This window comes from Aotus nancymaae, unplaced genomic scaffold (genome assembly GCF_030222135.1).
Source record: "Aotus nancymaae isolate 86718 unplaced genomic scaffold, 86718_ANA_hifiasm-v0.15.2.pri h1tg000072l, whole genome shotgun sequence".
In the NCBI taxonomy this organism is placed as follows: Eukaryota; Metazoa; Chordata; class Mammalia; order Primates; family Aotidae; genus Aotus; species Aotus nancymaae.
Window position 1 is genome coordinate 50,918 of NW_026988487.1, and position 220,500 is coordinate 271,417.

The 220,500-nt window shown below is 47.0% G+C and overlaps 6 protein-coding genes, 1 long non-coding RNA gene, 5 other non-coding genes and 3 pseudogenes across 12 annotated transcripts; 11 read left to right on the top strand and 4 right to left on the bottom strand.

The window, feature by feature from the left end:
* The first annotated feature begins 18,155 nt into the window (after positions 1–18,155).
* On the top strand, positions 18,156–19,374 carry LOC110568213 (eukaryotic initiation factor 4A-I-like; annotated as a pseudogene).
* Positions 19,375–24,661: 5,287 nt separating this feature from the next.
* Positions 24,662–37,323, bottom strand: LOC105717077 (leucine-rich repeat-containing protein 37A-like; annotated as a pseudogene).
* Positions 37,324–86,483: 49,160 nt separating this feature from the next.
* On the top strand, positions 86,484–111,122 carry FBXO47 (F-box protein 47). The gene is made up of 10 exons (XM_012451924.2): positions 86,484–86,664; positions 87,134–87,304; positions 91,897–91,973; positions 94,872–94,949; positions 98,350–98,458; positions 102,786–102,962; positions 103,865–104,011; positions 104,672–104,814; positions 109,198–109,354; positions 111,007–111,122. The coding sequence occupies exons 1-10, from the start codon at positions 86,484–86,486 to the stop codon at positions 111,120–111,122; spliced, it is 1,356 nt and encodes a 451-aa protein (XP_012307347.1).
* LOC135270983 (protein MOST-1-like) lies at positions 105,125–107,220 on the top strand. The gene is made up of 4 exons (XM_064367698.1): positions 105,125–105,130; positions 106,065–106,112; positions 106,576–106,623; positions 107,152–107,220. The coding sequence occupies exons 1-4, from the start codon at positions 105,125–105,127 to the stop codon at positions 107,218–107,220; spliced, it is 171 nt and encodes a 56-aa protein (XP_064223768.1).
* Positions 111,123–119,137: 8,015 nt separating the features above from the next.
* Positions 119,138–121,483, bottom strand: LOC105717009 (uncharacterized). Its single transcript, XR_001107428.3, has 3 exons — positions 121,247–121,483; positions 120,369–120,492; positions 119,138–119,820 (listed from the first exon to the last, which is right to left on the bottom strand). It is a non-coding gene; the product is annotated as an uncharacterized LOC105717009 (long non-coding RNA).
* A 4,450-nt stretch (positions 121,484–125,933) lies between these two features.
* Positions 125,934–181,980, bottom strand: LASP1 (LIM and SH3 protein 1). Its single transcript, XM_021670553.2, has 7 exons — positions 181,779–181,980; positions 173,554–173,648; positions 159,138–159,222; positions 149,823–149,930; positions 133,636–133,786; positions 132,780–132,883; positions 125,934–129,110 (listed from the first exon to the last, which is right to left on the bottom strand). The coding sequence occupies exons 1-7, from the start codon at positions 181,845–181,847 to the stop codon at positions 128,937–128,939; spliced, it is 786 nt and encodes a 261-aa protein (XP_021526228.1). The 5' UTR covers positions 181,848–181,980; the 3' UTR covers positions 125,934–128,936.
* A 711-nt stretch (positions 181,981–182,691) lies between these two features.
* On the top strand, positions 182,692–182,763 carry TRNAC-GCA (transfer RNA cysteine (anticodon GCA)). Its single transcript has one exon. It is a non-coding gene; the product is annotated as a tRNA-Cys (tRNA).
* Positions 182,764–184,611: 1,848 nt separating this feature from the next.
* TRNAC-GCA (transfer RNA cysteine (anticodon GCA)) lies at positions 184,612–184,683 on the bottom strand. The gene has a single exon. It is a non-coding gene; the product is annotated as a tRNA-Cys (tRNA).
* A 7,910-nt stretch (positions 184,684–192,593) lies between these two features.
* On the top strand, positions 192,594–192,938 carry LOC105717075 (pancreatic progenitor cell differentiation and proliferation factor-like). The gene has a single exon (XM_064367461.1). It carries the CDS (start codon positions 192,594–192,596, stop codon positions 192,936–192,938), a length of 345 nt encoding a protein of 114 aa, XP_064223531.1.
* Positions 192,939–194,297: 1,359 nt separating this feature from the next.
* TRNAC-GCA (transfer RNA cysteine (anticodon GCA)) lies at positions 194,298–194,369 on the top strand. The gene has a single exon. It is a non-coding gene; the product is annotated as a tRNA-Cys (tRNA).
* Positions 194,370–201,573: 7,204 nt separating this feature from the next.
* RPL23 (ribosomal protein L23) lies at positions 201,574–206,594 on the top strand. Its single transcript, XM_012451921.2, has 5 exons — positions 201,574–201,643; positions 202,217–202,300; positions 202,580–202,708; positions 206,215–206,328; positions 206,451–206,594. Exons 1-5 carry the CDS (start codon positions 201,631–201,633, stop codon positions 206,531–206,533), a joined length of 423 nt encoding a protein of 140 aa, XP_012307344.1. The 5' UTR covers positions 201,574–201,630; the 3' UTR covers positions 206,534–206,594.
* Positions 202,333–202,468, top strand: LOC135271038 (small nucleolar RNA SNORA21). The gene has a single exon (XR_010339183.1). It is a non-coding gene; the product is annotated as a small nucleolar RNA SNORA21 (small nucleolar RNA).
* LOC135271007 (U5 spliceosomal RNA) lies at positions 205,001–205,122 on the top strand (annotated as a pseudogene).
* Positions 206,595–210,291: 3,697 nt separating the features above from the next.
* Positions 210,292–218,381, top strand: SPMAP1 (sperm microtubule associated protein 1). The gene is made up of 3 exons (XM_021670554.2): positions 210,292–210,547; positions 215,707–215,806; positions 218,125–218,381. The coding sequence occupies exons 1-3, from the start codon at positions 210,341–210,343 to the stop codon at positions 218,280–218,282; spliced, it is 465 nt and encodes a 154-aa protein (XP_021526229.2). The 5' UTR covers positions 210,292–210,340; the 3' UTR covers positions 218,283–218,381.
* A 1,368-nt stretch (positions 218,382–219,749) lies between these two features.
* TRNAC-GCA (transfer RNA cysteine (anticodon GCA)) lies at positions 219,750–219,821 on the top strand. The gene has a single exon. It is a non-coding gene; the product is annotated as a tRNA-Cys (tRNA).
* Positions 219,822–220,500: the final 679 nt, after the last annotated feature.

Below are 220,500 nucleotides of genomic sequence, written 5' to 3' on the forward strand. Positions count from 1 at the left end.
CCAGCCTGGGAGACAGAGCAAGACTCCGTCTCAAAAAAAAAAAAAAAAAAAAAAAAAAAAACTTGGTCCTCATGGCTATAGAGTTGGCATTTTAGCCTCAGCTTCTGTAGCTCTGAAAGCCAAAAGACCACACTGTTTCCATCTGTTAAACACAGTAGGGCGGCTCTCAGCCCTTGGGGCACGTTATCATGGGACGGAAGTCCAATACGAGGAGAGAAGAACTCAAGGGGGAAACTGCATTTTTAGGCTTTGCTCTCTTACCTTGCCCTTTCTGCTCAGAACCAATAACTTCTGCATCAAAACATATACAGCCTGCATCACGGACCTCACCCCAACCTGTGGCCCAGCTTCCCCTGCGCAAGGTTGCTAAGCGCGTGCGGCCACATTTACCACATGGGGCTTCCTATGCTGATGGCCTGTTTGGTGCCGGGTTTATTCACTGGCCTGTTGCTGTCAGTGCCTGTACATACCTGATAATATGTTTCCTCCTCTGAACTGGACTTTATAGGCATTAAAGACATGTCAGGTGGCTAGAGGGCTCCTCAAGACTTACCTAGCAGGAAACTGCAGGTGGATTCTGTTGAGAAGCAAAGCACCTGAGTGGCTGGGACACAGGCAGCTGGCATGGGAGGGACTTTTTTTTTTTTGAGTCAGGGTCTCACTGTGTCACCCAGGGCAAGGATACCCAAAGATACCAGGTTGGGGCGGCATCTGCCAGTCAGCTGCTTTCCCTGGAGCCTGCGTGTGCTGTGGGGTGGGGAGACCTAGGGGTCTACGACTGCCTGGGATGGGTGTGCACAGTGTGTGAAGTACCTACTGCCTGGCCTTGCCGGACTGTCAGCCAGTCACAGCGTTGGCCACAAGACTCATGTCTCCATCTGGTCACACTCCATAGCCACCCAGTTAACCTGCTCTAAAGTTTGGAGTAGAACTCCTGGGTCTGTCTGGCCAAGCATGATGGTTCATGCCTGTACTCCCAGCACTTTGGGAGGCCAAGGTGGGAGGGTTGCTTGAACCCAGGTGTTTGAAACCAGCTTGGGCAACAACAACAAAAATGGCCAGGTAGGGTGGCATGCACCTGTAGCAGCTACTGGGGAGGCTGAGGCAGGAGGATCACTTAAGCCCGGGAAGCTGAGGCTGCAGTGAGTCATAACCATGCCACTGCACTCCAGCCTGGGCGACAGAGTGAGACCATACAAAAAGCCAAACAAAAAACAGAAAGAAATGTTTATCTCGTCAGGAGTCCTGCAGACAATCATTAACTCTACGAGATGCTTGCCTCTATTTTTTTGGGAGACTTGGTCTAAGTGTTTTGGCTTGAGAAATCTGTAGTCCTCTCTTGGTGACTCATCTCTAGTCCTTTTTGTAATAAACAAACAGGCTGTCTGCCGTGAAATATCTCCACTCCCCATGCCACTGACATCCCACGGGTCAGCCGGGCTTGCTTTGACTGGGGCCGAGGCATCTGGAACTTTCTTCACCTGCAGGGGCTGGCAGCAGAGGCCTCTCCGCATCACCACCCCTTCCTCCACTCCTGACGTTCTTTCCCTTCAGGAATCCAAAATGGTTGGCTGAGCTCCCAGTGGGGAAATGTGTGCTGGAGCTTGGGAGTGAGACGAACGGTGCTGACCATGAATCAGGCCACAACGGGAACCGCCCCCCCAGCCATCTGAGACACATACAGGTGGTAGATGCTTTGTTGGTGGGCTGCGCTTCTCATTCAGAGAGCTCTGTTACAGCCCGCTGTGTCCTTCAGAAGCTTGACAAGAACCCAACTCTTTGCTGCACTGTCCTTTTTCTTCCTCAAATTCAGATCCTCCTTCCTCTGGCACCCCTACCTCCGCCCCCAGCTCTTCCTTGCCTGGTTCACGAAGCAGAGTTGAGGCCCCACATGTTTCCAACTCTGTCACTCGCATCCTCACAAAGGATAAACCACGGAGCAACAGGAAAACCACCAGCCAAGCATTTGGATGAGTCTGGTTATCTGCCCACCCCCGGCCGAACTGGCTTGTACTTAACTCACTTCTTTCTTTGGCAGTGAACCTTGTGACATGTATAAAAGGGTGTGGCCAAGTAGAGGCTGTGATTTAACATTTATTTGCTGCTATTTTTTACTCTGAATGGGATGAGCTCTAGATTTTAATTCTAAATGTTCTTCAGAAGCAGCCCCAACTCATCACCGGGAAAGAACTCCCCCTGCAAACCACTTAATTTTGGGAGTTTAAACTCCCTGGCCCCAAGACTTCTCACAGAGCTGAGAAGTTAACTTTCCAAGTCAAGGTCTTGCTTAGAAAGTCCTTCACTGCATGGCCGGGTGCAGTGGCTCACACCTGTAGTCCCAGCTACTTGGGAGCCTGAGGCAGGTGGATCGCTTGAGCTCAGGAGTTTAAGGCTGCAGAGAGCTATGATCATCCCATTGCATTTGTTTACAAAAAAAATTTTTCAGTTTGTGTTTTATCAGGGTCTCCTGTACAGTGTATCTGTGTGTGTGTGTGTATACAGCCTTGTCCAATATTTTTGGCAATAAGATATGCACACACAGGTATTTTGTTGCTTAAGAGACTGGACAAGGTTGTGGCTGTGCTCAGGCTTTAGACTGGTTTGTTAAATTAAGAGAGAGAGAAGCAATGACAAGAGCTGCCAGCCAACCACACTGTTCAAAAAGCAAAGTGTTCACCACTAAAGCTGACCATTCATCTGGCTGCAGGCAAGGTTAAGACTCTCTCCTCTAGCTCCTGGAACAGACTCACAGATTGGCATGAAGCACTCATCAGGGGCTGCACTCAGACTCCCTGGCCATGCGAACCTACACCAGAACAGTCAATGACACAGATACAATGCGGCCAATATCTGTCTGTCTCCAAAAACCTACCTGAACTTAACAGCACAATTAGAAAGATCTGGGGACTGAGGGCACCCTAGCCTTCTTAAACACAATGTGTTCACATATTTAGTGTGAATTCTCTGCATGGATTCTCAGTGTTCATAATGCAAGGAAGCATTCTTTCACAACTCCTGCTGTGTGCAAAATCAAGTGCAAAGGATCTGGGGTGGCATCGCGAAGATCCCCACGCATACCTTGGTCCCGGTGGCTGCTGGACTCTGACTTCTTCTCTAAGGACATGACCTGGGGAACAGCCTCCAGCTGTCTGCTCCTGGGAGGTGCTTTCCTCACCCTCCTGCCCCACCTCCAAGAGAAACAGCCTAAAAAGAAACCCCAGCTGTTTACTTATATTGGATCCATAAATCCCTGGAAGTAAACCCCATGGGTTTTAATCTACTGTCTGAAGACACAAAATAAATCTGAGAAAGTCGATGCTGTCACATTTCTGGATGCTTTGCATTTGAACAACTTTAGCGGCCTCATTGTGTTTTTATTACTTTGTGGTTTTGCTCACAAAACATGGTTTAGCAAACCAAAACAAACGGGGAAAATTTGAACACCTCACAGCCAAAATCAATGATGCCAAATTTCAGGCTCCAAACAAGCCAATTTATAAATAAATATGCAGTTTGCCAAATCAAGAGGAATGTGTTAGAGAAGACAATGTGAACTGATGGAGAAGGTGCTGAGCTGCACGGGGAGTCGGAAGGCGGGAGCTTGGCCTCAGCCCTGTCCCTGAGTAGCTGGGTGATGTGGGCCAAGTCACTGGACTTCTCTGGGCTGGTTTCCACCCCTGTGATATAGGAGGTACTAGACTAATTGGTCTAAGGTGGGACCTGAGCAATCAGCCGCCTGTTCTTTTTCAGGTCACACGGCAACTTAGACCAAAGCATGCCTTTCTCTTTCATTATCCGGATAGGGTGACCAAGTTGTTCTGCTTTATTCGGGACTTTCCTGGTTCTAACACAGAAAATTCTGCATCCTAGGAAGCTCCTCAATCCTGGGCACATTGGAATGTTGTTGTAGAACCGAACTGGGTCTGCTCACCTGGCACAATAACACCAGATGTCCACACTGAGGCTTTGCAACAATAGAGAGAGGAAGGCATCTGTTTGCAGGACTCCAAGCAAGGAGAATTGGGCAGCTTATGCTTAAGATATGAACTCTTGATGGCTTGCAGGTAAGGATTTTTTTTTTTCCTTTGGAGAAAGAGTCTCGCTCTGTCACCCAGGCTGGAGTGCAGTGGTATGATCTCGGCTCACTGCAACCTCTGCTCCCAGGTTCAAGCGATTCTCCTGCCTCAGCTTCCTGAGTAGCTGGGACTACAGGCACACACCATCACGTACAGCCAATTTTGTATTTTTAGTACACATAGGGTTTCACTATGTTAACTGGGCTGGTCTCAAATTCCTGGCCTCAAGTGATCTGCCCTCCTTGGCCTTCCAAAGTGCTAGGATTATAGACGTGAGCCACGGGGCCTGGCCGCAGGTAAGGATTTTTAAAGGCAGGGGTAAATTTCAGGAAAGCAGATGTTACAGGTAAAATCCTAAGTCGATAGATGGGAGCTATATGTTGGTTTGACCTAAAAAGGCAGGACCTCTCAAAGCAGGACCCACAAGTCAGAACGTGGGTTCAAGGATTTTCTGAAATCTGTATAATAAAGTGTGGTCCAGGTCAGGTACAGTGGCTCATATCTGTAGTACCGCACTCTGGGAGGCCGAGGCGGGAGGATGGTTTGAGGCCAGGAGTTTGAAACCAGCATGAGCGACACAGGGAGACCTCGTCTGTACAAAAAAGTCAATAAATAAAATAAAAACTGCAACTGATTCAGGAGGTGAAGCTTTGTCTAGACATTTGGGATCAGCAGAAAAGAATGTTAGCTCTGGCTCCTGGGCATGACCTCCTCCAGGCCCCTCAGGAAGAAATTTAGATGGAACTACAGTCAGAGTCAGTCCTCGGCATCTGCTTCTCTGAAGTCTACTGATGCCAGTGGATCCTTTTGGAGGGGTCTGGGCTTCTGAAAAACAACTCAGGGACATCTGTTAAGATGTTATCTTTAGTTTCTATAGGGGAACCAAACATCTCCTGACTGGAACTTCCTTAGCTACCATTTTAGATTACTGTTACCTTCCTGCTTATCGAGCTGCTTATTTACTTCTCAGGGCTAGTTAGGATTTCCCTTGAAGGAACTCAAGATTTTCCTTTATCCCCATGTGTGGGTGCCCCCAGCTCCCTCTCTGTGTTTGGTCACTCTGTCCTTAGTACAGTCCTCCCGCCCCACTGGCTGAAGAAATCGTGATTTCAAGCACCTGGAAAGCACTTCGGAATCTAGAACCTTGCTAGTTAAAGTCTGGTCCAGGGCCAGGCACAATGGATCACTCCTGTAATCCCAACACTTTGGGAAGCTGAGGTAGGAGGACTGTTTGAGCCTAGGAGTTTGAGACCAGCCTGGGCAACAAAGGGAGGCATTGTCTCTACAAAAAATTTTACAAAAAAATTGCTGGGCACAGTGGCCCGTGCCTGTGGTCTGAACTACTTGGGAGGCTTGGGCCCAGGAGTTCAAAGCTGCAGTGAGCCATGATCATGCTACTGCCCTCTAGCCTGAAGACAGAGCAAGACCCTGCTTTAAAAAAATTGTAGATCTGTATAATAAAGCGTGGTCCAGGCCAGGTACAGTGGCTCATACCTGTAATCCCGCACTCTGGGAGGCCAAGGCAGGAGGATGGCTTGAGGCCAGGAGTTCAAAACTAGCATGAGCAACGTAGCAAGACCTCGTCTCTACAAAAAATAAATAAAATAATAAAGTGTGGTCCGGCCAGGCAGCATCAGCATTCCCTATTTTGCTTTTTAGAGACGGGATCTCACTATGTTGACAAGGCTGGCCTTGAACTCCTGGTCTCAAGCAATCCTCCCTTCTCAGCCTCCTAAAATTCTGGGATTATAGGCATGAGCCACCACTCCCAGCCTAACCAAGGCCAATCTTATTTCATCTTATATGGGCTTATACAGAAGGTATTGGGATGGGGAGTGAGGTTGGCAAAGGAGATTACTGAAGACTGTCTTCACCAGCATTTGTGTGTGTGTATCTGAGCATGTACTTTCAGAAGGAGGGCCAGGACACTGGTGCTAATCTCCCCACAACCCTACTCCCCCAGACACATGACATGTGGCTTCGCGGTGGGTGGAGGGTACTTCCCACCCCACCCCATCCCGGCTTCCGGCTTGCCCACGTGGCTTGCTTTGGCCATGGAATGAAGCAGAAACGAAAGCCTGCCGGATGCCAGCCGACGCCTTAGGGGGTTCCGCGGGCCCGCGTGAGCTTCTGCCTTCACCCAGAAGCCCTTCAGCGGACGCCCAGACGGAACGGAGCACCCTGGCCGATCCGCAGGCCTGCAGGGAGCCACAGAGCGCAGCAGCCGGCCCAGCGTTCGAGCCCAAGCACAGGCCTGAGAGATCCCTATTCCAGCCGCCGTCTGGTTGCTGCAGCAGTAGCTCACCAATGCAGGCACCCGCTCTTTTATTAGGCGATGGGGCCAACGGCTACGACAGGGACCTGATACAACAGTGCGTTAAACAAGGAGCTTACTGAGCACTCCCGGTGAAGTCCAGGGCATGGAGCCTCCCTATGGTTCGCAGGTCGCCATCTTCTGTGTCTTCAGCCCCGCGAGCCCCAACGACCCGCCCACAGGGCGGCGCCAGACCCTCCTCCCAACACCACCCTCTAAAGCCTCGGCTCCAACCGGTTGCACGTGTGCTTCAGGCTCAGGATTTTCCCTCTTCTCGAATGGGGGTGCCCCTCCCCGCATCCTCCGAGTGGCAACAGCATCTCCCTCCCTCCAGGACCTCACAGCCAGAGCTGGGCAGGAGGCCCTGACCTCCGGGTTGGGGGTGTCAGCGTCCTGTGAAGATATGGTCCTGCCTCCCATCCCCAGGCGCCTGGCCTCTCCCACCCTCAGTGCCCTGCTCACCACCTGCTGAAGACGATAGGGCACCCCTGCGCCCTCCCTGCCCTCTATGCCACACGGCAGAGTGAGCATAAAAGGGCTTAACATAGGCTTCCGGCCAGTCGCGGTGGCTCCTGCCTGTAATCCCAGTGCTTTGGGAGGCCAAAGAGGGAGGATCACTTGAGGCCAGGAGTTCAAATCCAGACTGGGCAACAAAGTGAGACCCATCTCTACGAAATAATAAACTAAGACCCTTTTTTGGGGAGACTGATGTAGGAGAGTGGGCGTCTGAGTTGGAAGGGAGGCATGTAGGATCAGCCATTTAAAGCAACATCCAGGGATGCTCAAGGCTAGAGACACACAGGTGTATTTTCAGAAACTGAATTTCCTGGCCGGGCACTGTGGCTCACGCCTATAATCTGAGTACTTAGGGAGGCCAAGGCAAGCTGACCACTTGAGGTCAGGATTTCAAGACCAGCCTGGTCAATATGGTGAAACCCTGTTTCTACAAAAATAAAATAAAATAAAAATTAGCTGGGCGTGGTGGTAGGCGCCTGTAATCCCAGCTCCTCAGGAAGCTAAGACAGGAGAATCACTTGATCCCAGGAGGCAGAGGTTGCAATGAGCTGACATCATGCCCCTGCACTCCCAGCCTGGGCGACAGAGTGAGACTGTCTCCAAAAACAAACAAAACAAATTTTTTAAAACCCTGAATTTCCCTGTGGACACCCTTTTTCTGGAAGCCGTTTTCAATGAGGGCTATGTTTTCTCTGATACTGTATGGCCTGCATACCACTCAGATTTCATTCCAATGAGAACATTCCAGAAAAAAAATCTAGGTCAGTCCCAGGTGTTTCTCTAGTCACCTCAGGATGACTGTGTGTCACCTGCTGCCCAGCTATGACACCTCTCCAGTCCTCTGACTTAGCTAGGTCTCTACCATGTGACTCCACTGTAGACTCCCGCCTTCTTCATCTTCAAAGCCTCGGACACCCAAACACCTAACCAAAAAGTGGGTTAGGGTGCCAGGACACCTCCAAGAATAAGTGGGGCTCCCCCTGACGCATAGATGTGGAGCTGTGCTGCAGGGTGCTAGCTGCTCGTGACAGTCATTTCACCCCTTTCTGTGCAGGTGCTGGAAGCCCAGGAACCATACATCAAGGCGTCCTTGCCAGCCAGGTGCTGCCAATCAAATGCAGTCATGTGAAATGTGGAGTGTGGAAAGGAGGTAGAGTCATCCTTTCCTCCCACTGTAGCAGCAGGTGTGCAGGCTCAGGTGATCAGCTGGACTCCATATCCCCTGCCAGTCACCAGCCTGGGCACCATGGGGCTGCAAGGACCTCAGCAGCTGTTCCCCAAGTTTGCTGACTTCCGTCCTCTGGAAATCAGCTGTGGTAAATTAGCCTGAAAGCCAATGGTGCGACCCACTCCTCCCCAACCTTCGCCACCTCTAGCCCCTCCAGTGATCAGCACTAATTGCCTGTATGAAATCCCTTTTTGTTGGAAATATCTAATTTCTGTTTTCCTCTCTGGGGTAGTGTGACAAAAGAAGAAATATATATTTGGGCCAGGTGCAGTGGCTCACGCCTGTAATCCCAGCACTTTGGGAGGCTGAGGCAGGTGGATCACCGGGTCAAGAGATCAAGACCATCCTGTCCAACATAGTGAAACCCCATCTCTACTAAAAATACAAAAATTAGCTGGGCGTGGTGGTGCGTGCCTGTAGTCCCAGCTATTTGGGAGCCTGAGGCAACAGAATCACTTGAACCCGGGAGGCGGAGCTGGCAGTGAGCTGAGATTGAGCTACTACACTCCAGCCTGGCAACAGAACAAGACTCTGTTTCAAAAACAAAACAAAACAAAAACAACAACAACAACAAAAGAAGAAATAGATATTTGGTCTCTGTCCCCAGTTCCTAACACAGAGCCCCTAAACCCTTGGAAATTCCTGAATGATGGGGGTGCCAGGAGCATTGTCTTTTTCTTTTTTTAAAATCATTTTTCTTTTCTTCCAGATGTTTTCTCCTCTTTTTTTTTTTAACTTTTATTTTAGGTTAGCAGATACATGTGCACGTCTGTTATATAAGTACACTTGTGTCACGGGGGTTTGTTGTACAGATTACTTTGTCACCCAGGTCCTAGGTACCCAATAGTTATTTTTTTGCTCGTCTTCCTCCCCCAATCCTCCAGCCTCAGGTAGGGCCCAGTGTCCATTCCCTCCTTTGTGTCCATGAGTTCTCATCACTTAGCTCCCGCTTATGTGAGAACATGCGGTGTCTGGTTTTCTGTTCCTGTGTTAGTTTGCTGAGGATAATGGCCTCCAGCTCCATCCATGTTCCTGCAAAAGACATGATCTCGTTCTTTTATATGGCTGCACATCTTTTGTTCTGGGCTGCTTCCCAGTCACACTGCTTCTGGGTGGGAGGGGGCTCTGCTGTTCTGCAGTTAGCGCCATTCTTTACCTCCTATTACTGAACTGCCAGCATTCATTTGTATTCAGCTAGGTAGAGTACCAATTCTTGTTCATTAAGATTTTCTTTTAGTCATGAATGTGTTTAACATTCACTAACTTACCAAATGTGATTAGTGACTTTTTTCAAGGGGAGGAATCCTTGTGTCTTCTGCAACATTCTACTGCCATCATGCAACAATGCAGCTATGAATGTGCATCAGGTGGGGCAGAAGGTTGCAGGAGGGGCGGGGTGGGGGGGGGTGGGGGGGTGGGGGGGTGGGGGGGTGGGGGGGTTGGTGCTGGGCGGGGTTGGAGGGAGCCAAGTTGGCAGCACACAGCTGACCCTCAGGGGGATTGAGAGAGGCTAGGGCAGTACACGTGAATGGAGAAGTAGCCCCACCACTATGTTTTCTGAAATATAGTCCCGTGGAGGACAATCCTAGGAAATTACTGCTCTCACACATTTTTCTGACCCTACCCCTCCAGCATCTCCCTGCTATCTAAGGGTTGTTTTTGTTGTTGTTGTTGTTGTTTTGAGATAGAGTTTTGCTCTATCATCCAGGCTGGAGGGCGGTGGCACGATCTTGGCTCACTGCAACCTCCACCTCCTGAGTTCAAGCAATTCTCCTGCCTCAGCCTCCCAATGTTGGAAATAAGAGCTCTGAGTCAAAAAAAAAACAACAAAAAAAAAAACCAAGCACTCAAAAAAAGAAGGATTTCTCAGCAAGGCAAATTTACTTCTGCGGAAGGGTGCTGCTTGCTCCCCTGGTCACTGTGAGAGCACACCAAAGGAGGGAAGTGTCTCCCCAACACAGCCAGTCCCTGCTACTGTGTCCAGTCCCCACTGGCTGGAGTCGAGGGCACAATCTAAGCTGCTGCTTCAAATGGAGCAGGGGTGGGGGTTACAGTGGTGGTAAGGGCAGTTTTGGAACTAAGGGCTCCAAATAAGGAACAGATGTGGGTTACACATTGGGAATGGATGTAGTTTACAGATTGGGAACAGATGTGGATTACAGATTGGGAATGGCTGGAAGGTTGTTTACCATAACTAGGGGCAAGGAAGTACAAAGATCAAGGAAGTTAGGCTTTGAAAATAGAGAACAAAGAGTGAGGGAATTGAACAAGTGGAAACTTTGAAGAGGAACTCAATGATGTACAATGGCACAATCTCAGCTCACCACAACCTCTGCCTCCTGGATTCAAGTGATTCTCCTGCCTCAGCCTCCTGAGTAGCTGGGACTACAGGCATGACTCACCATACCCAGCTAATTTTTGTATTTTTTAGTAGAGACGGGGTTTCACCATGTTGGCCAGGCTAGTCTCAAACTCCTGACCTCAGGTGATCTGCCTGCTTTGGCCTCCCAAAGTGCTGGGATTACAGGTGTGAGCCACCATGCCCAGCTGTTTCCTTTAATCTAAAACATTCCTTTACTTTTTTTGATATTTCATGACATTAGCATTTTTTAAGAGTCTAAGATAGTTGTCTTGTAAATTGTCCCACAATCTGGATTTGTCTGTGGTCTTTTTTTTTTTTTTTAAGAGATGGGATTTCACCTTGTTGATCAGGCTGGTTTCAAACTCCTGACCTCAGGTGATCCACTCGCCTCGGCCTCCCAAAGTGCTGTGATTACAGGCGTGAGCCACCGTGCTGGCCCGTCTGTTTCCTTATGATGAGATTCAAGTTCAGCATTTTTGGGAAGAATACTGCATAGGTGACGTATCCTTCCTGCCTCATGACCGCAGGTGACCCATAATGCTAAGTTTAATTGTTTTGATTAAGGTGATCTTCCAGGTCTCTCCACTGTAGTTATTTTGCTGGGTGCGGTGGCTCATGCTTGTAATCCCAGCACTTTGGGAGGCTGAGATAGGCAGATCACTTGAATCCGGGAGTTCGAGACCAGGCTGAGCAACATGGTGAAACCCTGTCTCTACCAAAAATGCAAAAAAAATTAGCTGGGCATGGTGGTGCAAGCTGGGCATGGTAGTCCCAGCTACTCAGGGGGCTGAAATGGGAGGATCACTTGAGCTCGGAGGGTTGAGGCTGCAGTGAGCTATGATTGTGCCACTGTATTTCAGCCTGGGCAACAGAGTAAGACCTTGTCTCAAAAAAATAAAAAATAATAATTTTCCCCTTGGTAATTAATAAATAATCCATGGAGTGGTACAGATCAGTGAAGATCCTGTTCTCAAATGTCTTTACACCCACTGTGCATCAATGATAATTCTTGTCTTAATTTTTATTACATTGGTAGTTGCAAAGAGATACTTTTAAAAATTCTGTCACTCCTTTTACATTTACTAGCTGGCATTATTTCATTAAAGAAGAGCTCCCCGAGGCCGGCACAGTGACTCATGCCTGTAATCCCAGCACTTTGAGAGGCCAAAGCAGGCGGATCGCCTGAGGTCAGGAGTTCAAGACCAGCCTGGCCAACATGGTGAAACCCCATCTCTACTAAAAATACAAAAATTAGCCGGGCACCTGTAATCCCAGCTACTCGGGGGCTGAGCAGGAGAATTACTTGAACTCAGGAAGCAGAGGTTGCAGTGATCCAAAACTGTGCAAGACTCTATCAGAAAAAAAAAAAATGTCCCCCTTCTTTTTGAATATCATTATTCATGGATTCTTCTATTAATTATGTTGTACCTTATTATTGTTGTTATTCTTTTGAATGTTCAAATTGTACAGATTTGGCCAGTGAAATCTGTTATTATTCAACCCCACAATGCAGGTTAAACTAAGCTATTTTTAATGCCCAGAGTAATTTCTAATATTTCCCACTCCCAACGGGGATTGAGAAAGGGACTCCAGAAGTTGGGGGCTTATTCAGAATCTTCTTAGAAGTCTACCTTCTTCCTGTGTACTTTCAGCCCAAAGTGTGACTTTTGAGTTGGGAAGAGATACTTCTGAATTAAACTACTGATCAGTGTCACCCAGTTCTAATCCCAGCCACCTTTATTCTAGGCATACCATACTCACTGCCATGCTTACCCTTCTGTTGGGCACCTCTGTCCTCCTTCCTATTGGCCTTCTGGCTCTTGTCCACTGTCCAGTCCATAGGCCTCAGTAGCTCCTTTTTGCCCAGCTCTGTGGTGGCACTGGCCTGCCTCCTTTACCTACTCAAGTAACCCCTTTACCATTAATTTATTGCTCTGTGTTTCCATCTAAGGATCTTACCTAGCCATGTGGCCTGCTGCCTCTGCCAATTTTAGAAGAATACTGAGGTTGTCTGCAAGATGGTGAAGCTGCATTGCAGCAGTGCGTGTCCGGCAAACACCACACAGTCATGAGTCCAAATTGTCTGGGGATAAATTGTTACATTATTTTAGTTATTCGCTTTTAAAGCGTTTATTTTTAATTGATGATAAAATGTTCAGTTAATGACATAATTGCTTTATTTTAACTTACTCATTCAGAGTTAAACTCCCTGAATTTCTGAACTACTCCCTTGCTGAGAGTCAGGTTCTCAGTTATTATTACAAACTTTAATACTAGAGCTGTTCTATATGCATAAATGACAAAGAGAAAGGAATGGAAAAGCTAGGGAACGACACTAACATCCACACACTGTACTGTGGACTGTGCTCTCTGCTTGGTGCTTTGCCCCAGTGATAATTTCTTCATATAATGTGATGTGGTTTGTAAGCTGGTTTTATATGCATGAGGTCTCAAGTATAGGACAGAGGTAGATCTGCCAAAGCCCGACCTGAGGTCAGAAACAGATCCAAAGACTTAACCTACATCATTTTTGTTTTAGAAGACGCAAAGGCTAGAGTTACAAATATGAAGGTTTTAAAGTTAAAAACAAACCAATTGTACACCATTTCTGAAAACACAACCTACAATAATCCTCCTGGGGCAGATTCCACTGGGACTGCATTCAACTTAGGGCCAACTGTTAAATAAACCAATGAAACACGATGGGAATACAACAACATGGGCACTGACCTGTCTCCCAAGCCCAACAGCTTCAATTACCCATTGCTCTCGTCTCCAGGTGATCAGTTTGAAATTCAGCTAAAGCAGCAGCTAGGGTCCCTCATCCCCAACACCGATGTGAGAAGGCTCATTTCTCATGTTCTCCAGGCCTTGAAGATGGACTGCTCTGAGACCCATGTGCAACTGGCCTGTGCCAAGCTCATCTCCAGGACAGGCCTCCTGATGAAGCTTCTCAGTGAGTGGCAAGAAGTAAAGGTGTCCAAGGCAGAATGGCATATGGGCCAATGGAAAACTGAGATCTATCTCCTGAGATACAGACTATAACTGAGAACTATATCCTGAGAACCATGATTCCACATGCATGGAATGATTTTCAAGACCCAGGCAGGAAACACTACTTTTTCTTTTTTATTTATTTATTTTTCCCTGGTTCCTAGAACTGAGGAAACACTACTTTCTCATCCTACTGGTTTTGGGGCCCCCACTCTATCCCTTTTACACAAACCTCATAGAATTTTAACTAGAAGAGACCTTAGTAGTTTGTCCTTCTATGATAGGAAAACTGAGAAAGGGAGAGTGTCGTGCCCCGTGGCCACACTGCTGGCGAGGATCAGGAAGAGGATGGCTCTGTGCTCGCTGGGGACTTCACTGATTATGTTGGGCTTGGGCTGTGAGCCACATTCTGCGCCACAAATCAGCACATACAGACTGTACAGACAGAAGTGGTTTCTGAAACAATGCACTCTGGCTCTTTATTCATATTCAAGAAGAATATGTTGTCCTTTAAGCTGATGTCACAGCTTACTCACTTGCCAGCGGCAGCCTGCCGTATGAAGATCTGTGAGATAGATAACTTGGCTAGTCGCACTCAGGCATTTACTTGATGTGATTCAATTTATAGAATAAAGCATCTAGAAAAAAAAAAAGAACTGCTTCATCCCCCACCCCCCATCAAATAATGCCTGTGAGACTACATCCGAAGGGGACTGATATAAAATGCTTCCGCCCAGCATGGTTGTGCGGTTTGTTCATTGCACAAGGGCACCTGGCCAAGGGGGTGAGTGGTACTGAACATCTTGCCCATGCTCCATGCTGAGCCACATACAAGTGCCCTGAGAGACATTGTGGGGCCCTTCCGGACAGACACGGAGAGCTTCTGAAAGTCTCACTTGCGTGGAATGATTTTCAAGACCTCAGGTGTGTGGTCTACGGTGGTTCTTCTCACTGTGATTATGGACTGAGGTACTCATTGAGTCCTAATAAGACCAGAGAAGTACATTGTGAGAGACGTGGGAAACAGCAGCATCACTCACTGTCTTGTGCCTGTGTCTCCCCAGGGGCCTTTCCAGATTTCTGCCACATAGGAGATGCTCATCGCGAAGGTACATTGGGGGAGGATTCATTGCTGTGGTCAGAGAAAGCAGAGGACGTGCAAAATGAATATTTCCCTTTCTGTCTTCCAGGATGGCTTTTTCTTGTTAAGACAGCCACTCTGGTTTAGGGATATGGACAGACCTCTCAGTGCCACGTGAATGAAAAAACATGACACAGAAACCTCGTGACAAGGAGTCTTCCAATGAGGATGCAATCTTTAACAAGGACGTGGAGTAAATGGCAGGGCCTTCACGGTTCCCATCTAAAACCAGGAGGGGGTGAAAAGCTGAATTGCTCCTTTCAAGGATCAAAACCTTGGCATGATAATTCTTATCCCAGGGACAGCGAAGGCCCAAAGAGAAGACCCCCAACCAGAGAGTTCTCCAGCTGCTGAGGGGAGAAGAGTGAGGTCCCCTGGGAGGAGAACAGAGTGACCCCAGCCTGCCTCAGGCCTTCTGCAAATTCTCTTTTCTAATATTGCCTTTGCAGTTTTGCTTGCAAAATACTTATTTTTCTCATATTAAGTTATATAATATTCATAACCAATTCTAGCCATGCAGTAAGACATTGAAATGTCTAGTTAAATATTTATGCATAAATGACAAGGCCCATTAGAAAGAAAAGCAGCGGCCAGCGGCCGACTGAAGAACTTAGACTTAGTTGTCTAAGATAGACAACTATCTTAGGGGTTGACTGAAGCCAGCGGCCCCCCCGTCCACAAGAGGCAGTGGGCAAAGGAAGCAAAGGGCCATCTTTCCCTCCCTTGTTTCCCAGTCTAATTTAGTCACCCAGACCTGAAAACATATCCTCAGAGGGTGGAGATTTTACAATTAAATAGCGTTATTCTTGGTGCCCTCTCCCCTGGTTCATCAAGCACCAGTCATTTAACACTACATACTTGACTTCCTGCCCATAGGGGACCTCCCACCTCCTGGCCCCTCTCATAGGCTCTTCCCAAGCCCTCAAATCCATGCATGAATGTTCATCCAGACTTGGTGGGGGGCTTTTCACCCTTACAAGATGGTGGAAAATTCACATTGGTTTTTTAAATTTGTGTTTCTTTTTAAAAATCCCAACCAGGGCCGGCCACGGTGGCTGACGCCTGTAATCCCAGCACTTTGGGAGGCTGAGGCAGGAGGATCACCTGAAGTCAGGAGTTCAAGACCAGCCTGGCCAACATAGTAAAATCCCGTCTGTACTAAAAATACAAAACTTAGCCAGGCGTGGTGCACGAGCCTGTAATCCCAACTACTCAGTGTTGGATACAGTGAGTTTTTTTTTTTTTTGAGACTGAGTCTCACTGTCGCCCAGGCTGGAGTGCAATGGCACGATCTCGGCTCACTGCAACCTCCGCCTCCCGGGTTCAAGCGATTCTCCTGCCTCAGTCTCCCAAGTAGCTGGGATTATGGGTGCATACCATCATGCCTGGCTAATTTTTGTATTTTTAGTAGAGACAGAGTTTCACCATGTTGGCCTGACTGGTCTCAAACTCCTGACCTCAAGTGATCTGCCCAGCTTGGCCTCCCAAAGTGCTGGGATTACAGGCATGAGCCACCACGCCCAGCCCTCTCTTTTATAGACTAAAGTTCAACATTAAAAAAAATACTTGAGGTTAAAAATGCATGAAATCCACTATACCATGGACACAATCTGCTCCAAATAGTCATGCCTACTCTTTGTCAACTGCTATTACCTTGTATACATCAGTATCTCCTGTCTTTGGTAATACCTGTCCCTCCTTCCTCAGAACTTCTTAGTGAAGTCATCCTTAGTCACTCTTCTTTTGAATCCTTATAGCATTTTATTTTCATTATTTTATTATTTAGAGACAAGGTCTTGCTCTGTCACCCAGGCTGGAGTGCAGTGGCATAATCATAGCTCACTGTAACCTTCAAGTCCTAGATTCAAGCAATCCTCCCACCTCAGCCCCCCAAGTAGCTAGGACTGTAGGTGTGCACTACCTTGCCTGGCTAATTTTTAAATGGGGGTCTCACTATGTTGCCCAGGCTGGACTTGAACTCCTGGGCTCAACTGATCGTTCTGCTTTAACCTTTTGAGTAGCTAGGACTACAGGTACATGCCACTGGAACTGCAACTTCTTTTCTGATTGTTATTTTGTCATGACTTAACTCACATTCAAGGTCTTTTCATTTATCTTTCAAATGTGATGATCTCTGTACTAGGAAACAAGTGTTCCCTTTCCATACAGCATGCAAGTTCACCATTCTCATTCCATCTTCTCTCCTGCGATCCCTTTCATCTTTATTTTAATTTTTGTAGATACAGGGTCTCACTATGTTGCCTAGGCTAGTCTTGAACTCCTGGACTCAAGTGATCCTCCTGCTTTGGTCTCCCACAGTGCTGGGACTGCAGGTGTGAGCCACCACATCCGGCCCTTTCCCTTTCTATTTTATCCCTAAAACCTAACCTCTCACTACTGACAGTCAATTCTGACTAATCTTGTTTGTTATCTGGGCCTCTTCTCTATTGTTTATCTTTATTCCATTAATAAGGTCAAAGACTCTATAGAGCCCATATCTGTTTCAATCTGGTTTGTGAATAACTAAAATTATGCTTACCTTTGGCAACTGTATAAAGACTCCAAGTTCCATTTAAATAGCAGAAAACGGAGATGACAGCTACATGCTCCATCAGCTACACCAGCCCTGTGTATAACTAAGGCTTTCTGACAATCCATACCTTGCTTTGTGATTTGGGGTAGCTGCATGTTGGCTATCCCACCACCATCCTATTCGTATTTTCAGTATCAGCTTTTCCCGAGATCGAAAAAGGTATGAATATTGATTTCAAAGTCAGGCTTATGTTTGAATGGCAGAGATTCAGTAGCTGTATAATCTTTCCAAAACTTTTAATTTATAAAATGAGCATGCTAATACCTATTTCATTAAATGAGATAATGTAAAACATCTGGACTCTAGATCAATATTTGGGACATAATAAATATTAGGCATTATTTCCTTTTTACAAAGGAAAACATGAATTGAAAAGGAAAAGTAAGGCCAGGTGTGGTGGCTCACCCCTGAAATCCCAGCACTTTGAGAGGCCAAGGTGGGCAGATCACTTGAGGTCAGGAGTTTGAGACCAGCCTGGCCAATATGGTGAAACCCTATCTCTACCAAAAATATAAAAAATTAGCTGGGTGTGCTGGTGTGTGCCTATAATCTCAGCTACTCGAGAGGCTGAGCCAGGATAATTGCTTGAATCTGGGAGGCAGAGGTTGCAGTGAGTTGAGGTGGTGCCATAGCACTCCAGCCTGGTGACAAGAGAGAAACTCTGTCTCAAAAAAAGAAAAAGAAAAGGAAAAGTAAGATAGAAAGACAACTCAGCTTCTGCAAAGACTATTCAGAAAAATGTATCTATGTCACTATAATATTAATGAAAATATTTTCTCAAAGAATGATTTTTCTTAAGAAATTAGTCAAATATTGAAGCCAATGCGATGGCCAGGGAGGGGTCAGGCACTCTATAAATTGTCGATAGGCGGGCACTCTGCCCTAGTTTCTAAGGATCATGTCTGCGAGTTAGGATTCCCGATCCAGAGACAATGGCCCTGATGAGATGGAGCCCGAAGGTGTCATCGAGAGTAACTGGAATGAGATTGTTGACAGCTTTGATGACATGAACCCCTCGGAGTCCCTTCTCCGTGGCATCTACGCCTATGGTTTTGAGAAGCCTTCTGCCATCCAGCAGCGAGCCATTCTACCTTGTATCAAGGGTTATGACATGATCGCTCAAGCCCAATCTGGGACTGGGAAAACAGCCACATTTGCCATATCGATTTTGCAGCAGATTGAATTAGATCTAAAGGCCACCCAGGCATTGGTCCTAGCACCCACTCGAGAATTGGCTCAGCAGATACAGAAGGTGGTCATGGCACTAGGAGACTACATGGGTGCCTCTTGTCACGCCTGTATTGGGGGCACCAATGTTTGTGCTGAGGTGCAGAAACTGCAGATGGAAGCTCCCCATATCATCGTGGGAACCCCTGGCCGTGTGTTCGATATGCTTAACCGGAGATACCGGTCTCCCAAATACATCAAAATGTTTGTACTGGACGAAGCTGATGAAATGTTAAGCCGTGGATTCAAGGACCAGATCTATGACATATTCCAGAAGCTCAACAGCAACACCCAGGTAGTTTTGCTGTCAGCTACAATGCCTTCTGATGTGCTTGAGGTGACCAAGAAGTTCATGAGGGACCCCATTCGGATTCTTGTCAAGAAGGAAGAGCCGACCTTGGAGGGTATCCGCCAATTCTACATCAATGTGGAACGAGAGGAATGGAAGCTGGACGCACTGTGTGACTAGTATGAAACCCTGACCATCACCCAGGCAGTCATCTTAATCAACACCCGAAGGAAGGTGGACTGGCTCACTGAGAAGATGCATGCTCGAGATTTCACTGTCTCTGCCATGCATGGAGATATGGACCAAAAGGAACGAGATGTGATCATAAGGGAGTTTCGTTCTGGCTCTAGCAGAGTTTTGATTACCACAGACCTGCTGGCCAGAGGCACTGATGTGCAGCAGGTTTCTTTAGTCATCAACTATGACCTTCCCACCAACAGGGAAAACTATATCCACAGAATCGGCCGAGGTGGACGGTTTGGCCGTAAGGGTGTGGCTATTAACATGGTGACAGAAGAAGACAAGTGGACTCTTCGAGACATAGAGACCTTCTACAACACCTCCATTGAGGAAATGCCCCTCAATGTTGCTGACCTCATCTGAGGGGCTGTCCTGCCACCTAGCCCCAGCCAGAGTTCAGTCTTAGGCGGGGCTGAGTAGTAGCGGGAGGAGGGAGGGAAGGGAGCCAAGGGATGGACATCTTGTCATTTTTTTCTTTGAATGAATGTCACTTTTTGAGGCAAAAGAAGGAACTGTGAACATTTTAGACACCCTTTTCTTTGGGGTAGGCTCTTGCCCCAGGCACCGGCTCTTCTCCCAAAAAACACTAATCCATTTCCCTAACCTAGTAACCTCCAGATCCCAGAGGCTCTCCTCACCTCAGCTGAGTTCCTTTGAAAGTGATTCAAGGGACTGTGACACTCAGCCTCATTTGCTGGACCAAATCTGGAGGGAGAACCCTGAAAACCCCTCAGTGAGACAGCCCAGGGGATTGTCCCCAGGTGGGGGGAAGCAGGGGAGAGAAAGTGGTAGCCATTTTTACATTGTTTTGTATAGTATTTATTGATTCAGGAAACAAACACAAAATTCTGAATAAAATGACTTGGAAACTGCCAAAAAAAAAAAAAAAGAAATTAGTCAAATATTGATATTGATTGATTGAGATAAGTCTTCATATTTATTGATAGAGACAGGTCTAGCTCTGTTGCCCAGGCTAGAGTGCAGGAAGGGCAGTGGTCCATCGCAGCTCACTACAGTCTCCAGCACCAGGGCTCAAGCAATTCTCTCACCTCAGCCTCCCAAGTAGCTAGAACTACAGGCATGTGCCATCACGCCTGGCTAATTTTTCTATTTCTGTTGAGACAGGGTCTTGTTATGTTGTCCAGGCTGGTCTCAAATTCCTGGCCTCAAGCTACTCTCCTGCCTCAGCCTCCCAAAGTGCTGAGATTACAGGTGTGAGCTACCACACCAGGCCAGAAGTTAGTGCAATGTTAATTAATATTCTAATTTAAACATGAGGCCTAAATTGTAACATTACATGTTTCTATTCTATTGTATTGAATTCAAATCTAGTTTCCTGCCTGTAATCCTAGCCCTTTGCAAGGCTGAGGTAGGAAGATTGCATGAGGCCAGGAGTTTGAAACCAGCCTGGGAAACATAGCAAGACCTCATCTCTAATGGGGAAAAAAAAAGTCTAATTTTCCTTTGCATAAAATGTAGTCTAAATATTGTTGAGACTTAACTTACCTAATGCAGACCTTGCCCTACCGTATTCACCACTTATTTCCTAACTGAAACAAGGCTGGGAAGGAGGCATACATAAATGAAACCAAAGACATGCCCCCAACCCTACTCTGCTTTCATTCTCCCTCCTCTAGGTCTTTCCTAAAACAACTGTCTTTTTCGAATAGTAATACAAGAACATGATATCAAATTTTTTAAATATAGTAAAATGCAACTTGATTTCCCTTCAGAGAGTCTATCTTTACACAAAATTGTATCTTTATGGTCAAGCAAATACAAATACAAATATACACAAGCACACTCCTGTCTACCCACCCACAGAATGCACAGAAATTTTTTAATGTTTCACAATAAAATGACTCGGTTTTACCACCTAAGCTATAGAGAATGTTCACCTCTCTTAACGCATTTTTTTGGCTAATGATTTTATAAAGTAAAATTTTTACATTTATTTATTTCAATCCCAAAACATAATATAATGTTCTTTAAAAGATGTGTGAGATGTCTGGAGATATATTCCAAATAAAACTAACAAAACTTTCAAAAATCTGCTTCAGTATCAACAAACGGAATGTGCTTGTTATTACACAGGAAGCAACTGTGTGTTAACAATCATATTAATTATTTAGTAACCAGGAAGAAATGCTTAAGAATTTAATATCCTAAAAATTTTGTTAATTGCATGAATAGCACAGGCATGGTGGATCACACCTGTAATCCCAGCACTGTGGGAGTCAAAGGTGGGAGGATTACATGAGCCCAGGAGTTTGAGACCAGCCTGGGCAACATAGTGAGACCTTGTTTCCACAAAATTTTTTTTAAAAATTAGCCAGGCATGGTGGTGTGCACCTGTAGTCCTCACTACTCGGGAGTCTAAGGCAGAAGGATCACTGGAGCCCAGGAGATCAAGGCTGCAGTGAGCTATGATTACACCACTGCACTCCAGCCTGGGCAACAAAGCAAGACTCTGTCTCAAACAACAACAACAACAGCAAAATGCTGGATTCAGGAATACATCCATTTTAATTTTTAAGTAATTGATGATGTAAGCACCTATTTTCCCATAATCTTACCAGGCTTTTTATAGTTTAATATGTACATCTCTTACTATGAGAATGGTTTAGAATATTTTCATATGTTTGAAGGCCATCTGCAGCCGGGTGTGGTGGCTTGTGCTTATAATCCCAGCACTTTGGGAGCCTGAGGTGGGTGGATCACCTGAGGTCAGGAGTTCGAGACCAAAGAAACCAGGCTTAGAATTTTAGTGGATGGTTTCATGTTAGATATGTTAAAGTCCTAAACTAAATTAAAAAAAAAAAAAAAAAGAGTAAAGTTGACAATAAACTAGTCAATGCAAAGAACTTACCAAAGCATAAGCCCAGAAATTACATGCGATGCCCAGTCTATAAAATACCAAGGAGGCATTACTCTTTACACTATAGAGACAGGGCTTTCTTGAGTGGGTTATTTATAGCAAAGGTTTAGTACAGTCAAAGAAATCTGTCATAAATTGCTTCAATATGCCATAACTGTGGCAATATTCTAGGTGAAATTACATGGGTAGTGCAGAAGGAGATACGCGAGAGAAACCAGCACAATGCCTGCACACTGTTGAATCTGACACTAGGAAATAAACAGCTAGTTATGAAACAAACTTAATTCTTAATGTTGGAAACAGAATAAGGCTCCATTCTTTTTGGAAAATAAAGATACCATTTAAAACAGATGGACTTTGCACAAATAACGTGAATATACTTAACATACGGAACTGTACACTTAAAAATGGTTAAGATGGCAAATTTATGTGTTTTGGAAAAAGGGATTTTTTTTCTTTTTTAAACAGAGACAGGGTCTCGCTCTGTCACCCAGGCTGGGTGGTAACTTTTGTGTTACGTGTGTTTTGTATGTATGTATCTTAACTTAAATTCTATGTTACGTGTTTTGTTTGTATGTATCTTAACTTAAATGGTTAAGATGGTAAATTTTATGTTATATGTTTTGGAAAGAGGGATTTTTTTTTTTTTTTAAAAACAGAGACAGGGTCTCACTCTGTCACCCAGGCTGGCCCAATCATAGCTCCCTGCATCCCTCAACCCCTGGGCTCAAGTGATCCTCCCACCTCAACCTCCCTGGTAGCTGGAACTTCGTGTGTATGCCACCAAGCCCAACCAATTTTTTAACTTTTTTTTGGCAGCCCAGTCAATTTTTTTAAATTTTTTAAAAAATTTTTTGTAGAGATGGGGTCTTACTATATTCTCCAGGCTGGTCTCAACTTCTGGCCTCAAGTCATCCTTCTGTCTCAGCTTCCCAAAGTATTGGGATTACAGGTGCGAGACACTGCACCTGGCTATGTTATGTGTTTTTTAACAATTAAAAAAACAACTTCAAATGAGTTTTAAATTTCCCTTATATTTTTAAATGAATAAATTTATGTGTTATCGAGTACTTACTATATATACCTGTTACCATGGAGATAGAGGTAAAATATGGATAAAACCTAATTCCTTTTTTCAAGAAGCTCAAAGCTTAAAGAGAACCAACATTCTAAACTGTTCTTCTTTTTTTCTTTTCTTTCTTTTTTTGAGACAGGGTCTCACTCAGTCACCCAGGCTGGAGCACAGTGGTGCAATCACGGCTCACTGCAGCTTTGACCTTCCAGGCTCAAACAATCCTCCCACCTCAAGCCTCCTGCATAACTCACATCACAGGCATGCACCACCATGCCCAAGTAATTTTTTGGAAGGCATAAGGTAAGACAGAGATGGGGTCTCACTATGTTGCTTAGGCTGGTCTCAAACTCCTGGGCTCAGGTGATCCTCCTGCCTCAGCGTCCCAAACTGCTGACATTACAGGCATGAGTCACAGCACCCTGCCTAAAATCTCCTTAAAAACAAAAATTGATAATAATTTTGGATCACTCAAAGTAGGTGAGTAGCCATTTACCCATCCTTTCTTGAACACGTTATCTATCTCTTCCCCCTCCTTTCCTCGCTGCAGCTCCTAGTAGTGCTTTAAAGCCTCTGATGCTTAACACGAAAAGTTCTGGGATTCAAACAGGTTTTCTGGCCACTATGAAATGGCCCCATCTTGTGTGCCTGAACAAAGAGAGTAACAATTAACAATGCTCCTGGGCATCCTGGAATAGAAGAGAGATTTCATACTGGAGGCAAAAGCAAATCTAGTCTTCCAATCTTCTTCTAAAGCCATCACCTTCATTCAGTTCAACCCAACAGTTACAACTATGCAAACCACTGGGACAAATTCTATCAAAAAGCCACCTCAAGTTCAGTCCTCATTATCTTCTCTCTTCTGGGCTCTTACAAAATCTGTCATCTAGCTGGGTGTGGTGGCTCATGCCTATAATCCCAGCATTTTGGGACGCCGAGACCAGTAGATCACAATGTTAGGAGTTCGAGACCAGCCTGACCAACATGGTGAAACCCCACCTCTACTAAAAATACAAAAATTAGGGGGTGTGGTGGCACGCACCTGTAATCCCAGCTATTCAGGAAGCTGAGGAAAGAGAATCACTAGAACCCGGGAGATGGAGGTTGCAGTGAGCTGAGATTGCGGCATTGCACTCCAGCCTGGGTGACAGAGTGAGACACCACTAAAAAAAAAAAAAAAAATTCTGTAGTCTATGCCATACAAATTGCTCTTAATCAGAGTATTCTTTGTATGGTTTGCAAAGAATTCTTGTGCCACTGGAAAACGATTTTAAAGATAATCAAGTCTTTCTATCTCCCTAAAAGAATAGGTTAATGCTTAGGTAATGAATATTCCATCAAAATATATTTATTGAGCATTTCCTATTTGTTACCACTGAATTTACAGAAATAGAATTTAAAAAGTAAAGGTTTTAATAACTGAAATTTCCTATATTCAAGCCCTATCCTCTTGGTTTCTCTCTCTCACTTTTTAATTAATTAATTTTTTCTTTTTTTAAAAATAGAGATGGGGTCTCGCTATGTTGTCGAGGCTGGTCTTGAACACTTGGCCTCAAACAATCCTCCTGCCTCAGCCTCCCAAATTGCTGGGATTACAGGCATGAGCCACTATACTTGTCCTTGTTCCGCTCAACACACTCGAATTGATCAGACTTCAGCACTCAAACTGTGAAAATCCATTTCCAAAATTCAAAGAATTTGTCAACAGCACACTTCTCCCCAAAGATGCCCTTATACGATAAGCTCCCCCATGACCAGATGTAGAGGCACAATGATTCCCATCATTTCTGAGGCAGCATTCACATCACATCTGCAAAGAACAAACAGTAGTTCTTGAATCTGAGAGAGCTAAAAAGTGAATGCAGTTGGTTGGGTTCCAACTAGGGAGAACTCAGAAGCTGAAATAATCCAGATGACTGGTATAGTTAAACAGAGTAACAAATGCAATGGAAACTCTAAGCCATATGTTTTCCAGACATTGATAGGAACCTGAGAAATAACCTCTTTGCTCAGAGAGTCCGTGGAAACCTCTGCTTTCATTTTATGTTTCATGGGGGTTAACTTTTCTTTCTACCGCTACACAGATTTTTTTATTGCACAGCAAAAGAGTCAGGGCAATCACCAGCTTCAGGGAGAATTTAAAAGGATAAGAATTAAACTCTGCTACTGAATGATTCTCTTTAGAATACTGAAGTCACAATACATTACTAAATAGCACAAAGAAAGCATACTCTGATATTTTGCATTCCTTTCACTCCACCCACCCACCCATCACCTCCACCAAAAAAAAAAAAAAAAACAAAAAAAAAGTTTAAAACAGGTTGAGCCACACACAGTATGTTTGACTTGAAAGTTTCAATGACACGGCATCTTACTTTTGCAAATTACTGGCAATTATAGAAGCTTAACAGTGACTTAAAATACAGTTACAGACTATTCTAAGGGTAAAAAGGCAGGGGGCAGAAAAACCCAAGCACTTTTTTAAAAAGACAACAAATAGATTCATGTACAAGATCTGCATCAGAAACAGTTTTCTTTCTTTGTCTTTGGTAAATGTAAAGACTTACCCTGAAGAGATTTTCTCAATCCCTGGCCCAGCTTCCACCCATATTTCTGGAGTAAACAAGTGTCCAATATTACCCTGACAGACAGAATAGAGAAACAAACAAAAAATATTCCAATAGTATATTCTTCCCTACCTAGGGACATCTCAGCAGATGATAAGAAAGAGATAATTCTACATATATGCATACAAAAGGGTGCTAATAATAGGGTAAATGCACCCAGTAAGAAGGACACTGATGTAAAAAGAAAAGTTGGCTAGTATTTTATATGGGAAGAAGATATAGGGTAAAGGTCCTTTCTGATGGCGTGCTGGGCAACTTTTGTATATAACATTTTAAAATGGAGAAAACAGGGAAAGCGAAATGGGGAAGAATACATTTATGAAGTTTTAAAATAACATTAAAAAGCATAAAATCAGCTGGATGCGGTGGCTCACACCTATAATCCCACCACTTTGAGAGGCTGAGGCTGGCAGATCACCTGAGGTCAGGAGTTCGAGACCAGTCTGACCAACATGGTGAAACCTCATCTCTACAAAAACACAAAAATTAGCCGAGCATAATGGCAGGTGCCTGTAGTCCCAGCTACTGGGGAGGCTGAGGCGGGAGAATCACTTGAACCCGGGAGGCAGAGGTTGCAGCCCAAGATCGTGCCATTGCACTCCAGCCTAGCAACAACAACAACAAAGTATAAAATCAAAGTACGTATATAGTCACATCCACCACCTAAACAGCACCACTTTAAGATTTTTGTTTTAAAGAAAATCTACATTGTGTTTAGTTGTTTTATGTGCCTGGCTTTCATGATACAAAGTAAGTTGTAAGTGTAAGACTGCCCCGCCACTAGAAATGAAAAAAACAATCAGAGCAAAATCCAGGCTAGACTTGATTGGTTTAAAAAGAAGTGTGTGTTGGACCGGGCGCGGTGGCTCAGGCCTGTAATCCCAGCACTTTGGGAGGCCGAGGCGGGTGGATCACGAGGTCAAGAGATCGAGACCATCCTGGTCAACATGGTGAAACCTTGTCTCTACTAAAAATACAAAAAATTAGCTGGGCACGGTGGCGCGTGCCTGTAACCCCAGCTACTCAGGAGGCTGAGGCAGGAGAATTGCCTGAACGCAGGAGGCGGAGGTTGCGGTGAGCCGAGATCGCGCCATTGCACTCCAGCCTGGGTAACAAAAGCAAAACTCTGTCTCAAAAAAAAAAAAAAAAAAGTGTGTGTGTGTATGTATTTGTACATATATATAATATATTTCTATATTTGTAATATATATATAATAAATACTTAACTAGCATGCAGCCAATATTAAACTGTGAAACCAAGCATAGACTGAATGATGCATTTCAACATGTTGTCTAACAAAAATGCTAAGATGTTAGAATGAAACAGGCCTAGCAATAAGTCAACAGCAAAGAACCATTAGTGCATGTAAGGGGAGAAACCAACACACATAATGTCTCATCTTCCCAGGAGCACGCTGGAAAAGGTATTTCAAAGTAAACTGCATGAAAAAATAAATGCTAGAAACAACAATTATATGTCAGCTTTTGTTTAAGGGGTCAAGGTATCGGAAACATCTGCAGCCCTTTGTCCAATTCTTTGCTTTTTTGCTTTTTCCAGTTATTGTGAAATACCAAGACAAGGCTAAAATAAGGACTAACTGTACCTGAAAAAATGATGCTATTCATCCAAAGGACAACACTGAAAAATCTGAGTACAAAGTATTCTATATGTATTAAAATGTAATTTATAGTGTTAATCTAGAAAAGATTAAAAGTCTCTAAGTAATGTTAGCAGAAAACAAGGTAAACCATTTGAAAATAACCTCCTATTTCCTGAAATCAATTTGTAAAGCTAACCCACAAATTTCTGCATTAAAACCAAATATTGCACATTAAACTGTTTGTCTTACATCTCCACATTCAATGATAAAATGTTCTCTGGAGTCATCGAGAAAGAAAAACATTATTTTACTGTTATCTTTTCTAACTAGAAGTTAGAATAAGATTAAGCCTCCCAAATGCTCTGTTTTGTTTTTAAAGCACAATTTCCTTATTTGAGTTTATGATAGCATACAACCTGGAAAACTGGGCTAAGCAGCTGATTATTTCATTAATGGGGGAAAATCAGGACACTTTTATTTTTTTTTCTGATACAGGGTTTGCTCTGTTGCCCAGGCTGGTGTACAGTGGTGCAATTATAGATAACTGCAGCCTTGACCTCCCGGGATTACAGGCATGCGTCACTACACCCAGCTAATTTTTGTATTTTTAGTAGAGATGCGGTTTCACCATGTTAATCAGGCTGGTCTCGAACTCCTGACCTTGTAATCCGCCTGCCTCAGCCTCCCAAAGTGCTGGGATTGCAGGCATGAGCCACCATGCCTGGCTGCAAGTTTTTTACGTAGGAAACAGACTACTATGTCTCAAGAGAAAACTTTGTTACAGGTATGTCTGTGACTGGATAAATATTAATTCTATACTCAATTTCATTTTAGTTGACAGTCACATTCAATTTACATCATTTAGCCACCCCGCCTTTTTTTTTTTTTTCAGACAGTTTCACTCTTGTTGCCTAGGCTGGAGTGCAATGACATGATCTTGGCTCACCACAACCTCCGCCTCCTGGGGTTCAAGCAATTCTCCTGCCTCAGCTTCCCGAGCAGCTGGGACTACAGGCACACGCCACCACGCCCAGCTAATTTTGTATTTTTAGTAGAGACGGGGTTTCACCATGTTGACCAGGATGGTTTCTCTTAACCTCGTGATCTGCCCACCTCAGCCTCCCAAAGTGCTGGGATTACAGGCATGAGCCACCACACCCGGCCCATTTAGCCCATTTTTGACAGTTACGAAATAGTAAGCCTCTTGAGTGGACTGGAAGCTTGGCTGATTGTGTATTAAAGACTACAAGCAAGATAGATGCTACTAGATGAACCTGTGCAAACAAGTTGTAAAAATTCCCAAAGCAAAAAAAATCTATAGCTCACTACAGATGACACAATGAAGACCAGAGAGAAAAGCCATATAGTAATGCTGCACCATTCAGCTCCAAGAAGCACATTATTTATAGTGCAGTCCACATAGGGTCACTGCTAAGTGTCAAATCAGCAGTCTTATAGAGTTACAGTTTGCAACTAGCAGAGTCCACAGACCTAGACAGATATGCAACATGACAAAACCCAATTATACACAAACTTCCAAATCCTTAAGATGCGCAAACGAAACATCAGCAACTGGAGTTTGAAGCCGATTTTTAAACCTGTTAGGTCATCCTGACGTCTACGATGCAGGCATTTTGCCTTCTATATAACTTAAAGTCATTCTCCCATCTGACTCCTCATCTTCTAACTATGAGAAAAGTCATAAAGGACCATCTATCCTAATTAATACCAACTAATTCTTCTGTGATGGAATCTTAGATGCAGTTATGGCTTTAGATCAAGTTTTGTTTTCTAAATATTTTATTTTTAAGTATGTGGAGGTTATAATTATAATAGCTGAGACCTAAGTATCTCATAAGGCAAGATCAATTTTAAAAATTCAAATTCAAAAAAGTTTTTCATAATAAGGATAAAATGTTAACACTTTCCAACTTCTCTTTAGTTTAGATAATCAAGTTGTTTAGCATTTCTTCCATAATTTTCCTAAAAAGATGTTTTATTCTTGAGGAAAATTTTCATTTAAAGATATTTGTCTGGTTGTAGTAAATAAGGGAAAATAAAACTTCAAAAAATATTATTAATGCTTTAGGGATGCTAACACAGCGTAGGCTATGAAGCTCCTCCTCCTCCTACCTGAACTACCACATCACAAATAATGCATATATTTATGTGTTTCAGAAGGAAATTTTCATTAGAAGTATAATTACTAATATACATTCTGAGCATGCATTTATTTATTTAAAAAATTAATTATCCAGCCTGAGTACTATATACTATTTGCTATTTTAAGTGGAGAAGGTGGCACTATTTAATAAATAAGGCATGTATCAATTCTACTCCTACTCATTGAGATTATTCAACAGTGATTACTCAATTAGACTGCCTCTGATAGTATTCTCCCTATGATATGTGCTAGAAAAAGTCCTGGACATTGTGAGAGGTAAAATAGCATTAGCTTCATATGCCACAGGAATGAATTTTCCAAAAATCTTTCAGTATAGCTCTCTAAGAAGGCTTAGAAAATGTTAAATATCATTTAATTTAGTGGTTTAACAAAATTTTGTTGAGTATAGGAATAATGAATAATAGGTTGCAAATTTTTTTTTTTTGGTTGCAAATTTCATCTAAATTTCCTGCTACTGTTAAGTATTCACAGAATTATAGCTTGTGTAAGAATATTAACCAACCATTTACCTTGTAGAATATGGTACTGGGGAGTTGATTCTGATAGCTCCGTTCTTCAACTTTGACCTGCCAATTTTAAAAATTAAAATGGAAAAATTATTTTTCAAATGCAAGATACTGATCTGGCCTACAGAATTCATTACAAAATTCTGCCTCGTGATAATACCCAAAATAATACAGAACAGGGCACAAACCAGTGATTTTTAACTTAGCAAAGTGGCCTTGGCATTTTATCCTTATGTCAAAACACAAGACCAGGCTTTCAGCGAAACCGCAGATGAGAATTCTCTGCAGCATTATCACACGCACCATCAGTTAGTGCCGTGCCTAAGTCTAGCATCATGCCAGCGCATTAAGGCAGAAGGTAATCCATGCGGTGTTCACTGGGACAGAAGGACAAAATTACGAAGTGGAGGCCGGGCGCGGTGGCTCACGCCTGTAATCCTAGCACTTTGGGAGGCCCGGCCCAGGAAGCTTCCCCACCCCACCTCGGTGAGTGACAGCGGCGTCAGCCTCTCCCAGCGCGGACTCTTCTGGCCGCCAGGTCTCCCGGCCCAGGCCTGCCAGGCCCAGAGGAAACCCCGCCGAGCGGCCGGGATGCGGCTCCTTTGGGTGGCGGCAGGAGTGGCGGGACGGTAGCCGCGCGGCCGAGGCCCTGAGGGTGCGGAGGGCCTGGGAAGGCGGCCGCCTCTTTAGGCCTCAGAGCCGCGCAGACCCGGTGCCGGTAACCGCTCTGTCCCCATCCGCCGAGACCCACTTAGTCCTGGCCTCAACGGACAAAGGCCTTAACGCGCCTGGAAGGCAAGCGGAGTCCCAAACGACGACGGGTGGAACGGTTAGCGGCCATCGGGCGTTTGGTTTTCTTGCTGCTGGAAGAGAGAAATCGTGGAACGGCAGGCCACGTTTGGCCCGTTGGAAATGCCCACCACCCTTTAGGAAGATTTACTGGCCGATTATAGAAGGCCCGTGTATATAATATGAAAAAGCTGCTGCTCTCAGGCCTGTAATCCCAGCACGGTGGAAGGCTGAGGCAGGAGGATTACCTGAGGTCTGGAGTTCGAGACCAGCCTGGCCAACATGGTTAAACCCTGTCTCTACTGAAAATACAAAAAAAATTAGCCGGGCGTGGTGGTGCGTGCCTGTAATCCCAGCTACTCGGGAGGCTGAGGTGGGAGAATCGCTTGAATCCAGGAGGCAGTGGTTGCAGTAAGTCGAAATTGTGCCATTGCCCTCCAGCCTGGGTGACAAGAACAAAACTCTGTCTCAAAAAATAAAGTAAAATGTAGTTCTAGCTGGGCAGAGTGGCTCACATTTGTAATCACTTTGGGAAGCCAAAGTGGGAAGATTGCTTGAGCCCAGGAGTTCGAGACCAGTCTGAGCAATACAGCAGGACCTTGTCTCTAGAAAAATTTTAAAATTAGCTGGGCGTGTTGGTGCATACCTGCAGTCCCAGCTATTGGACAGGCTGAAATGGGAGGATCGCTTGACCATGGGCAGTCCAGGCTGCAATGAGCTGTGTTTGCACCACTGCAGACCCCGTATCAAAAATAAAACAAAACGTCGTTTTACCTATTATAAGTCAGTCATAAACTGGGCAACAGAGCAAGACTCTGTCTCAATTAAAAAAAAAAAAATGCAGGCCAAGCATGGTGGCTCATGCCTATAATCTCAGTACTTTGGGGGGCTGAGGCGGGCAGATTATGAGATCAGGAGTTCGAAACCAACCTGGCCAACATAGTGAAACCCGTCTCTACTAAAAATACAAAAAAAAATTAGCTGGGCGTGATGCACATGCCTGTAGTCCCAGCTACTCAAGAGGCTGAAGCAGGACAATCACTTGAACCTGGGAGGCAGAGGTTACAGCGAGCTGAGATCTCACCACTGCACTCCAAACTGAGCGACAGAGCGAGACTCCATCTCAAAAAAAAAAAAAAAAAAGCCAGTTACTTTGAATGTAAGCATTTTTTCCAAAATCATTTATGTGTCTAATTCCTTCTATAAATCAATAAAATGATTAAAAAAAAAAATTCAACAAGAACATGAACAAAGAACAGAAAACTCAGAGAAGAAACACAAATGTTCCATAAACATAAAAAGATATTTAATGAAATTCATAAGTAATCAGAAAAATTCAAATTTAGATGGGATACCTTTTATTTATCCATAACATCAACAAAAAGTTGGAGAATACCCAGTGGTGAAAAGGTATGGGGAAATGAATGCTGTCATACTATGTTGATGATAGTCTAAGTTGGCACAACATTTTTTTTTTTTTGAGAAGGATTCTCACTCTGTTGCCAGGCTGAAGTGCAGTGGTGCCATCTTGGCTCACTGCAACTTCCACCTCCTGGGTTCAAGTGATTCTTCTGCCTCAGCCTCCCGAGTAGCTGGAACTACAGGTGCATGCCACCATGGCCAGCTAATTTTTGTATTTTTAGTTTTTGTATTTTCAGTAGAGACAGGGTTTCACCATGTTGGCCAGGATGGTCTCAATCTCTTAACCTCCTGATCTGCCCACCTTGGCCCCCCAAAGTGCTGGGATTATAGACATGAGCCACCACGCCTGGCCCAGTTGGCACATTTTTGAGGGCGATTAAAATTTCAAATCTACATAGTCTTCACCCCAACGATTTCATTTCTAAATATGTATTCTACAAAAATATTTGCCCATGTTCACAAAGAAGTGTGTACAAGGATTTCATTGTAGTAATGCATGCATGTAACAAGAAAACTAGACATAATCTAAACATTCATCAATGGGGAAACTATTAAACTATGATACATCCGTACTATGAAATATTATGCAGGAGTTTAAATGAATGGGGTAACCCTTTAAGTACTGGGAAGGAAATAAATCTAAGACATATCATGAAGTGAAAGAATCAAGTTGCAAGATGTTACGATTTATGTAAAGAAAAAATATTTTTCAAACCACACAACAAATCTATTTTGCTTTATGTAAATATATATGTAGGCAAATGGGTAAAAGCCTGGAAGGATATATATTAAACGCAGAGTAGCATTACCTCAGGGATGAGGGAGTAGGGCACAAGGAGGGTTCTTGTTATAGCTGTTACTTCAGTTTTGTACATTAAGAATATAATCATGGGCTGGGGGTGGTGCCTCATGCCTGTAATCCCAGCACTCTGAGAGGCCAAGGTGGGAGGATCACTTGAGCCCAGGAGTTTGAGACCAGTCTAAGCAACATAAGGCGACTCTGTCTCTACAAAAAATAAAAAATTAGGTGGGCATGGTGGCATGTATCTGTGGTCCCAGCTACTTGGGAGGCTGAGATGGGAGGATCACTTGAACCTGGGAGGTGGAGGCTGCAGTGAGCCATGATTGCACCACTGCACTCCAGCCTGGGGGACAGAGTAAGACCCTGTCTCCAAAACAAAAAGAGTAAAAAAATATACCCACGAATTGTTTGTATAACAAAAAATAAATTTAAATTGCCTCCTATTTAAATAGGAGCCTACCAAATTTAATTTTTAAATAACCATGGGATTGCCATCAACAGAGGTTGATTTGGGATATGGAGGAGAAACATGTTTTCTCAGAGGTACTGACCTCAAAATTCTGGACCAAGAAGGATCTTACAATGCAGTTAGTTTTTTGTCATATTTGGAGAGAATATACTCAGAGTTTCTCGGTCCAACTATATGCTTTCCATATGTCTTCACCAATGTAAGAAATATACTTTCCTTGGAAATTTCTGTGAAGAAACAGTTCATATCCTTGAATAGGTAGGAAAAGAATGAACAGGATAAGTAAAAGAATCCTGGCAACCTTGTGGGGGATATTCAGTTACAGAAAATAACACCTGCTTTCTAATTTCCAGAGCTATCAGCTTCCCAGTGTGCACAATTAATCAAGAAATAATGTGGGACCACTGGCACAAATGATGAGGCGTCTCCCGAAGCTTAACTTCCTATCCGTCCAATCTCTTACACAGATGATGCCAGTTAATTACTTTGAATGTTAAGTATTTTATCCAAAAGCACTTATGTGTCTAAACTAACTCCTTCTATAAATCAATACAAAAATGGTAAATAATTCAACAGAAAAAAGTGGGCAAAAGCTTATCATTATCAACAAAGAAGAAGAAAGAAACCCTAAGCCGGGTAACACCAAAGCTTTGGCCCAGAGCCCGCTGTTGAAGCACCCCAGGATTTTCCTTTCCATGCCTATCACGACCCTTCTGATTTAGCCCCTCTTCACTTTACACCTAGATGTGGCTAGACCTTTCTATTTTGTCTCCTTGAATTAAGCTTTCCCCTCTGGGGCACTCTACACATGGATTCTAAAATGGTCCTCGGCATGTCTACACTTGAACATTGAGCAAAAAAATAGAACAATCCTGTTATAACCATTTAATCTCTCTTGCTTGGAAACTTTGAATGGCTTTCCATATCTCACTGTGTAACTTTTAAACTCCTATAGCTGATCATCAAGGTTTTAACTAATCATTTCTTCACTGCTCCCTTACCTGAGTCTTTGCAGCCAGATTGGTCTATTAAATTTTCACCGTACCTGTAGCCATGCCTTCGCCTAGACTGTACTCCCATTTTTTTTCCTACTTAACAAATTATAGCTACTTTTTAAGCCCCAAGTAAAGTTGTAGCTTATCCATGTATCTTTCCCCGACCTCCACACCTCAGGATCACAGATTCTAGTGAATGATAGCACCGATGGTCTGCATTGTCTTTTAGTACTTAATTATATATACCTCCCTTTTCATGCCTATTCTTGTTTTTCCCTCCTATCATTTTCATGTTCTGGAGACACTAGCATACTTAGCCCCAGGTTGGACACAAAATGAGTGCTACATATAGAAAGCCAGGGACAACAAAGATGAGTTCTGGACAAAACTAAAGGACTGAGTAATCATGTTAACAGTCAACACTCCTACATATGCTAGGCACTCATGCAAGTATTTCATGTATTCACTCACCTGAATTTCACAACAATCTTATGAAATGGTAACTAGCATAATCCCCAGTTTAAAGATAAAGAAATTGGCTGGGCGCAGTGACTCATGCCTATAATCACAGCACCTTGGGAGGCCAAGGCAGGCGAACTGCCTGAGCTCAGGAGTTCGCAACCAGCCTGGGCAATATGATGAAAACCCATCTCTACAAAAATTCAAAAAAGTTAGCCAGGCGTGACTGTGTGCGCATGTAATCCCAGCTACTTAGGAGGCTGAGGCAGGAGAATTGCCTGAACCCAGGAAGCGGAGGTTGCAGTGAGCCAGTATCGTGCCACTGCCCTCCAGCCTGGGTGACAGAGCAAGACTCTGTCTCAAAAAAAAAAAATGAGGAAATTAAGTCACAGAGCAGAATAATTTGTTCAGGGTAACCAACCTAATAAATGACAGAACTGAATTCAAACCCAGGCAGTCTGGCTCCTGAATCCACTTTTTTTTTTTTTTTTTAACATGAGCAAGGATTTCAGAAATCAATACAGAATCAACTCTTAACCACTTAGAGCATCATCACTGAGATGGGGAGAGGGACAGTCTGCTGTAAAGAGGGTGAAGCAAACATGGGAGGAGAGCAGCAGTTAAGCAATGATGTGATGTGATAAACGAAAATGGATAAGAAAAGAAGGAAGAGCAATCACAAGTAAAAGACTGGAGAAGGGGCCCAACAGTAAAGGAGAATGAGGAGAAGGAAGAGTGGACAAGCAAAAGTGAAGCAGAAAGTCAGTTGTCAGTGCGGTCTGGGGAAGATAAAGAAGGCCCAGGAAGGCCTCCAGGAAAAGGCTGCCATGTCAGGCAGGACACAGAGGACAATGGAGGAAAGGTGATGCTTACAAGATGGTGAAGGTGCCGTTGTAGGTGTTGGGCTCTGGCACAGGCACTTGGTAGAGTCTCTGCTTTGGGCTGAGATCAATACACGACATGACAGCGTCTCATCTCCGCAGGTACAGAGCTCACATATGTTGGTGCTTGTGAAGGCCTTCTGTTCCTCTGGTGCAATTAAAATCTTATTTGGGGTGTAACTTTCAGACTGCACTAATGAATCCTGAGTAGGTCCTAGATCAGTAGGTGGACCTGTGACTTCAGTCAGGTTTTGATGCCGAGTCTGAACCTGGTCCGGACGAGGAACTGTAGTCTTCTCCAGGGCTGTAGAATGTCCAGTCTCTGTAGTGGGTTCTGGAGTTACAGGAAGCCCCAGGTCTGGAGGCTGAGTTGAGGTCTCCTCCATGGTTGGAGACGGTTTAACCTCTGTAGTAGGTTCTGTAGTTATGGTAAGTTCCGGATCCAGAGATTGAACTGTGACTTGAGTCAGGTTTGAATGCTGAGTCTGACCCTTGTCTGAAGGTGGAAGTGTCACCTCAGGGTGCTTTGGAGGAGGAGCTGTAGCAGTCAGGGCTGTGGAAGGTTCAAGCTCTGTAGTGGATTCAGGAGTGACGGCAAGCCCAGGTCCAGAGACTGAACTGTGACACTGGGTGATATTGGACACTGAACTGACCCTGACCTGGTGTTGGCATGGACATCTCATAATACACAGGAGGTTGAGCTACAACCTCCCTAGGTAGCTCTGGAGGCTGAGTTGGGGTCTTCTGCATGGTGGGCAGAATGCAGACAGAATGCACATTACAGCCATTTATTCCAAAGTGTTGCCATTTTCGCTAAACTTTTTATCTCCTTTGTTGCATGTTTGATCATTAATTCACCACCCTATTAGGTAGGGGCTGTCTGGGAATAAGCCAGGACTCCAAATTTTCTGTAGGAGGGGTTTTGGGGGGTGAGCAATTCAGTCTGGGAGAGAAGAGCCTTTTGCACTAGCCTGGGAGGAGGCTGAACTGTCATCCTGCCTTGACTAACAGACCCATTACCCTAGAATTTACAGCGCCACCCTTCAGAGGTCTACCCTGTGTGTACGCATGGAGAAGATGCTTAACTTGTTAAAGTCAGTATGTTAAATAATTTCCTGAAATGCGACTATAACTAGAACCCAGATGACTTCCCCCACATTCTTTTTTTTTTTGAGACTGAGTCTCACTCTGTCACCCAGAATGGAGTACAGTGGGCCAATCTCAGCTCACTGTAACCTCCGCCTCCTGGATTCAAGCCATTCTCCTGCCTCAGTCTCCTGAGTAGCTGAAATTACAGGTGCCCGCCACCATGCCCCACTAATTTTTTTGTATTTTTAGTAGAGACAGGGTTTCATTATGTTGGCCAGGCTGGTTTTGAACTCCTGACCTTGTGGTCCGCCTGCCTTGGGTGCCAGCATCTGGCAAGGGGAATGCAGTAGTGCCCAAACAGGGATGCTAGCGACCCTGCATCCCCAAAGGGGGTGTTAAAGCATGCTAACAGCTCCTTCAGTCCTGCTGTCCACAGCCTGACAAATAGGGGCATGTGTCTCCCAGTGGCTCCCTCTCCCACTGCTTGGTGAGTGGGAGGGGAATGCTACAGGGTTACAGCTCTGTTCACACTTGAAGTTTGGCAGGTCTTGAGTTCTCCCACCTCCATCCCCACTCATCATAAAAGGATCCCTTGAGTAGGACTTACAACTTTCAAAATGCTTTCACACGTTCAAGTCTTAAAGGCAGGGCAAGCAGAGCGCATGCAGAGGTGGGGCCATCCCGGCACCCGCTGTTGTCTCCCCCTGCCCAAGCCCAAGAATGATTCTGAGCTCAGTGCAAGTCTAATGATACTTTAGATGGACCCCCTTAGTTTTCCAAACACTTTCTCAGAATATTTCATCTGATCATCATATTAAAATACAAAAAATTAGGCTGGTCACGGTGGCTCACACCTGAAATCCCAGCACTTTGGGAGGCCAAGGCTGGTGGATCACTTGAAGTCAGGAGTTCGAGACCAGTCTGGGCAACATGGTGAAACCCTGTTTCTATTAAAAATACAAAAAATAAGCCAGGTGTGGTGGCGGGTGCCTGTAACCCCAGCTACTTGGGAGACTGAGGCAGGAGAATCACTTAAACGCTGGAGGCAGAGGTTGCAGTGAGCCGAGATCAGCCATTGCACTCCAGCTTGGGCAACAAGAGTGAAATTCCATCTTGGAAAAAAAAATACAAAGAATTAGCCGGGCATGGTGGTACAAAAGTAATTGCAGTTTTGTTATTACTTTTAATGGCAAAAATCACAGTACTTTTGCACTATCCTAATGGTTCTTTGAGGTTGGCAAAGTTGAAATTCGCATCCCATTTCAAGAATAAAGGAAACTGAAGCTCAGAGCATTGAATGATTCTCCCAGGCCCCTCTACAATGTAGCCCTTCTGAGAAGATCTCGTCAGAACTTCAGCTCTGCCCAACCACCAATGAGAGAATAAGAGCTAACGTTTACGGAACGGCTCACCTGGTGCAGGCAGTGCTAGCGCCTCATATGTGCTGAATTAGCTCTTCATCCAAATTAACTCTTCATCTTCGGCACCCAAACATATTTCTTCTGAGGCTTCATGGCCTCTCAGCCTTCATAGAATTCAAGAGAGTTGTGACCTTGCTCTGGATTAACTGTTCATCTAAATTAACTCTTCATCCTCAAAATCCAAATATATGATTCATAGGCAGTTCCACGGCAAACACAAACACCACAAAATGAGGAAATGTACAGTAAAGTGCCAGGCACGCAAGAGTTTCTGGAATAAATTCCCTTCTGGCCCAGTCTTTGCAATCCAGATTGTCAGTTTCTGGGGAAAATAACATGAGCAGGTAGAAAGGAAGTGGTTATCTTTACCTGCTGTTGGATTCTCAATGATGTCAGTCCAAACACGCTTCTTGGGCACTTATCCTGGGCCCAGGCAAGTAGCTTTGAAGATGCAGAAGACAAGAACTAGTGGCATTTACAGTGCCTACTGTGGAGCCAGTGAGGCAAGATAAAATCACATGAGGCCGGGCTCAGTGGGCCACACCTGTAATCCCAAATCCCGCTTTGGGAGGCTGAGCCAGGTGGATCACTTGAGGTCAGGAGTTTAAGACCAGCCTGGCCAACATGGCAAAACCCCGTCTCTACTAAAAATGCAACAATTAGCCAGGTGTGGTTGTGGGCGCCTGTCATCCCAGCTACTCAGGAGGCTGAGGGACAAGAATCACTTGAACCCGAGCAGCAGAGGTTGCAGTGAACCGAGATCGTGCCAGTGCACCCTGGCCTGGGCAACATAGTGAGACTCCATCTCAAAAATAAAAAAAGAAATCACCAGAAAGGGAGGCAGGAGAATCACTTGAACCCAGGAGGTGGAGGTTGCAGTGAGCCGAGATTGTGCCACTGCACTCCAGCATGGGTGACAGAGCAAGACTCTGACTCAAAAAATAAGAATAATAATTTCACTTGTTGTTACTTTTTTAGTGTGGCTACATTAAAATTTTAAATTACACATGAGATTTACATCATATTTCTATGGGACAGTGCTGGTTTCAAATAATGATCAATCAACTTTTTTTTTTTTTTTTAGACAGGGTCTCACTCTGTCACCCAAGCTGGAGTGCAGTGGCGCAATCTTGGCTCATGGCAAGCTCTGCCTCCCAGATTCAAGTGATTCTTCTGCCTCAGCCTCCTGAGTAGCTAGGATTACAGGCATGTGCCACCACACCCGGCTAATTTTTGTAGTTTTTAGTAGAGATGGGGGTTTCACCATGTTGGCCAGGCTGGTCTCAAACTCCTGACATCCAGTGATCTGCCCACCTCAGCCTCCCAAAGTGCTGGGATTACAGGTGTGAGCCACTGCACCCAGCCTGTCAACGTGTTTTAGATGCTTAACTAAATGCTAAGCATGTTATGTGTGTTGCATTATTTAGTATTTATGTAATCTTCACAATATTATTATTATTCCATTTTACAGATGAGGGAGCCATGGTTTAAAGCAGAGATCCCCAATTGCTGGGCCACAGACCTGCACCAGTTCATGGCCTGTTTGGATCAGAGCCACACAGCAGGAGGTGAATGACAGGCAAGGGAGTTCCGCCTCTTGTCAGATGGGCGGCGCCATTAGATTCTCACAGGAGCACAAACCCTACTGTGAACTGTGCATGCCAGGGATCTAGGTTGCACACTCCTTATGAGAATCTAATGCCTGATGATCTGAGGTGGAACAGTTTCATCCCAAAACCATCCCCTGCAATCCACTTCATGGAAGAACCGTCTTCCACAAAATCTGTCCCTGGTGCCAAAAAGGTTGAAACCACTGGTTTAAAGGACTTAGGCACATTGCTATTAAAAAGGATAAGTGAAATAAGCCCAGAAAGACAATCTTTACATGTTCTCACTTATTTGTAAGAGTGAGTGCAGGAGCCAGGGAGAGCACTTTTGGTGCCAGCAGGAGCCAAACTCTGTGCAGCCCCGTGGTAGCATCTAGGGAGATGCCCATGACCCCTGAAGCCCCAGAAAGAGTTACAGTTGGCACCTTTTTAGCTTTGCCGTCCACGGACAGCTTAAGTGTTAACAGCTCAGTGGAGGGTCAGTGTCACAGCCTTCTGCACCTGCACCTGAATTCTTGTCCAGTGTCCAGGAGGAATGAGGTCACACGATCAAACTGGAGATGGTAAATTCAGGGGATTTTATTGCCAATGAAAGTGGCTTTCCAGCCTGTAATCCCAGCACTTTGGGAGGTCGAGGCAGGCGAATCATTTGAGGTCAGGGGTTTGAGACTAGCCTGACCAACATGGTGAAACCCCATCTCTACTAAAAATTCAAAAAAATTAGCCAGGCGTGGTGGCGGGCACCTGTAATCCCAGCTACTAGGAGGCTGAGGCAGGAGAAGCCCTTGAACCCAGGAGGCGGAGGTTGTGGTGAGCTGAGATTGTGCCACTGCACTCCAGCCTGGGCGACTGAGCAAGACACCATCTCAAAAGATAAATAAATAAATTTAAAATATAAAATGGCTCTCCATGGGAAGGGGAGCTGAAATGGGGACAGAATGGGAACATAACCTTCCCCCGGAGTCCAGCTGCCCCACCACTGAACCCCTCTCTGAAGCAACGCTGTCAAGCGTCCCTCTGAAGTCAAGCTGCTTCTCTCTAACGTCCAGCCGTAGTCTCTGACATCCTGCTGCTTCTCCTCTTCTCCAGTTAAAGAATGAATAAGATCTAGTATTTGATAGCACAACAGGATGACTTACAGTCAATAATAATTTAACTGTACATTTTAAAATTATCAAAGAAGGCTGGGCACAGTGGCTCATGCCTGTTATCCCAGAAATTTGGGAGGCCAAGGCAGGAGGATTGCTTGAACCCAGGAGTTCAAGACCAGCCTGGGCAACATGGTGAAACCTCATCTATACAAAAAATACAAAAATTAGCCAGACATGGTGATAGGTGCCTGTGGTCCTAGTTACTCTGGAGGCTGAGGCAGGAAGATTGCTTGAGCAAGGTCAAGGCTGCAGTGAGCCGTGATCACGTTGCTGCTCTCCAGCCTGGGTGACAGAGAAAGATTCTGTATCAAAAAAATAAAATAAAATGACTAAAAGAGTGTAATTGGGTTGTTTGTAACACAAAGGATAAATGCTTGAGGTGATGGATACCCCATTTACCCTGATGTGATTATTATACATTATATGCCTGTATCAAAATATCTCATGTACCTGATAAATATATTTACCTACTATGTACCCACAAAACTTAAAATTTATCAAAGATACACTAAAACTATACATGCTAGGATAGAAAGTGTCCATAATAAATTTTTTAACAATTATCACCCATTATCAGAAAAATAAAATATACCTGTATAATGTATTTTAACAAAAACATAAAGCGACTTGCCCAAGGCCATCTAGCCAGCAAGCTGTATAGCCAGGACTTGAACCCTGGGCCTGTGATGACTCCAAGTTCATCCTTTGCCCCATGAGAACCAACAGAGGTGATGAGACTTTGGAGGACATAAGAGGCAAACTCTCATTCATGTCAGGTCTTCTTTTTGCAATATCCTTGGAAGGTGGCCAGCCAGCATCTGCTTGAATACTTCCAAAAACAGGGAGCTCATTACCTTCCTGGCAGTATGCTCCACTGTTGGCAGCTGGTTATTAGAATGAGGAGAAATCTGTGCATCCCAATATCTGATCTTGAGTTCCGGATCCTCACAGAGGAGGTGACCCCCTTCAACCAGACCAAAACTGGGCTGGCTTACACTGGTCCCTAAGGAGAGACTTCAGGGGCAGGTCCGGCAGGTTCCAAACTGCTTCATGGAAAAGGGAACATGAATCCATCCTATACCTCACTCCTCCCTCCCACCTCCACTGACTAGCACTTCCAGCAGACTTGCCCAGGTGGGGCCTCAGCTGCAGAAATGTCTGAATTTCCATTCATAGTAGGGCCTCCCACCCTTGAAAAAATAATTATCTGCCTGCTGAGCTGATAGGTTCCCATCTGGTGAGGGCTGAATGCTGTATCTTTAGAAAAGACACCAGAAAAGGCAAGCTCCTGAACTGGCTTTGATAGATTCTCCCAGCTACTGTAAGGAAAAGAAAAAATGACTGATGTGGGTGTCAGGGAGAGGGTTGGGGAGAAGGCCTAGAAAGGAAAAGAAAATGAATATGGGATGCTAATGAATTCCTGTGATCTCACTGTCTCCTATTCCAGCACATGCTCCTCTGCAGAAAGTCATGGGGCTGCCTTGCCAGCTGCAGCCTGAAACTGTGCCCAGGTAGACAGAACCCCGAGTCCCAGGACAGCCTGGGAAGTGCTGGCTGCCTGCTAATGAATGAATGTCCAGGATGGAAAATAAGAGGCTGGATCTGCAAATGGCATTGTATTTCAGGAGTCTGCTTTCCTGATCTGCCCCTCCCCACCTCTGCAGCTCCCTCACAGTTACAGCAGAGCTGTGAACCCAGGAACAAACCCCACCATTGCCCCTGTCATCTCTCATTTCTACTTCCACAATGAAAAATAATAAAAGAGGCCAGGCATGGTGGCTCAAAACACCTATAATACCAGCACCAGGAGGCCAACATGAGAGAATTGCTTGAGGCCAGGAGTTCAAGACCAGCCTGAGCAACATAGAGACCCCCATCTCTGCAAAAACTAAAAATTAGTTGGGCATGGTGGCATGCACTTGAAGTCCCAGCTACTTGAGGGGCTAAGGCAGGAGGATCACTTGAGCCCAGAAGGTTGAGGCTGTAATGATCCATGATTGTACGAGGGTGAGACAGGGTCTCTTAAAAATAAAAAAGATGAAAATAATAAAATAAATGCCCTCCAGGAGTTTCAGTAAAGAGTCTGACATATATAACTTGTATTTTGGTCAAGACCTCAGGCCAACTTTCTGCCAGTTACCATAATTGCAGGCTGATCCCAAAAGTTGGTGTCTTAGTCTGTTTTATGCTGCTACAACAGAATACCACATGCTGGGCAATTTATTTAAGATAGATATGTACTTGGCTCTCAGTTCTGGAGGCTGGGAAGTCCAAGAGCATGGCACCAGCACGCTTTGTGCAGCATCATCCCATGGTGAAAGGCAGAAAGGAGGTGCACAAGAAGGAGCAATCAAGAGAGGGCCAAATTCATTTTCACGACAACCCACCCTCTCCATAACAAACCCACTTCTGCAATAACAACATTAACCTATTCATAAGGGTGGAGTCCTCAAGACCTAATCACCTCTTAATAATCCTACCTCTTAGAACAATCACAATGCCAACTAAATTTCAACGTGAGTTTTGGAGGGGAGATTGAAACCATAGCCGGTATAGTTGATACAGCTAGCATGGTTAGGCTCAAGTAAAGCTATCATAGCATTATCGATTGCCAATTATGTTCCAGGCTATGCCCTAAGTGCTTTGTATACTTGCAAAAATTTGTGAGCCAAGAATTATTCTTATGAGCGTTTTCCAAATGTGGAAACAGGGTTCAGAAGACTTAAATAGGAAGATCACCCAGACAAAACATAACAGGAATTTGAACCCAGAGGGAATGTGAACCTAGGTCTGTTCTGCTCTAAAATCTGTGCTCTGAAAAACAAAACAAAATTTCTGTTATGGAAAATTTCTAATCTACACAAAAGTTCCACAAACTAGTACCATGAATTGCCATATATCTGCCACCAAGTTACAATAACCATCAGCACAGGGCCACTCACATTGCCTCTCCCCCTTCTCCCTAAATTATTATTACTATTTTAAGACAAAGTTTCACTCTTTTCACTCTTGTTGCCCAGGCTGGAGTGCAATGGCACAATCTCAGCTCACTGCAACCTCCACCTCCTGAGTTCAAGCTATTCTCCTGCCTCAGCCTCCCGAGTAGCTGGGATTACAGGTACTCACCACCACACCTGGCTAATTTTTTATATTTTTAGTAGAGATGGGGTTTCACCATGTTGGCCTAGCTGGTCTCAAACTCCTGACCTCAGGTGATCTGCCCACCTCAGCCTCCCAAAGTGCTGGGATTACAGGAGTGAGCCACTGTGTCCGGCCATTTTTTTTGAGGTGGAGTCTCGCTCTGTTGCTCAGGCTGGAGTACACTGGTGGGATCTCAGCTCACTGCAATCTCCGCCTCCTGGGCTCAAGCAATCCCCTCACCTCAGTCTCCTGAGTAGCTGAGACTACAGATAAGTGCTACCACACCCAGCTAATTTTTACATTTTTCATAAAGACAGGGTTTTGCCATGTTGGCCAGGCTGGTCTCAAGTTCCTGAGCTCAAATGATCCACCCACCTTGGCCTCCAAAGTGCTGGGATTACAGGCATGAACCACTGAGTTTTGCCCCAAATTAAGTCTTTTTTCACCCTTCTTTTTTTTTTTTTTTTGAGGCGGGGTCTTGCTCTGTCATCCAGGCTGGAGTGCAGTGGTGTGATCTCGGCTCACTGCAACCTCCGTCTCCCAGGTTCAAGTGATTCTCCTGCCTCAGCCTCCCAAGTAGCTGGGATTACAGGCACACACCACCCTATGCCTGGCTAACTTTTTGTATTTTTTTAGTAGAGACAGGGTTTCACCATGTTGGTCAGGCTGGTCTCGGCCTCCCAAAGTGTTGCGATTACAGACATGAGCCACCTTGCCTGGCCAATTAAGTCGTTTTTAATTAACATTAGACATCATGTCATTTCACCCATAAATAGTTGAACATGTGTCTCTGAAAGATAAAGACATTCTTAACCCCTCAAAATAGTAACTTTAGGAGAGAGATTACCAAGAAAATGTCTTGTTATTCAAAAGTGGCAATATTTGCATCACTCCCATAGGAAGAAAGCATTTCTTTGGCTGTCTTGTGGCATTTTACCTTAACGTGGGAGGGCGTAGTCATTGTCTACTAAGTCCTGTACCACAAGGATCTGCCCACTTTGCCCCATGGAACAAGCTTTTCTGCATGTTACCCCTGAGTAACACCAACTATCCATAAAGAAAACCTGCTAGAGCCAGGCGCAGTTGCTCACGTCTGTAATCCCAGCACTTTTGGAGGCCAAGGCGGGCAGATCACCTGAAGTCAGGAGTTTGAGACCAGCCTTACCAGCATGGAGAAACCCCATCTCTACTAAAAATACAAAAGTACCTGGGCATGGCGGCACATGCCTGTAATCCCAGCTACTCGGGAGGCTGGGCAGGAGAATCACTTGAACCCGGGAGGCGGGGGTTGCAGTGAGTGGAGATCGCGCCATTGCACTTGAACCTGGGGGACAAGAGTGAGACTTCGTCTCAAAAACAACACCAAAAAACAAAAAAACAAAATTACGTGGGTGTATGAAACTCCGTCTCAAAAAAAAGAAAATCTGCTGGAAACCAGATGTAACTGGCAGTGCTGTCTCAGAACCTGTTACCTGGTTGGCTGGTGTGTGTGTGTGTGTGTGTGCGCGCGTGTGTGTGTGTAAGATTCACATTTACTGAACCTACGTCTCAGACATTAAGCTAAGTGCTTTCAGATGTGCCAATAACCTAACATTCAGGTTTTAAAATTTGGATTAGATTCTTGTAGTTCAGATTCCCATTTGGTTCAAAATTCCATTCGTGCTGGAATATTAAGGAAGAGAAAATACTCCCTTCAGAGGCTAAACCTATCAATCAGCAGCATTTCTTGAGAGAGAGAGGGAGAAAGAGAGTATGTGTGTGTGTAAGCCACTCTGAGAGTCATCATCCTGGACACTACCAAGACTAGGCTATGGTTCCTGCCCTATCCTGCGGTAGAAGAAACATCCCTGCATTGGAGTTCACGGACACTTAGTAATCTCCTTCTCCCTGTTCCATGGCTTGTGATCACCGTCCAACAAGCTTGGGAGTCTAGTAGGTGGGGTGGACAAAACAAAGTACACGAAGAGCCAGATGCAGTGGCTCATACCTGTAATCTTTGCACTTTGGGAGGCTGAGGCAGGAGGTTCACTTGAGCCCAGGAGTTCAAGACCAGCCTGGACAACATAGTGAGACCTCATCTCTACCAAAAATAATGTTAAAAATTAGCTGGGCATGGTGGTGTGCACCTGTAGTCCTAGCTACTCGGGATGCCAAGGCAGAGCTTGAGCTGGGGAGGTTGAGGCTGCAGTGAGCTGTGATCATGCCACTGCACTCCAGCCTTAGTGACAGATCTAGATTCTGTCTCAAAAAAAAAAAAAAAATACACAAAGAAGTAGATCTCAGCCAGGCGCGGTGGCTCACGCCTGTAATCCCAGTACATTGGGAGGCTGAGGCAGGGAGATCACCTGGGGTCAGGAGTTCAAGACCAGCCTGGCCAACATGGTGAAACCCTGTCTCTACCAAAAATACAAAAATTAGCCAGGCATGGTGGTGTGCGACTATAATCCCAGCCACCTGGGAGGCTGAGGCAGAAGAATCACTGGAACCCGAGAGGTGGAGTCTGCAGTGAACTGAGATCACACCACTGCACTCCAGCCTGGGGGACAGAACAAGACTCGGTCTTAAAAAAAAAAAAAAGTAGATCTCCTAGGCAAAAGATACCAACTGCCACAGCAGGTGTCATGAGGGGCAATACTGAGAAGCAGACGCATCAGTGTGTGATGAGAAAATCAGGAAAGCATGGGGGAGGGGCTGGCAGCACGTGAGATGTAGAATGCGTCTCAGGACTGCAGGCAGTTTGCTCTACCTGGCCATGTGCTGTGGACTCTAGAGGCCACACGATGGGCTCTACTCTGCAGCGCCTCCTCGCGGTGATGCTGGTGATGGCCCTTATGGCGTGTAGGGGGCTTTGGTCCTATGTGTGCTTTTGGGTAAGTGCAAGTTTTCCCGTCTACTCAGGGATGTCTACCCCTACCATGGGACCCTTGTTGCTGGTGGAGATGGCTCTTGGGTTTGCTTGTTAACTCCACAAAGCTGGGAGTTGCTGCAGCTCTCTGTGACTCCAGCAGATGGTTGGCTTGTTGAATCATTGGTTTTGTGCCATAGTGAGAATGACAAGGGTGTTGAAAGCACTGTTCAAGAGAAGTTATACCTGCTGGAGTTAGGGCTCAGAATAAACCCATGGTTAGGATTTTTTTTGAGACGTAGTCTCACTCTGTTGCCCAGGCTGTAGTGCAGTGGTATGATCTTGACTCACTGCAATCTCTGCCTCCCAGGTTCAAGTAATTCTCCTGCCTCAGCTTCCCTAGTAGCTGGGATTACAGGTACATGCCACAACACATGGCCAATTTTTGTATTTTTAGTAGAGACAGGGTTTCACCATGTTGACCAGGCTGGTCTCAAACTCCTGACCTCGGAGGATCCACCCACCTCAGCCTCCCAAAGTGCTAGGATTATGGGCATGAGTGGCGGCACCCAGTCATGGATGTTTTTCATTTTGGACATTTGAGTTTCAGGTGCCAGCAGGACCATCAAATATAGCTGTGAAACCAGCAGCTGGACACCTGGAGTGACCACTCAGAAGGGAGCTCAGTGCTAAACGGCAGTCTGGGAAGACGTCTGCAAAGAGGGCCTGGTGGCAGTCCCGGGAGTGGGTGAGACCACAAAGCAGGAAGGAGAGAGAACAAGAAGCTCAAGGGCAGAGTCTCGAGGATGCCAACACTTGTGGGAAGAGAACACGCAACTGTTGGAGAGAGGAAAGGAAAGTCAGGAAAGTGCAGGACCTCTATCGCCAGGGAGGAGCATTTCAGCAGGGCCAGCCCAAGAAAAGCCTGCAATCCAGCAGCAATCAGAGGTCACAAGAGTCCTCAGAGGATGCAAGGACTCTGACGTGCTGAGGGTGGATCCAGATTGTGCCGATTAAGAAAGAAGTGGGTGTTGAGATCCGGAAGCAGCCAGTAAAACACTCTTTGTAGGGCTTTGCCAGCAATGGGGGGAAGAAAGGAAGGACTGTGGCTCGAGGGGGAGGAGGGATTGGAGGAAGACGTGTTTTTAGAATGGGTGAGCTGAGAACGGATTTGTAGGCGGAAAAGAAGAAAACAGCGAGATGGAAAAGGAAGGAGACAGAGGGCATTTGGTGGAGTGGAGAAGGCCCCGGAGAAGGCGGGGGAAATGAACAGAGCACATTTTTATAAAGCACACTAATCCAAGCAGCATATCCATGGTAATAATAAGTCCTTACATCATTTGAAAAGCAATGAAACGCAATCTCCAAAGTATTTTTATATGCGCTATCTTATTTAATCCTGTGAGAGATGAGTACATTTATTGCTACTAAAATGTGAGGAGGTTAGATGATTTACCCAAGATCACCCCACTCATCAACAGAAGAACTGGGGGTCAAGCACCTGTTGTGTCAGCACTGTGTGAGGTGCCTGAGAGCCCAGAGGGACCAGGAGAGGCTCCCGCCCTCAAGGAGCTCAAAACCCAGCAGACTGAGCTCCCTACTACTGGCAAAAAATGCCCCAAAATATAATGTGCCCAGAGGTGGGCACAAATTCAGACCAGGGAAGGGAGAGGAGTGGGATTCAAGGGCGGCTTTCCAGAGGAGGTGATGTTTGGGCTGGGTCTGGACCCACAATGACCTGGCTGAGAAGTGGGCAGCAGCAAGAGGAAGTCCACTCCCAGCAAAGGGGGTTTGTGTGCAAGAGCCTGGGCCTTTGGGAACGGTGAGCAACTCCGAAGGAACACAGGGTAGGCGTGGCTGAGTGCAGGAGAGGAGTGTGCCAAGATGCGGGTGGGAGGAACATGGCAGCCACCCTGAAGAATTCTAATTCCTTCCTTTGCTTAAACCACTGAGGCATTCTGATCAGGGGAAAGATATCATCAGATTTGCATTCTAGAACAGTCACTCTGAAGTCCCCCGAGGCAGTGCAGAGGCTGGGTTATGAGAGGCAGGGAGACCAGTTAAGATGCAAATACAGTGGCCTGGGCAAGAAAAGGGAAGGGCCTGGAAGGGGCAGTAGCATTTGTATTGGAACAGAGAATGAATATCTGTCTATGAAGAAAGAACTGGTCAGCCTCAGAGGAAGAATGAGATGAGGAAATAGGGACAGGAAGGGTCTAGGATGGTTCCCAGGTTCTGGCTTGAACAGAAGAGGGAAGAAAAGCGATATTAGTGAGGATGGGGAGTCGGGTAGCAAATAAGTTCAGGACACATTGGGTTGAGAAACCTGTGAGACATCCAGGTGGAGGTGTCCAGTAGGCAGTTGGAGACAGACATCTGGAGCTCCTGGGGAGGCCAACCTAGAGATTTTGTGAGTCATCATCATAAATCACCAACATGAGCCACCGGTGGGGATGAGTGTTTGGAAGGAGAAAAGAAAAGGGCCTCTCATACAGCCTGGAGGAGCACTTACGAAGAAGGTGAAAGAACCCAGGTGTGGTGGCTCATGCCTGTAATCCCAGCACTTTGGGAGGCCAAGGCAGGAGGATCCCTTGAGCCAAGGAGTTCAAGACCAGCCTGGGCAGGATGGCAAAAACCTCATCTCTACAAAAAATAAAATTAGCCAGGTGTGGTGGCTCACACCTATAATCCCAGCACTTTGAGAGGCCAGGGCAGGCAGATCACAAGGTCAGGAGTTCATAGATCAGCCTGGCCAAGATGGTGAAACCCCGTCTCTACTAAAAATACAAAAATCAGCCAGGCGTGGTGGTGGGCACCTGTAGTCCCAACTCGGGAGGCTGAGGCGGAGAATTGCTTGAACCCAGGAGGCAGAGGTTGCAGTGAGTCAAGATTGTGCCACTGCACTCCAGCCTGGGCAACAGAGTGAGACTCCATCTCAAAAAGAAAAAAAAAAGAAGAAGGAGAAAGAAAGAAGCCAGGTAGGGTGGCTCACACCTATAATCCCAGCACTTTGGGAGCCCAAGGCAGGAGGATCACTTGAGCCCAGGAGTTCGAAACCAGCCTGGGCAGGATGGCGAAAACTTATCTCTATAAAAAAATAAAATTGGCCAGGTGTGGTGGCACTTGCCTGTAGTCCCAGCTACTCAGGAGGCTGAGGCAGGAAAATGGCTTGAGCCTGGAAGGTTGGGTTTGCAGTAAACTGTGATTGCACCACTGCACTCCAATTGGAGTGACAGAGCAAGACACCATCTCAACAAAAAAAGAAGAAAGAGTAGGTGAAAAGAGGTTGTGATATGACCAGTTGACATATAATATATATTTTTAAAATATTATAACTATTAAAAAAGAAAATAATGTTTTTAAAAATAGTAAAAATAGACCAGTTACAGTGGCTCACACCTGTAATCTCAGCACTTTGGGAGACTGAGGCATGTGGATTACTTGAGGTCAGGAGTTTGAGACCTGCCTGGCCAACATGGTGAAACCCCGTCTCTACTAAAAGTACAAAAATTTAGCTGGGCATGGTGGCGCACGCCTGTAGTCCCAGCTACTCAGGAGGTTGAGGCAGGAGAATCGCTTGAACCCAGGAGTTGGAGAGTGCAGTGAGCCAAGATTGCACCACTGCACTCCAGCCTGGGTGACAGAGTAAGACTCCATCTCAAAATAGATTAATTAATTAAATAAAATAAATAAATGAAAATAAAAATACAAAAAAAAATCAGGGCATGGCACACTCCTGTAATCCCAGCTACCTGGGTGGCTGAGTCACAAGAATTGCTTGAACCCGGGAGGCGGAGGTTGCAGTGTGCTGAGATCACGCCACTGCACTCCAGCCCTGGGTGACAGAACGAGTATCCAAAACTTTTAAAAAATTAAAATAGTAAAAATAAAGAGGAAATGGAAGAAAAAAATGAGAAAAAGAAAAGCCCTTTCAAGCTGAGAAATGGAAGGGGAGAGGGTTGAGTTCCTCTTCTCTCCTCTTTGCTGTGTTTTCTTGACTCTTGCTGCCATAATTGGTACATTCACAGAAAATGAAGCATGGTGTCTGGTGAAATGTGGAGAATCAGATGTTCAAAATGTTTCTGTTATGTGCTTCCAAGCCAGGCTCGCGAAAATGGAGACCATCCAATGTGATCATGCTGTCCTTAAAAACGTTCCTCTGATAAACATTAAACTGTTCTGTTTACCAGAAATGTTAACGAGGAAAACAAACAGGGCTATTTAGGAGTATTTCAAAATCGAAGTTTAAAACATAAGAGAAAACGAGAGGCACAGAAAAAAGAAAAATCCAAAACTTCATGAACGCTGCAGACCTCAGCTGCCCTTGAAATCTTTTTCTATGCCTAACATTATGTAATTCTTCATCAGCCAAATACATCAGTTTCATATGCTAAAATTCACTGTGTATGCATCATACTTAAAGGACATGGTATTGAAAGGAAACAATAATATAAAACTACGTACAAAGGTTTGGGAACCGATGCACATATGACCTGAGAATTTTCTAAAGAAACTTAAAGGATATTACTGAAAAATAAGTGAGGGGGGCCCAGACTTCCCCCACAGATGGTGTAATTGACCCAGGCACCCTAACAGATCCTCCTGCTGAAAACAACTAAAAATTCTGGATAAAATACTAAAAAGATCTCCTTCTAAATAAATGAATAAAAGTAAGGAATATTCAGCCAAACCAAGTGACAACAGATACCCAGAGAGATAAACAGAGCAATGGTCAAACCAGTTAGCTTTCAGTTTTCAAGAGCTTAACTCCAGGGACAGGAGACAGAACTCAAGGCCTGCCTAAGATGGAGATTCTAATTGGATATTCTCCCATACAGGTGAGATCCTAAAGCTACACCGTTACCATTACGATAAACTAGAAATAAATCTGACCACTCCACCTGGAGGGGCTATATAGCCAAAATGGCCTTGGTTCTTGGTATTACGTAAAAGTGAAAAAGAACTCCTGAAAAATATATAAAAGCTAGTTCTAACAATTTACAGCTTAGTTTCCCAGGGTTGAAAGTGGTCCTAAGGGCCAGGCACAGTGGTTCATGCCTGTAATCCAAGCACTTTGGGAGGCCGAGACGGGTGGATTACCTGAGATAGGGAGTTCCAGACCAAGCCTGGCCAACATGGTGAAACTCTGCCTCTACTAAAAATACAAAAAAATTAGCCGGGCGTGGTGGCGGGCACCTGTAATCCCAGCTACTCCGGAGGCTGAGGCAAGAGAATCACTTGAACCCAGGAGTTAGAGGTTGCAGTGAGCCAAGATTGCACCACTGCACTCCAGCCTGGGCAACAGGAACTGTCTCAAAAAAAAAAAAAAGAGTGAAACTCCATCTCATAAATAAATAAATAAATAAAATAAAGTGGTCCTAAGTATGTAAAGTGCTAGTGCTAGAAGAAGCAAATGCAATCTTCTCTAGAAGAACCCACCTTGATCTCAGGCCTCAAAAAATTCCCACATATAAAGTTTTAAGAAATATAAGCACAGAATCAAAAATCACAAAACCGAAGCAAACTAAGCACCATGAGCAAAAGAAGCAGAAATATAGACAGCAGACTCAGACCTACAAGACTGTAGATACAGGAATTATCAGAAACATGACATAAAATTACGATTTTAGAGCTTTTAAGAAATAAAAAAGGAATTAATAATAAGAGAATACACAAATGGCCAAGCAGTTTTTTAAAAAAATAAATAGAATTCTGGAGATGAAAACTGGAGTAATAAAAATTTGAAATTCAGTGGACAGATTTAATAGCAGATTAGATGCAACTGAAAAGAGAAGGCAGTTCAGTGGAGGAAGGGGTGAAAAAAAACAGAGAAGACAGAGCTGAAGAAATGACGCAGATGACAGCACAGTGAGAAAAAGAAATGGAAAATGAGCCAGGCACAGTGGCTTATTTTGAGAGTGAAATTCCAACTCAAAAGTAAAAAATAAATAAATAAATAAAATAAAGTGGACCTGTAATCCCAGAACTTTGGGAGGCCAAGGCAGGATTGCTGGAGACCAGGATTGCTTGAGACCAGCCTAGGCAACATAGTGAGGCCTCATGTCTGCAAAAACACAAAAATGAGCCGGGTGTAGTGGTGTATGCCTGCAGTCCCAGCTACTCAGGAGGCGGAGGCAGGAGGATTGCTTGAGGCCTGGAGGTGGAGGTCGCAGTGAGTTGCGATCACACCACTGCACTACAGCCTGGGTAACAGAGCAAGGCACTGTCCAAAAAAGAAAAAGAAAGAGAAGAGAAGGGATGTGGAGGGGAGGGGAGTGGAGGAAAGGGCAGGGGAGGGAAGGGGAGGGAAGGGGAAGGAAGGGGAAGGAAGGGGAAGGAAGGGGAGGGCAGGGGAGCGAGAGGAAGGGAGAAAGGGGAGGTGAGGGGAGGGAGGTGGGTGGGGGAAGAAAGGAAGAAAGAGAGAGAGAAAGGGAAAAAAAGAAAAGAAATGGGAAATAAAAAGATACCCAGATTCAAGAACCTCAGAAACTTTATAACAGAAATAAAAGGAAATCCACATTTCAACATGCTATAATAAAATTGCAGAACACTGAAGACAGAGACTAGATCTTAGAAACAGACAAAAGAGGCTGGGCATGGTGGCTTATACCTGTAATCCCAACACTTTGGGAGGCCAAGGTGGGCAGATTGCTTGAGGTCAGGAGTTTGAGACCAACCTTGACAACATGGTGAAACCCTATCTCTACTAAAAATACAAAAATTAGCTGGGCGTGGTGGCAGGTGCCTGTAATGCTAGCCACTCAGGAGACTGAGGCAGGACAATTGCTTGAACCTGGGAGGCGGAGGTTGCAGTGAGCCAAGATTGAGCCACTGCACTCCAGCCTGGGCAACAAGAGTGAAACTCCGTCTCAAAAAAAAAAAAAAGAAAGAGATAGACAGAAAAGTCAGAAAACTTCAGCCTGCAACAATGAGACTGACAGCTGGTTTCTCAAGAGCAACAGTAAAAGTAAGATGATGATGGAATAATACTTTTAATGTGCTGAGGAAATTACCATCAACCTAAAATTCTATACCCACTGAAAATATCTATAAAGAACAAGGGAGAAGAAGGAGGAAGAGGAGGAGAGGAGAAGGAATGTCAAACAAATACAACCTAAAATCATTTGCTACCAAAAAAAGGAAATTCCAAAGTGCTTACTTCAGGCAGAAGGAACGTAATCTCAGATGGAAGGAATGAGATAAAGGAAGGAGTGTGGCCAAGCGTGGTGGCTCACACCTGTAATCCCAGCACTTTGGGAGGCCAAGGCAGGCAGATCATGAGGTCAAGAGATCAAGACCATCAGGGCCAACATGGTGAAATGCCATCTCGACTAAAAATACAAAAATTCACCAGGTATGGTGGCATGTGCCTGTCATACCAGCTACTCGGGAGGCTGAAGCAGGATGATCACTTGAACTTGGGAGATGAAGGTTGCAGTAAGCCAAGATCTGCACTCCAGCCTGGTGACAGAACAAGACTCCATCTCAAAAAAAAAAAAAAAAGGAAGAAGTGAATCACACATAAACTCTATATTTTATCTGTTCTGCTACTGACTACATAAAATGATAACAAAAACTATGGCTAGCATCTAAAAAGCTAACAAGAGGGTATCCACTGCCATCCAGACCCCAGGACCACAGTGTAGGCCCAGCCATGGCTCAGTACTTACTGTGGACCTCAACAAGGGTCGGAAGGTGACCAAGAGGGCGAGCAAGCCTAGGCACAGCCCCCTGGCAGGCACTGCACCAAGCACACCAGGTTCTTGCAGGGCCTGATCTCAGAAGTGTGGACTTCACCTCACACAAACGAGCGACTTGCCTACGCAGCTGTTCCAAATATCCATGGGAGATCTGACCCTCACATTCATCAGGAAAAGGGTGGGGATGCACATCCTCACCAAGAGGGAGTGGTAAGGACTGAGCAGGGCCCCAGTCTTCATGAGGAAAGCTACCACGAGGACTGAGCCTCTCCTCTGTCCGTGCATAATGAAACCTTGATGGAAAAAAACCAGGACGGGATAAAATACCCAGCCCCATAACATAGAAGTCAGAAGGTGGGCGATCGGTGTTCATGTGTTCTAAGGCCCTTACCGTGTATGGGAGAAGGTAAAAGGATAATGACTCACGGTGGTTTTGGTAAGTTAAGCATGCACGGTAAATTTTTAGGTCAGCCACTAAAAGATTAGAAATAGAGTATTTAGCTTCTAAACTAGTAGAGGGGGAAAAATGAGAAAAAAAATGAAGTGACAAAAAGTAATTGATCAAAAAGAAGAGAGAAGAAACAGCAAGCATAAAAAGGAAGAATCAAATAGACAATAAAAATGCATGTGTGTACATATACACATACATGTATTTTCACATGGTTTTTAAAAAACATGTATATAAATTTATATATATATAACATTTATATATAAATAATATATATAAAAACATAAAACATATTTTTAATATATAAAATAAAAAAATATATAAACCATTTATATATAAAACACATATATAAATTTTCAATATATATATAATACACACACACACACACACACACTTTCAAATGGTTTAGAAAAAAAATTATGTGTGTATATATATATATGGTAGGGCTCAGTGGCTCATGCCTGTAATCCCAGCACTTTGGGAGGCCGAGGTAGGTGGATCACCTGAGGTCAGGAGTTTGAGACCAGCCTGGCCAACAAACAACATGGTGAAATCCCATCTCTACTAAAAAATACAAAAATTAATTGAGCATTGTGGCAGGTACCCATAATCCCAGCTACTTAGGAGGCTGAGGCAGGAGAATCACTGGAACCCGAGAGGTAGAGGTTTTAGTGAGCTGAGATCATGCCATCGCACTCCAACCTGGGTGACAAAGTGAGACTCCATCTCCAAATATATATATATATACATATATATGTGTGTGTATATAGTGTGTGTGTGTGTGTGTGTATATATATATATAAGGTATATATGTATGTGTGTATATATACTGACAGATAGACAGATGCCAGGCGTGGTGGCTCATATCAGTTATCTCAGCCCGCTGGGAGGCTGAGATGGGAGTGATTGCTTCAGGCCAGGAGTTTGAAGCCAGCCTGGACAACAATGAAATCCCATCTCTACAGAACATTTTAAAATTAGCTAGGTACAGTGTCATGCATCTGTAGTCCTAGCTACTCCAGAGGCTGGGGGTGGGAGGATCACTCCTTGATCCCAGGAGTTCAAGGTTGCAATTAGCTATGATTTCACCACCGTACTCCAGCTTGAGCAACTGAGTGAGACCTTGTCTCTAAAATTAAAAAAGTGAAGGTAGATAGACAAAGCAAAAATGGTAACATGTTAACAATTGTTGTACCTAAGTAGTAGGTATTTGTGTACTGATTGTATTGTTCTTTCACCTTTCATATACACTGAAAATTTTTTGTAATGAAAAGTTATAGCTGGGTTCATTGGCTCATTCCTATAATCCCAGCACTTTGGGAGGCTGAGGTGGGAGGATTGATTGAGGCCAGGAGTTCGAGACCAGCCTGGTCAACCCAGCGAGACCCTGACTTAAAAAAAAAAAAGTTGCCGAGCGCGGTGGCTCACGCCTGTAATCCCAGCACTTTGGGAGGCCGAGGCGGGTGGATCACGAGGTCAAGAGATCGAGACCATCCTGGTCAACATGGTGAAACCCCATCTCTACTAAAAATACAAAAAATTAGCTGGGCATGGTGGCGCGTGCCTGTAATCCCAGCTACTCAGGAGGCTGAGGCAGGAAGAATTGCCTGAACCCAGGAGGCGGAGGTTGCGGTGAGCCGAGATCGCGCCATTGCACTCCAGCCTGGGTAACAAGAGCGAAACTCCGTCTCCAAAAAAAAAAAAAAAAAGTTTAAAAAGTAAAGTTAAAAAAAAGAGAAAAGTTATGGAAAAAACACAGTTAATAAAATTTACCACATTAATAGAGTAAGGAAAAAAGTTCTTGACAAAATTGAACATTCATTTATCATTAAAAAAAAAAAACCCTTAGCAAACATAATGATAAATTAAAAAAAGCATTTCCCTTAAGATTTGAGACAAGACAAGGATGGCTGATTTTCAAAACTGTATTGGAAGCCATCACAGTAACCCAAGAGCAAGTATAAGAATTGGAACAGAAGAGGCCAGGTGCGGTGGCTCACACCTGTAATCCCAGCACTTTGGGAGGCTAAGAGGGGTGGATCATCTGAGGTCAGGAGTTTGACACCAGCCTGACCAACATGGTGAAACCCCGTCTGTACTAAAAATACAAAAACTTAAGTAGGGTTTGGTGGTGTGCACCTGTAGTCCCAGCTACTTGGGAAGCGGAGGCAGGAGAATCGCTTGAACCTGCGAGGTGGAGGTTGCGGTGAGCTGAGATCATGCCACTGCATTCCAGCCTGGGCAACAGAGTGAGACTTTGTCTCCATGAGCCACCGTGCCTGGCCAAGCAAGCATATTAGATACAAAATCAATAAATGAAAATCAAGTGCATTTCTATACACCAACTACCAATAGAAATTATAATTTAAAAGGGATATACTTGGCTGGGAGTGGTGTGGCGTGCACCCGTAATCCCAGCTACTCGGGAGGCTGAGGCAGGAGAATGGCTTGAATCCAGGAGGCAGAGGTTGCAGTGAGCTGAGATCATGTCATTGCACTCCAGCCTCGGTGACAAGAGTGAGACAACTCCGTCTCAAAAAAAAAAACAGAGAGAGAGAGAGAGAGAGATACTTTATAATAGGATCGTATATATGAAGTACAGAGGAATCAATCAAATGAAAGATGTGCCAGAGCTCTCTAAGGAAAAAATTATAAAACTTTATTAAAAGATTTAAAGAATACTAAAATAAACAGAGCACTGTGCTATGTTCATGCAATGCGAGACTCACATGTATAAAAATGTCAGCTCTTCCCAAATGGATCTACAGATTCAATGCAATCTCAGTCAAAATCCCAACAGATTTTGTGAAGAATTTGACAAGTTTATTCTAAAATGTAAATGAAAGTACAAAAGACCAGGAATAGCCAAGACAGAAAAAAAAGGACTTCCTTTCCATATCTAGACTCTTTAAGTCAACAGTGATTAAGGGAGTGTGATACTGGAGCAAGGTCAAAAAACTAGAGTACTGAAAACAATAGAGAGCCCAGAAATACACACTTGCGTCCACGCCACTTGATGCATAACAGAGGGGGCCTTGTGGATAGACAACCGCAATAAACAGCACTAGGACATTGAGTATCTATACAGTAAAAAACAAAACGAACTCTACTCTTCACCATATACAAAACGCAGTTCCAGATGAATCAGAAGTCCAAATATGAAAAGGGAAAAATAAAGCTTTTAGAAGATAAAAGAGAATATTTTCATGACCTCAGGATATATATATAAAATATAGTGGAAGAATATATATATAAAATATATAGTGGAATCAGAATAGTGGAAGATTTCTTTTTTCTTTCTTTTTTTTTTTGACATTGTCTTGCTCTGTCGTCCAGGCTGGAGTGTAGAGTGCAGTGATACAGTCTCTGTTCACTGCACCCTCCGCCTCCCAGATTCAAGTGATTCTCCTGCCTCAGCCTCCTGAGTAGTTGGGACTACAGGCATGCACCACTACACCTGGCTAATTTTTTTGTTTGTTTGTTTTTTGTTTTTTGAGACAGAATCTCGCTCTGTTGCCCAGGCTGGAGTGCTGTGGCACGGTCTTGGCTCACTGCAACCTCCACCTCCCAGGCTCAAGTGATTCTCCTGCCTCACCCTCCCAAGTAGCTGGGATTGCAGGTGCCTGCCACCACACTCAGCTAATTTTTTGTATTTTTAGTAGAGACAGGGTTTCACCATGTTGGCCAGGTTGGTCTCCAACTCCTGACCTCGTGATCTACCCACCTCAGCCTCCCAAAGTGCTGGGATTATAGGTGTGAGCCATCATGCCTGGCCCTAATTTTTGTATTTTTAGTAGAGATGGGGTTTCACCATGTTGGCCAGGCTGTTCTCGAACTCCTGACCTCAGGTGATCTGCCCATCTCAGTTTCTCAATGTGCTAGAATTACAGGCGTGAGCCAACATGCCCAGCCAGAATAGTGGAGGATTTCTTAAACAAGAGGCAGAAAGGCAATTTTGCCCCCCAGGGTACTTTTGGCAATGTCTGGAGGCATCTTTGGTTATCATAATTTGGACAGAAGGGTGCTATTGGTATCTAATGGACAGAGGCCAGGGATGCTGGTATCCTACAATACATGGGACAGCTCCCAGCACACACACACACACACACACAAACACACACACAAGTAATTTTCCAGCCCAAAATGTCCATAGTGCCAAGATTGAGACATTCTACTACATTCACATTAAAAGGACATCTGGCTGGGTGCAGTGGCTCACACCTGTAATCCCAGCACTTTGGGAGGCCGAGGCAGGCAGATCACCTGAGGTCAGGAGTTTGAGATCAGCCTGGCCAACATGGTGAAACCCCATCTCAAAAAAATAAAAAAATAAAAAATAAAAGGACATCTGTTCGTGAAAAGATACCATTAAGAGAAAAAAATTGTCTAGAATACAGAAGGAAGTACAATCAATAAAAAGACAACACAATGGGAAAATGGGAAGACATGGGTATGACCTTCAGAAAAAACGAACTCCAAAGATTAACAAACATACAAAAAAGATGCTCAACCTAAGTAGTGATCAATCAGAGAAACATAAATTAAAAATCACTGGCCAGGTGCAGTGGTTCATGCCTATAATCCTAGCACTTCAGGAGGCTGAAGTGGGAGGACTGCCTGAGGCCAGGAGTTGGAGACCAGCCTGGGCAACATAGTGAGACCACTGTCTCTACCAAAAAGAATTAGGTGGCCATGGCAGTGTGCACCTGTAGTCCCAGCCACTCAGGAGGCTGAGGCAGAAGGATCGCTTGAGCCCAGGAGTTCCAGGTTACAGTGAGTTATGAAAGCACCACTGCACTCCAGCCTCTGTGACAAAGCACGACCCTAACTAAATAATAATAATAATGAGATACAATTTACAAATTATCAAATTGGCAAAAAAAAAATGAAGTCTTAGTACTAAATGTTAGGCAAGGGTATGGAACAACAGGAAATTACATATACAGGAATGAGAGTATAAGTTGTTACAGCCACAGTGGTAAACAGTTTGTCATTACCTGTGAAAGTTGAAGATGGGCAGTTTCTAAGACCAAGCAATTCTGTTTCTAGCCATACACCTCAGATAAATGCTTGTGCACTTGCACCAGGAGACCTTTAAAAAAAATTAAAGTATTATTTGTAATAACAAAATAATGTAAACTACTCAGGTATTCCTCAACAGTAGAATGAATAAATCATGGTACATTCACTTATCAGAATGCCATTTATCAGGAACAATTAATAAGCTCTAGCTACATATATTGATATGGAAGACCATCCATATTCTCACACTGCTATAAAGAACTCCTGAGGCTGGGCACCGTGGCTCACACCTATAAACCAGCACTTTGGGAGGCAGAGGCGGGCAGATCACCTGAGGTCGGGAGTTCCTGACCAGCCTGACCAACATGGCAAAACTCCATCTCTACTGAAAATACAAAATTAGCCAGGTGTGGTGGTGCATGCCTATAATCCCAGCTACTAGGGAGGCTGAGGCAGGAGAATTACTTGAACCCAGGAAGTGGAGGTTGTGGTGAACTGAGATCATGCCATTGCACTCCAGCCTGGGCAACAAAAGTGAAACTCCATCTCAAAAAAATAATAATAATAAATAAATAAATAAAAGGGCTGGGTGCAGTGGCTCATGCCTGTAATCCAAGCACTTTGGGAGGCCGAGGCAGGCGGATCACCTGAGGTTCGGAGTTTGAGACCAGCCTGACCAATATGGTGAAACCCTGTCTCTAAAAAAAAAAATAAAAACTACAAACTTCCCGAGACTGGGTAATGTAATTTTAAAAAGAGGTTTGTTGATTCACAGTTCCATAGGCTATATAAGGAAGCATGGCTGGGAGGCCTCAGGAAACTTACAATCATGGCGGAAAGCCAAGGGGAAGCAACCACGTCTTACCGTCTTACCGCGGCAGAGCAGGAGAGCGAGAGAGCAAGCGGGGAGGTGCCACACACTTTTAAACCATCAGATCTTGTAAGAACTCATTCACTATCACAAGAATAGCAAGGAGGAAATTCACCCCCTTCATCCAGTCACCGACTACCAGGCCCGTCTTCCAAGTCCACAGGAGATTTGAGCAGGGACGCGAATCCAAACCATATCAGGGGAGTCTTGCAAAAATATTTTGAAAGTGCGATATCCAATAAAGAAGCAAGTTTCAAGAGTATATACACTGTGTGAGTTCACTTAAAAAAATTATGAGATAAAATTAAACAATAAACAGATTAGAGTACTCTATAGGAGGTAAAAATTATTTTTGGAATGGTTATGGCACTGCCTAAAGACAGAAAAATAGACCAATAGAATAGAATAGAGCCCAGAAAAACCCTTGCATATATAGTCAAATGATTCTCAACAAGGATGCCACGACCATTCAGTGGGGGAAAGGACAATCTTTTCAACAAATAGTGTTGGGAAAAACTGGACATCCACATGCAAAAAAAATGAAGTTGAACCCTTAACTTACACCATGTAATAAAATTAACTACAAATGAGTCAAGGCCGGGCATGGTGGCTCACACCTGAAATCCTAGCACTTTGGGAGGCCAAGGCAGGCAGATCACGAGGTCAGGAGTTAAAGACCAGCCTGACCAACATGGTGAAACCCTTTCTCTACTAAAAATACAAAATTTAGCCGAGCATGGTGGTGTGCACCTGTAATCCCAGCTACTCAGGAGGCTGAGGCAAGAGAATCACTTGAACCTGGGAGGCAGAGGTTGCAATGAGCCAAGACCTTGCCATTGCACTCCAGCCTGGGCAACAAAAGTAAAACTCTGTCCCTAAATAAGTAAAAGATGCTCAACATCACTTATCATTAGGGTAGAGAAATGCAAATCAAAACCATAATGATAATTAAAACAAAGCATCACCAAAAAAAAAGAAAAAGAAAAAAAAACAATAAGCTATCACTTCATACCCATTAGGATGCCACTGTCAAGAAAACAGAAAATAACAAGTTGCTGGTGAAGATGTGGAGAAACTGGAACACTTGCACACTGCTGGTAACAATGTAAAATGGTGCAGAGTGTGGCAGTTTTTCAAAAAATTAAACATAGGGCTGGGCACAGTGGCTCATATCCGTAATCCCAGCACTTTGGGAGGCCAAGGCGGATGGATCACCTGAGGTCAGGAGTTTGAGACCAGCCTGGCCAACATGGTGAAACCTCATCTCTACTAAAAATACAAAAAAAAAAAAAAAATAGCCAGGCGTGGTGGCAGGTATCTGTAATCCCAGCTACTCGGGAGGCTGAGGCAGGAGAATCACTTGAACCCAGGAGGCGGAGGTTGCAGTGAGCCAAGACACTGTCATTGCACTCTAGCCTGGGCAACAAGAACAAAACTTCATCTCGAAAAAAAAATTAAACATAGAATTATGATATCATCTACTAATTTCTCTTCTGGGTATACACCCAAAAGACATGAAAGCAGGGACTCTAATAGCATTTAGACATCCATGATCATAGCACAATTATTCACAATAACCAAGAGATAGAAGCAACCTATGTCCATCAACAGACGAATGGATAAACAAAATGTGGTTTATACATAATATAGAATATTATGTAGCCTTTAAATAGAAGAAAATTCTGACACATACTACAACATGGATGAACCTTAACCTTACGGTAAGTGAAATAAGCCAGTCACAAGAGGACAAATATTGAATGATTCTACCTATAGCTGGAGCAGTTGAAATCACAGAGACAGAAAGTAGAATGGGGGGGGAAGGTGCCAGGGACTGGGGAGAGGTAGTAGTGGGGAGTTATTGTTTGATGGATACAGTGCTTCATTTGGGGAAGATGAAAAAGTTCTGCAGATGCATGGTGCTCATAGTTGCATAGCAATGTGAATGTACTTAATGCCACAGAACTGTACACTTAAAAATAGTTCAAATGGTAACTTTTATGTTATGTATATTTTACACTATAGAAAAGTGGTTAGGCCAGGCACAGTGGCTCACGCCTGTAATCCCAGCACTTTGGGAGACCAAGACAGGCGGATCACAAGGTCAGGAGTTTGAGATCAGCCTGGTCAAGAGAACAGCCTGGCCAATATGGTGAAACCTCGTTTCTACTAAAAATACAAAAATTAGCCAGGCATGGTGGCATGTGCCTGTAATCCCAGCTACTCGGGAGGCTGAGGCAGAAGAATTAGTTGAACCTGAGAGGAGGAGGTTGCAGTGAGCCAAGATTGCGCTATTGCACTCCAGTCTAAGCAACAGAGTGAGACTCTGACTCAAAAAAAAAAAAAGTCATTAATACAGTTCAGATAGTATTCTTCTCTGAATGAAAAAAGGAGATGCAATTGGAGAATTGGCACATGGGTGCCCTGAATATGACAGTGTTCTCTTGCTTCACTGGTAAGAGATTCACGTGTGTTCATTTTGTTTTTTTTTTTTTTAATTTTTTTTTTTTTTTTGAAACAAGGTCTTGCTCTCTCACCCAGGCTGGAGTGCAGTGGCACAATCTCGGCTCACAGCAATCTCCGCCTCCGGGGTTCAAACAATTCTCCTGCCTCAGCTTCCCAAGTAGCTGGGACTATAGGCGCCCACCACCATGCCCAGCTAATTTTTGTATTTTTAGTAGAGATGGGGGTTTCACCATGTTGGCCAGGCTGGTCTTGAACTCCTGAACTCAGGTGATCCACTCTCCTCAGCCTCCCAAAGTGCTGAGATTACAGGTGTGAGCCACCATGCCTGGCCTATTTTATTTTTGATACAAGGTTTCACTCTGAGGCCCAGGCTGGAAGGCAATGGTATGATCATAACTCACTGGAGACTTGACCTCCTGGGTTCAAGCTGTCCTCTCACCTTAGCACCCTAAGTAGCTGGGACCACGGGCACACACCACTGCCAGGCTTTATTTTATTTTATTTTATTTTTTTCAGTAGAGAAAAGGTCTTGCTGTGTTACCCAGGCTGTTCTCAAACCTCTGAGCTTAGGTGGTCTTCTTGCCTCAGTATCCCAAAGTGCTGGGATTACGGGAGTGGGCCATCATGCTTGGACTTATTGTTGTTTTTTAAATCATTTTTTTCATGCATGATTTTTTTTTTTTTAAACAGAGTCTCACTCTATTGGCCAGGCTGGAGTGCAATGGTGCCGTCTCTGCTCACTGCAATCTCCGCCTCCCAGGTTCAAGCGATTCTCCTGCCTCAGCCTCTCAAGTAGTTGAGATTACAGGCGCACACACCTGTAATCCCAGGTGTGGTGACACCTGGCTAATTTTGTATTTTTAATAGAGACAGGGTTTCACCATGTGGTCAGACTGGTCTCATACTCTCGACCTCAGGCGATTCCCCCACCTCGGCCTCCCAATGTGCTGGGATTACAGGCGTGAGCCACCACGCTCGGCCATCCTGCTTGATTTTGTATGCATGCTGGCACACGCCTGTATGCTCAGGAGGCAGAGGCAGGAGAATCTCTTGAACTCGGGAGGCGGAGGTTGCAGTGAGCCAAGATGGCACCACCACACTCCAGCCTGGGTGACAGAGTGAGACTCCATCTCAAAAAACAACAAAAATTTTAAGCACCTATATACATATAAATATTAGGAATACAAACACGTGGTAAAACTATAATTTAAAACAAATGAATTTAAAAACACAAATTCAGGGCCTGGCACAGTGGCTCACAGCTGTAATTCCAGCACTTTGGGAGGCTGAGGCAGGCAGATCACCTGAGGTCAGGAGTTCGAGACCAGTCTGGCCAACATGGTGATGAAAATAAAAAATTACTAAAAATAAGCTAAGAATTACTACTAAAAATACAAAAATTAGCTAGGCATGGTGGCATGCACATGTAATCTCAGCTACTCTGGAGGCTGAGGCATGAGAATCACTTGAACCCAGGAGGCAGAGGTTGCGGTGAGCCGAGACCGTACCATTGCACTCCAGCCTGGGGAACAAGAGCAAGACTTCGTCTCAATAAATAAATAAATATACAAATTCAGGATAATAGTTACGTCCAAGGAGAGAAGGAAGAGAGGGGGCCTGGGAGGGAATCCCAGTGGACTCCAAAGTTCGCAGTGATGTTTCTTACACTGAGTGGTGGGGAACACATGAGGGTCCGCTGCATCATGATTCTTTATTACTTACACATATTTTGCAAATATTCTTTTGATCTATTCCATATTTAATACTTTTTTGAGACAGGGTCTCACTCTGTCACCCAGGCTGGAGTGCAGTAGCGTGAATGTGGTTCACTCTAGCCTCAACCTCCCAGGTTCAAGGGATCCTCCGGCCTCAGCCTCCCAGGCAGCTGGGACTACAGGTGGGCGGCACCACATCTGGCTCATTTTTTAAATGTTTTGGTAGCATTTTTTGTTTCACCGTGTTACCCATGCTGTTCTCAAACTCCTGGGCTCCAGTGATCCTCCCATGTCAGCCTCTCAAAGTGCTGGGTTACAGGTATGAACTGCGATTACAGGTATGGGCCACCATGCCTGGCCATAAATGTAATTTTTAAAAGAAAATCCTAACTCTCTCTATATTTATATTTAAGTTTAGGTTTTATTTGTAAATCTGGCTCAGTATCAACACAAAGGCCATCTACTTGATCGGACCTATCTAGGTTGCTTCTTTCCTGATGACTTTATGGTGCTGTGTGATGACCATAACCCTCTGAAAAAATACTTGCGATGGACAAACAACTTCAATACATAATAAACTCATTCTTCTTTATGCAAGTGGCTAAAAGGAGAAAATGCCCTTTGGGGGTATAGTAAAATTTTGCTGAGTCTCCTCTAGTACCTCGAAGGGTACAGACCCGGGCCACTATGTCCTTTGGCTGTGTGCAGCCCATCGGCTTCCTCAGCCATTTTCCAACATTAACAAAGGAACAACACATAAAATACACCCTCAGGCCAGATGCAGTGCCTGACGCTGGTAATCCCATCACTTTGAGAGGCCAAGGAGGGCGGATCACTTGAGGCCAGGAGTTCAACACCAGCCTCACCAACATGGAGAAAACCTCTCTCTACAAAAAATACAAAAATTAGCCAGGTGTGGGGACACATGCCTGTAATTCCAGCTACTTGAGAGGGTGAGGCAGGAGAATCACCTGAACCCAGGAGGCAGAGGTTGAAGTGAGCTGAGATTGCGCCACTGCACTCCAGCCTGGGTGATGGAATGAGACTCCATCTCAAAAAATAAACAAATAAAATACAACCACATAAGTAGCCTGTCATGTTTGGCCAGGAAAACATGGATAAAAACATGGGAGGATGTTTTTGTTCATTTTGTTTATCCTCCCAGGATAAAACATGGATACTTCTAGGATAAAGTACCAAGTATCTCTACTATTACATCAGAAAGTATGTAGGACTTTTTATCATGGGGGTCCAGAGAGCTGCTTAACTGAACCCCCATCATCACAAAGTGTTGTCACATTCGAACTTTGACCTCATCTCCAATGAAAGCACAACACAGTCTCAAAAGCAAACAAGAATAAATGAAGATATCCCTATTACTTTATGTTGTTGCTTTGAAAAAAAGGAATAAATGAAGATATCTATTATACAGCCTTAAGCATATGTCCCAATACCAGCCCACCTCCTTTAGTGCCCTGTGAATTAATATTTTATATGTCCTATTATTACTTTATGACTGGCACAGTTACATTGCAATGTATTTCTTGGTTTAGGATTCTAACTTATTAAATATAAGTATTTTTAATGTAACACAAATTTTATAACACTGCTTTGGTATTTCTTCATTTTGTAATAAATTGGGAGCTTTTAAAATTTTGGGGTGGTTGTCCTTGACTTTGTAATGAAAAAAAAAATTGACGGGGTGTGGTGGCTTATGCCTGTAATCCCAATACTTTGGGAGGCCGAGGCAGGTAGATCACCTGAGGTCAGGAGTTCAAGACCAGCCTGGCCAACTAAAAATACAAACATCAGCTGGGCATGGTGGCGGGTGCCTGTAATCCCAGCTACCTGGGAGGCTGAGGCAGGAGAATCACTTGAACCTGGGTGGCAGAGGTTGCAATGAGCTGACATCGCACCACTGCATTCCAGCCTGGGAGACAGAGGGAGACTTGGTCTCAAAAAAAAAAAAAAAAGCATGGGGGAAGTTATGGAAATATTCTAAAGCTTTTTCTATCATAACTTAATATTATATTACAGTTTTTCATGTCGAATTGAATTTGCAACCAGGTACAATGGCTCACACCTGTAATCCCAGCACTTTGGGAGGCCGAGGCAGGAGGACTGCTTGAGCCTATGAGGTTAGGGCTGCAGTGAGCCATGATTGCACCACTCCAGCCTGAGTGACAGAGCAAGACCCTGTCTCAAAAAATTAAAATAATTTTGCTTACACCGAGCATAATATACACATAAATGAAATTTGCATATTTCAATGCTTTTATTTATTTATTAGAGACGAGGTCTTGTTATATTGCCCAGGTTTGAATTCAGCGTATTCACAGGCACAATTAGGTGCACCATAGCCTGGAACTCCTGGGATCAAGCCATCCTCCTTTTTCAGCCTCTTGAGTTGCTGGGTCTATTCTACAGGTGCATGCCATTGCTCCCCTCTCTTAAGGAATTTATTTCTTTTTCTTTTTCTTTTTTTTTTGAGACAGAGCCTTGCTCTGCTGCCCAGGCTGGAGTGCAGTGGCGCAATCTTGGCTCACTGCAACCTCCGCCTCCCAGGATCAAGCAATTCTCCTGCCTCAGCCTCCTGAGTAGCTGAGACTACAGGTGTGCACCACCACACTGGGCTAATTTTTGTGTTTTTAGTAGGGAAGGGATTTTGCCATGTTGGCCAGGCTGGTCTGGAACTCCTGACTAAGGTGATTCACCGCCTGGGCCTCCCAAAGTGCTGGGATTACAGCGTGTGCCACCGTGCCCGACCTCAAGGAATTTATTTCAATGAAGAATTTTGCCTTAGAAAGTCAAGTAATCGCTTTGGAACCCAACTTTCTAATCTGTAAAATGAGAGTGTTCCGTGTCAGCTAAAGTGCTTTCTAGTTTTCTACCTTTAGGATTTCCCTCTGCTTTATTTGAAAAATCGAGTTGTCGTATACAGCTCTCTGCTGCCACCTGCTGGGAAAATTGCAGCACACATTTCTCCTTGAAAAGGAGCTCCTCAGTAGCAAGCAGTCCTTTCCATACTGTGGCTTGTTCACTTAGTAATTTCAGTCAACTAATAAGAATTACAGTTTTCTGGGTTTTCCAAGTTTCAGTGTTTTTTATTTTTAAAAAATTCCACATGAGTCAAGCCTGAACTTTGACCATCTAGAAATTAATTTTTTAGCAATTTTTCCCACATGGGAGTATTTTTCATACTTGTCTAGTGCTTGGCAATGACTGACCTGCCAAGTCTACTCACACAGAATTTGCTTCAATATTTGGTATTGCATTTCATGGGGTCTGATAAGAATTATTTCATAGAAGCCGGGCGTGGTGGCTCACGCCTGTAATCCCATCATTTTGGGAGGCCAAGGTGGGTGGATCACTTGAGGTCAGGAGTTCAAAACCAGCCTGTCCAACACGGCAAAACCCCGTCTTTAAAAAATAAAAATAGGCCGGGCATGGTGGCTCACACCTATAATCTCAGCACTTTGGGAGGCCGAGGTGGGCGGATAACCTGAAGTCAGGAGTTCAAGACCAGCCTGGCCAACATGGTGAAACCCTGTCTTTAAAGAAAAAAAAATTATTTAAAAAAATTTAAAAATAAATAAATAAAAATAAAAAAGAACTGGGCACATGTCACCACACCTAGCTAATGAATTTACTGTTCAGAGACATGGCATTTCCCATAAAAAAAAAAAAAAGAATTATTTAATAGAACATAAGAAGTATTTAATGCAATAGAAAAAAATTATTTAAATTATCCTTTTTATTTTATTTATTTTTTTGAGATGGAGTCTCACTCTGTTGCCCAGGCTGGAGTGCAATGGCACAATCTTGGCTCACTGCAACCTCCGCCTCCTGGGTTCAAGTGATTCTCCTGCCTCAGACTGCAGAGTAGCTGGGACTACAGGTGCCCACCACCACATCCAGCTAATTTTTCTGTATTTGTTTCTTTCTCTTTTATTTTTTGAGGCAGAGCTCACTCTGTCACCCAGGCCGAAGTGCAGTGGTGTGATCTTGGCTCACTACAACCACCACCTCCTGAGTTCAAGCAATTCTCCTGCCTCAGCCTATCAAGTAGCTGGGATTACAGGCATGCACCACCACACCCAGCTAATTTTTGTATTTTTAGTAGAGACAGGGTTTCACCATGTTTTTAGTAGAGACGGGGTTTCACCTAGACCATGACTAGGCTGGTCTCGAACTCCTGATCTTGTGATCCACCCACCCCAGCCTCCCAAAGTGCTGGAATTACAGGCATAAACCACTGCACCCAGCCTTATTTATTTTTATTGATACAGGGTCTTGCTTTGTTGTGAGGGCTGGAGTGCAGTGACACCAGCACCGCCTCTGCCTCCCGGGCTCAAGCAATCCTCCCTCCTTGGTCTCCCAAAGTGCTGGGATTACAAGCGTGAGCCACAGTGCCTGGCCGTATTTTATTTTATTTTGAGACAGGATCTTAGCTCTGTCACCCAGAACAGAAGAAGTATTTAATAGGACAGAAAAAAATACTTTCTTTAAATTATCCTTTTTTTTTTTGGAGATGGAATCTCACTCTGTTGCCCAGGCTGGAGTGCAATGGCACAATCTTGGCTCACTGCAACCTCTGCCTCCCGGGTTCAAGTGATTTTCCATTCTGGAATGGAGTGAGGTGGTATTATCACAGCTCACTGTAGCTTCGACTTCCAGGGCTCAAGCGATCCTCCCCCTCAGCCTCCTGAGTAACTGGGACTACAGGCACGTTCCACCACACCCAGCTAATTTGTTGTTGTTGTTATTATTGTTGTATTTTTAGTAGAGACACGGTTTTGTCGCGTTGCCCAGGGTGGTCTTGAACTTCTGGGCTCAAGCAATCCTCTTATCTTGGCATCCCAAAGTGCTGGGATTACAGATGTGAGCCACCAAGCCCAGCCTGGGCTAATTTTTTCATTATTTGTAGAGATGAGACATGGGAGGTTGTCTCCCCACGTTGCCCAGGCTGGTCTGGAATTCTGGCCTCATGCAATCCTCCCACCTCCACATCCCACAGGCCTGAGCTGCCCTGCTTGGCCTGGAAAGTCTGAATTTCTCTTTTCTTTTTTTTTTTTTTTGAGACGGGATCTTACTCTGTCACCCAGCCTGGAGTACAGTGGTGCAATCTCAGCTCACTGCAGCCTCCGCCTCCCAGACTTCAGTGATCCTCCCGCTTCAGTCTCCTGAATACTTCTTATGTTCTCTTCTGGGCAACAGAGCTGGGACCACAGGCATACCACTACACCTGGCTGATTTTTGTACTTTTTGTGGAGAAAGGGGTCTCACTATGTTGCCTAGGCTGGTCTCAAGCTCCTGAGCTCAAGTGATCTGCCTGCCTCGGCCTCCCCAAGTGCTGAGATTATAGGTGTGCATGGCCAGTCTGAATTGTTTAACTGGAAAACGTTTCCTAAATTGAAGGCTAAGTGCTGGTTTTGATTTTTTTTCATAGACCTCATTCTTGAGTAGTTTTATGTTCACAGCAAAATTGAGAGGAAGATACAGAGATTGTTTTCTATACACCCCCTTCCCCTACCTGTGCACAGCCTCCCCACTTATCAACATCCTCCCCAGAGAGGTACATTTGTTACACATGATGAATCTACATTGACACATCTTTATCACCCAAAGTCCATAGTTTATATCAGCATTCACTCTTCCTGTTGTACATTCTATAGGTTTTGTTTGTTTGTCTGAGACAGAGTCTTGCTCTGTCACCCAGGCTGGAATACAATGCTATGATCTCAGCTCACTGCAACCTCCACCTCCTGGGTTCAAGCGATTCTTCTGCCTCAGCCTCCTGAGTAACTGGGACTACAGGCACACACCGCCACACCCAGCTAATTTTTGTATTTTTAGTAGAGACAGGGTTTCACCATGATGGCCGGGCTGCTTTCAAACTCCTGACCTCAAGTGATCCACACGCCTTGGCTGCCCAAAGTGCTGGGATTACAGGCATGAGCCAATTTACCCAGCCATTCTATAGGTTTTGACAAATGTATAATGAGATATATCATAGACTGCCTTTAGCGTATCATACAGAGTATTTTCACTGCCCTAAAAATCCTCTGTCTCCCCCTAACCAACCTCTGGCAACCATTGATCTTTTCACTGTCTCCAGTTTTGCCTTTTCCAGAATGTCATATAGTTGGAGTCATACAGTATGTAGTCTTTTAAGACTGGCTTCTTTCACTTAGTAACATGTATTTAAGTTTCCTCCATGTCTTTTCATGGTTTGATAGCTCATTTCTTTTTAGCACTGAATAATATTCCGTTGTCTGACTGTACCACAGTTTATTTATCCATACACCTCCTGAGGGACATCTTGGTTGCTTCCAAGTTTTGGCAATTATGAATAAAACTGCTAAAACCATCTGCATGCAGGTTTTTGTGTAGATAAGTTTTCAACTGATTTGGGTAAATACTAAGTTGTCTGACTTCTGGGTAATATGGTAAGAGTCTGTTCAGTTTTGTTAGAAACTGCCAAAGTAAGCTGGGCATGGTGGCATTTCCCGTAGTCCAGCTACTTGGGAGGCTGAAGTGGGAGGATCACTTGAGCCCAGGAGTTCCAGCTACAGTGAGCTATAATCATACCACTGCACTACAGCCTGGGCAACAGAGCAAAATTCAGTCTCAAAAAAAAAAAAAAAAAAAAGGAATGAGCTCAGGAGTTTGAGACCAGCCTAGGAAACATGGCAAAACCTCATCTCTACAAAAAATTTTTTCAAAACAGAAAAGAAAGAAAAAATAAACTACCTAACTGTCTTCCAGAGTGTCTGTACCATTTCGTGTTCCCACCAGCAATGAATGAGGTTCCTGCTGCTCCACATCCTTCAGCATTTGGTGTAGTCAGTGTATCACATTGTAGTTCAAATTTTCAACTGGGCACGGGGGCTCACACCTATAATCCCAGTGGTTTGCGAGGCCAAGGCAGGTGGATCACTTGAGGTCAGGGGTTCCAGACCAGCCTGGCCAACATGGTCAAACCCTATCTCTACTAAAAATGCAAAAATTAGCCAGGCGTGATGGGGGTCGCCTGTAATCCCAGCAACTCAGAAGGCTGAGGCAGGAGAATTCCTTGAACCCAGGAGGCAGAGGTTGCAGTGGGCCAAGATTGCACCACTGCACTCCAGCCTGGGTGACAGAGCAAGACTCTGTTTCAAAAAAAAAAAAAGTCATTCCCTGGGTATATACATCAGAATGGAAAAAGAAACATTAATTGCAATTCCCTAATGATGTAAGATGTTGATCATCTTCTCATATGCTTATTTGCCATCTGCATATCTTCTTTGATGAGGTGTCTGTTTAGATTGCCCATTTTTTAATCGAGTTGTTCATTTTTGGCCGGGTGCCGCGGCTCACATCTGTAATCCAAGCACTTTGGGAGACCAAAGCAGACAGATCACTTGAGGCCAAGAGTTTGAGACCAGCCTGGCCAACATGATGAAACCCTGTCTCTACTAAAAATACAAAAATTAGCCAGGTGTATTGGTGCACGCCTGTAGTCCCAGCTACTCGGAAGGCTAAGGCAGGAGAATTGCTTGAATCTGGGAGGCAGAGGTTGCAGTGAGCTGAGATCACAACACTAGTCACTACACTCCAGCCTGGATGACACAGCAAGACTCTGTCTCAAAAAAATTGTTTGGCTGGGCTTGGTGGCTTATGCCTGTAATCCCAGCACTTTGGGAGGCCGAGACGGGCAGATCACCTGAAGTCGAGAGTTTGATTGAGACCAGCCTGACCAACATGGTGAAACCCTGTCTCTACTAAAAATGCCAAATTAGCCAGGCGTGGTGGCACACGCCTGTAATCCCAGCTACTCGGGAGGCTGAGGCAGGAGAATCACTTAAACCCCAGAGACAGAGGTTGCGGTGAGCCGAGATTGCGCCATTGCACTCCAGCCTGGGCAACAAGAGCAAAACTCCGTTTCAAAGAAACAACAACAAGAAAAATTGTTGCAAAAAGCTCACAGTTGGATCAAAATGAAAAAAAAATTGTTCATTTTTCACCTTTTTTTTTTGAGACAAGTTCTGTCACCCAGGCTGGAGTGCAGTGGTGTGATCACGGCTCACTGCAACCTGAAACTCAGGTGGTTCTCCTGCCTCAGCCTCCCAAGTAGCTGGAGCCACAGACATGCATCACCATACCCAGGTAATTTTGGTATTTTTTTTATTTTTTTATTTTTAGAAAAAGTGTCTCGCTATGTTGCCCAGGCTAAATCTCGAACTCCTGGGCTCAAGCGACCTGCCCACATCAGTCTCCCAAAGTGCTGGGATTACAGGTGCAAGCCACCTCACCCACCCTGACTTTAATTTTTGAAACAAAACCACTTTCCAGAATTCCCTCCATCATACTAAAAGTGCAGTCCAAATAATCCAATCATAAGATATAAAATATGGGATTGAATTTATTGCAAGTTGGGGTTGAGCCTGCTTCAGAAGGTGAGAGCCAATAACCCATCCCTTCATATATGAATTCACGTTATGTCAGGGTTTTGTATAGTTGCCTGGAGCTTGATGCAATCTAAGGGGCAACAAAATCAAAATACTATATATTTCTAAAAATTAACATGGGTCCAAGTGCAGTGGCTCACGCCTGTAATCCCAACACTTTGGGAGGCCAAGGTCGGTGGATCACTTTAAGTCAGGAGTTCAAGACCAGCCTGGCCAACATGGTGAAACCCCATCTTTACTAAAAAAAAAAAAACAAAAATTATCCAGGCATGGTGGCACATGCCTATAATCCCAGCTACTCGGGCAGCTGAGGCAGGTGAATCACTTGAACTCAGGAGGCAGAGGTTGCAGTGAGCCAAGATCACACCACTGCACTCCAGCCTTTGTGACAGAGCAAGACTCTGTCTCAAAAAAAAGAAAAGAAAGAAAAGAAAAGAAAAACCTAATATGGGGTGGTACACTTCTTTCCAAAGAAGTCAGGAAAAGATTTTGGGAAAAGGAGGTAATGTTTACTCACTGCTGTGCTATTTGTCCCTCTGCCTCATAATTTCCCAGACAAAACTTAACTGGCTTAGATATCTGGATACACTTATTTATTGCCATCTTTCAGTTTATAATGACACCCACTTAAAAATATCCAAAACTACTTTCCGACCCTCTCCATCTCTTCCATGTGTGGTAAAATAATATACAACAGTGCATATTTTAAATACTTTTTCTAATGACACAAATAACATAGGCTGGGATAGAGATAGCTTAGAAAACCCAGAAATGCATAAAAGAAAAAATGACTTAAACCTCCCTTAATCTTGCAGTGCAAAAATAACTACTGCTGACATATTAATAGTGCCATCATCCTTTCCAGTCTCTTACATACTTATATGTACATTTCCCTCATAAAATTGTATAATATAGCATGTATGATTTGATAGTTGACTTTTTAAGATAGTACTTTCCCAGACAAAATTTGACACGATCCAGATGTAATTACACAAACTGGCTTCATGCCAGGATACTGGGGTCGAAAACCTTGGGAAAGACTTTTACCTCCTTGGGCCTTAGTGCCCTTGTCTGAAAAATGAGGAATTTTTTCCAACTCTAAAAACCATTCCTCTGCCAAAGCATGTTTTTGGATGAAATCTTGTTGCCATGTTATATTCTCATGTGAGACAGCCCCAAGTGCCGCATACTAAAAATACAAAAATTAGCTGGTCATGGTGGCATGCGCCTGTAATCCCAGCTACTCAGGAAGCTGAGGCAAAAGAATCGCTTCGACCCAGGATACGAAGGTTGCAGTGAGTCGAGATCACACCACTGCACTCCAGCCTGGGCAACAGAGTGAGACTTGGTCTCAAAAAAAAAAAAAAGGAAAAACTTAGAAACAGTCTAATGATGCAGCAGAACCATTGAAACAAATTAGTATGATATATCTTTATAGTGAAATGCTATGTAGCTACTAAAAATAAAAAATGATGCTATATATTTATATTTCTTGGCTAGAAAAGAGCCTTTTAGAAAGGAAATATACTAAAGCGTTATCAGCAGTTGCTTCCTGGTAGCCTGGTAGAAAGATTGATTTGGGGAGAACAGAGAGGCTTGTGTGTATTTTTACATTTTTCTACAGTGAACACTGATTTCCTATGGGAATTTTTTAAGTAATTTGCTTTTTTTTTTTTTTTTTTTTTTTTTTCAGAGAGAGACAGGGCCTCTCTCTGATGCCCAGGCTGGAGTGCAGTGGCTCAATCACAGCTAACTGCAACCTTAGACTCTTAGACTCAAGTGATCCTTCTGCCTCAGCCTCCCAAGTATCTGAGACTACAGGCATGTGCCACCATGCCCAGATAATTATTATTATTTTTTATTTTGTAGAGATAGAGTCTTGCCATATTGCCCTGGCTGGTCTTGAACACCTGGCCTCATACAATAATCGCACCTCAACCTACCAAAGTGCTAGAGTTATAGATGTAAGCCACCGCGCCTGGCCTAAATTAATATTTTCATGAAAAAAATCTAGCCGAGCGCAGTGGCTCATACCTGTAATCCTAGCACTTTAGGAGGCCAAGACAGGTGAATCATTTGAGCTCAGGAGTTCAAGAACAGCCTGACCAACACAATGAAACCCCATCTCTACTAAAAATACAAAAATTAGCTGGGTGTGGTGGCACATAACTGCAATCCCAGCTACTTGGGAGGCTGAAACAGGAGAATAGCTTGAACCCTGGAGGCGAAGATTGCAGTGGGCCGAGATCACACCACCATACTTCAGCCTGGGCAACAGAGCACTATTCCACTCCCCTTACCCACCAAAAAATATTGTTTTAGTGAAAGGAATCTTTGAAATCTCCTTCCCTGGAGGTTTTTTGTTTGTTTTTTGTTTTTTGGGGTGTTCTTGAGACAGTCTCACTCTGTTGCCCAGGCTGGAGTGCGGTGGCATAATGTTAGCTCACTGCAGCCTCCGCCTCCTGGGCTCAAGGGATTCTCCTGCTTCTTCCAAGTAACTGGGACTACAGGTGCATGCCACTATGCCTAGCTAATTTTTTTTTTTTTTTTTTTTTTTGAGATGGAGTTTTGCTCTTGTTACCCAGGCTGGAGTGCAATGGTGCGATCTTGGCTCATTGCAACCTCCGCCTCCTGGGTTCAGGCAATTCTCCTGCCTCAGCCTCCTGAGTAGCTGGGATTACAGGCATGCGCCACTGTGCCCAGCTAATTTTTTGTATTTTTAGTAGAGATGGGGTTTCACTATGTTGACCAGGATGGTCTCGATCTCTTGACCTTGTGATCCACCCGCCTCAGCCTCCCAAAGTGCTGGGATTACAGGCATGAGTCACCGCGCCCGGCTCCCTAGCTAATTTTTGTACTTTTAGTAGAGTCAGTGTTTCACCATGTTGGCCAGGCTGTTCTCGAACTCCTGACCTCAAATGATCTGACTCCTTCAGCCTCCCAAAGCTGGGATTACAGGTGTGAGTCACCATGCCTGGTGAAATTATTTTGACTTAATAAAACAAGCATGCAACTATTACTATATATATATATATATATATATATATATATATATATATATATTTTTTTTTGATATGGAGTTTTTGCTCTTGCTATCCAGGCTGGAGTGCAATGACATGATCTCGGCTCACCGCAACCTCCACCTCCCGAGTTCAAGTGATTCTCCTGCTTCAGCCTCCCGACCAACATGGTGAAACCTGATCTCTACTAAAAATACAAAAATTAGCCAGGTATGGTGCCACATGTCTGTAATCCCAGCTACTCAGGAGGATGAGGCAGGAGAATTACTTGAACCTAGGAGGTGGAGGTTGCGGTGAGAATGTGCAATTGCACTCCAGCCTGGGTAACAGAGCAAGATGCCCTCTCAAAAAAATAAAATTAGGTACAAGGCCTTGGAAAGGGCCTGAGCAAGCAAAGAACCCTGAAGCTTAAGTTTCCATAGCCTCGTGGTAGATCCATCTCTGTACCTAGTGTTCTTTTCTATGTGAAGAATACAAAAGAGATATAATGCATATCAAGGGTTTACAGCATCACTTAGGTGAGAAGGCATGCTTATTCATGAAGGTGTGAATCTTCTCTTTTTTTGGTCTCTTTTTTTCCTTTTTGTGGAAAATGGGGTCTCACTATATTTCTCAGGCAGGTCTCGAACTCCTTGGCTTGAGCTATCCTCCCGAATCTGCCTCCCTAAGAGATGGGATTATAGGCGTGAGCCACCACGCCTGGCCAGGGTGTGAATCCTAAAGCAGATCCTGGAGAGAGATTTAGAAAGGATGAAAGTCATTTTTGATGAGAGTTTCAGCACAAAGAGGTAGGGGCAAATCTGTTAAGGAGTAGCAGGTTTGTTTCCTTGGGAAGGAACAGATTACATTTTATTCAAGTTGGGTGCTCTGAGCATGAGCCATTGGAAGGCTAAAATGGTATTTATCCTGAGTTAACACTGGGCCTGGCAGAAAATAGGCATGGATTGAATTCAACAAATGGATGAATGACTAGGTGAGGATTAGATCATAGAGGACACTGATGAAATAGCAGAGAGATGTGAGTTTCAGGTGGCTGGCAAGGCAAAGTTACTATGGGTTCTTGAAATAGGAAATGGCAAGGTGGACCTGCAGTGCTTGTACCTAAATTGGATTGCCAAGTCCAGCAGACACCTGCAATACTCATATGACAGACAGCTTGCTCAACTGGGTGGCACTTGTCACAGTGGGCTACTCATTCTTAAAGCACCCCTGTTTCAGGATTCTGTGACCCCATACTCTCCTGGTTTTCTCCAGCTCACTTTGCTAGATGCTCCTTTTCAGCCTCCTTTGAGATCTTGTCCTCCTTTTTCCAATGTCTGAGTGTTCTCCAATGCTTACAAGTATATTCTTCCAATCCTTAAATGTATATTGCCAGTCCAGACATTTTCCTCCAAAAGCACTCTGCTTTTTAAATTCAACTGCCTCCTTAACATGACATCTTCACTTGGATGCCTCAGAGAAATCTCAAATTCACCATTTGGAAAATTAATTCTCCACTAGAATTCTCTTAATTCTTCATCTCAGCCCTTCACTGAAGTGAGAGGATTGCTAGAGGCCAGGAGTTCCAGGTCAGAGTAAGCTGTGATTGCACCACTCTACTCCAGCCTGGGCAACAGAGTGAGACCTAGTTCCTCAAAAGAAAACAAAACAAAAACAAACCAAACTCCACTAGAAAAACTCCTGAGAGAGATCCAAGATGGCTGATCACTAGCAGCTCGGGCACGTAGCTCCCAGTGAAAGCACAGAGAACGAGAGGACGCCACACTTTCAGACGAATATTTGTTGCTCACGGACCAGGAGATTCCCAGTGGAGGAGCCCCACGGGTCGCCAGAGCGACTCTTGTGGCCGGCGCAGCGGTTTTGCTGGCGCCTTAGCGCAGCAGTTCTAGGTGCAGAGTCCGGAGGTTCCTGGGCAGAAAAGCACCATCAATCTTAACACCGCTGTTTTGGCCGGCGCAGTGGATTGCTCAGATTTCAGCGCTGGGAATCAAAAGTTGGACGTCCGCTCAGAGACCTAGTTAGAAAGTCGGTAATTACAAAGACAACCGAGGGATAAATATATAATGAAGAGAAGAAACCAGCCTAAAAAGGCAGAGACTACTCAAAATCAGAATGCCTCTCCCTCTACAGGGGATCGCAATTCCTCATCAGTAATGGAACAAGGCTTAATGGAGAACGAGTGTGTTCCAATAACAGAAGCAGGCTTCAAAATGTGAGTGATAAGAAACTTTCGTGAATTAAAAGAACTTGTTCTAACCCAATGCAAAGAAACTAAGAACCTTGAAAAAAGGTTTGACGAAATGCTAACAAGAATGGACAATTTAGAGAGGAATATAAGTGAATCGATGGAGCTGAAAAACACAACACGAGAACTTCGCAAAGTATGCACAAGTTTAAACAATCGAATTGATCAAGCAGAAGAAAGGATATCAGAAGTCGAGGACCAGCTCAGTGAAATGAAACGAGAAGACAAGATTAGAGAAAAAAGGATAAAAAGGAATGAGCAAAGTCTCCAGGAAATATGGGACTATGTGAAAAGAGCTAATTTACGTTTGATAGGTGTACCTGAATGTGACGAAGAGAATGAATCCAAGTTGGAAAATACTCTTCAGGATATCATTCAGGAAAACTTTCTTGAGGATATCATTTCAGAAAAACAACCTAGCAAGGCAGGGTAATATTCAACTCCAGGTAATACAGAGAACACCACAAAGATATTCTTCAAGAAGACCAACCCCAAGGCACATTAATTGCCAGATTTATTAGGGTTGAAATGAAGGAGAAAATAGTAAGGGCAGCTAGAGAGAAAGGTCAGGTTACCCATAAAGGGAAACCTATCAGACTTACAGCAGATCTCTCAGCAGAAACCCTGCAAGCCAGAAAAGAATGGGGACCAATATTTAATATCCTTAAAGAAAAGAACTTTCAATCCAGAATTTCACATCCAGCCAAACTAAGCTTTATGTGCGAAGGAAAAATTAAATCTTTTGCGAACAAACAAGTACTTAGAGACTTCACCACCACCAGGCCTGCTTTACAAGAGCTTCTGAAAGAAGCACTATACATATAAAGGAACAACCAATATCAGCCTTTCCAAAACTATATCAAAAAGCAAAGAGCATTAACACAATGAAAAATGTACACCAACTAATGGGCAAAACAGCCAGCTAGCATCAAATGGCAGTATTAAACTTATATATATTCTAATTGGATAAAAAGCCAAAACCCATCTGTGTGCTGCATCCAGACCCATCTCACATGCAGCAATACACAAAGACTCAAAACAAAGAGAAGGAGGAAGATTTACCATCCAAACAGAGAGTAAAAATAAACAAATAAACAAAAACAGGAGATGCAATTCTCGCCTCTGATAAAGTAGACTTTAAAGCAACAAAGCTCAAAAGAGGCAAAGAAGGACATTACATAATGGCAAAAGGATCAATGTAACAAGAAGAGCTAACGATTCTATAGCTCAACCAGACAGAAAATTAACAAGGACATCCAGGACTTGAACTCAGACCCGGAACAAGTAAACTTAATAAACATTTATAGAACTCTCCACTTCAAATACACAAAACATACATTACCACCTCACACCTATTCCATAAGTGACTCCATAATTGGAAGTAAATCGCTCCTCAGTAATTGCATAGCATTTCATAGGTTTAAATGAAATATTGGTTAGCTGCTTGTTTGTTATTTTCTTCCCTTATTCCTTTCTGTCTACATCATTAAGTATAATTATTGGTATAAAAGTGGTTTTCAATACCCATTACTAAATTGCATTCTAGCCTGGGCAAGAAAGCAATACTCCCATTCTCTCTCTCTCTCTCTCTCTCTCTCTCTCTCTCTCTCTCTCTTCCTTTTTCTTCCTCTTCTTCATTCTTTTTTTTCTTTCTTTCTAAAAACAAAAAAAAAAAAGAAAAAAGAAAAATTCACTTGCCTATCTCAGTAAATGGGATTAACTTCTACCCATTTATTGAAGTCAGAAACCTGGGAATCATCCCTATCTCCTTCCTTCCCCTTCCTTCCACCTATATCCAATCCATTGTGTAAATTCAGTTAATTCTACCATGAAAATATATCTCAAACTCATCCCTCAGAGCCACCGTTCTAGTACCGCAACATCCTAAAAGATCTTACCCTCCACTCCTAGCCTCATTTATTCTCCACATAAAAGCCAGAGCAATCGTTCAATGATGTAAATCAGATCATTTCACTCTCTGCTTAAAACTCTTTAAGGACTTCCCATGGCACTTCTAAATTCTCACCACTCAGGATTCTTGTTTCATTCTGTGCATGTGGCCCACTGCCAAGGGGATGAGACTTGGTCAAAGACCTCTAATCAGTGTTGAAGACAGAGTAAAAAAAGAATTGGCTGTGGTCAGGCATGGTGGCTCATGTCAGTAATCCCAATACTTTGGTAGGTCGAGGCAGGTGGATCACCTGAGGTCAGGAGTTCAAGACCAGCCTGGCCAACACGGTGAAACCCCATCTCTATTTAAAAATACAAAAACTTTGCCAGGCGTGGTGGCAGGTGCCTGTTATCCCAGCTACTCTGGAGGCTGAGGCAGGAGAATCGCTTGAATCTGAGATGTAGAGGTTGCAATGAGCCGAGATCCTGCTACTGCACTCCAGCCTGGGCAACAGAACGAGACTCTGTCTCAAAAAAAAAAAAAAAAAAAAAAAAATTGGCTGGCTGCAAAAGGATACCAAGCCAGGGCCGGCCGGGCCTGGTGCCTCACACCTTTAATCCCAACACTTCGGGAGGCAGGCAGATCACTTGAGCCCAGGAGTTTGAAACCAGCCTGGGCAACATAGCGATACCCCATCTCTACTAAAAATACAAGGCTGGGCATGATGGTGCACACCTGTGGTTCCAGCTACTGGATGGCTGAGAATGGCTTGAATCCAGGAGGCAAAGGCTGCAGTGAGCCAAGATCGACCCACTGCACTCCAGTCTGGGAGACAGAGCAAGACTCTATCTAAAAAAAAAAAAAAAGGCCAGAAGTAGTGGCTCACACCTGTAATCCCAAGCACTTTGTGAGGGCCGAGGTGGGCAGATCACCTGAAGTCAGGGAAAAAAGGATACAAAGCCAAAACAGATGAATATTTGTGACTATATAAAATAACAGCATGCCAACTAACCCTAAGTTTCAACTTTGCGTAGTTCTTTGTATATTTTGTGTTGGGTATAATGTAAAGTTGGTCTGCAAAAGTAGAATCTTTCCCCCATTCCCTCTTCCCTCAGCCCTTCTCCTGACTGGCTCCTTCTCCTCCATTAGTTCTCAAATTGTCACATCAGAGGGACCTTGAGGATCACTCCATCTAAAGTAGCTCTCCACCAACATACACACATTCCGTCATTCTTACTTCCTCTGTCACGCTGCTCTCACCATCTGTACATGCTCTGTTTATTCTATCTTCCCCATTAGGCTAATAAACTCCATTAAAGCAGGAAACTTATCTTTTTTGTTCTCTATTCCATCCTTAGGGCCTACTCCTGTGCCTGGCCCAGAGCAGGCTTCAATAAATAGTTACGGAATGAATAAATAAATAAATAAATGAGAATGTAATCATCTAGTCAGAAGGGCCTAGCTAGAAAGATTTGTCTTAATTTCATCTTGAGAGGCTGGAGACACACATACATCTTCCCTTGATTTCAGATAGATTTATTACTTATTTGTTTATTTAGAGACGGGGCGGGGGGTCTCCCTACGTTGCCCAGGCTGGTCTAGAACTCCTGGACTCAAGGGATTCTCTGGCCTCGGCCTCCCAAAGTGCCGGGATTATAAGCGTGAGCCACCGCCCCCGCAAGACAGATTTAAAAAGGAATGTCTGGAGGTTTTTTCCACCAAAAGGTTTGATGAAACCCTTTGTAACTTGCCCTACTGGGGTGAGTGGGGGTGGGATGGACTCAAAAGATGTCTCAAAACTAGGTGAAAGGAAAGGCAGTGGGAGCAGAGACATGGCTCAGCCGGTTCAAGGTCTTGGGCTACACCCTCGCCTCCTCCACACCGTAACGGCTCCAGCCCCTCCCTGTCCTCAGCTTGGAGCGAAAGGGTGGCTGACGCCGGAGTCTGGACTCCAGGAATCTTGCCCTTGTTAATTATTTATGAGACGGCGTGTGGGGGCACCATGGGAGCTGGCTCTCTTACTATTTATGAGGGGGCGGGGCCTCCTTCCCGCTGGGGCTCCAGGGAAGGTCTACAATATTCATGAGGGAGGCGGGCACTACGAGAGCTGGGTCCTCTTGCTATTCATGAGGGGGCGGGGCCTCTTTCCCGCTGGGGTTCCTGGGAAGATTCTACAATATTCTAGAGTCCGCGAGGGCGCCTGGTGGGAGGGGCCTCAGCTCCGGAGCCTAAGGGAGTGTGACCCTCTCGCTTCCTGGCGGGAAGAACGTGAGGAGATAGTTTCTTTTCTAAACGCTAAGAAATTTGAAGACGGTGGGGCAAAACGACTAACTCCCACTTTCCTGTGACTCTGTAGGTGGAAAACTGTCAAAATCTGTGGTAAAAGAGGTTTTTTTTCCCCCAGTACTTTATTGAGATAATTTCATCTTTCATGACTGAAGGGAGCAAACGATGTACCCTCTGCGGTTTGATTCTCCTGGTAGCCAGTTTCTTCTTTAGGCTTCCCTATTTGCGGCTTTGGAGATGTTTGGGGGCAGCTGCCCGACAGATGGGGTGGGGCCCTTACAAGGGTTTTATGTTAAAACAGAAATACCTGTGAATTTATAGTTTTTATCTTAAAGGTGGGGAAGCTCATCCAACTGAGCCCCTCAGAACCTTTCACGTGAGGTCAGAATTAGTGGGATGGAAGAGCGGGCATGAAACATTTTATTATTATCATTTGGGGCTGTGATTCTTAATCTCTAGAGGGGTGAACAGAAACCAGAAGTAATTTATGATTATACCGTCAGAATCTTCACAAAAACATGCTTTTTCCCTGCAAAACGTCCAGGTCTCAGTGAGGAAAATAAGGAACTATAAGTGGAGACGAGTTTTGAAAGAACTTGGGTTCATCATTTTTCAATTTTTATTTATTTATTTTGAGATGGAGTCTCGCTCTGTCGCCCAGGCTGGAGGGCAGTGGCACAATATCGGCTCACTGCAACCTCCGCCTTCAGGGTTGAAGTGATTCCCCGGCCTCAACCTCCCAAGTAGCTGGGATTACAGTTGTCTGCCACCATGCCCAGATAATTTTTTGTATTAAGTAGAGTTGGCGTTGCATCATGTTGGCCAGGATGGTCCCGAACTCCTTACCTCAGGTGATCCACCTAGCTCGGCCTCCCAAAGTGCTGGGATTACAGACTCGAGCCACTGCACACAGCCTTATTTATATTTATTTTTAAAATGTACATAGTTCATAATTGACACACTGAAGTTACCACCTGGTGACAGTGTTTGAAGAGCCCCGGGCCCAAGTCCTACCTTCCACAGTCCTCAGGGAAAACAGGACAAAGCCAAGGCCAGATTCATGTTATTGTAATAAAAATGCTTTTAAACCCCTGCTGTGAAAAGTTAGAAACGACCTTATAGGTTAAACAGATTAAGATTCTTTTACTTGGCGGAATGACACACAGTCATTAAAATATAATTACTTGTAGAAGGACATTTATTAGCATGGGAAGAGAATTCACTGAAAAAAGCAGATTACAAAGTAGTATGAATAGTGATCCCTTTTTTGTTGTTAAAAAAGAAATGTATGTAAAAGTCTGAAATGATATAAACCAAAGTGTTTATAAGTGAACTTAATTTTCTTTTTTGTTTAGCTTATTTTGTAAAGTTGTTGACAAGTTATTTGTGTAATTTTAATGATTATTTTAAAATATCTCCTAATTTAAATGTTCACCGAATACTGATGCCAAGTGCTGCGATATGGTTTCAAAGGAGGTTTAGAGTGTACTTTTCACTAAGCACTAAATTTCTTTGTTATGTTTTCAAATGTGTAACCAATTTTAAACTGATGTAAGTTGATATGTAACTTTTTAAGATGAATAAGTAACAATGTGACTTTAGCAATTTTATAGGAAAGGAGAAAATGCATTTTAGCCAGATACATTTATATCTCGTTGATGAAAATGTCTTAGTTGTTACTTCAGAAACAAGGAGCCTTAGATTGGAGTTGTAATTATGCATATATACATATGTGTATATATACACAAAAGACATTGTTTTCTGAATTAGAACAACAGAGTGACACAAAGTCACTGTGTGGTACATATGTTTAAAGGATTAGTGTAAGTAAATAATCAGCGATTTCAGTGTTACATTTAATAACTTTAGGAAATATTTGTCTTTGAAATCAAGTTGCGTAGGCCCTTTCTAAGATTCACCAGTGACTATTATTATTATTATTTTGTTTGTTTTTGTTTAAGACAGAATCTCACTTTGTTGCTCATGCTGGAGTGCAATGAGCAACAATTTCAGCTCACCGCAACCTCTGCCTCCCGGGTTCAAGCAATTCTCCTCCCTCAGCCTACCCAGTAGCTGGGATTACAGGTGCACGTCACCATGCCCAGCTAATAATTGTATTTTTAGTAGAGACAGGGTTTCACCATGTTGGTCAGGCTGGTCTTAAACTCCTGACCTCAGGTGATCCACCCTCCTTGGCCTCCCAAAGTGCTGGGATTACAGGCTTAAGCCACTGCACCCAGCCTAATTTTTGTATTTTTAGTAGAGATGGGGTTTCACCATGTTAGCCAGGCTGGTCTCGAACTCCTGACCTCAGGTGATCCACCCACCTCCACCTCCCAAAGTGCTGGGATTACAGGTGTGAGCCACCTCGGCCAGCCAGTGACTATTATTAACAGAATGGAGAATTGAGGGAAGAATTATTACTATTCATGTATTTATTGTAGTCCTATTAATTATGTAAGACTTGGCCAGGCCCAGTGGCTCATACCTATAATCCCACCATTTTGGGAGGCTGAGGTGGGAGGATCACTTGAGACCAGGAGTTCAAGACCAGGTTGGGCAACATAGACAGACACTGTCTCTACAAAAAAAATTTTTTTTCCACTTTATCTGGGTATAGTGGCTCTGTGCCTGTAGTCCCAGCTACTCAGGAGGCTGAGACAGGAGGATTGTTTGAGTGCAGGAGTTCTGAGGCTGCAGTGAGTTATCATCATGCCACTGCATTCCAGCCTGGGCAACAGAGCAAGACCTTGACTCAAAAGAAAGACATTAATTCACTGCTTATTTGAGTATTATACAGCACATAATTGGTAATAGTAATGCCACCTACTTTTTTTGTGTTGGGATTACAGATGTGAGCCCCCACACCCAGCCTATATTCTTTTAAAAAGTTAAAGTATTAATGTAGCTTTAAAATTTCATAGTAATATTTTTCTATTCCTTTAAAACTGAGTGCTGACTTTTTTTGTTCAAAATAATAAAAAAGGAGATGAAAATGAAGACTTTAAAACTATTTAAGCTTTAGTTCTAATAAAGTAAGTGGTGTCAGGCTTGATGGCTCACACCTGTAATCCTAGCACTTTGGGAGGCCAAAGTGGGTGGATCACATGAGGTCAGGAGTTCGAGACCAGCCTGGCCAACATGGCAAAACCTCGTCTCTACTAAAAATACAAAATTAGCTGGGCGTAGTGCACATGCCTGTAATCCCAGCTACTCGCCTGTTGAACCCAGGAAGCAGAGGTTGCAGTGAGCCAAGATTGTGCCATTGCACTCCAGCCTGGGCCACAAAAAACTTTTGAAAATATGGAGAAACAGCTATTGCATATCAAACTATCAATCTCTTCATTTAAGAAAAAAAAAAAAAAAGCTCTTCCTTGCTTTAATTTCCTTTCTTCCTTGTCTCTTGCACTTTGTTTTTCTGACCAGGATAAATTTTTGAGACAAGAAGAATGGCATCCAGAATAAATACCAGTTTCACTTTGATTCCCAACCAGAAACATAAACGTAGTAATCGTCGAACCAGCTGTTACTCCAAGACCCTTGGCTCAGGCTTTCAACCCATATCAACATTTGGAAATTTTAAAGTCTTACCATTGGAAATATTCCAAATAATTTTAAAATATTTGTCAGGTGAGGTTTGGAAACTTATGAGTAGCCTACATAAGACACTAGAATATTTTAATTTTTCCCAAGAACCAGTTTGTCATCTTAGGCCATGCTAAAATGTTAATGACATGCATGTTAAGTTTATTTTCTAAAGTTTTGTTATTGTCACTTAAGGAGTACAATGAGAAAGCACAATACTTAAATTATTTTTTTAATCTTCCTTTGAACACAGCAGTACTTAAAACTCTTGAAAGCATGCCTGTAATTATGACATAGTACCTTGATTGGTAAATCCAAACATGTTTCTAATTCATTGAGAACTGGATTTAAAACAATTTTAAGATTTTTTCCTTTTTTCCCACTGAGATGATGATGGTAATAGTGATGATGATTGAGTTAACTTATAAGTTAATAGACTGTGTTAATAGTGACATTCTTGCATTTAAACCATTGATACATACATATATATATATCTATATATTTCTTTTGGTAGTGAAGGATATCAGCATGCTAAGCATGGTGTCTAAAACAGTCAGCCGCCATATTGTTAATTATATATCAACCTCATCAGGAAGCAAAAGACTTTTACTACAGGACTTTCATAACCTTGAGCTGCCTGGCAGGAGACAAGACTCTGCTATACTGGAGCACTACAGATCTCTAGGTAACTTACATAATGAGAATTACAAGTAAAGAACTATGCTTAATTAAGAGAAATTTAGTATACAATTGTGTAAGGCCAGTAGGAAATTGAATTTTTCTAAAATGTGCCTGTTTCTATGATGCTTTTACTCTTTAATGTGAGAACACTCCCTTAACCACAGTTATTTTTAAAGGTGAGAAAATGCATTTTGATGTAAAGTGTCAGTTCTTTTGATTTCATATAGATACAACATCATCTATGCTTAACTCTAGTGGCTTACCAGTTTAGGAAGTTGATGTATTTTCTATGCTTCACTTCCTGTGGATTGAATGAGTTTTATCTCTTTTCCCTTTCAACCATAATCTAGTCCTTAAAAATAGAAATTTAAACACATTATTCTGGAAGATTATTTATCCTCTCACCAGAAACTATGCTTTTTTTAAGTACCTTTACTATTAAGTCATTACGGTATAATTAAACTGACCTTATCAAAGCAAAGTCTGTATAATCTTTCTTCCTTGATTTATAATCATTTATGTCTTTTACTCCATTCATTGATTTCATTGTCCCTGAGAGTGCTGATGTAAACTTCTAATTTTGACTTGACTAATAACACCAATTTCATTATGAAACCACTTTATAATTCATCAAAGCATGGCAATAAAGCCAAGTATCAAGATGGTATGATTTAAATAAAGGCATAATAGTAAGTTAAGTGAATACTGCCTTTTAGTAGCCCAAGGATGCTTAGATTTAAGATAATAAGAGTATGTGGATATCATCAAATACATCAAAATGTATTTGATGATTACCTGTGTATTTAATAAAACCAAACAAAAGAAAAGTATGTGATCTGATTACAATGTTGTTGGTTTCAATATTTATTATTAGATTTAGTTAAGCCTGTAACACAATGTGGAAACTACTTTTTCCTACTTCTCATTGTAAATATCATTTTTCAGCCAGCCACTGTGGCTCACGCCTGTAATCCTAGCACTTTGGGAGGCCAAGGCAGGCAGATAGCCTGAGGTCAGGAGTCTGAGACTAGCCTGGCCAACATGGTGAAACCCTGTCTCTACTAAAAATACAAAAATTAGCTGGGTGTGGTGGCGGGCACCTGTAATCCCAGCTACTCAGGAGGGTGAGGCAAGAGAATCTCAGGAACCCTAAGCCAGGTTTGCAATGAGCTGAGATAGTGCAACTGCACTCCAGCCTGGGTGATAGAGTAGGACTTCATCTCAAAAAAGAAAAAGGCTAGGAAAAAAAAGAAAAAGAAAAAGGCTGGCGCAGTGGCTCACCTGTAATCCCAGCACTTTGGGAGGTCAAGGTGGGTGGATCACCTGAGGCCAGCAGTTTGAGACTAGCCTGGCCAACATGGTGAAACCCGGTCTCTACTAAAAATACAAAAATTAGCCAGGTGTGGTGGTGGGTGCCTGTGATCGCAGCTACTCGAGAGGCTGAGGCAGGAGAAACTGCTTAAACCTGGGAGGCGGAGGTTGCGGTGAGCCAAAATCTTGCCATTGCATTGCACTCCAGTTGGGTGACAAGAGCAAAACTCCATCTCAAAAAAAAGAAAAGAAAAGAAAAAGGAAAAAAAATTATCACATTAATTGTAGAGAAAGTGATACTTGGATAATATATTAGAGCTTATACTTTGGTTTTGATCTGAAAGAAATTTTCTCCCTGATCAAGCCTCAATTGCTTAAACAAACTAACAAAAACAGTAAAAAGTACAAATATGTATCGGTCTTAATAGCTAGCTTTTTAAAATGGTTTTATTCATGTAATGATTTCAACTTTCCATTTAATTTTGATGCAAACACTTGGTTTATGACTGATTCTTTAGGTAAATGTTTGATATACTTACCATTTTCTCATGTCATTCTTACTCGATCTGTTGTTTTCACTATTTTTTTTTTCTTAGATGGGATCTTGCAGTGTTGCCCAGGCTGGCCTTGTACTCCTGGGCACAATCGATCCTCCTACCTCAGCCTCCTGAGTATCTGAAACTACAGGCATGTGTGACTGCATCCAGCCTTATTTTCAGACATTAAAATAAGATTTTCAGAATCCTGTGCTTTGGGCCAGGCGCAGTGGCTTATGCCTGTGATCCCAGCACTTTGGGAAGCTGAGGTGGGAGGATCGCTTGAGCCCAGGAGTTTAAAACCAGCCTTTCCCAGGCATCAGAGAGGTATTCAAAAATAAATAAATAAATAAATAAAACTAGCCTGGGCAATATAGGGAGACCCCCATCTACAAAAAATTAAAAAATTATCTGGGCATCATGGCTCCATACACCTGTTGTCTCAGCTACTCAGGAGGCTGAGGTGGGAGGATTACTTGAGCAGGCTGCAGTGAGTCAATTGTGACATTGCACTCTGGCCTTGGCAACAGAACGAGAACCTGTCTCATATATGTATATATAATATATATAATATTTATTTATTTATTTTATACATATATATATATATATATATATATGTATCTCCTATGCTTTGAAGGTTTTTTTTTTTTTTTTTTTTTTTTTGAGACAGTCTAACTCCGTAGCCCAGACTGGAGTGCAGTGGCACAATCTCGATTCACTGCAACCTCTGCCTCCTGGGTTCAAGCGATTCTCATGCCTCAGCCTCTCCGGTAACTGGGATTACAGGCATGCACCACCATGCCTAGCTATTTTGTGTTACTAGTAGAGACAGGGTTTCACTATGTTGGCCAGGCTGGTCTCGAACTCCTGTCCTCAAGTGATCTTCTCTCTTCAGCCTCCCAAAATGCGGGGATTACAGGCATGTGCCACCGTGCTCAGCCAATTATAAATTTTAATTTGCTTCTTCATATAAAACAGAGCAGATGGCCAGTGTGGAAATCACGTTACATCTGACTCTATTTTTGTGGGAAGAACTTTAAAAAAGTTAGTCTCTAAAGGGTACAGCAGAGCACCTGTGGGTTTTTTTTGTTTTTTTTTTAAACAGCCAGTATTGGGTTTCATGGTAAGTTGTAATCCTTAAAAATAGGAGTTTTATATTAGGCAACCAACATACCAAAATAAGGCTGGATGCAGTCACACATGCCTGTAGTCCCAGATACTCAGGAGGCTGAGGCAGGAGGATCAGTTGTGCCCAGGAGTAGAATTCTAAGAATTAATGCCTAGAATTCTTTAGTTATGATATGCTCTGGAACTGGATACCAAAGTATGAAAGGGAAAGAACTCAACTTAAAAACCAAACACTGAAAAATTTATTTTTTTTCTTTCCCCTTAGTTGTCATGTTTGAAAAATGTCTTTTTATATACAAAAATAAAGAGGGCTTATGTTTAAAACTCAATTCTATTCATGTGTTACTCAAACATAGCAACTTCTAAAAATAAGTTAGACTGCTATAGATTCTTCAGAATGATATAAACTAATTATAATCTTATGTTAAAAAGTAAATACGGAGAAGATGAAAGCTGAAGAAAGTCATGAGGTTCAGGTATATATTTTCCTACCATATCTCTTATTTTTAGTTTGAGGACATTTGCCCTCACAGGAATGTTAACAACGTATTGCCATTTTAGGAAAATAGAACGTTTAAAGTTAGAGGAAACAAATCATACATTTCCTGTCACTGTAGTGCAAATTGCATATCTCACTGAGAAATTGAGGGTATTTTTCTTTTTAAAGTATCTTCACAAAATCCTATACATTCTTAACATGCAAGTCCCATAAAAGGATATCTTTGAAGGAAGAGATGGATATTTCATCCTAACTGGATACTTTCTGTGGGGGAAAAAAAAAAAAACTATCCTCTGAAATTTTAAGTACTTATGACTTAAATTTTTGTATTTGGAGAGAGGGATACAAAATCTGTTTTTTCTGCTCAATGTGATGGTTCACACCTGTAATCCCAGTGCTTTGGGAGGCCAAGGTGAAAGGATCACTTGAGCCCAGGAATTTGAGACCAGTCTGGGCAACATAGCAAGCCTCCGTCTCTAAGAAAAAAAAAATTTTTTTTAATTAGCTGAGCTTGCTGGCATACACCTGTGGTCCTAGCTACTTGGGAGGCTGAAGTGGGAGGATCGCTAGAGCCCAGAAGGTCAAGACTGCAGTGAGCCATGATGGCACACCACTGTACTCCAGCCTGGGCAACAGCGCAAGACCCCGTCTCAAAAAAAAAAAAAAAGAAAGAAAATCTGTTTTCTCATTCTTTCCGTGTTTTAGATTAACAGCTCTTAAAACAGTTTCCTTTGTGGACATGAGGTTAATTTCAAGATATACTGAAATCTGCTTTCTATGGAATAAAGACAAAATAAAATTTCTCTAGTGTGTCTTTGTCTTGTTATTTTATATTTTTGAATATACATGTTTTTCCACATGTCCTATAGTAGCAATTTCACAGTTTTTTGCAAGATTTTATGCCAAGGCCTCTTAGATTAGCATCAGCGTCACTTGGTAAATACCATAAGTGGTAAGTGTTTTTACCCTTCCTCCCAAACTTACTTTTAAAAACCACATCAACTCATAGTCCACTGTGATATACCGTACTTGACTTTCAGGAAACATTATTCTGTGCTCTACTGATATTCTTAAATTAGTTGTATTGTTGTCATTTTTTCTTGTGTCTCTTTACTCTCTTAGGTCTACTATTTAAAAGATGCACATTGCTGCTATCCACCAAGGAAAGGCTAAAGTACACTCATAAGATACTCACAGAAGTAAGATCATACTTCTAAATTGGTTTACAGTCTTGGTTTCCAGTAAAGATAATTTATTATCTTATGCTCATTTTACTCTATATTAGTAGGATTTCATGAATTAGCACTAAAAAATTGATTTGTGATAATCTAATACTTTACCAGGTACTTAGAGATTATATAATGTCAAAATGTAGTAATCTTTTACTTATTATAAAACAATTTCATATGTAACTAAGTACATCATTCAAGTTTATTAGGTTTCTCAGAGTATGAAGTTTATTTACACTAAATACAAATCCTAAGGAAGTTTTAAAGTAGTGATTTAGATATTGTGTTAAAGTGAAATAATTTCTGAATGTTGCAATTTTATTGTTTAAATGTATAGAAACACAGGAAAGTGTTTTAAATATGTAAAACGACAAACCTTTTATGATAATAGACTTGGAAATGTGTATCAATATGTTTGGGCATAGTCTCTTTATAAGACTCAGTTTTAATATACAAATCTAAGCACATATCCAACTCTGATGGTTCAGTTCCACACTCAGTGATATCCACTGTTTTTGATGCACTGACTTTTTCATGTCAGCATTTGCATTGAGTTCTGGTCTATATTATTGCAGCAGCTTCCCAGATGATCTTTCTGCCATCCAATTTATTGGATCCAAACCCTTCTGTGTGCTGAATCAAGATTAATCTTCCTAAGGCATCACACTCATCAACATAACTTTCTTTTTTTTTTTTGTTTTTTGAGACAGAGTCTTGCTCTGTCACCCAGGCTGGAGTGCCACAGTGGTGCAATCTCGGCTCACTGCAACCTCTGCCTCTCAGGCTGAGGTGATTCTTCTGCCTCAGCCTCCCAAGTAGCTGGGATTACAGGCACGTGCCATCACACTCAGCTAATTTTTTCTTTTTTAGTAGAGATGGGGTTTCACTGTGTTAGGATGGTCTCAAGCTCCTGACCTCATGATCTGCCAGCCTTGGCCTCCCAAAGTGCTGAGATTACAGGCATGAGCCACTGCACCCAGTCAACATAACTTTCTTGTATAAAAATCTTTTGTTGGGCACAGTGGCTCACGCCTATAATCCTGGCACTTTAGAAGTCCAAGGCAGGTGGATTACCTAAGGTCAGGAATTCAACACCAGCCTGGCCAATATGGCGAAACCTCATCTCTACTAAAAATACAAAATTTAGCCAGACAGGCCTGGTGGTGTCTGTAATTCCAGCTACTCGGGAGGCTGAGTCAAGAGAATTGCTTAAACCCAGGAGGCGGAGGTTGCAGTGAGCCAAGATTGCACCATTGCACTCCAGCTTGGGTGACAGAGCAAAATCTCCATCTAAAAAACAAAACAAAACAAAACACACTTTCAATGGCTACTCAATTTTTTGACAAGATAGGGTCCAAAGTCCATTGCTGGTCAAGTACAGTGGCTCATGCCTATAATCCCAGCATTCTGGGAGGCTGAAGCAGGAGAATCATTCGAGCCCAGGAATTTGAGACCAGCCTGGGCAACACAGTGAGACCACATCTCTACCAAAATTTAAAAAATAAACAAAAAAACAATTAGCCAGGTGCAGTGGCCCTGGCTGTGGTCTCAGTTATTTGGGAGGCTGAGGTGGAAGGATTGGCTTGAGACCGTGGGTTGGAGGCTCCACTGAATTCTGATCACGCCACTGCACTCCAACCTGGATGACAGAGTGAGATCCTGTCTCAAACAAACAAAAATAAAGCCCATTGCTGGTATTTAGTGTTTTCCCCACAATGCCACCTTACTTTCCACTTTTTTGAGCCTAATTAAACTGGTCATTCAAATAAACATTGTTGTACGTGCATAGTTTTGTTCTTTTTGTTTCTCACACCAATTCTTTCCATTCTTTACATCTAACTTTTAAGACGTTATTTCACGTTTTCTTCATAAGTTTTTCTGATCATTCCTAAATTTATCTTTATCCTGTTTTTTTGTTTGTTTGTTTGTTTGTTTGTTTTTGAGATGGAGTTTCACTCTTATTGCCCAGGCTGAAGTGCAGCGATGCGATCTCAGCTCACTCCTCCAGCCTGCAACTTCCACCTCCCAGATTCAAGCAAATCTCCTGCCTAAGCCTCCCAAGTAGCTGGGATTTCAGGCTCGCTCCACCATGCCTGAGTAATTTTTGCATTTTTAATAGAGATGGGGTTTTATCATGTTGGCCAGGCTGGTCTTGAACTCCTGACCTCAGGTGATCCACCTGCCTCAGCCTCCCAAAGTGCTGGGATTGCAGGCGTGAGCCACCGTACCTGGCATATCCTGTTTTCACATTGTCTGATATAGTCTTTACTCAGTCATCTTAACATTTATACATATTCTAACCTGAAATATTATAATAAATTCACATGTCTGTATCTTATTCTCTTAAACCGTGGACCAGGTGTGGTGGCTTACACCTGTAATCCCAGCACTCTGGGAGGCCAAGGCAGGTGGATCACCTGAGATCAGTTGTTCGATACTAGCCTGGCCAACATGGTGAAACCCCATCTCTACTGAAAATATAAAAAATTAGCCATGCATGGTGGTGCACATCTGTAATTCCAGCTACTCAGGAGGCTGAGGCACCAGAATCACTTGAACCTGGAGGCAGAGGTGCAGTGAGCTGAGATCGTGCCACTGCACTCCAGCATGAGCAACAGAGCAAGACTCTGTCTCAAAAAATAAAAATTATTATTATTATTATTATTAAATAAATTGTGAACTCCTTGAGAGTAGACACTTTTATACTTCTTTTATAATCCCCACCTATGTAACACAGTGTAGATCAGAATAGGTACAGAAAAAATTCTTGCTTATTTCCATTAAATTTGAATGTCAAACCATTGTTCCACCATTGTCAAACTATAGTTACACTGAAAAGGAGGCATTAACAATTTGTTCTCTTTACAGGTTTCCTGCTTTAAATTCAGTGGCTGTGCAGCTCCTATGCAGTGTTTAGGATTCACGTGTTATGGCATGTTTTTACAGGTACATTTTTTAATGAGAGAAGAAAAGGAATACCTTTTGAACTTCAGAGTATGCAATCTCTCTTTTCATAGGTTAATAAAGTTATAACAATCTTAAAAAGAGCAAAATAAAATTATAAAGATTGAGAATGTATTAATCTAATAGTGTGTTTGCTATCTCAGATTTTAATTTTGAGTTTCTCAGTGGTAAGAAAAAGTTTGACATTTATTTATCCCCCAAACCATTCTATATCCTGAATGAAGGTTATTCTTCCTAAAGAATCGGTATCCTTGGCCGGGCACGGTGGCTCACGCCTGTAATTCCAGCACTTTGGGAGACCGAGATGGGCAGATCATGAGGTCAAGAGTTTGAGACCAGCTTGACCAACATGGTGAAACCCCATCTCTACTAAAAATAGAAAAATTAGCCAGGCGTGGTGGCACATACCTGTAATCCCAGCTACTTGGGAGGTTGAGGCAGAATTGCTTGAACCCAGGAGACAGAGGTTGCAGTGAGCCAAGATCACACCACTGCAGATATCTATATCTGTCTATATAATGAGTTTAAAATCTTGGCCTGGTTATTTAAAGTGTGATATTAGTAATCAGTTGTATTATTTCAAGAACATTTTGACTAATCTTTTGTTGTAAACAAAGAAAATAATAATTAGCATTTATTCGGTGTACTATGTGCCAAACACTGTTCTAAGCAGTTTACATGTATTGACTAATTTAATTTATTTTTATTTATCTTTTTTTTTTTTTTTTGAGACAGAGTTTCGCTCTTGTTACCCAGGCTGGAGTGCAATGGCGCGATCTCAGCTCACCGCAACCTCCGCCTCCTGGGTTCAGGCAATTCTCCTGCCTCAGCCTCCTGAGTAGCTGGGATTACAGGCACGCGCCACCGTGCCCAGCTAATTTTTTGTATTTTTAGTAGAGACGGGGTTTCACCATGTTGACCAGGATGGTCTCGATCTCTTGACCTCGTGATCCATCCGCCTCAGCCTCCCAAAGTGCTGGGATTACAGGCGTGAGCCACCGCGCCCGACCCATCTGATTTTTTTTTTTTAACAGAGTCTTACTCTGTTGCCCAGACTGGAGTGCAATGGCATGATCTTGGCTCACTGCAACCTCAGCTTCCCAGGTTCAAGTGATTCTCCTGCCTCAGCCTCTTGAGCAGCTGGGATAACAGGCGCCCACCACCACACCCAGCTAATTTTTTTTTTTTTTTTTTTGTATTTTTAGTAGAGATGGGGTTTCACCATGTTGATCAGGCTGGTCTTGAACTCCTAACCTCAAGCGATCCACCCGCTTCGGCCTCCCAAAGTGCTGGGATTATAGGCGTGAGCCACCACACCTGGCAACATGTATTGACTAATTTAAATCTACAACAACCTTGTGAGATAGACACTGCACCCATAAGAATCTTGCTCTGCTCAGCCTACCAGCCCCCAACTCCTACCCACCCAGATTCCACGGGTTTAAGCCCTCCTACTAGTCCTCTTCCAAGACAGATTTTTCCTATTTAATTTTGTTTTTTACTTGTTTCTTTCTTTCTTCGGGACATGTAATACGTATGTATGTATTCATGTACAATTCCAAGGGTACAAAATGTATAAAGTAAAAAGTTAGTCTCTCTCCTTGTCCACTGAGTTCCCTTCACCAGAAATAATCACTGTTACAGTTTCTTGTATGTCCTCCTACAGGGAATAAGATTAATTTTTATTAATTAATTAATTTATTTCTGAGGCCCAGTCTCGCTCTGTCACCCAGGCTGGAGTGCAGTGGTGTGATCTCAGCTTACTGCAGCCTCTACCTCCCAGGTTCAAGCAATTCTCCTGCCTCAGACTCCCAAGTAGTAGGGGTTACAGGTATGTGCCACCATATCCAGCTAATTTTTGTACTTTTAGTAGAGACAAGGTTTCGCCATGTTGGTCAGGCTGGTCTCAAACTCCTGACCTCAGGTGATCCTCCTGCCTCAGCCTCCCAAAGTGCTGGGATTACAGACATTAGCCACCACAACTGGCCAGATTATTATTATTATTATTATTTTGAGATGGAGTCTCACTCTGTTACCCAAGCTGGAGTGCAGTGGCACGATTTCGGCTCACTGCAACCTCAGCTTCCTGGGTTCAAGTAATTCTCCTGCCTCAGCCTTCCAAGCAGCTGGGATTACAGGCGCCCGCCACTGTGCCTATTTCTTTTCTTTTTTCTTTTTTCTTTTTTGTTCTTGTTCTGAATAGTAATTTTTTTGTTGTTTGTTTTGTTAGTAGAGACAGGGTTTCACCATGTTGGCCAGGCTGGTTTTGAAGTCCTGACCTGAGGTGATCCACCTGCCTTGGCATCCCAAAGTGCTAGGATTACAGGCATGAGCCACTGTGCCCAGTCAGTAAGTTTTTTGGTTGTTCACATTCAAAAGTCATAAATAGCTGGGCACAGTGGTTCATATCTGTAATTCCAGCACTTTGGGAGGCCGAGGCAGGCGGATTATCTGAGGTAAGGAGTTCAAGTCCAGCCTGGCCAACATGGCAAAACCCCATCTCAACTAAGAAAAAAAAAATTACAAAAAGTCATAAATGCTCAGAATTGTCACACTGAAATTCGATCACTCTCATTTATAAGCAATATCATAAATGACAACTGGCGGGCTGAAAGGGGTTCTCTAGTCTTAAATCCATAGCATGGTTGTGAGTCAGATAGCTAAACTGTGTTTAGGGTTTTGCCCTTACTTTGTTATTTGCCTTATATTGTCAAAATTCGGGATTCAGTACCATTTAAATGTTGCTCAAACAAGCAAAAAAGCTCTCTCCATTGCACTCCAGCCTGGGCAACATAGCAAGATTCCATCTCAAAAAAAAAAAGTTCTCTAAAAAGATACTTCCTTTCCAACCAAAACAAAAAAACAAAAAAACAAAAAAAAACTGGATTTTGGAGATTTCCAAGTTTTGTTTATGTAAATTTATTAATTTCATACTTCTATAATGGATAAAAATTGTACATCACCTTAATCATGTGCTAAAAACAGTTACACTCATAAGATAGTGGTGACTTTTGTATTTGTTGTTGTTGTTTTTTTGAGACAGAGCTTCGCTCTTGTCACCCAGGCTGGAGTGCAATGGCATGATCTCAGCTCACTGCAACCTCCGACGCCTGGGTTCAAGCAATTCTTCTGACTCAGTTCCTGAGTAGCTGGGATTACAGGCACCTGCCACCACACCAGGCTAATTTTTGTATTTTTAATAGAGACAGGGTTTCACCATGTTGGCCAGGCTGGTCTTGAACTACTAACCTCAGGTGATCTGCCTGCCTTGGCCTCCCAAAGTGCTGGGAATACAGGCGTGAGCCACCGTGCCCAGTGTGACTTACGTTTCGATTTGATAGTCTGAACATCTGCAATGTTTCCTTTATTTTATTTTCCTCAGACCTTAACAGCAGGTTGGGATGAACTTGAGTGCCATCGTGTTTATAATTTCTTATGTGAACTGACCAATCTCTGCCGCAAGATGCAAATAGTTGTCTGCAGCAAACCAGGTAAAAAAAAAAATACAATTTGCACATAGTATTATACAGAGATTAAAATAGAAAAAAAACCAGAGTTTTAAAAATGTATTTAAAAATAATTTTGGCCAGGTCTGGTGGCTCATGCCTAAAATCCCAGCACTTTGGGAAGCCAAGGGTGGGAGGATCACTTTAGTCCAGAAGTTCAAGAGCAGCCTAGGCAACATAGTGAGACCTTGTCTCTACAAAAAATAAAAAATTATCCAGGCATGGTGGTGCATGCCTGTGGTCCCAGCTACTCAGGAGGCTGGAGGTGGAAAGATCACTTGAGCCTGGGAGGTCGAGGCTGCAGTGAGCTGTGATCGCACCACTGCACTCAGCCTGAGCAACAGAGTGAGACCCTGTCTCGATAAATAAATAAATAGTGGGTCATGTGCCGTGGCTCACAACTGCAATCCCGACACTTTGGGAAGCCGAGGCAGACAGATCACTTGAGGCCAGGAGTTCAAGACCAGCCTGGACAACATAGCAAGACCTCATCTCTACAAAAAATAAAAAAAATCAGCCTGGCGTGATGGCATGTGCCTGTACTCCCAGCTACTCAGGAGGCTAAAGTGGGAGGATCGCCTGAGCCCCTGAAGGTTGAGGCTGCAGTGAGCCATCATTGCACTATAGCATTCTAGCGTGGGCAATGGAGTGAGACACTCTAAGAAAAGCAAAGAAATAGTAATATACCATTTCGCATTCCATTGGGATGGCTAGAATCAGAAAGTTCATTTTAGATAGTGTTAGTGAGAATGTGACAACAATCCTCATATATTGCTGGAGGCAATGTATAACAGTGTAGCCACTTTGCAAAATAGTCTGACAGTTTCTCAAATGATTAAACATTGAGTTATCATATGATCCATCAATTTTACTTCTAGGTATATAGTCCCAGGAGAAATGAAAACATGTCCACACAGAAACTTGTGCATGAATGGTTTTATTGTCGTTGTTTTGTTTTGAGACATGGTCTAGCTTTATCACCCAGGCTGAAGTGCAGGGGCACAATCTTGGCTCACTGCAACCTCCACTTCCTGGGCTCAAGCAATCCTCCAACCTCAGCCTCCCGAGTAGCTGGTACTACAGGCACATACCAGCATGCCCAGCTAATTTTTTTGGTATTTTTTTGTAGAGATGGGGTTTCACCATGTTGTCCAGCCTGGTCTCGAACTCAAGTGATCTGCCTGCCTTGACCTCCCAAAGTGCTGGGATTACAGGCATGAGCCACTGCACCTGGCCTGCATGAATGTTAATAGCAGCATTATTCATATTAGCCAAAAGACGGAAACATCCCAAACGTCCATCAATGTGCCAATAGATAAACAAAATGTAGTAATACATCCATACCATAGAATATTATGTGACCATTAAAAAAAATTAAGTGGCCAGGCACAGTGGCTCACACCTGTAATCCCAGCACTTTGGGAAGCCAAGGTGAGCGGATCACGAGGTCAGGAGTTCAAGACCAGCCTGGCCAACATGGGGAAACCCCATCTCTATTAAAAATACAAAAAATTAGCTGAGTGTGGTGGCACGTGCCTGTGATCCCAGCTACTCAGGAGGCTGAGGCAGAGAATTGCTTAAACCCGGAAGGCAAAAGTTGCAGTGAGCTTAGATAGTGCCACTGCACTCCAGCACTCCAGCCTGGGCAACAGGGTGAGACTCCATCTCAAAAAAAAAAAAAAAAAAATGAAGTGCTATGGGGGTTGGGAGAGGGAGAGAATCAGGAAGAATAGCTAGTGGATGCTGTGCTTAATATCTAGGTGATGGGGGGTGGGGAGCAAGAAGAGGGATAACATTAGGAGAAATACCTAATGTAGACGATGGGTTGATGGGTGCAGCAACCCACCATGGCACATGTGTACCTATGTAACAAACCTGCATATTCTGCCCATGTATCCCAGAACTTAAAGTATAATAAAAATAAATAAATAAATATCTACATGATGGAATGATCTGTGCAGCAAACCACCATGGCACACATTTACCTGTGTAACCTGCACATCATGCACATATACCCCTGAACTTAAAAGTTGAAGAAAAAAAAAAGAATGAAGTGCTGATATATGCTACAACATGGATGAACGTTGAAAACACTGTATTAGGTGAAATAACCAGTCACAAAATACCACACACTATATTATTTCATTCATATAAAAATCCAGAATAGGGGCTGAGTGTGGTGGCTCATACCTGTAATCCCAGCCCTTTGGGAGGCTGAGGTAGGTAGATCACCTGAGGTTAAGAATTTGAGACCAGCCTGTCCAACATGGTGAAACCCCATCTCTACTAAAAATACAAAAAAATTAGCCAGGCATGCTGGTGACCGCCTGGGATCCCAGCTACTCAAGAGCCTGAGACAGGAGAATCACTTGAACCCAGGAAACAGAGATTTCAGCAAGCTGAGATCGCACCACTGCACTCCAGTCTGGCTGATGAGTAAGACTCTGTCTCAAAAAAAAAAAAAAAAAAAATCCAGAATAGGGAAATCTATGGAGATGGAAAGTAGAGTATTGGTTGCTTAGGGCCGGAGGTGGTAAAGGACAGAGAGTTAACAGGATGATAGCGAAAAGAATGAAATGTCTTTTTGAAGTGATGAAAATGTTCTACAATTGGCTATGGTGATGGCTGCACATATCTGTGAATATACTAAAAACCATTGAATTGTACATTTTAAATGGATAAATTGTATGGTATGTGATTTATATCTCAGTAAAGTTTTTGAAAAAGTAGTCCTGTATTAATCTAAAATTTTTGTAACCAAATGTGCTTTGTGATCCCAGCACTTTGGGAGGCTAAGGTAGGAAGATCACTTGAATCCAGGAGTTCAAAACCAGCCTGAGCAATAATAGTGAGATCTCTGTCTCTACAAAAAATAAAATTAGGCTGTGGTCCCAGCTATTTGAGAGGCTGAGGTGGGAGGATTGCTTGAGCTTGGGAGTTCAAGGTTGTGGTGGCTATGATCTATCATGCCGCTGCACTCCAGCTTGGGTGACAGAGCAAGACCCCTTATCTATCAACAACAGCAGTATAACATTTTTTTTCTTTTTTTTGAGACAGAGTTTTGCTTTTGTTACCCAGGCTGGAGTGCAATGGCGCAATCTCGGCTCACCACAACCTCCGCCTCCTGGGTTCAAGCAATTCTCCTGCCTCAGCCTCCCCAGTAGCTGGGACTACAGGCGTGCGCCACCATGCCCAGTTAATTTTTGTATTTTTTAGTAGAGATGGGGTTTCACCTTGTTGACCAGGATGGTCTCGATCTCTTGACTTCATGATCCACCCGCCTCGGCCTCCCAAAGTGCTGGGATTATAGGCGTGAGCCACTGCGCCCGGCCCCTTTTTTTTCTTTTTGAGATAGAGTCTAGCTCTGTTGCCCATGCTGGAATGCAGTGGTGATATCTCAGCTCACTGCAACCTCTGTCTCCTGGGTTCAAGAGGTTCTCCTGTCTCAGCTTCTCGAGTAGCTGGTATCACAGGCATGTGCCACCATGCCTGGCTAATTTTTTGTGTTTTTAGTAGAGATGGTTTCGCCTTGTTGACCAGGTTGATCTTGAACTCCTGACCTCAAGTGATCCTTCCACGTCGGCTTCACAAAGTGCTGGCATTACAGGCATGAGTCACCACACCCGGCCATAAAATTTTCATAGATGAGGCCGGGCACGGTGGCTCACATCTGTAATTCCAGCACTTTGGGAGGCCAAGGTGGGAGGATTTCAAGACCAGTCTGAAGGAGGAGTTCAAGACCAGTCTGGCCAAGATGGTGAAACCCCATCTCTACTAAAAATACAAAAATCTGCTGGGTGTGATGACGGGTGCCTGTAATCCTAGCTACTCGGGAGGCTGAGGCAGGAGAGTTGCTTAAACCCTGGAGGCTGAGGTTGCAGTGAGCCAAGATCATGCCACTGCACTCCAGCCTGGGCAACAAAGTGAGACTCTGTCTCAAAAAAAAAAATCTTTCATAGAGGAAAATTGTACTTTCAGTACAAAGTATATTAATGATGTATGTCTTTGACCTTTCTCTAAATTTATGTATTTTTAAATCCAAAATTGTACAAGAGTCTGATAAGCTTAAGCATGTCTTTTGATTGACCCATTATTCAAAGTAATGACTATAAATCAGGAAGGTAAGAGTAAGTAAGTAGATAGACAAATTATGAAGTTAGGGTAGTTTAAGAATAATCTCTTGGTTACTTCCTGTTTAGAAATCTAGTTTACTATCACTAACCATAATGGTTAATAAGTTGATCCGATCACTATTCAATATGCACAGCAGCGTTTCTAGGAAGAATGATTTACAATTCTTTTGCCTTCATAGGAAGTGCCCGAAAACTGGAGTTAAGGATCAGACTCTTCTGTAGGAATGTCCTGCTTGATCATTGGACACATCGAAGTGATTCTGCTTTTTGGTTGACACAAATATTAAAACCATGGCCAATGGTGAACCAGGCAAGATTACTGTACATCATCTTTGGGCCAATATCTCCTCAGGATGGTGAGCACCCATTTTTCAGGGATGTATGTTACATAACTGGTTCATTATTTTTACTTTAGGAAGCATATATATACACATACACACACACTTTTTTTTTTTAGACAGTCTTGCACTGTCACCCAGGCTAGAGTATAGTGGCATCATCATAGCTCACTGCAACCTCAAACTCCTGGGCTCAAGGGATCATCCTGCCTCAGCTTCCCTAGTAGCTGGGACTACAGGTCCATGCCACTACACCTGGCTAGATTTTTATTTTTTGTAGAGACAGGGTCCCACTTTGTTACCTAGGGTGGTCTCAAACTTCTGGGCTCAAGTGATCCTCCCACCTTGGCCTCCCCAAGTGCTAGGATTACATAAATGAGCCTCTGTGCCTGGCTAAGAAGCATACACACACAAACATACACAGACACAGACACAGACACACACACACATACACACACATTTTTTTTTAGACAGTCTTGCTCTGTTACCCAGGCTGGAGTGCAGTGGCACAATCTCCGCTCACTGCAGTCTCTGCCTCCCAGGTTCAAGCAATTCTCATCCCTTAGCCTCCTGGGTAGCTGGGACTACAGGCGCACACCACCATGCCTGGCTAATTTTTGTATTTTAAGTAGAGACAGAGTTTCACCATATTGGCCAGCCTGGTCTCGAACTTCCAACCTTAAGTGATCCGCCCACCTCAGGCTCCCAAAATGTTGGGATTACAGGTATGAGCCACCACATCCAGCCAGAAATGTTCATATCTATACTGTTACCAGGATTTACTTCTCATTATGAAAGTTAAAATGAAAGTAGCTTGTATAAGTAATGAGATTCCATTATGCAATTCACTTTCCTTTTTAAACAAGTCTTTATCATAAAGCCAACTATTCTGTCATAGCCTCGTTTTTCTTTCAATTCAGGACAGGTGGTTTGGCAGAAAATGATAGAAGAACCTACAGATGAATTCAGTCTGAAAGGTTTGGCTGATGCCATTAAGTTATTATATGATTCTGGCACTAAAGAGTGGACAGCAGATGATGTCATCAATCTTGTAGATGAACTATCAGGTAAAAAATGTATTTATTAACATAGAATAATAGAAATTTATTGTTAAAATACAGTTATAAAATTGTAAGGGTAATTCTACAGGTAACAAATGATGTGCCTGTTGGAAATTACTGAATGCTCTAAAATATTTAAAGAGTTTGGCATTATGTTTGAAGAGAATGCATATAATCAATTTCCTTTGCTTGCCAGTTTTATAAATAAATATTTATTATTATTATTTGAAAGCATCTTTGTTTAATTAGCTCAATTACTCCCATGTTGTAAAGTCTCAGAAACACCTTCCTAGGTTCTGTAAGAAGCCCTCCTGCAGGTAAACGAGAGGTGAAACAATTTTTTCCATTCCTGCGTAATCCTTTAGATTTTAAAGTTTACAAGTTTGCTTTCCTTGCACAGGATTAGACTGCTTTGCCTGCTGACCTATGTGTAGGAGAATTGCTTTGCTTATATTATTAGTATATTTGTAAGAGCCTCCATGACATGGCAGTAATCTGTCTCTGACTGGAAGCCATAATTGGAAAACTACAGCATTTTTTATGAGCATTTCCCTTGGCATTAATTGTACTTCCAATAAAGTGATATAATATTGCATGTGCTTAATGGTGTTTACTATAGCTGTTGTGTGATTTCTCATTAAATAATTGTTCTTCCTCTAATAAAAGTGGTTCCCCATGAGTGGCTTCTAGAGAATAATGCACGTCTCCTAATGCTAACTGGAAACAACATCTGTCTCACTTTCATGGCTAGTAAAGCTGTGAATGGACGAGTCATTGAACTGGCAAGGTTCATAGTCTTTTTGGCTTTGGTAAGTAAAAAATAAGTTTTTCCCTAGCAAGTTGTTTAACACTACAATTGACCTATTAGGGAGCTGAAGGAACTGAAATGTGCACAAAACATTTTGTAAAAATGAGTATTAAAGTATGTATTTTAAATGTTTCTGTTTCAAAATATTAAAACACATCTAATAAACTATAATATTTGGAATCATCCCTTCTATTAACCTCTCCCCACTTCAAGTCTGGATTGTCATTATACAGTTCTGCTAAGTTATATATATTTTTTAAAATTCCATTTTAAAGAAAACGTCCCATTTGATTTGCTTCAAAATAATCACTATGGAAGTGGGATGGGGAGAGGACTTGGGAATAAATGGGGGTAGAGTTGAAACAAGATTGGTAATTGTTGAAACTGGGAAGTGAATACTAGGAGTAGATATTACTCTCTCTAATTTTGTATAGTCAAAATGTTTCAAAATAAAAAGTCTTAAAAATATATTTAGTCTGGGCAGGATGGCTCATGCCTCTAAACCCAGCACTTTGAGAGGCTGAGGCAGGAGGATCACTTGAGCCCAGGAGTTCAAGACTAGCCTGGGAAACATGGTGAAACACCTGTCTCTATAAAAAAAATACAAAAATTAGCTGGACATGGTGGCAACATCTGTGGTCCCAGCTACTGAAGAGGCCGAGGTGGGAGGATTGATTGAGCCTGAGAGTTCAAGGTTACAGTGAGCCAAGATAGTGCCACTGTACTCCAGCCTGGGCAACAAAGCAAGACCCTCTCAAAACACACACACACACACACACACACAAGTACAAACATATAAAAATATTTAATATTCATTTGACATAGATTTATTGAGTATTTACTATGGGCCATAAATTATGAGATTCTAGGACTATGGAAATTAATAGAAAAAAATTCTGACTACAAGCTTTAAAATACTTTGTTTTTTTTGGGGTTTTTTTGTTTTTTTCTTAGAGATGGAGTCTCACTCTGTCGCCTAGACTATAGTGCAGTGTTGTGATCCCAGCTCACTGCAACCTCTGCCTCCAGCGATTCTCTTGCCTCAGCCTCTGAGTAGCTGGGATTACAGGCGCACACCACCACACCCAGCTAATTTTTGTATTTTTAGTAGAGAGGGGGTTTCGCCATGTTGCTCAGACTGGTGTTGAACTCCTGACCTCAAATGATCCACCTGCCTCGGCCTCCCAGTGCTGGGATTACAGGCATGAGCCACCGCACCCAGCCTGAAACAGTCTTTTAAGAAATACCAAGATAGGCTGGGCATGGTGGCTTATGCCTGTAATCCCAGCACTTTGGGAGGCTGAGGTGAAACCCCGTCTCTACTAAAAATAGAAAAAAATTAGCCAGGCATGGTGACGAATGCCTGTAATCCCAGCTACTCAGAAGACTGAGGCAGGAGAAGTGCTTGAACCCGGGAGGCGGAGGTTGTGGTGAGCCTAGATCACGCCATTGCACTCCAGCCTGGGCAACAAGAGTGAAACTGTTTCAAAAATAAATAAATTAAATAATAAATAAATAATTGTAAAAATTAGCCAGGCATTGTGGCATGCGTGCCTGTTATCTCAGTTACTCAGGAGGCTGAGGTAGGACAATCACTTGAGTCTGGGTGGGCAAGGCTGTAGTGAGCCAAGATAGCACCACTGCACTCTAGCCTGGGCAACAGAATGAGACCCCATCTCAAAAAATAAATAAGTAAATAAAAGTCTGGGTGCAGTGGTTCATGTCTTCCCAGTTATGTCATGTTATCCCAGTTCTTTGGAAGGCTGAACCCAGAGGATTATTTGAAGCCAGAAGTTCAAGACCATGCTGGGCAACATAGCAAAAGCCTCAACTCTATAAAACATTTAAAAAAAAAAAAAAGATTAGCTGGCTGTGGTGCTATATGCCTATCATCCTAGCTACTCAGGAGGCTGAGGAAGGAGGATCACTTGAGCCCAGGAGTTTGAAACTGCAGTGAGCTATGATCACACCACTGCACTTCAGTCTGCATGACAGAGGGAGACCCTGTCCCTAAAAAATAAGTAAGTAAATGAATAGGTGTTCACCAGGCAGATAGAGGGTGGCAGCAGATTATTCAAGGCAGAAGAGAAATGGGAGCATGTGACTGTATTCAGGACACTAAGCAGTTCAGTATGATTTCTGAAGGGTAAAATGTACAGAAGGGCCGGGCGTGGTGGCTCACACCTGTAATCCCAGAACTTTGGGAGGCTGAGGTGGGCGGATCACCTGAAGTTGGGAGTTCGAGACCAGCCTGACTAACATGGAGAAACCCCGTCTCTACTAAAATAAAATAAAATAAAATAAATACAAAATTAGCCAGGAGTGGTGGCGCATGCCTGTAATCCCAGCTACTCAGGAGGCTGAGGCAGGAGAATCTCTTGAACCCAGGAGGTGGAGGTTGCGGTGAGCTGCTGAGATCAGCCATTGCATTCTAGCTGGGGCAACAAGAGCAAAACTCCGTCTCAAAAAAAAAAAAATGTGCAGAAGAGTGGCAGAAGGTGAGGTTAGACATGAAAGGAGAGGCTAGGTAAGGAAGGGTTTTGTGGGCCATTCTGTGGAGCTTGAATGCATTTTCTTTTTTTTTTTTTTGAGACGATGTCTCACTCTGTTGCCCAGGCTGGAGTGCAGTGGCGAAATCTTGGCTCACTGCAACCTCCACTTTCTGGGTTCAAACAATTCCCCTGCCTCAGCCTCCTGAGTAGCTGGGATTACAGAAGCATGCAACCACTCCCAGCTAATTTTTGTATTTTTAGTAGAGATGGGGTTTCACCATGTTGGTCAGGATGGTTGGCCTTGGACTCCTGACCTCATGATCCACCCGCCTCGGCCCCCAAAGCACTGGGATTACAGGTGTGAGCCACCATACCAGGCCTGAACCCATTTTCTAATAGGGAGTTACTGAAAAGTCTTATGAAGGGGAGAGACAATTGGCTTTGTGTTTTTGGCAGATCACTTTGGCAGCACTATAGCAAATGGAATGGAGAGAAAGTCACTAGGGGTGGGGCAGCCTTATCTAGAAAGCCTTCTCTGATTAACATGTCAGTTCTGATCATTCAAGTTCTCTGAACTGCCTCTGATTTGTCTTCTCTAGTGTCATTTACTATTAGTGTCCTTAAGCCATTGTATATGTTGGGTAGGTCATCTCCCAAAAAGGACTGTAAGCTTTTTGAAATCCAGGATTGTGTCACATTTCTTTCATCATTCCTAGTACAGTACGTTACACATAATAAATAGTCAATAGATCACAGTACAATAGTACTAGTACGTTACACATAATAAATAGTCAATAGATCACAGTACAGTACGTTACACATAATAAATAGTCAATAGATCACAGTACAATAGTACTGTGCATTCCTTGCACAGTACTATTTTTGTTTATTTATTTGTTTGTTTATTTATTTTGAGACGGAGTTTTGCTCTGTCGCCCAGGCTGGAGTGCAGTGGCTCGATCTCTGCTCACTGCAACCTCCGGTTCCCAGGATCAAGAGATACTCCTGCCTCAGCCTCCTAGGGACTGCAGGCATGCACCACCACACCCAGCTAATTTTTGTATTTTGTGGTAGAGATGGGGTTTCACCATGTTGGCCAGGATGGTCTTGATCTCTTGACCTTGTGATTCGCCTGCCTCAGCCTCCCAAAGTGCTGGGATTACAGGCGTGAGCCACCGTGCCTGGCCTATTTATCTATTTTTGAGACGGAGTCTGGCTCTGTCACCCAGGCTGGAGTGCAGTGGCCCAATCTCGGCTCACTGCAACCTTTACCTCCTGGGTTCGAGCGATTCTCCTGCCTCAGCCTCCCTAGTAGCTGGAATTCCAGGCATGCACCACTACGCCCAGCTAATTTTTATATTTTTACTAGAGATGTGGTTTCACCATGTTGGTCAGGCTGGTCTTGAACTTCTGACCTCGTGATCCACCTGCCTTGGTCTCCCAAAGTGCTGGGATTACAGGCATGTGCCACTGTACCTGGCCCACAGTGGGTGTGGGTTTTGTATTTTAGTAGAGACAGGTTTTCACTATGTTGGCCAGGCTGGTCTCAAACTCCTGACCTCAGGTGATCTGCCAGCCTTGGCTTCCCAAAGTGCTGGGATTACCTGGCCTGTTTTCAATATTAGTTCTTGCATTAGTAAATAATATTCTATGATAATCTTAAATCAGGCTTTTATTTACTTCATACTTTTTTTCCTGTTAAAATTGTACCATTTGAAAGCAAAATAATATTAGATACAAGAGCATCTCCCATGTATAGACTCAGTATGGTGCCAGGTATCATAAATTATGTAAAATCACAAAACTATCATTGTTTATTATTGTTCAACATTTTCAAATTCTATAGCTTTCTTCACATGAAGATGTATAATGTTTTCTCATGTCTACATCAGGTGTGTGAGAAAGAACTGTACTGCATGGATTGGACAGTTAAAATGATGCAGAGAGTCTGTAAAGTCTTTAGCACTCCTGTGGAAAGAAATAACTTCCTACAGAATGTGGCAAATGCATTTGCATGTGTTACAATGGAAATGCTGCAATCAATCATGGGTGAGTAAGATATACTTGGTGCACAGGGTGTGCGTAAAAATGATCTCTAGTCTCCACCTAAAACAGAGATATTTTTCTATAACAGTTCAAAAAAAAAAAAAGCTATTTCTATGTTGACTTTTTTTTTTGAGATGGAGTCTTGCTCTGTCGTCAGGCTGGAGTGCAATGGCTCTATCTCAGCTCACTGCAACCTCCGCCTCCTGAATTCATGCGATTCCCCTGCCTCAGCCTCCCAAGTAGCTGGGACTACAAGCTCACACCACCACACCTGGCTAATAAACGGGGTTTCACCATGTTGGCCAGGATGGTTGGATCTCCTGACCTCGTAATCCACCCGCCTCTGCTTCCCAAAGTGCTGGGATTACAGGCCTGAGCCACTGCACCTGGCCTATGTTGACTTTAAAAAAAAAAAAAACTAACAGTAAATAGAGGGATCAGACTTTTTGTTTGTTTTTCCTTGAGATAAATTTAGTTCCTGGCTTTTGTCACTTTAAAAATCTGGTATTGTTTTAATGGAGAATATAAAGTTGAAGAGTCTACTCTGAAAGGAACCTCTTTTTCTTTCTTTCTTTCTTTTCTTTTCTTTCTTTCTTTTTCTTTTTTGACATGAAATTTTACTTCTGTTGCCTAGGCTAGAGTACAATGGGGCCATCTTGGCTCACCGCAACCTCTGCCATCCAGGTTCAAGCGATTCTCCTGCCTGAACCTCCTGAGCAGCTGGGATTACAGGCATGCGCCACCACGTCCAGCTAATTTTGTATTTTTCGTAAACATGGATTTCTCCATGTTGGTCAGGCTGGTCATGAACTTTCAGCCTCAGGTGATCCACTTGCCTCAGGCTCCAAAAGTGCTGGGATTACAAGTGTGAGCCAGCATCCCTGGCTAGGAACCACTTTCAATTTTGCACAGCAAAAATATTAACTTACTTATCAACTGTCATTAGCATAATAATATATTTGTATTATTTTACACCTTTATTAAGTAACCAACATGATAATTAACCCTATTTTACAGATGAGAAACTTATAGAAGTTACCTGACTTACCTAACTCATCTCTCAAAGTTAGAAGCAATAAAGCGTGGTCGACTATCCTTTTCTTCTGACTTCTAATCTACTTTTCTTATATAATTGCATGATTTCAGTAGTTAACCTGACTTAGTAAAGTCACTAACAAAAAGTCTTCTGTGGGATTTCCAGCTTTCTGGAATCCCCTCCCACACGGTGGGAACAAAAAATAAAAAAATAAAATAAAATTTTTTAAAAAAGCCTTCTGTTTAAATATTACTAAGGAAAATTAGAACATCTTATGTTTCAAATAAATTATATACTTACAGGGTTGGGGGATCACCTGAGGTCAGGAGTTTGAGACCAGCCTGGCCAACATGTAGAGACCTTGTCTCTACAAAAAATACAAAAATTCACCAGGCGTGGTGATGCATACCTGTAATCCCAGTTACTTGGGAGGCTGAGACAGGAGAATCACTTGAATTCAGGAGGTAGAGGTTGCAGTGAGCTGAGATGGTGCCACTGCACTCCAGCCTGAGCAACAGAGACTCTGTCTCAAAGAATTAATTAATTAATTAACTTTAATAAATTATATGCTTAAAATTTTAACTGTCGTTTTCCTTTCTCTACTACATATGGCATATAGGAGACCGTGATCAAGATGACAGAAGCTTCTTGAATTTGTTCCATCTTGTACATGCTCAGGCTAACTTCCATAAGGAGGTTCTATATTTGACCATGAATACTCCTCTGTCTACCTAAATACTCAGAAAGACTTGCCTTTAGAGAACCTCACTGAACTAATGATTAGAGGAGCGCTGCTTTTTCACTCAAAAAATAGCATCCATGGGACTTTTATCATCTAAGTCACATAAGAATTCAAAAGCTGCATAGAATTATAGAAGCAACTACTTACATCATTATTAATATAAAAATAACAGGCAAAATCAAGAATGTACTGAAATTTCTCTGGAAGACAAGCTCTGCCTCTCCAGGTTTTGGTCAACTTAACACCAAACCAAAGTAGAATGTTAACTGTCCAAGAATCTGGGACCAGCCAACCTCTATGTGTTAATTTTGAAGCAAGAAAAAATTCCATTTTATCGTTAGACCCAAATTCACTAAATAGTATGTATGTTCACTTTGCTTAAGTTGTATAGACATAGCCCAGAATATTTTGTGAAGATGTGCAATATGGTATTTGGAATGTGTAGAATACAAATCACGGTTTTTACCACCTTCTTGGCATATGATTACAAAGAACATTATAATTTGTTCATGTTTTACATGAACTAATGGATAATAAACAAAGTATATGTGTGTGTGTCTATAGATATAGAGATATATCTCTGTATCTATATAGAGATATATCTCTATATCTATAGACACACACACACAGAGGCATATATTTCCTTCTTTAAGATGAATCATATAAAAGGTCTATACATACAGGAAGGCATATATTGTCTCAATACAATCAAATCATCTTTTACTGGGGATTCAAATAAAATGTAGCAAACAAGAGAAAAATAAAATGAAAGAAAATAGCTATTCTGCTGCTAGCATCTTCACAAATAGTTTTTACTTCTTCCTAAAGCGTTTCTCCCTACCTTAAAAAGTGAGATTTGGTTGGGTGCAATGGCTCACGCCTGTAATTCCAACAATTTTGGAGGCTGAGACAGGAGGATCCCTTGAGTCCAGGAGTTGGAGGCTGCAGTGAGTTACGATTGCACCATTGCACTCCAACCTGGCAACAGAGTGAGACCCTGTTTCTAAAAACAAACAAAAACAAGATTCGATGAAGGAAACTAAAAGTATGTCTGGTTTACAGCAGCCCATTCAGTTCTCTTCACTCAATTATATAGATTCCAAGAAGCTGCAGGACAATTTCAGTCTGACTAGTCACTGCTGCTCTTACTTTTACTATTAAAGTAGATAATAATAATGTTTGACAGGGCTGAAATAATGCTGGAGTCCTCCTGGGTCTCTCATCCCATTTTTTGCTCATTGGGTTTGAGCACTTTACACCTGAAGACACATTGCTTACTCCTGCACTTCTGAGAGGCTGGCTTTCTTTACCCAAGCACTTGATTTAACTTGACTTTGGAGCTGATGAAGGGAAGAAACACTAGAAAATATGGAAAGTATCTGTAGAAGTAGGGTGTAAATTGTGGGAAATTCGCAAATGTTTGGTAAGAGGGACTTAGTGAGAGATGACTAGGACTGAGGAAGAGTGAAAATTGTGGAGAAAATAGAAATTGTGATAATAAGATTTTACTGTATTTCAGTAGCAAAGGCACTTACCTTCATTTCTGGAGGGTGAGAAGCTAACCGTCTTTCTTAGATGGATTTTCCAACTGTAATTCCATTGGTGGCAGGAATTTTTTCTCCAGTTTGTCATTTACATATTTATGCAAAAACAAATTTCTTGCTTTTATCCTGAATTCACCCTCAGTTGAATTATAAATGGAATTGAATTATAAAGATTAAAAGTTGGCAGATATCAGAGTATAAAATAATACCTTAGTTTTTTCATTTTCCCCTTTCTTTTTCCTATACATGCTTGCAAAGCATAGATTTATCAAAACATTGGTTATTCCAAGTAGAGAATTTGACAGTCAACTATCTGTGAAGGAAAGAAAAAATAAGAAAAAAAAGTAAATATTTAAATGTAAGTAGTGAATTCTTTTTTTTTTGAGATGAAGTCTCACTCTGTTGCCCAGGCTAGAGTGCAGTGGTGTGATCTTGGCTCACTGCAACCTCTGCCTCTCTGCTTCAAGTGATTCTCCTGCCTCAGCCTCCTCAGTAGCTGAGACTACAGGTGTGCACCACCATGCCCGGCTAATTTTTTTGTATTATTGGTAGAGATGGGGTTTCGCCATGTTGACCAGACTGGTCTCAAACTCCTGATCTCAAGTGATCCACTCGCCTCAGCCTCCTCAAGTGCTGGGATTACAGGTGTAAGCCACCATGCCTGGCAATAGTGAATATTTTCAATATTTTACTAAATGCATTCTAGATTTTCATTTCCTTAAAGAAATTTGGCATTGTAAAGTTTCCTTGAATTCCTTGAATTATCCCAGTCTCCACAGCAATTATTTTCAGCAAGGTTGCAAAAGAAGCATAGTTTAATGTAAAACATATTTGGTCTGGGTTTTGAATCTTTTTTTTTTAGATGGAGTCTCCTCTGTCCTCTGTTGCCCAGGCTGTGCAATCTCGGCTCACTGCAACCTCTGCCCCCCAGGTTCAAGCAGTTCTCTTGCCTCAGCCTCCTGAGTAGCTGGGATTACAGGCACATGCCACCACGCCCTGCTAATTTTTGTATTTTTAGTAGAGATGGGGTTTCACCATGTTGGTCAGGCTGGTCTCAAACTCCTGACCTTATGATCTGCCCACCTTGGCCTCCCAAAGTGCTGGGATTACAGGTGTGAGCCACTGCGTCCATCCTGAATCTTCTTTATACATTTGAAGTGACATGACTGCTGCTGTAATTTAAAAAAAAAAAAAAAACTCACATTATTTCATTATCCTCAATAATTGTGAGATTATTATATCATCTTTACCAAAAATTTGGAACATAAAAAGTTTGATTCATTCTTTGGGTGCAGGAAATAAATCGTGTCATTCTGCAACCAATAAAAAGCAAACTCACAAATTTTCCATTCAATTGTTAACAAATATATATAACATTTATGACCAAATTTGCAGTTTTTCCAATTCAGTGGTTCATTCTTTTTTCCCAAATACCTTTATCATGAGGAATAAAGTATAATGTCAAATTTTAAAGGGGAAATTAACTTTTAAAAGCATATGTTGTTATTGCTGTTATTATCAATGCTTAAGTACTGGTATAGGCAGTCATATTGTCACAAAAAAAGAGCATTTGGAAAATGAATAGTTTAAAGAGATTAGGAGACTGTCAATTTCTAACTAAATTCCTAAGTCTAGAGCAGTCATAATAATATAACTATGTAAAGTACTACCTACTACCAAGTCAGATAATTTAGCCTGTATTGTTTTTTAAATTAGAAAATTGGCTGCCAGGCACTGTGCCTCATGCCTGTAATCCCAGCACTTTTGGAGGCCAAGGAGGGTGGATCATGAGGTCAGTAGTTAGAGACCAGCCTGGCCAAGAGACCAGCCTGTCCAACATGGTGAAACCTCATCTCTACTAAAAATACAAAAATTAGCTGGGCGTGGTGGCAGGCGCCTATAATCCCAGCTGAAGCAGAGGCAGGAGAATGGCTTGAACCTGGGAGGCAGAGGTTGCTGTGAGCCGAGATTGCACCACTGCACTCCAGCCTGGTCGACAGAGTGAGACTCCAACTCAAATAAAAATAAAAAGAAGATTGGCCTAAGTTAGCAGTCCTGGGAGCCAGCTCCTTTCTCCTTTTTGTAACGATTTCCTCAGCCTCCTTTGATTTTGATTTGTAGGATGATTTTTTTACTCCCTGTAGAAGGCAAGTTCAATAACACATTATCTTTATGTTTATTATTATTTCTATGCACACCATGCACCATGAGTACTAACAAACTAATGATGCCACCTTCCTTAGAAACTAATTGAAATGTACATCTTGTGATAAGTTCTCTGTACCTTGTGAAACCATGAAACGTTAATGCTTTTTTGGAAGATTCCTTCTCATGCCAATTATGAGATACCCAACAGAAGGTGTAAATGGAAATACCATCTTATGTCAAGGAATAACAAACACTAACCTCTTTGTGATTGTTACTAAAGGGTTAACCTCTTTATGCAAATAGTACTTAATTGTATGATTACAGACTTTTATGTCAATAAATATTGTGAAGGGTAAAAATAAGGCTATTAGAAAAGCCTCTTTGGTTATTGGATATCTTACTAACAGTGTGACTTCTGTAGCACTTCCACTGGTGGGTAGCTGTGAAACCTGTAAGGAATCAGGATATGGACATATGCTCCTTGGTTTCTGAGGCATCGCTAAGCTAGGAAAGGTGACCTGAAAGATAGCTGCATTAAACAGTCTTCTCCAGGTTAAAAAAGAAAAAAAATTCCAAAGGACTAAGATTGCATTATTTTCATCAAGAAAACAAATATATTCCATTTAAGGACAAGATTGAAAAAAAAAGAAGAATGTAACTCCAGAAAATTCCTCAAATAACTAGAGACTGAAAAAAAAACCATAAGCCCCAACGGTTTGGCCTTTGAAAGACTCTTAAAATAATAATAATACTTGTAGATATTCTGAGATCACAGCTTTCTTAAAGGTGTATATAACTGAAAAATATGCGTTGCTATTTCAGAAGTATAGTATTTATGGGACAATGTCTTTGATACTAAATATTTGATATTTGCTAAATTTTGTTTAATTTGTTATTTACTCACATTAATAAAACTATACTAAAACTGAAAACATTCCAACTTGTTCATAGTTTGTTATTATGCAAGTTATTGCCATTTTTCTGGGAGAACTTATCTTCATTTAAGCTGTTAATTATAGCTCTACCATGATCAAATAAATGAAAGGTCTTAGCTGGGCGCAGTGTTTCATGCCTGTAATCCCAGCACTTTGGGAGGCCAAGGTGGGTAGATCACCTGAGGTCAGGAGTTTGAGACTAGCCTGGGCAACATGGCGAAACCCCGTCTCTACTAAAAATACAAAGAAATTAGTCGGGTGCGGTGGCAGCATGCACCTGTAATCCCAGCTACTCAGGAGTCTGAGGCAGGAGAATCATTTGAACCCAGGAGGCGGAGGTTGCAGTGAGCCGAGAATGAGTCACTGCACTCCAGCCTGGGTGACAAGAGTGAAACTCTATCTCAAAAAATAAGATAAACAAATAAATAAATATATCACTTTTCCCTACAAACTCCCTGTTTTCATCAAGAAAGCAGGTGTTAGTGTAATGATTCTTAGCATTGTCACCTGATTTTTTCTAAGTAATTTATAATTCTTCAAAGTAGTTTTTATCTCATTGACATTTTATTGGACAAAATTACCCTATGACATAGATTTATAAAATTTATACAAAACCTTGCATTACAGAAGTAACTTTTTTCAGTGTTTTATTATGTTTTGGGGTGGCAAAATACAAATAGTTTAAATGTAAAATTTAAGTAACTATCAAAATAACACAGTAAAACCCTGTTATAAGCTGGCATATGATTCTATAAATATAAGCACAAAGTCATACTTTTTTTCCAAAATGTAATGATTTATTTTTTTTTTAACCATATTTTACAAGTAACTGAAGAGATGGGTGATCTTCTGTCCTTACTTTGTACCTAATATCAGTGGTATATATCACCAGTGCATGAATCAAATCTGCTGATTTATTTTCACTGGATTGATTAGTTGCTTCAACTTTGTATGAATACAGTCTGAAAAGCCTTGATGTCACAAAAGACCAGCGCAAGTTTGGTGAGAATACACCTTGAAGATCTATACCATAGTAACTAACTCTAATTTGGACCCCTTCAAATACTGTCACTTGCCTGAATTAGTTAGGTAAGGACATAGAGCTGCTGTCTTGGCTTGAAGAGGGAAATTGTAGTTCGAAACACTAAGTTATACCAGAGTTAGAGGAATATTTTTGTGCGAAATGTCACATCAAGGACTCCACTGAAGATCATTCCTAAATATATCCAAGTTCACAGCCATGCTTCTTGCATCCGCGTATGTCAGATTACCTATCTTTTTGTTACATACCACAATGCAGTATCATACTGTTAATATTTCTTAAACAGCTTAGGCAAATTATCACTGACATAATATATATTTGGAGTAAATAAATATGGCCATTTTCTCATTCTGGCTGTTGGTGCAAAAAAAAGGAGGGGGGAGTTTTGCAGTTGAATTTTCATTATAAAATGTCATGTTGGAGAGAATAAACAGAAAAGGGGAATTATCAGTAAACTATTAAGAGTTTGTTCCAGACCGGGTACAGTGGCTCACACTCCTGTAATCCCAGCACTTTGGGAGGCCAAGGCAGGCAGATCACGAGGTCAGGAGTTCGAGACCAGCCTGACCAACATGGCGAAACCCTGTCTCCACTAAAAACACAAAAATTAGCCAGGCATGTTGGCGTGCCTGTAATCCCAGCTATTCAGGAGGCTGAGGCCAGAGAATTGCTTGAAACTAGAAGGCGGAAGTTGCAGTGAGCTGAGATCATACCACTGCACTCCAGCCTGGGCGATAGAGTGAGACTCCATCTCAGAAAAAAAAAAAAAGGTTTGTTCCATGGGAAATTCTGTTCTCAATGATATAGTTTCCAAAGAGATAATGCAATCTTGGCCTAACACTTCATTTGACAGAATAAACAGAAGACCTAAAGTTTGTGTATTTATTTATTTTTCTTTTTTTATTTTTGTGGAGATGGGGGTCTTGCTGTGTTGCCCAGGCTGGTCTGGAACTTCTGGCCTCAAGCTATCCTCCTACTTCCACCTCCCTAAATGCTGGGATTATAGGTGTGAGCCATAGTGTCTGGCCTAGCCCTAAAGTTTAAATGACTTATGGAAGGTTACATAATTTGTTGCCAAAACAAAGCTTCCAGAATAGTGTTTTTTTCTTGTCCATAATTTATTATTATTATTATTATTTTTGAGATGGCATCTCGCTCTGTCGCCCAGGCTGGAGTCCAGAGGTGTGATTTCAGTTCACTGCAATCTCCACCTCCCATGGTCAAGCAATTCTGCTTCAGCCTCCCAAGTAGCTGGGATTACAGGCGCCTGCCACACCACCTAATTTTTGTGTTTTTAGTAGAGACGGGGTTTCACCTTATTGGCCAGGCTGGTCTCAAACTCCTGACCTCAAGTGATCCGCCCGCCTCGGCCTCCCAAAGTGCTGGGATTACAGGCGTAACCCACTGCGCCCGACCTTGTCCGTAAGTTTTAAGCCAACTTTTCCATTTCAATTGTGACATATAATGCCTCAATTTTTCTTTTAAAACATGGAAATTGGACACGATGTTATTACTAAAAACTATTAATTTAAGCTTTCTTCTTGTTTATTTATTTTTCATTTTATTTTATTTTATTTGAGACAGAGTCTCACTATGTCTCCCAAGCTGGAGTGCAGTGACAGGATCTCGGCTCACTACAACCTCTGCCTCCCTGGTTCAAGTGATTCTTCAGCCTCAGCTTCCTGAGTAGCTGGGACTACAGATGCCCGCCACCACGCCCGGCTAATTTTTGTATTTTTAGTAGAGATGGGGTTTCACCATGTTGGACAGGCTGGTCTCCAACTCTTGACCTTAGGTGATCCGCCCGCCTCGGCCTCCCAAAGTGCTGGGATTACAGGCATGACCCACCTCACCTGGCTCTGCTTGTTTATTTTAAGCCAGAAGGGAAAATCAAATGTAGAACAATATTATGATAGACTTGTAAAAGGAATAAACACCCCAGATTTGCAGGCCAATTCTACTCAGAATCCCAAAATATATAGTTTCTTCAACTCTAATGAGTCAGAGAACTATGTGGAAAGTTTTCTTCCAGAAAAGATCTTTGACAATTAAAAAAATACACATACCTTTGGGAGGCCGAGGCGGGTGGATCACGAGGTCAAGAGATCGAGACCATCCTGGTCAACATGGTGAAACCCTGTCTCTACTAAAAATACAAAAAATTAGCTGGGCACGGTGGCACGTGCCTGTAATCTCAGCTACTCAGGAGGCTGAGGCAGGAGAATTGCCTGAACCCAGGAGGCGGAGGTTGCGGTGAGCCGAGATCGCGCCATTGCACTCCAGCCTGGGTAACAAGAGCGAAACTCCGTCTCAAAAAAAAAAAAAAAAAAAATACACACACACACTCATTTTGGGGTAAGAGATTTTTCCTAAATAAGTATAGCCATCTTGTTTCTGTAATTTACAATTCATTCAGGTGCAAAGACGAGGACTATATTTCTCCCTTTAAATGAGAAACTGGGATACAAGTGGGTTAAGGTGGAAAGAAATGATAAATTTTAAAAATTCAAATGACTAGTTCCTTCTGGCTGGATAGTGAGACAAGAGAAACCACAAAACCCTACATTGTGCAATCTGGACAGAGAGTGATAAAGTGACTACTTCATAGATGAAGATGGACAACTTGAACTTGACCATGAGTTTAACAAAGGGGCCCTGTGTGTGAGAAGGAAGGAACATATTTGAGTGGAATGTGCAGTTGCACTTAGATAGAAGGAAACTTAACATGAATTGAAGTTTCCTTAATTCAAAATGAATTTTTGGGCAGTTCTCCACTGTAACTTTAATGAGTCTCCATTTCAACTTTCTGTATTCTCAATCCCCTCTAACTACAGCTCAAACACATGCAGTATCTGCCAGCCATGTCCATGAATTCCTCATGTCCCAGCCAAGTGCCTCTCAGCTCAAAAAGCCCCTTGCGTGCCAGGTGTCGGCCATGTCTGGAAGGCTCTGGAAGAGGTCTGCTGGGCAGCGGGAGCGCTGCTGTGGATGAGAGGCCTCTTGTTGGACTGGAGACCAGGAGCTGTAAGAATCCCAGAAACAAAAAAGGCTCAGATGGGGACAGCTGCAAAGGTATCAGCTCCCAAGCACCAGGACTTCCTCCCTCCTCTCCACCAAATCCCACGGTTGGGAATAAATGGACATCTCCCTCAAAACCCCATCCCAAGTAAAATTTATTTGCTATCTCACCCTCAAATAAGAATGAGTCAATAATTAAGCAATGCAATTATACAAGCATAGTTGTAAACAACTGTGCTGCAACTATGCTAACCTGCAAAGATGTGCTTTACCTTTAATTACCGGAAGGAAATAGACAACTTGGGCTGTGAGCACCTAACTTGAAGAAGAAATTAGGAAATAATATTCCCTCCCCGCCACACCCATCACTCCCAACCCATTCTACCTAAAAATCCTTTGCATTGTGGATTTTATTTTTAATTTTTAAAGTCTTATTTTAAATTAGGACCCAAAGAAAGAAGCTGGCATTTCTTATTCTTTTCAGAGTGGTCTGAGAAAAAAATAGGAAAGCAAACTCTCTTTTCTTTTCTTTCTTTTTTTTTGAATCAATACCCGAGATAACATCCAGAAGCAAAATTCCACCGGTGCGTCAGCAAGCAGGGCGCTCGGCCGTTCAGCTCCATCCCTCCCTGTGAGCTGTTCTCCAGCAGGCTCCGGCCGCCGCAGCTCCAGGCCACTAGAGCAGATAGATAATGTAGGACAGAATGACCAGGCCTATGATGGCAAAGAACATCAGGATGAAAATATCCAGCATTGTGGATTCCGAGGCCGACCTGGCCCCTGGATTCTGGTGAAACGTGAGCTGTGAGCACGGAGGTTGCAGTCGGTGGAGAGAAATGGCTCCTCTTCCCTCCACGGCTCAGCCTCGGTTCCTTCCCCTCCCCCTCCTGGGGGCCCGAGACTAAAGGATGCTGCAGCTCCACCAGCAGCTTCCACCCGCTCCCCCTCCCGCCAACCACAGCCAACCAATCACAAAGCCTGGGGGTTGATAGCCAAGGAGCTGCCAGATTTAGACCCCGCAGAACCGCAGAACCAAAGGGGCTCAATTTCTCCCCAGGAACCCAATCCCACCCCTTGGTATCTAAATGGAGCCTGCATGCTATGGATGTAGGAGGAGATAGAATCTCTACCCAGCTCCCCCGGGAATGAATCCCCCTGAGTTCCTTTCTTCGCTTTCCTCTCACACACCTCGGGCAGATTATCTCAGAAAAATACTGGTTGGATATTGGGTGCGCCATTGGCAAGTTCTAAAGGTCACATTATGGGGAGACATAGACAAAGGTTTCACGTGGGTCTCAGTGGGCTTCCCCTGGGGATGGCGCTAACATTTATACGTTTCCTACATTGGGCCGGATATTGCACACATGGTGCAATTTCAACCACCCTAGGAGTCTTTCATAGATGGGGCTCAGAGATGGTCAGAAACTTACCTAATGCTTCATAGTTTAGAACTGTCAGAGACCGGCCGGGCACGCTGGCTCACGCCTGTAATCCCAGCACTTTGGGAGACCAAGGTAGGTGGATCACGACGTCAAGTTCAAGACCAGCCTGGCCAAGATGGTGAAACCCCGTCTCTACTAAAAATACAAAACTTAGCCGGGCGTGGTGGCGGGTGCCTGTAACCCAGCTACTCAGGAGGCTGAGGCAGAGAATTGCTTGAACCAGGGAGGCGTAGGTTGCAGTGAGCCGAGATTGTGCCACTGCACTCCAGCCTGGGCGACAGAGCAAGACTCTGTCTCAAAAAAAAAAAAATTAGCCAGGCGTGGTGGCGGGTGCTTGTAATCCCAGCTACTCGCGAGGCTGAGGCTGGAGAATTGCTGGAACCCGGGAGGTGGAGGTTGCAGTGAACTGAGACCGCACCATTGCACTGCAGCCTGGGCGACAGAGGGAGACTCCGTCTCAAAAACAAAAAATAAAAATGTCAGAGACCAAGATTCAAAACTAGGCATGCAGACTCCAAAGTCCACATTCTTCCTCCTGTCCCACACTGCTCCCCCTGTTGGTCCGGAAGGCCCCTGCACCCCACCTGCGCGGTTCAGCCTGCAGTGCACCGTGTTCAGTAGCTCCACTTTTAGGATGAGCACCAGAGACCTCTCCTCCACCCACTCCTTCATCTTCTTTGCAGTCATTACCCACTGTTCTGTTTCCTCCTTTCTTCTTTCTTTTTCTGTAGAGACAGGGTCTTGCCATCTTGCCCAGGTTGGTCTCAAACTCCTGGACTCAAGCGATCCTCCCACCTTGGCCTCCCAAAGTGCCGGGATTGCAGGTGTGAGCCACGGCGCCCAGCCTACTTTTCTTTTCTTTGGTATCCGCTTCCAAAAGCTCAGCATAGTGTTATATACAGAGAGGACACTGAAGAATTCTCAAGGGCCATCCCTGAAATAAAAAAATTCAAGTGGTTTCTTCTAACGGGGAAAAGATAATGGTTAAAAAAAAAATCACTGCTGGGCACAGTGGCTCATACTTGTAATCCCAGCACTTTGGAAGGCCAAGGCGGGCAGATCACTTGAGGTCAGGAGTTGGAGACCAGCCTGGCCAAGATGGTGAAACCTCATGCCTACTAGCCAGGTGTGGTGGCCAATGCCTGTAATCCCAGCTACTTGGGAGGCTGAGGCAGGAGAATCGCTTGAACCCAGGAAGAAGAGGTTTCAGTGAGCCAAGATCGCACCACAGCACTCCAGCCTGGGCAACAGACCGAGACTCCGTCTCAAATAAAAAAAAAATCACTCCATCACCCAGACTGGAGTACAGTGACGCAACCACAGCTCACTGCCGACTCAACCTCCCCAACACAAGCAATCCTCCTGCCTCAGCCTCCCAAGTAGTAGGGACTACAGGCACACGCCACCACACCTGGCTAATTTTTATAGTTTTTGTAAAGACAGGGTCTTGAGGCTGGACATGGTGGCTCACGCCTGCAATCCCAGCACTTTGGGAGGCCGAGGTGGTGGATCATGAGGTCAGGAGTTTGAGACCAGCCTGGCCAGCATGGTGAAACTTCATTTCTACTAAAGACACAAAAAATTAGCCAGGCAAGGTGGTATGCACCTGTAATCCCAGTTACTCAGCAGGCTGAGGTAGAATTGCTTGAACCTGGGAGGCAGAGGTTGCAGTGAGCCGAGATCGCACCATTGCACTCCAGCCTGGGTAACAGTGCGAGACTCCATCTCAGAAAAAAATAAAATACAAAAATTAGCCAGGCATGGTGGCAGGCACCTATAATCCCAGCTACTTGGGAGGCTGAGGCAGGAAGGCAGGAGAATTGCTTGAACCCGGGAGGCGGAGGTTGCAGTGAGCCGAGATAGCGCCATTCCACTCCAACCTGGGCAACAAGAGCAAAACTCTGTCTCAAAAAAAAAAAAAAGAGGCTTGTGATGTTGTCCAGGCCGGTCTCAAACTCCTGAGCTTAAGCGATCCACTTGCCTTGGCCTCCCAAAGTGCTGATATTACAGGCATGAGCCATGAGCCTGGCTTTATAATTTTTTTAACTCAGTTATGTCTTGTATTGTGCCTTTTCATAAGCCTCAATTATTTCCTATTAAATTTTAAAAATTCCCTAGGACATCTCTGAGGCCTAGTCTCCGGTCCCTACCCCAAATAGTATTTTTGTGAAAGGCCTGGCGGTAAGGCATATTGGTAACCCCCTCATAATGCTAGACCTCAGGAACTTAGGCCACTGCCAGAAGGGGGTCCAGAAACTCGTCCCATTGGCCACTCCCAGGAGGCAGAGCTTTCTGTGAGCAGGGAGTGGAGACCCGGCAGCAATGCCTCCCAAAACAGACTATTCTCTCAAATAGCCCTGAAGGTGAATGGAGCCTCCTGGGGAGTAGGGTGGGCCATGAGGCAAGCTTTGCCAACTAACTTCCTTCTATTGGGAAAGTATCAGGCTGTCTGCACCTCTGGAGGGGAGCAGGTGTCAGTGCTGTCTCTAAATAACCACTCAGGGCCACCTCAGGTGCTCCCCACCCAGCCCCAGCTCGGCTGACTCTGGCCACCTCACGCTTAGCTCAGGAGAGCCCTCCTCCTCTCCACCCTGCTGCGATTCTGAGGCTGGAGAGGAAATGCCATTGAGCAACCGACCGGACCTGAGGCTGATGGGCAGCACCGAGTGGGGCCAGATTCCCCTCTCTGCCTCTGTCCTCTTCCCAAGCCCAATGAGCAAGAGGGGAGGCCGCCCAGCCTTCTGGCCTGTCACAGACCCTGGGCACCTGGAGCAAAATGTGGAGCCCAAGAGACACGCATCTGATGCCTGCCAAGGACACAGGCACACGGCCTGCCCCGGCCAGGCGGCACAGCACCAGACCGGGAGCGCCACGTGGGGGGTCTCAGGCCCCACTCTGCCACCGGCTGGGGACTGCCACCAATCTGCTCTGCCTTTCTGGGCCTCAGTGAGTCCCTCCTCTGTAAGCAGTTATTTCTCTCACAGGGCCGCCAGGAAGAAGGAAGAAAAGGAGGTGTGTTCAAGATCACATCCCAAAGGCACTGTGAACAGTGCTGTGGACAGCTGGGCCACCTTACACACAGCTTCATGCAGATCCCATCCCACTGCGGGGCGTTCTGTCATCTCAGGCCTCAAACGCGCTGAGCTCCTGCTCTCTGCCTGGCAGCGGCAGAGTGCTAGAACTGCTCCCCAGCTGAGCTCATTCATTAATTCAACAGCTCCGCACCTGCTCCTGGGCAGGTAGGAGATTCAGAGACAATTAGACTCATCGCCTGCCCCGGGCGCTCTGGCGAGTAGGGAGACAGATGCGTCACTGAGGAAGTGAGACAGTAAGGAGTCGGAGCTCAGGGAAGCTTCCCGGAGCATCACCAAGTTGGCAGAGAGGAATGAGTGGGTGAGAAGCCAGAAGTAGGTTGGTGGGAGTTCTCGGCAAGGAGAAAGTAAGGGCAAGGGCCTGTCAGACAGCAGCAAAAAGTCCCTTGGCGTCCAGACAAGTCATTCTCTCCCTGAGGGGCAGCAGAGCTCCCAGGAGGGCCATAGACCAGTGCCCGCGAGCAGACGGGACACACACACACAGAGCACCTCCTGGCTAAATACACTCACACACAGCACCTCACAGCTACACATACACACACCCCAGAACCTCAGAGCCAGCCCCCCAGACAAGACACACACACACACACAGCAGCACCTCACCGCTAGATACACATACATACACACACACACAGAAGCACCTCACCGCTAGACACACACACACACACAGAAGCACCTCACTGCTAGATACACATACACACACACACACACAGAAGCACCTCACCACTAGATACACATACACACACACACACAGCAGTACCTCACCACTAGACACACACACACAGCAGCACCTCACTGCTACACACACACACACACACAAAGCACCTCACCGCTAGATACATACATACACACACACACAGAAGCACCTCACCGCTAGACACACACACACACACACAGAAGCACCTCACTGCTAGATACACATACACACACACACACACACAGAAGCACCTCACCACTAGATACACATACACACACACACAGCAGCACCTCCTCACCACTAGACACACACACACACAGCAGCACCTCACTGCTACACACACACACACACACACACACAGAAGCACCTCACTGCTAGATACACATACACACACACACACACAGAAGCACCTCACCACTAGATACACACACACACACACACAGCAGCACCTCCTCACCACTAGACACACACACACACAGCAGCACCTCACTGCTAGATACACATACACACACACACACACACAGAAGCACCTCACCACTAGATACACATACACACACACACAGCAGCACCTCCTCACCACTAGACACACACACACACAGCAGCACCTCACTGCTACACACACACACACACACACAGAAGCACCTCACTGCTAGATACACATACACACACACACACACACACAGAAGCACCTCACCACTAGATACACATACACACACACACACAGCAGCACCTCCTCACCAGACACACACACACACAGCAGCACCTCACTGCTACACACACACACACACACAGAAGCACCTCACTGCTAGATACACACACACACACACACACACACACACATATACACACAAAAGCAGCATCTCAGAGCCAGAGAGAGGAAACCAAGTCCGCAGGTAAAAATTATACTTTTATTTGAGTCACCAGGAGAAAGATTCACTTGTGGTTCAAGTCAAATGTTCAGAATCATAACAGGCCAGAAAGGTTTGATCCCGAGCACAAGCCCACGAGGGAGGGACCAACACAGACTGAAATGAGACAACAACCCCATATAAAAAGATGAATGGTGGCTTCGCACACGCACACACAGACACACACAGATGAAATGTCTGGACAGAGGCAAATTTCACTTGGTCGTTTCCGTTTCTTTTTAAATACAGGTTTGTGGGGTGGTATTTTGTTTTTTCCAGCTATAAAAAAAGGCCCAAAAGTGCATGTGTGAGGAGGGAAAGGCAGAAATTAAGCAATAAAGCCATTTTCCCTGGAGGGACACAAGAGGGAGGAAACAGGAGGCCGTGCTGGGAGAAAGCACTCTGTCACCACTGGGCTTCTGGTTATTCTTATGATTGGTCCACAAAAGTTATATTCACATTCTGGCTTGGATGCATCTCTCCTGGGATTAGATGGGTGGAAAGAGCTCTGTGAACTGTGGAGAAGACCAGGGGCCCAGCCCAGCCCAGCCCAGCCCAGCCCAGCCCGGCCCGGCCCTCAGGGCTCTGTGCTCTACTAGGGATGGATGGTTCTGGTAAGAAGCAGGCACCCAGCAGCCCCTGGGTCCCTCAGCACCAGTGTGACAGTCCCTCCTCTCTCTGGGGGTGTGTAAGAAGACGGCCCCTATTTTTAGGACAGGAAGAGTAGAGGGTGGGCCTGCAGCAAGATTCCATGACTGGCTCGCCTTGTCTGGGAAGGAGAATTAAGCTGCTTTTTGCTGCTTCTCCCCCGCACTCACCCCTCTCCCAAACTCAGGTCCTCTAAGGGGATGTGTCCCTGGCCTTTGGTCTCCAAATCCACATTGTGCTTTGAGATCAAGAGGAAACAGAATGCACCAGTGCCACCCAAGACTCCCAAGGGATTCTCTGCCTCCCCCAGCCCCCACACCGCCCAAGATAAGATATTCCACTTGCCTCCACCTAGACGGGCCAAGAAAGGAAAAGGGACTGGTTGGGCAGGGCCTCCTCACCCACCGTCTTTTCCTCAACCTCTGATTTGGCAGGTATCCCCAAATCAATTCAGAAGCAGTTGACAAAAACACCCATGATGACTAACAGTTGAACAGGCCAACACCTGCAGGTCCTGCCCCTCACCTGTGGGTACAAGTGTGCCAATGGCAGGGGGACCTGGTTGGGCTCAGGGTGAAGATGGGATGGGGACTCCCAGGGAGTGGCAAGAAAACCAGAGATGAAATGAGTGAGGCCAGGGTTGTCGCAGCCAACCCGAGCAGAGAGCAGGAGCTGGACAGAGCACCACCTTCCCCTCCCCGGCCCGGAGGCTGTGCTTCCAGTTTTGCAGCCCTGGGACCCTCTTTCTTGCTTCAAGGAAGCTTTATGTAAGTGAGGGGGGTCTAGGGGAAGAGCCCCCAGAGGGAGACACTCACACTGTGGGTGACACAGGGTCCTTCTGGCACCCTATTCTGCAGCCCAGACACAGAGATGGGGAGAAATATGCCTGGAGTGACAGAGCCTTCCCCTAGCCTCAGCCCCAGCAGGCCACAGACCCAGTGGCAGCCCCACCAACTCCACACCAACCCCTCACCTTCCACCCTGCACACTGCAAAGGGCAGACTGGTGGGCTGCCTCTGCTCCAAGATACAGGGAAGGAGGAACTTCCTTCCAAAGAAACCCTAAGGAACTTCTCTTCCCCAGGAGCCCTCCCACCTCGCTGCGGGTTCTGAGGAAACTCTCAGGGGAGGACGGCTCTTCGTACCACACATACCCGCAGCCACACACAGGCCCAGAGACACCTACAGACACACCCCTGCCCATCTCTCACGCTCACACTCACACACTTGCATGTCAGACACCTGCAGACATACATGCTCCTGCCTCCGCACACCAGGTCTTGGAGATACAGTGGTCCCTGCTGGCTCTATGCAGCCCCAAGTCCGCTTGCATTGCGCTGGGGAGGGGAGGCCACGGAAGGCTCCGAGACATCTTCCCATGAGAAGCAGGCAGGAGCGGCCGCCTAACCCAGATCCTGGGGGCTGAGGGAGGCTGAAGACCAAATGGCCCGAAGTCACCCTTGCCCCACGCCTTGGGACCACGGCTTCCAGCCTGGGAGGCAGGCAGGGGTCCCTGGAGACTGGGGGTGGGTGTGGGGAAAGGGGCTGCAGGAGAGAACTCCCTGTTCCCCTCCTTCCGGTAGCTGTCCCTAAAATTAAGAAAGGCAAGAACCTGACCCAAGCTGTGCTTCCTGGGGAGCTCTTTGCCCGGTACGGGCCTGCGTGGGCTGGAGGGCAAAATCACAGTGTGCGAAGGAACGCGCCGGGAGGGGAGGAACGCGCCCCGCAGCAGGGACCCCATTCTCCTGTTGCTGCCCCTGAGGAGGGAGAAGGTGGGGAGAGACCCAGGGTGGGCAGCAGCCCCCTCTTTGAGAAGGAGAGGTAGAGCCCATCGCACTGGTCCCTACACAACAAAGGAGCCCCTGTCGCCATCCCAGGAGCCGACACGCAGATCCCACTCTGGGGAACGTGGGGAGACCCTGCCCTGGGGTCCTGGGAGTCTCAGGTTCACCCCAGCCCTGGAATGTGTGGGTGTGTGAGGAGCTGGGCAGGAGGACGTGAAGGGAGAGAAGAGAGGGGCAGGCGAGGCCCAGGGGCCCACAGGTCTCCCATCCCAGCCCCGCACCCCGGCCTCGCCCTCCCCCAGAGAGGCCCAGGCCTGTTCCATCCAGAGAGAAAACCAAGGAGTCGGTCAAGGGGGAAGCCTGCCAGAGGAGGGAGCCCGCGGAAGTGGCAGAAGAAGGCTTCAGTTGGCAAAAGAAGCTGGAGGAGGGGTAGGAATCACAAGCTGTTGCAGGTTTTAAAAAACAGAGACACTGAAGAATGGACGGGGCACACCCAGGATGGATGCGATGCCGTGGAATGCACTGAAGACAGGTTGGGGGCGCCGCGGGCTCAGATGGCCTCCACGTAGTTGGCCGGCAGCATCCCCGTGTCGCCGGTGCGCTCCACCGTCCCGTACATCCAGCCGTCGTCGATCTGCTGCACGTTGACGATGGTGTCCCCGTCCTGGAAGGAGACCTCGTCCTCGTCGGCGGCGCTGTAGTCATACACCGCGCGGTACCGCTTCTGTGGGGGAAGTTCGGTCAGCCTAGGGCCCTGGATGCTGGCTCACCTGGGTCTAACTCTCCAGGACCCTGGAACAGAGCCTAGGGTAGCAGTGAACTCAGAAATGGGGCCCCAGCCTCTGCTACAAAGATTCTCACCTCTGTGTCTTGCTTGCTTACTGAGAGCTGTCGATCTTTTACAAGCTTTGGCAGCTACTAAGGGCCAGAGGCAGGGCAGGGACCGAGGTCACATCGGCTCTGCCCCACCTCACTGAACAGGACTGCAGTAAGGCCCACCAGCCATGATGCCAGAGTAGTGCCTAAAAATACGACCCGCAGGCCAGGCGCAGTGGCTCATGCCTGTAATCCCAGCACTTTGGGAGGCCAAGGCGGGACAACTGCTTGAGCCCAGAAGTTTGAGACCAGCCTGGGAAACACAGTGAGACCCCTTTTCTTTTTGAGATGGAGTCTTGCTTTGTCACCCATGCTGGAGGGCAACGGCATGATCTCAGCTCACTGCAACATCCACCTCCTGGGTTCAAGTGATTCTACTGCCTCAGCCCCCCAAGTAGCTGGGACTATAGGCAACATGCCTGGCTAACTTTTGTATTTTTAGTGGAGACAGGGTTTCACCATGTTGGCCAGGATGGTCTCAAACTCCTGGCTTCAAGTGATCCACCCACCTGAGCCTCCCAAAGTGCTAGGTGTGAGCCCATCTCTACAAAAAATAAAAAATTAGCTGGGCTTAGTGGTACATGCCTGTAGTCTCAGCTACTCAGGAGGCTGAGGTGGGAGGATCACTTGAACCCAGGAGGTTGAGGCTGCAGTGAGCTGTGATTGCACCACTATGCATTCTAGCCTGGGCAACAGAGCAAGACCCTATCTCAAAAAAGAAAAAATCATGCCCTGTATGCTATTATTTGTATAATTATAAGCACCAGTAGTTTCTTTCTTTTTTTGAGACGGAGTCTTGCTCTGTCACCCAGGCTGGAGTACAATGGCGTGATCTTTGATCATTGCAATCTCCGCCTCCCGGGTTCAAGCGATTCTCCTGCCTCAGCCTCCCGAGTACCTGGGATTACAGGCATGCGCCACCATGCCCAGATAATTTTTCTATTCTTAGTAGAGACAGGGTTTCACCATGTTGGTCAGGCTGGTCTCAAACTCCTGACCTCAGGCATTCCACCCGCCTCGGCCTCCCAAAGTGCTGGGATTACAGGTGTGAGCCATCGCACCCGGCCGCACCAGTAGTTTCTTTTAGAAGCCATGATGAGTCTGGGAGAAGACTTCGAAGTTCAGGACAAAGACCTTTCCGTGGGAGAAAAATCTTCAGGGGACAAAAGAGGTGTCCATCAGGTTCCACCTTCCAAGCCTCAGCCAAAATCTGCCACTGAAGCCCTAGATCATCTAGGTCATGTCCAGTAGGGCACATAAAATCCCACTGCGTCACCTACTACCAGGATGGAGCTTAAAAAAAAAGGAGAGAGAGAAAAAAAGAAAAACAAATCCTACAGCTGCAGGCGACATTCCACCTCCCCTGACCTTCACTGCCCTTGCCTTGTCTCTGAGGCTCCACAGGACAGTTTGAAAACCAACAGGTCTATAGGATAAGCGGTCACACCTCTCATGAAGTCATCTCAGTCTCTCTCATCACCACTTCTGCCTCCATCTTGGGCCGAGCCGCTGCTATCCACCCTATATCCTCCAACAGCCTCCTGACGGTCTCCCTGCTTCTACCCTCAACTACTGCCTCTTCTCAACACAGCTGCCAGGGTGATCTTCCAAAAACCTACACCGGTCTGAACAGATCACAGGTCCCAGAGGCTTTCCTGGGGCCCACAAGTCCCCGCGTAATTGGACCTCCTCCCCTCTCCCACTCTCTCGTCTGTTTGGCCTTCCTGCTGCTCTGTGAACTTTCCTAGAATATCCCTGCCTCAGCACCTTTGCGCTTGCTGTCCTCGGCTCACTCCTTCCTTTATCAAGGACTTTGCTCAAATGTCACGTCTTTTTTTTGTTTTTTTAAGCTGGAGTTTCCCTCTTGTTGCCCAGGCTAGAATGCAAATGGTTCGATCTCGGCTCACTGCAGCCTCCACCTCCCAGGTTCAGATTCTCCTGCCTCAGCCTCCCAAGTATCTGGGATTACAGGCATGCACCACCACACCCGGCTAATTTTATATTTTTAGTGAGACAGGGTTTCACCACGTTGGCCAGGCTGGTTTTGAACTCCTGACCTTAGGTGAGCCACCCACCTCCCAAAGTGCTGGGATTAACAGGCATGAGCCACCATGCCCAGCCTATATTGTTTTTTTTTTTTTGGAGAAGGAGTCTTGCTCTGTCGCCCAGACTGGAGTGCAGTGATTTGATCTTGGCTCACTGCAACCTCTGCCTCTTGGGTTCAAGAGATTCTCCTGCCTCAGCTTCCTGAGTAGCTGGGATTACAGATTACAGGCACATGCCACCACATCCAGATAATTTTTGTATTTTTGGTAGACAAGCGGTTTCACCATGTTGGCCAGGCTGGTCTCGAACTCCTGACCTCAAGCAATCCACCCACCTAGCCCTCCCAAAGTGCTGGGATTATAGGCATGAGCCACCACTAATGCGGCTGCTGTCTATCCACCCCTCACCCTGCTGTGTTTCTATTCACAGCGTGCGTCACCGCTAACCTACGTTATATACGTTTTCTAATTGCTTTCTTGTTTGTCCTCCTGACTGGAATGTAAGCCCCAGAGGGCAGGGAGGTGGCTCTATATTCAGATGGACCCCACACATCCAGGACAGACCCAATGAGGAGGGAAGGACTGGCTGGGCTGCCGGGAACATTTCCTTCAGACTAACTCTTGCGCCCACAGCACCCCGGGCAGTCCTGACATCCCTCTGTTTGCGTGCCCAGAGCATGAGGCTCCAGCCCGCCACTGTCTCAGGCGATTTTATCTCTCTAAGTATCTGTTCTGCTCCTACGTGAGCTACTTTGAATTCCCAGGCACCCAGCCTGGAGGCGTTGAGCCTGCCAGGAGCTTGGTAAGGGCAACCAAGCGACACCCATGGGTGGGGTGAGGCAGGACTTCAGCTCTGAGGGCTCAGGAAGCCTGACCCCACCCCCGTTCCTGCCTGAGCTCATTCACTTGCTCTGGGCCTGGCTCAGAATAGGTGACCCAGAGGGACCCTGCCAGGGGTCAGCCCAGCAGGGGACACAGAGGAGGTGACCAACACAAAGAGCTCTTTTCAGTTGGAAAAAGTGCTCTGAAGGCAGCCAGTGGGGGCTGAGTGATACAAAGCATCAGGGTGACGTGCTTTAATGGGCCTGGCTGGGGAGGCCCCCAGAGGCAGGGGCAGCCTGAGAGCTGAGAGGTGAGGTGGCATCCTCAGAAACGGAGGGACAGTGCCCAGGGCTGGAAAGCCCCATGCAGAAAGGCACCTCGTGTTCGCAGGTAGCCGGGGTAAGGAAACCCTGCCTGGAGCAGGGGGAGCCACCTGCCCATGGCACACCAGGGCTGGAACACAGCCCCAGCCCCAGCCAGCCTCTGCCCATGACGCCAACCAACCTCCTATCTGCTCACCAGGCTGAGATCCTCATCACCATATACAACAGGGGGTGGGCGCGAAGGTCAGGCGAACCCATGAGCTGCGTCCAAGCTTTCCCTGAGGCCCCACTGCCTCTGGCCTCTCCCCTCCAGCCAGGGTTACTCACCCCGCCGCCGCCTGGAGCGCTGCGCTGTACGGAGACTGGGGCTGCAGGCTCCTTGTAGCCCCCATAGGACTGGGCCATCGGCTGCTGCTGGGGCTGCTGGTAAACTGGAAGATGGGAGGAGACGGGGCTCGGAAACTGTCCTGCCAAACCCAGCCCCTCCCAGAGCCCCCAAGAAGCCCACACCATGCACTTCTACCCCACCCCTAACCTGGCTCAAGCCCCACAGCTCAAAGGCTGATGTCCACAGGTGCACATTTGCCTGTGTGGTATATCCTACAGCAGGGGCTCTGAGTCCATGACCCGGGGCTTCTCCTTCCAATCCCCTTGGCCCAGCACAGGCCTGACCCTGGTGCTCACACCCTCATCCTGGATGAGGATGGGACTTGGGAAGCAGTCCTTTCCATATCTGTGTGTATGTGCGTGCATGTATGCGTGGTGTGCATGTGTGTGTGTGTGTGTGTCTCTCTCTCTCCAGCTTCCTCCCCACCCCACTGGCCTGGCCTCAGGTCCTCTGTCCCCACAGGTGTGTATGCATGTGTGCACCATGTGTCTGTCTTCTCTCTGGCTTCTTCCCCACCCCACTGGCCTGGTCTCAGGTCCTCTGTCCCCACAGGTGTGTATGCGTGTGTGTGCGTGTGCGTGTGCATGTGCATGTGTGCACTACATGTCTGTCTTCTCTCTGGCTTCTTCCCCACCCCACTGGCCTAGTCTCAGGTCCTCTGTTCCCACAGGTGTGTATGCGTGTGTGTGCGTGTGCACGTGCATGTGTATACTACGTGTCTGTCTTCTCTCTGGCTTCTTCCCCACCCCACTGGCCTGGCCTCCGGTCATCTACCCCAGCAGGTCCCGTGCTCACCCGGGGCACTGGTTGGGACATGGTGGGGCTGCTGCTGCTCCAGGGGCCGCCGGTAGCTGCTGCTGTCCTGGGAGTCCCGGCGCTCTGGCTCCATGCCCTCACCCCCGCTAGGGCCCATGCGGCTCTTCTCAAACTCTTCATGGTATTTTATCTGCAAGGTCAGGCGGCACTGGGTGAAGGACCCCGCCAAAAACCACCCAGTTCCTTCCCATGACCCTCAAGATCCCGGGATGGGAGACTCCCCAAGGGCTTTGGGCAGAGAAAGCCAGGTCTTGCTCCAGAAGCAACAGCTGTGTGCCCTTCGACAAGCTACCCAACTTTGCCAAGCCTCAGTTTTCACCTCTGCAAAATGGGACACCAGTGTCTCCCTCAGGGATTGCTGGGGAATGCAATGAAATAACAGATGTAAAAGGGCCATTCGAACTAAAGGATTAGACCGAAGTGAGTGGTCACTTTTTATTTTTCTTGAGACGGAGTTTCACTCTGTCACCCAGGCTGGAGGGCAATGGCATGATCTCGGCTCACTGCAACCTCCGCCTCCCGGGTTTAAGCGATTCTCCTGCCTCAGCCTTCTGAGTAGCTGGATTATAGGCACAAGCCACCGCACCTGACTAATTTTTTGCATTTTTATTAGAGACAGGGTTTCATCATGTTGGCCAGGCTGGTCTCAAAAATTGACCTCAGGTGATCCACCTGCCTCAACCTCCCAAAGTGCTGGAATTAAAGGCGTGAGCCCCCACGCCCGGCCAAGTGGTCACTTTTATATGCCTGCGGCAGGGGCGGGGGCTGCTGCTTCTGCCTGGTCAACAGTAATAGCAGCGGCTCCTGTCTCCTGACTCTCATTGCGTGCCAGGGCTGTGCTAGGTGCTTTATGACACAGGCTCATGTGAGCTCCTCAGTGCGTCTGAGGGGTAGATTGCAGACCCATGTAACAGGCAAGAAGGAAGCAAAGGCCATAAGTGAAGGGAGTGGCCCAAGATCACAGATTCCAGAGCCTTGCTCTTAATCAACAGGCGATTCTGCCTTTCGTGTATAAGATGCCACAAAGGCTGCAGCCTGGGGTACTCTGCTGAGAACCCATCTTTAGGGACAAAACATGCCAGACCCTCCCTGAAGGCGGGTCATTGTCTTGGAGATGGGCTCCTTCTCTTGTCAGATTCCAAAAATGAGCAGAGAGGCCCAAAGAAGTCATATCCCTCAGGACCACCCCACTAGGTGGGGATGTGAGGCTCCAACCCCTCAAGTCCGCCTCATGCCCCCCACCCTGACCACCAGCACTCAGGAGTCTTGAGTGGGGCCTCATGCTGTTCAAGGGCTATGACTGCACCTGCCTGGGGTTGGCTGCATTAGCCATTGAGGCCAGGAGGGCAGGGGAGGCAGGTGCCCACCAAGCCAAGCTGGGGAGGGGTGGGAAGCTGCACTCTGCCCAGACCCCTTGGGTGCTATGGTAGAGGACTTGGCCAGTTTGGGGGAACCAGAGCCCCTGCCACGTCCATCAGAGCCCTAAGCAGGGCCAGCCGGAGGCAGCCCCACCCCCACCACCAGAAAAACCTCAGGGTCAACTGGCCCCTTTGTGTTGAGAGCCTCCGCCCCAGCCCAGTCCTCTTAGCCAACTGAGCCAGAGAGAAACGGTCATTCATCCACCTTGTCTTCTTCAGGCTGAGTCCCACGGTGGGACCAGAACACAAGCCTGGGAGTTTCTTGTAGACCCAGATCCTGACTGGCCCCAGGCTCCCTCCACCTTCCATCCCTTGGGGCAGCTTCTCTGAACACTAGCCCTTTCCTCCCCTCAGGTCTGAAAACTGTCCAGATGGCTTTCTGGGGCTGTGCCAGACTCCCAAAGACAGGCCTGCACATGTCTCCTGGATCTCAGCCCTAGAGCCAGACCCTAGGGAATCACGGGTGACTCCCCATGCTTTCAGCAGTCTGACCCTCTTGGCACCCTGGCCCTGTGGCACCCTGACCCTGTGGCACTCTGGCCCTGTGGCACCCTGGCCCTGTGGCACCCTGACACTATGGCACCCTGACCCTGTGGCACACTGCTCCTGTGGCACCCTGACCCTGTGGCACCCTGACACTGTGACACCCTGGCCCTCTGGCACCCCAGCCCCCACTCTCCTTCCTCCAGGCACTGCATGTGGCATAAGGCCCGCAGCTTCACACCTCATGTGCCTGGATCCAGCTGCCCTAGCCCCACCTGGGCCAGCCCAGCCCCAGCCCCCGGGTCCGTATGGGAGAGGGGAAAAGTCAAGATAGCTATTTCCAGGCACCCGTATCTCAGGTGGGTTTTGAGGCATCTATTGAGTGCACCTGCAGCAATAACTACACCACAAGAAAAGCAGGTGGTAAGGCTGGGCACTGGCTCACGCCTGTAATCCCAGAACTTCGGGAGGCCAAGGCAGGTGGATGACTTGAGGTCAGGAGTGCGAGACCAGCCTGGCCAACATGGTGAAACCCTGTCTCTACTAAAAATACAAAAATTAGCTGGGTGTGGTGTCGCGTGCCTGTGATCCCAGCTACTTGGGAAGCTGAGGCGAAAGGATCGCTTGAACCTGGGAGGTGGAGGTTGCAGTGAGCCAAGATCAAGCCACTGCGCTCCAGCCTAGGCGACAGAGTGAGACTCCGTGACTCCGTCTCAAAATTTTAAAAAGGTAAGTCATAGAGCCTCACATACACATCCTGTTGCCTCAAATGGGAAAAGACCTCCAGGTGAGCCTATTTATGGAGGAGGGAGCCAGCCCTGACCAGATTGCCCAAGCCCAATTCCACTAGGAAGGGCACCAGGACACACCTAGACATGGGACCCATGCCCTGCTCTCACCTAAGACAAGGCCAGAGGTGATCTCCCAGCCCACTCCCTCACAGCACCCTGTCCCCTGGCTGGGGGTGGTGGGGGAAGACATGGGAAGGAGATGGCACACAGCAGCCCTGGTTGATACACTTCATGCGTATTAGTTCACGGAACCCTCCCCACAAGCGTCTGAGGTAGGCACTGTCATGTCCTGACATCCAGAGAGGCTAAGGGACCTGCCAAGGTCATCCAGAGGGGCGGTAGGGAGGGAAGGGACCAAGGTGAACCTGGAGGCAGTCCACCCTCGCCACTCAAGGGCAGCCCAGCCTTCTCTCATCCTGCAAGTTCCATCTCGGCACCTCATCCTCGGGACGCTGGCCCTGGTTCCAGGCTGAACGCAGGGCTCCCAGAGCACCCGGGACTGGGCTGTGCTGTCGGCGGGTGGTGTCCCCCGCCACTGGATGGAAGCTCCTGGAAGGTAATGAGGGAGCCAGTTATTCTGATGCCAGGGTCTCCCACAGCATGGCACACCCCAGGCCTCAGGATGGGCTGAAGAGAACAGACCAGGATCCTGGAGACCCTTGAGCTTTGCTTCTTAAAATGTGGTCTCCGGGCCAGGTGTGGTGCCTCACACCTGTAATACCAGCACTTTGGGAGGCCAAGGCAGCTGGATCACCTGAGGTCAGGAGTTCAAGACCAGCCTGGCCAATAAGGTGAAATCCCATCTCTACTAAAAATACAAAAATTGGGGCCGGGCGCGGTGGCTCACGCCTGTAATCCCAGCACTTTGGGAGGCCGAGGTGGGTGGATCACGAGGTCAAGAGATCGAGACCATCCTGGTCAACATGGTGAAACCCCATCTCTACTAAAAATACACAAAATTAACTGGGCATGGTGGCGCGTGCCTGTAATCCCAGCTACTCAGGAGGCTGAGGCAGGAGAATTGCCTGAACCCAGGAGGCGGAGGTTGCGGTGAGCCGAGATCGCACCATTGCACTCCAGCCTGGGTAACAAAAGCGAAACTCCGTCTCAAAAAAAAAAAAAAATACAAAAATTAGCTGGGTGTGATGGCAGGCACCTATAATCCCAGCTACTCAGGAGGCTGAGGCATGAGAATCGATTGAACCCAGGAGGCGGGGGTTGTGGTGAGCCAAGATCAAGCCATTGCACTCTAGTCTGGGCAACAAGAGCAAAACTCTATCTCAACAACAACAAAAATGTGGTCTCCGGACTACCTATGTCTGACTCAGCTGGGCTCCTTGTTAGAATGCAGGTTCTGGGGCCTTTCTGAGAATCTACAAAATCAGGGCTGGAGTCCTGGAATATGCATTTTGGAAAAAAGCTCCCCAGGTAAGTCTGAAGCAGGCTCAATTCTGAGAACTGAGAATGAGTGGTCTAGAGCAGAAGCTGGGAATCGATGGTCCATGGACCAAATCCAGCCCACAGCCGGCTGCTAAGAATGGATGCCACATTCTTTAATGCTTGGTGGGGGGCGGTGGGGGGTGAGAAGAACCAAAAGTGGAATAATATTTCGTGACACATGAAATTTCTCTGAAATTCAAATTTCAGCCTCCAGAAATAAAGTTTTATTGGAACACAGCCACGCCCACTCAATTACCTCTTATCTATGGTTGCTTTCATGCGGAACTGCAGAACTGAGTTGCTGCCACAGAGGCCATATGGCCTCAAAGCCTGAGATACCGCCTACCTGGTCCTTTACAGAAAAAATTCTGCTGATCCTTGTTTGCCAAAATACTTTGACCACATACTCCCATTGGTTAAATGTATTTTAGCACAATCCTCCTGAATTATGTGTATTTTATAAGTTACACAGAAGTTATCACTTGACAAATATGGAATGTATATTGTAAAACTTACACCAAAAACTGTATTTTAAAAGTGTGAGATGGCCGGGCGCGGTGGCTCAAGCCTGTAATCCCAGCACTTTGGGAGGCCGAGGCGGGTGGATCACGAGGTCAAGAGATTGAGACCATCCTGGTCAACATGGTGAAACCCCGTCTCTACTAATACAAAAAATTAGCTGGGCATGGTGGCGCGTGCCTGTAATCCCAGCTACTCAGGAGGCTGAGGCAGGAGAATTGCCTGAACCCAGGAGGCGGAGGTTGCGGTGAGCCGAGATAGCGCCATTGCACTCCAGCCTGGGTAACAAGAGCGAAACTCCGTCTCAAAAAAAAAAAAAAAAAAAAAAAAAGTGTGAGATGACCAGTTACAGTGGCTCACACTTTTAATCCCAGCACTTTGGAAGGCTGAGGCCAGCGGATCACCTGAGGTCAGGGGTTCAAGACCAGCCTGGCCAACAGAGTGAAACCTGGTCTCTACTAAAAATACAAAACTTAGGCGTGGTGGCATGTGCCTGTAATCCTAGCTACTCAGGAGGCTGAGTCATGGGAACCACTTGAACCCAGGAGACAGAGATTATAGTGAGTCGAGATGGAGCCACTGTACTCCAGTCTGAGCAAGACAGTGAGATGTCATAAATAAATAAATAACCAGAACCAGGAGTGTAAGGGTTTTCTTCCTGTAGGAACCTGCTGCCTGTCCCCCACCTTGATGACCCCTGATGGGCTCTATCCCCTTCACTTTTCTTTCTTTTTTTTTTTTTTGAGATGGAGTCTCACTTTGTTGCCCAGGCTGGAGTGCAGTGGCATGATCTCAGCTCACTGCAACTTCCGCCTCCCAGGTTCAAGCGCTTCTCCTGCCTCAGCCTCCCAAGTAGCTGGGATTACAGGCGCCCACCACCATGCCCAGCTAATTCTTATATTTTTAGTAGAGACAGGGTTTCACCAGGTTGGCCAGGCTGGTCTCGAACTTCTTGACTTTTTGATCCACCCACTTTGGCCTCCCAAAGTGCTGGGATTACAGATGTGAGCCACTGAGCCCAGCGTCCTATATACTTTTCAGAGAGGAAGCTGGTGGGAAGGGGAAACACCACAGAAAGGCGTGAGGGCCCAGGGGCTGAGAGCTCCATGAGGGTGGGCGAGGAAGTGGGCCAGAGAGTGAAGAGAGTGACAGCCCCCCCCACCCTCAGGGAAAACTCAGAAAGCAGGACATCAGGACAAGGAGAGGAACTGGTGCTTCCCAGACAGGCTCAGGCCTGCAGGAATTTTCTCCAGGCCCCGGCAGGCACCTTGCTGGAAGTGGCTTCACTTCCTGTTCCCCAGGGCACTGGCTTGCCTTTTCCTGATCCGGGAAAATGGGGTGGGAGTGGGGGGGGGGCGGTGGGAGGAGGAGGAGGAGGAGGGGCAAAGCCTGCCATTTCCTGGAGCGCCCCTGCCCCATCAGAGCTGTCCAGCCTGGGCCGTCCCCTTTGGGCATCCCCTCTGCACACCTCTGCTGCCTCCTCTCCCCGTTGGCACTCACTGTGGACGTGGCCGGGCAGGGCTTATACACTAACAGCTGGGAACACCTGCATCATCGCCGCCTCTGCTGGCTAAAGAGCCGACAGTTCCTGCAGCCTGGGCTGGGGGCACAGGGAGGGCAGTGTCGAGGCCCTGGTCGGAGTCTGCGGGGAGTCGGTTTGGACGCAGAGGGCAGTTCACTTAGGGGTTTGGGTCAGGATCAGCCCCTCCTTTCCCGGCCCCTTCCCTTCAGGCTGGAGCAAGGACCGGCACAAACGTGGCAGCACAGGCTAAGCCTGTTCCTGAGGGGAGGCAGCCAGACCTGGCCAGGCTGAAAACCCATCCGACCCCAACACCCACAGGGAAGGGCACTCAAGGTGACGTTCTCACAGACCCAGGGCAGAAGGTGCATCTCCCAAGCCCCCCTCTCTTAGTGACCCCTGTCCACTGGTGGTGGTGGTGGGGAGGGGACAAGGGAAGGGACACCCCTCCCGAGGCCTCCAGGCTCACAAGGCACCTGCCCTTTCGCCTTTGGTCCCGAGGTAGGAAAGGTCAGCTTGCCTTGCTTCCTTTCTGTAGGAAAAGAGCCTGCCCCTGAGAACCCGTGACCAGGGAGTGAAGTACAGACACAGAGTGGACAGAGGCCTGCCCTGCGTCCCGAGGGTGCCAGCACGTGGCCTGCAGGGACAGGTGTCCTTGATGTTGGGGTCCAGATGAATGTGTGACAACTTCCCTGGATGTGACTCTATCTGTATTAGTGATGGGTGACAGGGAGCCTTTTCCCCTGGGAGGAGGGCAGGTCTGGACCCCACAGGCTCAGTCTCTTATCATGGGCTGCACTGCCCCGAGACCCGTGCCTCATGCTGGGGGGAGCCGGACGCTTACTAACATGACCTTAGGAGAGTCACTTTCCCCTCCGGGTCTCAGTTTCCTCATCTGTTAACAAGGCCATGGTACCATCTGTTTCCAGGTGGTCCTGGGAACCCTGACCAGCTCTGGGAACCTGAGCAACACCCAAGCTAAAAGCAAGTAAGACGTAGGTATTCCTATAAAGGGCCGGGAAACAGATCTTGCTCCCCAAAAAGTCCTTACAGGTGGATAAATGTATCTAAAGTTACAGCCAGCTGTCCCAGGCGGCTGGAGGAGTAGCAGCCTGAACCCAGGACACCCTTCCCCAGCCGAGGCACACGCCACCTGGGTGGCTGTCAATGTGAACACCCTCTGCTTCTGCACAGCTCTTCACACAGCTCAGCAAAGCTCTGCATACCCCAACAATCATCGCCCTAAGAAATGAGTCAGACATGCACCCTTTCATTCCCATTTTACAGAAGAGGAAAATGGGGCTCAGAAATTAAATGACTTCCTGAGGTAGATGCTCAGTAACAGCCAAGGCTGGTGACACAAAAACAAAATCCCAGCTAGACAGGCCCGTCCTGAGAACCAGCGCGGAGCAGGTGACGGCACGCCCAAGTCCCAGTTCATGTCTGCTGCTCAGGGATGCATTTCAATGGCACCCCCTTTCACTCTCAAAAGCAACGATAATCAGAAGGTCACCCTAACTCGAGAGAGAGGGACACCAGGCATGCAACTCAGGACAGGCAGCACAGAGGGGCTAAATGGGCTGAGAAAAAGCGAGGCTCAGCTCCCTCCAGCCTCGGCTCACCTGGATAAAATTTCCAAACCTTCAGCTTCCTCTCCCTCCCCTCCCCAGCAAATGAGGAAATTGCGTTATTACTTTCCTGACCCACCTACCACTTTATTAAGCAAATAGGCACATGAGGGGGATGTTAACATATTCAAAAGGAAAGAAACATTTCCCAGCTTCCAAGGGCCTGGCCGATCCCTGCTCCAAGCTCCACAAAGTTCTGACCTTCTGAGAGCTCTGAGTGAGGACCACCCTAAGCCCAGACACTTCAGCAGAACCCCAGCTTACGAGCTGTCCTGGGCCTCCGTGGACAGAGGCCACACTCTACCTGTGCCCATGAGGTCCAAGTATGTATGGGTCCAGGGGTCCAGGCCTAAGGACCCTCTCAACTCAGCCAGGACCCTACTAACTAGGACTCCAGGACGACAAGTTAGGGTCCATGACAAAGCTCTGCCAGCTGATGTTCCGCTTTCTGAGCCCCCAGCTCTCCCGCTTGTGGTGGAAAATAAAAGTCTGACGCTCCCTATGGTGCTCCCCACATGATTCTACATCATAGTGAACGGGGGCACAGCAGGCTCTGGGTGGAATCATCAGCTAGGGTCTTTTTTTGGGTGCCCTTACATGCATTACTCATTTCCTTTCCTTTTTTACTTTATTTATTTATTTATTTATTTAGAGACAGTCCTGCTCTATCGCCCAGGCTGGAGTAAAGTGGTGCGATCTCAGCTCACTGCAACCTCCACCTCCCAGGTTCAAGCAATTCTCCTGCCTCAGTCTCCCGAATAGCTGAGATTACGGGTGCACCACCATGCCTGGCTAATTTTTTGTATTTTTAGTGGAGACGGAGTTTCGCCATGTTGGTCAGGCTGGTCTCAAACTCCTGGCCTCAAATAATCCGCCTGCCTCAAGCCTGCCAAAGCACGGGGATTACAAGCCTGAGCCACCGCACCCGGCCTCATTGCCTTTTCTCAGCCAGTCCAAGAACAACATATTATTATCACCATTTTACAGACGGGAAAACCAAGGCTCAAGATGTGGGCAAGTGGTGGGTTAAGTCAGAATCCAGTTCTAACATCAGAGCCTCAGTTCTCAACCACCATTAATACTGCTCCCCATTAGAGACTCACAATATTTTATTTTATTTATTTATTTTTTAGAGATAGGGTCTTACTCTGTCACCCAGGCTGGAGTGTGGTGGCGTGATCATGGCTCACTGCGGCCTCGAGCTCCTGGGCTCAGGCGATCCTACCACCTCAGCCTCTCAAGTAGCTGGGACTAGAGGTGCATGCCACCATGCACGGCTAATTTTCTTTCTTTTTTTTGTAGAGATGGGATCTTGCTATGTTGCCCAGGCTAGTCTTGAACTCCTGGCCTCAAGTAATCCTCCCACCACAGCCTCCCAAACTGTTAGGATATAGACGTGAGCCCACCATGCCCCAATATTTTATTTTTAAAACAAACAAAAGTCTGCACTCAACTTCATTAGTAATCACAGAAATGCAGTTTAAAACCATGGGCTATCACACTCCACACAATCAAAATGCTAAGATCATGAACAGAGCTGAGCACATGGAGCAATGGAAACTCATCTCTGCTGGTAGGAGGGTAAATCAGGGCAGCCACTTGGAAAATAGTTCAGTATTATCTGATAAAGTTGAAGGAGCACACATTCTAAAATGCAGCAGTACCAACGTACATAGACCTCAGGAGATATGTACAAAAATCTCCATAGCAACTTGCAACAGTACAAATGTCCACCAGCAACAGAATCAATAAAATGTGGTATAATCAAACAATGGAATACTATACAGCAATGAAAAAAGAATGTGCCGGCGCCGGGCGCGGTGGCTCACGCCTATAATCCCAGCACTTTGGGAGGCCGAGGTGGGTGGATCACGAGGTCGAGAGATTGAGACCATCCTGGCCAACAAGGTGAAACCCCGTCTCTACTAAAAATACAAAAATTAGCTGGGCATGGTGGCGCGTGCCTGTAGTCCCAGCTACTCGGGAGGCTGAGGCAGGAGAATTACTTGAACCCAGGAGGCGGAGGTTGCGGTGAGCTGAGATCGCGCCATTGCACTCCAGCCTGGGTAACAAGAGCAAAACTCCGTCTCAAAAAAAAAAAAAAAAAAAGAAAAGAAAAAGAATGTGCCACCGCAATACGCATACATATGGATGAATCTTTAAACCCAATGGTGTGCAAGAGAAGCAAGATACACAAAATTACTCCGTGTTCAAAATCAGGAAAAGCAAAACTATAGTGTTTAGGAATACATAATTATATATTAAAACCATAATGAAAAATGCATGCTTTCAAAAATCAAACTAGAGGATTATCCCTAGTTTGATATTTGACTATTTGACTCTAGGGACAAAACTTTGTTTGACAATTTACTATTGATTAGGCCCAGACTCTAAAGACTGAGGCTCCTTATAGAATATAAAATGCTAATTACTTCTGGCCAACTGAGATGCAAAGCATTTCTGCCTGCAGCAAAGATATTTTCAAAGTCTATGATTTCATTGTCCTGTAGGACATTAATCAATGTGTAACTAATGGTAGGCCCTTAACCAGTTCTGCAGCTAACTGTATCCAGCGCTTTCTTTCTTTATTTTTTGGGGAGAAGGAGTCTTGCTCTGTCGCTGAGGCTGGAGTGCAGTGGTACGATCTCGGCTCACTGCAACCTCTGTCTCCCAGGTTCAAGTGATTCTCCTGCCTCAGCCTCCCAGGTAGCTGGGACTACAGGCATGCACCACCACACCTGGCTAATTTTTCTATGTCTAGTAGAGACAAAGTTTCACCATGTTGGCCAGGCTGGTCTTGAACTCTGGACCTCAGGTGATCCGCTGCCTCAGCCTCCCAAAGTGCTGGGATTACAGGCTTGAGCCACCTCGCCCGGCCCCAGCACTTTCTTTCACAGACTAGCATTTACCTCTGCCTCTCATATTCCCCACCTTGAATCTCCAGCTGGTTCCCTCATAATTAAATAAAGCTATGATAAGTACTTGCTACGTGGGAGTTCTATTTTTACACTGTGAACAAGATCTTGACAGGCGTATGGTAATACAATGTATAGTATACCTGCCTGGTGAGTAAACAGGTGTTTACTGTATGTGTTACTATGTGTCATATTCCATACATAAAAAAAGTTGTAAGGACACAAAATTGTATACAGAAAATCAATATGTAAGTAAATAAAAGAAGAGGCTCCCATAAAGGGACTCCAGTGACTAAAGTTTCCCATCCTCAAACACCACTAGAGCTCATGACCAAAGGCCAGGATGCCTAACATGTAACCTTCTCCCCATAGCATGGATCCATCAAAAGGCAACTCTTTAGGTGCCTTTAATGATGACACAACTACTCACCATAGATGTGTAATATACTAGCCACTTCCTCATCTCCACACACTCTCAGTACTAGACAATGGCCAAACCTTTCGGCCACACTTCATTTCATGTCCCTTCTTTGGCGACAGTGTAGAAAGCAGACAAGCCTGCCTGTAAGGTATTAATGACACTGACAACATAACCGTGTGTGATGGTGTGTGCCTGTAATTCCAGCGACCTGGGAGTCTTAGGCTGGGGGATCACTTAAACCCAGGAGCTAAAGGCTGCAGTGAGCTATGATCACGTGACTACACTCCAGCCTGGGCAACATAGCAAGATCCTATCTCTACAGAAAATAAAACAATTAATTGGGGCATAGTGGTGCATGCCTATAGTCCCAGCTACTTAGGAGGCTGAGGTGAGAGGACCACTCGAGCCCAGGAGTTCGAGGCTGCAATGACCTATGATTGTGCCACTGTACTCCAGGCTGGGCAACAAAGCAAGACTTTGTCTCAAAAATAATAGTGATGATAATAATAGTGACATCATTTATCCTACACCAAGCACTTGGCGTTTTCCTTGCAACCACTTGTCAAGGTAGGGCCAAGTGTCCCATTTTTACAAATGAGGAAACTGAGGCTCAGAGACCCCCCGCCTGGCCACAGAATGACAGAAGCTAGGATTTGGGCCCTCACCATCTCCTCTTACTCGCTGTCTTGCCGCTTAGCAAGACTGCAGACAGACTGCAGGTATCCAAAGCAGACACCCCAGAGACCAGGCACTTGTTCTGAAAATGCTCTGGCTGGTAAAAGCCCATCTCAGCACATCCCTCCAAGGAAGCAAATCCTTATTCTTTTGCAAGATGGCCTGGCCTTTAGAAATAACTGGAGTTGGCCAGGCATGGTGGCTTACACCTGTAATCCCAGCACTTTGGGAGGCCGAGGCGGATGGGTCACAAGGTCAGGAGTTCGAGACTAGCTAGGCCAATATGGTGAAACAACTACTAAAAACACAAAAATTAGCCCAGCGCAGTGGCATGTGCCTGTAGTCCCAGTTACTTGGGAGGCTGAGGCAGAAGAATTGCTTGAACCTGGGAGGCAGAGGTTGCAGTCAGCCGAGATCGCACCGCTGCACTCCAGCCTGGGTGACAGAGTGAGACTCTGTCTCACAAAAAAAAGAAAAAAAAATAACTCGAGTCATTTGGTGCTAATTCGGGAAGCAAAGCAACAAGCTACATACAGGAATGCTATTTTGGATACAAAATGAAAAGTATGACTCTAAACACCCTCTTTCCCAAAATCCTTCAGGAGGTTGGGACAATTTAGCAATGTTATTTTATCTATTTTATTTTATTTTTTAGACGGAGTCTTGCTCTGTCACCAGACTGGAGTGCCAGTGGCACGATCTCGGTCCACTGCAACCTCTGCCTCCCAGGTTCAAATGATTCTCCTGCCTCAGCTTCCTGAGTAGCTGGGACCACAGGCATGTGCTACCACGCCCAGCTAATTTTTGTATTTTTAGTAGAGACGGGGTATCACTATGTTGGCCAGGATGGTCTCAATCCCTTGACCTCATCATCTGCCCACCTCGGCCTCCCAAAGTGCTAGGATTACAGGCTTAGCAATGGTTTTATGCATGGTTTAAAGCTCCCCTGGACCAGGCACAGTAGCTCATGCCTGTAGTCCCAGCACTTTGGGAGGCCGAGGCGGGTAGGTCGCTTGAGTCCAGGAGTTCAAGACAACATAGTGAGAAGTTTTTAATTTCTAATAAAATTAAAAAAAAAAAAAAAAAGCTCCCCTGGGAGGCCGGGTGAGGTGGCTCACCCCTATAATCCCAGCACTTTGGGAGGCTAAGGTGGGAGGATCACTTGAATCCAGGAGTTCGAGACCAGCCTGGGCAACATAGCAAGGCATTGTCTCTGAAAAAATTAAAGTATAAAAAGAAAAAATAGCTGGACATGGTGGTGCACATTTGTGGTCCTAGCTACTCAGGAGGCTGAGGTGGGAGGATGGCTTGAGCCCAGAAGGTTGAGGCTGCACTGAACCGTAAACACTGCGCTCCAGCCTGGATGACAGAGCGAAACCCTGTCTCAAAAATAAAAATAAAAATAAAGCTCCCTGGGGTTCTGAGGCACAGCCTGATCTGGCACCCTCTGCCTTAGGGGTCGGTCAGCTTTTTCAGACTTTTAGGTGGTGGCTCTCAAACTTCAGAGAGCACCACAGAAACCCAGGGCATGTGTTTAATCTGCTGATTCCTGGGCCCCGCTCCCAGAGAGGCTGATTCTGGCAGCCAGGGGAGAAGCCTGTGAGTCTGCATTTTCAGTCAACCCTCCAGGTGACTGTGCTGCAGCTGTCTGGAGGCCCACATCCGACAGACGGTAACTGCTTTCATTAAAACCAAGCTGTCTCCAGGCTCTGCGGTCACACCCCACAGGGCTCTGCTAAAGCTGCAAAAGCAGCTACCAGGCCGGCCTCAATCCCTTCCCCCACCTCCTGCAGAGGCCCATCAGCTAACTCAGCACAGTGAGGAGGGCAAGATGGTTATCTCCCGAGGTGTGGATGGCTTGGCCAGGGTGGCGCATTTTGTCACCAGGACATTAACACCTCTAATAACTGGGGGAGGGAAGAAGAGGAGCTGGCCTAGGCTGAGTGTGGAGTGTTCTGGAAGCCTTCCAGAAAGGGAAGCAGGGATGACTGGGCTTCCTTGTCTCCCCTCCTCCAAAACCCACAGGGTGAAGCAATGAGTGACCAGCCAGGGGGTTGGGGGGTGCAGATTGGGAGCAAGTGTCACTGATAAAAGACAAGGGCCTTTACGTGAAAAGCCGCAGGGGCTGAAGAGCCAATATTCTAGCTCTGCAAACCATCCTGGGTTTTCCCCATCATCTAAGGCCATCTCCCCCTCCCCTCCACTTTCCAAGTGGGGAGTTCTGAGACACAGACTGAAGGTCTTACCCTTTGGAGGGTCTGCACAAAGGGAAGCTCTGGGGTGTGAGGCCAGGCCCTGGTGTATCAAGAGTCAACTGCAACAGGCCTCTTGGAGGGGAGGGGAGAAGGATTAGAGTGCCCGTCCCCGGGTAGGCCCTGCTAGCCAAAAGGAAGCGTTCCATTTCCTCAGGCTACCAACTGCAAACTGCAGGTCCAGTTGCAAAACCCATTCACAGTAAGCCTGCAACCAGCATCTTTTTTTTATTTTTGGAAACAGAGTCTCACTCTGTTGCTCAGGCTAGAATGCAGTGGTGCAATTATGGCTCACTGTAGCCTCGACCCTCTGGACTCAAGGGATCCTCCCATGTCAGCCTCCTGAGTAGCTAGGACCACAGGCGCGTGCCATCATACCTGGCTAGTTTTTGTATTTTTTTGTAAAAAGTTTTGCTATGTTTCCCAAGCTGGTCTCAAACTCCTGGGCTCAAGCAATCCTCCCACCTCAACCTGCCAAAGTGCTGGGAATTCAGTCCTTGAAGGAGCTGTATGATGTGAGGGTGTGTGGGGGCCTGCAACCAGCATCTTTAGAAAAGATCTGAGCGTGGTGGCTCACGCCTGTAATCCCAGCACTTTGGGAGGCCGAGATGGGCAGATCACCTGAGATCAGGCGTTGGAGACCAGCCTGTCCAACATGGTGAAATGCCATCTCTACCAAAAATACAAAAGTTAGCTGGGGGGGCGGGGGGTGGGGGGTGGCACTCACCTGTAGTCCCAGCTACTCTACTTGGGAGGCTGAGGCAGGAGAATCGCTTCAACCCTGGAGGTGGAGCACCACTGCACTCCAGCCTGGGCAACAGAGCGAGACTCTCTCAAAAACAAAGATCTGACCGTGCTCGAAGTAAGAAGTACTCATGCATGAAAGCTTCCATTCTGTTTTCCCTCTCCATAAATGTATGCCTGTTGATGGGTCAGACGTCAGATGTGTATTTTATTGTAGGCTGAAGTCAGAGTTTGAAAGCCACAGTTTTGGGCACGGCTGGTTCTGCTGTGTGTGAGCTGCCCATGCTTCTGAACTCCACCTGACCCACCACTGCAGCCCATTAGGGGCATGGCCCAACCAAGCTCTAAAAGGAGCGCCCTGCCGAGGGGGCCAGGTGGAGGGTGGGAAGGGCTGTGGAGCCCAGGGAGTGGGTGCCAAGGTGACCACCAGAAAGCCAGGGTCTCCCTCAATCTCTTTCCCCAGTTCCTCAGCCCAGAGTGACACTGGGAACTGACTGATCCCTTCCTGTTCCATTCATGAAGACAGCTGCCTGACTAAACCCTCCCTGGCAGGACCTCCTAGGCCAGGCTGGCTGGGCACCCCCTGCCGTTCTGTGGATGGGTCCCCTGCCTGGGCTCTGTGGTTGCTGCTCCCCGCAGCACCCTGCCCCCACCTGCCTAAAGCTACACAGGCTGCTTGCCTGTGGCTCTGCCAAGCAGGAAACCGAGGCCTGTTCTCTGGCCACAGGTGCCATGGAGGGCACATGACACTGGGGACAGCTGATCCCCCGCCCACTCTCCATGCCCACTCCTGCCATAGCCAGATGCCACTGACCATCAGGGAGGCATGGGGTCTGAGCCAGGGGGTGCAGGGCTGGCAGGCAAAGCCTGCTGGGGTTTTTACACAGGAAGGAAGAGCAGGCTGAGGTGGGGGAGGAGGTCGAGGAAGGCGGAAATGACTGCAATGTTGGCACCCAGGCACAGACCAGGGAGGCCAGGCACAGACCAGGGAGGCCAGGCACTCCCCACACCCCAGTTTTGACCTTTGTGCTAAGATGAGATGTGCCATCTACACCCTGATACCCACCATACCCAGAAAAAAGAACAACAGCTTCAGAGACAGTTGGGGGGTGATTTAGCACACAGCTCGCGCCCCCGCCCCTGCCCAGAACACAGTCCCTTTAAGGAGGAAATACTATACAGGCTGGTCTGGGGGTGCCCAGAGAAGAGGCATCTGGGAATCCCAGGCTCTTCCCCAGGCCCACCCAGGAGACCAGGGGCAGTGGAGGCACTGACCTCCTTCACGTCTGCCAGGCTGGCAGGGAGGGGACCCAACAGAGGGCAGCGGGGACACCAAGGGGCAGGGCAGGGCAGGAGCTCACGTTACTGATCTGGTCCTGGGTCTTCTTGATTCTCTGGAGCTCAGGCGTGTCCGCGACCACGCTGAAGCCTTTGCCCTTGTTCTTCTCAAACTCCTCCTTGTAGCGCACCTGCAGGAGGGCGGAAGAGGGACCAGAGTCAGGCCGGGAGCAAAAAGGGCCTCAGCTTGGGGCCCTCTGAGGTGGCAACCAGTCAGGAAACGGGGACAGAAGGTCAGGAGAAAGACCCTGACCAGAAGTCCCCAACACAAAGCAGAAGCCTCGGCCAAAAGGTGTTAGACTCGTAATAAGCCACTACCAAGTCTTCAGTGCACTGAGTGGCAGGCACAGAGCCAAGGGTCTTACATGAACCATCTCATTTAAGTCCTACCATATGTACATGCACGCAATTAACAGCTCCATTTTACCCATCAGGAAACGGAGCCACAGAGAGCCAAAGTGCCCTGCCTGAGGTCACAGAGCTTAGTGGTCCAGGTCCAGTGTAAACCCTCAACTGCCTGACTCCTGACCCTTCACTCCCAGCCATCCTGTCTGGAAGCTTATAGGAAAAAGGCTCTTTCCAGAGCTCCAGGGCGGCCCCAGCCCTCATGTTAGCCAGGATGTGGCCCTGCCCACTGCGCCTGGGGGAGCTTTTCAGCAACCAGCTGAGTGAGGCTGTGCCAAAGGACAGAGTTGGTGCCCAGAAAGGAGGGCTGTGAGATGGCCCCGGGCAGGCTCCATCAATGCGCCTTTGACAGGCCCCACAGATTCTGGGAGCCTGCTGGGCTGGCTTCGGAGGCCACCGCCATAGGAGGGGAGGAAAGTGGCGGGGGTCAGACACATCTCAGCAGGTCTCCAAGCTCCAGGGAAGAACCCTTCCACCCCACCACAGTACCAGAGAGACTCAAGTCAGACACCAGAAAGGACTTCCCTGGCACGAAAGGAATTGAAATATGAGGTACAGCTTGTCCTCCCTGGGGGCTGTGAAGAACAGAAGGAGGCTCAGAAAACTCATGGAACAGGAAACCACTCCTTGGCTTCCAGAGACCTCACTGTCCACCTCAGCAGCCATCTGTTCCAGACCCCGCCAGCTGCTTGGACTCCTCCCTGGGGGCTGCACTGTCCTGAACTCAGGTCAGCCCAGGACACAGGACCCAGGAACTTGGGAGTTTCCAGGAGGACAAACGCGGGCAGTTCCCAGGCAGGGACTCATCCGGCAGCAGCGTCGAGCTGTGCTTGGACTGGAGCGACTGCGCATGTGCACGCAGCCACCGCCACACCTGTCAGGCCCTCTGCACATCTCACAGGGGTCAGAGTCCTGGTTTGTCCCCTGAAGCCCCTGTCACTCACCCATGTGGTTCCCTCTCCTTCTCTGTTCTGATCCAGACAAGAAGGGCCTGGATGTGTTGGTCCCCATCAGATCAGAAGTGAATCCCACCCAAGAGTCCATAACCTGCCTGGCACCAGCTCTTCCAGAAAGTCACCCGGGCCAGCAAAGTGACTCTTAGTGGGAGGCCCTTTGGGAAGTGGGTATTGGGGAAGGTAAGGCACTCAGAGACAGAAAAATCTAGTTCCAGATACAGAAGCCCTGCATCTAAAGCCCCTGGCCTCAGTTTCCTCATCCGTGAAAGAGTTATCACAGAAATCAGCTATAATATGGGGAGGGGGCGTATCACCAAGTATGGGCACCAAGCCAGGCAAAGCCAGCACTAACACAGGTTCAGTCTCCCACTTCTGAGTGATCCTGGGCCAGTGACTTAACATCTCAAGACTCAGTTCCACCAGCCACAGTGGCTCACGCCTGTAATCCCAGCACTTTGGGAGACCAAGGTGGGCGGATCACTTGAGGTCAAGAGTTCAAGACCAACCTGGCCAACTTGGTGAAACCCCATCTCTACTAAAAATACAAAAATTAGCCGGGCATGGTGGTGGGCACCTGTAATCCCAGCTACTCAGGAGGCTGAGGCAGAAGAATCACTTGAACCTGGAAGGTAGAGGTTGCAGTGAGCCAAGATCATACCACTGCACTCCAGCCTGGGTGACAGAGCAAGACTTCATCTCGGGAAAAGAAAACGCAGTTCCACTTCTGTAAAATGGGGACCATAATGCCAGTCATTCCAACCCACGATGCAGACAGTGGCTCCAAAGCAGCAGCGCGCCATGGAGCGCGCAGTAGGACTGGACATGCGCCGAAGAGGGCCAGTGTGAAAATGCTCTGTCAGCGACAAAGTGCTGAACAAATGCCAGCCCCCACTCCTTCCCCTGCTTCCTGGCTTTGCAAGGGTCAGGCCCCTAATCCAGGGGAATAATCGCCATGGCGACGCTGCAATGACATCAGCTGGTTCCCAGGCTCAGGAACCACTTCTGCCTCCCCCTCCCCGTTGAGGAAGGATCATTCATTTCACTGCTGACATAGGAGGAGGCCCACAGAGGGTGGGGCTGGGGTAGGGGCTGAGAAAGGAGGGTGCCTAGAATTACCACCACCTTGCTGTGTGTCTCTAAGCAAGTCAGTTCCCCTCTCAGGGTCCCCTGAAGGGATCTGGCTAGCTGATCTCTACAAGCCCTCCCATTTGGAGTCTGTAACCACTTTTTTTTTTTTTTTGAGACAAAAAGTATAGCTCTGTTATCCAGGCTGGAGTGCAATGGCATGATCTCAGCCCACTGCAACCTCTGCCTCCTGGGTTCAAGCAATTCTCCTGTCTCAGCCTCCCAAGTAGCTGGGATTACAGGTGCCCACCACCATGCTGGGCTAATTTTTTGTATTTTTAGTAGAGACAGCGTTTCACCATGTTGGCCAGGCTAGTCTCGAACTCCTGACCTCAGGTGATCCACCCACCTTGGCCTCCCAAAGTGCTGGGATTACAGGCATGGGCCACTGCGCCTGGCGTCTGTGACCATTTTTAAGCACGTTTACACCCTGACTGTGGAGAATCAAGACAGGGAAGGCTCTTTGAGAGGCCTCTGGGTAGGGAAGGGGTGGCATTAGTGAAAGGTGGGTGCCAGGAGTGTAGGGAGGACCCAGCCCGGAGCCCCTCCATTGGGGCTCCCTTCTCGCCCAGGCAGGAGTGCTTGCCCTGTTGTCTAGGATGGCTCACCAGGGTGCTGTGGGGGTCCCTGTGGAGGGAGGGACCTGCCCAAGGTCACAACCCAGTTGTCGCTCAGGCCAGGATGCAACTCAGCGCTTCGGCCAGCAGACCGCACTCCTGGGAGATCCTGGGCTCCCAATTTGGAAACTCTGGTGTCAGGGCCAGGACTGACTGACCCTGAGGCTCCTGACACCCAAACAACCACCACGAAACTCTAATTTTTTGTCAGTTCTTAGTTATTCTCCCCGGATCTATCTTGCTTCTCATCCCTTCAGACAGGAAGTACAAAATCAACGTTGTTGGATGATGAATGAATTGAATGCAGACACATAATCTCCAAACAAACAAAGGAGCATAACTGGGAAAATACCTGCCTTGATGACCCCACACAAGAAGAAAGGTCATTACTTAAAAACAAAAATTACGCCAGGCATGGTGGCTCACACCTGTAATCCCAGCACTTTGGGAGGCTGAGGCGGGCAGATCACTTGAGGCTGGGAGTTCAAGACCAGCAGCCTGACCAACATGGAAAAACCCCATGTCTACTAAAAATACAAAATTAGTCAGGCGTGGTGGTTCATGCCTGTAATCCTGTAATACTCGGGAGGCTGAGGCAAGAGAATCACTTGAACCTGGGAGGCAGAGGTTGCTGTGAGCCGAGATCACACCGTTGTAGTCCAGGCTGGGCAACAAGAGCGAAACTCCGTCTCAAAAAAAAAAAAAATGCCAAGCATGGTGTCTCATGCCTGTAATCCCACCGTTTTGGAAGGCCAAGGCAGGTGGATCACCTGAGGTCAGGAGTTCAAGACTAACCTGGCCAACATGGTGAAACCCTGTCTCTACTGAAAAAATACAAAAAAAAAAATTAGCAGGTGTGGTGGACATAATCCCAGCTACTTGGGAGGCTGAGGCAGGAGAACTGCTTGAACCTGAGAGCCATAGGTCGCAATGAGGCAAGATGGCGCCACAGCACTCCAGAAGAAGACTGCAGGCTGGGCGACAAGTGAAACTTGGTCTAAGAAAAAAAGCAAAAATTAGGCTGGACTTAAAAACAAAATGGTTCACAACTGTAATCCCAGCAGTTTGAGAGGCCAAGGCAGGTGGATCACTTGGGCCCAGGAGTTTGAGACCAGCCTGGGCAACATAGCACCCCATTTCACAACATGGTGAAACCCTGTCTCCATAAAAATAAAAATAAAGGCCAGGCGTGGTGGCTCACACCTGTAATCCCAGCACTTTGGGAGGCCAAGGTGGGCAGATCATGAGGTCTGGAGATCAAGACCATCCTGGCTAACACAGTGAAACCCTGTCTCTACTAAAAATACAAAAAATTAGCCAGGCGTGGTGGCAGGCGCCTGTAGTCCCAGCTACTCGGGAGGCGGAGGCAGGAGAATCACTTGAACCCGGGAGGCAGAGGTCGCAGTGCGCTGAGATCACACCACTGCACTCCAGCCTGGCGACAGAGCAAGACTCTGTCTCAAATAAATAAATAATTTTTTAAAATTAATAATTTTTTTTTAAAAAATACAAAATGTGTTGAGTAAAATACAATACCAACAATTTCCAGTGCCTACTATGTGCTGCGGCAACATACTCTGTAACCCATTCCCTTCTAACAAAAAAGAAACTAGCTTTTAAATTTAGGCCAGGCGCGGTGGCTCACGCCTATAATCCCAGCACTTAAGGAGGCCAAGATAGGCAGATCACTTGAGGCCAGGAGTTTGAAACCAGCCTGGGCAACATGGTGAAACCCTATCTCTACTAAAAATACAAAAATTAGCCAAGCGTGGTGGTGCACGCCTGTAGTCCCAGCTGTTCAGGAGGCTGAGTCTGGGAAGTCAAGGCTGCAATGAGCCAAGATCGCGCCCCTGCACTCCAGCCTGGACGACAGAGAGAGACCCTGTCTCAAAAAAAAATAAAAATAAAAAATTAGACTCACGCAGATGGAGACGAGAGCGATGAAAAGAGCCGGGGCTGGAAGTCGTGGTCAAAAGGTTGCTGTGTGTGCTTCCCCACTTCATCGTACCCAAGTTCCATTCCCTCTGCTTTCCAGGAGAACAGTCACAGCAAACACTGAGTGCTGACTCCACACCAGGAATCTTTAAACGCTTAGCATATACTCCTATCTCACACCACCCTCTGGAAGGAAGTAATCCCCATTTTTCAGACAAAGGCACTGTGCAGAGAGGTTAAGTAACTTGCCCAAGGTCACACAGCTGGTGGCAGCAGATGTGGCATTCAATCTCAGGCCAGCTAGTTTGGGTAAGAGTGATGCCCCTCCTCCCTCGCTGCTCACAAGCTCCAAGGAGGATGAGAAACCCCCTGTCATTTCCCAAGACCCCACGAAGGCGAGCTGATGAACGTAAAAAGCAGGAACAGTCTCCTGGCACTTGGCACTTCCGCCTGGGCTCAGGGCCACACAGACACCTCCAGCTTAATCCCACCCCAAAGCTGCTGCCTCTGCTCAGCCTGGGGGTGGGGTGGGAGCAGCAGGTGAGAAGGGGGGCTGGAGGTCCTGCTGCCAGCCCCGAGTCAGCCAGGCCTGGGCAGGACCACCAGCGGGTCATTTCTGGACAGTTCTGTGGTGACCTCCTCCACAGGGGAGGATCCAGGTGTCCCAGACACCTAAAGTGCCACTTTGGAGACCAATATAGAGATGGGAAAATAAACAAAGCTGAAATAGCCCGGGGAGCTCAGGCCCAGAAGGGGCATGGAGGGAAGCCAGCTGCCCCCGTGGGTGGAGCTGATGAGCAGAAGCGGCTCCCACTTCCCTTCCCACCAGCCACAGGCGGCTCTCGCCAGCCCTGCCCCCACTGCGGCCACAGGAACCAGAACCTGTCACTGCTCCAGCCTGGCCGGCTCAGCCCTTCCAAGCCTCAAAGCATCAGGCCCAGCCCCCAGCTTGAGGCAACTGGGTTTGCTGTCCCCATTTTACTGTTGAGGAAGAACAGCCCTGAGAGGAAAGACAGCTCTGGGCCCAGTCTCAGGCCGCACAGCTAGGGGTGGTGGAAAGGGAGACAGGACTGCGAAGAAGGCAGTGCACATTCCTCCCTGCCTATCCTGGCCCTCAGCCCCCACCCCCAAGGACCCCCACCTCAAGGGGACAGAGCTGGGCCCTCAGTGCAAAGCCCTACCCTAACCTTGCACCCCTCAGAGAATACAAACAGGGTGGGTGCCCTCCTGCCCACGGGCTCATCTCTAAGCTTCTTAAAGTGGGACCAAAAGTCCTTATCAGAATCACAGGGGAGTCAAAATGCAGATTCTTACACCCTACGCAGAGCTGCCAAGCAGAAGTCCCTTGGGTGGTGCCTAGAAATCTGCATTCCAACAAGCCCTCCCTACTTGCCGGTGACTGGTGCATCCTGCAGGGTGGGAGCACGGGGCGGGGTGCCTGTGCTGTCAGCACCGTTCAGAGCAACCGGTTCCAGGGCCAGATTGCAGGGCTTGATGTCTGCCTCTGTCCGTGGGCTCAGGGCAAGCGGGGCAGCCTCTGTAAACATCAGTGTCCCTATCTGTATGATGGAGATAGTAACAGCCACTCTTTCACGAGGTGGCTGTGAGGATTAAAAGTCAGGCATATACACGCGCGCATGCACACACACACACACACACACACACACACACACACACACACACACCTCCTACGGGCATGGTCTGGCCCTCAGTGAGACCCTAATGAAAAGTGACCGCCATTCTCATCTCCCCAGAGCCCTGTCCGGGAACCCGGCAGGCCAGGCCTCTGGGAAACAGGGGGCACAGGCCAGGGACAGGAGCCCCCAAACCCAGAGTGTGGTGCCTGCTTCCCCTGTGGGGAGCAGAAGCAGCCCCTGCCAACAGCAGGCTCTGCCCACCTGCTGCCCATCCTGGCCTCAAACCCCACCCCTCCGGGATCGGGTGCCAGGGGCAAAAAGAGCTGCAGCCATGCTTTTGTGGGACTGACAAAGGCTGAGGGGTTTAAATTTCTCCCCTGAGAAGGGGGTGGGTGGGTGGATGTGTGTGTGTGTGTGTGTGTGTGTGTGTGTGTGTGTGTCTCTCTCTCTCTCTTTCTCTCTCTCTCTCTCTCTCCCCAAAGACCTGCCACCTGCTCCCACCTCCCCAAGGTCCTTCTGAGCCCCTCCACCCCAGCCCCCATGGCCCTTCCATAGGACAGGGAATCTGAGGCAGGAGTCAGGGCCTGGCAGGAATCTGTAAAGTCTGGCCAGGAAGCCAGGCCCCCCTCCTTGGCTGACAGCAGGCCGTGGTGTTCCCACCAACTTCAGCTTCTGCCGCAGGTGAAGGGTGGCAGGTGTGAGCTGCTGCTGCCCAGTCTGTGAGCCTCAGGCCTACCACGGCTATGCAGGGTCATGGGCCCCATGCTTGGGAATGCAAGACCAGGGCCCAAATCCTGGATCCTCACTCACCCGCTCAGTTCCCCTATCTGTAAAACAGAGACAGTGGGTCTTCTACCTTCCCCCAGAGCCCAGTCAGGGGTAAACAGGGGAAGTAACTAAAACCATTTGCTCAACTATGCAATTTCTTTCTTTTCCTTTTTTTAGGGACAGGGTCTCACCCCGTCACCGAGGCTGGAGTGTAGTGATGCCATCATGGCTCACTGCAGCCTCCAACTCGTCAGCTCAAGTGATCCTCCCGCCTCAAACTCCCAAGTAGCTTCAACCACAGGTGCACATCACCATCCCTGCTAGTGTTTTTGTTTGTTTGTTTTACAGGGACCAGGTATCGCTATGTTGCCCCGGCTGGTCTCAAACTCCTGGGCTCAAGTAATCCTTCCACCTTGGCCTCCCAGAGCACAGAGATTACAGGCATGAGCCACGGTCCCCAGCCATAAACCACAAAGCTTCTCTACAGCATAAAGAACTATCATGTTGGGCCGGGCATGGTGGCTCACGCCTGTAATCCAAGCACTTTGGAGGCCAAGACGGGCGGATCACCTGAGGTCGGGAGTTCAAGACCAGCCTGACCACCTGACCACCTGACCAACATGGGGAAACCCCGTCTTTAAAATAAAAAATAAAAAATAAAATAAAATAAAAAGAACTATCATGTTTATTATTAAGGTAAGACTGTTTCTTAGGGAGTGGATAGTCTCAGGGTGAGACAACCCTGCATTCAAAGCTGTCAGTGTCTATTTCCTCTTCTCTAAAGGGAGGGATCCTACAGCTGCACGGGACTGGGTGAGGATTAAAGGAGCGCATGCGCCCGGAGCACTGAGCGCTGGATCATCAGCTGTTAATATTGTTACGGCCTCTCCTCCTACCCGCAGGACCTCAGCCAGTCCCTTAATGTTGCTAGGCCTCAGTCGCCTTATCTGTAACAATGGGGAAGACAGCACCTTCCTCACAGGTTGGCTGGGAGGATTCCCAGAGAGGGTGCATGGAAAGCCCGACACAGGGCAGGGTCACTTCTCCCCGATGGACGGACCCAGGCTGTCAGTCAAGATCAGGTAGCAGGAGTCCCCTCCAGAGGAACTGGGAGAGGCCCCCCTGTGGCCCAGTGGAAATTCTGCAGTCTTCTGCTGTTCCGGGGCGCCTGCCCACACGGTAAATTCCCCTACAGGTATTCTCTCGAGTCATTCTTTCATCTGCTGAAGCCCCACCCCCTCCCCACCCATCACCAGGTTTGTCCGGGAAGCCCTTGCACCCCCAGCCAGGGCGAGTCAGTTGTTCTGTTCTCGGGGCTCCAGACCCTTTGTTTATTCTTCAGTGTCCCTGAGGACTGGAACCCGTCCTCCCTCACTACAGGGGCACATGCCTCCCACTCAGCAGGGCTCTAGAAAGTCAAGCCAAAGGAGACAAAGGCGGGACAGCCCCCCTCCCCATGGCAGGGCCCTTCACACCTTGCCCACCAGGGGGTGGAGGTTTGGGACGTGGCTATAGAGGGTGAGCTGCATAGCCTCAGAATGGCATGACCTGGAGGGGCAAATTCCTTGGTCCTCCCAAACCCGTCCTTTGTGGGTGAGTGTGAATGGGGAAGAGGGAGGGGAGAACAGCTTCCTAGAGGAGGTGGGCTTTAGGGAGCCCCAGAGCAGGCTCAGTAGACCCCCCCACACCTCTCCAACACCCTCTAGGTAGGAAGCTGGGGAACGCTCTGCCCTGCTCCTTTGATAAAGTCAGGGGTGGGGGCCGAGAGTCAAGGCAATGCCCAGATTGATTTCAGCACCTCGGCCTTGCAGAGTAACCGCAGGGGGAAGGTGCCCTTGCCAAACGCCCGGCTTACAACATCCCTCCCCAGCATCCCTGCCCCCACAGCCCCTCACCTGACTCTGGAGCTCACTCTGTTGCTTGAGGCGAAGGTTTTCCGGGGTATCGGCCACCATGGTGAAGGACTGCTTGGGATAGTGTCTGCAGGAAACAAAAAAAGACTCAGGGTCACTCTGGGGAAGGGGCAGGAGCCACTGGGCTTCTCACAGAGCTCTCTCTCCTGGGAACTACCTCCTAGGCCTGGGCAGCCCCTGTCCCGGCCCTGCAGGGGGACCTCAGTGTCCACTGCCAACGCCGAGGGGAGACAAGCATTTCTCAGACTCAGCTGGGACTGGCTGACCTGGGAAGACACAGCAGGCATCAGTGGCGGGCCAGCCAGAACTGTCTTGAGCGAAAGGATGGCCATCAGGACGCTCTCTGAGGGTTGAAGGTCACCCTTGTCTGGGGACAATCCATGCCCTAGTGCCTACCACACACAGAGCTCGAGGCCACTGGGCCCGACTGGGGGAAGATGGGCACGGGTTCAGCTAAGACTAGAAGTGGAGAACAGCCATGCAGAGGAGGGTACAGGGAGACAGAAAAAGAAGGGGACGGCCAGGTGTGGTGGCTCACGCCTGTAATCCCAGCACTTTGAGAGGCCGAGGTGGGCAGGTCACGAGGTCAGGAGTTCAAGACCAGCCTGGCCAACATGGTGAAACCCTGTCTCTACTAAAAATACAAAAAATTAGCCAGGCATGGTGGCACATGCCTGTAATCCCAGCTACTCAAGAAGCTGGGGTAGGAGAATTGCTTGAACCCAGGAGACAGAGATTGCAGTAAGCTGAGACCATGACACTGCACTCCAGCCTGGGCAGCAAAGCGAGACTCCATCTCAAAAAAAAAAAAGAAAAGAAAAAGAAAGGGACACATATATCCAGGGGGACTTCCTGGAGGAAGTGGTGATAGAGAAAACACAAGAACGATGTGGTGTTTCAAAGGGTGAACAAGTTCCAACTTAATTTCAGGGTAGGCGGGAAGGCCAGCCTGAGGACAAAAAAGGAGGTCACCTGCGGGTGACAGGTGAAATACAGGTTGAATGTCCCTTATTAAGGGACCAGATGTGTTTTAGAACCAGATGTGTTTCAGATTTTGGATTTTTTTCAGATTTTGGAATATGTGAATATCTATACTGAGACATCCTGGGGATGGGACCATTTCCTATACACCTCATACACATTATACAATATTTTAAATGACTTTGTGGATGAAACAAAATTATTGACTGCTTTTTGACCTACGACCTATCACACGAGGCCAGGTGTGGAATTTTCCCTGCGGCATGGTGTCAGTACTCAAAGTTTTGTATCTTAGAGCACTTCAGATTCTGGATTTTTGGATTGGGGCTGCTCGATCTGTAGTAACAACAGTGGCTCACGCCTGTAACCCTAGCACTTTGGGAGGCTGAGGCTGGCGGATCATGAGGTCATCAGAAATTCAAGACCAGCCTGGCCAACATGGCCAAACCCTGTCTCCACTCAAAATACAAAAATTAGCGAAACGGTGGTGTGCGCCTGTAGTCCCAGCTACTGGGGAGGCTGAGGCAGGAGAATTGCTTGAACCTGGGAGGCAGAGATTGCAGTGAGCCAAGATCGCCCCACTGCACTCCAGCCTGAGTGACAGAGTGAGACTGTGTTAAAAAACAAAACAAAACAGTGAATGTTCGCCCTGTGCTAACGGCTTACGTGCCCTAGTTCACCAAATTCTCACCGCCACCCTGTGTGACTGGTACTCAGTGCACCCCTTTGACAGATGGAAGAACTGAGGCCAGAGAGGTTAAAAAACATAGCCAAGGCACACAGGGATCCAGCTCTGCGCCCAGACAATCTCTTCAGTCCATGCTGAACTAAGCCGCCCAATTTCCAGGCCCAGGAAGGCCTGACCCTCAGCAAGAGGGTATAGCTTGGAGGTAGCCGAAGCTAGGGCAACCCTCAGAGCCTGCAGAGACCTCCAGAAGAGTGGTCCAACTCCCTCATTTCAGAGGAGGAAACGGTGTGCTGGCACCAGGCACTTCTCCCTTAGCCGTCTTCATAATTAACTGATTTATCACAGCAATGTATTGTCTCCTCTCCCTACTACTTCTCTATGAGGGGAGGGATTTTGGGGTCTCTTTTGTTCATTGACTTATCTCAGGTTCCTAGAATAGAAGGCAGTGCTCAATAAATAATTGTTGAATAAACAAAAGTCAGGCTGAGCGTGGTGACTCACACCTGTGATCCCAGCACTTTGGGAGGCCAAGGCAGGTGGATTACTTGAGGCCAGGAGTTCGAGACCAGCCCGCTAACATGGTGTAATTCCATCTCCAGTGGCGCGCAACCGTAATCCCAGCTACTGAGGAAGCTGAGGCAAGAGAATCGCTTGAACCTGAGAGGCAGAGATTGCAGTGGGCCATGATTGCGCCACTGCACTCTAGCCTGGGTGACAGATCGAGACACTGTCTCAAAAAAAAAAAAAAGTCACACCAGGAGTTGAAGCTGGTACAGGACTAGAATTCAGTCCTCCTCCATCCCCCTCTCATCATGAGGTCCCCTGGCAAACCAGCTGCAGGAGAGACAGGCAGCTGTGAGTCATGGTGGTTTGTGTGTACGTGCTGGTATGAGAATCGGCTGAGGGGCTGCATGGGCCCCAATTACTTCAGGGACTGGTGGGTGGTTTCTCCAAGCCGGAGCCCACCAAGCCATTTTTAGCCCTGGGTGACCACAGCCCACCACAGCTGTGAGCCCTGCAGATTCCTGACTCACAGGCCACACCCAGGTAAGCGATGGATCGCCTCCTGGGACCTCTTCCTAGGCACATCCCACCCAAGGCTGACACACCCATGAGCTAGGCACCAGCTGCCCCTCTGCCCAGCAGCCCCTGTTCTCCAGCCGCCCACACCGCCCTGCATCAGAGCTACCTGTAAACAGGCGACTTCCCTTAAGGCCACCCACCACTTGTGAAGGGCAGGGCTCAGGATTTGAGAACTCAATCAAGGGAGGCATAACCTGAAAGGGCCCAGTGCAGGGCTCTGGCCCGGCCACTGACTTACTGGGTGACCTTGGCAAATCCTTCTTCCCTTGGGCCAGTTTCACTGTCCCAGATCCAGGTGATTCCAGCAGTCCCCTCCCCCAGCCCTCACTGGGGTCCTGGCCATCCAGGTCAGCCCAGACTCGCAGGTTCCCCCAGCAGAGAAAGGGAAGCAGATGAGGCAAGGCAAACACAGGCCGGGCGCGGTGGCTCACGCCTATAATCCCAGCACTTTGGGAGGCCGAGGCGGGAGGATCACAAGGTCAGGAGTTCGAGACCATCCTGGCCAACATAGTGAAACCCCATCTCTAAAAAAAAAAAAAAAAATAGTAAAGGCAAACACAGATGCCCACAGTTGGCAACAGACATGGCCTGTGATGAACGTGCAGCCAAGTCTGGGGTCCAGTCCCCGTGCCACCCACAGAGCCACCCACAGCTGAGGAGCTCCCTTCAAAGTTCCTGCACGATTCTAGCGCAAGGGAGGATCAACCTCCAGTCTGTTCCTGGAGACTAGAAAGGGAAGATCTCTAGCAGGGCCGGCAGGCCAGAGGACCCTCCCCCAAATCAGAGCCATTCTGCAGGCTGTATGGGCGGGGGTGGGGGGGTTGTGGTGAGGAGGGCGTCTGGAAGCAGAGGCACATGTGGCAGGGGCAGGTTCGGGGAGAGGAGACCTCTAGGTAGCTTTGGCCCAGCACTCAAAGACTCAATTCTGAAAAGATGAAGCTGGTTAGCATTTGGTGGGAGGGGTAGAGGCAAGCAGGACAAATTCGTCCTCGGGGGCCAGTCTGCAAACCCTGGGGTTTCTCATTTGCCAGAATGCACAGGGTTAAAACAGGCCAGGCTGGGCACAGTGGCTCACACCTGTAATCCCAGCACTTTGGGAGGCCCAGAAGGGCAGATCTCTTGAGGCCAGGAGTTCAAGACCAGTCTGAGCTACAGCACAAGAGCTCGTTTTAAATAAATAACTAAATAAAACAGAGGCTAGCCCCTATGGCCCAAGGACCACCAGACAGGTGCACCAGACATGCCCCACCCGCTCCACAGCCCAAAGCTCCTGCACACACTGCACCGTGCCTCACACACGATGAATATACAGATGTGCCCTCTGCACGGATGGGCGCTTCCAAGGAACTGAGGTCAGCAGGCCTACACTTGGCACACACACCCCCGCACCCCACACTGTGTCCCTCTGTTCACCCTACACCCACCGGAAGGTCTCGGGAGCCCCTCCAACATGAAGCAGGCACCTTGGGTGAGGTTGGCAGGTAGTTCATCCTCTCTTCGGAAGCACCCCTACCCCCACTCTCAGCCCCCCCACAGCTGGAGCGCTAATCCCATCAGAAGGGAAGTGGGGGTGAGCCAGCCCAGATGTGAGCTCAGCTTAATTTGGCAGGGGTGAGGGAGGATTTTAATCCTGCATCAGATTAACTAAAGAGGCACTTCAGACCCTCCAAGCTCCTACCCCAGCCCCCTAAGCCCAACCCCAGGCAGAGGAAGGCAGGCAGACAGCTCAGGTTATATTCCTCCTGCTGGGTCAACCCTGTCCCCTCCCCACAGCCCAAAGTCCCCAGCCCCCAGTCCTGGCGAGAGGACTCTGCCTTTCCCTCCCCCTGCTCACTACGCTTCAGGTTTCCATGGCAACCTCATCTTCAGCTCCAGGCAGGAGAGCAGCGAGAGCGAGAGAGTGAGAGAGCCAGAGAGCGAGAGCAAAGCAAGAGAGCGAGAGCAGAGCGAGAGAGCAAGAGAGCGAGAGCAGAGCGAGAGAGCGAGAGGGAGGGAGGAGAGGTCTATGGGGGTGGGGGAAGAGACACAGACAGCAAGGGGGCCCTCAACTAAGGAGAAGCCCATGAGGGCAAAGTCAGGAGACCGTGTCTCCAGGATCTTTGTGGATAATCTAGATGAGAGGACAGGTGTCATGGGTTTGTTTCTAGAAGCAAGGACAGGAGAACATCAGCGCTGCACCTCCCCCACCAGCATGCCGGGCTTCGAAGAAGGCTCCAACTGATTTGACCTCCCTCCAGAAACAAGTTTTGGGAATGCTACCTTTTCCGTTCCTCCCCACCCCATCCGTTACCCTCAGATCCCAGCGGGGACGGGTGGAAATGTGTGTGTGGGTGCTAAGACAGACCAGGGGCCACTAGTCCCAGCTGGTGACCCCGCCAGAACCCAACCCCATAACAGACTGGGCCACGGTGAGAAATGAGGATCAGGCCTGGGTGTGGAGCAGAGTCCAGAGCACAGCTGTCCTTTGTCCCTTAGGCCAGTCTGTATGGGCCCCTTGTTAATCATTCCAAGTGGGTGGGCTCTCTGCAGGTGCCCCACCCACCCTTCCTCCCTGCTATCAGCTGCTCTGGGGGGTTTTGGGAAAGGCTGGAGACAGCCCTATAGGACAGGAAGAAGCAGGGTGGGACAGGGCAAACAGGCAGCTTTTGGCAGCAGCCTCGGGCTTCAGGGCAATTGACAGGCAGACAAAGCAACATCTTGGTACACTGCATCCTGTGCACATTCTCTCTTGAAACCCGCCACACAGCTTTGGCCTGGAAAAGGCAAGCATTCTCATCAAGCCATTTTACAGATGGAGAAACTGAGGTCCAGTGTCAAGGGCAGAGACCTTGTCCCAGGCACTCTCCTCTACATCACAGTTGCCCAGACAGCAAAGGGGAGTCCGATGTCACTCTGCCAGATGGACTCCAGCCACACCCAGCACTCGGCTTTGGGGAAAGATGTGCTTGGCAGGTTGGGTCCAAAACAAAGCACGTCGTCCTTCAAACCCAGCTGTTTCCAAGCTCGGCCATTATGAGAAACGCTCTGGGCCTCTCAGCCACACCTACTTAGAAGCTGCCTATCCCTCTGAACTTTTCAAAACTATGATACAGGCTGGGCACGTAATCCCAGCACTTTGGGAGGCCAAGGTGAGCAGATTACCTGAGATCAGGAGTTCGAAACCAGCCTGGCCAACATGGTAAACCCCTCTATACTAAAAATACAAAAATCAGCCAGGTGTGGTGGCACACAACTATGATCCCAGCTACTCAGGAGGCTGAGGCAGGACAATCACTTGAACCTGGGAGGTGGAGGTTGTAGTGAGCCAAGATCACACCTCTGCAGCCTGGATGAGAGAGAGAGAGACCTCATCTCAAAAAAAAAAAAAAAAAAAAAAAAAAAAGCCAGGCGAGGTGGCTCATGCCTGTAATCCCAGGTCAGGAGTTCAAGACCAGACTGATCAACATGGTGAAATCCCGTCTCTACTAAAAATACAAAAAAAAAAAAAATTAGCCAGGCATGGTGGTGGCTTCTGGTAATCCCAGCTACTTGGGAGGCTGAGGCAGAAGAATCACTTGAACCCGGGAGGCAGAAGTTGCAGTGAGCAAAGATCGTGCCATTGCACTCCAGCCTGGCCAACAAGAGTGAAACCCTGTCTCAAAAAGAAAAAAGAAAAAAAAAAAGAAGAGGCCCTGTGTCCCAGGAGTGGGGTATCCAGGACTTCCGGGTCTCCTTCCTGCTCAGTGGGACTACAGGGGCAAGGTTTCCAGGCTCACAGGTGACAGGGACAGCTTGTCAGCCACCAGCCTCACTCCCCAGTCCTGCTATCAGCCACACTCCAGGGTCAGAAGAACAGAAAAGCGAACCTGAAAGCCCAGCATCCTTTCTGCACAGAGCCTCACCCCTCCCAGGCTCGGACCCCTTCAAAAACCACGGCTTTGTGTTCAAGGAGGAGCAAAAATACATTAACAAAAGTAACAAGGAGCTTCTGGTTTTACCAAAAGAAAAAAAAAAAAAAGCCCCCACATCCTGCCTCTAGAAAAGGCTGCTGATTCCAAAAGCCCCTGCTGGGAAGGCTGCCCACAGGCGGGAAGGGAGGGCTCCCTGCTAACCCAGCTTCTCACCCGTCCGGCCCCTCCAGCCAAAGGGGCTGAAGTGGGATAGGAAGCAACAAGGAGGCATTGTTCAGCCAGAGGGGAAAAAAAAAAAGCTGTCAAAAAGATCAAGGCTAGACTTGAGGAAGAACTTACCAGCCATCAGATTGCATGCAAAATGGAAAAAAAAAAAAGCCTGCCCCTGCCCCTGTCAGTAATATAGAAAGAAGAGAAACGATTCTGCCAAGTTAAGTAAGGCATGGAAACGCGGGCCTGTTTCCTCATCTGTAAAACGTGGGTGTTAGGAAGCAAGTGATCCCTGAGGCTCCAGGAGGCCTTGAGGATGGGGATTTGGGGGTGACTGCAGTGGGGGGGCTACCTGGAGGCCACATTTGGCCACTTGGGCTGGTCATTTGCACTTGCCCGCCCCTGCCCACAGTCATTCCTAGTCCCAATTTCCCAGTTAGAGGCAGAGAATTTTGGGGAGGAGGGAAAGCCTGAAACCCCAGTTCGGGCTTTGCCTGCTCCTGCCCTACCCCACCTAATTTTATTTTCATTTTTACATTTTTTAGAGACAGAGTCTCCCTCTGTTGCCCAGGCTGGAGTGCAATGGCATAATCAGGGCTCATTACAGCCTCAACCTCCCAGGCTCAAGCGATCCTCCCGACTCAGCCTCCCAAGTAGCTGAGACCACAGGCATGCACCACCACGCTTGGCTAATCTATTTTATTTTTTTGTAGAGACCAGGCTGGTCTTGAATTCCTAGCCTCAAGCAATCCACCCTCCTCAGTCTCCCAAAGTGCTGGGATTTCAGGCATAAACCACCACACCCAGCCCTGCCCCATCTCTTAGAAGCAGTTGGGATTGGCCTGGCGTGGTGGCTCATGCCTATAATCCCAGCACTTTGGGAGACTGAGGCAGGCAGATCACCTGAGGTGAGGAGTTGGAGACCAGCCTGGCCAACATGGTAAAACCCCATCTCTACTAAAACTACAAAATTAGCCAGGCGTGGTGGTGCACGCCTGTAATCCCAGCTACTCGGGAGATTGAAGCAGGAGAATTGCTTGAACCCTGGAGGTGGAGGTTGCAGTGAGCTGAGATCATGCCACTGCACTCCAGCCTGAGCAACAAGAACGAGACTCCATCTCAAAAAAAAAAAAAAAGAGCTGGGATTAAAGACAGTTTGCTAGAATCCAGAGACACATAAGCACTCAAACTTGCTTGGCACAGACCCACCCTGCTCCCACCTGAGGCCTAGGGGAAGGAGCAGAAACATAGTCAGTCCCTGGTTCCCCAAAATCAGGGACATCTTCACCCTCCTCAGCCCTCACCCACAGCTCAAGGAAACTGGAGAATGGACCCTCGATATTCGCAGTCAGAGAAGAGGGGAAAGGTGCAGCCAAGTCCCCTCCTTTCCTTCTCCAGCCCCTGCCACCTTCCACTTGACACCCCTGGCTGGCAACCCCGCCTCCTGTCAGTAGGGCCCCAAAGAGGAGGGAACAGGCAGTTTCTCTGGTCCCTACCCCCCAGCCCTGACCTCCGGGTTCCTGGACTATCTGCAGGGAGAGAAGATGCAGGTTTATGCTAAGCCAGGGCGTGTGGACTCATCTGCCCACTGTAGGAAAACCCAGTTCACAAAACAAATAATGGAGGGTATAAATAACTCTCTAATCAAGAGCAGGCTCACCACACCCACCCAGAAGCTTCAAGAAAGAATTCCATTGTGGCACGGTGGCTCAAACCTATAATCCCAACACTATGGGAGGCTGAGGCAGGTGGATCACCTGAGGTCAAGAGTTCCAGAGCAGCCCGGCCATCATGGCGAAACCCCGTCTCTACTAAAAATACAAAAATTAGGGCATGGTGGCGGGTGCCTGTAATCCGAGCTACTCAGGAGGATGAGGCAGGAGAACTGCTTGAACCCAGGAAGTAGAGGTTGCAGTGAGCCGAGATCGCGCCACTGCACTCCAGCCTGGGTGACAGAGACTCTGTCTCAAAAAAAAAAAAAAAGAATTGGATTAGCGGTTCTCCCTCCACTGCTGGCTACCGTGCAAAAGCCGGAGTGCAGCCTCTACCTTGCCACAGCACTGGCTGCATGGCAGCAGGCCTGAATGTGGGATCACAAACACAGCCCATTCAGTCCAGCTCCCAAGTCCTCCTCCCCGCCCCAGCACCGGCGTGCGTGTCTGCCTACACACCAGGCATGTGTGTAACTGCACGCACGTGGGGGTCCGCCACGCCAGGCAGGCTGGCTGTGAGCTCTACCCCGTGTTCTCTACCCTGCTTCTTCCCCAAACAAGTCTGATGCAAGGACAGAAACAGAAGAGGCCTTTTTACTGCATACTTGACAGTCACTTTCTAGAACTTAAGTCTGAATCTGGAGAAACCACAGGGAAAGATAGCTTTCTTCTCTCTTGACCAGCCCCCTGCAAGATCCTAGCTCCCCTCAGGGCTCAGAGACTAGCCAGAGACAGGCAGAACATAGAGGCCTCCCTGCACACCAAACTCACACACTCACTGGGTGGGTCCGACTCCCTGGCAGAAGAGACCATGTGCCCCTTTGGGTCCTGCACTGGGCTTGGCCCAGCATGGCACTGGAGATGCTGCAGAGAAGGAAGCCAGGCCTGTGGGCCACAAAGCAAGGCCCAAACAGAAAAGGGAGAAAGCTACACCCTGGAAGCTCCAGGACTGGGGAACCTGAATGTCACTCAAGGATAGGACCAGAGGCAGGAAGAAAACAGGAGGAGGTGGGGCTCAGGCAGCTGAATCACCCGAGACCAAGAGTTTGAAACCAGCCTGGGCAACATGACAAGACCTCCTCTCTACAAAAAAATTAAAAATTAGCATAGTGGTGCATGCCTGTGGTCGCAGCTACCAGGGAGGCTGAGGCAGGAGGATTACTTAAGCCCAGGAGGTTGAGGCTGCAGTGAGCCATGATCACACCACTGCACTCCAGCCTGGGTGACTGAGCAGGCTGAAGTTTTAAAACAAATAAAAACAACTAAAAACAAAAAAAAGGTAAGAAAGCAGAAGGGAATGACAGCAAACATTTGGCCCAGTGCCTGGCACACAGCAAGTGCTCAAAAAATACTTTCATCTGGGGTCCCGCGTCCCTGGGCTGAATCTTGAGAAACCACAGGGAAAGACAGCTTTCTTCTCAAGTCGCTACTACAGCTAACGGGAAACACAGCTGGTCACAAACCCCCAGGTCCTCTCGTGCACCAGGAATGTTTTTGTTTTGTCTTGTTTTTGTTCTTGAGATGGAGTCTCAGCTTTGACGCCCAGGCTAGAGTGCAGTGGCAATCTCAGCTCATTGTAGCCCTGGCCTCCCAGGTTCAAGCAATTCTCCTGCCTCAGCCTCCTGAGTAGCTGAGATTACAGGTGCCCGCCACCACGTCTGGCTAATTTTTGTATTTTTAGTGGAGACAGAGTTTCACCATGTTGGCCAGGCTGGTCTCCAACTCCTGACCTTAAGTGATCCACATGCCATGGCCTCCCAAAGTGCTGAAATTATAGGCGTGAGCCACTGCACCGGGCCTCCTGGAGAGGAATTTTTAACCATGGGGAAACCAAGACTGAGACGGGTCCACAGGACACTCCTTGCAAGCGGGGCCCACAGCTGGGTCATCCCGGAATCCCCATGCCTAACTTGTTGGCCCAGCAGAGAGAATGCTGCTGCGGGCGAGGTACTACTGCAGCTAAAATGAAACACAGCTGGGTCACAAACTCCCAGGTCTTCTGTCTCGACAGGCTCCTCCCCAGGAAACATCCTAGCTGGGCCAAAGGTCAACGAGACAGAGCCTAGGGCTATAAAGGCTGGAGGAAACAAGGAGGGACCAACCTGTTTCTTTTGGCTGGAGGCCAGGAGGGAGACGAGGAACCTCTGCCTCTGCAAGTTGGAGGCAGCATCCAGAGAAGAAGGCTTCATCTTCTGCCTCTCCTCACACCCCTAGCCCCTGCAGGAGCCCTCCACCCCGCCTTGCAGCAGACTCCCAAGAAGAGAATTAAAAAAGTAAGCTGGAACTTTGGATGAGGCTGATGAAACGCAGAGAAAACAAGGACAAGCCTCTGATTTTTCTCCAACTCCCAACGCTCACTGAATTCTAGGCTACTGGAGTCACTGGGTTCCAAGGCTCGGCCAGACTTCTGTCTGGGGGTGCAGAGGCTCAGAATCAGGCCTGAAGTGGTCCAGCAACCGAGGGGTTAACTGCCCTGGCTTCTCTGAACCCCACCCCACTCCTCAATGGAGGGAGGAAGTGGCAGAGAACCAGGGCTTGTGTGAGCCCTTAAGAATTCAAAGAATGTCCCATTTCCCTTGTGGGGGTGGGAGGGGCCGGTAGGGGGAAGAGGAACAGAAGTTAATAGAAGAGAAGGCGCAGCTGAAGGAGGGGCCGGGACAGGGCTGCAACCCTTCCTCTACCCCAGATAACCTGCCCAGTGCCCTCCTTCTTCCAGAAGGGACAACTTCCTGTTGCTTCTTGAGCTTGAGATTTTTATCAGGAATCTTTTTTTCCCAGCACCTGGCACAGGTTGGTATATATTATAGCAGCAGGCAGGCAATAAATGACTGCTGAATGAGCCTGCCCCTAAAAAGATGAAAGAGTGGTCTTAGCCAGGGAACATGAGTGAATAAGGGAGCAGGGAAGGTGTGGGGTAAGGCTGAAGGTTTAAGCCCGCAACCTTTTTTTTTGAGATGGAGTCTAGCTCTGTTGCCCAGGCTGGAATACAGTGGCTCCATCTTGGCTCACTCCAACCTCTGCCTCCCAGGTTCAAGTGATTCTCCTGCCTCAGCCTCCTGAGTAGCTGGGATTACAGGCACCCGGCACCATGCCCAGCTAATTTTGTATTTTTAGAAGAGACGGGGTTTCACCTTGTTAGTCAGGATGATCTCCTGACCTCGTGATCTGCCCACCTTGGTCTCCCAAAGTGCTGGGATTATGGGCCTGAGCCACCACACCCAGCCCCCAACCCTTTTTAGACAAGTGCCAATTTTTTCCTGGATGAACTTCAGCTGCAAAGAGCCTGCTGACTGAGGAAAAAAAAAACTGAACTCAAGTCAGATCCTAAATTAATGTGAACACCGAAATTACCATTACTTGAGTTGGTTGAAGTAAAGTTTAAAAATAAAGTAAAAAAAAAATTAAAATTAAAAAAATTAAATGGAAATAAGTCCGGGCAAGGTGGCTTATGCCTGTAATCCCAGCCCTTTGGGAGGCTGAGGTGGGTGGATCACCTGAGGTCAGGAGTTTGAGACCAGCCTGACCCAAAATGGTGAAACCGCATCTCTACTAAAAATACAAAAATTAGGCAGGCAGGGTAGCATGAATCTGTAATCCCAGCTACCCCAGCTACTCAGGAGGCTTAGGCACAAGAATTGCTTGAACCCAGAAGGCGGAGGTTGCAGTGACCCAAGATCGCGCTATTGCACTCCAGCCTGGGTGATGGAGTAATGCTCTGTCTCAAAAAAAAAAAAAAAAAAAAATGGCTGGGCACGGTGGCTCACACCTATAATCACTTTGGGAGGCCACGGCACGCAGATCACAAAGTCAGGAGATCGAGACCATCTGGACAACATGGTGAAACCCCGTCTCTACCAAAATATAAAAATTAGCTGGGCATGGTGGCACACCTGTAGTCCCAGTTACTCAGGAAGCTGAGGCAGGAGAATTCCTTGAACTAGGGAGTTGGAGGTTGCAGTGAGCCAAGATCCCACCACTGTACTCCAGCCGAGGTGAAAGAGCCAGACTCCATCTCAAAAAAAAAAAAAAAAAAAAAGCAAATAAAATAAAAAGAAATTACCATTACTTGTAAGTGACTTGACCTTCCGAAGTGGCCACCTCACTGCGGGCAGCAGCTGTGAGGCCCTAATACTGAGATTGTTCTTGCTACTCACAAGGTCAACTTGATGATGCAAAGATGCTGTACTGTCTGGGACTCCATGGGATGGGATGGGACAGGACGGGATGGGATGGGACAGGACAAGACAGGAGGGGAGGTGTTCCTTCAGGGTCTGGGATAGGGGACTCTACCTCTATACTCCTCCCCACCGTCGGCTGCTGCAGGTCCCAGTGCAGAAGAAACAGAGCCCAAGATGTCTATACTCAAAAAAATACAGGCCAGGCGCAGTGGCTCATGCCCATAATCCCAGCACTTTAGGAGGCCAAGATGGCGGATCACATGAGGTTGGGAGTTCAAGACCAACCTGACCAACATAGAGAAACCCTGTCTCTACTAAAAATACAAAATTAGGCCAGGCGCAGTGGCTCAGCACTTTGGAAGGCCAAGGCAGGTGGATCATGAGGTCAGGAGTTCAAGACCAATCTGGCCAATATGGTGAAACCTCATCTCTACTAAAAATACAAAAATTAGCTGGGCATGGTGGTGAGTGCCTGTAGTCCCAGCTGCTAGGGAGGCTGAGGCAGGAGAATTGCTGGAACCTGGGAGGTGGAGGTTGCAGTGAGCCGAGGCGAAAGAGCAAGACTCCATCTCAAAAAAAAAAAATACAAAATTAGCCAGGTGTGGTAGCGCATGCCTGTAATCCCAGCAACTCAGGAGGCTGAGGCAGGACAATTGATTGAACCCAGGAGGTGGAAGTTGCAGTGAGCAGAGATCATGCCATTAGACTCCAGACTGGGCAATAAGAGTGAAATTCCGGCCGGGTGCGGTGGCTCAAGCCTGTAATCCCAGCACTTTGGGAGGCCGAAGCGGGTGGATCACGAGGTCAAGAGATTGAGACCATCCTGGTCAACATGGTGAAACCCCGTCTCTACTAAAAATACAAAAAATTAGCTGGGCATGGTGGCGTGTGCCTGTAATCCCAGCTACTCAGGAGGCTGAGGCAGGAGAATTGCCTGAACCCAGGAGGCAGAGGTGCGGTGAGCCGAGATCGCGCCATTGCACTCCAGCCTGGGTAACGAGAGCGAAACTCTGTCTCAAAAAAAAAAAAAGAGTGAAATTCCGTCTCAACAACAACAAAAAAGTCTCCACACCCTCCCTCACCAGGCAGGGAAGAGATCTAACTGGGCCAGGCAACACCCTTCACGCACCCCATCCCCCTTCTCAAAAAATGAACACCAGAAGGGCTGGCACAAGGGTTCCAGAGATTTTTCTTCAAGGAACCAATGGAAGGAGCCCCCAAAGCCTAGGAAGTACCCAGGTGAGAGAAGGAAACTGTCAATTTTGGAGAGAGAAATAAGGGAAGGGAAGGCGAACAGGAGAACAAAGCCCCCAACCCCAAACACAACAGGCAGGTCACTTATTCTCGAAAGACCATGCTAAAAGCCCCCTCTTTTGTAGCAGGGTGTAGGGGAAAGAAACATGCTTGCTTGCTGCCCAGAGACTGGGTCAGAGCTAGCCTCTCACTAGCTATGCCATCTTGAGAGTCTCTTCCCTTCCCTAAGCCCCAGTTTCCTCATCTGTACTTTCAATGCACTTTAAATGGGGATAAAAAGTGCTTGCTTCATCCAGCTGTTGTGAGGACAAATGGGGTGGAAGTGTCCTCCAGTGTCACCTTGTGTTTCTCAGAAGGGTGGGAGGGGCCCGGGCGCCCGCCAGCCCCGCCCACAGGACTCACGCGTTGCAGTAGGGCTTCTTCTCGTAGCCTTTGTAGTTCTTCATGTTCAGTGTCATCTTGCAGGTCTCGCAGTGGAAGCATGCTTTATGCCAGAACTGGGGATGGAGACAGAATGAGGACACATCAGATACCAGGACTTCTGAAAGCGGGGCTCGGGCCCTAGGAAGGGGTACTCAGCAGCTCCTGGGACTGTCCTGGGCCCATGACTGTGGGGAGAACATGGAATCACCACAGGTGAGCAGGAAGCATCTCAGGTCACAGGCTTTGGCATGCCCCTCCCCCGTCTCCTTCCTCATCCTCCACCAATGGCCCATTTGAGCCCAGGAGGAAGAGAAGGGCAGGCCCAGTTATAGTGGCGGCGGCAGCCCCCAGGTCTCCACCCTCCCCAGGGAGCCCCTCCTGCCCACAGCTGGAGAGACTTCATTGCTTATGCAAAGCTGCGCTGGGTTGCTGCTCTCTGGGTTGCTAGGGAGCAGCGGCTGAACATGAAGGAGCAGCTCCTCTGGCCTCGCCAAGGCCCAGCCCTGACGCACCAGGCCCAGAACCCAAGCGCTCCCAGCTCCTGTCCCCAGGCCCAGCACACCCATCAGTCCCACGTGAGCCCCAGGTGCTGCTGCAGCTCCGATACCTCCCACTTCCTGTGGGACTCCCAGCCAGGAGTGGGCTGGGTGTCCCAGGTTCTGCCAACACACCACATCCTTTCCGCCCTTCCCTCATCCTCTCCCACCCCAGTGGCGGGGCAGGAGAGCGCCCAGAGCGGGTCTGCCACTGAAGCGCTAAAGAGCTCTACTTCAAAGCCTTGAAGGTGGACATCACAGTAGATATCGAAGCTCTATCCCCACTAACATGTATGACCTTGGGTGGGGCCCTGCACTTACGGGGAGCCCACGTCCTGGCATGTGGAATGGATGTAGTAACAGCTGGCCCTCCTGGGATTGCCCAGGACTCAGGAGAAATTACCTCAAAGTCCTCCGCACAGCACTTGGCACCTCTGAGCACTCAGATGTTAGGTGCTGGGCACAGCAGGTGTGACCCTCAGCAAAGGGGTCGGGGCTCACTAGGGAGGCTGTGTGTGATGGGAGCAGAGGGGCTTCACTGTGCCCAGCCACAGCCCCAATCCTTTCATGTGGGTGAGAATGTGGAACACAGGGCCCATCCAGGGTGGCCATGGAGGGGAGAGGGTAGACATCAATGACAGAAAGAGAACTGATCTAGGCCAGGCCTGGTGGCCCACGCCTGTATCCCAGCACTTTGAGAGACTGAAGCGGGTGAGTCACCTGAGGTCAGGAGTTTGAGACCAGTCTGGCCAACATGGTGAAACTGTCTGTACTTAAAAAAAAAAAAAAAAAAATTAGCTGGCGGTGGTGGTGCATGCCTGTAGTCCCAGCTACTCAGGAGGCTGAGGCAGGAGAATCACCTGAACCCAGGAGGCAGAGGTTGCAGAGATTTGGCCACTGCACTCCAGCCTGGGTGACAGAGCAAGACCCTGTCTCAAAGACAACAAACAGAACCGATCTAACAGGCTCTACGTGGCAGCCTAGAGGGGTCTCGTGGAACCGCTGAGAAGTACTGATTCTTCGGCAAAGCCATGCCAATACCATCTATATTCACCTCCACAGCCCAGGATGATGCCCTGAATCAGCACCAACCAGGGGTCCACTGCCAGGACCCCAGAACAATCCAGACCGCCTGAGTGACCTGACTGGCCTGTCCCTGCCCCATTTCCTAGCAGTCAAGGGAGACAGTCCCCACTCAGAAAGGAGGCGGCCAGGAGGCAGGCCCAGGGAAAGTCTCCGCCCAGGGAAAGTCTCCAGCCCAGCCACAGAGCTGGTTCTTGGCCATCTGTCAAGGAATTCCCCTAAGGCAATGCTTTTCAAAATGTGGTCTCCAAACCCCGGACAGGTGCTTCTGGGAGGAGGGGACAGCAGAAAGAAGGCTGAGATTCTGGGATTCAATCTTCCCCACCATTGCCCACTTCAACCAGAGACCCCAGGTAACTTCAGGGAGAAATCGCCTTCTAAGGAAAAACCTAATGGTGGAATATTAAACAGTGCTGAGAGAACCACTCTAGGAGAAGAAGGCCAGCTGGAAGTCTGGAAGCAAAGATGTGGTGGGTCTAAGCTTGGCCCCCTCCCCAACCTGGGCCTATCCCAGCACCACAGGCTCCCCAAACCCCTATGCAGCAACTTCCACACTCCCCCTGTGTGAGTAACCCCAACACACACAACCCACTGGGGACACTAAGACAGGGTGGTCCCTGCCCCACAGCCCCCTGAAGTGACAGCCCCACTCCCTCCCCCAGTGACTGGGAGGCATTGGCAGGGTGCCCCAGCCTTGTCACCACCCAGTCTGCTGGCCTCTGCCTGCTCAGCTGCACATGCCCCTGCCCGGGCCCCCGCCTCCCCCCACCCCACAGGGGCCTGCCAGGAAAAACATTCTCCAGAATCCAGACCATGACCCACTTTCTCACACACACACACACACACACACACACACACACGAGTGAAGGGCTACACACTGTCCTAGGACCGGGGACCTCCAAGGCTGCCTCCTGACTGATGTTGGGGAAACAGGGAGAGAGACCCCTACTCCAGATGGCCAGGCCTCCACCTGGAGCCAAGCCCCTGGGAGAAGGAGGGCGGGGTGCACCGAGCAGGCAGGGGGCACAGGCCAACGCTGGATGCAGGGGTTCCACAAGACCCCTCCAGGCTGCCACGTGGAGGAAGTGGAGCCCCTCCACAAGGGGATGGCGCCTATTTCCATCAGCAGCTCCTTCCCACCTCCCTCATACATCCCACGCTCTCAGCCAGACACAGGAGCGTGAGGCAGAGGTGGGTGGTCGCCTGTCCCCCTGCAAGGGGCTCCGAGCAGAAAGAAACATGGAAACCAGTTACTATGAAGCGCATGTGTCAACTGGAGCTGCAGCCACTGTCTCCAGGGGTCCAGAGAGGAGGCCGCTCCACCCCTATCGCCTGGCACCTCTAGCAGCTTCAGTCGACTCCACTCCCCTCTCTGGAGGAAGGCCCCAAGCTTCAAGAAAACCCAACAGCTCCTGCCACTGTGTCCTTTCTGGGGTAGGAAAATTGTGGGGAGGGGAGGCAGAAAATGGTCAGTCCTTCCACAACTGCTGTGAGCCAAGCCTGGGCTGGGCACCAGGACCCCAAGATGAAAGAAGCCCTGTCTTGTGTCAGTGGGGTCTGGGGAAGGACACTGTCAGGGAAATACATCCAGAGGATCCCACAGTGACCCATCTGCCTCTGCTCTGCCCCATGGGCTCTACCCGGGAGCAAGAGCTCCCCTCTTTTAAAGGCCCCAGGCAAGATGATTTCAGAGAAGCATTCCTGGGACTCAGGACTCAGGAAGAAAGTGCACCTCGAGGCATGCACCTCTGCTCCTTCCTGCTGCCTCCCAAGTCCATGGTTCCCGGTTCACAGAAACCAGACAGCCTCCAGCCCCTACCTCTGCTGCCCATCAGAGACCTCTCAGCCTGGATCCGAGGCTCCAAAGCAGTCACACTTGACCTTCCCTTACCTACCTGCAACCCACTCTACAGAAAGGTAAACAGGCTGGTGGGGGCAGAAGCTTGCTCGGATTCCCCTCACTTGGAGGGGGACAGGCTGTCCCTCCACGGCTCTGGGTTGGGGGGAAGGGGCAAGCTTCGTGTCACTGTGCCTGCAGCCTGGCACCTTGGCCTCTGAACCCAAGCTACCTGGGGTGGCCGTGACTCAGAGTTGGAGTATGAGACCGTCTCCTCCCTTTCTGTTGCCCAGAGTTACAGTTTTTCCCTCCTGCAGGGGCAATGCCAGCCTCACCCTGACTGGGTCACCAGCCTAGCTCAGTCAGCCACCTGAGCCGCTGGCTTAAAGACATAGATCTTTGCTGCACCTCCACAAATTCCAAGGGGGACAGGATTATTGCCAGTGGCCCCACACCCCCATACAAGACCCCAGGCCCAGAGCATCCCTCCAGATAGGGTCAGGAAGGAATGGGACCTACTTTTGGCACAAATGAGATATAAATAAAATAAATATGTGTAAATACAAGTACTTTTTGCGAACACACTGGCAGAAGAGCTGAGCAGAACTGTGGATGTGAATTCAGCTCTAAGAGAGGGAGATGAGCCACATTGTCTACCTGAAGCTTCGTTTGTGGGGTGCATCGCTTACAGGAGTGAACACACCTACTTTGTGAGGCTGCTGTGAAGACTGAGCCCAGCATATTGCAGTAAGTAGTAGCTATTTATGAATGGATGGTCACAGGATGATGGTGGGGTACTCTAAGCTTAGCAAAACGGCACCACAGCTGTGAGGACTTCACTCCCTTCAAGTGGGGAGGGAGCGCTCAGACAAGCAGAGGCACAGAGCCCGCCCTAACGTGGGATTCCAGGGGAACTGGCAGCAGACCAATCCTCTACCCCTCCACCTGTTTTCAGAAACCTGGGGAAGCAAGCCAGGAAAGAGGGAAGTGGCAAGATTCTTGACAACACAGCTCTCTAGAAACAAAGCAGGTGCACAAAGTAGGTGTTCAATAAATATTTGTTGAATGAGCAAATGAGGTCACCCTGTTTCTCCCCCAGCTCTAATCCCAGAAGTCCTCTGGGGAAGCAAATCTCGACCTCCTTCCTCAAACACTGTCATCAGCAATACATATTTATCCAGTTTGCAAAGCACACTGGGTACTGCAGGTTGGGGGCAGGGTGGCCTTCAGAGGTGACAAGGTTTTTACCCACCTATGCCTTTGGGAGATAAGGCTCAGGGAGGAGAAAAGGCTGAAACCAAGGACACAGAGTGTGTTTTGAGCCACGTGGTGGGCTAAGTGCCTTGGGGCATTGTAGAGAAACGGGTGAGTCTAATTTGACTGTTTTGCTGTAAATGAGAGACCTTTGGAAGTTGGTTAGCAACTATGGGACTGAAGATTCCCCCTCCTTCCTGTTCTCAGCTCAGCATCCTCCAGGCACTGTCTCCCCATTCCTGGTGCCTATTCCTTTTTTTTTTTTTTTTTTTTGAGACGGAATTTTGCTCTTCTTGCCCAGGCTGTAGTGCAATGGTTTGATCTGGCTCACTGCAACCTCCGCCTCCCAGGTTCAAGCAATTCTCCTGCCTCAGCCTCCCGAATAGCTGGGATTACAGGTGTGTGCCACCATGCCTGGCTAATTTTGTATTTTCAGTAGACAAAGGGTTTCTCCATATTGGTCAGGCTGGTCTTGAACTCTCAACCTCAGGCGATCAGCCCACCTCAGCCTCCCAAAGTGCTGGGATTATAGGTGTGAGCCACCGTGCCCAGCTTTTTTTTTTTTTTTTTTGAGACGGAGTTTTACTCTTGTTGCTCAGGCTGGAGTTCAACGGCACGATCCATCTCAGCTTACTGCAACCTCTGCCTCCCAGATTCAAGTAATTCTCCTGCCTAAGCCACCCAAGTAGCTGGGATTATAGGGATGTGCCATCACACCCGGCTAATTTTGTATTTTTGGTAGAGACAGGGTTTCACCATGTTGGTCAGGCTGGTCTCCTGACCTCCGTGATCCGCTCACCTCAGCCTCCCAAAGTGCTGGAATTACAGGTGTGAGCCACCTGGCCTGGCCTCCTGTTGCCTATTCTTACTGCCTGGAGCGGTGGGGAGGAATAGGTCTGATACCTGGATATTTCAGGCCTCCTGCTCAGTAAAGGGGGCAAGGTCTCTCCAGGGCCACTTACTGTACAGAAAGTTCTAAAAAGAGGGAGGAATCGCCAACTCCCACTTCCCTGGGCAACCCCCACTTGAATGTCCTCTTCCATCTGGGTAAGAGAACTGGGGAGAGCATCTTGCAGCATCCCTGCCTGCTCCCCTCGCCTCTGATACACAGCACTTAAGGTCTTTAAAAGGGGAGTGGCGTGGAGCTGAACAGAGCATCCCAGAAAGGTAGGGAGGGCATAGTCTATACAACACCCTCTTTAGCACTCAGGCACAGTAGTGCACTGCCCCACCTTGAAGGAAATGACATCATCATGGCCGGGCGCGGTGGCTCACGCCTGTAATCCCAGCACTTTGGGAGGCCGAGGTGGGCGGATCACGAGGTCAAGAGATCGAGACCATACTAGCCAACATGGTGAAACTTCGTCTCTACTAAAAAATACAAAAAAAAGGCCGGGCATGGTGGCACATGCCTGTGGTCCTAGCTACTCGGGAGGCTGAGGTGGAAGAATCGCTTGAATCCAGGAGGCGGAGGTTGCAGTGAGCCGAGGTTGCAGTGAGCCGAGATTGCGCCACTGCACTCCAGCCTGGCAATAGAGCAAGACTCCGTCTCAAAAAAAAAAAAAAGGAAATGACATCATCATACCCATCTGACAGATGGTGAACACTGAGGCCTAGAGCCATTCATAAAACTGGTGGGAGCAGACCTGGAACAAGGACCCAGTCTCCCAACTCGTGGGGTGGCAATCCTGCCTTCATGTATTGCTTTTTCCTTATACAGGCGAAGTGCCCACTGCCTCTTCCCAATTCATGACTGTGGAGAAGAAGGGGACCACAGGGAACCCGAGATGCAGAGGCCGAAATCTCTGCCACCAGGGAAGGGCCAAGTCCAGTGTGCAAGGACAGGTAGGTTCTCAAGGGGAGACAGCATCTGATAGCTCTCACCGGCTGGCATGGTCATGGGCAGATCAGCACCTTTCCTTGTGCCCACAATATTGCCCCTCCTCTCCTCCTGCCCAGTCAAGCCCAGGACCAGGGACAGTGACACAGCAGCGGCCCCATATGCCCATACACCCCAAGAGCAAGCTCAAATGTGTTTCAGAACCTCCAGCCCCACCTCCTCACCCTGACTCAGAGGCCAAAGGTCTGAGGAAGCTCACACCCCAAGGGGGAGGGGAGAGACAAGGCGTCCAATGAACTATTCTTCCTGAACAAAACCCAGCTCCAGATTAGCAATGAACTTGGCCCCAGGGTTCTGCACCCCTTTTCCATCCAGTGCCCCATCCCTGCACCCCTTTTCCATCCAGTGCCCCCTTCTCTGCACCCCTTTTCCATCCAGTCCCCCCAGTCTTCCCAGTTCAGATGGAAAGGACACAATATCTGGACTTGGAGCCAGCTTTGGGTGGTGGATGAAAGGCACGGTGAGGAAGGGGACAAAATCACAGAGTGCCCCCCCCCCAGACTGGGGAGGGGATGCAGAGGGGCAGGTTTTCCCTTAGCAGCTTAGGAGAAGACAGGATCCTACCCCAAACTGTACCGGAAACACCCAGTTCTACTCTCCCACCCCCTCCAAAAGTCTAATGGCAACCAGATGAACAAGTCCAGCATGGGGGAGACAGGGCCCCCAGGGGACAGTGAATCTCCACAAGGCCACCTTCCCCTCCCCCCATACCTCCCCCTTCCCTCGGTTTCCCCAGAACTCAGCCAACCCCACCCTCCACGGGAGAAACCTGCTTTGAAAAGTTAGCTCTTTGTTCTACCACACGGTCTCCTGGCTCTGAGCACAATTTCAGGAGATCTCGGCGAAGCACCCCCCACCCACCCTACTCCAGCACCCGACCCCGCCCGGCTCTGGCTGGGCGGCCCAGCACCGGGAGTTGGCTTTTAATTGGAAGTGGGGGTTGGAAAGCTATGGAGGAGGTCTGCGAGTCCTTTAACCACTGAATCACCTAGGGGGCTGCAGGTCGTTCTAAAGCGGGGGGTCTTGCGGGGGCCTGGGTCCTTACCCGAAACCCCCCGCATCAGATGCAACACTCGCAGGCTGATAGCCCCCGCCCCCCAGGCCAGGAAGCCAGGCCGTCCCCCGCCGGAGCGGACGGTTTCGCAGGGCCCCCCAGCCTCTGCCCCGCCCCCCCGCCCCCTCCACCAGCGCCTGGCGCTTCCGCCTACTTGGCGCTCGGCGCTGAGCGGCGAGGGAGCGGCCGTCTCTTCTCACTCTCCAGGCCCTAGGGGGCGGGACTGCACCCCTAACCTAGCCCCCACACATCCCGGGGCCTGGCTTCCCTGCTCCTCTCCCGTCCTCCAAACCCTGGGGCACAGAGCCCACCCCTCTCCAGCAGCGGCTGCCCGCTACGCGTGGACTCCCCGCCTCGCCCCAGATCTCCGGGTTTCCAGACTGGGATGTGTCCCCACACCCCATGACACCGCCAGCTCGTCCTCCCTCCATTCTCCTGGGATTGCGGGAATAAGGCGGCAAAGACTCGGCCCTTCCCTCCTCCCTGGATTGGAAGCACTGCCGGGGATTGCAAAAACGCGTCTCCCGGTCCCGGGCTCACCTTATCCAGACAGTTCACCTTCTCCGTGGGATACACGATCTTGCCGCACCGGGCGCAGTTGGGGTTCATGGCTCCGGGAAAGGCTGGGGCGGGAACGCCAGAGCTCGCGCGCGTCCTCTTCCCCGAGGCGAGCTGGCGGGAGGCGGCCGCGGCTGCGACTACACAGGCGGGAGCGACGGCGGCTGGAGATGGGGAACTGGCCTCCGCCTCCGCCCTCCTTCCCCTAATAAACACAGCGGGGAGGAGGGGCTGCACCGGGGCGGGCACGCGCCTCGGGCGCGGGCAAGGGCGCGCGCAGCGAGGCGCGCTCCCTGGGCGACGTGGGGCTGCGCGGGGGCGGGTTCCGGGGAGGTCCGCGGGGCTCGGGGTGCTGGCGCCCCAGGGCTCCCAGGCGGACTGCGCCCAGCGCCCAGGGCCCTTCCTGAGCCTGGGACGGCGCAGAGCCGGGCAGGCTGCACATCTGGGGCGCCAGGGCTGCGGGAGGCGGGCTAACCCCTCAAGCCCGTCGATGGTGGGGTTGGAGCCCTCCTGAACGCCCGAGCTGATTCACCACCTTCAGGGACTTTCCTCTCTACCCGTCGATACCTGGCGTGAATCTGGGGACCGAACGGGGACCCCCTGCCCTGTCCCTCTTAGCCCCCTTCCGGCCCACACCCTTTCCCACATTTGTGGGGCGGAACCCGTCCCTCCCTCTTGGAGTCCGCTCTGCTGGGCCCGGGCTGAGCTTCCCTCCTCGAGCCCCTGCAGTGCACCTTCCCGGGGTTCCCCGGATGCGGGCACTGTCTGCGTTCAGCTTGATCCCTTTTCTCCTGCATTCCTTTCTCCTTATGTTACTACCTCCTCACAGTGAATTGAAGGAGCTGCAACAATGCTTAGCACTCAGAAGAGCTGCGTCCAAACGGGGCAGCGGCGTGGGGGTATAGCTCAGTGGTAGAGCATTTGACTGCAGATCAAGAGGTCCCTGGTTCAAATCCGGGTGCCCCCTCGGTGGCTTTTCCACCTATTCTTAATTCTTGATTCGTATTTTAACATTGAGTCCTAGACTAAAAGAAAGATGAAAAAAGTCTCTTCCTCATTTATCAAGCTTAGCAGAAAGCTTTCGGTTTTACTTTGTGCTCAGCGGGAGGAGGAGGGCGTGGGTATAAAAGCTGCGCGACCCCATTACTCGCTCCAGGGTTGTAGGGATTTCTGCGGCCACGAACGCCAGCCTCAGATGGGTCAGACAGTTCCAGGCGCCGGGTTTGAGGGACAGGATGTTTCCAATGGGGGTAGGGAGACAGGAGAACGCCTCAAGTTGGCTTTCCTTTTGGGGGTGGAGGGTAGGTCAAGTGAGGAAAACCCACAGACACATCCCTTCTCCAACTTCAACTTTCTATGTTAATAGTGACATGGACGTGCTGTGTTCATCCTTGACTATTAATGTACAAGAGTAAAGTTATATCCCGATGCAAACTGAGATAAACGAACACGGTGTTTCTCAAACTTGAGCGTGCATCACAATTACCTGCAGAGCTTATTAAAACACTCCTAGTTTCTGTGTAAGGGGTCCCCGATAATTTGCATTTCTACCAAGTTCCCAGGTGCTGCTGGTGTGGGGACCATATTTTAAGAACCACTGAAGTAAGAATAAAAGGCCATGGGTTTTCATAACCTAAAGATGGGGACAAGTATCTGCTGGCTGCGTGCCTAACAGTGTCACTGTAGGGCAGGAGGAAAATGGTAAGTGTGACTGGAGACAAGGGCATCCCCCTCGACTAGATTTTGCCCAAAAAAAGGAAAAATAAAGGAGAGAGGAAGAGGCGTGCTGCCTGGGTCAAAGGGCAGCTGCGATATTTTAAACCGGAATGTGGTTGTGTCATCCCTCAGACCCCGGGAACCGCGCATTTTTTTCTCACGGCTCGCAGGACTGTGAGCTGCATCGCTAGGCTGGACAGAGAGACCACAAATCAGTAGAGCTGCGGTTCCGTGCAAAAGCCAAGAGGAACCAGTTTTACCTCTTCTTTAGGCCTCGAGCTTTCCATCTATATCTTATCAAGCCAAAGCCCTGCCTTTGAGCTAAGTAAAGAAGAGGGAAAAACCTCGCTGTTTAACTTCTACTTTTTGTCTTGTTTTCTGAAACGTAGTCTTGCTCTGTCACCTAGGCTGGGGCGATCTCGGCTCACTGCAACCTCCGCCTCCTGGGTCAAGCGATTCTCCTGCCTCAGCCTCCCGAGTAGCTGAGATTACATGCACCTGCCACTATGCCCGGCCAATTTTTTGTAATTTTAGTAGAGACGGGGTGTCACCATTTTAGCCAGGCTGGTCTCGAACTCCTGACCTTGTGATCCACCCGCCTCGGCCCTAAGTGCTGGGATTACAGGCATGAGCCACCGCCCCTGGCCACCTTCTACCTTCTAGAAGTGCCCTCTCCTGTTCGAGTTTGCGAGTATATGAAGACCTCTGAATTTGAATTCCTTCTCCTAGTCTTCATGGTCAAGTACGAACTAGTCCCGCCCACGACGCGACATTTTTTTTACCCCAAAGCAAATTATAATTGACATTAAATTAATTATTAAATATAATTAAACCAGCGGACCTCGGAGATGGGAATCGATGCGCGCCTTTGTTCTACAACTGGGAGTTCAGGAGCGCTTCTCGCCACGGGGTATGCGGGCTCAGATCCACCTCAAAGCAGCCTCTGGTTGCTGCTCTCTCCCTCTCGGGTACGGGAATCCTTTGAAGGTGAAAATTAGGTAGGTGGAAGAGACAAAGAACACCTCCCGTGGGTTTTGTATTCAGTACTCGCTAGCTCAGGTTATTCCTGGAAGGCTGTGACAAAACGTAAGGAAAACCGAGGGGGCACCCGGATTTGAACCGGGGACCTCTTGATCTGCAGTCAAATGCTCTACCACTGAGCTATACCCCCTCTGTCGGTTGTTGCTCAGCAAATTCCTTTTACACCCATCAATCCCGAAATTTTCATAGTTGTTCAAAATCAGTGTCTTTTTGTTACATGATACTGAAATTAACAGTGAAGAAGGAGAAATTAAAAGTCTAGGCAAAGATGTGGTGGCAGTTTGAAAGCATGTGAATTTAGGTGACAATCTGCTTTTTCTAGGTTCAGGTTTTTTGTTTGTTTGTTTCATTTTATGTAGATAGCCGCGCATGGTGAGTGAAGGAGGCCATCTCCCTATGGATTTTGTATTCAGACTGCTCAGAATACAGTATTCAGTTGCCCAGACTGCTCTGCTCTGGAACTCCTGGACTCAAGTAATGTTCCCTCCTTTGCCTCCCAATGCTAGATTCGATTCTTTTTTTTTTTTTTTTTTTTTCATAAATACAGTGCAGCTAGGCTCAATTCTCTATCCACAATCCCACTCATCTCTGCCCGCTAACAAGTTAGAGAGCAATCTCCTGCAAAAGTGAATAGAGGGCGGGCGCGGTGGCTCAGGCCTGTAATCCCAGCACTTCGGGAGGCCCAGGCGGGCTGATCACCTGACCTCAGGACTTTGAGACCAGCCTAGCCAACATGGTGAAACGCTTCTCTACTAAAAAATACAAAGATTCGCCAGCCATGGTGGTGGGCGCCTGTAATCACAGCTACTCGAGAGGATGAAGCAGAAGAATTGCTTGAACCCAGAAGACAGAGGTTCCAGTGAGCCGACATGGTGCCACTGCACTCCAGCCTGAGCGACAAAGTGAGACTCCCTCTCAAAAAAGAAAAAAGAGTCCGGGCGCAGTGGTTCACCCCTGTAATCCTAGCACTTTGGGAGGCTGAGACGGGCAGATCACCTGAGATCTGGAGTTTAAGACCAGCCCAACCAACATGAGGAAACCCCATCTCAAGAAAGAAAGAAAGAGAGAGAGAGAGAGAGAGAGAGAGAGAGAGAGAGAGAAGAAAGAAAGAGAGAAAGAAAAGATAAAAAGTCTTAGGATCAAGGTAAAAAAGGAAGAAGGAAAGAAAGAAAGAAGGAAGGAAAAGAAAAAGGCTGGGCAAGGTGGCTCAAGCCTGTAATTCTAGCACTTTGGGAGGCCAAGGCGGGCGAATCACTTGAGGTCAGGAGTTTGAAACTTGGCCATTGGCCATCATGGTGAAACCCCGACTCTACTAAAAATACAAAAAACTGTCTCAAAAAAAAAATAGAGAAGCTTTTCCCTTGGTCTCTCCAAAAATACGAACACCGGCTTAAAACACACCTCCACCAGCAGGGCATGGTGGCTCATGCCTGTAATCCTAGGGCGGGCAGGTCACTTGATATCAGGAGTTCGAAACCAGCTTGGCCATCATGGTGAAACCCCGTCTCTACTAAATAATACAAAGGTCATGGTGGTGCACACCTGAATCCCAGCTACTTGGGAGGCTGAGGCAGGGGAATTGCTTGAACCTGGGAGGCAGAAATTGCAGCGAGCCAAGATCATGCCACTGCACTCTATCTTGAGAAAGAAAGGAAGAAAAGGAAAGAAAGAAAAAGTAAAGTAAAGAAAAGAAAAGAAGGAAAGAAAGAAATCCCATCTCTACTAAAACTACAAAAAATTAGCCGGGCATGGTATAGGTGCCTGTAATCCTAGCTACTAGGGATTCTGAGGCAGGAGAATCACTTGAACCCAGGAGGTGCAGGTTGCAGTGAGCTGAGGTTTCACCATTGCATTCCTGCATGGGCAACAAGAGTGAAACTCTGTTTAAAATTAAAAAGAGCCAGGCGCGGTGGCTCACGCCTGTAATCCCAGCACTTCGGGAGGACGAGGCGGGTGGATCACGAGGTCAAGAGATCGAGACCATCCTGGTCAACATGGTGAAACCCCGTCTCTACTAAAAATACAAAAAATTAGCTGGGCATGGTGGCGCATGCCTGTAATCCCAGCTACTCAAGAAGCTGAGGCAGGGGAATTGCCTGAACCCAGGAGGTGGAGGTTGCGGTGAGCCGAGATCGCGCCATTGCACTCCAGCCTGGGTAACGAGCGAAACTCCGTCTCAAAAAAAAAAAAAAAAATTAAATTAAATTAAAAAGAAAGAAAGCACACACCTCCACCAAGAAGCCTTCCTGGCTATATACCCTAGTGATCCCCCTCTATGTAGAGCAAGTTCTCTCTAGGTAAAGGACATAGGGTACTGTACATTTTTTTTTTTTTTTTTTTTTTTTTTTGAGACGGAGTTTCGCTCTTGTTACCCAGGCTGGAGTGCAATGGCGCGATCTCGGCTCACCACAACCTCCGCCTCCTGGGTTCAGGCAATTCTCCTGCCTCAGCCTCCTGAGTAGCTGGGATTACAGGCACATGCCACTATGCCCAGCTAATTTTTTGTATTTTTAGTAGAGACGGGGTTTCACCATGTTGACCAGGACGGTCTCGATCTCTTGACCTCGTGATCCACCCGCCTCGGCCTCCCAAAGTGCTGGGATTACAGGCTTGAGCCACCGCGCCCAGCTATCCTTTTTTTTTTTTTTTTTTTTTTTTTTTAGATGGAGTCTCGCTCTGTAGCCAGGCTGGAGTGCAATGGCGTGATCTCGGCTCACTGCAACCTCCGCCTCCTGGGTTCCAGCAATTCTCCTGCCTCAGCCTCCTAAGTAGCTGAGATTACAGGTGCCTACCATCACGACCGCCTAATTTTTGTATTTTTGGTAGAGACGGGGTTTCACCATGTTGGCCAGGCTGGTCTCGAACTCCTGACCTCAGGTGATCCACCGCGCCCAGCATAGGGTACTTTCAACATAAAAGAGACAAAAGTTCTCACTCTTACTGAGTTCATAGTCTACTGGAAACAGACTAAAAATAAATGCAGAAATGAATAAATGAGGAAATGCCTGGTAAGCAAATCATTAAAACAAAAAACAAGATGAGTTACAGAAGTACTAAGGGGCTATTTCAAGTTGGATAGCCATGGAAGGCCTTTTTTTTTTTTTTTTCTTTTTTGAGACAGAGTCTCACTCTATTGCCCAGGCTGGAGTGCAGCGGCTTGATCTCAGCTACTGGAACCTCCAACTCCCAGGTCGAAGCGATTCTCCTGCCTCAGCCTCCCGAGTAGCCGCCCACCACCACGCTGGCTAATTTTTGTATTTCTAGTAGAGATGGGGGTTTTGCCATGTTGGCCAGGCTGGTCTCAAACTCCTGGCCTCAGATTATCCACCCGCCTCGGCATCCCAAAGTGCTGGGATTACAGGTGTGAGCCACCGCACCTGGCCAGAAGGCCGTTTTGAGCAGATAATTTTGAAGTTAATGACTTGAATTGCCTGAAGGAAATAGCTGTTTGGCCATCTGTGAGGGGATTCCAGATAGAGGAAATGGCTACTGCGAAGATGCTAAGGCCACAGTAGCTAGAGGAAGGTAGGCTCAGGAGAAAGATTCAAGAGAGTTGGAGAAGTAGCCAGAGCTGTGGAGGATGTTTTGATTTTATGTTAAACATTAGGTGGATGAAAAGCCACTGGACGGTTTTGAGCAGGGGGATTTGAAATCATCAACCTGACTCCTGTGGGGAGATTTATAGAGAGTCAGGGATGGACCCAGAGAATACATCCAGTGAAATATCATTGAGCTTTAAAATTTTAAGAATCTGTGCATAGTGGCTCAGCCTGTAATCTCAGCACTCTGGGAGGCCAGGGCAAGAGGATCACTTGAGCCCAGGAGTTGAAACCAGTCTGGGCATCATAGTGAGACTCCCATCTCTACAAAAAAATTTAAAAATTAGCCAGGTGTGATGGTGTGTGCCTGAAGTCCCAGCTACTTGGGAGGCTGAGACAGGAGGATTGCTTGTGCCCCAGAGGTGGAGGCTGCAGTGAGCCTGGGTGACAGAGCAAGGCTCTATCTCAAGAAAAAAGACAGATTGAGAGAGAGAGAGAGAGAGAGGCCAGTTGGGAATATATTGTAATAATACAGGTCAGAGAAGGTGATGATGTTTTAGACTACAGTGTTGTATTAGTTTAATATTGCTGCTATACAAATTACAGTCTATTTGCATAAAACAATATAAATGTATTATCTTCACAGTTCTGGAGGTCAGAATTCCAAAAGTAATTTCACTGGGCTAAGATCAAGACGTTAGTATGACTGCATTCCTTCTGTAGGCTTTAGGGGAGAATCAGTTTCCTTGACTTTTCCAGCCTATAGAGGCCGCTACATTGCTATCTCATAGCCTCTTCCCCAATTGTCAAAGTCAGCAGCACATCATCCTTTCCCCCTCTACCCTCAGCTTCCATGCATCCAGGCTATCATCTCCTTTCTCTGTGACTCTCATCCTCCTACCTCCCTCTTGTAACAACCTGTGGGATTACACTGAGCTCACCTGGATAATCCAGGATAATCTCACATCTCAAGATATTTAATTTAATCATATCTGCAAAGTTTCTTTTTATCGTGAGAGGTAATATAGTCACAAGTGGACTCACAAGAAGACTGGGATGTAGACATGTTTGGAGGGTCATTATTTTTTCTATTACAAGTAGGAACAGCAGAGCTAGAGAAGAATGCAGGTGGCCTGTAATTCCATCGGTGGCGTGAGCCACTGCACCCCACCTGATTGATTTTTTTTTTTTCCCTATCTGGCTGCTTCAGGCCTGAAATCCCAGCACTTTGGGAAGCCAAGAAGTTTGAGACCAACCTGGGCAACATGGGAAAACCCTATATCTACAAAGTAAAGAAAGAAAAGGCTGGAAGTGGTGGCTCATGCCTGTAATTCCAGCACTTTGGAGGCCAAGGCGGGTGGATCACCTGAGATCAGGAGTTCGAGACTAGCATGGCCAACGTGGTGAAACCCCGTCTCTACTAAAAATACAAAAATTAATTAGCCAGGCATGGTGGTGCGCACCTATAATCCCAACTACTTAAGAGACTGAGGCAGGAGACTCGCTTGAACCCCAGAGGCGGAGGTTGCAGTAAGCCGAGATCATGCCACTGCATTCCAGCCTGGGCGACAGAGAGAGACTCTGTCAAAAAAATAAATAAAATAAAAAATAAAAATTAGCCTGGCATTTGTAGCAAGTGCCTGTAATCAATCCCAGCTACTCAGGAGGCTGAAGCAGGAAAATTGCTTGAACCCAAGAGGCAGAGGTGGCAGTGAGCCAAGACTGTGCCACTGCACTCCAGCCTGGGCAACAAGAGCAAAACTCCATCTCGGGGGAAAAAAAAAAAAAAGAAAAATTCCACTAAGAAAGAGGCAAGTTTAGGAGGAAAAAAATCTAGTTGCTTTTTAAGACTCTTTTTTTTTTCTTAAGACGGGGGTTTCACCATGTTGGTCAGGCTGGTCTTGAACTCCCGAACTCAGGTGATCCACCCGCCTTGGCCTCCAAAGTGCTGGGATTACAGGTGTGAGCCACCACGCCCGGCCAAGACTCTTTTTTTTTGAGACGGAGTTACCCAGGCTGGAGTGCAATGGCGCGATCTTGACTCACCGCAACCTCCGCCTCCTGGGTTCAGGCAATTCTCCTGCCTCAGCCTCCTGAGTAGCTGGGATTACAGGCACGCGCCACCGTGCCCAGCTAAGTTTTTTGTATTTTTAGTAGAGACGGGGTTTCACCATGTTGACCAGGATGGTCTCCATCTCTTGACCTCGTGATCCACCCGCCTCGGCCTCCCAAAGTGCTGGGATTATAGGCGTGAGCCACCGCGCCCGGCCCCTAGACTCTTAAAGTAATAAAGTAGACATCACATTCTAGTATTGGGGTGAACATGTTACATTTAAGATACTTTTTTTTATCTGCCTTACCTAAAGCAAGTCTTTAAAAAATTGCTTTAAAAGCTGATTTGTTCCTCCCCACGATACAATTTGAAGAGAAACCAGCATATTTAAGGTACTTTTTTTTTTTGAGATGGAGTCCCGATCTGTTGCCCAGGCTGGAGTGCAGTGGTGCAATCTCAGCTCACTCCAACCTTCCCCTCCCAGGTTCAAGCAATTCTCCTGCCTCAGCCTCCCTAGTAGCTGGGATTACAAGCATGTGTCACCATGCCCAGTTAATTTTTGTATTTTTAGTAGAGACGGGTTTTCCCCATGTTGGTCAGGCTGGTCTTGAACTCCTAACTTCATGATCCACTCGCCTCGGCCTCCCAAAGAGCTGTGAGTATGGGCACGAGCCACCACGCCCAGCACATTTAAGGTACTTAATTGATATTTAAGAGATGTTGAATATATGATTGGGGATCCAGCTAATTCTGGAGTTCAGGGAAGAGATCAAGGCTAGAAATATAATTCTGGGAGTTCTGAGTGTGTAGATAATAATTGATGAAAGATATAGTTAATCTCAGACATGTGCTGGATTCAGTTCACACTGGCTTGCGAGAACCAATGGTTAAATTTTCCAGATTTTTTTTTTTTTTTTTTTTTTTTTTGAGATGGAGTTTCACTCTTGTTGCCCAGTCTGGAGTGCAATGGCACAATCTCAGCTTACCACAACCTCCGCCTCCCAGGTTCAAGCAATTCCTGCCTCAGCCTCCTGAGTAGCTGGGATTACAGGCATGTGCCACCATGCCCAGCTAATTTTGTATTTTTAGTAGAGATGAGATTTCTCCATGTTGGTCAGGCTAGTCTCAAACTCCTGACCTCAGGTGATCCACCCACCTCAGCCTCCCAAAGTGCTGGGATTACAAGTATTAGCCACTGTGCCCGGCCTCAGAAAATTTTAAAGTCAGAGGACTTCCTTTTAGTATCCCAAAATTGTCAGGTGGGTGTATTTGCAACACCTGCCTTGGCAAAAGGTACACATCAGGTCTCCCAGAGCCAGTGGCTGGCCATTACCCAGCATCCCACTACATCTGACTGATTCTGTTTTCTCCAAAAAGGAAGAGGCAGGCTCTTCATCTGAGAGCAAGAGAAGGAGAAAGGTGTGGAAGGTTCGAGCATGTGAAATAGTCATCTTGGAGCATGAGAAAGTGATCATATTTGGGCAGCGGTGTAGGCATATTAGACAGAAAGCTTGTTTTACATTGGTGGAGTGACACAAACTTGTGCACCTTTTTTCTTCAGCAACATTCAGCTGCTTGGGTGCAGAGTTGGTGGAGTCCCATGGCTGAGTTTAATGAGGTTGTAGTTTGGCTGGTGAGTACAACCAGGGCTTACTATGAACCAGGCACTGTACGGACTACTTTGGGGATGGCAAAAAAAGAATGCAACATGATCGCCACCCTCAAAAAATGCACTGTCTTGGCCGGACGTGGTGGCTCATGCCTGTAATCCCGGCACTTTGGGAGGCTGAGGCAGGCAGAATGTCAGACCTCCAAGTTCAAGCCTGGCCATTATAGCCTTGGTGACCCGAAGGTACACTGCTGGATGGTCTCCAGGAGCCAGAAAGTCTGGAGTAACTAGATGACCACAAAGAGAAGTGAAATAACTGGTTCCTGCCTCAACTGATTGATCTCCCCCTGCAGCCTTCAACCATTGTTCCTACTCAACCTTGCGAGATTTCCCCCAGACATTAGGTTTCTCAAGACCCCCATTCCTGTAACTATGTAATTTACCTCACCCTCCCCTCCGCTTGCAACTGATAACCACTACCCTTATGACCATGCCTGTTTGTAATAGATAACACCTACACTTGTGACTATGCATCCCGTGACCCTCTTCCCCTCCCTAAAATAGATTACCACCTTTAACTGACCGTTTGCTCCAACCTATATAACCAGTCCCCTTTCCTACTGCCCTCGCCTAACTCCTTTTCCGGACTTGGCACACTTGCAACCAACCGCAAAAGAAAACAGCCTCACCCCGTGCGCACTTCTGGGTCGTGGAGCGACCTCCTGCAGTCTCCTCTGCAAATGGGCTCCGTGGCCTAGTGCCCCGTCCCTACCACCGGTGATCGTGAGCCGAGGCCCAGAGGGGTCGCCGCCCAGGTTCCACCAGCCCGCATTCAGAGCATGGCCTCCATCCCCTCCAGCAGCTCGCTTGTGGCCATCCACGACTACTACCGGCGCCGCCTGGGTTCCACTTCCAGCGACAGCTCCCGCGGCAGTACCCAGTGTCCCGCGGAAGCCATTCCCCACCCCCCGGGTATCCCCAAGGCTGACCCAGGTCACTGGTGGGCCAGCTTCTTTCTCAGGAAGCCCACCCTCCCGTTCATGGCCATGGTGCTGGAGTCCGCAGAGCACCCGGAACCCCTCAAGGCCTCCAGCAACACGACCACCTGTGGCCTGGCTCGCGACGCCCCGAGGAAGCAGCCCGGTGGTCAGTCCAGCACAGCCAGCGCTGGGCCCTCGTCCTGACCTGAACGGTTACCACCAGCTCCAGGCCTGCCGAGGCGCCAGGCCACCAGAGCCCCTCCCGCCCCGCTCCCCACCCCGCTCCCTGTAGACTAGGCGGCTGCAGCCAGCAGCTCCACATCAACACAGCAGACACCAAAAAGGAGTGAGGGCCCCGCTCTCTACAGCCTGGCCCGGCCTCAGCACTTAGGAGCTTTCCTGACACCTGGAACTGTGCACTTGGCACCAAGCAGAAAATAAGCTCCAAGCAGCCATTAAATAAATAAATACATAAATGCCTCCTTGCCCACATAAAACCTGACTGGTGGTCTCTTTACACGAGCGACGCGCCTAACACACAACACCTGAGCTCACAAGTTCGAGACCAGTCTGACTAAGATGGTGAAACCTCGTTTCTACTAAAAATACAAAAAATTAGCCGGGCACAGTGGCATGGGCCTGTAATACTACCTACTCGGGAGCCTGAGGCAGGAGAATCGCTTGAACCTGGTAGGCGAAGGTTGTGGAGTGAGCCGAGATCTCTCCATTGCACTCCAGCTTGGGCAACAAGAATGAAACTCCAGGCCGGGCGCAGTGTAATTACACGCCTGTAATCTCAGCACTTTGGGAGGCTGAGGGAGGCAGATCACCTGAGGTCGGGAGTTCGAGACCAGCCTGACCAACACGGTGAAACCCCGTCTCTACTAAAACTACAAAATTAGCGGGGCATGGTGGCTCATTCCTGTAATCCCAGCTACTCGGGAGGCTGAGGCAGGAGAATTGCTTGAACCGGGGAGGTAGAGGTTCCAGTGAGCCAAGATCGTGCCATTGCACTCCAGCCTGGGCAACAAGAGTAAAAAATTCTGTCTCAAAAAAAAAAAAAAAAAAAAAAGAATGAAACTCCGTCTCCAATACTTTTCCTATCTAATGGAAACTTGATGTTTGAAGGAGCCAGGGGAAGAGGAAGTGATTGAAGATGCTGGAGAAAATGGAGGCAACAGAGACTCGCTGGTCCGGAAGCAGAGAGGGTGTTGGGAAGAACAAAGGAAGTACTTCCTCTTGTGTGCAAAGCACTGGATTGAGGATTCAATGCAACTCAGGTTGCAGGCAGAGAGGATAAAAATCTGACTTGAAGAATTCCCAGATGCCAGAGGTAGAAAAGGCTGTAGTGATGGAAAAGAGGAATCCCACTGCACATCCATACAAGACCTTCAAGCCAGAGTCAGAGAGGACTTAGACTTCTCTTTTCTCTCCCATGGTTTTACTTGGGTCCAGATAACTTGAGGTACTCTATCATAGATAGTAAACTATTGTCAATCACTGGAGGCAATGTCTGGTCAGTAAATACTACATTTAAGCAGTCATCTTGCCTTGTCCTGTAGAGGGGGTATAGCTCAGGGGTAGAGCATTTGACTGCAGATCAAGAGGTCCCCGGTTCAAATCCGGGTGCCCCCTTAGTGCTAATGTTTTAAGATGGCAAACAAGGAAAGAAAAAGTTATTTGAGCCCTCTGTGGTGGACACCGAGAAAATAATAAACTACAAAAAGTTATTTGAGCCCTCTATGGTGGACACCAAGAAAATAATAAAGTACATATTACTTCCCATCTCCTTCTCTCCTTCGTAGACCTCACCTCCTAGTGTCTAATTCAACGTTGTACAAGAGTGTGATACTGGAAACATTGGGAGTGTTTTCTGAATCCCTGATAGTTGGAAGTGTGATATAGGGCTCCCTGGGTGTCCATACAGTCCTTTCTGTGTGAAAGGAAGGATTTCTTTTTCTTTGAGATGGTCTTGCTTTGTCACCCAGGCTGGAATGCAATGGCGCAATCTCAGCTCACTGCAACCACTGCCTCCTGAGTTTGAGAGATTCTCTTAAAAAAAAAAAAAAAAAAAAGAGCTGGGCGCGGTGGCTCACGCCTGTAATCCTAGCACTTTGGGAGGCTGAGGTGGGTGGATCACCTGAGGTCAGGAGTTCAGACCAGCCTGGCCATCATGGTGAAACCCCATCTTTAAAAAAAAAAAGAGAGAGAGATTTGCCTCAGCCTCCCGAGTAGCCGGGATTACAGGTGCCCAACACCACACCCAGCTAATTTTTGTATTTTTAGTAGAAACAGGGTTTCACCATGTTGGTCAGGGTGGTCTTGAACTCCTGACCTCAGGTGATCCACCCGCCTCGGCCTCCCAAAGTGCTGGGATTACAGGCATGCACCCGGAGACACCCTGTAAACCAGAAGGATTATTTCCTTGATAATATTAATGAGACCCTTTCTGTGCAGAGGAAAGAATTATTTTAAAACTAAGACATTATTTTTCTGTCTTATTCTTGCTCTTTCATGAGAATACAGTGGAGCTTTCCAGAAATTAAATCTGTGAAATCACAACAGACTAGTGTAAAAACATGAAAAACTAGTTCTTTCATTAAGCCAGGTATTAAAGGGATTTAAAAAAAAAAAAAGTAAAACAAAGCCACCGTTCAAACTAAATTATTTTTGTTTAGAAAAATATAGTTACATTTATTTATTTATTATTATTATTATTTTTTTTTTTTTTTGAGACGGAGTTTCGCTCTTCTTACCCAGACTGGAGTGCAATGGCGCGATCTTGGCTCACCGCAAACTCCGCCTCCTGGGTTCAGGCAATTCTCCTGCCTCAGCCTCCTAAGTAGCTGGGATTACAGGCACGCGCCACCATGCCCAGCTAATTTTTTGTATTTTTAGTAGAGACGGGGTTTCACTATGTTGACCAGGATGGTCTCGATCTCTTGACCTCATGATCCACCCGCCTCGGCCTCCCAAAGTGCTGGGATTACAGGTGTAAGCCACCGTGCCCGGCCCCAGTTTTAATTTCTAATATGGTAAATGTCATCAGATATTCCTATAAAAACAAAAACTCTTTGAGATCCCTAATAATTTAAGAGTGTAAAGGAGGCTGGTGGAGGTGGCTCACACCTGTAATCCCAGCACTTTGGGAAGCCGAGGCAGGCAGATCACCTGAGGTTGGGAGCTCGAGACCAGCCTGGCCAACATGGAGAAACCCTGTCTCTACTTAAAATACAAAATTAAGGACCTCAGCTACTCCGGAGGCTGAGGCAGGAGAATTGCTTGAACCCAGGAGGCGGAGGTTGCAGTAAGCCGAGATTGCGCCATTGCACTCCAGCCTGGGTAACGAGAGCGAAACTCCATCTCAAAAAAAAAAAAAAAAAAAAATACAAAATTAGCCAGGCATGATAGCACATGCTTGTAATCCCAGTTTCTCAGGAGGCTGAGGCAGGAGAATCGCTTGAACCCGGGAGGTGTAGTTTGCAGTGAGCCGAGATTATGCCATTGCACTCCAGCCTGGGCAACAAGAGAGAAACTCCATCTCAAAAACAAAAAAGAGCGTAAAGGGGTCTAAAATAAAAATATTTGAGAACGACTGCTCCTAGTAAAGAGATGGCTTGGGAATAAACCGCTGAGGTTGTGAAATGGCTTAGAGAAGAGATGATATCTGAGCAGGGTTTTTTCTTTTTTTTTTCTTACCCCTCCGCCACCCCTGAGCAGAGTTTTTTTTTTTTTTTTTTTTTTTTTTTGAGACGGAGTTTCACTCTTGATACCCAGGCTGGAGCGCAATGGCGCGATCTCGGCTCACCGCAATCTCCGCCTCCTGGGTTCAGGCAATTCTCCTGCCTCAGCCTCCTGAGTAGCTGGGATTACAGGCACGCGCCACCGTGCCCAGCTAATTTTTTGTATTAGTAGAGACGGGGTTTCACCATGTTGACCAGGATGGTCTCGATCTCTTGACCTCGTGATCCACCCGCCTCGGCCTCCCAAAGTGCTGGGATTACAGGCTTGAGCCACCGCGCCCGGCCTGAGCAGAGTTTTAAATAACACATTGGTTGGGCATGGTGGCTCGTGCCGGTAATCCCCACACTTTGGAAGGCCGCCATGGATGGATCACTTGAGGTCAGGAGTTCAAGACTAGCCTTACCAACATGGTGAAATCCTATCTCTATTAAAAATACAAAAAAATAAAAATAAAAATAATAACTGGGCGTGGTGGTGCATGCCTGTAATCCCAGCTACTTGGGAGGCAGAGGCAAGAGAATCGTTTGAACCTGGAAGGTGGAGGTTGCAGTGAGCTGAGATAGTGCCCTTGCACTCCAGCCTGGGCAACAAGAGCAAAACTCCGTCTCAAAAAAAACCGCATAGTGCATATAAAGCAGGCGAGTGCATAAATACAAGAAGGTGCAAATCTAAGGCATACGTCCAGAAATCCTAAGTGGTTTGGTGTTTCTGGGGTGTGAAATCTAAGAGGCAAGGTGGCAGAAGATGGAGCCAGGAAGAGGTAGGCCATTTCCAGTGACTTCAAGGCTGTGTTAAGGAGCTTGGACTTTATTCTATAAGTACTAGAGGGCCATCACATGTTTCTTGTTTTGTTTTGTTTTTTGAAACGAAGTCTCGCTCTATGCCAGGATGGAGTGCAGTGGGGCGACCTTGGCTCACTGCAACCTCTGCCTCCTGGTTCAAGCGATTCTCCTGCCTTAGCCTCCTGAATACCTGGAATTACAGGCGCCCGCTGCCACCACTGGCTAATTTTTGTATTTTTGTTAGAGACAGGGCTTCACCATGTTAGCCAGGCTGGTCTCAAACTCCTGACCTCAGGGGATCTGCCTGCCTCGGCCTCCCAAAATGCTGAGATTACAGGTGTGAGCCACCTTGCCAGGCCAGCATATGGTTTCTAGTGGTGGGAAATTATGGTCAGACCATATAGAAGCTGATGCAATAGCTTTGAACCAAATGCAAACCTTTGAAGGCATGGGCAGAAAAATTTATGAAATAGAGTCAAGGTAATAGACCTTGGTGACTAGATCTAGGGGCCTAGGAGAAGAGAATTAATTGTGTTCCTGTTTTCTGGTTGAGACACTGGTGGTAGTACCAACCAAGAGCACTGTTCCTCCCGTAACCATATGCTTCTCCGTCTTGGTTGACGGCAATGCTATCTTCCAGTTGCTCAGGCTTAAAGCCTTGGAGATATTTTGATTCCTGTCTTTCATACCCCACGTTTTATTGGCTCTACCTCCAAAACACATCCAGAATCTGACCACACATTACCTCTACTGCTACCATTCTAGTCCAAATCACCATCATTTCTCTCCTGGGCTACCGCAATAGCTTCCTAATGGAGCCTCTTACCCGTGTCCCTGTGTCCTCTCCCAGTCTAGTCTTAAAAATTCAACCACAGTGATCCTTCTGACACATTAGTCAAATCATGTCCTTCCTCTGATTAAAATCAAAACAATGGTTCCTCATTTCACTCAGCCAATGCCAAAGTCCACATTAGTTTCGTTCCATTACTTCCTTTTTTTTTTTTTTTTTGAGATGGAGCTCTCACTTTCTCGCCTAGGCTGGAATGCAATGGCATGATCTCAGCTCACTGCAACCTCCACCTCCCGGGTTCACACGATTCTCCCACTTTAGCCTCCCGAGTAGCTGGGATTACAGGCATCTGCCATCATGCGAGGCTAATTTTTGTATGTTTGTAGGGATGGAGTTTCACCATGTTGGCCAGGCTGCTCTTGAACTCTAGACCTCAGGTCATCGCCCACCTTGGCCTCCCAAAGTGCTGGGATTACAGGCATAAGCCATCGCACCCAGCTGCCACCAGTTAATTTTTAAATGTTTTGTAGACATGGAATCACCCTATGTTGCCCAGACGGGTCTCAAACTCCTGAGCTCAAAGGATCCTCCTGCTTCAACCTTCCAAAGTGTTGAGATTACAGGTGTGAGCCACTATGCCTGGGTTAATGTCAATATCTTTAATGAGGCCTACACTGACCATTCTCTCTGTGTGTGTGTGTGTGTGTGTGTGTGTGCACACGTGCGCATATTTATTTATTTATGAGACAGAGTTTCACGCTTGCCATACAGGCTGGAGTGCAGTGGGCGGATCTTGGCTCACTACAACCTCCACCTTCCTGGTTTAAGCAACTCTCCTGCCTCAGCCTCCCAAGCAGCTGGGATTACAGACATGTTTCACCAAGCCCAGCTAATTTTTTTTTTTTTGGGGGGGGAACGAAGTCTTGCTCTGTCGCCCAGGCTGCAGTGCAGTGGCGCAGTCTTGGCTCACTGCCACGTCTGCCTCCCGGGTTCAAGTGATTCTCCTGTCTCAGCCTCCCGAGTAGCTGGGATTACAGGCACCCGCCACCACGCCCAGCTAATTTTTGTATTTTTAGTAGAACATGAGCCACAGTGCCTGGCTGTATTTATTGTATATAGAAAGATGGGGTCATGGCCAGGCATGGTGGCTCACGCCTGTAATCCCAGCAACTTGGGAGGCCGAGGCAGCCGAATCACCTGAGGTCAAGAGTTCGAGACCAGCCTGGCCAACATGATGAAACCCCATCTCTACTAAAAATACAAAAATTAGCCGGGCATGGTGGTACATGCCTGTATCCCAGCTACTTGGAAGGCTGAGGCAGGAGAATTGCTTGAACCAGGGAGGCGGAGATTGCAGTGAGCTGAGATTGCACCACTGCACTCCAGCCTGGACAAGAGAGAAACTCCATCTCAAAGAAAAAAAGAAAAAGAAAGAAAGAAAGATGGGGTCTCACTGTGTTGTCCAGGCTGGAGTGCAGTGGCTATTCACAGGTGTGATCGGACCAGGCACAGTGGCTCATGCCTGTAATCCCAGCACTTTGGGAGGCTGAGATGGGAGGGTCACTTGAGCTGGAGAGATTGAGGCTGCAGTCAGCCAGTCTGCAGTCTGGACAACAGAGTGAGACACTATCTAAAAATTAAAAATTTAAAAAAGTGTGATCCTAGCTCTCTGAAGCCTTGAACTCATGAATTCAAGTGTTCCTCCTCCATTGAGTCCTCCAACTCCTTTCTTCTCTCTCTCTTTCTTTCCTTTTTTTTTTTGTGATGGGGTCTCACTCTTTTACCCAGGCTGGAGTGCAGTGGTGGGAATCTCAGCTCACTGCAACCTCTGCCTTCCGGGCTCAAGAGATTCTCCCACCTCAGCCTCCAGGGCAGCTGAGACTACAGGCGTGTGCCACCATACCTGGCCAATTTTGGTTTGTTTTTGTTTTTTGGAGACAGTCTCACTCCATCGCCCAGGCTGGAGTGCAGTGGCACGATCTCAGCTCGCTGCAACCTCCATCTTCCAGTTTCCAATGATTCTCGTGCCTCAGCCTCTGGAGTAGCTGGGGACTGCAGGCACACACCACCACATCCAGCTAATTTTTTGTATTTTTAGTAGAGACAGGGTTTTTCCATGTTGCTTGGAGTGGTCTTCAGCTCCTGAACTCAGGCGATCTGCCCGCCTTGGCCTCACAAAGTGCTAGAATTACAAGCATAAGCCACCATACCAGGCTAATTTTTGTATTTTTAGTGGAGACAGTTTTGCTATTTAGGACAGGCTGGTCTCCAACTCCTGATTTCAAGTAATACACCCACCTTGGCCTCCCAAAGTGCTGGAATTACAGATGTGAGCCACCATGCCTGGCCCCATTTTTATTTATTTATTTATTTATTTATTTATTTATTTATTTATTTATTTATTTAAACAGAGACTCACTGTATACCCCAGGCTGGAGTGCAATGGTGCGATCTTGGCTCACTGCAACCTCCACCTCCTTGGTTCAAATGATTCTCCTGCCTCACCCTCCCGAGTAACTGGGATTACAGGCACCTGCCACCATGCCCAGCTAATGTTTGTATTTCTGTAGAGACGGGGTTTCGCCATTTTGGCCAGGTTGGTCTCGAGCGCCTGACCTCAGGTGATCTGCCCACCTTGGCCTCCCAGAGTGTTAGGATTACAGGCATGAGCGACTGCATCCGGCCCCATTCTATTTTTAATTGTGTGAACCCAGAAAATCGGAGACAGGTCTCAATTAATTTAGAAAGTTTATTTTTCCAAGGTTGAGGTTGCTCCTGTGACACAGGCTCAGGAAGTTCTGATGCCATGTGCCCAAGATCATCAGGCCACAGCTTGGTTTTATACCTTTTAGGTAGACACGAGACATTAATCAATATATGTAAGAAGTACATTGGTTCGGTCTGGAAAGGCGGGACAAATTGAAGCAAAGGCAGGAAGACTGGATGTGGGGAGGAGGCTTCCAGGTAACAGATAGGAGGTTGCAGTGCGCTGAGATCGCGCCACTGTACTCCAGCCTGGGCGACAGAGGGAGGCTCTGTCTCAAAAACAGAAAGAAAAAAAAAACGGGAGGGAGGGCAATAGAGCAATACTGTATATGTAAAATACAGAATAGTATGGTACCAAGCACACATAGATGGAATGATCCGTAGCACTTCTCAAGAGCCGTTTAGAGTTTGTTCTCCTCACATACCCAATTTCTTTGTTCCTTGGGGATCCCATACACGGCACAAACTGTGTTTTAATTCCTATTCTCTAGTGTGCAGATAAGTGCCTGGCACGTATTAAGTGCTCAAAAGAGGTCGTGAGCAAGATAACAACAAAGCACTGTTTCTACGTCTCCAACTACTTTTAAGCTCGTAGAGAAGAGACTTCCAATCTCTTGCGCTTCTACTTCAACGCCCACTTCCAGAGATGAATCAAACCGACGTCGTTAACCTATTACGTAATAAGGCAGCGCCCAGAACGGGGCGAGGCGGGTTTTTAAGCTCCGGTCACGTGACGAGAGTGGGCGGGGCATCAGAGTTCATATCCCAGTATCCTTTGAAGCTACTTCCTTTTTCCTTCTTTCCGGCGTTCAAGATGTCGAAGCGAGGTGAGGTTTTACTTTTGGAGGATCCACTACCATCTATCGTGCAGTGGCTGGCGGGTTCATCGGGAGCGGTGGCCTAGGCAGCTGGGGCGCTGTGCTCTCCTTCAGACCGGAGATGGAGACCCAGGCCATCACGAGAGGACCGCCAGGGCCCCCGAAAGTGGCACTGGGGTGCTGAAGAGTTGAGATGGCAGGATCTCGACTGTAGCCTGGATCCCGCGAGTTCGATCCGCGAATAGGGCTACCGTAACGGGGCTGAAGTTAGACTGGGTTAAACCCTGGTTTGCGAGATCTCTGCGGTCTTCTGCCTTGCAGGGGTAATTGCGTTTTTGCGAAGTTGGAGCAAGGGCTGAGTCTTCCAGGTCCCTTAATTTCGATGTCAGAGTGGTAATAGTGAGAAATGGCTACTTCCCGTGAGAATCGGGTGGCACACGGGGACGGCATAAGTAAAATTCGAGAGAGCTAATCTATAGTGCACAGTCTATCAAAGCATGTGCGGAGTGTATGAGGAGGAACTCGGACTCATGTCTACCTAGTGGTCTCTTTATCCTGTTTCCCTTCCCTTTATATCCACAGGACGTGGTGGGTCCTCTGGTGCGAAATTCCGGATTTCCTTGGGTCTTCCGGTAGGAGCTGTGATCAACTGTGCTGATAACACAGGTGAGATCTTTGACTGCACGCCGCTATACTCCCCCTTTTTAAAAGCACTCAATGGGCCTGTGGCTAATGACCTATTGAGCCGTCAAGAAAGGGGAGAATGAAAACACCGCTTTTGGGTGAAGTGGCAGCATGATGTGTTGTTTTGCTTCAATCAGTGGTGTGACAAGGCGTTCTTAGGGACTGACTGCTTCGGCAGTGAGTGTTTGGGAAACGTTATACTGATGCAACGGCCTCATCGACCCTCAACATTTTGTGATTTTTATTTACATCCTTTTGCAGGAGCCAAAAACCTGTATATCATCTCTGTGAAGGGGATCAAGGGACGGCTGAACAGACTTCCTGCTGCTGGTGTCGGTGACATGGTGATGGCCACAGTCAAGAAAGGCAAACCAGAGCTCAGAAAAAAGGGTGAGTAAACATTGAGCCCTCCTTAATACAGATGGGTAGTGAGGGGACTCTTCCTTTATTGGAAAAGGGGTCAGTTTCCAAGTTTGCTTTCCATGGAGAGGCAGTGTGAGAATAAGTTTTTGCTCAGACTGTGTTGGGGGGGACCATCATCTTGTCACTTCCATATTTGCAGCTTGTGTCCTGTCTGGCTTTAGAACTGCTGGTATTTGATGCATTTTAATTTCAGCTCTTGAACTTTTTTCCCTGTGCCTGGTTAGTCTGTCTCTATGCTGGGATGTCTTGCTTTTCTAAAGATTTCCTGGCCATTCCTTGATTTACAAATACGATGTTGACTTGTCAGCCTTGTAATACACTTACTCCGCCCCACGATGCTCTCCAGTAGATTTCTAACCCACGATGCCCTTGGGTTAGAAATATTTTTTTGTGGCCAGGCACACTGGCGCTCATCTGTAATCCCAGTGCTTTGGGAGCCCAAGGCGAGTGGATTCATGAGGTCAGGAGTTTGAGACCAGCCTGGCCAACATGGTGAAACCTTGTCCTACTAAAAATACAAAAAATTAGCTGGGCATGGTGGAAGGCGCCTCCCAGCTACTCAGGAGGCTAAGCCAGGAGAATCGCATGAACCCAGGAACAGAGGTTGCAGTGATCCGAGACCGTGCCACAGCACTCCAGCCTGGGCAACAGAGTAAGACATCCTCTCAAAAAAAAAAAGGGAGAGAAAAGATATCTTTTTCTGTTCACCATTAATATCCATTTGAGGACTTGGTAGCACTGTAATTGTGATTCAGCAATTGTGCTTTTTTCTCTTCTCAGAATACTTCCTGGGTCTGATCGGTGGCCCAGGAAACTGTCAGAGAAGGGTAGAGCAAATGGCCATCACTTTGTGGATGAGATGGCAGGAGGGTGGATTGTTGGTCTCAGTCAGTGGTGGAACAGACCAGAGCGCCGAACACTTCAGTGGTTTTTTTTTGTTTCAAGACAGAGTTTCGCCAAGGCTGGAGTGCAATGGTGCAATCTCGGCTCACTGCAGCCTCTGCCTCTTGGGCGCACGCGATTCTCCTGCCTCAGCCTCCCAAGAAGCTGGGATTACAGGCACACACCATCATACCTGGCTGATTGTTTCTATTTTTCTTTCTTTCTTTTTTTTTTTTTTTTTTGAGACGGAGTTTTGCTCTTGTTAACCCAGGCTGGAGTGCAATGGCGCGATCTCGGCTCACCGCAACCTCCGCCTCCCGGGTTCAGGCAATTCTCCTGCCTCAGCCTCCTGAGTAGCTGGGATTACAGGCACGCGCCACCATGCCCAGCTAATTTTTTGTTTTTTTAGTAGAGACGGGGTTTCACTATGTTGACCAGGATGGTCTCGATCTCTGGACCTCGTGATCCACACACCTTGGCCTCCCAAAGTGCTGGGATTACAGGCGTGAGCCACCGTGCCCGGCCTGTTTCTATTTTTCTTAGTAGAGATGGGGTTTCACTATGTTGGCCAGCCTGGTCTCAAACTCTTCTGACCTTGTGATCCGCCCACCTCAGCTTCCCAAAGTGCTGCGATTACAGGTGCGAGCCACCGTGCCCAACTTCTGTTTTAAAACTAGTTGTGAGTTTCTGGTTCTGGTTAATGTCTTTTTTGGTCCTTGTTTCTGCTAAATGAATACATCCCCTCCCTTTGGAACTTAATATCTATAAATAACAAGTACAGAAATGTGCAAAGGGGCCAGGACTATTTATCTACTTGAGACAGTCTTGCTCTGTTGCCCAGGCTGGATTGCAATGGTGTGATCTCAGCTCACTGCAACCTCAACCTCCACCTCACGTATTCAAGCGATTCTCCTGCCTCAGCCTCCTGAGTAGCTGGGATTATAGATTCTCAACCACCACTCCCGGCTAATTTTTGTAATTTAGTAGAGATGGGGTTTCACCATGTTGGCCAGGTTGGTCTCCTAACCTTGTGATCTGCCCACCTCAGCCTCCCAAGTGCTGGATTGCAGGCGTAAGCCACTGTGCCTGGCCAGACTTAATCTATTTTTTGTATAGTACTTGCTTCAAGGAAGGTCATTCTTCCTGTGTTTATAAAAATTCTGTGTAAGTAACGTGCTCAAGGTCTCCAAGCTAGTATCAGTCAAAATTTGAATGCAGATACGCCTGACTCTAAAATAGTTCTTCACAAGCATTATATTTCATTATGTAGTGATATTTCATTTGAAAAGTTGAGAAAAGCATCTTTTTCATCTTAGTACAGATAAGTGTAAAAGTTACTTACAGCACTGGAAAACAATTTGTTAAAAGTAAAACATAATGCTCTGGTTTCTCTTCATAACAAATAAATCTTTCTCCTTTTACTAAAGATTTCTGTGGAGAGGAACAATTATGAGTTTGTTTGTTTATTTATTTATTTGAGACAGAGTTTCGCTCTTGTTACCCAGGCTGGAGTGCAATGGCGCGATCTCGGCTCACCGCAACCTCCGCCTCCTGGGTTCAAGCAATTCTCCTGCCTCGGCCTCCCGAGTAGCTGGGACTACAGGCGTGCGCCACCATGCCCAGCTAATTTTTGTATTTTTAGTAGAGATGGGGTTTCACCATGTTGACTAGGACGGTCTCTATCTCTTGACCTCGTGATCCACCCGCCTCGGCCTCCCAAAGTGCTGGGATTATAGACGTGAGCCACCACGCCCAGCCTATTTATTTATTTATTATTTTATTTTATTTTTTTAGAGATGGGGTTTCGCCATGTTGGCCAGGCTGGTCTCGAACTCCTGACCTCAGGTGTCCACCCGCCTCGGCCTCCCAAAGTGCTGGGATTACAGGCGTGAGCCACCGCACCCGGCCCAATTATGAGTTTTTAACTGAATTTTTTGATGTCTTGCTTATGCAGGACTTATTATCAAAAAAAAAAAAAGTAAAACATAAAGCCTGGTGCTTGGGCCTGGAAATTCAAACTGTTTTCTAGTGTTAAATCTGTTTTCCAGATTTCTGTGTGAATAGCTTGGCCTCTCTGCTCATTACCAGGACTGGGAGGGGTTGGGGGTCCCAGGCCCCATTTCTACATCCCAATTCAGTGATCCTGGGATCTTAATAACCCACCTGTGGGGTGAAGTTGGAAAAGGCATAGGCAAGGATAATTGTCTTCCTAAGAGTTTCACACTTGCAAGAAAATACTGGCAGCTTTGATTTTTAATATGTGAATAGGGGCTGGCTGTGATGGCTCATGCTTATACTCTCAGCACTTCGGGAGGCCAGCCTGGCCAACATGGTGAAAGCCTGTCTCTATGGGAAAAAGCTAGAAACAAACAAACAAAAAAAAACATCTGGGCATGGTGGTACGCACCTGTAGTCCCAGCTACTAGAAAGGCTGAAGTGGGAGGATCACCTTAAAGATTGATTTTTACACTGTCTTTCACTGTCTCAGTGATATGCTGAGTATACATACATCCTGTCTAGTTGGAAACTGCTTTTGTGGTGGCGCTGGGACTTGATGGGTTAATGACTGCTTTCCTTTTTTCTTCTCTCAGTACATCCAGCAGTGGTCATTCGACAACGAAAGTCATACCGGAGAAAAGATGGCGTGTTTCTTTATTTTGAAGATAATGCAGGGGTCATAGTGAACAATAAAGGCGAGATGAAAGGTAGGAAATCGGTCCAGCTTGTTCCTTAGGTCTCTGAGGTTGGGTGGATTGTCTAGAAGTACAGACCAAGGACCCTGTGTTTGATGCCTTAACCTGTCCCCACATGCTTTTTTTTAATGCAGGTTCTGCCATTACAGGACCAGTAGCAAAGGAGTGTGCAGACCTGTGGCCCCGGATTGCATCCAATGCTGGCAGCATTGCATGATTCTCCAGTATATTTGTAAAAAATAATAAACTTTAAAACCATTAAAAAGTATTTGTTCACAGTGCTTGCCTCCCTGTCCACTTCTACATTCTCTCTCTCTCTCTCTCTTTTTTTTTTTTGAGACGGAGTTTCCTCTTGTTACCCAGGCTGGAGTGCAATGGTGCGATCTCGGCTCACCGCAACCTCCGCCTCCTGGGTCAGGCAATTCTCCTGCCTCAGCCTCCTGAGTAGCTGGGATTACAGGCACGCGCCACCATGCCCAGCTAATTTTCTGTATTTTTAGTAGAGACGGGGTTTCACCATGTTGGACCAGGATGGTCTTGATCTCTTGACCTCGTGATCCACCTGCCTCAGCCTCCCACAGTGCTGGGATTACAGGTCCACCGTGCCCCGCCCTTTTTTTTTAAGTTTTTAAGACAGTCTCACTCTGTTGCCCAGGCTGGAGTACAGTGGTGAGATCTTGCTCACTGCAACCTCCACCTCCAAGGTTTAAGCGATTCTTCTGCCTCAGCCTCCCAATAGCTGGGGTTACAGGCACCAGCCACCATGCCTGGCTGATTTTTGTATTTTTAGTACAGACGGGGTTTCTCCATGTTGGGCAGGCTGGACTCAAGTGATCTGCCCACCCTGGCCTCTACACTGTTTTCACATCCCCTGATCCCTGACCATTGCTTTGGTGAAATGGAAACTCTCTGGGCATGTTTTACAGGGGAAAAAAAAAGGCAGTCCTTGTTGTTTTGTGAGTGCAGACTTTTGGCATTTTCCAGTTGCTATATTTATAATTTTCACTTCAAAAAGGATTATTTGGGTTTTGAGTCCCAAAAATAAATTGCAGATAGTAGATAATACTTGACAGGTTATCCAAGGTAGCCTCTCCTACAGTGAGAAAGGCATTGAAGTGGCCAGGTGCAGTGGCCTCTTCTGTGATACCAACACTTTGGGAGGCTAAGGCAGGTAGATCATGAGGTCAAGAGTTTGAGACCAGCCTGACCAACATGGTGAAACCCCATCTCTACTGAAAATATAAAACTTAGCCAGGCATGATGGCACATGCCTGTAATCCCAGCTACTCAGGAGGTTGAGGCAGGAGAATCGCTTGAACCTGGGAGGCAGAGGTTGCCATGAGCCAAGTTCATGCCACTGCATTTCAGCCTGTGTGACAGAGCAAGACTCCCTCAAAAAAAAAAAAAAGGCATTAAGATAGAGTTTATAGTTGGGGCCGGCTGTGGTCGCTCACGCCTGTAATCCAAGCACTTTGGAGGCCAAGACGGGTGGATCACCTGAGTCGGGAGTTCACAACAAGCCTGACCAACATGGTGAAACCCCATCTTAAAAAAAGAAAATGTAAAAAAAAAGTTTAGTTGGATCCTGGACACAGACTGTTGAGGACACAGACTGTAGGAGGCTGTTGGCATTTTTTTTTTTTTTTTTTTTTTTTCAGATGGAGTCTCACTGTGGCCCAGGCTGGAGTGCAGTGATGTGATCTCGGCTCACTGCAACCTCCGCCTCCCGGTTTCAAGCAATTCAGTGATTCTCCTGCCTTAGCCTCCTGAGTAGCTGGGACTACGGGCGCATGACACTGTGCCCAGCTAATTTTTTGTATTTTTATTTTTTATTTTTGGAGACTGGGTTTCACCGTGTTGGCCAGGCTGGTCTCAAACTCCTGACCTTGTGATCCACCCGTCTCTCGGCCTCCCAAAGTGCCCCACCCCAGTTATCTCTCTCTCCTGCCCCACCCCAATTATCATTATTATTTGAGAGGGAGTCTTGCTCTGTCGCCCAGGCTGGAGTGCAGTGGTGCAATCTTGGCTCACTGCAAACTCCACCTCCTGGGTTCAAGTGGTTCTCTTGCCTCAGCCTCCCAAGTAGCTGAGATTACAGGCACCCGCCACCATGCCTGGAAAATTTTTGTATTTTCATAGAGATGGGGTTTCACCTAATTGATCAGGCTGGTTTTGAACTACTGACCTCAAATGATCAGCCCACCACCACGCCTGGCTAATTTTTGTATTTTTAGTAGAGATGGGGTTTCACATATTGGCCAGGCTGGTCTCAAACTCTTGACCTCGGGTGATCCACCAGCCTCGGCCTCCCAAAGTGCTGGGATTACAGGCATGAGCCACCGTGTGCCTGGCCTGCTATGAGACTTTAGTGACTTTGCTCAGATAAAGGACCTGGCATAGTGAAGCTTAATAAATGTCATCTTGGCTGGGCACAGTGGCTCACGCCTGTAAACCCGGCACTTTGGGAGGCTGAGGCAGGTGGATCATCTGAGGTTAGGAGTTTGAGACCAGCTTGACTAACGTAGGAAAACCCTGCCTCTACTAGAAATACAAACGTTAGCCAGGTGTAGTGGTGGGCACCTGTAATTCCAGCTACTCAGGAGGCTGAGGCAGGAGAATCGCTTGAACCCGGGAGGCAGAGGTTACAGTGAGCTGAGATGGCACCACTGCACTCCAGCCTGGGTGACAGAGCAAGACTCCGTCTCAAAAAAAAATAATAATAAAATAAGTAAATAAACATCATCTTTATTTAAATGAACATAACCTACCACAAATGGTGGTTTTGACGATTAAAGAATACTTTGAAAAATTAAACAGGTTGGCCGGGCTTGGTGGCTCACACCTGTAATTCCAGCACTTTGGGAGGCCGAGGCAGAAGGATCACCTGAGGTCAGGAGTTCAAGATCAGCCTGGCCAACATGGCGAAACTCTGTCTCTACTAAAAATACAAAACTCAGCCAGGTTTATCTCTCTCTCTCTCTCATCCAGGCTGAAGTGTGGCACCATCATGGCTCACTGCAGCCTTGAATTCCATGGCTCAGCCTGTAGTGCAGCTGGGTCCACAGGTGCGCACGACTGCACTCGCCTAAGTATTCATTTATTTAGTAGAGACCGGGTTTCCGTATTGCTCAGGCTGGTCTTCAAACTCCTGGGCTCAAGCGATCTCCCCCACCCTCAATGCCTCCTTCTCCCAAAATGGTGGGGTTACTGACGTGAGCCAACGCACCCGGCCTAGGGAACCTTTGTAAGCTTCAACTTCTAGCTCTGTAAAATGAGAATTGGAAGTAGGTGCGATCTGAACTTTCTTTTCTTTTTTTTTCTTTCTTTCTTTCTTTCTTTTTTTTTTTTTTTGAGACAGTCTCCCTCTGTCGCCAGACTGGGGTGCAAAGACACGTTTTTTGGCTCACTGCAACTTCCGCCTCCCACGTTCAAGCGATTCTCCTGCCTCAGCTTCCCAAGTAGCTGGGACTACAGGCACGCACCACCACGCCGGGCTGTTTTTTTGTGTTTTTAGTAGAGACGGGGTTTCACCATGTTGGCCAGGATGGTCTCGGTCTCCTGACCTCGCAATCCTCCCGCCTCAGCCTCCCAAAGTGCTGGGACTACAGGCGTGCGCCACCGCACCCGGCGATCTGAACTTTCTGATCAATTCCGGGTACAAGCTTTTCAATAAAACTGAGCTGAGGAAATAGCACGTAATACCGTGGGAAAAGAGAATGCTCACCTTAAAGGATAGCTGGGGGAGCTGGACTTAACTGCACTCAAACTGCCCACAATCAGTTATCCAGGCTCCTCCCCTTCACTTTCCAAGCACTCTTGCATAGTCAGTCTCTGGTCAACCTCCTCTCCGGGCCAGGCAACTTCCGCCGCTGCCTTAAAGGCCCACCGGTCAACCCGGGGTGAGAGGAGACAATAGGGTTTGTGACGTAGGGGTCCTTGTCATCGCGTAACAATGCGCAGGGGGGTCTCCACCTAGGGTCCTCATCCCCCACCAGAAAGGCCCTCCAAGGCTGCAGTGGTTGGGATGGCGTACCTGTGCGAGTGTCGCCTGCGACTGGAGAAAGGTTTTATCTTGGACGGGGTGGCTGTGAGCACCACTGCCCGCGCTTACGGGCGCTCTAGGCCCAAGTTGTGGTCCGCGATTCCTCCCTACAACGCGCAGCAGGACTACCACGCCCGCAGCTACTTCCAGAGCCACGTGGTTCCGCCCGTTTTGCGGAAAACTTATCAGGTATAGGAGCTTCCCAGAAGACCCCACACACCTCCCTAAGTCCCCACTCCAACGTCCTCACCACAAAGAAGGCTCTGCCACTTTCATCTCCTCAGTTTACTTTCTTTTCTTTCTTATTTATTTATTTGAGACAGAGTCTCACTCAGTCACCCAGGCTGGAGTGCAAGTGGCGCCATCTCGGCTCACTGCAACCTCCGCCTCCCAGTTTGAAGCAATTCTCCTGCCTCAGCCTCCCGAGTAACTGGGACTACAGGAGTGCGCCACCATGCCTGGCTAGTTTTTATATTTTTGGTAGAGGCGGGTTTTTGCCATATTGGCCAGGCTGGTCTGGAGCTCCTGACCTCAAGTGATCCTCCCTCCTCGGCCTCCCAAAGTGCTGGGATTACAGGTGTGAGCCTGTAATTACAAGGTCTCACTCGCCCAGGCTGGAATGCAGTGGTGCGATCATTGCTCACTGCAGCTTCCACCTCCCTTGGTCAAGTGATCCTCCTACCTCATCCTCGCGATTAGCCGGGACTACAGGCACACGCCACCACGCCCGGCTACTGTGTGTGTGTGCGCGTGTGTGTGTGTGTGTCTGTGTCTGTGTGTGTGTGTGTCTCCGTAGAGACAGTGTCTCGCCATGTTACCCAGAATGGTCTTGAACTCCTGGGCTTACGCTATCCTCCCACCACCGCCTCCCCATTTTCTCTTTCTTTCTTTCTTTCCTTTCTTTCTTCTTTCTTTTTTTTTTGAGATGGAGTTTCGCTCTTGTTACCCAGGCTGGAGTGCAATGGTGCGATCTCGGCTCACCGCAACCTCCGCCTCCTGGGTTCAAGCAATTCTCCAGCCTCAGCTTCCCGAGTATCTGGGACTACAGGCGTGCGCCACCATGCCCAGCTAATTTTTGTATTTTTAGTAAAGACGGGGTTTCACCATGTTGACCAGGATGGTCTCGATCTCTTAATATCCACCTGCCTTGGCCTCCCAAAGTGCTGGGAGTATAGGCGTGAGCCACCGCACCCGGCCTCGCCTCCCGGTTTTCTAGTGAAGCCCAAGGACTGGAGGAGAGGAATGATAGGTGTTGAGCGCGAGCTCCCTGAGTGCACAGAATGGCCTTCCAGCCTGAATTTGAGAATAGACTCATTTTGGGTTTCTGCAAGACAAGGGGGTAGGGTTCAAAGCACCAGCTTCTCCCAAACCAGTCGGTCTCTTTGTCCTTTGTGACATCACAGACCCGCCCATTAGGGTGACCTCACACCGCAAATTCTCTAAATATGCAAAAATCCGTGTGACCTCAGTGAGGAAGACAAAGGGAATGACCTGACCTAGAGGGGGCGTCACCCTCCTCCTGTGACATCATAGTGGCAGCGCCTGGGACTTGCTGTACGGCGGGATCTTTGGGCTGAAGGGAAGGACACCTCTCAAACCTCTGTGGACCTCAGTTCCTCTCCCTGGCCTTTTTCCTCCTAGTTCGGGCCCCTTCCCAGCAGAGTACTCCCCTGCCAACCCCCCAGATCAAAAATGCTGAAACTATTTGCTGATGATTCCAGTGTTCCCCATTTTTGCTTCCAGTATTTGTGTTTCTGTTTATCAGCGGTGTGGGGAAGAGAAAGGAGGACTCGGTGTTATTCTGTGAACCAGTCTTCGGATTTGTGTGTGTGTGGTCCCTAATGTTTGCACATATGTGTGTGCAGTGCATGTATATGGACACTCATCTGTGTGTTGACTCATGTAATTTTTTCTTGGTTTTATTATTATTATTTTTTGAGACAGAGTTTCCCTCCTGTTGCCCAGGTTGGAGTGCAATGGTTGGATCTTGGCTCACCTCTACCTCTGCCTCCCAGGTTCAAGCGATTCTCCTGCCTTAGCTTCCCAAGTAGCTAAGATTACAGGCATGTGCCAATTTTGTAATTTTTAGTAGAGATGGGGTTTCTCCATGTTGATCATGCTGGTCTCGAACTCCTGGCCTCAGGTGATCTGCTTGCCCACCTTGGCCTCCCAAAGTGCTGGGATTACAGGCGTGAGCCACCACACCAGGCGATGTTGTTTGTTTTGAGACAGGGTCTTTTTCTGTCGCCCTGGCTGGAGTGCAGTGGCACGATTTTGGCTTACTGCAACCTCCGCCTTCCGTATTCAAGTGATCCTCCCACTTCAGCCTCTCGATACAAAGACAGGGTTTCACCATGTTGCTCAGGCTGCTTGAACTCCTGAGTTCAAGTGATCTGCCCATCTCAGCCTCTCAAAGTGCTGAGACTATAGGCATGAGCCACCACACCTGGCATCCACTCATGTAATTTTACAACAGAAGGAACCATAGTCTGGGGAGGAAAAAGGAAAAACCTGAGTATTTAAAAGCTTGAAAATAATATGGTGTACACATGTTGAAAAAACTTTTTAATTATCTTTTTTGAGACAGAGTCCCAGTCTGTCACCCAGGCTGGAAATGCTGTGGCATGATCATAGCTCACTGCAGCCTTGAACTGCTGGGCTCAAGGGTCCTCCAGTCTCAGCTTCCTGAATAGCTGGGACTACAGGCATGTGCCACCATGCCTGGCGGCTAATTTTTAAATTTTTTTGTAGGGACAGGTCGGGCTGGTGGATCACCGGAGGTCAAGAGTTTGAGGTTCAAGTGATCCTCTTGCCTCAGCCTCCTAAAGTGCTGGAATTATACGTGTGAGCCACCATGCCCAGCCTGGTTTTTTTTTTTTTTTTTTTTTTTGAGAGGGAGTCTCTATCTCCCAAGCTGGAGTGGAGTGCAGTGGCATGATCTCGGCTCACTGCAACCTCCATCTCCCAGGTTCAAGTGATTCTCCTGCCTCAGCCTCCCTAGTAGCTGGGATTACAGGCACACACCATTAAACCTGGCTGAGTTTTGTATTTTTAGTAGAGACAGGGTTTCGCCATGTTGGCCAGGCTGATCTTGAACTCCTGACCTCAGGTGATCCTTCTGCCTCGGCCTCCCAAAGTGCTGGAATTACAGGTGTGAGCCACCAAGCCCGGCCAACCTGTTTAATTTTTCAAAGTATTCTTTAATCGTCAAAACCACCATTTGTGGTAGGTTAGGTTCATTTAAATAAAGATGATGTTTATTTACTTATTTTATTTTATTATTATTATTATTATTTTTTTTTTTTTTTTTTTTTGAGGCGGAGTTTCGCTGTTGTTACCCAGACTGGAGTGCAATGGCGCGATCTCGGCTCACCGCAACCTCCGCCTCCTGGGTTCAAGCAATTCTCCTGCCTCAGCCTCCCGAGTAGCTGGGATTACAGGCGCGCACCACCACGCCCAGCTAATTTTTTTGTATTTTCAGTAGAGACGGGGTTTCACCTTGTTGACCAGGATGGTCTCGATCCCTTGACCTCGTGATCCACCCGCCTCAGCCTCCCAAAGTGCTGGGATTATAGGCGTGAGCCACCGCGCCCGGCATTATTATTATTATTTTTATTTATTTATTTATTTTTTATTTTTTTGAGACGGAGTTTCACTCGTTACCCAGGCTGGAGTGCAATGGCACGATCTTGGCTCACCGCAACCTCCGCCTCCTGGGTTCAGGCAATTCTCCTGCCTCAGCCTCTCCTAAGTAGCTGGGATTACAGGCACGTGCCACCATGCCCAGCCAATTTTTTGTATTTTTAGTAGAGACGGGGTTTCACCATGTAGACCAGGATGGTCTCGATCTCTTGACCTTGTGATCCACCCGCCTCGGCCTCCCAAAGTGCTGGGATTACAGGCGTGAGCCACCACGCCCGGCTTATTATTATTATTTTTTTGAGACAGAGTCTTGCTCTGTCACCCAGGCTGGAGTTCAGTGGTGCCATCTCAGCTCACTGTAACCTCCGCCTCCCGGGTTCAAGTGATTCTCCTGCCTCAGCCTCCTGAGTAGCTGGAATTACAGGTGCCCACCACTACACCTGGCTAATGTTTGTATTCCTAGTAGAGACAGGGTTTTCCTACGTTAGTCAAGCTGGTCTCAAACTCCTAACCTCAGATGATCCACCTGCCTCAGCCTCCCAAAGTGCCGGGTTTACAGGCGTGAGCCACTGTGCCCAGCCAAGATGACATTTATTAAGCTTCACTATGCCAGGTCCTTTATCTGAGCAAAGTCACTAAAGTCTCATAGCAGGCCAGGCACATGGTGGCTCACGCCTGTAATCCCAGCACTTTGGGAGGCCGAGGCTGGTGGATCACCCGAGGTCAAGAGTTTGAGACCAGCCTGGCCAATATGTGAAACCCCATCTCTACTAAAAATACAAAAATTAGCCAGGCGTGGTGGTGGGCGCCTGTAATCATAGCTACTCAGGAGGCTGAGGAAGGAGAGTTGCTTGAATCCAGGAGGCGCAGTTTGCAGTAAGCCGAGATGGCAACATTGCACTCTAGCCTGGGCAATAGAATGAGACCCTGTCTCAAAAACCAAACCTCACAGCCACACTCCTTTTACTGATGAGGAAACTGAGGCCCAGAAAAGCTGTGTAATTGGCCCAAGATCACAAAGCCTGTTAATGATTGAGCTGGAGTTAGAACCCAGCCTCTCTGCAGCAGAGACAGAGCCGTTAGCTGCCAAACTCAACTGCTTCTCCCTGAGAGCCAATAGGTTCCTTTTTTTTTTTTTTTTTGAGAGGAAGTTTCACTCTTTTTTTAATAAAGACGGGGTTTCACTTTCACATTGGTCAGGCTGGTCTTGAACTCCCGACCTCAGGTGATCTGCCTGACTTGGCCTCCAAAGTGCTTGGATTATAGGTGTGAACCACCACGCCCGGCCTGGAAGTTTCACTCTTGTTGCCCAGGCTGGAGTGCAGTGGCACAATCTTGGCTCACAGCAACCTCCACCTCCCAGGTTCAAGCAATTCTCCTGCCTCAGCCTCCCGACTAGCTGGGATTACAGACATGCACCACCACGCCCAGCTAATTTTGTATTTTGAGGTTTCTCCATGTTGGTCAGGCTACTCTCAAATTCCCGACCTCAGGTGATCTGACTGCCTTGGCCTCACAAAGTGCTGGGATTACGGGCCTGAGCCACCGCGCCCGGCCTGGTTCTTAAATATATTTAATCTGTCCATCCCAGTTACCTAAGGCTCTGACCTCTTCCCTCTCTCCCCAGCAAACCCCAAGGCAGTATGCACTGTAGCCACCTCAGCATTGTGGCTCACAGTCTTCTGTATTCTATTCCCCACTTTCAGGATCATGGTGGTACAGGAAGGGATGGCTGGATAGTAGATTACATCCACACCTTCGGGCAAGGACAGAGATACCTGAACAGGAGAAACTGGGCAGGGTCAGGTAAGTGCTGCCTCCATTTCCAGCCTCATCATGGTTCCTGGGCCATAGCGAAGGCTGGCTGAGGGGAAGAGGCCAAGGGACCACATCCTTCCAGCTTTCCTTCACATACACAAGCAGATGGTGCCACAGTGCTCCCTAATATTAGTTAATAAGCACCTACTGTATGTCAGGCCCCACTTTTTTTTTTTTTTTTGAGACATGGTTTCACTCTTGCCCAAGCTGGATTGCATGAATTGCAGTAGCACAATTACTACTCACTGTAGTCTTGACCTCCTGGGCTTCATCAATCCTCCCACCTCAGCCTCCTGAAGAGATGGGCCCACAGGTGTGCACCCCCATACTCAGTTAAGTTTTTATTTTTTGTAGAGAGAGTCTCCCTATGTTGCCCAGGCTGGTCTTGAACTCCTAGGCTCAAGTGATCCTGTGACCTCAGCCTTCCAAAGTGCTGGCATTATAGACATGAGCCATTTGTTAGGCACTTTTCACCCTCACTAACCCTATGGCACAGTTGGGGAAACAAGTTTCTTGAGTTAAAGTGATTTGGCAAGAAGCGCTGAGCTGGGGGTTAAGATTCCGCTCTTTCCAACTCCACAGCCCCTGTTCCCCTCCCTGCTGCATCCTGCTCAATTTCCAGGCCCAGGTTAACAACAATGAGAAAGAGTTGAGAGAGATTTTTCTTTCTTTTTCTTTTTTTGATATGGAGTCTCGCTCCATCACCCATGCTGGAGTGCAGTGGCGTGATCTCGGCTCACCACAACTTCTGCCTCCCAGGTTGAAGCAATTCTCCTGCCTCAGCCTCCCTCTGCCTCCCAGGTTGAAGCAATTCTCCTGCCTCAGCCTCCCTCTGCCTCCCAGGTTGAAGCAATTCTCCTGCCTCAGCCTCCCTCTGCCTCCCAGGTTCAAGCAATTCTCCTGCCTCAGCCTCCCTCTGCCTCCGAGGTTCAAGCAATTCTCCTGCCTCAACTTCCCTGGTAGCTGGAATTACAGGCATGCGCCACCGTGCCCTGCTAATTTTTTGTATTTTTAATAGAGACAGGGTTTGTGATGTTGGCTAGGCTGGTCTCGAACTCCTGACCTTGTGATCCGCCTGCCTCCACCTCCCAAAGTGCTGGGATTACAGGTGTGAGCCACCACGCACGGTGAGAGATATTTTTCTAACAGAGTAAACCCTCCTCCTAGTCCAATTCCTCCACTATCCTGGGTCTCTCCTCTAGTCACATGATCCTTTGTACATTTGGCCCAATTGGTCTTGATCTCATCCATTTTTTCCACATGGGTCAGAGGCAAGGGTGAGATTTTCCTCATTTCTCGTGGGAGGAAGGCAAGCTTTGCCAAGCCCAGAATTTCTGGCCTCTCCTGTTGTAGTATTGGGATGCGAGATTAAAATAATTCACCAAGACAAAAGTATGCCAAATTGCAGGGTCTTTATTGCCGGCGACCACGGAGGACTCACGTCTCTCAAACCCACGGCCCCGAGGGGAGAGTGTCAAGGCTTTTTATACCCGAAAGACTACCTTGGGAGTGGGGTTGAGGAGCGGGGAGGGGGATCAACGGGCTTCAGACATTCCGAGGGCTGGTGGATTCTGTAAATCATCTCCTGGGCAGGGACGGGGGTGGGGGGCCTCCGGACATTCCGAGGGCTCGGGGGCTTATTGTCACTTTAATTGCTACATAAATGATTCACAAAAGTCAAGACAAACGTTAGTTTACACATTGGGTACCGACAAAAGTCAAGACAAATGTTAGTTTACACATGGTTTGGGTACCGGTGGAAATTACAGATCTTAGTTCACAGGGGCCAAGATGAGATTAGCTTGGGCTGTGCATTCTGATAAGCAAAGGCCAGCAATTCTGTCAGTTACTGATGAGAAAGGTAAACAACTTCACCTGGTGGACATTATCCAGAGCAGACTAGCAGTCTTATTTACAGAAACCAAGTCAGCAGTTATTGCAAAGAGAATGGGGCAGTTATTACAACTCATTTTTGGAGACACAGCTGTGTCTTATAAAATGGCATTGCTCAGGTTCTGGCTCCAGGCCAGCTATAGCACACTGTCCCAACACAAACCATTCACAGTCTTCCTGCAATTATTCCTGGTGCAAGTTTTTATTTCTAGGAAGCCTTCTGTCCCCCAGCCTCACCAGCCCTTAGTTTTTCAGCCCAGAGCCTCAGGACATTTCAGGATTGCATATTGCGCTGTGGGCAAGGGGAATGCAGTGACTACACCTGGTTGGCCTCCCCTACTACAACCAGGGGAATGGGGAGGCCAAGAGGTGGGCTGAATGCAGGCTCAGGCCTCTCTCTCCCTGCCCCCAAGGGCATTCTCTCCAGCAGGTGACTGGGCATGACCACTACAATGCTGATCTGAAACCACTCAGTGGGTTCAATGGAAGGTTTGGCTACCGCCGGAACACCCCAGCCCTCCGTCGGAGCACGTCCGTCTTTGGAGAAGTCACCCCCTTTCCTCTGTTCTAACAGCATCTCTTCCCTTCATAGCCCTTGACGTGAATTTCTAAGAGAGATGTTTACATGAACTCTCAAAGTTCACTTCCATTAAAAAAATTTGTGTCTCCAAGGGTGCTGTTTCTTCCCTGAGATTGGAGGAAGGAGCCAGCTCTACCCTCAGCTGCTCTTCCCCCTGGAGAGGAGGCTAGAAGAGAAAGGGCTTCTCAGGTCTGCGCCTTGGTACTCATACCAACGAGTGCCACGCTTGAAAGGAGAGGCTTCAGTTTTCCCCTGCCAGTGGGATAAGAAGGAGCCACATTACTCAACCTCAATAAAGCACCTCCCCAACTACCAGCAGGGCCCCAGGGCACAGCTGGCTATTGTTTCCATCAAGAACAGAGTTTGGTTTACGCCTCGCCTCACCTCTAATCCCAGCATTTTGGGAGGTGGAGCAGGGAGGAAGGATTGCTTTGAGCTCAGGCAGGTGGATCACTTGAGACCAGCCTGGGCAGCATGACGAAACTCTGTCTTTACAAAATATATGCATATATATATACATATACACATATATAAAATCTCAGCCTCCCTAGTAGCTGAGATTACAGGTGCCTGCCACCATGCCCAGCTTTTTTTTTTTTTTTTTTTTGAGACAGAGTTTTACTCTTTGTTGCCCAGGCTAAAGTGCAGTGGCATGATCTTTTTTTTTTTTTTTGAGACAGAGTTTTACTCTTTGTTGCCCATGCTGAAGTGCAACCTCCATCTCCTGGGTTCAAGCGATTCTCCTGTCTCAGCCTCCCGAGTAGCTGGGATTACAGGCGATCGCCACCAAACCAGGCTAATTTTTGTATTTTTAGTATTTTAGGTTTTTTAATTTTTATTTTAGTATTTTAATTTTTTTTTTTGTATTTTAGGTTTCACCATGCTGGCTAGACTGGTCTCGAACTCCTGACCTAAGGTGATTCCCCCGCCTCAGCCTCCCAAAGTGTTGGGATTACAGGCGTGGCGTGAGGCACTGCGCCCGGCCTTTTTTTTTTTTTTTTTTTTTGGTATTTTTAGTGGAGATGGGGTTTCACCATGTTGGTCAGGCTGCTCTTGAACTCCTGACATCACCTTGGCCTCCCAAAGTGCTGGGATTACAGGTGTGAGCCACCGTGCCCAGCCCAGGATGTCATTTTTATTTTTTATTTTTATTTTTTAAAGATGGAGTTTCACCATGATGGCCAGGCTGGTCTTGAACTTCTGACCTCAGGTAATCCACCCACCTTGGCCTCCCAAAATGCTAGGATTACAGGCGTGAGCCACCACGCCCAGCCGTATGTCATTTTTCAAGTGTTCCCTTTCAGTTTATTAGTGGCCAAGGGAAAAGCCAAAACAGATGATAGGTAATGAAGAAGGTGGGGCTTTAGAACACAAAGCTTGCCAGGACTTTGGTGTGGGTGGAACGTGATTGTATTGAGTCACCATAAGTGGACAAAGAAGGACTGTAGCCCAAGAGGTGGGGGTATAGCTCAGGGGCAGAGCATTTGACTGCAGATCAAGAGGTCCCCGGTTCAAATCCGGGTGCCCCCTTCCCTGATGTTTTCTCATTTCCATATTAAAAGTAAATATTGTCAGTCACAGTGTCATCATAAAAGATGAACTTTCAACTTGCTCTGTTAGAATTGTTCCTCCCACATTCCAGTTGACCACTACCACAAAAAGCTCCTATAGGACATCCTTTGTCTTCAATTAACACCAAGTCCCTGAGGAGATTCTAAATCTAAGAGTAAGTCTGAGAGTTGTGAACACAATTTGGCAATTGGGTGTGTAATCCCAGCACTTTGGGAGGCCAAGGTGGGTGGATCACAAGGTCAGAAGTTCAAGACCAGTCTGCCCAACATGGTGAAACCCCCTCTCTCTTAAAAAAAAAAAAAAAAAGTAGTTCCTCCAATGTGTATTTTTGAAAACAGTACATGCAAAGCTGCCTCTAATTAAAACATGAAAGAAGGGCCGGGTGCGGTGGCTCATGCCTGTAATCCCAGCACTTTGGGAGGCCGAAGGTGGACAGATCACCTGAGGTTGGGTCCAGCCTGACCAATATGGAGAAACCCTGTCCCTACTAAGAAAACCCAAAAAAACAAAAAACTGAAAAAACAAAATTAGCTGGGCGTGGTGGCACATGCCTGTATTCCCAGCTACTCAAGAGGCTGAGGCAAAAAAATCACTTGAACCTGGAAGGCGGAGGTTGCAGTGAGCTGAGATCGTGCCA

Bases quoted from the DNA above. Each gene is read 5' to 3' on its own strand.
- LASP1 (XM_021670553.2), bottom strand. From the start codon at position 181,847: ATGAACCCCAACTGCGCCCGGTGCGGCAAGATCGTGTATCCCACGGAG. The intron at 149,931-159,137 runs GTGAGGGGCTGT...GCCCTCCTGCAG, and splicing joins AGAGTGAGCTCCAGAGTCAG to GTGCGCTACAAGGAGGAGTT. The intron at 133,787-149,822 runs GTGAGCTCCTGC...CTGACCTTGCAG, and splicing joins CCCAGGACCAGATCAGTAAC to ATAAAATACCATGAAGAGTT.
- LOC105717075 (XM_064367461.1), top strand. From the start codon at position 192,594: ATGGCCTCCATCCCCTCCAGCAGCTCGCTTGTGGCCATCCACGACTAC.
- RPL23 (XM_012451921.2), top strand. The intron at 202,301-202,579 runs GTGAGATCTTTG...ATCCTTTTGCAG, and splicing joins CAACTGTGCTGATAACACAG to GAGCCAAAAACCTGTATATC. The intron at 206,329-206,450 runs GTAGGAAATCGG...TTTTTAATGCAG, and splicing joins CAATAAAGGCGAGATGAAAG to GTTCTGCCATTACAGGACCA.
- FBXO47 (XM_012451924.2), top strand. From the start codon at position 86,484: ATGGCATCCAGAATAAATACCAGTTTCACTTTGATTCCCAACCAGAAA. The intron at 98,459-102,785 runs GTAAAAAAAAAA...TTGCCTTCATAG, and splicing joins AGTTGTCTGCAGCAAACCAG to GAAGTGCCCGAAAACTGGAG. The intron at 102,963-103,864 runs GTGAGCACCCAT...CTTTCAATTCAG, and splicing joins GCCAATATCTCCTCAGGATG to GACAGGTGGTTTGGCAGAAA.
- LOC135270983 (XM_064367698.1), top strand. The intron at 106,113-106,575 runs GCTGAGGTGAAA...GTTCTTTGGAAG, and splicing joins TAATCCCAGCACTTTGGGAG to GCTGAACCCAGAGGATTATT. The intron at 106,624-107,151 runs GCAACATAGCAA...TGGCGCATGCCT, and splicing joins GAAGTTCAAGACCATGCTGG to GTAATCCCAGCTACTCAGGA.
- SPMAP1 (XM_021670554.2), top strand. From the start codon at position 210,341: ATGGCGTACCTGTGCGAGTGTCGCCTGCGACTGGAGAAAGGTTTTATC. The intron at 210,548-215,706 runs GTATAGGAGCTT...CCCCACTTTCAG, and splicing joins TTTTGCGGAAAACTTATCAG to GATCATGGTGGTACAGGAAG. The intron at 215,807-218,124 runs GTAAGTGCTGCC...CCTGCCCCCAAG, and splicing joins GAGAAACTGGGCAGGGTCAG to GGCATTCTCTCCAGCAGGTG.